The sequence below is a fragment of the Meriones unguiculatus genome, chromosome 1, assembly GCF_030254825.1.
Source record: "Meriones unguiculatus strain TT.TT164.6M chromosome 1, Bangor_MerUng_6.1, whole genome shotgun sequence".
NCBI lineage: Eukaryota > Metazoa > Chordata > Mammalia > Rodentia > Muridae > Meriones > Meriones unguiculatus.
In genome coordinates, this window is record NC_083349.1 from 127,638,081 (window position 1) to 127,925,512 (window position 287,432).

Genomic DNA, 287,432 nt, shown 5'->3' on the forward strand with positions numbered 1-287,432 from the left:
CCAGAGGCTAGGACATCAGCTCCCTAGAGCTTAAGACAGTTGAATGTGGTCCTCAGCATACCCTCACACACAACATTTTTGGTCAAAACTGACAAAACCTCCATTAGATTTGTTTGCATGTAACTCTAGGGCATTCAGCCCTGGGTTGTGGGAATGGTATGCTGGAAATCAAACCTAAGGTTTTGCATAATCTTAAACTGTGCTTTGTATCAACATAACCTCCAGTGCTATGGACATAGAGATCTACATGACTTCAACACTAGCCTCATAAGTGCTTGTCTCAAATAAAACTTTTTTTCCACTCAAACAGGATCTCTGTGTAGACCAGGCTGGCCTCAAACTCAGTCATCCACCTGCCTCTGCCTCCCGGAGTGCTGGAAATACAGGCATGTGCCACAGCACCCTGCTAGTACTGAGCCTTTTTCATCAGATTCTAGTTTCAGTCTTTTGAGACAGGATCTTACCAGGTAGTTCTAGCTGTCCTAGAACTCTGTAGATCAAGCTAGCCTAAAACCCAGAAAGATCTGCCTCTGCCTCCCAAATTCTGGGATTAAAAGATAGTGGTCTTAACGTTGCTCTAAAAACGTAACAACTCAATGATCAGCAGTTTAAAAAGTTTAAAGACTTATCCCAAATCACAGCAAAGAGGGTTGTTGCATTTGAGAGCTGGCTGGCCTATAACTCACATGTGTAACAGGTCTCAAACTAAGAGATCCACCTGCCACCAGAGTAATGGGATTAAATGCAGTGCAACACTGCAGAAACCTCAAATTTACGTTGTTCGGGATGACCTGAACTTCTTACAGAGCCTATGCTGGGTCCTAACTGTAATCCCAGCATAGGAGGCAAGGCAGGACAGTCATAAACCCAAGGCCAGCATGGACTATCCAGTGATACTTAAAGGCAGAACTTTGCATGGTAGCTCATGTCTTTAATCTTAGTAGGTGTGAGGAAAAGCCAGCAAATCTAGATTTCTAGGAGTTTCAGGGCAGCCAAGAGACAAAACAAAAAGAGCAGGCCAGTGATGTCATGCCCACCCTGGGCTCCATTAGTGCTGGAGGAAGCTATGTGAGGAGCAGGGTGGGTTGAGAACAAGAACACACAGGCCTTTGCACTGTTGGTCATCCTGTAACTGAAAATCTCTGCACCAAGAACTTTGAAGAAAAATGCCCTATATTCTTGGGAGATGTGTAAGTTCCAGTATCACATCCTATCTTCCTAAGAAGTCCCATTTAATAACCCAAACATGTACACTACAGTTTAAAGCTGTAATACTTCTTAAAGCAAATGTGCATTAGTCCTGAATAACCCGTCACCTTCTAAAATGTAGATGGATCTTGTCCTAGTGAACAGGCTCCTGGTTATCCTCAGCTAAACACATTGCTCATAGGCTTATAGCAACAAAGCCTGTGTGACATTCACCAGGCACATTCTTCTCAGTAACTTCTAAGCATTATTTTATGTGTATTGGTGTTGTCTGCACACATGCCCCTCCACTTACTGTGTGATGCTCAGAGGCCAGAATAGTCAGATCCCCTGAACTTGAGTCAAATGTGGTTGTGAACAGTGTATGATCACTAGGACTAGAACCCAGGTCCTCTGGAGGAGCAGCTGATACTCCAACCACTGAGCCATCTCTTCAGCTTTTTTTTTTTTTGAGGCTTTTTAAAATGATCATGTATGCAACGTGCAGTCTACCATGTACACCTACCTGCATGCCAGAGTGTGTACTGGATCTCATACATGGTTGTGAGCTACCACGTGTTTTTTGCGAATTGAACTCAGAACCTCTGGAAGAGCAGCCAGTGCTCTTAACCTCTAAGCCATCTCTCCAGCCCCGCTTGAGGCCTTCTATGGGTAACACAAGCTATCCCTAAACTGCCAGCATGCTGTACTAAACTGTCTTAGGTAGAGTGGCAAAACCCTGAGAGCAGATGTGAGCTATAATGTGAGCTGAGGAACCGATGCTTCATACTTGAGGAAGCAATACAACTGCAGCTCCCATGGCAGAAAAGGGCAAAGAACAGGAACAGGCAAGGCCAACAGACTCCTGTACAGAGAAATGCTTTGCTCACTCACAAGTCGCCAAGAACAGTGTCAGCTTTTAGAAGGCCTGAAGAAACAGGAGGGCCAAGCACTGCATACAGGCAACCTCTTATACATTTATCTAGCAATAAAAAGGCAGTAGCTTAAGGCTTGGCAATGGAGAAGCCATCTTCTTTGAAGATACTGGCTCCACCTGCACTTCCACATTGTCTGCATTCACTCCAGGCCTTGACCTTGTGGACTAACCTGATGGAGACTTACTCATCCTAACCTGTTTAACATGGGGGGGAGGCAAACCCAGGGGATGTGCCTGCACTACACTGAGACCCTGCTCCAAAGACAACATAAAATGTGGACAGTTTCACCAATGAAAGGAAGGTTAGAGGGCAAAGTTCTAATTCTGCACGATGAATGCAAACACCCAGACTATTTCACAGCAACATTGATTCACTGCAGCACTGACCCTGCACTTTAAAATAGCCCAAAGTCCCTTGTCTGCTACAAAAACGTCCATTTTTACAGTATACCAAGTACCAACACCTCCTCCCATTTTGACATTACATAATTACAGCTATCTTAACATGGCTGATTTTGGGTGCATTTTTCATCTTCCAGGCTTCTCTTGAAATCTTCAGCTCACTCAGGACCGCCATACATCCATGGCCCATGGACATCCATGAAAAAGATACTACAATTGAATATATGAACGACACTTTATTCAGTCATTGTCTTTACAACTGAAACTCTGGGAATTCAAAATTAACATCCTTGCCTGTGAGCTTCTTATACACACCAGAGAAGGTTTCAACCTGCAAAAGAAGATGGAATTAATCACTAACTTAAATATGCAACAGCACTGAAAGCTAGTATACCCTGTGTGGTTTTCCTCCTCAGCAACCAAGTAAGGACTACGCAAGACATGTTCCCTGCAACTCTTGGGCCTGGGCACAAGCGTAACTCAAACACACAGGTGGGACTTGTACAGCCTGCTCCTTCACACCACTTAAGCCAAGGTACTTGGGGACCCAGGGAGCAACAGGTATCATCAAGACGGCCCTCCCTTACTCTACTATCCCACTACCCATCCAAGTTGTCATACTATCTGTCCTCCCTGACACCGGAGGCCACAGACTGCTTTCTTCTGTCCCAGTTAAGTTAAAGGGTCCAAAATGCTCCAGTTTCTAACAAAAACTGTCACAGAATCAGGCAGGGGACAGAGGAATGGTGGAGCACAGACAGCTGTTCTGGTGGCTGAACCGTCGTCCTATGAATGTTAAGGCCTTACCTTGTGCTCCACGTTGTTCTGCTGTGCTTTGTCTAAATGAACCTTTATGAGCCGGCTGCCATCCAGTTTCACACGGATCCTCTTACCCACAATTTCACTTGGGAAGACCAAGTCCTCAAGGATGGCGTCGTGTACTGCCGTCAGGGTGCGGCTGAAAGAATGACAAAAAGACAAAAGTTAAGCTGCTACAAGGCACCCTTGGAATAAAAAGGAAAACAGCAAGTCCAGATTCCTAAAATCAAATTAACACTGGAACCAAGTGTGATGGCTCACAACCTATGACACAAACATTTGTGAAACTGAGGCATGATTTCCCTGTGACTTTAAGGCCAACCAGGAGTCCTTGTCTCAAAACAACACATTTGGCTCCTAGAGAGGATAGTAATTCAGAGATTAAAACCTTTTTGAGTGACAAGTAAGTCATGACTGATTCCCAAAGCCATATGCTTTAATTGACATCCTGGCAACCTACACATAAAAGCACACAGAGTATGTGAATCTAGGGAACAAGGTTAGCTTAGCCTTTCACACTTTACTGTTCTAATCTGCAGTAAGCTCTTTTAAGTCAATGTTGGAGAGATAGCTCAATGGCTAAGTGCCCTGGCTGTTCTTCCAAAGAAAGGACCCAGGTTCAATTCCCAGCACCTACAGGGCAGCTCACAACTGCCTATAACTCCAGTTCCAGAGTATCTGACATCCTCACAATCAATAAATAGAACTTAAAAGCCCATGCACTGCTGATGTATCTTTTACCCTGGCCAGCTAATTCACCTATTAAAACCTGTCAAGCTCTTTCCTTGGCCTCCAAGGTGCCATCATGTACCAAGATCAACGAACAAAACAGCATTCCACACCCAAAGATAGATATCCTATCACAGCTCCAAAACACGGGTCCTACAAGTCAGGCAGTGGTGGCACACACCTTTAATCCCAGCCAAGGCTACAGAGAAACCCTGTCTTGAAACGAAAAATAATAAACAAAATGCTGGCCCTGCCATTAGGTGGGAGTTCCAATGGACTCTTGTTGGAGCACCCCAACCGCCCCAGGACCTGGCAAGCCCCACAATGGCTCCCTGATCACAGGGGGAAATATCTCAGCCACACCTGACCTAGCAAGTGCCCTAGCTTACCAAGAGATTACTATGGGTGCCAGTTCTATTTGGTGACATGCCACGGAAGCGCAGCTGCTATTGCCAGCACCCAAGTCCACCATGACATACCATTAGCCTAGGAAAAGCACTAACACCAAAACTAGTTCCTGCTGAATGTCACTTCCACACTACTGTAACACCAACCTCTGACAGGCAAGAACCACCTGTGATTCCAAGCAGTTGACTGATGTTAAGGCTGCCAGTCTAAATAGCACATACCAAGTGGCAGACACTCTGCTTCATCGTCTACATGTTCACACAGAAGCATCATCTGGTAATCAGAGGGCTACCCACTTTAAAGCACAATCTCACCACATAGGAAGATGTACCAACATGGACACTTGCTCTCTTAAAACAGAAACCTATAAAATCAAAGTAATTCTAAGAGTCAACTTGGAAATGCAAAGCTGGGATCTGAAACAGTATAGGACACACCCTGCTGAAGATCTGGATGTCAAAAGCCAAGGTCACTGGGAATACTGCAGCTATGGCAGACAAATTTTGCCCTGCTATGTATGAGCTACTTCATATGCAATTACAACCAGGCTCTAAGAACCACAATTGCAAACCCCACTAAGCACAGCAGCAAAAAAAAAAAAAAAAAAAAAAAAAAATCCCTAAAATTCCTACCATTCCAACTACTCACGAAAAACTATGGCAACAGCTGTGACCAGTACCCCTCTTGCTTCCTGAAGAGACGGCATTTATCCACACACCCAATTTTCCAATGGCTTTAGAAGACGACTGAATTAGGATATCCTTAGCATTATCCCACAGGGCATAATGGCATGCACCAGTATAATCTCAAAACTTGGGCAAAAGTGACAGAGTTTGAGTTAAAGGCAATGTTAGCTACACAGCAAGTTCAGGGCTCACCTGAACTATGAGACCCTGTCTCAAAAGCACTACCACACAATACAAACTGTATGTCTCATTAGGAGTTTTAAGTAGCCCTCAATCTGGTCCCTGAGGATCAATAGGGATCTATACTGCAAATCTGGTAACTACAGCAACATCAGCACCAGAAGGCAAGTCTAAGGACTGATACGTGAAGTGACTATATCAACACCAATGACATAGCCCTGTCATCCTGGCACCAGGAAACCCACCCATGTTCTGCCTCTACCACACAACAAAATCACCCCAGTAAATTAACTGCACCCAACAAACCACACAGATAGCTAGGTGCAGAGGTGCACACCTGTATTCCAAGCACTTGAAGCCTGAGGCAGGCAATCTGTGAGTTCAGGCCAACATGGTTTACAAAGAGTAAAAAAGAGCTACATAGTTAGCCAGACAGCAAATGGTGCACACTCTTAATCACAGCACCTCAGAGGAAGGCAGAGCTCAGAGTTTGAGGCCAGTCAGAGCCACCTACACAGACAAACCCTATCTGGGATGGGGGTGGAAGATACTTTCTCCTTTGCCCACAGAACAGAGCAAGCCTCACCTGTGTGGTACCTATGACAAACACCACCCAGCATGTCTACATGAACCCACTGAAACTTCACGCCTACAATGAATCCCAACATAGCACACGGAACAGGAGAATGGGACCCAAGGAGGACCCCACATGGATGACATGCTGTACTCCATGTCTCACACAAATCAACAGCCAGTGGGTTGTGGAGACCCCGGCTAGGGCAGCTAGAACACTCACCTTCTGGGGCGCTTCTGCTTATTTTTCGTGCGGCTTTTCCGAGTTGGCTTGGGCAGAATCCTCCTCTTTAAAGTGAATTATGATGAAAACAAACACAAAGACAGTGAGCTGATGGAAGGCTAAGAAATGTCCAAGTAACAGCTTTAAGTGCAAAAATGCCTATGTTGCCACATTCAAAACAGTTCACTGCACACCACAATGCCTCAACAGTATTCTTTTCAATCAGCCCCACACTTCATCCCCACGCCATACCATATCCAGCCCTAAACAGTCCCTTTAGACCACTGACTCCTACAGTGAACATACCCCACTGTTCTAACCCAACACCCCACACCAAGCTTTCCACCAACAGGGCTGTCAGCATCCTCACCACCAAAACCTAAACCCAAGTAATTCAGAATACAGGGAACTAAGCAGACACCTGAGCAATGAAGACCACATGCTTCCCGCTGAACTTCTTCTCCAACTCCCGAACTAGCCGGACTTGGATTTTCTGGAAAGATTTCAGCTGAGGAACTGGTACAAAAATTATGATAGCTTTCCGACCACCACCAACTTCAATTTCCTAAGAGGAAAAAAATATCCATGTCATTTTAAGTTTGTCTGTCTGTTTTTCCAGACAGGGTTTCTGTAGAGCCATGGCTGTCCCAGAACTTGCTTTATAAACCAGGCTAGCCTCGAACTCAAGAGATTCATCTGCCCCTGCCTCACAGGTGTTGTGATTACTTCCACACTCTGCCAAATCAGCAAACAGCTCCCCTCTCAAACATTCTCTTGGTTTGGATATAGCCTAGGGGTCCCCGAAATTCATGAATTAAAACCTAGCATTCATTTTGAGATGCTGAGAGTGGGTTCAGAGGTGGACTCTCCAGGATATATTAGCCACCTGAAGTGATCACTAAAAAACGTAATCCCACAATTAGTCCAGGTGACTCTCCGCAAGGGACACCTAAAGGCCACCCGAGATCTATGTCCATCACTCCAGCACTGGATAAGCAGTCAAGAGGACTGAGTTCAAGGGCAGTGTCAGCTGCAAAGCAAATGGTGGGGGGCTAGAACACAGGAGATTCTGTCTGGTGAGTCAGGGGCACTCTGGTCATGTGCTACCTCGGGATGCCCTTAGCATGATGGAACAATCTACAAAGGTAAAGTTTAAATTCACCATGGCCTGGGTGTCCTCGATGCAGGACACTTCGCCAAAATCCATGAAATTGACTAAAAACGTCTATTAAAAACATGTAGCCTGAGGTGTTTCACAGGTGATTGAGAGTAGAGCTGTGTTTGCAAAGGATCCAGGTTCAATTCCCAGCACTTACAGCCATCCAAGAACACGCAAGTAGTACGTATACATTAACACAAGCAAAACACTAACAACTTGCAAAACAAATCTACAAAAGAAAACAATTGTCAAAGCCCAAACTCAGAAAAGCCCCCACTGACTGTCCAGTTTGGACTCGCCTGGAAACTTCCAGGAAGTTCATGTTTCAATTCAGAAGAGTAGGAGAAAAATCTAACAATCACGTGCGGCATGCATGAACTCATAGCGAGAATACACTTCCCATGTCTGCTGCCTTTACGGTTCCTTATTGTGTGCGCTCCCCGGGCACCCTGCTCACCTTGGCCGCAGTGATGTTGAGTTCCCGCAGCTGCGCCTTGAGATCCGAGTTCATCTCCAGCTCAAGCAGCGCCTGCGGACACAGAGAACGTGGGTTCCAAACTGAGGTCAGGGGACCCAAGGTCGAGAAACCAGGGGGACCTGCGAGACAAGCTCACCTGAGAGATGCCAGACTCGAACTCGTCCGGCTTCTCGCCATTCGGCTTCACTATCTTGGCGCTCGAGCTGAACATGGCTTCGTCCTGAGGGGAGGAAAAGTGCTACTGATCATCTGCGACGCACACCGCCCGGCCGGGGCCATCGACGGGAGCAGGCCGGGTAATCTGCTGCATCCCCACCCGGGACGCAGGGCCCAACGCCCCGTAACCCCCCTCCAAGAGTCCATTCCTCCAAACTCCGCGAAAAACCACGGCCACATTGGCAGCCACGAACCTACCTTTCGGAGTGCCGGCTTAGAAAGAGACACAGCTCTCGCGAGAACAGCTCATATCCGGGTGGCGGAAGAAAAAAGGAAGAGGCGGGAGCAGCGGAAGTAGAGGGGCGGAAACCGGAAGCTGTCCGGAAAAGTGGTAGCTTACGCCTTCTTAGACTGTACAAGGAAGTGGTTCCGGAGGACGAGTGTGCTGTTTTCACTCGTTCCCCGTAGAAGTCGGCATTTGGTTCCGTGTGTGTAAGCTCTCGGCTTCCATAGTTGTAGTCCTGGGTAGAGTAGTGGCGGACGCACGGCCGTCGGAGAGAGAACCAGTTTGAAAGCGCGCGGCTTCATTCACGAAGATGGGGGACGTTTAAAACGTGTAGTTAGGTCCGAGCTGATTCTACTTATCCCGCTCACATAATGAAAAGGAAATCGACTACACGCTTTTAATCTCAGAACTCCGGAGGCAGATGCAGGCGGGTTTCTTTGAGTTTGCGGCCATCTGCTCTACAATGACAGTTCCAGGATAGCCAGGGCTACATACAAAAGCCCTGTCTCGGCCAAAAAACAAACAAACAAAAATAAAAACTAGCAACAACAAGAGAAATCAGATGACGTTCCAGTTCTATAGGGAATCAAATCAGTGAGGAAGTGTTGAGTAATTGTCATAAATTTCTATTTTTAACATATGTTGCTTGGTGCAGCGGGAGATTCTGAAACAAGTCCAGGAACCCACCCTCAAAAGTATGAAGCTGCCCTGTTGAATTTAACATTTGCGGAAACCAGGCGTGGTGGCGCACGCCTTTGATCTCAGCATAGGCAGGTGGATCTCTGTGAGTTCAAGCCCAGCTTGGTCTACAAAATCAGGACAGCCAGGGCTATACAGAAAAACCCTGCCTCAAAAAAACAACAAACAAAAAAGACCATTTGGGGAGAATGCTGAGTATTGGTTCATGCCAGCACTCAGGGTGCAAAGGTGGAAGGTAACTGTCAGTGAAGACCAGCCTGGTCTACACAGCGAGTGTAGGACTACAATAGAGACCCCGCCTCAAAAACCAAAACAATAACAACAAATCCATTTTCAGAAAGATCCAGTAATAGAAGCTGATGGTCAGGTTAGCTCCAGAAGGGAAGGCCTCTGTCTGCCAGGGCTACCCGAAAAACAGGGACAGTTATGCCCTAAAAGATGGGGAGAGCCAAGAAGGCAGTTGAGAGTGCACTTCCAGTGAGAAATAATAAAACAAAATGAAGCTGGGCATGCTAGCACATGCCTATGGTCTCAGCACTCAGGGAGACAGAGGCAGGCAGATGGCTGTGAATTGGAAGCCAGCCTGGTCTACAAAGCTAGTCCAGGACAGCCACGGCTACACAGAGAAACCCTGTCTCAAAAAACCACATACACACAAACAGTAGAATATAGAATGACAAGTTGTAATGGCTTACATAACAATAAAATGAGAGCAAGTGGAAGGGGGAGAGATACATGCTTTAAGAAGTTAGGGAAGTCTTTGGAAGAGATGATCACACCCTGGCACATGAAGGAGCAGTGAGGACCTAGTCACTTGGTGCCAGTTAGACTTCACCCCTTTCACCAGATTCTCTGGCTGCAGGGGGATTATTTAGCCCTTTGGGTTTTACTATCTGTCAAGGTTAGTAGGGAAAATTATTACTTAACTATGGTAAGCACCTTTTGGTTTGGTTTGGTTTTTTGAGACAGGGTTTCTCTGTGTAGCTTGGGAAGTCCCGAATCTTACTCTGTTGACCAGGCTGCCCTTGAACTCACAGAGTTCAGCCTGTTTATGCATCCTGAGTGCTGAGATTAAAAACTTGTGCCACCACCACCTGGCTACAATCTTGCTAATTTTTAAAGCTACGGGCTTTAAAAAGAGATGGTAACAATCACCTCTAGGTCCAGCATTCAGAAAGTAGAGTCAGGGAATCCCTATGACTTAGAAGCCAGCCTGGTACACAGAACATTCAGGACTCTTTGCAAAATATGAGTCAAATTCAAAATTGTTCAATGAAGATATATATATATATCATATATAATTAAAAATTTAACTTTAAATTTATTTTTATTATATTAATTCACTTCCCCAAATCCTTCCATACTCAATCCCCCTCCCTACCCACCCAACTTTAAGTTCTTTCTCAAAAAACAAAACCCAATGCTACAACAAGGCCCCCCAAAACCAGGAAAATAAAATGCCACCTCTCAAAAATAAAGCACACTGTAACCAAATAAAAGCATGCACACATGAACACACATACAAACACATACAAACTGTGGAGTCAACTACCTGAACACGAGACCTTCCCTGGAGTGATTGATATACCCAGTGTCACTCTATTGGGAAAAAAACTGATGTTCCTTCCCCAGAGGTATAAATGACAGGAAGAAAGGTGTATTTGAATCTATACTCTTGTCTGACCAATCCTTTGAGGTTGGAAGAACCGTTTCCACTCCCTTACTCTGCACGTGGCTTTGCCTGGCTCTTGCCTCTGCTATTATGTAGAGGGAATAATGTAAAAGTTTATCCAGTAAGTACCACTGGTTTTCTAATACTTTGTTTAGTGGGGATGCTAGTAGCGACTTCTACACTCACTCAGGTCAAAAACTTTTTGGAAAAGTAGGAACAGGAAAGATCTTTCTCAACTTGGTAATGAACATCCATTTATCTACAAACCTTTCAACCAATAATACCACCCTTAGAGGCTTCTAGGACAGCCAAGACTACACACAGAAAGCCTGTCACGAAAAAAAAAAAAAAAAAAAAAAAAAAAAAAACAGCAAAACAACAACAAAAACCATGAAATAAAGAATGACAAGTTATATTCAATACTTCCTCGCTGATTTGATTCACCATAGGACGAACAGAAATGTAATCTGATTTCTTTCCTCTTTCCTTCTCTTCTTCTTTTTTGTTTGTTTTTCTTTCTTTCCTTTTCTTTTTTTGGGGGGGCAGGGTTTTTATGTAGCCCTGGATATTCTAGAACTCTCTTTGTAGACCAGGCTGGCCCGGTCTCTAAGGGTGGTATTATTGGTTGAAAGGTTTATAGATAGACGGATGGCTAGACAAATAGATGGATCTTTATTATCAAGTTGAGGAAGGTCTTTCCTGTTCCTACTTTTTCAAAAAGTTTTTGACATGAATGAGCGAGCATAGGCTTAAGTCACATATTTTAATGATCAATTAGTATTATCTAGTAACTTTTCTTTGTAGCTTGTTAATATGGTAGACAACATTGACTGATTTACAAGTGTTGAACCAGTTTTCCATCTCTAGAAGAATGTAATTCAGTCATGAAGTAATATTATTTTAATATTGCTTTATTATATCCATGCTTGTGAAGGGCATTGGTCTGTGATTCATATTCACTGTTTCCTTCTCTTTGTCTGCTGTTTTGAGACTGAGCTCCACTTTTTAGGCCCTGACCTGGAACCAGGCTGGCTTTGAAGTTGCGGTAATTCTGACTGCAAGTTTGGGATCACAAGTATTCAACCCCACACCCTTCTAGTAGGTTGTTTGCTTTGTTTGTTTGCTTGTTTGTTTGTTTGTCTATTTGTCTCACTTTCTCTTTTTCTTTTTTTCCTTTTTCTCTTTGTTTCTTACTGCTTTGGCTTCAATATCAGGTTAATACCAGGGTCCTAAAATGAGTTGCAAATGTTTATTGTCTTCTGTTTTCTGAAAAACACTGTGTAGAATGGGCATTAATTCTAATTCAATCCTGTGAAATCTAATTCTAATCCTTTGAAGTCAATGGGGCCTGAAGATTTTTTTTCTAAAGTGTTTTTGAAATTACAAGCTCTGCTTTGTTTTGGTTTTTGTTTGTTTGTTTGAGACAGAATCTCATATAGCCCAAGGTGCCCAAGAAGTTACTGTGTAGCTGAGAATGATCTGGAACCCCTGATCCTCCTGCCTTCACTTCCCAAGTGCTAGGACTACAGATGTGTGCCACCACACTCGGTTTGTTTATTTTGTTTTGTTTTTAATGATAATGTGGCTATTCAAATTATCTGTTTCAGGGCTAGGGAGCTTTCTCAGTGGTTAAGAGCACTGGCTGCTCTTCCAGAGGACCAGTTTTCAATACCCGGCCCTTATGTGGCACACAAACCCTCTGTTATTCCAGTTCTAGGGGATCTAATGCCCTCTTCTGACCTCATCTGGCACCACGCACTTACACAGTGCACAGAGACACAGGCAGGAGAAACATTCATGCACATAAATTTAAAAAATATATAAAAATATTCAAATTGCCTGTTTTATATTGGCCAAAATTTAGTAGCTTATGGGTTGGTTGGGTTTGTTTTGTTTTTGTTTTTTTTTTTTTTTGTTTTTTTGTTTTTTTGAGAAAATTGATACTATGTAAGTTATTGAATTTGTGTATGTAGAGTTGTTGATAGCATCCCCTTCTCATCCTAATGTTGATAAGATTTAAAGATACAGCTTTTAAAAATGTTTTAAGTGTATTGTGTGGATTTGCCTGCATGTGTGTATGTATGGGCACCAGGTGCATGCCTGATACCCATGGTGGGCAGAAGAGGGCATCGGATCCTCCATAACTGGAGTTATAGGCCATCATGAGCCACCATATTGATGCTGGGAACTGAACACGGTTCTCTGCAAAAGTAGCAAGTGCTCCTAATCACTTAGCCATCTCCCCAGATATTTTGCGTCTACATCTCACAAGGAGGCAAGCTACTACCTTTATCCCACTCCCTGTAGAAGCCACAAATGGGAGGTACAAGACCACAGGACTGTGGAAGACTGGGTTATACAGATGGATGACAGATAGCAATTAGAGTAAACCACATCAGCAGTGGAGCCAAACTAGCCCGGAGCCTTGGGGACAGATAGAAATCTTCTGCCTTTTTAGCCTTTAATGCACACAGTAGGTGGTTAGATGATAGGTCAGTGAAGGCCATCACTATTGCAGAGCTGGTGCCCTCCTCTTCAGGTCTAGGTGAGATGTTGCATTGCTGAGGTCAGCTCTTTGACATAGCTACAGCCGTTTTTGTATTCAGATTCCATTTTGTTTTCAAGGTGATATTAAGTTCAAAATTTTAAACTTTTCAACTCTCCTTCCTGGGAGCAGTTATTCATAGCTGACACTAATAGACCCTGCCAGAGGGTCAAGCTGATCTTCTATTTTACTTTGATTCAATAGTGTCATAACTCATACTTTGTTATCTACTCACTTGGCTGCACTCTGGTTGCACCCTTCTTATCTACACACCTGACTACACTTTGGATGGACTCTAGAAAAGGCTAAGCCCTGCCTCACTTTACCTCACTTAGGATCAATCTGCTAAATATTTGTCTGATAATACTTTGTCTAGTTAGCAAAAAATGTAATATTGCTTTGTACGGTCGGCCAAGATGTGTAAATGCACTCCCCATATTTTTCATTTGGTTCTTTCTGTAAAAATCCTGCTGTGAGAACAAGACGATGTCATAGTTAGGCTCCTGAGTTCCTTTCTGTGTCCCTGGTCATGACTGGTCTTGGGGTGTTGCGTCCTATAGACCATTCATATCTGAGATCAGTGTCTGAGGGGTTTGTGTAGCTATTCTTGGACCATCAGCATCTTTGTCTGATGTGTTCAATCATTTTTTAGTCTTACTTTGCTTAAGTAGTTTGGTCTTTCTCTCTCTCTCTCTCTCTCTCTCTCTCTCATTTTTTTGTTTGTTTGTTTTTTTGAGACAGAGATCCTTTGTGTAGCACTGGGTGTCCTGGAACTCACTCTTTAGACCAAGCTGGCCTTCAACTCACAGAGATCTGCCTGGTTTTGCTGGGATTAAAGGAATGTGCCACCACTGCCCAGATGATGATGTAGTTTTAATGTGCTTGTGTGCTCATATGGTCCCACTCTACATCATAATCTTAGGAATAAGTGGTCTGTCTGTGCCTCTTGGGTGGTGTCCACATGCATAGTAAGTGCAAAACCATTCTGCCTCTGCATTTGCACTAAAATGGAGCCAAGTGCTGTTTGTGAACTAGAGTGGTCCAGGCAGAGTACAGCCTGAAAGGCTGCCATTCATGTCTGAGTTCACCACTTGAAAGGAATAGCAAAGATTAGTAGTTCAAGGTCATCTTCAGCAACTTATCAAATTAAATCCAGCTTAGGACACATGAAATACTGTCTCCAGTTTTAAAAAATTGTTCATTTATTGTGTGAAACACTATTAAAATGTCCCCTTCAGGACCAGTGAAATGGCTCAGTAGATATAGGTGCTTGTCCCTAAGCTGAGGACCTGAGTTCAGTCACTCAGACTCACGTGGTAGAAGAGAACTGCCTTCTACAAGTTGTCCTCCATCTGTCTGTCTGTGTCTCTCTCTCACACACGCACACAGACACATGTGCATTTGCATGCATACATGCACACACAAACACATACACAATAATAAATAAATGTAACAAAAATGTTAAAATTCCCTGCATTGGCAATGTGTCATCTCAGGGTCTAAAAAGCAAAAAGTCCAAGGGAGCTTCAAAGTCATCCCTTCCCCTCCAGAGCCTCGTGTGGTAATGAGCTGCAGAGAGGTGGTGATGAAGTCTTCATTGCACAGGAGATGGATTTATGCATCCGTCTTTGATCAAAGGTAGATGGACTGAGTTTTACCAAAGGTCCCTTCTTTCTCTCCACTTAGGGCTGGCAGGGCTTTCATCATGATCTTATCAGCTTGGAATGAAGATGAAAACCATGCAATAACAGGTGCTTAGGGAGCTCAGGGTCACGGGCCTGTTCTGTGGAGCAGCAAGGCCACTTGTTCTGAGCAACAAGCTCATGATTATCAGATACCAGAGCCCATCAGGTGCAGGGAGGGTAATCACTCTTTAGTTTTGTATCATAAGCTGACAACCTGCTGATCACTTATATATTCCACCAGTGTGAATTTTCTTGAATGAGGCATAGCATGAGAAGGCATGTGGCACCCAGGCCCCAGATGACAGTGTGAGGGGCACTGAACAACTATCTTTGTCAACATTTCAGCACTGACAACATCATCATCTCCATCTTTCACAGGAGAAAAGGTATCATAAGCAGCCTACTAGATTTGCAGAGCTGTCGAACCATGGAGCTGGGGATTGAAGTTGATGCTCCTGAACTTTGGCCCTCAGGGACAGGAAAGCAGAGGGGGCTGGGTGAGGAATGAGCCCTGTGTTTCTACCATGCTGTCCTTCAGGGGTTGGCATAGACGGTTCCACAGCAGTCCCCAGGATTTAGTGTATGGGACACCTGCTCCTCACTTCTCCAGTGACAAAACAAGTCTGACAGGGTAAGTCACTTGACAGGTCCCCACTGAAAGGAGTCTTGAGCACTGGGGAACAGGGCCCTGTTCACGGCTTACGCCTGGGGCATGCCACTCAACAGATTAAGTAACAAAAGTACTGGTGAAACTGAAATTAAGTTGTCATTAACAAGCTGGGCATGGTGGTGCATTGTAACGGGAGTTTGGGTTTCTTTGTAAACTCAGTTATGTTCCGTAAATATACTTTTGTTGTAATCACAAGTGTGGGATTTTAGTTGGGCTATAGTTTGTCCACACCTGTTAATTGTCACGTTCAGGGGGTGATCTTTCCCAGCTGGTAACGGCCTTCCACATGAAGCATGAAGAGCAGTCTAGGACGATGAGGATAAAAACTGAGAGCCCAGAACAGGAGTCATGGTGTGGCATGTAGCAGTTTGAAAAGACCAGAGAGACGGTGTAGCAGAGAGAAATGCTTCAGGGGCACAGCATCTTGAAGAAGACTGCTGGCTGTGTTTGCTGCTGATAGAGATTAGCACAGAGCCCTAAAAGAACCCATTGACCGTAAAGAGCCAGGGGAAGTAAAGGGGCCCTCTCTCCCCGCTCACCTTCTCTCTTATACATAGGGTTGGAAGGTTGTTAGGGAGCTTGAGACCTAAACAGCCCAAATAAAGAAGAGTTTTAAAAAAGAAGCGCTACATACAGTGCATGCCTTTAATCCTAGCACTCGGGAGGCAAAAGCAGGCAGATCCCTGTGTTCAAGGCCAGCCTGGTCTACTGAGTGAGTTCCAAGACAGCCAGGGCTACACAAAGAAACCCTGTCTCCAAAACAAAACAAAATAAATAACATATCAGTGTGTGCATCCTTCCTCTACAAAGGGACATTTATGGAGATAGTCTGAGAGAGTAGAATGAGCAGGTCTCCTACATAGCGAACTCCAGGGGGGGTAGGCAGGGAAGAATCCGGATCTTGACTCCCAGTGTATCCAATGCCCATTGTGTTATTATAACACACACGCACACACACACTGCAGAAGGGCACTGGGTGCTGGTCTAACTAGCTTCATCTTGTTCCTCTGGCTAAGGCTGTGGTGGTATCCTGAAAATGTACTTTGGGATCATTTAGACCCCTTTTATCTGTTCTTCCCTTTTTGAACCAATTCATTAAATCTCCTTTCTCTGCTTTCTGTCAGTACTCTTTATGAAGGTGTTTTTTGTTGGTGTGCGCATATGCACACAGGTGTCTGAGGAGGCCAAAAGAGGGTGTCAGATCCCCCAGAGCTGGAGTTACAAGGCCTTGAGAAGAGAATCCAGGAAGAGTAGTATGTGCTTTCAGCTGCTGAGCCGTCTCTCCAGCCCCCAGCACTCATTTCTTTAGTTGACATGTTGGAACAGGTGACAGGATATTGCTTTTTTGTGGTTTGAGTTGAAATTTAGCAATCAGCACAGTAGCCTCTTTGACTTGACCAGGGAAAGATTTTCCTCGGAGTTACACTTAGCTCAGCTCAGACAATGTGAGCAGGCCTGAGATGTGTTGGAGTTTGGGAGAGTAATAGAGAGAAACTTACTATTTCTTGAGACAAGATCTATGTAGCCCTGGCTATCCTGGAATTTGTTATGTAGATCAGGCTAGCCTTAAACTCCTGGGAATCTAGTGCGTCTGCCTCCCTGGTGCTGGGATTGAAGATATGCACCATCACACCCAGCTTCTCCTCAGAGAAATTAAATTTAACTTTAAATTTCAACTTCAATTAAAGTCTATCTTTTCTCCTTTATGTGAGTATATCTGTAACCAGAGTTTTATGGCAAAAGTCTGGCTCCCTTGAGTTTTCACTATTGTTTCATGTTGCTGTAAAATTCTTTACAGATAACATGCCCAGTTTGGTGTGGGACAAAGTGAATCTTTTGTGACTCTTTTTTGTTTGTTTTTTAGTTTTTCAAGACAGCATTTCTCAGTGTAGCCATGCCTGTTCTGGACTTGCTTTGTAGACCAGGCTAGCCTCAAACTCACAGCAATTCACCTGCCTCTACCTTCCAAGTGCTGGGGTCAAAGATGTGTGCCCCCATGCCTGGCTGCTAGGCTGAATCTTTCACCAGCTAGCTACTGGGCCATAGTGAGAGGTAGATGCAGGTGGTTGATAGAACATTAGGAAGGTGAAGTTGCAAAGTGAATGTGCAGGAAAGACACATCCACCTTTAGGTATTGGCTGGGCTTAACTTTTATGGAATGACTAAGTCTCAGAAGGAAGCCATCCAATTCTGTACCCTAAAAAATGGCTGTAGGGGAAGGGGACTTCACTGAGCCAACCTCAGGAGAGCCACCCCAAGGCCCCACCCATCTAGACCAGTAGTTCTAAGCATCTTAATGTTGCAACTCTTTAATACACTCTCTCATGTTATAGTGGCCCCCAACCATAACGTTGTTAAGGCCCACCAACACTGTGACATGTCCAGACATGTCCAGACCTTGCCCAACATTAAGAGCAGCCATTTTGTCTTCCCTAGTGCACAATTCAAAAATTGTTGCATAGAGTAATAATGACAGAGATGATAAATGTATGTTCTGCTTGAGCTAAACCACAATACCCTGCTATGTTCCTTTCTCAAGGGAATGGTAGGGAGCTGGAAGGTCCTTAAACCCCCAAGATAAAGTCCCCAAGTTCCCCTACCCTGTATCCCACCCAGTCAGCTTACAAGCTTAGCTGATAATACTTTGCTTTGTTAGCCAAAATGTAGCACTGCCCTCCCTCTGCCTTCTACACTTGGTTTTTCCTATAAAAAAGCCTGCTTTAAGGACAGATCAGCATCACATTTTGGCTCTTGAGCTCACTGTGTGTCCGGTCATGATCAAACTTGGGATGTGCATCAATAAATCATCTAAACCTGACTGAGATCGGTATCTGAGTGGTTGGAGAGGCTATTCTTGGACTATAACAAAAATTATTTTGTTGCTACTTTATAACTAATTTTATTATTTTTATGAATCATAATGTAAATATCTTATATTTTACTTCCAAAAGGGGCTGAGACCCACAGGTTGAGAACAGCTGGTCTAGACTAAAATAAGGCCATGGTCTAGTCACCAGGGCAGCTTGAAGCTGGATGGATGCCATAGACCCTCTGGGCAAAGCTGCTTTGGAGAGCCACAATCTCCCTATACCCTCAGCTTCCTCTCCAATGGAGGAGCCTTGCAGCCTCTGACTATGTCAGGTGTCACCTGACACCCTATGCTATGGTCTGGGGTGTAGCTTGAAATCCCCATTGTCAAAGACCAGCTTTGACACCACAGGGTACACTGAGTCAGGGCATGGATCCACACTGGCTGATCACCCAGAAGACTTTCTCTGAGGGTAAAAGGCTTAACTCTCTAGTCCAGAACTGATTGTTATTAACAGCAGTGTCCATTGGTAGTGGTAAGCTGAGGGGCCAAAACTGATTGTTCTTGGTGTTGGGCCAGAGCTGGCAGCTTCCTGGTGGGGGCTTTCATCTGATTGTGGAAATCAGGGGCTAGAACTGATGGCTGTTAGTAGGGGCTTCCAATGGTGGTCAGAAGCATCTAAAAAGAAAAGGAAAGGAGAGAAAAAGAACACACACACACACACTAACACTTGATGATGATGTGAGACAGACTCCAGCAGGTAGGTTCCTACAAGCTTCTCTGTCTTTATTTAGCTTCTCTTACTCTACACCTACATATGTACATACATATACAGACAGACAGACACATCCATACACTGGGTGTATGGAAAAGGATTCCAACCTCCTTTGTGTATGGACTAGGATTCTAACCCAAGCTGCTGCTACTGTGTATATACACATATATACATATGTACATTTGGTGGATGGAACAAATTCTGAAAATTGAGTTCCAACATTTATTATATCTCCTACAGCTTATATATCCCAGCAAGATCTTTCAAGCAGTACAAAAATCACAATGTGGTTACATTCTGTTTTAAATGAACAATAACAATGAGTATACGTAAGAAAAATATGTTCCCCAATATCCTTACATGATCAAGTGTTTTATGTATCATGGGAGAGAAACAAATTATTTCCAAAAACTCATATACATTTCTAACTAAGACACTTATTATAGATCAACAAAGTGTGAGAAAGCCAGGTAACTTCTCAGCCAGCTTTTTCTTTACCAGTAGGCTGCAATTTGTGGTCACAAAGAAAGACTCAATTATCTTAAAAGGTAATCTTATAAGAATCTTAAAAGAATCACAAACCTAAACTTTTATATTAAAAAAATCATGCATTTTTACTTTAAATCCTCAAGGTGCACATCTACTCATTAATAATTTGTATTAAACCATATCAGGAAGCTGAGGGCAAAATGGATATAAGAAATTAATCTTCTTGAAGCCCAGGGTCAGTGAGAGAGTCACATCAGCTAGCTAGCTAGCTAGATGGTAGTCTCACTGTAAAAATAATCTAAGACCAGCAATATGGTACATACCAGTAATACAAGCACTCAAGAGGTCAAGTTAGGGGGATTTCAAGTTTAAGACCAGCCTGGGCTTCATAGGGAGGCACTATCTTCTTCTTCTTCTTTCTCCTCCTCTTCTTCTTCCCTGAGGGTGGAGTTTGGAGGGTGACATCTGTCTGCATAGCTCTGGCTTTTGCAGAACTCCCTGTGTAGATATTCAGACCAGGCTGCTCTGAAACGTACAGAGATCTGCCTGCCCCCTCCTCCCAAGTGCTGGGATACTACCACATCCAGCTTGCACACTCAGCATATACAGGATACTAGGTCATCTCATTATTTTTGTTTCCTTTTGTTCCTGATGGAATCTTCCTATGTAGCCCAGGACAACTTCCTGCATCAACCTTATAAATGCTAGGCTAATAGCTTGGAGCTCTCACGGCCAGCCACATGCATTCTTTTTACAGAAAGGGATGATTGCAGGGAGTGTTAAGTCTGTGTGTATGAGTGTACAACCTATGTTCCTGCTTACATGTGATGTTCAGGCCATTCATGAAGGCCTGAAGCAGTGTTTTGTTTCTGTTGTCATGATAGAACACCCTAACTGAAAATGATTTAGGGAAGAAACAATTTATTGTAGCCAAAAATTCCAGGTTACAATAAGTCATTGCAGGGAAGTCAAGGCAGGAAGTTGAAACAACCTCCAGTCAAGAAGACAGAGATAGAATGCATGCTGGCTTGCTTACTCATGCTCAGCCCACTCTCTACACCCACAGGGTCCAGAACTCATTCCTACGTCTTCCTTTGAGTCAGGGTTTGTCCCTGAATGAGATCACATGTGCTGCAGGCCCAGCTTGTTATAAGGGTGAGAGAAGCTGAACTCAAATCCTCGATCTTTCAAGGCAAACTTTTTTGTGTCTGAGTGTGGCGGATGTTGGGTTTCTGAGACAGGATTTTTCTGTGTAGCCCTGGCTGTCCTGGAACTGACTCTGCAGATCAGGCTGGCCTCCAGCTCACAAAGATCCACCTACCTCTGCCTCCAGAGTGCTGGGATTAAAGGCAAGTGCTTGGCAAGGAAAGTGTTCTTAATTACTGAGTCATCTTTCTAGCTCCACCAAGGAGTTTTTCTTCAAAACTACACATAGTGGGAACTACTAAAGTGTTTTACAGAATAATTACATTAAATGTTAATCAGTCTTTATGAAAAATGTAATTTGCAAGAAAATGTAGGTTGAAGTTATAAATTCAAAGTTGGAACAGATTCTTTTTTACATTAAGTTACTTTGTTGACTTTTAGTTATTTTCAAGGTCAGCATTTTTTAAATTAATGTGTGCTGTCGTGGGAGCACGTGCCATAGCATTCCCGTGGATGTCAGAAGATGATTTTGTGAAATCAGGTCTCTCCATCCACTTTTTTTCTTTTTCTTTTTCTTTTTTTTAAACCTAACCATTTTAATGATTTATTTATTTAATGATTTTATGTGCTTTGGTGTTTTGCCTGCATGGACATCTATGTGAGGGTATCAAATCCCTTGGAGCTGGATTACAGAGCTTCCATGTGGGTGCTGGGAATTGAACCCGGGTCCCCTGGAAGAGCAGTCAGTCCTCTTATCTACTGAGCCATCTCTCCAGCCTTCTTTTCTTTTCTTTTCTTTTCTTTTCTTTTCTTTTCTTTTCTTTTCTTTCTTTCTTTCTTTCTTTCTTTCTTTCTTAAGACAAGCTTTCCCTTTAAAGTCCTGGCTGTCTCAGAGCAAGATATGGTCTTGAACTCACAGAGACACGCCTGTCTCTACCTCCCGATTGCTGTGATTAAAAGTCTGTGGTGTGATACCACGCCCAGCTTTCCATACACTTTCTGTGGGTTCTGGAGATCCAATTCCCGAATGACACCAGGCTTGCACAGCAAACACCTTTACCTCTTGAGCCATCTAGCCCAAGCCAGCAGTTATTAAGATTTGATTGTAGCTGGGCTGTGGGGACTACACAGAAAAATCTTGTCTCAAACAAACCAACACAAAAAAGTAAAAAAATAAAAAAAAAATTTTGGTCAGAAAACCTCTTATTCTTTTAAATTTAAAAAAAAAAAGTCTCTTGTATTTCCAGGCTGGTTCTGAGTTTGTTATGTAGCTAAGAATGACCTTGAACAATTGATCCTCTTACCTCTACCTCCTTAGCCTGGGATGACAGGCATGTGCCACCACACCTGGTTTCTGCAGGGCTGGCTGCCTCCATACTCCTTCTTTAAACTTTAGAATATTTTTGGAACTTTGAAATTAAATGAAGGGCTGAGAGGAAGCTCTGTAGAGGCCTGTGCTTAATATATGTGAGACCCTAACTTCAGTCTCCATGGCCATGATTCACTGTGTAGCCGAGGCTGGCTTTGATTTTGAAGTAATCCTCCTGCCTTAGTCTACACAGTACTGAGATTATAGGTTTGAGACACCAAGCCTGGTTTCAAATATTTAAAAAATAACAATTCTTGCAGTGCTGGAGAGATGGCTCATTTATAAAGAGTAGCTGCAAGCCTTGGCTGTCCTGGACTCACTTTGTAGACCAGGCTGGCCTGGAACTCACAGAGATCTGCCTGCCTCTGCCCCCCCCCAAAGTGCTGGGATTACAGGTGTGCGCCACTGCGCCCTGTTCCAGTTAACTGATTTCTACCGCAAAGAGAGTAGAATTGCTTTGTATTCCACAAATCCCACTGATGTCTGTGTGAAGAACAGACAAGAGGCAACCATTACAGGGAATTTGCTCTTCTCCAATTTTTATTTCTATTTAGCACCTTTTGCATATCCATGCAACCTCAAGCAGCATACATTTTTAAATTAAAAATTACATTTGTATTCTAAAAATAACATTTATTTATTTGTGTCTGTGCACTCCTATATTTGCATCATGGCACACATGCGGAGGTCAGAGAACAACTTGTGGGAGTCAGTTTTCTCCTGCTACCGTGTGGGGTCCTGAGTATGGAACTCGAGTTGTCAAACTCGGGGGCAAGTGCCTTTACTTTTGAAGCCATCTTGCTACTCCCTCAAGGACTGTATTTCTTAATTTTCGTTGTTTTGGGATTACAAAAGGGATTTCCCGATTTTTCTCTAGTGACTTGCTTCTTTCCCTTAATTATATGGCCAGAATGACGTTCTGTGCTCATGACATTCCTCATCCATCCCAAGGCTCAGAATATGCTGGAAGAGGCGAGGGGAACCATGTTCTGCAGAAGTGGCCATCCTGGAATAGGGGTGTAGCTTCACAGGGCCTCTCTGCTTTCACATCCATTCACTCATCCAGGCATCATCTTTACACTCCTTCTTTCCTCTCTCCTGCCTTCCCACTTCATATGCAGTTTTGTTGGGATTGGACCTGGCGCTTGCAGCGGGAATGCACCTCGGCCTCTAACCCTGAAGTTTCAGTGACCTCTGCGAAACAAAACTACGCTTCTAGGCCCCGCCCCGCTCGCGGCGGGTACCTGGAGGACGTCACCTTTCTGCGCCGGAAGTGTGCCGGGTCGCTAGTGAAGGCTAGCGGGCCAAGATGTGGTTTGCCGCGGTGGCGTGAGTGATGCGCTGGCTGCTGCCGGTGTTCCACACCGTGACACAGGTCTTCGTTCGCGTGAGGCGAGGCATTCCAGGGCTCGGGATGTTCTATGCAGTGAGAAGGGGCCGCAAGACCGGCGTCTTCCTGAGTTGGTGAGACGGAGCCCAGCTGAGCCCTTTATTCTAAACACCAAACAGCTTGTTTAGTCCTTCGGTGTTTGTTGCAGTCAGAGACTGCCAAAGAGAGCACATCATCACTGCAGACCAGAATTTACACAAGGATTCCCATGTTCTGATCGTCCCTGTGTGGGGGTGTTTTGTTTTTGATACGGGACCCCACGTAATCCAAGGTGCTAGACTCATTGGCGTGCGCCACCACGCCTGGCTTCCCCGTTTTTATTTTTTATTTTCTTGGCGACAGGGTTTCGTTTCTCGAGCTGGTTATGTGCCAAATTGAACTTCTGCTCTTTCTATCTTTACTACCAAAAGCAGGCGTTGCTGATAGGCACTATTGTGGTCAGTTAAATCCTGTTTCGTTTATTAAAATAAAAATGTTGGAAGCTGTGGGCCCTCCCAAAAAGCTGCACTTAACCATGTATAGAGATTTAATTCATAACTGACAAAACTTGGAAGACAAATTTTCAGTAGGAAGTGTGTTGATAAGCTAATGGAGTATCATGCAGACCTGAAATGAGTTATCAAAGATGAATAGTGTGGAGGAGTACTAACTATATTGTGCTAAAAAAAAAAGCCAACTTGAAATGATCTGCAGTGTGTGATTCCAACTGTATGACATCCTGGAACAAATACGGAGATTGCAAAACAAGTCAGTGGTTGTTAGAGGTTAGTGCCCAAGGAGCGATGATGACTATGAGAGCAGACAGGGTCTTGTGTATTTGGGCTGACCTTTAGCTGAACTAGTTATAAATCAAAATGACCTTGAACTTCAGACCTTTTGTCTCTGTCTCAAGTACTGGGATCACAGGTGTGTGCTCCCAAACCAAAGTGTTTTTGAGACTGAGCTTCTATGAGATACTGGCTGGCCTAGAACCTGTATATAGATTCGGGTGGCATTGAACTTGAGGTAATCTTCCTGCTTCTGCCTCTCTAGAATGTAGGATTATAGGCATGCACCCCCACCCCCAGCTCCAGCAGGGGATTTCTAAGGCATGAAGTTGTGGATGGTGTATTAATGTAGACCCATATCACTATCATATATTCACTAAACCTGTAGACTTTACAGTTCTGAGCTAGCCTTGATGTAAACAGTGGACACTGGAGCCAGAACTTTAGAGAACTCTCCACTTTCTGTTCCTATTTGATGTGAACCTAAAACTTGTAAAACATGACGCTGATAAGCAGATGAGTTATAATAGTAAAAATAAAATTAAGTTTGAAAAAAAATTACAAGAGTGCAAACTGAAAGGAAGCCTGGGTTAACATACGCACTCTTTCAGGAGTGAGTGCAGAGCACAAGTGAACCGGTTTCCTGCTGCCAGGTTTAAGAAATTTGCCACAGAGGAGGAGGCCTGGGCCTTTGTCAGAAACTCTTCAAGCCCAGATGGTTCAAAAGGTATGTCACTTAACATCAGGGTAACATTCTAACCTATGAAAAAGCCCCTTGCATTCCCGACATCACTGTATCTACCTCTGCGTCTGAAGTGATTCTTATTTTTCCTGTATCCTTAGAGTTAAGAATAGTGGTTCAGAACTGGAGAGATGGCTCGGAGGTTAAGAGCACTGTCTGCTCTTCCAGGGGTCCTGAGTTCAATTCCCAGCAACCTCATGGTGGCTCACAACCATTTATAGTGAGATCTGGTGCCCTCTTCTGGCATGCAGGTGTACATGCAGTCAGAACACTATATATAATAAATAAATCTTAAAAAAAAAAGAATAGTGGTTCAGAGGCTAAAGAGACATCCCAGGGATCAGGGTTTAATTCTTAGCACCCTGACTTACAATCTCCTGAACGTACACATACACAATCTTTTTTTTTTTTTTAAAGATTTATTTATTTATTTCTTATGCAATGTGTGTTAGCATGTACACCTGCATGCCAGAAGAGGGAACCAGATTTCATGTTTAGATGGTTGTGAGCCACCATGTGGTTGCTGGGAATTGAACTCAGGACCTTTGGGAAGAGCAGTCAGTGCTCTTATCCTCTGAGCCATCTCTCCAGTCCCCCACATAAATCTTTTAAAAATAATTTTAAAAAGAATAGTGTGGTTTGACCAGGTATGTGGTAACTAGGATTGGGAATTTGAGGCATGAATGACAGCCAGTTCCAAACCTGGCCTACATAGCAGGATCCTGTAAGAACAAACTAAATTAATGAATAGTGGTCCCCACAGTTGAGATATTCTCAGTTTTAGGACTCAGATCAGCAAGCTGACTCTAATTTAGAACATGGGACATACATATAATCATGCGAACACACACATATACACTGGCATCTCTTTTGGGAAAGTTGGGTTCCAAGAACTTTTATTTATTTACCCATCTGTTACAGTTATTTTCAGTGGGAGCCTTGGACTCTCTGCAGCTCCTGCTAGGCACCAGGGATGGTCCTCAGTCATTCCTTCTTGGTAGGGCCACATCTGGAGTGCCTTAGTCTGGTGGAGTAATGTTAAAAACTCTCGCAGAGTCTTTGGCTCTTCAGTATTCATGCACTCTCTGGCTTTGGGTCATGGTTGGAATCTTCTTTCAGGGCAGGAAAATGCAGATGTGCAGGAATCACAGGTGAAGACCAGCAAGCGGCCTCGGGAGCTTCTAGATGATGGGGAAGAACCTCCAGAGCCAGGGGCAAAGCACGTAAAGCAGAACACAGAGCAGGCTACCCCAGTGAGCAGGGACACGTTTGCCTATATGGGTATGCCTTTCTTTTTGTATGTCTCTGTGTGTGGCAGGGGTGTTGTTCAAGACAGGGTTTCTCTCTGTAGTCCTGGCTATCCTGGAACCCACTTTGTATACCTCAAACTATTTTTGATACACATATGAGAAATTAAAACAGTAAGTAGGAAATCTTTTTCTTTCTAAAGGGGAGGAATTTAAGCTCATTGTTTTGGTGATGGTAGGTTTTTTTGTTTGTTCTGTTTGTTTGTTTTTTGAGACAGGCTTTCATTAGGTAGCCAGGGCTGCTGGCCTGGAACTCAGAGACCCTTTTGCCCCTACCTCCCAGTCCTGGAATTACGGGTGTGGGCAGCCATGCCTAGCATTTAAACTAGACAGATCTTTAGCCCCATTTTTTCCTTGTAAATATTCTTTTTTAACAAAAAGTGCCTTTAAGAAAAGGCATTAACAAAAAGTGCCTTTGCCTTCCTAGGCCGGTGCTCTTATTAATGTGGTCCCACCCTCTTTTTTTTTTTTAAGATTTATTTATTTATTATTTATACAGTATATAGTACTCTGCCTGCATGTGTGCCTGTAAGCCAGAAAGAGGGCACCAGATCACAATATAGATGGTTGTGAGCTACCATGTGGTTGCTGAGAATTGAACTCAGGACCTTTGGAAGAACAGCAAGTGCTCTTAACCTCTGAGCCATCTCACCAGCCCCTCCCACCCTCTTTTTACTTGTATTTTGCAGCAAGGCCTCTCTTAGTCATCCAGGGGGCAGTGAACTCCTTGCTTTGAGGCCCAGGCTAACCTTGAACTTGCCATCCTTCTGTATTAGCCTCATAGCCATCCCGGTCCTTCACAACCAGGCCTGGCAATGAGGCCACTGTTTTATAGCTAATCAAATAGTGTAAAAGCAGTAAGCTTTTGAGAATTCTTAGGGAACTTTTATGTAGACACAGGCTGCTGAGGTGGAGGGGAGGGCCCAGCCAGAGCTGCCTGCTCTAGCAAGCATGTGTTCGTTCATCCACCCCTCAGACATCACTGTGTCCTGAGGAAAAGAGATCTAGGGCTTTTCCTGTGTTTAACTCTCAGGGTAGCTATTTGCTTTAAGTAACTATAGTGTATAAACTTACTTTTTTGTCTTGTACACATGGGACCAGAAAAGAGGCAGCATGTAAAGATGAATCATCATTGAGATGGCCTGAGTTTTTTGCCAAGAAGAAGGCATCTGTACTTTACCTCCCAGGAAAGCGCTAGAGCTATAGAGCTGTGTAAGCAGATGGGTTTGGCAGTTATCTAAGATGAGCAAGTATCCTTTCACTGATCATTGTGCTGGATAGTTGTATGTCAACTTAATACAAGCTACCTGGGGCAAGGGAACCTCAGTTGAGAAAATGAGATCTGTAAGATCTGGCTATAGGTGACCTATAGGGCATTTTCTTTTAACTTTTCTTTCTTTCTTTCTTTCTTTCTTTCTTTCTTTCTTTCTTTCTTTCTTTCTTCCTTCCTTCCTTCCTTCCTTCCTTCCTTCCTTCCTTTCTTCTCTCTCTCTTTCTTTCTTTATTTTTTAATTTTCTGAGACAAGTTTTCCCTGTTTAGCTTTGGCTGTCCTGGACTCACTTTGTAGACCAGGCTGATCTTGAACTCACAGAGATCCACCTGCCTCTGCTTCCCTGAGTGCTGGCATTATAGGCATGTGACACCAAGGCCTGCTTAGGGCATTTCTTAATCAGTGACTCATAGGGAAGGGCCCACTGTCATCATGGTGTCATCCTGAGTTCTATAAGAAAACAGGTTGAGCAAGCCACAGGGAGCAAACTAGTAAACAGCATCCCTCCATGTCCTCTGTCTTAGCTCCTGCCCTCAGGTTCCTGCTCTGTTTGAGCTGCTATCTTGACTTTTTCAGTGATGGACTAATGTGGAAGTGTAGGTCAGATAAGCCCTTTCCTCCCCAAGTCGCTTTTAGTCGCAGTGTTTTGTAACTGGGCACTCATCAACAGGAACATAAGCAAACCTTTGTAATGTGATAGAGGGATGAGCCATTTCCGGCATTCGAGGTATTGCTTAGCACACAGCCTGTAATAAGCAACTAAACCTTCTTTGAAGGTGTGTGGGTGGGTGGAAACCAAGTTTCAGCTGACAGGAGGCCTGCCCAGCCTCTGTGCTCAAATGTCCCTAGCCTTGCTTTTTTGAGGGATACTAGTCTTCGTGTTTCCCCTGAGCCTGCTGTGCTCAGGCCACAGCAGGCCACAACTGTCTTCTGGACAGTTCCTTGTATGCAGGTGGTCTCTGAACCTCCCTCTTCCATCCCATGCACTTTGCTTCTTAGCCTCTCCCTGCATTGTGCTGAGGGCATGCTGCTGGCCAAATATGGGCCTGACAGTGGCCTCGGCTCTGCCCCTGCACTAGAGTACACCATGTTTGAAAGGAGGAAGCAGAGGTAAGAATACTCTACAGTTAGTGCAAATGGGCTAAGAGAGAATGAGACTACTTGCCGTCAAAGTTGGGTTTCTGGGATGTGGGGCCAGCTTCACACTAAGCACTGCTTTCTCTGGAAGGACAGCTTGAGTGAAGGTGACCCAGGCACAAAGGCCGTCTTTAGCTTGAGTGATAAGCAGGTCTCACAGTGGGGAGTTCTGTCTTACCTTTAACTCACCTGGCCACACACCTTGGGGGAATCTATGTCCTGACTACAGCACAGGGTCAGCATTCAGCTGGTCAGTGCAGTGGCCTTACTCTTCCCTCTTACAGGAGAATCAGTCGTTGTCTACACTGATGGCTGCTGTTCCAGTAATGGGCAGATGCGGGCGCGAGCGGGAATCGGCGTTTACTGGGGGCCAGGCCACCCCTTGTAAGTAAACACAGCTGAGTGTGAGCATCATATTTTACTAAGTCTTGACAGGATTTGGTTATGATATATTCTTTCCTGCTTTTTGATATGTTCTTTGCAAAACCTGCCAGGTAAACAGTATTGGCGGGAAATAGAAGAGCAACTGACTTTGATTTATATTGCTGTCAAGCAGCTTAATTCTTGACAGTGCCAAATACTGAGACTTGGTGGTGTTTCCTTGGGTCTAGCTCTAAGAAGTTACAAGACATACAGGTAGAAGAGCCAGCCCACAGTGATGGAGGGACAGGGCATCAGCTCAAAACCATCCTGTCACTATACTTGTTTTTGAGACAGGGTCTCAGTATGTGGCTTTGATTGGCCCAGAACTCATCAGTCTGCCTGTCTGTGCCTCCCCGAGTGCTGGGATTATAGGCAGCTGTGTCCCATTCGGGGCATGGTTTTTGAGGCTGTTGTTTGTATATAGGTTTTATGTTTCAGTTGAAAGGGGACACTAGTTTGTTATTATCCATTGAGAAGAATTGCTCTGGAAATTAGCATTGTAATTTTGTTTTTCTTTTTCATCCTGTTTTGAAACAGAAATGTAGGTGTTAGACTTCCTGGGCGACAGACAAACCAGAGGGCCGAGATCCATGTAAGTTCCCAGATAAGTGTGAGTCTGCTTTCCCTTGTGTGATCACAAGATCAGCCCTGTTCCCTTCCTTTCCTGCATTAGATAGAAGATATTGAAAGTCCACAAGAAAGCCAGGTATCACCACGCCTGTAGCCTGTAATCCCAGCACCCAGGAAGGCAGAGACAGAGGAAGGCAGATCTCTGTGAGTTCGAGGCCTGTCTGGTCTACAAAACAAGTCCAGGTCAGCTAGGGCTACATAGAGAAACTCTGTCTCAAACAAACAAACAAAAAAGAAAGTCCACAAGAAACTTTCAGGCTAGCAACAGTCTTCAAAGATAGTAATTCTTTAGAAAAATTCTGGAATCACTTCACATAGGTGCCATGGCCAATGGGGTGTTGAGAAGGGTAAACTTGGTGAGAGAAGACAACATGGTGGTTTAGACAGAGCAGTGCTTTGCTCTTGCAAAACTTGATCAGTACTACAAAACATCAAGCATTTTCCATATAGCATGACTATGGGCTTGCTTTCTCAAGGCAGCCTGCAAAGCCATCACGCAAGCCAAGGCTCAGAACATCAGCAAGCTAGTCCTGTTCACAGACAGCATGTTCACCATCAATGGTAAGCTTTCCCAGGCACTGTGAAGGGAAAGGGGCCTGCATTCCCAGTAGTGGGTAGTGTGACAGTCTTGGATGACACTGGGCTCTCCAGGTTCAGGGGAATAGGAGTCTAGATCTGCTGTCTTAGAGAGCTGTGCTCCTTGGCTCCATAATATCGGGTTAGGATGTGAATAACTTAGGGCCATAATATACTGTTTTAGGGAGCTGGACTCCTTGGCTCCATAATACCTGGGTCAGAACATGAGTAACTTAGGGCCACAGTATGCTGTCTTAGGGAGCTGGGTTCCTTCGCTCCATAATACCTGGGTCAGGGTGTAACTTCAGGTCACAGTATGCTATCTTAGCGACTAGGACTGGCTGCACAGAAGCGCATGGGGAGGCTGAGGAAGCCTCATGCTCATTTGGCTGGATGTAACTACCAGAAAGAGGAAAGATTGGGGCCTTGGGAGTGTGCTAAAGGCTTAAGCAAAGGAGGGCAGCAAAGAAGATAACAATCCAGGCTTTGACTCAGAATGAGAGGAGCAATTGTGAGGAGAGACTATGGGTCAGGAGAGGCCAGGCCCTGATAAACGAGCCTGTGAGTATGTGTTTCCCTAGGGATAACTAACTGGGTCCAGGGCTGGAAGAAGAATGGCTGGAGAACGAGCGCAGGCAAAGAAGTAATCAACAAGGAGGACTTCATGGAGCTGGATGAGCTCACCCAGGGCATGGACATCCAGTGGGTGAGTCACACTTCACACTGTGTGGTTTCACTTAGCTGAAACATGGCGTTTGGGAGGGCTTTGGTGGTTAGGGGAAAGTAGCAGCTTCTGTGAAGTTAATGTATGTATTTGTTAGCATGTATTCATTCTTGTGTATTCATTATACACAAGAATAGGTTTCATTATGACATCTTTGTACATGTACATTGTGGTTTCGGCTGTACCCTGCCCCTTTCCCTCCTCATTTGACTGAAGTGTCTACACCCTGAAGAAAGTGTCTGTTCCTTCCTCATCAACTATTAACTGCCTATAAAAGCCCAAGGAGGGCAGAACCTTATGTACCCTCCCCCATATGTTGACCGGTCCAGTCCAGTGTAGGTCCTTTGCTGCTAATTACAGCTTCTGTGTACACACGAGTACAGTAGCCATGTCTCCCTGGAAGATGGCATTCTATAAAACTACTCCCTTCTCCAGTGCTTACTCTCTTGCCTCTTCCTTGATGTATCCTGAGCCTCGGATACATCCCATTTATGGCTGAGCACTCCACAGTCACTTATCTCAGACCAGTTATGAGTCTGCAGTAACTGCTATCCACTGAAAAATGCCTTTTGACTACATTAAACATATAAACATTTAGCAAAACAACAGTAGCTCTCCAACTAGGGCCTGTGACTGCCTAGCATAGGCTTTCCATGGGTTTACAGAAACTATGTAAATTCCTCCTGTGGGGTAGGCTGTGACTCCAGTCAGAAGGTGGGTGGTTACCACCAAATGAGACACGTCACGTGTCCAGTGGGCTCGTCTTGACTTTTGGGTTGGTATTATGCCATGTTCACAGCTGATAAGACTGCTTCCCAGCAGCCTACATAGCACCTTCCAATGCCATGAAAGCTAATGAGCAGGGAGGGAGCTTCTAGGTCAGTTCCAGGTTGATTTCTCTGTGTCCTGCAGCCAAAGTGTGTATTGTCTTCAGCAACTGGGGTCTTACCATCCAGTTCTGGTGGCCAGCCAAGAGCTATTTCTTGAAGTAAAATAGCACTTACTGTTTTGGGGGCCTCAGCGGATTTCTTTTTTATGTTTTGTTTTTGTTTTTTTAAGACAAGAGTTTCTCTATGTAGCTTTGGCTATCCTGGATTCGCTTTGTGGACAAGGCTAGCCTTAAACTCAGAGATCTGTCTGCCTCTTCCTCCCAAATGCTGGAAATCAAAGGCGTGCACTACACCCGGCTATAATTTTGTTATCTTGAATAGTATGATTGGTTGGTTGGTTGAGGGCAGGGTGTCATGTAGCCCAAGTGTGCTATGTAGCAAGGATAATCTTGAGTCACTGATCCTCCCAGTGTTGGAATTGTAAGCACACAACCCCTCACTCAGTTTATGTGGCATTGAGAATTGAGCCCCCAGACTTACTCTCTTAGCTGAGCAGTGGCTCCATTCCCAGTGTGTGTTATCCTGTTCAGGGAGGGGTTTGTGAACATGAGCTTTGGCCCCAGTTTCTTCTGAAACAGGAGCTTCTGGGTGTGGAATACAGCCATGCGCTGCATGTGTAAACGCAAGGAAAAATTAAAGGGGATTTTTAATTTTAACAGATGCACATTCCTGGTCACTCAGGATTTGTGGGCAATGAAGAAGCTGACAGACTGGCAAGGGAAGGAGCGAAGCAGTCTGCAGACTGAGCGGAGTAATTGCTGCACATTCAGAGCCAAGGAAGTGCCTGTTTCTTTACCCTGCTGTGCATGGAATACACGATGGCGACCTGTGACTCAGCTCAGTGATAAGTGCTTTAGTAATGACAGGGAAATTGTGAGCGCCACGGCTGTGAGACTACAGTGTTTGTGCCTCTTGGGTCTCATGGTTTTGCTTGTTTTGTTGCCCAAAATACTCCAGCTTGATTTTAGTAGGAATCAGCGAGACACTGGTCAGTAGGTATGGCCTAACAGTTCCAGAATATTCCTTTTCCTTCCAGTGTACACAGTGCGAGTCTCTTGGCCCTGCAGCTGCCCTGTGCCTCTGTGTGCATCAGATATGAGATGGCCATGTGGGACCTGAGGCTGGCTTTGGGTGGGCAGAGCCTGTACCCAGGTAACCTTGGCCTCTGGATCATGTTGTAGGAACAGCTGAGACCTTTAAAAACCAAGATGCATAAATAATATATTCCTAGTAGATTTCTTTTGGCTATTTTCCTTAAAAATACTGTATAAATTTAAAACACATTTGAAATTATTGTTTTTTTATTTTTATAATAAAAATACACAGGAATGACACACACACAAAAAGGTGAGTTTCCCTTACTATATAACATGAGAAATTAAGAAAGTCACTCTTAAAGGAATGGGCTGGTCATCTTGTTATCATGCAAACCCTCACATTGCCCTTAAGCAATGGAAAGTTGTGTAGCCTGACTCTAGAGAGGTTAGGAATGACAGGGATGCTGAGACAGTGCTGTCACCTGAGCTGACTAAGTTTCTTAGGAGTGAGAAGCTGGGCCATCTGCTCCAGGGCAGATGGAGTCACCCCTGAGAACCAGTGACAGCTGCAGTTCATGTGCTCTCCATCCTGCTCTGCAGACCTCGCTATGATAGCGGCACATGCCAAGAGTATGCTCCAGAGGCACATGTGTGTCTTGGCGGGAGCAGGGTGGTGGGCCTGAGTGAGGCTAGGATGATCCATCTCTGCTGGCTTGGTGTGCGATCTGTGCAGTGAGTCCAGCTCAAAGTCTTGTTGAGGGTTGGGGAAATGGCCCAGTGGGTAAGAGTACTTGCTTCATCAGCTTGAGGACCTGACCTGTGTTCAGAACCCCAGAAGCATGAACAAGGTGGGCATGGCCAAGGCTTGCTCAGAACTCCAATGCTTTGCAGTATAAAACAGCAGAATTGCTGGGGCTTGCAGGACATCCATCCTGGCCAAAATTCTCAGCTCTGGGTTCAGTGGTAAGAACCTGGGCAGAGAGTGATAGAGCAGGACACCAGTATCTGTTGTCTTCTGCGACAGCTGCACACATGAGCGTAAACACAATCCTGTATTAGGACCAGCAATGGTAGCACAGAACCTATAATTTCAGGGTTTGGGAGGCAGAAGCAGGAGGGTTGGGGGTTCCAGGTCAGCCTAGGCTGTGTGGCAAGTTTGAGACTAGTTTGAGACCTGAAACCATGTCACAAAACAAGAGCTTCTGACACTGTTTTTTGTGTGTTTATTGGAGAATGAATATCTTCTCTAACATGGTGGGCAAGCAGTCTGCCTACTGAGCTGTGTGTGTCAGCCTGCACTGTGCGTGTGTAGGCTGGAGAGATTGCCAGCCTTTCTCAGTTCTTCTCCACCTTTAAAACATTTCATTAGCTGGGGCTGGTGGCACATGCTTTTAATCCCTGCACTTAGGAAGGCAAGAGGCAAGCAGATTGCTTTGAGTTTGAGGCCAGCCTGAACTACAAAGCCAAAGTGAGTTTAGGACAACCAAGGCTACACAGAGAAACCCTGTCAAACAAATAACAAAATTTGATTAGCATGTATTATACATAATGGGTTTCATTACATTTTCATACATATACATGATTAACCATCCATCAACCCTGTCCCCAGTGGTCCCTTTTCTATTGACTGACAACTTTTGAAAGTTGTTCCATAGAGAGCAAAGGCCTCTCAGTACTAGCTTGGTGTGAACATTGTCCAGAAGACAGAAGCCAGCTCTCCTGATGTGTTTTATAGGAAGTCCAGTGTAGTCATGCTCAAACACAAGGATAATACACCACTAAGGATACCAAGTGGAAAGTGCCATGACACTGTTGCAACCTTGTCTGTATTTGAAGGGTGTGAGATTCATAATAAAATTGCTTTTTGGAAGTGGATGCATAATACAGTTGGCCAGTCTACTCTTGTCTGATGGAATGGGTGCATTGCATATTACAGTAAGTTGAAATACATCCTAAAATCACCATATTTTTTTACTTACGTGTTTGTGTAAATGTGTGCTGGCACCCTTCAAGTCCAGAGGGGTCTTGGATCCATAGGAGCTGTCCTTGTGGGTTCTGGGAACTGATGTAGCTGTAAGAGCAGCAGGTACTCAACCATTGTTCATCTTTGCAGCCCCACATCTTGTTTTGTTTGAAACAGTATCTCCCGGCAATTATGGGGGGCAGGCAGATCTCTAAGTTTAAGGCCATCCTGGTCTACAAAGTGAGTCCAGGATAGCCAAGGCTACACAGAGAAACCTTATCTTGAAAACAGAGAAAGAGAGAGATCTGGAACTGACAGAGCAAGCCAAGCCCCAATATTGTGCCTGTCCCTACTGCCCAAGTGTCAGGATGATAGGTGGAAACAGCTGTGCCTAGTTTTGTGTATGTTTTCGTCTTGTTTGTGTACATGTTCCTGTATGTGTTCTCATTCCTGTGTGGAGGTGTGTGGTGTCTTCAGTCTCTCTTCACCTTATGAGATGTGGTGTTGCTATGGCCAGCCCTAGCTAACCAGGATCTCACTATCAATTTGAAGCTGGCCTCAAGTAGATTACAGATTACCTGCTTTTGCTCCCAAGTCCTAGGATTAAAAGGCATTATGCCAACACATCCCACCACCTTGTTTTTGGCTTTGGCTCCAGAGCTAACCAATTTAGCTAGACTGTTTGGTTAGCAAGCCCTAGTTACCTGCCTGTCCCCACCTCCCCAGTGCTGGTATTACAGGCACCAACATTTCCTGTGTCCCCAGCCTCCTCCTTTGACAGTTTGTGGCAGTCTTGCTAAATTGCTCAGGCCAGCCTTAAACTTTCAGTAGCCTACCCAGTCCTTCGAAGTTACTACTCTCCTGCCTCAGCTTCCAGAGTAGTTAAAACTACAGGCCTGTACCACCAAACATGGCTCATTCTTATAGAGGGTCTCAGCTTGGGGCCTTGGATTTAGAAAACTGCCTTAGCCTCCCAAGTGTTAGGTTATAGGTGTACACCGCTATGCCCAGTGAGGACTGGACAGGGCTTTGTGCCTACCAGTGAGCAGGCTACCAGCTAGCCACATCCCCAGCCTATTAGTGGCTTTGATTTTTTTTTCCTCTTTTAAAATTACGTGTTTAATAGCTTCAGTGAGATGCCACCATGTTTCCTACCATGATGATAATGGGCTAGACCTCTGAACTGTAAGCCAGCCCCAATTAAATGTTTTTCTCTATAAGAGTTGCCATGGTCACAGTGCCTCTTCATAGCAATATAACCCTAACGTAGCCCCTCTGCTTCCTACTTGCAGTTCAAGATGTGTGCTCTCAGCCGTTCCTGCTGTCATGCCTCGTGCTTGCTGCCACACTTGCCCATTGTGATGGTGGTGGACTCATCCCTCGAGAACCCCAAGCCCCAAATAAACCCTTGGTCATGATGGTTTATCATGGCAATGGACCTGTAACTATACAGTGTGTGTTGGGGAGGTATGCCAGGTGGCAGAGGAGGCCAGAAGCTATGCCTTCCCCTGGTAGCTACAGTTACAGGTGGTTGTGAGCTGTCTGATGTGGGTGCTGGGAACCGAATTCTGGTCCTCCAAAAGAGCAACTAGTGTTCTTAACTGCCGAGTCATCTCTCTACACCCATATCTGTGGCTTTTTAGAAGAAGAGAAACCTTCACTGACATGTATGCCCTCCTTATGCGATATATCTGCCCCTTACCTGTCACGTGTGGCCTATCTATATGGGACTTCCCAGCCTTCTTAACTGTGTGAAATAAAATCATTTTTAAAAATGAATTTATCTGTTTTGAGCCTGGTGGCACAAGCCTGAGGCAGGAGGATTTCAAGTTCAAGGTTAGCCTGAGCAACTTAGTGAGAGTTTAGTCTCAAAATAAAAACAGGGCTGGGGCTAGGCATGGTGACCCATGCCTTTAACCCCAGCACTTGAGAGGCAGAGGCAGGAGGATCTCTGTGGGTTCAAGGCTAGCCTGATCTACAAAGAAGTTCCAGGACAGCCAGGGATACACACAGAGAAACCCTGTTTGTGGCCAGGATCGGGAGAAGGCTGGGGATAGAGCTCAGCTGTAGAGTTCTTGCCTGGTGCATAAGGTCCTGGTTCAACCCCCAGGATCACAACAGGTATGGAAAGAACCCCCTAAATGGCAGTCGCCTGTCACAGCTGCACAAAATGGACTGATAGGGTGGGTGTCCTGGGGAGTGAACTCCGTGTTTTATACATGCTAGAAAAGCACAAATTCGTTTCTAATGTAATTAACAGCCAGGAGTATTGTTCATGCACAGAGACGTCCTCCCGCCACCCCCAGTCTCTTGAAAGCCAGTGTCATGACTGCTGGTGGAGCTCCTCTTAGCATTCCCCTGCTAATTGCCTTGCACTTCCCAGGCGTGCAGCCCCTGCCTGCTGAGGACACTCATGTCACTCCTTCCTGTGCTTGTGTCTCTCCCTACTGTCTGATGGCTAATTGCCCGTCTCGCACTTCCCGCTCAGGTGGGAATGGCTGGAGTGCATCCGAGAGCACAGCGAGCATGCTGTGAGATGGGTCTCTCAACCTTCAGCATTTAGGATGCTTTCCTTTGATTATCTCTTGGCAACCCTACCATCCAAAAATACATTACTGAAGTCACTATACCTTCCACAGCTGCTGCAGGCTGCACGGCCCTTGGATGTTCTCTGTTCTTTCCTTCCGCAGACCCTGTTTCACACGGTGAGTAAGCTTTGCTGGCTGCTCACCCCATTACTGCCCACGTGCCACCAGGACATCTGCTCCCCAGGAGGCTTCCTTCATCAGTGCTCTCTCTGCTCACCCTCTACCTGGGTGTGGCTTGTGTCCCCACATATGCAGGAGGCATCTCTGTGTTCTGTGCTATCAGGTCCAAAGGAAACCCCACTCCCCAAGTCCCCAAAGGCAAAAGGGACAAATGGCTATTTGTGGTGCCTCTTAACATACCAAAGTGCATGCTGGCCCCCAGGCTCCCTCAGTTTCACGAGTGTCTAGCTCTTCTCTCCTCCCCTCCACCCTAAACTTCTCCAGCTCACAGGCTTCCCTTCTCCCAGCTGTTCAGTCTCCTTATAACCCTGCTATTTTGGCTGTGCACTCCATCTGTCTCTCTCTGTCTCCCTCCTTCCCCTCTCTTTGCTTTCCTAAGTTCTCCTTCTTTTTGTGTTCCTCCCTTTGCTCTTCTTCTTTCCTGTTTCTCTAATGTCAGGTCTAGTCTGCTGGCCATGTTCAGTCTACTGCTGCTTTCTCTCTGCTCTGGACTCTGCCAGATGCCATTGGCTGTTTTCTCTCCTACGTTTACCATACAAACCTTCCACTTAACCATACCACGGAGTGGTCATATAGTCAGTTTATACAGTGTAAACTTACAGGGTGCTCAGGTCCTTTCCAGATCTGGAAAATGTTAAGCTTCAGTCTCAGGACTCCTTACCTTTAACATTAGGCTGCAGATCCTTTCCATGATGTCACTCTCCTCTGAAACAGATGGTCTGGGATGACTTGATGTAAGTCCATCATGGAGCAGGTGGGTAAAGTTACTCTGACTTGAAGCTCAGAAAATTTGTGTGTGTGGGGGGGCTGTTGGATGGCTCAGCAGGTAAAGTTGCTTGCTGCCAAGCCTGATGACCCAAGTTCCATCCCTGGAACCCACACAGTAAAAGGAAAGAACATACTCCTGAAATCTTTCCTCTGACCACACACATGCCATGGCATAATGGCATATATGTAGACACACACACAGACAGACAACATGCACACACAGAGACACATACACTAAATGATTTTTTTTTAAATTGTCTTGGGTTCGAGCTGTACACATCCCACTAGAGAATGAAAAATATTTTTCTCCTTCTATGTACATTAATTTTTTAAAGGCTACCAAGGTGTTAGGATGTTGTACTGTTTACTTTGTTGTGAGTAGATTCTTACAAAAGCTCCATAAGCACGTACTTATCTTGGCTTATGTTTTGAGGTGGTCTGGTCCATCATGGCAGGGAAACCGTGGTGAAGGGATATAAGGAATATATGCCTCTGTAGTCAGGACACAGAGCAAGATGAATGCTGGCGCTCAGCCCACCTTCTCACTCCAGACTCTTAGCCCACAGAATGGTGCTGCTCGCATTTAGGGGGAGTCTTTCTACTTCATTCAACACAGTCCAGAAACTCCTTCACAAATACAACCAGGGGTGTGTCACACCTGGCATCCATGTTGTTTGGCTTTTGCCTACCTGGCCCTTGTGGCTGGTTAGCAGGTAGCTCAGGTCAGAGTGAAGATGCCCTGATTGCGCTTTCTCCCTGTTCTCTGCAGTCTCTCTAATATGAGTCCTTTTTTGGGGCAGTTTTAAACAAGCTGTGCCACTGCAGTGTCTACGCCACAAGGATTTAGACACCTCCTGTCACTTCTGAAGCCCCACGGGGCTGTCAGGACCGTGCTGATGAGGACTGTGGAGGCTGAGAGCTCTCTGGAGAAAAACGTGTCTGACAGGAAGGAAATGTCAGAGCAGGCGCCCTTCATCAGCTTGAGGGCTCTTGTTTACATTCCAGCTTCTGCAATCAGCATCTCTCCAGAACAGTGAGGAGCGAGTGCCCTTGCTGCTCAGCTGTTTCCCACGCCTAAGGGCACACACACCTGACAAGATTTTAAAACCTGGGCAGAGTTTTGATGGCTGAAATGTGTAATCCAAAAAGCCCCAGCTTGCAGTTGGTAATCTAGCCCTCTTTGAAGAGTAGCTCTGAGTTTGGGAGGGGCATTGTGGAAAATGAACAGAATGCCTGCACCCAAATCCCTGCAAAGGCTGGAATCGAGGAGAAGGTGGCAAAGTAAGAAAAGGGTGTCATCCTTGAACTTCAGCAGAGAGCTGGCCTGTCTCAGCACCTCAGGGTGCAGGGGACCAGGTCACAGAGGTAGCCTAGAAGGCCTTCACAGACTGCCATGGATGGAGGGAAAGAAATGACACCCACTCTGAGGACACTGGGGTAGTTAGTGCCCGTGGCACAGAAGGATGCCACAGTGAAGGTGAGAATGTGAAGGTGAAGGCCAGGAAAAGGATGTCTGCTTTGCACCAGGGAAATCTTCAGGCTGATGGGCTCTGTAGCCAGTTAGACAAGCTGGAAAGTGGGGAAGTGCAGTGTGCATGGCTGTTGTGCCTGAATGTTGTACCATGTATATGTCTGATGCCCTGAGAGGCCAAAAAGGATATTGGATTCCCTGGAGCTGGAGTTAAAGTTGTAAGCCAATAGCAGAAAAATGCTCTTAACCATGGAGCAATCTCTCTAGTCTTACAAGTCGGGTTGCCTATATAAAGCCACACAATGTAGAGGACAGGGATGGGGGTTCCATAGAGGCTGAGGCTGAGGACAGTGATGGCTTTGACACCTTAGATTCAAGGTGTGATTTGAGTGTGAGTTCTTTCAATGTGGAGACCTGCTAGTGACTTGGCTGCCAGGTACCTGCTGGTGAGAACCCTGATCTGTGACATTCTATCTGCATAATCTACCTTCCGTATCAGCTGCTTACATCCCCTTGCTTGTTAGGATTGGGCTATCAGATCCCTCAACGCTTTTTCACTGGGTCTTGAGTTGGCTTTCCTTCCATGGCCCCCATTCCCCAATGCCACAGTAGAGGTTTTATCACAGAATATTTTGTGGAACACTCAGAAGCTGTAAGTGCCATGATGCCTCTCCAAATAGCAAAATGTTTGTCATCATTGAACAGTTTCTTCACCTCAGGTGGTTAGACTGCCTGCCATTTCACATGTTGGGAAGTAGAGCCTTTGAGAGGCCACAGGGATTAGATGTGATCACAAGCAGGAGGCCTAAAGGCATCAGCAAATTTGCTAATGCTGTTTTTCTTTCTTTCTTTCTTTCTTTCTTTCTTTCTTTCTTTCTTTCTTTCTTTCTTTCTTCCTTCCTTCCTTCCTTCCTTCCTTCCTTCCTTCCTTCCTTCCTTTCTCTCTCTTTTGTTTATTTTTTGAGGCAAGGTTTCACTATGCAGGCCAGGCTGGCCTTGAACCCACAGAGATCCACTTGCCTCTGCCTCTGAGTGCTGAGATTAAATGTGTGCATCCCCACACCCAGGGCAATAGAAGTTTGAGAAGGTGATGAAGAGACCTGCCATTTCTCTAAACTTGTAACCTGGAGATGTTTCATTGCATGTGTGGGGGACAGTGAAATCCTGACTCTGAGGACAGCTGGCATCTCATCAAATGTTTGGGTTGATTGTCCTAGGAGCATAGCTGATAGAGATCATTCAGCATCTTGATGCTATGGCCCCACTTCTAGAAAAAAAAAAAAAAGCCTAGAGTTATACTCATGTTATCCATGTTTCCTTCAGAGACAGGTTTTCCTTTTAATTAGTTTGAACAAAATTTTGCAGAGTGTGGCCGCCAAACAGCTGTTTGTAAGCCTGGCTTCTTTGTTAAGAAATTCAGTCCCTCACTCTTTTTATTTTTTCAGTGAAGAAAGTTTACATGCACAGATAGCTTGTCTTTCTTTCTTTTTGATTTTTTTTTTTTTTTTTTTTTTTTTTTTTGAGACAGGGCTTTTCTGTGTAGCTTTGGCTGTCCTCAAACTCTGTAGTCCAGGATGGCCTTAAACTCACAAAGATCCACCTGCTTCTGCCTCCGGAGTGCTGGGATTAAAGACGTGTACTCTCATCATCCATCTGGCTTGTATCTTATTGCACAGATAATAACTTAAAAATCATACATTTTCAAACATAGATAGGTAAAAAAGAATAGTTTGATGAATAGCTGTATCTCTGTCACCCAGCTTCGATAATTCCAACATTTGATAAGCTGGCTTTGAAAGGTATTCTGGGATTTTGCCTTATTGAAACCAGAGACAGGACTATACCCTTCTCCTGTCTGGTAGACACTTGCTGGGTTTCCTTGATGTGCAGATCCGTGTCAGTCTCACTGATTCTCATTATCTGTGTCTTCTGGTTGCCCATGCTTATTTATAGATGGGCCCTTGAGTTTCACTGTGCACTTTTATTTTCTGTTCTTTGTTGTCAGGCACCAGCTCCTGTACCCCAGAGTCTCGTGTAGCTTCCAGCCATTGCTGCATCTTCAATTAGTTGTTATTATGCCCATCCCCCTTAGCGTCTTCTGTTTCCCACAAAGCCCTCCAGGCGCTTCCAGTTTGAAGACATTAATTCAGTTCTGACCTTAACAGGGAAAGTAGTTTGAAGCTGGGCTCTGCAATGTGTGGGCGCCACAATTTTCTGGCTAGGTCTGAGTATAACCGGCCAGGAAGAGGGCCTGAAGACCCAAGCCAAGTACAGTTCTGCTTGCCTCCTGTGTCCTCAAGTCCCCACTCTACTAGACACACAGAAAGCAAGAGGCTTGGACAGCTTGGCAGTGGGTGTGGAAATCTGCCTTGGGTTGACTTCTGTTTGCTCTTTCCTGCTGGACCATGACCTCAACTGGCTGTGCAGAGAAACACCCCAGGCCTACAGGGGCAGATTTTTTTTTTTTTTTTTTTTTTTTTGTCTTTAGCTGGTTAGGCTGCCTGGAATTTTCCAGAAGGCTGGATGCTGGACATTACGTAAAGAGCCCTTCCTGTAGAGACAGCTGCTGGTGCTGTGGTTTGCATCTGTCCCCAAAGGTCATGTGTGGGACGTTCGCGCTTGTCCTCAGCATGGAGACAGTAGAATCTTTAACAGGTGGTTGGGTGGGGGGAGGAGAACATTATCCTCAGAAGGACTGATGTGGTTCTTTCTAGCCCCCACATACTTCCTGTAAGACCAGGAGACAGAAGACCCTGGCTCCAGCACTTCTCTGGCTTCCTGTCTCCCTCAACCATGTTCCCAGCATGGTGCTGTTAGCTGTGAAGCAATGCAGCTGATGTTCCTTACCAGAGGCCACACAGAGGAGGCAGGCTAATACTGGACCCTCAGCCCACCAACCTAAATAAATAAATCGTTTTCTTTCTAAAGGACAGAGCCTCAGGTTTTGTGTTATAGCAATGGGAGACGGGTTAATACATTAAATTAATTACAAAAATAAATACATTAAATTAGTAAATGAAATAAGCCACTACACTGAGAAAAGAAGTTGAGGAATGGGAGGAGAAAGGGGAAGAGGGGGGATACAAAATACAATGAGAGAAGGAGAGAAAGGAGAGAGGGAAGAGAAGACCAAGAGGGAGGTAATGTGATGGAGAAAGACTGATTAGCATCTCAGGAGGGGAGTCTAGCCACTGTTACAACTTCCCAGTATTCTCACTGTATTACCTTCTCTGATTACAGTGAAAGCCACTGTAATCCTTCTCAGCTGTGTGAGTTGAAAACACTTGTTGGCATCCTGCCATCTGCATCCTAAAGTGTCCAAACAGGAAGGACAAGAAAAAGGGCTCTCAGAGTGTGGTGGGGCTTGGAGTGACTGTGGTAGAGCGAAGTAATATGATCATGGAGCCTACTTGGAGGCTCAGCTGTCTGCAATTGAGGTGAGGCAGGCCACGTGACAGGCTTCCTGGTGGACACTGTGCTCAGGAACCTGTGCAAAAATGCTGGCAGTCTAGGAACGGTTTCACTGTGTGAGGTCTCTCTGGGTTACATCCATGCTAACCTGTTAGTTTGCAATCAGGGTAAAACCTCAAGACTGGGCCCCCACCCCCACCAGGTCAGAAGAGGGAGGTACATGGTGATCAGATAAAAATTGTTAACACACATGAGGCTCCACAGTTAAGCAGAGCAGAGCCAGGTGCAATCTGTGACCTCTTTGGAATGCTCTATGGGCTAAGAATTTTATTGTTTTTGAGAAACGGTCTTAATTAAGTAGCCCAGGCTGCCCTCAAATTTATTATCCTTCTGCCTCAGCCTCTCTAGTGTTGGGATTCTAGGCACGACGTTTGTGGGTCTGGAGAGCAGTTGAGAGGTTAAGAATGCTCTTGCAGAGGATCACAGTTTGCCTACCAGCACCTACATGGTGGCTCACAACTGTTGGTAACTCCAGTTCCAGGAGAGCTGATGTCTTTTTCTGGCCTCTTCAGGCACTAAAGGCTGTGGCTGTCAAAGCCTTTATCCATACACCCAAGCCAACATTCATACACATAAGAAAAACAAGAACAAAATAAGTAAATGTTTTAAGAATGTTTTTTGAGCCTGGTGTGGTGGTGCATGCCTTTAATCCCAGCACTCCAGAAACAGAGACAGGCAGATCTCTGAGTTTCTGGTGAGCCTGGTTTGAAGAGTCCAGGACTCTTTTTTTTCCCCCTGCGTTGCTAGTTACCTCCCAGCATGGTTTTGTTTCTACTGTTGTTTGAGACTGGATCCTATATTAGCCCAGCCTGGCCTCAAACTATCAATCACATGAATTTACTCCTGTGCGCAAACCTAAGAATAGTGTTTATATTTAGAAATGACTCCTATAGGGCTGGGTGTGGTGACACAGGCCTTCAATTCCAGCATTAGAGAGGCAGATACAGGTAGATCTCTGTGAGTGTGAGGCCAGCTTGCTCTGAAAGTTCCAAGCCAGCCAGGGCTACATAGCGAAATCCTGACTAAAACCAGCAACAATAACAATAAAGACTGTTATAGAGGAGCCTATGCGCTATCCTCACATTCTTGCAAAAGCCTAGAGGTGTACCAGCCCGGGCAGGTTTGCAATGATGAAGACCAGCTGTCTTTCAAAACATCTGAACTGTTTTTCCCAAGTGTCTTAACGGGGGCAGCACATTCTGGTCATGAAACAGGATTCTGGGCTGCTGCTGGCTATTCTGGAAGAAACAGTTCGACTTCAGAAGAGTCTCCTTCAAAGGAGAACTCTCATGGGCAGAATGGCTGCAGGAGAGCAGCATTGCTGTTTCCATGATTCTGCTTGAACTGGTGCTGGCGAATGCAGTTTCCTCCACAGTTCCTCAGGGCATCTCAAGACCATCTTACTTTTCTAAAGTATGATTTTCTTGGCACGAACCTGCTGCCCCTTCTCATCCCAGCTGGGACAGAAAAGACTTCTGCATAAGTCAGAGGTTGACACACAGTTCTCAGGGATTCTGCTGTGCCATTCTAGCCAGAAGCAGCCAGTAGAAGCAAGACAAGAGCAAACGCCTGTTTCAAGACTGTTACCCATATGGTAGAACAGAGTTTTGCTTCTTGCATTGCATTTTAGCAGCTATATGTAGAGACTTTTGGATGAGGCTTCCTGAGTTCAAAACCCCTGCCTTGTTTCCTCCTGTGGACATAAATTTCTTAGATCCCTCTGGGCCTAGGTTGTCCTACCCTTAAAATATGAGAAAAAAAAAATTTTTTTTCTATCAAAGATGGCAAGCTCATTGTCTTAGGGTTTCTATTACTGTGACAAAACACTATGACCAAAAGGCAAGTTTTGGGAGGAAAGGGTTTATTTAGCTTACACTTCCAGATCATTACAACCTATCATTGGAGGAAGTCAGCAAAGGAACCCAGGGCTGGAACCTGGAGGCAGGAGCTAGTGCATAGGCTATGGAGGAGTGCTGCTTAGTGGCTTGCTCCTCATGGTTTGCTCAGCCTGCTTCCTTATAGAACCCAGGACCACCAGCCCAGGGATGGTGCTACCTGCAATGAACTGGACCCTCCCCCATTGATCACTAATTGAAAAGAAATGCTTTGTAGCTGGATCTCATGGAGGCGTTTCCTCAGCTGAGGCTCCTTCCTCTCTGATGACTCTAACTTGTGTCACGTTAACACACAAAACCAGCCACTATATCTATCAAGAGGCATTTTTCCATAAACCTCTCCATTTGTGAAAATCTTGTGTGCTCCAGAGATGACAGACATTTGTCATCCTTAACTCTTTACCACACCCTTGCCCATTGCACAGATCATGAGTTAGCTAGCGCATCATATCATGAGGCCTAAGCCCTAGCAATGGGACATTTTTAAATTTATTTTTATTTAATGTGCATTGGTGTTTTGTCTGCATGTATGTCTGTATGGGGATGTCAGAAGGCCTGGAACTGGAGTTACAGATAGTTGTGAGTTGCCATGTGGGTGCTGGGAATTGAACCATGGTCATTGGGAAGAACAGCCATGCTCTTAACCACCAAGCCATCTCTCTGGCTCTGTAAGTTTCTCAGTATTTTTATTTATTGGTTGATTGACTTATTGATTTTTTTTGTTTGTTTGTTTTTTAAGACAAGGTTTTCCTGTGTGGCCTTGGCTGTCCTAGAACACTGGTAGACCAGGCTGGTCTTGAACTCATAGACTGCCTGCCTCCACCTTGTCAGTGTGACTCAATAGGGCTTTCTTTCTTCCTTTTTTTTTTTTTGTTTTTGTTTTTTCAAGACAGGGTTTCTCATTTTTATTTCCTTTTTAAAAAAGATTTATTATGTATACAATGTTCTGTCTGCATGTACACTTGAACCCCAGAAGAAGGCACCAGATATCTATAGAGATCTCTATAGATGGTTGTGAGCCACCATATGGTTGCATGGGAATTGAACTCAGGAAGTTGGGAGGAGCAAGCAGTGTTCTTAACCTCTGAGCCATCTCTCCAGCCCAAGACAGAGTTTCTCTGTGTAATGGGCCTGGCTGTCCTGGACTCTCTCTCACAGAGATCTGCTTGTGCCTCTCGAGTGCTGGGATTAAAGTCTTGAGCCATCGTGCCCATCTCAATGGGATTTTCTTAATCAGATTATTTGAAGAAGGAATACCCATCCTTAATCCGTGCCACACCTTCCAATAGCACAGTGGTTAGTTTCATTTCTTTATTTTAGATTTATTTATAAGTGTTTTTGTTTTTTGTTTTTTTGTTTTTTGTTTTGCCTGCATTATGTGCATCACTGTGGCGAGTGTAGAGATAAGCCTTCTGGAGGACCATAGGGCATGGCAAGAGAGGCGTCAGGGACTCCTATGACTCCTCCAAAGATCCTGATCCACTGAACACAGTGTTGATTGGTTGATCGACTAGGGACTCCTAGCACACTAGTGAAGTCTCAAAATGGATCCGAGGCTAGGGCGGTGACTGCTTTCCCTTTCTGTGTGGAAGTCTCCAAGGTGACTTTGCCCACGCATCACCCCCACCCTCCTATTTCCTTATAGTTGCACCAACTTGTTAGTGTTTGAGGCTAGCATGGGAAGGTCTGATTGGCCTTTCAATAGTTTAAAGGCTTTTAAGTTGGACAATAAAGTTAGACCAGAACCTTGAGTCTGGTCTCCAGAGCCTGATTTCTGGATTCTGGTGGGCTGTCGCCACCCCCACCCCCCATCCCCGCATTCCCCTGATCTCACACATCACAAGTGAATATTCCCATAGAGGTCAGTCCCACCAGATCCACCAGAACTGGAGCTCTAGGTTGTTGTGAACTACCAAATGGCTGCTGGGTTCTCAGAAAGAGCAACTAGTGCTCTTACTGCTATCTTTCCAGCTCCATGATCATTATTTTTAACTGTCACCTTAATACAGCTATAACCACCTAGGAAGAGAGTATTAACGAGAAATTGTCTAGATCAGGTGGGTCCGTAGCATGTCTGTGGGAGACTGTCTAGATTATATTAATTTAAGAAGATCTGCCTCTGTGGGTGCTACTATTCCCTAGGCAAAGAAGTATAGAGAGAGGGCGGAGCATTAGTTAACACAGATGTATTCATTCCTTTCTGCTCTTGGCTGTGGATGTGACTGGCTGCTTCAAGTTCCTGCTCTGACAGCTCTGCTGCCCCCAGTGATGGACTTTAACCTGGGATTGTGAGCCAAGAAAACCCGTTTTGCCTTAAAAGAGGCCTTTATCAGAGCGTTTTATCACAGCATCAGCAAGGAAAGGAGGGCAGATGCATAACTGCTGCGTCTGTGGATATGCTTTCATCGGCGGGTAGGGAGCAGCATCCCGCCCTGTCACCAGGTTCCTGCACATGTGACTGCATGTGCAGCTGAGCCCCTTGGGCTGCAGTTTAGCAATCATGCTTTTGGTCTGCATTTGCTTTCACTCCCGTGAACTACGAATTGCTGAATCTTCCAGGCTCGAATGCTGGTACCGAAAGTCCAAGGACAGACTGTGGGTGCCACGACAACTGGTGCTCCAAGAGACGAGGATGCCCTCCTGTCCACCGGACCCTAAAGGTCCTTGATTTCACCCGAGTGGCCCCACCCCCAACAGTCCCGCCCCACGCCCCGCCCGCCAATGCAACGCCCACAACGGTTCCGGCTCGATCTAGCCTCCTCTCTTCCAGCGCAGCTTGTGGAACCTGCCGCCACCACGATGGTGCAGGCCTGGTACATGGACGAGTCCACTGCCGACCCGCGGATGCCCCACCGCGCACAGCCCGACCGCCCGGTGGGCCTGGAGCAGCTGCGCACGCTCGGAGTGCTCTATTGGAAGGTATGCGTGCTGGCCGGGGCACCGCGCGCCTGCGCACGCCGGAAGGTGCTTAGGGCGCCGCGCATGCTCAGCGCGGCCGCTGCCTCCAGCGATCTCTAATTGCAGAGAAGGCGGTGGGTTTGTGTGGTCTGCTCTCTTCGTGGCACCCGCTCCTGCTCACAGCTAATGTCTGCAAACGCATGGCCAGTCACATGGTAGTGTCACGGGTAACGCAGTTTAAACACGGGAAAGCCTCAGTGAACCTGGGGTTGGTCGAGGGCTGAGTGGACCTAACCTGTTTGTATTGGTATGGTCAACATGAAATGCAAACCAGCTGGCCTCGAGCCCGGCCTGAGGAACGTTTGATGAACCGTTTGCAGAGTCATGCTCCTTAAAACCATGCAGGCCTGCTCATCACACGGTGTGTCCACGGATGAAGCAGTGACCTATGGATGGCCGCAGAGTCGATGTGTAGGGTAGCCACGTGAAGGTGGGGACGACGCTCAAATATATCTCTCCAAGGGTATTGTTAGGATATTTTTGGGCTAGGAAGCAGGTGATTGGAAAAGAATCCGAGGTGTGCTTATAAGAAATCAAGGCTCTGCGTGGCACGCATGCTCGGAAAATGAGTATTAGCGGGATGAGGTCAATATACTTTCGTCCTCCTGAATCAAAAGGTCGCTAGTGCGACACCAGCCAACGGCTTGAGGAGTGGTTTAAAAAAACACAGCCTTCCAGTTTCTGAGAAGTAACCTAGGCGTTCATGATGACCCCTACACTCACTCGGTGACCTCCAAATTTAGTGACTTAGTTAACTGAAGACAAGTCACCTAAGGCAGCCAGTGGCTGGGGGTGGGAGGCTTGCTCAGCGAGGCCGGTAGCGTTCCTGTGGAGGGGGATCCTGCCCTGAAAGGGTGTGAGTATGTATTTCTTTTTTTTTTTCTGTGGAGGGAGTCTTCCCTCCCACTGCAGAAGTTGCTAGGGAAAAGGGACAGCAGGGTGACATAAAGGCCCCTCTCACCCCACACAGCGAGGAAGTTTCATTTGGAATGGTGCCTTTGTCTCTTCCTGCAGTCGTCCAAGATACCTTAGACTGGGAGTCACTCAGGCCTTTGTGCATACACTGGATAATCTGTCAGCAACAGAACCTGGCTGCACAGTTGAGACTGGAATCCCAGCAGGTGCTTTTGCCGTCTGGTGGAGGCCTGTTCATAGCTACTGCTGCCCCCTGTGCATAAGGCCACTCACTCCCCGGGTGTGTGTGTTGGGGCAGGGGGAGTCACACTTTTTCTGTTTTATTATGGGTGATGAAGTTTCCACACAGGAATGAGGAAGGAGCACATTCAGCCCTGAAAATGGAGTAAAGTCTTTCATGCTGCAGGGTTGCTAAAAAAAAATATTAGGGCTGGAGAGATGGCTCAGAGCTAAGAGCATAGGTTCTGTTGCCGTTGGCTCACGATTATTTGTAACTCCGGTTCCAGGGGATCTCATGTTCTCTCTGGCCTCTGTGGGCATTAGGCATGAAGAATACCCACACACATAAGATGGATTGATTTCTGTGCACTGTTGTGTTGTTCCCTGATAGAATGTGCACTTCATTGTAAAACGAAAACTGAATGTCACTAAGCCTACTGCCAGTAGTTTCATGTAGGATTTCAGATTAGTACTGCCAGGAGCCTTTGGAGATCAAGTCAGGAAGAAGGCATCCTTGCTTGGGTCTTAAAGGATAGGTAGGATTATGGTAAATGAAAATTGTGAGCAGGAATTTGAGGTGTGGGATCCTGCCCTGAAAGGGTGTGAGTATGTATTTTTTTTTTCTTTTTTCTTCTTGGTTTTATTGAGAAAGGGTTTCTCTGTGTAGCCTTGGCTGTCCTGGACTCGCTTTGTAGATCAGGCTGGCCTCAAACTCACAGAAATCCACCTGCCTCTGCCTCCCTGTACCTGGCTGTATTTTTTCTTTCTTTGAGATGGCCCAGGCTTGCTCCCAACTCACACTTTTCTCCTAAGTTCTAAGTAGCTGAAATTACAGTCATGGGCCACAATGGTCTTCAGTAATTATTCAGAGTGGTTAGTGGTTCTTTTTAATTTAGAATCTAGATTTCTTTTGTAGTAGAGGGAGGGGGCAGATAGAAACAGAAAAGTCAAGTGGGGCCAGGCCACAGGTCCACAGCTCTCTCAGTCCATCTCGTGAACTTGAGCTTGGTCTGTGGCGCTGAAAGCATTCTGACTACAGAGAGCCTAGGCTTGCTGCATGGCAAGAGTGGTCACACACACCGAAGGTGATGTGTCTTGGCAGCTGTGAGGGAGAAGGACTTCATCTGAAATGTGGAGGCGCCAGCGCACTGCTGACAGAGGGGCCAGGACTCAAGCGAAGCTGTGGCTCCCGCCTGGCATTGTGGAAAATGGAAAGGTCATCAGGAGAGGAGGTGGAGTACGGTGCAAGGCTGGCAAAGGATAAATGATGCTCTGTTGGGGTGACCCAGCCACAGGTCTGGAAGGAGCATGTCGCCGTGCTTCCTTCACCTAGGGCTGGGGAGCAAACCTAGGGCCTTGTGCCTTACTAGGCACGCACTGTACCGGGGAGGTCTGCTTTCAGCTCAGTTGCTACACATCCTTGTGCTAAGGTGACTTCCATTTTGCTTAAACTTACGTAGCTGGATGCTGACAAGTATGAGAATGATCCAGAGCTGGAAAAGATCCGGAGAGAGAGAAACTACTCCTGGATGGACATCATCACCATATGCAAAGATACACTTCCTAACTACGAGGAGAAGGTGAGCAGGCCCTGCTTGGATAGAGAATCAGTACCTTCTTGCCTGTTAACACAAGATTAGTGTGGTTTTGGGGCAGAACGATGCTGTCCTCAGAGACTGAGCTAGCATGAGTCCCTCCCTTTCAGCTCTTTTGGAGTCCATGAATCTGCGGTGCTGTATCCCTTATGTGTGGTAGACCTACCAGCAATGCTTGGATTGGCTTGGGGTTTTCTCTGTGGGATTCACAGCTCTACATCTGGCTCTTCCTTAGACCTGTTTGTTCAGATGATGCGTTTTTCTGTGAGTTTAGGGGTGGTGTCCTCAGGGTACCTGACTGTTTCCCTGGGGACCATTTGAGTTTAGTAGCAGCATAGGGTTATTCAGAGTGGAGAATCATCTCAGGTAGGAGGAGACCTGGTGAACTTGAGCTTGGTCTGTAGATCTTGGGAAGCATGCTGTCCAGAGAACCTAGTATGGCTTGCTGCATGGAAGATGGCAGAGTGGTCACACACACTGAGGGTGCTGTGTCACAGCAGCTGTGAGGGAGAAGAACCTCACCTGGAAATGTGGAGGACCCAGCAGGACTCCTGGCAGAATGGGCCAGGACTCAAGGAGAGCTGGAAGGTAAATACAGACAGTCAGAAGTTCAAGGCCATCGATCTCAGCTACATAGCAAGTTCCAGGATAGCCTGAGCTCTGTGAGACTCTGTCTCAGTTTGCTCCTTCTTTGGTGTGGGTTCTGGGGATTAAATTCAAGACCTCAGTGTTGGTGGCAGGGGCCTTAACCAACAGTGTTTCCCTGGCTTAACTCTTGGTGCTTTTAATAACATGTGTCATACACTTTAGTCTGGCCGTACGGACTGGGGCTTCGTGACAGGTCTCCAGCAGACTCATAGCTTCCCTCTTCCACTAGATCAAGATGTTCTTTGAGGAGCATCTGCATCTGGATGAGGAGATCCGCTACATCCTGGAGGGCAGCGGCTACTTCGACATCAGGGACAAGGAGGACAAGTGGATTCGGATTTCCATGGAGAAGGGGGACATGATCACGCTTCCTGCCGGCATCTATCACCGCTTCACGCTGGACGAGAAGGTGAGAGTGTGCCGTGCTGTGGTCTGTGCATAGACATCACAGGTGACCATGATGCCGCACTAGCTGTGTTGAAGTTGAGGATGACTTTGAAATTCTGATCTTCCGGCTTTGACCTCCCAGGGCTGGGATTACAGGTGTTTACCACCAGACCTAATTTCTGTGGTGTGGGGATGGAGCCCAGGGCTTTGTGCATGCTAGACAGAGCATGTACCAACTGAACTACATCCCTGGCCCAGCTTAATTTATACATATACATACGTACATATGTATATGTGTGTGTGTGTGTGTGTGTGTGTGTGTTTTAATTATGTGTATGTTGGTTGTAGTATGTGCACATGAGTACAAGTTCCCACAGAATCCAGAAGAGGGGGTTGGATCTCCTGGAGCTGGAGTTGTGATTGTGGGCCACCTGACGTGGGTGTTGGGGATTGAACTTGGGCACTCTCCAAGAGCATATGCACCCTTAACCACTGAGCCAGCTCTCTAGCCTTCTAGTCTAACAGTAAATACATTCACATAGCTTGAAATTCAGACTTATGAAGCCAAGCATGGAGGCATATGCCTGTCCTCTCAGCATTTGGGAGGTTTGGACGGGAGGATTAGGACTTCAAGGTCATCCTGAGGTGTATACATACCAAGTTTTGAGGATAGGCTGAGCTAGATGAGACCCTGTATGAAAACGAAAAAAGTAAAATAAAAATGAAGAATTATGAGATGGATACAAGGTGTTCACGAATAGTGAGTGTCCTCCGTTTCTCAGGGGCCCAGTTCTGTCCCTGAAGGGTGCCGGTGTCTGCATTTCAGTAGTTCCTTTAGAGCAGTGATTCTCAGCCTTCCTAACGCTTCGACCCTTCAATAGAGTTCCTCATGTTGTGGGGACCCCCAACTGTGGAATCTACAGTTTTGGTACTGTTATGAATTGTAATGTAAAGATCTGATATGTGACCCGTAAGGGATTGCGACCCACAGTTTGAGAACCATTGCTTCAAGGGTGTTGGTATATTCAAGAGTCACAGTTCTTTCCTCCTTTTACCCAGGAGGCTCTGCTGCTATGCTTGGGGGTGGGTGTGTGTGTGCATAAAGAGCCCTGCCTCTTGTTCATAGCTCAGGTCAGACAAGCCTGAGTATTTAACTGTGATTTTTCCCCACTGTGCGGGGAGTCCTTAGTGATGAGCCTATTTCCACTTTGCTCAAGGCCGTCAGTAGTTCTGTAGCATAAATTTGTCATTTTTCACCTGGGCATGTTTATTTGTAGGATGAAGGTGAGGGCCGCATGGAAACTACATTTCCCATTTTGTCCAGTGCTTACAAATTATTCTCTTAGCAGCCAGCAGCAGGGCCTGGGGTTGGTCTCTAGGAGAGCTGTGCCAAGGGGACGGAGCAAGGAGATGGGGCAGAGTCCAGGAGCTGCAGATGATTGTACTACCTGGCAGTGCTCACTTGCACAGAGGTCAGATGGAGCCGAGCCCTAAGCAGGGGAGACAGTTCCAGGGGTTCCCATGTGGATGAGTACACGTGTTCAATGAGATGTGCGCTTGTTTTCTAGAATTATGTGAAGGCCATGCGGCTGTTTGTGGGAGAACCTGTGTGGACACCATACAACCGTCCGGCTGACCATTTTGATGCCCGGGTACAGTACGTGAGGTTTCTGGAAGGAACAGCATAGCCGTTCTCCCCGAAGAGAAATGTGCACTGTGTGAATCTACTGCTTCAGTAACCATGGGAAAGTCGTTCACTTCTCTGCTTTTATGTGGAGACTTGAGGTTAGACTAGCTCTCTTTCACAAGATTGTCAGATCAGAGTCTTTTTAATGAAAGCATCTATAAAAGTGATTTTTCCATGTAAGCCACAAAAATGTGAACAAGTGACCTTAATTCTCCCTACCTGTCATGACTTAAAGAAATGGGAGCCCTGGGTTGGTGTATACATTCATGCATAGCCGATCTTCATCTCCTGAAGGTCCTTCTGTAGGTGTCTGTTGGGGTACGAAGCAATGCCCTCTGGAAGGCGGCAGTTATACCCAGCACAACTAACCAGATGGAAGATGCTTTTTCTCCCTTGCTGATCTTTGGGGTGGAAAGTTGGGTTGTCTCTTCTCCCTTCAAAACAAATCAGTTTCCTTAATTGTCTGTTCATGGCTAAGCTGTATTACACTCATGTGTACATACAGTATTTTACTTGGTTCATTAAAGCCTTGCATTTAGATTCCTTACATGATTTTATATGTACATAGTTAATTTCTACATCAGGATAGCTATTTTCATTGTGATTTTGGGTCCTTTTATAATCAAGATTCAAAAGAAGTAATATATGATTTTTCTACTCAAGCACCGTGGGGCTGGACTGATAGAGCTTAGGTGTAGAACTGTCACCCAGCAAATGCAAGGTCTTGGGTATGAGCCCTAGCACCACAAATAAAGAATAATAATCCTGAAATATGTTTATGTGTAATTTGTTATAACTACAGAAAACCCCAATAGTCTGTGCTGTAGAAGGGCAGGCTGTGTTTTGGGTAGCAGCTCTCAGTGCAATGATGCCCATTACCTTCATCACTGTGTTGGTTTGGGGCCCTTGTTTTAACCATACAGGCAAGCTTGAGCCATGGATGGATGGCTGAAACTGCCTCAGCCTTAGGACTCAGAACATCTTGGGTTCTCTCCCTCTGGGGTTACTGTCAGTAAGGACTGATCTGCTAGCTTACGCAAACCCTTTACATTTGCTGTTATTGTTCATTTTCTAAGACTGTCTTCCTCTGAAGCCTTGGCTGTCCTGGAACCCGATATGTAGACCAGGCTGGCCTCCAACTTAAAGATCCTTCTGCCTCTGCCTCCTCAGTGCTGAGATTAAAGGTGTGTGCCACCATGCCTGGCTGGCTTTAAGTTTTATTTTAAAAAAGTTATTTTGTATTTGAGTGCTTTGCCTGCGTGTATATATGGGCACTGTGTGTCTGCCTGATGCCCACCAAAGTCAAAAGAGGGTGACAGGTCCCCTGGGACTGGAGTCATATTACAGATGATTGTCAGCTGCCATATGGAAGTTAGGAATTGAACTTGTGTCCTCTGCAAGAGCAGCAAGTGCTCTTCACTACTGAGCTGTCTCTCCAGCCACATATCTGTTGTTTAACCTTTTTTTTTTTTTTTAAACAGGGTTTCTTGTACCTTAGGCTTGTACTCAAATTCATCATCATGGAGCTGAGGATGACTTGAGAAGGCAGGAAATAGCCTTAAAGTCCTGATTTTGATTGTACTTCCTGAGTGATGGGATTACAGGTACCTGCCACCATGCCTGCTTTATACAGTGCTGGGGATGGACCCCAGGGCTTCCCACAGGCTGGGCAAGCGCTGTACCAACCGAGCTTCAGCCCCAGTCCCATTACTCTAGTTCTAGCCAGGCTGGGTTTGTTCTTAGGACCTTTTTCTGCCTGCGTCTCCCAAGTTCTGATTACAGGTGTCTGCTACCACTTGCTTTGCTTTTATTTTTTTGTGGCTCCCTTTCTGTCTACTGTGAATGGCTTTGTTCCTGTTGAAGACTGACTTCCACCATGTTCTACATGCTGACAGGTCTTGGGTGTGAGGCATGACCTCTCAGACTGGGGGAAGATTGAGGAAGATAACAGAATTCTGTCAATACACCTAAGCGAGGCAATAGTTTTTTAGCTCTCTCAGAGCATTCCTACTTTTTGTTTGTATTTTGAGACAGGCTGTGTGTATGTCTGTCTCATGGTACACAAATGGAAGTCAGAGGACAATTTGAGGAAGTTGATTGCTTCTTATCATATGAGTTTGAGTGATTGAAATTAGGTCATTAAAGGATCTCTGATTTCAAGGCTAGCCTGGTCTACGAAGCAAGTCCAGGACAGCCTGGGTATTATACAGAGAAACCCTATTTCAAACAAATAAACAAACCAAAAAACCTCCCCCCCAAAAAAACCAAACAAACCAACAAAACAACAACAAAAAAGAAAGGTCATTAGACTTGATGGCAGGCCCTGTTTACTATTTTTAGAGACTGGGTCTCACTATATAGCTCTGGCTGTCCTAGAACTTAATATGTTGATCAGGCTAGCCTCACACTCAAAGGATCCATTGCCTCTACCTCCTGAGTACTGGGATTACAGGAAAGATCATCTACAGTAGACTCTAGAGTCAGTTTTTAGAGGTAAGTCTGGGCCTTGTGTGATTCCTGTCTTGTCTCTTTAGCAGGTGTGATGCAGGTAGCCCATTATGCTGGCTTTTCAGATGGTAAATAAAGGAACTTGGGAAGGTCATCAGAACCCATGAGGGTGTGGGTTTGGGAGCACGAAGTCTCCTCTTTGCATCTTTAGATCCCACCATTGGCCCAATGTGTGCATACCACGTCTAAGTCCAGAGGGGGAAAGCCATTTTTAATGGTGGGGCTGTTTTACCGACTGCACAGCTTTAGACACGTACTTTTCTCTTGCTTTCTTGAGTTTGGTGCTGGGTTAGAACCAGCTAGGCTCCTCATTTCCAGAACACAGCTTTGACATCTAAAGGGGAGCCTTTTGCTTTCAACTGGGCGGGAGGGGCTGGAAAGAGCCAGGCCTCAGCTGGGTGTCCTGGGAGCTTCCATGGGCTGGTGCTGGTCTGATCATAATGGGATAAAAGCATTCTCACCTCTAGTGGACAGAGAATGTTGGAGGGTTGATGACAGGAATTTGCCGTAATTTGCCAGGGATTTTGAGCATTTTCCAGCGGTAGAATTAAGTATATCTTGGTGGGTGAGGAGTGCTGTGGGCCACAGGAGTAGGCAGGCAGGTAGGGGGATAGGTGGGTGGAGGGGGGAGTGGCTGATGGTGGGTGGATAGACAGAGGCACTGGATTGATGAGTGGGAGGGTAGGAAGATGGGTTGTATTGATGAGTGGGTGGGTGGATGGAGTGGGCGAATAGGAAAATGGGTTGAGTTGATGAATATGAGTCTTGTTCAGATATGTGAGCTGGAACAATCATTTTTCTGGAAACTTTTTTTTTAAGTACACTATGTAAAAGGTTTCAGAAACCTCAATTTTATGGCTTATACAGTGAAAATACACACACACACACACACTCAGTCTCTCTCTATGGCTGAAACAATGAAAATACTCTTTCACTCACACACACACACACACACACACACACACACACACACACCAGCATTTGGCAGATGATAGTAAAGTCATACTGTGCTGATGTAATGCTTTTGGCACTGGTTGCTCAGGAGCCTCTGAAATCTTTCAGTGAGTTGCAAGATTGTAGGACATCAACATGGTAGCAGAGTTGGATATTTCTTTGTTTTAGAATGTAACCCCAAACGCCCCCAAGCAACAAAGTAAATAAAAAAGAAAACAAAATGCAATGGGTTTTGCTTGGGTTTGTTCCCTCTCTTAATAGAACCTGAGCCATTGGTATCTCAGCTAAGTTATTTTATTTTATTTTATTTTTGAGGTCTTCTGTTCTGCCCATAGCTCCAGGGTGCTGTGGACAGGTTGTGTGCCCTGTGTTACCTGGGTTGGGCAGGCTGTGTGGCACTGTGGCCTTGCTGCTTTGACAGGAAGCAGAGTGTGAGCTGGAGGCATTTGGACGTTGACATGTGGATGGCACTGGATGCCCTGAGACCTACTGGTGTTTATGGGTCAGTAGAGTTGAGGGTGGTCTTCGCAGTTGTCTGGGTAGAGGTCTAGGTGTGGGCCATCCCTGAAGGCAGCCCTTCTGGACGTGTCCAGCTTACTTGTAGCAGTATAGCCCACTTACAGGTCATAACCAATAAATTGAGCTCTTCCCATCAGCCCTCAACACACCATGAGGGTGTGTGGGGTTGGGAGCACTTAAGTCTCCTGGGATATGGTACATCCCAGGAGCCTCATGTATGGAAGACCTGATCCCTAGTTAGTAGAATTGTTGAGTGACTAAATCATGTGGGCCCTAGCCACATTGGAGGATTAATGGTCACTGATAGACAGTTTCCAGTGTGGAGACTAAAGCCAGAGCTGAGCACATGCTAGGAATGCAGTCTGCTTCTGAGCTGTATTCCCAACTTAACTGCCTTCCCGTCATTACATTACAATGGGTTAAACCTGCTTGTCTGTGTCAGCTGTTACGGAAAGGTCTTAAGTCTACACACCTGCCTGTCAGATTGATGCAATCAGCGATTGGCCTTGCCGTCTATACATCTTTCAACCTGGCCAGCCATTCATTAATCCTCGTACCTCTCAGGCACTCTGGCATAATTGATTATTGCTTCTCCAGGAGAACAAAGGAGGGTCATCATCCAAGGACACAGGAATTCCAGCAGGGCTGGGAACAGAGACACTTTCAGAGGCCTGTCCTACTGTCCCTGCCCCTCCCCCAGAGCAGGGCTTGGGACCATACAGTGGCGATAGTGGCTGTATTGGCTCCTCCACATCACATACTTTACTATGAACTTGCTGAGAGAGGCACTGCAGGCCTGCATTGGATGTTCAAGAGCTTCTGGGAATGTGAATGGTTAGATACTTTTGTCCAGGTTCCAGGCAGGAACAGGAATGGGTAACAGGAAAGTCTTGGAGAGGGAAGAGCCACCAGCCCGTGTGAACAGGTGAGGCTTGTGCCTTCCAGGAGCTCAGTGGATTATGTGCTGACACCTGAAGGGAGGTCTTCAGATTCAGGGTGTCTCAGGTTGACAAAAGATCCACAGGCTAGGAGACTCAGGCGACAACACTGGAGGCTGCTGACTGAGATGGGGTCCCCTCTACTGTGTCCTGCACTGTATGTCAAATGCTTCATTCCTCTTGGACTAGGTCCCAGCCTTGCAGGGTCTTAATTTTACTGTTCTGTTTTTCAAGACAGGGTGTCTCTGTGTGGCCTCAGCTCTCCTGGACTTGCCTTGTAGACAGGGCTGGCCTCGAAATCACAGAGATCGGTCTGCCTCTGCCTCCTCGAGTGCTGGGATTACAGGTGTGCACTGCCATGCCTGGCTTGTCTTACCTAACTTTAATTAGTCCCGTACAGCTCCCATCTCCAAATCCAGTCACCCGGAGCAATGAGGATTTCACTGTATGCATATTGTGGAGACCTATTTTGGTTTTAGCAATGGAGGATGCGCTTTTCTGGTTCAGGAAGCAGCAGACCTGGACAGGGACCAGGGCTGAAGGCCCATGTGGCTGGGACAGTAGGGAGGGAATATGCCCTGGTGGAAGCAGATTGTAGGCTTCGTAATTTGCTATGCGGTAGTGGCTTGGTCTCCCTCCAGGTACAACCTGGGGAGCTCAGGGATAGAGAAGGCATGGTCTGACATGGCAATGGGTGGGGACAAGACCAGTTAAAAAGTGGTCCCTGCTGGGTGTGGGAGTGCATGTTTGTAATCCTAGCACTCTGGAGGCAGAGTCAGGAGGATCCAGAGTTCTGTGTTGTGCCTGGTTTACCTGTGTAGGGAAATACTGTTTCAAACAAAACAAAGCAAAATGGACCTGGCTCACTGCAGCGGATGTGGTGCCCTTTCCAGTCACTGTGATGGTTGATTCTTACCAACTTGACCAACCCAGACATATCCGGGAACAGGGAATCGTAATTGAGAAAATATTTATATGGTTGCTTATAGGGTATTGACTGACAATTTGTGTGGGACGCCCCTGCTCACTGTGAGTGTTGTTGTCCATGGGCAGGTGGTCCTGGGCAGTGTAAGGAAGCAACTCAGTACACCAGTGCTCTTGATAGCTTTTGCCTCAGTTACTGTCCCCAGGGCCCTGCCCTGACTTCCCTTCATGATAGTGTAACCCGGGAGACAAAGAGACCGTTACCTCGCCAGAAGGTGATTGTCACACCAACAGAAACCCAAGCCACACAGGCTTGCTTCCCTGGTCTGCGGGCCCATCCTATAGTCTTGGCATCTAACAACATGTAGCAGGGATGCTGTGTGGCACATGCAAGTTTTGCTGTTAGCTCTGCCGGATCCAGGCCTGGCTGAGCTCCAGACTGGGTGTCCCTTTTTGGTGGTCTTCCTAATGGTGGGTTCTGTAAAAAGGTGCCTGGGAGGGCTGGTCACACTGTGGCCTGCTATTCTCACCAGTGTGACTGGACAGGACTTCACAGAGGTGTTGATGTTCAAATGGGCCCAAGTTCTGCAGGCATTAACACCCTAGGAGGAAAAAGCAAGGAAAGGGAATTGCTCCTGAGGGAGTGTGGCAATTTATTATGAGTGATTAGAACAATAATGGCTGTTAAAAAATTGGCATAGTGAACCTTTTAAAAATAGCCTGTCACTTTTGGTGCCGGAGTGATGATAGCTTGGGTCCCCTTGTGTGCGGAGTCTAATTCATTTTAGCTGCTGTGATCAGAGGAGTGAAGTGTGTATCAGCAACTGCCATGATTTAGTCAGAGGACCCGTGCTGAGCCAGAATGTATGCCAGACGCTGAAGAGATGAGAAAGGCTGGGAGAACCTAGAGTCTGCCATTGTGCAGGTCTAGTTAGTGGTGTCAGATGTGTGGTAGCTCTAAAACAGAGGCTCAAAGCTGATCCACAGAATGGTCACAGTCTTGGACCTCTCAGGAGTGCGAAACAGCCTCCTTCTGTTGGCCTTCTCCCCCACTGCCTTTTTTTTTTTTTTGAGACAGTGTTTCTCTGTGTAACCTTGGCTGTCCTGGTACTTGCTCTGTATACCAGGTTGGCCTCAAACTCACAGAGATCTGCCTGTCTCTGCCTCCCAAGTGCTGGGATTAAAGGTGTGCACCACCACTGCCCAACTATAACCCTTGCCTCCCAATGGTTGGGTGAATAGGAATAGCTCCCATAGGCTCATATTTGAATGCTTACTGACCAGGGAAAGGCATTACTTGGGAGGATTTAGAAGGTGTGGCCTTGGAGGAAATGTATCACTGGGGGTGGGCTTTGAAATAATAATAATTAAAAAAAAAAAGCCAGGCCCAGCCTTTCTCCCTGTAGAACTTTCAGCTACTTTCTCCAGTACGATGTCTGCTTGTATGCTGCCATGCTTCCCGCCATGATAATGGACTAAACCTCCGAAACTGTAAGCCAGCCCCAATCAAATATTTTTCTTTATAAGAGTTGTTGACTAAGACAGCAGGGGATGCAGGCTGTGGGAGTACTGCATCAACTTTACCTGCAGATGTGAGACCAGAACCAGATGCTGTTTCTGTCGTGCAGACATCTGGTGGCTCCTGGCATGCTATCTGATGATGTGGTGCCTGAAGGGAGCAGGGTGAATCTGGCACCTTCTCACCATGGCCAGAGCTGAGGACTCCTGTGGCTTAGCTCTCACATCCCTAGCCCAATACAGGCAAGATGCTGAGCCTCAGTCCCTAGGACCTGGCTGCTGGTATGCAAGACTGTGAACAACTGTCTTCTGACCTTTGTGGCAGTGACAGTCCACTTGGTGCCACCTCACCCATATTCCTAGATCTAGCCTTAAGAACTTGCAGAACACAAGATCAGGTGAGATGGCTCAGGGTTGGCACTGCTTGCTGCTCTTCATGGACTGGAGTTTGGTTCCCAGAACCTGCATCAAGCTCCTCACACCCACCTGCAACTCCAGCTCTAGGGGATCCAGTGCCCTCTCTGGCTTCTGAGTAGATTCAAGGTGTGCTCCCCTTCAATATCATGAATTGCATGTTTGATACTGAAAAGCAGGGCAGGCTTGTGTCTGGGCAGGTCACAGGCGGCAGTCGGGGGTGGAGGGGACACTGCTCTGATTTTGTTAAAGCAGATGTAATGGGCCTGTTCAACTTCCCTGTGAAACATCTGTGTTTACTCCAAAGATGACTGACGAAAGCCAGCCAGTCAAGCTCCTGAGAATGACTAGCTGAGGCACAGTGGAACAACGTCCAGTGTGGAAACAATGTAAGCTGAGAAAGGGGTAGAATGCTTGTAGCCATTTCCTCTGAATTACTGCTTCCTGGACTAATATCTCCCTCATAACTGTGTTCCTCCAAGGCTTCTCCCCAGGGCTGCACAACAGTAACAACAGCTGGGACAGGAGGCTGGCCAGCAGAGCGGTCTCCACGTTCTATCTCCAGAGATGCAGCTTTTGAGAGTCACCACCAAGGAGGGGTGGCATAGCTGGTACCTCTGGGTATCATGCTTCTCCAAGTTAGTGTTAGGTCAGACCGTTTCACCTGCCTCTGTGCTGCATCTAAGGTGTTTGCTCACCCCAGGAAGTCACACAAGTGCTCTATCTTTTCCCTTTATTACAAAAGCGAAGAGATGTGTGGTTTTGGTCTGTTTTGGAGCTGGGGTGGAGCAAAGTTGTACTCTACTGCAACCCAGTTGTGTCTCCTGTCTTTAAAATGAGTGTTTTCACATGAGCTAGGAAAGCTGGGTACCCAAAGCTATTTTCAGGTGCTTTACATTTCTCAAAGTAGAAAAAAGTCCAAGCATTAAGCATCTGTCCTGCCTTCCAGCTACACAGAAATGCACTGGTGCTGTGCAGCCTGATGCTTCTTGCCCCAGTACACAGCTGATGGCTCTCAACACAAGCCATCCAAGGTGGCCTGTGTCAGGCCAGAAAGGAGTGAGCTGAATAATCAAAGAGATGCTTCGTTTTGAGATGTGGAGGAAGAGAGTGAGCTAGGATCATTTAGGCCTACAGTGAGAATAGGCAGTAGTATGCACCTGCTGTTTCTCTGAGTATTCAGAAGTGATAAAAGGGCAGGTTAACTTCCAGGAACAAACTGAAGGGACCCTGTGTGTCTTGTACTTCCTGTTTCTGACGGCCATCCACACAGCCTACCCTTACCAACAGGCAGTGCTGTGGGGACTGCAAAGTAGGCAGGACGGTGGATCTGAGAGTAGCCTAGCTCAAGGCATGCTCCCACACGCCCGTCCAGTGCTTTTACTGATCCAGCTGTTCAAGTGTCTGCAGGGTACAGAGATCTGGTGGGAACTAGGCCAGCTTGAGGCACTGTGTGTTGAAGCTGTCCCCTTCTTTGCTGGCCACAGCCTCGAGTAGGCTCTGCTTCTTCTGCATGCTCCTTGAGGACTCCAGCTCGTACATGGTGGTCAGGTTGAAGAGGACGCTCTCGTGCAGGTAGTGCCTGGGGTCCTGCTGCACCATGGCCTCTAGCTGCCGCAGGGAGTCCTTGAGCTTGCCCAGGTAGAGCAGGCACACAGCAGCATTGTTGTTGGCCTGGAGGAAAGGACGTGTGCTTAGGGTGGCAGAGACACAGCCAGCTGCTCTTGGTGCTCCCTGGTCCTCATGTCCCAACAGCCCCTTTATAGACCACTCTAGCTATTGGAGGCCAAGCCAGTGCAGGGATCTCGGTTTACTGGTCTGAAAAAGGTAGAGAGGCCTGTGGGGTACCAAGTCTGCGTGTCTTACCACTGCGTTTGTGGGGTCCATCCTCAAAATCTCTGTGAAGAACTTGTGAGCTTCTGCAAAGTTATTCTGGCCAAGGTACAGAAAGGCTCTGCAATGCACACAACAGAGAAAGCAGTGAGCCCAGGTGAGCCTAGGGTGCCCACCAGCCAGGGCCAGTCTCACCATGCACTACGGGGATATCAGGGACACATGCCAGAGTGAGTCGTGAGCTCTCAGATGGAGCCAGTGGCTTTATCACTACTGCAACATCAGAGTCACTGGCAAGGCAGCCATCCAGGTTCCAGTCCAGACACAGTAGCCCCACCCAAGGTGACTTCCTGCCTTACAAACTGACCCCCTCATCATGTCTACTTTCTGGTATCTGGGTCTGGTTTGAAGGGGAGCAGGTTTGTCCTGATGGCCACACACTAATGATCTTGTGATACATGACTCATGAAAGCTAATCTGAGACCACCATTGCCAGGAGTCCCCGATGGTGCCTGTGTAAGTGTAAGTCTACACTGAGAGCAAGCATGGGTTGTGAAGAGCAGGGATCCCTTCTGACTGGTCCTTAGAGTAGGGAGCAGGGCTGTGATTCTAGAACGCCAGTATGCTACCTGGCCTGAGGCTCCTGGGTCTAGCACTGAGGACAGGTGGGAGAAAGACACACCCCAATCTGTGGGCCAATGAGATGGCTCAGCAGGTTAAGTCACCTGCTGTCCTTTGAGCACTGAGTTCAGTCCCTGGAGCTCCTGTGTGTCGGAGCCAACTCTCCACAGTCATCCTCTGAGCTCAGCATGCATGTGTACATGCACACACACAAAGTAAGTAATTAGAAGATATTTACCTGTTCATTAGAACCATTATTTTGCCCTGCAGTCCATCTAACTTCTGCGTTACTTTCTCAACGTCTTGAAAGTATTTTTCAGCTGTTTTTATGTCTCCAATCTGCTTTGACAAAGTTATCCAGTCACTTTAGCTGACAGGTTGAAAGAGATGTAAATGTAAAGTCCCACTTGCTCCCCAGTATCATGTCAGAATAGGAAGTCCCCTGTATGTTACGAAGTGGATCCCAGAGCCCACCCAGTGAGCAGGAGACATTTAAGACAGAATCTCAGGTTAGCATCCAGTAATAAACCAAAATAACTGAAGTGTCTGAATTATGTTAACATGAATGCCTGGCTGAAGTCTTACCACTTCGTAGCTGTGCCCCTGAGAATAAGTCCTGGCATAGCATTAAGTAAAAACAAACTTTGGTACAACACAACAGTCCTGATTTCTGGGGTATTTTTGGCTGGGGACAGAGGAGATACTACAAGTTTCCCAATTTCAAAGTATTACAGAATCCTACTGTAAAAATAAATGAAAAGACCCACTGGTATCCCTTGTGAGGAAACCAGCCCCCCTGAACAAAGCAGGGACTATTAGGATAGGCACCCAGGGAGATGAAAGGAACTCTTTCTCTAGGGGAAGTGAAGTTCTGACCTCTCCTCTTCCGACTCAGCCCTGGCTCTCCATATAATGATGAGGAGCATCAGGACGATATGGAGTTGAGATATCCAGGCATCATCCATGCCCTTCTTTTGCCTTAAGAAGGGAAACTAGTGCTCTAAGCTAGGCTTACAGCAAGAAGGAATAAATAAAGGATTCTGTCACACAACTTTACACACACAAGTAAGGGGAAGACAAATGAACCCTGTGTTTAGGGTCTGCCTGAAGGTCACTCCCAAAGTCCCACAGAATACCATCTTTTGATCATGCTGTACCTCATTTTAATAACAACCATGTTTGCCTCCTAACGAATGCCTGGAGGATCCCTGAGGGATTGAGCTGTGTGAGTTCTCGATTTTGGCAAAGTCCATTTTATATATTAGGAGGCTTGTTCTGGCTGTCTCAGCCTGGTAGCTCTCCTCTTTGGCAGCACCTTGTTACTATTTGGTAGCACCCTTGGGCTGACTTCTCTCCTGCCTTCTGTTGTTTGTAGGGAGTCAGAGCTCTGGGGAGCAGAGCTACCTATCTGCAGGCCTGCTTTTGGAACCAGAGTGAGTTCCTCCTGAGTGATTCTAGAGTACTCAGGGTAGGGTGGCATGGGGGAGATAGAGACTGAGGTCCTACCTGGTGGAATGGTAATGGACAATTAGTGTGACTGCTATATCCACAGTGGCCCTCCGCCTGAAGAGGCAGAACCCCTGTCTTCCCAGCAATAGGCATGGGGGACAAGTGGAAGGAGCTCTCCCAGCATGGGCCCATCTCACTGGCTGTGCTGGGGATGAGGTCAGCCTTGGTAGAAACACTTCAGCCTTCACACTGAGTTTTTGAATAGATATCTCCCCATTTGCTTTTTTTCCCCTTACAATCACTTCTTGCCATACAATGCTCAAAAAATAATCAAGAAAAGTTTTTGTATTTCCTGGGGAGGGGCTGACACCTTTGCAAGCCGGAGGCCATTCCTTTCTAAGCAGTTTTCTTGAGGTCTGACTGCTGGCTAATGAGCTGCATGTATACAATACGGATATTTAATGTGATATTCAGGACACCGCAGGGTGTACAGTCGCCATCCGGCAGGCATCCTCAGGCCACTATGTACCACTGTTCCCCACCTGCTCCTACTATGGCTGCTGTTCGAATCAGCCAGCCCTGTCTGTTTTGCTGCCTCCATCCCTGACATGCTCAAGCCTCTTCTGCAACTCCCCATTGTGGTCCAGCATTCCCTTCTGGCTCCCTGCAGTCCACTGTGGTCTGGCACCTTCCTGGCTCTCCAGTGAACTCTGACAGTCATGGGCATCCTGCTTTGAAGGTCATAAGTACCCTCTTGTCCTGCTCTGGACAGCAGAGCTGCTTTCACACAGTGGCATCCATTGGCTACTACACTTCCATGGAGGTTCAAAAGCTACCTTGCTGGTGTGAGTAATGACCTCCCAAGACCCATGTGAAAAGATCTAGAGGGGCAGAGTCTGAGCCGGAGAGAAGTAACTTCAAAGGATGAACGCTCCAGATGTCCAGAGACTAGATTGCTCTGCTCTGCCTTTGGATTGTCTGAGAAGCTCCCGCCTACAGGTATCTCCAGCCTTCTGTGAACGGGCTTCCTCGATGTGGAATCCCTCTCATGTCCACTTTCCTCTCCCTAGCCACTGTCCACCTGCCTTCTGAGCAGAAGGCACACATGGTCTGCAGGATGCTGTGTGTGACGGTGACATCCAAAGGCCTGAGAGTTTCAAATATGCAGATGCCACCTGGTCTTATTGAAGGCTGGCAGGGAGTGTGGGCAGGAGGTAGTCACGCCTGTGGGGACAGGCAAAGGCATTGAGAGTTCCCCCATGTCTGGGAACTGAATCAAAAATAAGCCCTTGATTGTGCTGCATGCCTGAGCTGGGTTTCCAGCTGTTATGCGAATGGCACACAGCCCACAGAGGTCACCCTCTGCTCACAGCCAGACTTGCTCTGTGCCCATCTCGGAAACAATGAAGACTGCTCTTCAGAAAAAAAGCACCCTGAAGAATCACAACAGACGGTTTGTAGGCAGAACACCCAGCCGAGGCTAGAGGAGGGGCATGTGCCTCTGGGGCACTCATATTTGTCAAAGTTGCCTTCCTCTGTGGTCCAGCAATTGTGTGGGTGATTGATTATGGCTCACTTGTTCTTAGGTCACACAAACTTTTAGAAAAACCTTAAAAACAAATTTAAATACAAGTATGATGCTCATAGAGAAGGTGCGAGGTAAGCTTCACATTCACCTATGTGAGATTATCCAGGAACTCACTGTCTGTCATTTACTTCATCTTGGTTGCTGCAGTCCCCCCTTGTTGCCAAATTTCCCTCACAGCCCTCTGCACATTTGTATATAGTGTCCATTTCTATTCCTACTCTTGAGCATCATGACAGAAAGTGCCTTGCCTTGTTTGCATCAGTGTCCACTTTTCAGCTCTCTGGTGTGCTTTCCCAGACTTAGCAGCCAGGCACTGCCTCTGAGAACATATGTGTGCCTCCACATTTGGTTTCACACACTCAAAGGCAAGAATGGCTGTGGGGGGCTGCACTCTGCTGACTCATCAGGGTGGGGTAGCCAGGTATCTTTAGCCTTGCCATGTCATGCTGCTGCTGAGGACCTCAGTATGCTGGGATGGCTGCAGAGGAAGCTGCTCCTCTTTTCCACCGAAGACTGGCCAGTTATTCTCGTGCACTGAGGGCAAGAGAATGGGTGCAAGATGCAGATGCCAGCACCACAGCGGTGCCCAGGAGTCTTAGCCTTGAAGATCTGCCTTCTTTGGGCTTTGATTCCTTGGCCCAATGGACACTATACCTCTCATTTGGAGCATTATGTCCAAAAGACAAAGGTTCTCCTTTGTCTTAGATCCTGAAGTGGAACACTGGCCTGTAGCACTCCCTAAGGCCAAAAGGCCCAGCCTCCTTCTCAGCAAGCCTGCTGCCCTTATGTTTTGCCTTTTTTCTATCTGCTGAGGACACTACCCCTCTCTCCCTCCGACAGCAGCACTGGCTGACACCTGTATCACCCACAGGCTTTCAACACCAGTGAGCCATTGGCCTCCTCTGATTGGTAGATCACATTCAAGATGGAGTAAGGGCACCCATTATCCCCTCATGCACTCAACATTAAACAGCTCCAGCTCAGTACTGAAGTCAGTATCATCCCATAAGCATTTACATTCCTTATGTAACGTCGCTTTCATGGTGGAGATGTGGTCTTTGAGGGACGTTCATCCTTGGGGCCACCAATTTCCCACTCTGCACAAGTAACTTTCAGTATTCCAGATGTGTGCACAGATGGCCCCCCTCCTGTGTCCTGTGTCCTTGCTAAGGAGTCAGGCGACACAAGATTCTGTATTCAGGAGACCCAGACTCTCAGGTGCCAGGAAGGCATTCTAGCTACAGATGCTGTTAAGGTGTGGTGGCCATGCAGCCTGCAGAAAACTGTGAGGTCACGAGCAGAGCTGTGCCTGACTCCTGTGACCTGTGTGTGTTGGCCTTTTCTCCTCTTGCCCGTAGCTGTCCTTGACCCACCCACCTTTCCTGTATTCAGAGGCTCTCAAGGGACAGACACAAGGCCCATATGTTGGGCAGCCTGCAGTAGGAGAACATGATCCTGGAACTGACAGGAAGACACATCAAATATTAAAGAGCCTGGCTGAGGGCGGCTGAGCCTCTGTCTAACGGCAGCTACTGTGTCAGGGTGACTAGAGTGTTCCCAACAGCAGCAGCAGTTTAGCAGATGTCCCTACCTGCAACAGGTCAGAAGGTCACCCAATAGAATCATTGCAAAGAACACCTTAATGGTCACATTAATTTGAAGTGAAATAATTCCCTTACTACTCCCTGCCTGTGGAAGTTCTGCGGGACAGAATTTCCAGGCAACCCTACTGGGCTGCAGCTGCCATCCTCAGCTTTTGGGCTGTCAGCCGTGTGGCCAGTACCTGGAGGAGGATGCGGCCGATGCCACTTAGCAGCTGTGGCTCCTGCTCCGGGTAGTACTTGATTACTGTGCGGTAAGCATCTACGGCCAGCACATAGTCCTGTGGCAAGAGACCAAGAGCATGCAGTGAGCTGCAGAAGCTGTGCAGCTGTGCACAGCACATTACGGACCGAGCACACGCGCGCACGCACACGCACGCGCACACACACACACACACACACACAGCTGTGAGGGCAGCAGGCCAGTGGCGACCATCCCTTCCACACTGATGGACTAAGCACTCCGACTTCTGTGTGACACACTCCTCTGTCATCACAGAGACTCGAGCTAGAATCAGGCCCAAAGCTGCCTTTCACCCCACTTCCTAAGCAGAAGCCAGAGGTCCCTCATTGGGTCCGCCCCTCTTTTCTGGCAGAGTTCTTGTTAGGACTCATGGTTCTGTACCATCTCATCCTCCAGACATATACACCACACTTTGAAAGTGTCTCAGACATTTTCTGTGCTTGATACTAATACTGAAACCACCTACCAATCACATTTGCTATGACAGTCTGGGCATATGGCTGTCACTGCTTCCTATAATGTCCTGCACTCACCACTGCTCTGTGGAGACAAGTGCACAGAGGCCCAGAAGGTGCCGGGCTTGCTGTCTGCACCCTGCACAGCCTGTCTTCAGTGCCAGAGCTCTGTGCACCTTCCTAGCGTGCACCTTGCACTGACCCTGCCTGCAGCCCTCCTTGAGGCACAGGCTGTCTACCACCCAGCTGGTGTCCATTTCCCGATTTTGGTCCACAGTACAAAAATGTATGAGAGTCAGTCTTAGTGAGAGCGGTGCTGCCTATTACAAGGCTCAGAGGTCAGCTCCTCCTACTGTAGCCGAGTACCCGAGCAAGCTCTGTGGAAGGAACTGTGCCGAGCACTTACTTCCTCTCAGTTACAGTGCATGGTGACCAGTCTGGGGCCACCACTGCTGATCTCCTCCTAACCATCGGATTCTGGAAGGTATTTCATTTCTGTATTCTAGACTTTCGGTGTCTCCAAACTGGGACTACAGTTGCTGAGTTTGCTAATTGGGAGGTTATAAAGACAGACGACAAGTAAAATTCCAGTTTGGCAGGGAGGGAAAAAAAAAGAAGACTCTCCAGTCTGGTACCTTCAAGTGCAGCTCGTTAAAACTAATTTTATTCAAGGCCTGATGCTCACAAGGAGCCAGACCACACATGCCTTGATTCCCTCTCCTGCCACGTTTTGCTGCCTGTCACTGCTGCCCGAGGCCGGGCTGTCTTAGTTCTAGTTGTGCCAGCAGGTGCTCGTGTGAGCACGTGCAGGTGCATGTGTGTACCATGCACACACACGAGGTGTCCGAAGAGAAGGCCCTTGACGACTCCTCTGCCTTTGGGAAGCCAGGGTCGTGGTTGGGAGGACACACCATCCCTGTGCAGCCTGTCTTATGGTCTGGGTCGCTGCACAGATGACCAGCAGGCAGTCTTACTTTCCCCAGGAGGGTCCTGGTTCCTGTGGTCCATCCTGGTGTCCCCCTCTAACCTGGCATGTATCCTTAGATTTGGTTTTAGTTAGCAAGGGCAGGCTGTGCTGAGCCACAGTGCTGCACCTGACCACTCGTGCTCCATTCTGCCCGGGGTGCTTCTGATGGACAGCCGTGGACAGGGCCAGCATGCCTGGATAGCAAGCCCTGCTAGGGTCCTGGACCTTTTGATTGGTATTATTGTCTTTCCAACCTGCCAGGGGTCAGGGTTCATGCTACTGAGGATGGCGTGGCAGAAAAAAAGCAGACTTTAAATATACCCATTATCTGTAAATATTTTGAGTCTGAGTCTTACTGTGTAGCTCTGTACACCTGTAACTACACAGCCCAAGCTTATGCTGAATTCTTAGAGATCCACCTGCTTTTGCCTCCCAAGTGTTGGGATTAAAGATGTGTGTTCTCACACACCTTTACTGCTCTCCTGGGAGGAAGGGTAGACTCACAGGCTTGGGAACAATGAGAGAAAGCAGTAGCAGAGAAAGAATTGTCAGACAGGTGCCAAAGGCATCAGTGTTATGTCAGCAAGCCTCAAGGTTTAGGGTGAGCTTGTTGGAGGGAGTGTTTGGACCTGTGTAGAGGATCTGACTGGTTACTATTCAGTGAAATTGCTCATTCTGGGAAGCTGGTGGTCCTCTTTAAAGGAATGTGGCTGACAGCAGCTTCCTGGAGAGTGCCCACCCTACTCTTCTGACTACACCCACCGTCCTTGAAAGGACACACAGACACCCATACTTGGGCAAAAGCATCTACCCCGACCTGCACCTAAAAACTGCTCTTCGTGGCTAAGTGACTGCTAAACCATGCCAATGGCCATTACACCACCACAGGCTTCATGTAGTGTGAGCTAACAAAGAGGAGTCGTCCTGTGTGTGGCAGGCTCTTTCTCACAAAAGAGAGGCCATAACAGGTGGCATGCTGTGCAGGGGGTACGGGACATGGAGCTGGACAGTGTCCAATGGAGGCTATAGCCCCAGGCAGATTTACTCCAGGGGCACAGGTACTTCACAGCTCCTGCGAGGCCCAAGGGCATCGTGTTTATATGAACTTGTCTTGCAAGTGAGTGGGCCTGGCGATGTACTGTGGGATACTCAGAATGGGAACATTACAAGGCTGATCAACTAGGTCACTGTTAGCAAGGCACACAGGCCCCAGCCTTGCAGCTCAACTACTGTGGCAATACTGGTTGTGCCCACTAGATGGCAGCAGAATGCATGTGCTTGCATCCACTTTACTTGCAACATTTCTTTCACTCCTTTAACTCATGAAAATCAAGATTAAACCAAATTTTTAACCCAAATTGCACCCATTGTGGAAGTAGTTTTGAAACCTGAAAATCCATACTGAGTCTGTGGTGGTGGGATGGCACAGGTAGACGTTTGGTGCCTGTGCCTACATTGCTGGTAGTATCACTACTGCAGGAAAACAAAGAAAAGCGTTTTTTGTTACAGGGTTTTCTAACAGAGCATCTCAGAAATTCAAGCTGAAGCCCGACAGACTAGTGTCTGGCAGTGGAGCAGTAACTGCCTCCCCTGAGGATCTTCAGCTTCTGGCTAGCAATACCAGTGCTGCAAGCCTAAGAAGGCCGGGCAGCCAAGACTCAGACTTTCAGATGCCGCTGGATGCTCATGGTGGCGTCTAAGGCTGCCACTGGCCACAGTAGTGCTGAGTGGGAGACCTCATAGGGGACAGTGGGACAGGAGGAAGCAAGTCTCTCTCTGGCTGAAGGCTGTAGCACGTGGGGGAGGAGACAGGCTCTGCAATGATGTCACCAGGGAGGAGGAGGAGGAGGCAGAGGAAGAGGAGGAGGGTTGAGGCCAGGAACAAAGTAGCCCAATAGGCAACAGGCCCTGTGCAAACATCTCAGACACAGAATTCCGAAAAAAAATGTGTTAAAAATTAGGAAAGAGCTGTGAGGATGAGAACTGGGAGAGATTAAGGAAACTCATTCTTCCCGCGTCAAGGTCGCCTACCAGATGAGCCTGGCCTGCCTGTCCACACCCAATGCCACACATCACAGACCGGCAGAGGTGCAGAGGATGCATGCTGTCCCACGGCTGGGCAGCGGCCACACACTTTCCTGCCAAACCCAAGGACATGGCCATGTGGAGGGCGGCCAGTCAGGCTGAAGCGAGGAACACGTTACTCCACTTGGTAACCTGCCTGCTGGCGGATGCTCAGAGCAGGATGACCTTGGCTGTGGGAGAAGTGATGAGCTGTCTCACCACAGCTCGGAAGGTGTTAACGGTGCTGCTCTTGGCGTCTGCTGCTGACAGATTCTGTGGCAGCTTCAGTGCCTGCAGCTGGCAGCAAGGCCGCCAGCTCTGTGGCAGGCCAGCCGTGCCCAGGGCGGGAGGTAAACCAGGCATGGGAAGTATTTGAAACAAGAGAGAAGCCTGAAAACACGGCTGCCTCGGCAGGCAGGGCCTATGTGGAGAACAGACTGAAAATACAGTGACTGACAGCTCGGCTGGGCTTCCTGAGTCACACTGGCTCTGCAGGTGGAAAGCTCAGGGTGAGCTCCTTACAAGTTGGTCTGGTGGGAACACCTGCCTTCAGATGGCAAAACCATCAATCACTAAAAAAAAAAACAAATGACCCTCACACTAAAAGAAGGATAACAAAGGACACTTTCTGGATGGAGTTCAGAGGAAAACAGGGGTGGAATGAGCAGTTTTAATTAGACCATTTAGACCTAGGCCTGCGCAATTAAATTCAGTAATGTAAACCGTTTCTGTGGAAATTTCAAAACGACAAGTTAGGCCCCCAAGTGTGAGTGAACTCTACTGAGCAATCTAGGCCATGATGAGCACTGCTGAGGCCCATGGCCCACATCGTCGACAGCACCTCCTTGCAGCTTCCTGCTGACACTGCCTTCTAGAACAAGGTGCTCTACAGCTCAGCCGCCCACATACCTTCATCAGGAGCAGACAGTTTGCCATGGAATACAGCACACGGCCCAGACGCGACCTCCACAGCTGAACAGAGGCTGCAGGAGAGACAGGCGTGAGTGTGTGCACAAGCAAGCATGCTCTTTCCAGCTGGCAACCACTGCACCCTGTGTGCTAATTTCAAAGATAGCCACCCCCCCAGCCTAACCCTACCAGGTCTCACCAAGAATGTTTTATTCACTCTATGTTGCACGAGAAATAAAAGTGTTCTTAGTGAGATGGCCACAGTGGGCTCTCATGAGAGACCATCTGCACAGATGTAGAAAAAACAAAAAAACCCAAACCAAACCAAACCAAACTAAACCAAACCAAACCAAAAGACCCCAGCCCAGCTCACATAGAAGACTGAGCAGTAATCAGAGGCCCCCTTCTGAGCCAGACCCCAAGCCTGTGTGCACGCCTGATGCAGACCTGGCACATCTGCTGCCCGGGTGGAGGCCCCCCACGCACACAGGCTCTGTGTCCAGCAGGCTCTGCAGAGGTCTGCTTGTGTCCAGCAGGCTCTGCAGAGGTCTGCTTGTGTCCAGCAGGCTCTGCAGAGGTCTGCTTGGTGGCTGTTTGAGTCCCTGCAGCCAGGAACTGACCACTTCCCCAGGCCTTTGGTCTCAGAGGGGAACAACAACACTGCCTTCTTCACAGGCTTTAGTGAGGGTGCACACGTGCACGTGAGGGCAGGAGAGATCACTCAGTGGTTAAGAGCACTGACTGCTCTTCCAGATGTCCTAGTTCAATTCCCAGCAACCACATAGTCGCTCACAACCACATGTAATGGGATCCGATGCCCTCTTCTGGTGTGTGAGGATGGAGCACTCATATACATAAAATAAATACATAAACATTACAGAAGTGCAAGGTGACAGGACAGAAACACTCCCACTTGCAGACAGGACAGGCAAGTACTCATGGCTATCGATGCAGCAGCCAAGTGAACTGTTCCTCCTGCTCACTTCTGTGAGCAGCCATCTACTGCTTTAGAACCTTCACTGACCATTTATTTCTTCTTTGTCATGGGAGGGCCGTCTGATAGTTTTTGAGGTCATCAGGAATAAGGGCTGAGTTGGGGACTATGCTGCTTGCATCAACTAGGGCAAGCCGACACATTCATGCCTTTGGGTTCAGACCCTAGTTATAACAGGATACACCCATGTAAATGCACATATGCCCACACACATACACACCATATCACATATGCACCACCACATATTAATAACCCACACAGCACACACACACTTGGCCCTTCAAATCCAGGGAGTCACACACTTTCTCAGAGACTGGCTACTTGTTAGTATATTCAGCATACTGACTCTAGAATAACTGCTAAGGTAGAAATGTATACACAAAATTCACGTACTAGGGATTTGAAGTGTGGGTCTTTGGAAGGGTATTGGGAGGTTAGATCAAGCCTTATCATGGCATTGGTGATTTTATTTATTTATTTATTACTACTACTATTATATTTTTGGTTTTTTGAAACAGGGTTTCTCTATGTAACAGTTATGCCTATCCTGGAACTTACTTTGTACATCAGGTTGACCTTGAACTCAAAGATCTACCTGCCTTTGCATTCTGAGTGCTGGGATTAAAGGCATGTGCCACCACGCCTGGCCCTACTGGTGCTTTTGTAAAGAGAGCTAAGAAGGGGTTTCTGTCTCATCATGTAATGCCCACTTCCTGCTACAATGCAGAAGACCTCATCACATGCCAACACCAACTCATGGACATCCCAGACTCCAGAACTGTGACTCTAATCAACTCTCTCCTTTATAAATTAACCAGTGCTGGGCTTTTCATTATAGCAAATGGAGAGACTGAGACAGGATCTTAGAGGCTGGTCTGCCCCTGCAGTCCACCATGTGCCCATAGGGGATTTCTAAGACACCTTGAAAGATCAGGATGCTCAGCCACTAACAGTGTACAAACAGTGGCTCCCTTCCCCTCCTTCTCAATGGGCTATCTCCTGCCATGCAAACGTGTACTAGCAATGAAAACTCACCAGTGTACCAATGAACTGGGCTGGGCTGTTCTCAGAACCCACTTGTATTTCTCCTCATTAGGCAAAAACCCATGTTCCTCCTCTCATCTACCCAGAATACTGATAGCTATACAGCTTCAGGGGAAATGGGTAAAGGGACCATTCTCTGTTGGCTAAGAGTGAGAACCAGCTGTAACGCAGCACCTTGCACATCCTTGAGAGCTGTTCAGCTAACAGACAGGCAATGCTCACCTTGCCTGCTCTCCTGGGTGACGCTGCTCAGGCCACCGTCTTCAGCGAAGCCTTGCTCCAAGTTGGCCAGGATCTGCAGTCATTTCAAACAAGGAGAACAAAACTGTAAGTGGATTTGTGTCTACACTGTTATCATATATTCCAGACACAGCAAACTTCCCTGGGTGAAAACTAGTCAGTCAAGGAATGTTCCTACAGATATGTCTTTTGTGCTGTGATGACCACCAATTACTTGGAGGGGATGAAAAGAGCAGGGACCCCACTTTCTGGTAGAAGATGGAATTTAAGTTTATGAGACTCATAAAGCGTTCTTGGACATTGAACACACTGGGCGTTCAGTTTTGCTTTCATGAAAGGCATCAGATGCGTTATACCTGAGAGTGATTAACCTCTGTGGCAACCTCAGCCCCTTCCTCCAGGGGACCAGCGAGCCTACTGCCTTTCCCACCACACAGGGTAAATTCCATGAAGCTGTCACTTTGCATAGTTTTTATTGTTTGGTTACAACCTTTCCATTGGTATTTGGGTTTTCCCTGAAAGAAGCTGCTATGGCCCCTATCACTTGAGGAGAGGATTTCAGGGTGAGAGTATATGTTAAGAATAAAGACTAAGCCAGGCAGTGTTGGCGCACACCTTTAATTCCAGCACTTGGGAGGCAGAGGCAAGAAGATCTTTGTGAGTTCAAGGCCAGCCTGGCCTACAGAGTGAGTTTCAGGACAGCCAAGGCTACACAGTGAAACCCTGTCTCAAAAAACCAAAACCACCCCCAACTCCCAAATAAGTAAAGACTATGTGTAGGATAAAAATGGGGATAATGTTAATGGACAAGCTTCTCACGCAGTCTGTCTGCTGTGTGAAAACCCCTGCCTGCCTTCCACCACCTGCTGGGTGACATCTCTCTAGTGGCTACCCCTAGGAGGCAGGTAGGCGGTGGAGTCTGTCTTCTCTTGACTCATCTGTGCTACACTGGGCACCCTCCTTTGCAAAGGCATTATCCTGTATAAGTAAGAGAACAGTTAGCTGTGGACTGTGACTCCGGACAAACATGGGGCTCAGGACTGTGTGTGACCTTTGAGAGATTCAGAGGATAGACACAGGGTTCAAGACTGTGATCTTGGAGAGAAGCAAGGCAGTTCAAATGACATTTCCCAGCTAATTTGTCTTCTGGTAAGTAATCATGAAGCCAGAAACTGACAGGAAATAAAGTCTTACATTCCCTCAGGCTGGAGTAGAGGGAGCTGGGAAGAAAGGGAAGGGATAAGGGACGGCAGAGGGCACCAGCATTCAGGATTAGATCCTAGAACTCAGTGAACTAGGACAAAGGCTGGCATTTACATCTAAAAAAACACACACAAGGGGAAAGTGGCCAGTCTCTGGGTCTGAGGGGTGCGGGGAGGTTTATGAGCAAAACTGTATTCCAGGTCTAACACACCGCCTCTCTCAGAACACACCTGATCTCTGTATTAGGTATTCAGGGATGGGGGGGAAGGCTGCATCTCTGTAGCCCTGGATAGCTCAGCCAGCACTCACTGGGAGGGTGGAAGCAGCCTGCTGTTCTGGCTCTGAAGGAGAAGCGGTACACTTCAGAGGAGCAGTAGCAGCAGAAACATCCAGGGAACAAGGAGGGACTTCCCATTGCAGTGTGTGAAGAAGCACAAATGGAAGCTATTGGCAGTGGAAGCAGCAAAGCGAGAGCCACCAAGAACTCTCTACCACCTGCTCTGGGATCTTTTGGCCTTGTGACAGTCTGGGGAATCTTCTTTGGATGTGAAATGATCTCAACAGGCTCACTGGTTAATGCCCATGTCCTAAGCTGGTGGTGCTACTATGATTTCTAGAAATGCCAGGAAGAAGGGCTTAGCTGGTGGAAGTAAGGACTGGGAAAAGGTCCTTGGGACTATCTAGTCTGGTCATTTACGCTACAGAGTGACCTGCTTGTGCCATTCAGTCTTCCTGCGATGCTCTGAAGCACATATGGCCAGGTGGTTAGCCTGAACCCTCTGAAGCTATGAATCAAAACAAACCTTTGTTCCTCAAGGTGGTTTGTGCTGGGTACTGGGTCACAGCACTTTTGAGAAAAGCAACTAACAGAGTATGTGTCTACACAGAGCAGGAGGTGCTCGAGCAGGCTACAGCCTTTCTCAACTCCTGAGTTGGGTAAAGGGTGAGCAGCTCTAGGGTTTGTGGGCCACTAAGGGGCTTCAAGACCAGTGGAAAGGACAGCTACCCAAGGTTCTGGCCACAGACACGAGAAGGGCATGTCCAGTGCAGTTTTCTGATCTGAGGTGGCCATATCGGCACCATTTAGGAAATGTAGATACTTCTGGGGAAGGCTGAACTTGTGAATATGGTGTGGCTGCAACCCCACCCACAGGTACATCTTGCCCTGGAAGCAAGATTAACCATCAGCTAGACCCCACTGAGCAGGCACAACGTGCCACAGTGCTCTGGACCATGCCCTGAAGGCAGAGAGATCCCTGTTATGTGTGGGTGGTGGAATGATATTGCCTTGATCCAGGTCTACTGTGTTTGACCGGGTAAACCTAAAGGTGAAAGGATTTCTTTCAGCTCTACCAAATTAAAAAAAAAACACACTGTAGCCAAGGCCCACAATGCCCACATCTGTCTGGAGATGAGACAGGGTCTGCAGTTGTATGGGACCATTTGTTCCTTCATCCTGAAGCCCATACCGGGCCTGCCCATCCCTAGAATCTGCATGTGACAGGTGATGGATGACACTATGGCAAAGGTGCTGGCAAGCAATGCCACAGAAGTAGACAATCTTCTAATCTAGGGTATGTGTCTCCAGAAGGAGACAAAAGCTATGACCACAGATTAGTAGGATAGCTTATTTTGTAATTAAAAAAAGAGGGAGGGGTGAAGTGGAAGTTCCTGGTTTCTTTGAAGATGCAGTTGAGTCATGTGATGTTTTGCTGGATTCTGGGTTTTGAGAGGGCATATAATGTTTTGAGGCTGGCTTGTGAGAGGGCATGTGATGTTTTGCCATGAGCTGTCTTGTTCGAGGGGCGTGCTTTGGCCAGCTGAGAATATCCATGGGTGGACTCTGAGAAGAGGTCATATAGAGAGGCCCACACACAGTGAGACATCACTTTTTGGATCAACATCGCTGCACTGATCTTTGTGCTTTGACCTTGACTTTGTAGAGAGAAATGTTCCAGAGAACTTCTCAGTGCAACCCAACTGAGTCTTGCAGTTTTTGCTTACTTGTTATGCTGATGAGTGTTTCTGTTTGGTGTTGGTCTTTGGACTGGACTGCTAGTACCTGGACAACAAAGAATGGACTACCCCAAGGAACTACTTCTAAAAAGAGAAAAATTCCCGAGAACTTCTTGGGGCAATCCAATTGAGTCTTGTGGTTTTCATTGACTTGTCCCATTCTTCTGAATTGTGCTGATTCCTGTTGTTGTTTGGTCCTGGCCTTTGGACTGGACTGCTGGGATCCAGACAACGAAGAGTGGACTCATCCCAAGGAAATACTCTATGTCTACAACCCTCTCTACCTAATAACCTTCTTTCTCCCCTACCTCAGTGGTGGAAGGGAGATATAAGTGTTTAAGAACCCTAAATAAAGTAGGTGAAACAAAATAAAGGAGAATTGAGTGTGTCCATGTGGGTGAATGGGCTGCACATCTCATCCTCATCTCAGAGAGCTGCCCTGTAAACTGCAGGTAGTCACAGATGTGACACTTGTGATCAGAACACAATTCTTCTTCCCCCAGACGTTCACTGCTTGTGTGGAGGAGGCAGAGCCACAGTGGTTAATCTCCAGGCACTGGGAGATGCTGCTTCAGGTTAAGGGTAACTTAAGTTTTTTATCTCTAATTTTTATTTTTCACTTGGATGCCCCAACACACCTTTCTCATCTGCTGCATCACAGACTATGGGGCTCCATGGAGAATGCACTCACAGTGTTTTGTAAACTTTAAAAGTGCCCAGGGAGAATTAATTACACAGAGCAGCAACAAGAAATTAATTTTTTTTTTTTCTCCACTGCCTCAGATTTTTCCTGTGGTCTTTTTCTGCCTTCATCCTTGTAACAAATATAAAAGGGTTAGAAATGTATGATCTGGGAGCAATGAGGCTAATACTTGCTGACTGCTAAGTAGTAAGTGGGTCTCTGAAACTTCTGGGAGCTTTATCAGCGGGCTCTGCGAGATGCTGTGGAGCAAGGTGAGAGCTCCTGAGGCCTGTGGGGAGTGCTTTCTCCAGACATCTGACCCTCAGCTCCTGGAGCCATGAGCTCACACCAGGGTTTCAGGGTCCTCAACTGTCAAGGAGAAAGAATGGAGGGCAGGGTTCCCCTGAAGCATGCCAAAGGCCTACTCATCCTTAAGAATCACACATTCTAGCCAACCAGCCACTTTCCCTCTTCAGTGTCACAGAAGGACAGACAGCAAGAATAAGAGACAAAGATAGGAGACAGAGGAAGATGAGAATGGGAAAGGAACAAGAGAGAAGAAAAGGGGTAAGGGAGAAGGGGAAGGGGTGTTTGGCACAAAGGCCTGCCTCTGGATAGGGAGGAGACAGACATGGCCCATGGCAAATGACAGTTTATAAAGGTAAAAGGAGAAACCCTGGTTTTTAATTTTAACTGGGCCTGTTAATTAGGGTGGGCAAAAGGGGGTTTAATTGTTTGACTTTAATACTTTGATAACTGGACCTTGGTAGTCAGCCTCAGGAGGAGGAAGTAGCCAAATAAAGGACTAGACCCCGGTGGCTAGCTTTAGGAATGTAATCTAATGGTTTTTAGCAAGGCAGAGGGAATGAGGGAGAAGGGCAAGGCCTGCCAGAGCCATGTTTGCCATGCTCGAGCTGGCCAGAGTCCTTTTAGGCACATGCAGCCCAGAGGCATCTCTCCTATGGCCCTTCCCACATACTGACGGAAATCTCAAGTCTCTGTCTCCTTCAGGGCGACCCCGGAGAATGGTTTCCTCCCAACAGTTTGTTTCCTGCATTTTCAGTAGAGTGGTAACACATGATCCAGCAATGCAACAGCCAAAGGGAATGATACCCGTTTTCCCACAGGTGCCATGTTCCTGCAGCGCTGCCCACACACAGGTGAGTGTACAGAGGACACGTGTTGGCTGCACACAACTGAGTGGTGCCGAGGAGGAGAGAATGGAATTCTCTCACCTGCAGCAACATTGATGGATACGGAGGGCAGAATGGCCTGTTTGCTCCCCAGGTAGAACTTCGGAGGAATATCTGAATATGGAGGTGTCAGAGGTGGGCAAAGGAGGCTGCATTTGCATGCACTGAAATACAGCGCCCCAAACCATCAACAGGTGCAATTAACCCACAAATCACAAATTAAAGAAACCGCTTTAAGCCACAGAGTAATTTTCTAGGCAGCAGCTGATCACAGCCGTGCAGCTGAGTCAAGGTTACCTTGCACTGCTTTCAATTTAGGGCTTCCCATGAGAAGCAGTGAGCCGAGACACTTTAGAATTTCAGTTCATTCCATCTGCACAGCCTGAAATGTATCCCTCATTGCATGTCTTACGAGCTCACACGGTAGTCAAGTTCAGTCGTGGGATAAGGTACTTGGAACTGAGTGGGCAGGTCTTGCGAGGAAGCATGGGTAAAACATGGGGGTCTCTCTGATGTGGGGGAGGGACTCCTCTGGATCCTGAGTCCTGGGCACATCCTGGATTGGATCTGGTAACAGATTGCATCCCCACAATGCAGACAACTATCACTACACATGCACAACATAGGAAGGCTATGTGTCCAAGGGGAGATGATGCCTTGAGTGACTTTGGCACCCTGCTTGAATCCGTGGCCAGCCAATATCATTTTTGTCACAGTATTTAAAAAGGCCATGTGTAACCTATACATACTCAATGGACCCAGATCTCTGCTTTGACTTTTACAGTTACCTGAGGATGTGGCTCAGCAAGTTTCCTAACTTGTTCCATACTACTCTGGGCTGGGGCCATGGCCTGCAGGAGGCTGTCACGGGTGAGGCATGGTGTAGTCACGAGGCCTCAGCACACAGACAGATCAATGTGAGAGGGACACAGACTCAAGGGCCCTCTTTGTTTTGACCAACAGGCAGGACTTTCTATCTTTACCATTGCCACCTGGGGACCTCCTGGAAAGTGGGCTTCCCACAGGGTTTTCTCGGGCATGTGGAGAATTCTTACGCAGCCCCCCACTGCTCCAGTACTGAGTGGTCACTAGCAGCATTGCTCAGCACAGCTGGCCAGGACTGCGGATGTTTCCACCCAGTCAGTGTGACTCCAAAATGTCCTCACATCAATGCCTCTGGGACCTTCACACCTTGACAAACAAGGGGAAGGGGTGCTTTCTTTCTGTTCAGAGCAGACTGAGGGAATGTATGTGCTAAGAAAAGAAAGGCAAAGAGGGCTGAGGAAGAAGTTTTCACTAGCCAGAAAGCCTCATTTTCTCTGGGTTCCCGTGTGTCCCTCTTCAGCCTTGGGGCCCATGCTTGATGTCTCAAGTCTCCGTAATGATGTGGCAGCACCCAGTGGCTTTATTTTCTATGCCCTGAGATTTGTAGAGGTGCCACTCAGAGGTTTCTGAAGTACACTTCCACTGTGAGCCCCACCAGGGCAGCAATCCTCCACACCCAGACGAAGGGAGGCACAGCTCTTTCAGTGAGAACAATTTGCTCTGGGCAGACTCATGGGACCAGGAGCATGAGCAAAAGGACAGGGTACATGCCCAAAGCCCAGATGGATGAAGCGGCCCCCATTTGTCCTTTCTACTTCTTTAATCTGCTTGCGGAATGTCCCCATCTTCTCTGATTAAGACAATTAATTTGCTCTCTGCAGGAGCGGCAGAAAAGTGGAACGAGGGAAGCATTTGTGTCAGGGGACACTGGGAGCGGGCAGACAATAGCCAACATCAGGGTGCTGCTGGCTGGCCTGCCTAAGCCTGCAATGAGGACAGTGGTGGCTGTTGTCCTGCATTTCTAACTTTGTCTACTGTAAAGCAGCAAAGGAAAGTGTGCCCATCTGTCAGAAACCCCTTTTAGCAAAGACACCAACCCTTCTTGGAACAGAGCTCTCACACTGTCTTGACAGCCATCAGTAGAGAAGCAGGCCACACGCACATCCCACACACTCTTTTCTGAGTACATAAGACAGAGCCTCATCTGCTGCAGAAAGATGCCTTTCTACCTGGCACTCAAAGCCAAATCTACATGGGATTGCGTGAGCGCGGAGGGGAGAAAGGGTTGCAGGTTATCTGTATTGGCAAATGAAATTAACCTCAAGCTGACTGGCATTGTTTATGGATTGCACCTATTTATGTAAATGGCTCTTAGGAATGTCTCTGCTGTTGGTTCCTTCCCGCATGGTCTGCAAAACTTAAGTGAGACCTGGAGGTGCAGACAGCCTGCAGAACCAGAAAGCACAAGACAGGCATCTGCAGACAGTGACAGCCACGGACTTCTGAGTCATGGCAGTACAACACACTTGAGTCCATTTAAACCAGACATTCAGATTCACCAAAGGACTCAAGGACAATAAATCCAACCCTGGACTCCTTTGCAAAAATTAAGCAACATCCGGATAGAACTGGATGCTGCTCTAAGACCATGGCCCTGCTCTAAGACAGGCACTCTGAACACACAGACTCTACAGGAGAGGCTCCTCTGGGCAGACAGGCTCATGGACGCTCCCAACTCTCAAATGGGTTCCCTCTCGGCTTTGCCTGTTAGGTTTCCACGTGAGCACGCTTATGTGCTGAGGTAAGCACAAGTCTTTTTTTTTTTTTTTGAGAAAGGGTTTTGCTAAATAGCCGAGGCCTGAGTGTGGAGATTACAGGTGTGCATCACTCACCATGCCTGCTTCAATTGTACTTATGATAAAAGAAGTGTGACTGGAAGAAAAAAGTTGGTTAAATGCAGGAAAGCAAGCAGGGCCTATATTTTGGGTAGTGTTCTGACATATAGCATAAGCTGGCCTGGGATTTGTGCTCTGCCCACCTTCGTCTTCAGAGTCCTGGGACTAGAGACATGTGACACCATGCCTAGCTCTTCTACCTTCTATGTTATGGCATGAACAGTGAAGTGGATACAAAGCAAAGGCAGTGAGGTGTCTGAATCCCTGTCCACACTCTCTGCACTCATTCGAGGGCTCTGGTCACACTTCAGGGAGACTAAGGTCATGACCCCAGAACACCAGGACACATTCATAAGAAAAGCCAGGAAGTGAAAGGAAACTTAACAAATCCGAGTATGAATGACAGTTCAAGGTTCTGTTGGTTCAAAAGTTACTTTGCAGCTGGGAACAATTAGACCAGTACCCAAAGCCTCCTGGGCCTTTGGCGTCGGTTCTGTGAATGATGGCTGTCACTGGCCAGGGTCATTCTGAATATGCCACATGGCTGCAGTGTTGCACTTGGCACAGGAGTGGCCTGGCTCACTCTTGGGGAGGCTGGGCATTGTTTACCTGTGTGATTTCCAGGGAGGACTGTGTCTGCTGTGAACTAAGCAAGGGGCTTCCAGGACTCAGACTCTGCCCCAAACCTGTCACTAGCTCTTGTATAAACCTTAGGCATGAATACTACAGACACACTATTTTAGGACCTTGAGTATGAGGAAGAAGTGAGGCAGAATCCCTGGGGGACAGGTGGACAATGGCAAGATGTGAATGCTGAGAAGAAGTGGACGGAATACTGTGACAGTTACCTTACTGCAGACGGTCTTGACCCTGTGCAGTCGGTCCAGGGACTCCTGTGGGTTCCCCAGATACTGCTGGAGTTCTGCATGCAGAATGCGCATCGAAAAGGGGACCATGGAGCCTGAGTAGAAATCAGAGATATGTTAGGAAGCTTGCTATGAATGTGTGTGTTTTCTGACTGTACAGAGACAGGATGTACCTACAGGCCGTCTTAGTTATGGTTTCTCTCACTGTGATGAAACACCATGACCAAAAGTAACTCGGGGGTAAAAAAAAAAAAAAAAAAAAGCTTATTACATCTTACAGCTTGTAGTCCATCATCCAGGGAGTCAGGGCAGGAGCTCAAGGCAGGAACCCGAAGGCAGGAACTGACGCAGAGGCTGTGGAACACTACTGCTTACTGGCTTGCTTGTTCTACCATCCAGGACCACTTGCCCAGGCCCTGGTGAGCTGGGTCCTCCCACATAAAAGTGTCAATGAAGAAAGTGCCTCACAGACTTGCCCACAAGCCAAACTGGTAGGAGCATTTTCTCAACTAAGGTTCCGTCTTCCCCAAGAGACTCTAGGTTGTACAGCTGACCAAATACTAGCCAGCACACAGGTGTTCCAGTGGAAGCAAGGACAAAAAGCCCTTTATTTTTTGGTCCAGCTGCAAAATACAAGCTGGTTTTCTCTGTTAAGCTGTATCTAGATACATCTAGCCAATTAACAAATGACACCAGAGGTCACCATTATTGCCACAGAGGTTCTCACAAATGAATTCAGTAACAGATACCAATGAAAGCCATAACACAGTATTTACTGCAGCAGCTCAGGGAGATGGTGAGTGTGATGGTTTGAAGAACAATGCTCCACAGCCAGGCACAGTGGCTCAAACTTTTAATCCCAGACTGAAGAGGCAGAGGCAGCAGGAGGATCTCTGAGTTTGAGGCCAGCCTGGTCTATGGAATGAAAAGAAGTAGAAGGAGAGAAGAAACGAATTTGAGTGATTATAAAATTTCCAGGTGTGGTGGCACATATCCGTAATCCCAGCACTTGGGAAGGCAGAGGAAGTCGGATATCTGTGAGTTCAAGGCCACCTGGTCTGCAAAGCAAGTCTAGGACAGCCAAGGCTACAAAGCGAAACCCTGGCTCAAAGAACTTAAACAAAAATGATAATGTTCCCCCCATAGGCTCATACATTTGAATGCCTGGTCATCAGGGAGTGGACCTGTTTTAAAGGACTATCTACATTAAGAGGTGTGGACTTGCTGGAGGAAGTATAACACTGGGGTGATCTTTGTTGTTTTAAAAGCTCAGCTTGGGCCCAGTCTCTCTCTACCTGCAGGTCAGGATGTAGCTCTTAGCTACTGATCAAGTGCTTAGCTGTACGTAGTCATGGTTCTCTCCAAGATGATAATGGACTAAACCCTCTGAAACTGTAAGCAAACCCCAATCAAATGTTTTTTTGTTTTTTTAATAAAAAAAAATGCCTTTGTCATGGTATCAAACACTGACTCAACAATCAGTTAGATTGGGTTTCTTCGCAGGAGAAGGCTGCAAAGAAAGCAACTGGCTCTGGAGGTGCTCTTGTCAATGCCAGAGAGCGGGTAGATCGCTCAGTGAGGGACCTCACTATCCTGGACTCAGAGAACAGGGATCTGGAGGTGCTTCTGAGGATGCCAAAAAGGGGCCAGACAGCTCAGCAAGGGCAGCTCTCCACCCTGGGCTCAGTGAATGGGGCTCCCGCTAGCTTCTGGAATATGCCTTTCTCAGAAAGGCCTGGAACAAAGTGAAGCTGAAACAAGTTCCCATTCATGGCCTTACACAGCAGAAGAGGCCCCTCCTGGTTAAAGTCCTCAAGGTTGCCAATCAGGAGAAAAGCACGAGGCCTCATATGAAAGAGGAAACTGATGGGAACTAAACAGAAGAAACAGGAGGTTCTAGAACGGAGACAGAAAGAACAGCTGAGGAAATACCGCCTGTCAGCTCAATGCCAAGTACACAGATTTTACTTACAAGTTACGTGGAAAGTTTAAGAGCCAAGTAGAGGCCAGGCCCTGGACACTGCAAAGTTCAGAGATAGCTTCAATGGTCAGGCAAATCCTCCTGTCTCTTCAAGTTCAAGCATATAGAAGCTGTGACACACTGCCCTCAGAAAGGCCACACCCCCCAATAGCAGCACCACCTGGGGACCAGGCATTCGAATGCCCAGATGAGGGGCATTTGCTGTTCAAACCACCACAGCAAGCTGCTGGGAATTTCAGCATCCTTCATGTGCAACCTGGCTACCCAGTACACTAAGGCATGCCAGCCTTGCACACCACATAAGCCTGCCTCTTCTTTCCGGCAGGGAAACAACATCTTGCTAGGAAGAAAGGCCAGTCACAACCTGTAGAAAGACAATTCCTAGTCAACGCCCATTCACAGTCGTCGTGACCTGCCTAAATCTAAGTTGACATGAGCACTATAGAAGTATTCTTATTAATTGTTTAGAAAATATTAAATGAAACCGAGGTGGTGATGCACGGGCGTGCACACACACACTAAACATTAAATAAAAATGTCCCTTCAAAATTTATTTCAGACAGTCCCTGGAAGTGCTGAAGATCTAACCATCATTGTGGAAAGTCAGGGAGGAATGTGCTAGAATCTGCCAGGCCTTGGCATGTGCACCGAGAAGTGAAAGCAGAGAGCCACACCGTGTGACTTCTGTGAGTGTCACTGCTGTTCTCAGAGGGATGCAGCTCTTAGCAGTGTGGGGCAGATGTTCAAATGGACTTGCTGCCCTGCACTCACTGCTGTGTGCATGGTTGCCACTGGCAACAGAGACCCCGTCCCAGTGAAGCCTATTCCTTCACTGAGGTACAGACCCAGAGGTTGGCCTCAGCCTTCCTCCTTGATTCTTGTAGTGGGGCAATTGGCTGGATTCACTGCTCCATTGGGTGGCCCCTGGACACCCTCTCCCCTCTACCTCTCCTGGTACCCACCTCCTCCATCACTAGGGGAGCTGGTTGGCAGCTGATGGGAATATCACACATTCCATCAGTCTCCTTGAGATGCTCCATGCCAGAGGGACTGCTGGGTGTGAACGTTCAAGGACACAGCACTACTCTCAACCCTATGGGGACGTCTTCCACCCAGTACTACGTTTGCACACAAACAAAAACATCCTCGACCAAATATTTATTATTTAAGCAGTTAATTTGATTGAAGTTTCTAGATAGAGGTAGGGTGATGATGATAAACATGGACTAGGTCATCCAAACCAGGTAGTGGTCCAGCTGGCTCCTCAGTTGTAGCAAGTGTTGGGGTAAAATCAGGCCTTCACTCGGGTGGGCTAGGTTTTCACATCTTCAGTAGTTTGTTCTAATGTAAAATTTACTAAAATTGATGAGCAGCAAACAGGCTCCTCCTCCAGCTGTGGAAAACAGGAAGAGGGCATCCTTCCTCCACCCCTTCTCCTCCAGCTGCAGGAAGCAGGAAGAGGGTATCCTTTTTCCTTCCATTGTGTGAAACAGGAAGAGGACATCCTTCCTTGGTGATCAGGAGTTCAGACAGTAATGTGAACTATAAATCTAAATCTAACTTCGGCACAACATGTTAGCTGTGGGAGATAAACTGATTTTGCAGTAAAAAATGAAATTCCAGATGTTTGCATTATTATGTTGCACATTTAATTCGGAGCAGCCATGTCGGGTTTTGTGTGGATATAAATGAGTTTCAGAATTTAGTGTGAGAACGAGACCTGTGAGATGTAGACACTGGAGAGAGCAGAGGAAGACTGAAGACTGGGTGAGAATTTAGAGGAGCAGATGGTTTTGGGAGGATAGAAACTTGGCACTCAGTTCATTCAAGAGCCTGCACATCTGGTTCAGATGATGTGAGGGTGTTGCATCAGGACTAAGTTCTGTGGTGACTTTCCACAGCATCATTGCAGCTACTGCAACCTTAACTAAACACACAGAGCCTAGCCCGGTATGGGCACTGCTGGCACCAAAGATAATCAAAATGTGCTTTCTTCCTGGAGAGAGATCTTTTACTTCCTATCTTCTCGTGCACTGAAAGAATAGAAACTGTCTAATGATAAGCAGTACCAGGAACACCCTGAGCTCATGTCACGAGTCTTTCCTTTCCATGGGAGAGGGCTCTGAACAGTCTGAAAGCAGTAGTGTATGGGCATTTTTACTTCCGGAAGACAGAAATGCAGCAAATGCACAAAGCAGAGTGAGCTCACTGGAAATCACGATTGTCTATTAATCACGAGTCAGCAGCAGGTCATCACCGTACCAGCACTCGATGCTGATGCAAGGTCGAAGTGAACAACCTACTGATGGTATCCAGGGGTGCAAGGAGGAAGGATGCCCTCTTTCTCTTCCTGCTTCCTGAAGTGGGAAGAGCAGCCTGGTGGGTGCTCATTGTTTTCATTAAATTTTGCAGTAGTTGCAATGATGCTGTGGAAACTCACTTCAGAATTTGGTCCTGATAGATCACCCTTACATCATCTGAATACAAACCCCATAGTTGGAGAAAAAAACCTGCTTTAGGGTATTACAAAAAAACAAAACAAAACAAAGACAAACCAAAAAACCAAACCAATTTAATTAAGAGACAATAAAAACCAGAAGAGCACTCCAAGTGAAAGGAAGGTTCTTAAGAGCAAAGCAAAGAACAGAGTTTGGAAAGGGATTTTAAGTCCCTAAAAGCAGTTGTTCTGTCTTGAACATGACAGATAAACACATACACACACACACACACACACGCACACACAAACCAACATAATCCATAGCGCCCAGTATATAAGCTGAGCCCTTTGTTTCATCCCTCCGTGTTAGGGTTGGGGTGGTAGAGTTTCCTGGGGAGGGAGTGTCCCTCCCTGGGAGTATAGAAGTAGCAGTGGTTGGCTGAGATATGTGTGGGGTTACAGGATTGTCTGACATCCTGAGGCAGAAAGATTCCACAGGAACATCCATTAAGCTAACTCTGCTTCCTGTTTCCTTTTGTTGAAGGAAAAAGCAGTAAGTGCACCCTGAGGGAGGGAGTAGAGTATGCCTCCAGAGATTAGGGTACCTTGTGCAGCTGGCAACAGCTGTCATAGCCCTTGGGGAATACTGTTCATGTACTTAAGAGTTATGTCAATGTCTGCTGATAGCCAGGACAGCAGTGTGCTGTGGCTTGGTTAAGAAAATTCTCTGGTACATGTTGCTATATGCCTCAATTCCTAGTCTGATCCCAACAACACAGAACGTCTGTGGTTATGATTTTAGGTAGAGTGTACATGGAGCCACCAGGAGATGCTACCAAATAAATAGGCCAGGTTGGCCCTCTGAAATCAGAATACCCTTCTGCAAGCTTGGAAAAAATCCTTGCTAGAATGGGAGAAGCTACTTTTAAAATTACCAATTACTAACTAAAAGGATGAAACACCTACAACATGAGAAGAACATCAACAAACCAGCCACAGAAAACAAAATGGTGGAAACAAAGCCTGTTGGAGAGTGAGCCCCTCGGGAGGAAGCCCCTGCAGGGCAGGAGTCAGAAGAAGAGAGTAAGAACAGCAAGTGGGACTACAGGCCCAGCAGGTCACAGTCCAACCAAGCTGCTGACTTGAGTGGGGAAAGAATACTACATATTGCTGCCAGAAGGGCAGGAAGGGCTCAGGGCTAGTTTGATAGCAATCTGGCTTCTTACTAAACTGAAAACTCAGGCACAACAGGTTTTAGTGAAACCACCTTTAACTCAGACCTTGAAGAAACCCATGGATGTTCACACAGAGAAATGTGCAATGATGCCTCCATCAGTCTTTGTAGAAACCCCACACTGAAAAAAATCTAATCTTAAGGACATAGGTGTGTTGTGCCTCTGATTTGAGCCAAGTGCCATCTTGGGGAGTTCAGCGGCATCCTCTTGCAAGAGGTTTATCCCAGTTGGGCTTGTTGACTATTCACAACCCACCATGAAGGGATGAGGTCAGGAGACCCTTCCCTGAATATCCAGCCAATCCCTACCACCTGTTACGTGAGACTGCCTAAATGTACACAACCTCAGGAAGGGGCTAGAGAATGTAGGCTAAGGAAGACTGGGGGCTTGGGGGGGGGGTGTCCATCTATGCAGCTTCTGAGAGTTATGAAGCTCTTACCCTGGCTGGGCAGAGCCTTTCTATGCAGCCTGTTGGGCAGAGGAGCACCCTTGCCCTTGCAGGTAACCCTTAACCTATGTTCTGTAAGAACTGCAGTAAAACCACTGTTTCCAGAGTGAACTGTGGTAGGACTGTGACTCTTGCGTCCTTGGGACCTTCGGAGGAGGGAGAGATATTCACATTCTTCCTGGGAAGGAGTTTAAGCAACCTGAGGGAAGTGGGAAAACCCAGGAAGACAGGCTCCTGACAAGCAGACAGCAAGTATGCTCAGTAAGCCTGTGTGAACACATAACACCCAGATCTGGAACTACGGGAGCTCCTGGTTGGAATGGCTTTTAGGAGGGAGCAGGACTGGTATGGGGGGTGAATTCATGGACCCTCAGTGCTGGTGAGGGACATGCAGCCTTGGCAGGGAGAGAGCAGTGAGTGTGGTGGGAGAGCAGGATCAGAGGGCAGAAGACAGAGGGCAGGGCACTGTGGATGCTGGGGCTGTTTTGCACAGCAGAGCAGCGGGGGCTGAGGGTCAGTGGGCAAAGGTACTTGGGCTTAAGAAGGAGCTGAACATTGGATAGAAATTGCTAAACTGTCCTAGAAATATATCAAAATATATATAAAAATATATCAAAAAGGAACATCTCTCTTCCTTTTATGAATGAAAAACAAAACAAGAAGACAACCCCCCCTCAACTTCATCAGCTCCATACACAATTCATCAAGTCTTGTTATGAATATCATGAATGGGTACAAGTTATGCTCAATCTCAAATGAAATATATTATAGCTTGTTCATAAAAGTTATTTATTTGTTTGTATTACTATAACCTCCTTTTAAAAGCACATTTTAATGATTTGCTTTGCTTATATATTGAGTTAAAATGAAATGAATGAATCAAATTCTTACATTTATGCTTGTAATGCCACAAAATGATAAGCAGCATTAGCCAGCGTCCAGCCTATCACTGTGGATGCATGTTAACATTTTAGCATGTGTAATTTATGTCCATTTTATAATTTGAATTAGCTGCTTAATGATGCACAGCTCCCGTTTTCCCTTCATCCACATCCAGGTGCCATTTAATTTCAGACAGAAGCAGAATATAGGCTGCATATGTGCATACTTTACAGGCTGCATATCTGCATTCTCTACAGGCTGCAGATCTGCATGCTCTTCAAGCTACATCTGCATGCTCTCCAGGCTGCACATCTGCTATGGAGATATGGCCTCGGACTGTACAGTGATAATGGGCCACTCTACACCTGGACTTAAACATGCTGCTCCTATCCTTCAAGGAAGCTTGCTCCTTGGAAAGTCCTCACAGAGGAGTGTGGTACAGAGGCCTCTACATTCCTGAGCAGGAGACTGAGGAGCAGGACAGTGGTGGCCAGAAGCCCGGGGGAGCTGAGCTTTTTATTACTTCCACAGGAAACACCTGCCTTTTAGACTGCCCTCCAACATTTGTCAAATGTTCAGAAGCCCCTGATGTGAAATGAAAAACTTGCACCTGCATTTCACAGGACTGTCACCAGGAAAAGCCCCGAAATTTGTGCAGCTATGTGCTTACAGGCTTGGTAGTTTGGTGCCAGTGAGAGATGAGTCTCTGGGGTTCACGTTATATGCTTTGTTGTTCACAGACAAAACCCAATCAACACTCGATGCTGACTCTGAAGCCAAGGCATGTGTGGCAGAAGTGGGCTGAGGAAGCATATCTTATGCTGACGGAAAACAGTTATTCTTCACAAGAAAAATCAGCTGTCTCCTGGTGATCACAGCAATCAAGCAGAGGAGACTAGCTAGAACCCTCTCACATCCTTCCCCACCCCTGTTTCCATATACACTGATGTCTTTAACCTGTCAGAGCTCTCTGCACCTGACAGGGCTCACTCCTCTTCATTAACAACTTAACTGGATTTGGAGTCTCCTAGGAGATACATATCTGGCTGGGCGTATCTGTGAAGACATCCCCAGAAATGCTTAACTGATGTGGGAGGATCCACCCTGAACATGAGTGGCACTGCCCCATTGGCTGGGATCCAGGAATGAATTCAGAGACTGACAGGAGCACCAGCATTGTCTTCACCTCTCTTTGCATGCAGGTCGCAGCTGAGTTGTGACCAGCTGCCTCACACTGCTACTGCCGTCCTTCCCCTCCAGGAAGGACTCTGCCCCTTCTGAAATGGTGAGTCCTTCCTTACGTTGTTTTTCTTAGGAAGGAAGTATGGTGTGATGGTGTGATGATTAAAATGAGAATGGTTCCACAGTCTCATATGTTTGGATGTTTGGTCCTGAGTTGGTGGAAATATTTGGGAAGGATTAGGGCGTATGGCCTTGTTGGAGGTGCATCACTGGGGCTGAGCTTTGAGGTTTCAAAAGCTCTCTTTGCTTTGGGATGTGGATCAAGATGTGAGTGCTCAATGGCTGTTCTAGTTGCCCACTTTGGTGCTTTCATTCCACCATCATGAACTCTAACCATCCAGAATCTTTAGCCCAAATAAAATCTTTCTTTTACAATTGACTTAGTCGTGGTGTTTTGTCACAGCAACAGAAAAGTGAGTAATACACATGGTGAAAAAAATACAGCATTACAAGAGACTGAAGAACACAGGACCTTGCACACACTAAGCCAGTGGATTCCAACTCACTGCCCAGGGCCTCACATGTGCTAAGCTACTGAATGACTTCTCCAGCGCTCACTGCCTTACACGGAAAGAAGAACCCCAGGCAGTGCAAACTAGTGGATGAGGAAAGAGTGGGGCAGCACTAGTGAAGCTTGTCAGGCCACAGCCTGGAAAGCAGCCCGAGTCACCACAGTAGGCTGCATCTCTCTTCTGTCGTGGGGAGGACGCGTGGGAATGGATGTGGAGAGGACTGGTGGACACTGGGTAAGGCATGGGTGACCTAGTCATACAGAAAACAAGTTGACAACTCTAATGATGGTCAGGACACAGCAGGCAGCATCTGCTCCAGTGTGGGATGGGGTGACAGTGCATGGTGTGCCAGGAAAGCCTCACTGAGGGTAGCCTCTGTCATACCTCCTCTAGCTGCTGAGAGGGTGAGGGTGGGAGCATTAGTGCCTGGTGTTTCAGGACAGCCTCATTCAGGGGAGCCACTGTCACATCTCCTCCAGTTGCTGAAAGGGTGAGAGAGGGACATGGCATCTAGATGCCCCACCTCAAAGAGCCTGGCTGTGGTTCTTCTTCACCTGGCTGTCCTGCTTGTGCCAAGGCTAAAGGGACTTAATGGCCCCAGATGCAAAAAGTGTTACCCATTATGGACTGCAGGCCCCACCTCTGGGGTCTGTCTGAACGAAGTCTGTCTGGGTGCTGGTTCACGTCCTCTGACTCACAAACCTACCTCAGACTAAGGGTTTAGATTTATGCTCTGTTTTAGGTCTCATCCTTATAAGCTTAAGTTCCTCCATCAGAAGGAATACTACTAGTTCAGGTGAAGCTCAAAACTTGTCCTGGTTAAGAGCCAGCCTTGGGTTAAGATGGATGAGCTCCTCCCAGCTCTATTTTGTGAAAGGTAAAAGGGACAGAACAAGCAAATACAGAGAACCACCTCCTCCATTCTCCCACATCCCTCTAAAGTATCAGGATCTGAGTTTAAAAACAACACAAAAAGGAGCTAAATACTATTTGCTCAGCTTTCTTGGTTTGTTTGATAACTAACTAACAACCAAAATGTCAACACTTGACACCAGGCTGGTCTTTATACCCTTGGTCCTGCCTGCTACTGCAGGTTGCATTTCCTGACAGTCAGGCCTTCTCTTTGTAGAGCTGCTGTGGTACACATCAAATGCTATCCACCAGCCTCACAGGAACACAGTAAGTGTCAGTAATGAACTCAAAACAGCACAAAATGGCAGATTTAATCACCACTGTGCCAGCTGCAGTGAAGCCACTCACACATATGGCATAATCTCTACACACCTAGGTGAGGGTTTCCCACCCTGCTAGTGAGGGTGTTGGAACACAAATACCAGTGAGCTTCCCCAGGGAGCGTGACTACCAGTGGAAGCCAGCCTTGGCCAGACAGGTACAACTAAAGGTCCCAGCTTCCAGCAGCCAGTTCCAAGCTGTTGGAGATGCCCTCCTAAGATGTCTTTCTCCATGTGACACAGAGTTGATGTCTCCAAGGCCCTACATCTCTGTGCTTTAGCTCTCTGTTGCTGTGATAAAGTACCATGACCAAGGCAACGTTTGAGAAGAAGTGGTTAATTTGGCTTACAGTTTCAGAGGGTTAGAGTGCATGATGGTGGAGCAAAAGGACAGCAGAGAGCTCATATTTTGATCCACAATCAGGAGGCAGAGTGAGTGCTGGGAAGCACCACAGTCTTTGGAAACCTCAAAGCCTACTTCCAGTGACACAGCCCCTCCACCACGGCCACACCTTTTACCCCTTCCCAATCAGTTCCACCAACTGAAGACTAAGCATTCTTGTCCCAATACCATACTTGGACAAAGGCTTCAGACAGCTGACATTCCTTTTTTCCAGCCTTATTTTATTTTGCCCCTGTCCTAGCATAGCCCAGTCTATGGCCTGGTGTTTCCAAACAATGGTGGAGACTGTGATATCCAGAGTTGCTATAACCAAAATTTTAAAATAAATTAGGAGCAGCGACCCCCAGCAGCTGTCAACATAGAAATTTCAGGAACATGTACACTTGTTCTAGGCCACTGCACAACAGCAGTGCTCACTTGGAGAAAACTTAACAACAGGTTCTAGTGGGTGCTGGCCAGCTGGCTTCTAAGAGTCCCCGAAAGTACCAACAAGTACTTCCAGGTCAGCACATTCAAAAAACTGCATGAGCATCTGAAGCTTTAAGCTTTGTGCTAGGCAACTGATTTCTTGGATTTGGATAGGTATCGAAGTTTGTATAAACCACAGCAAAGCAGAGCAGAACATACAAAGACACTAATGTGAAGCAGCACTACCTTACCCCTTCGTCCTGGGTACACGTGTGGGTAGTATTCATAATACAGGTCTGGCTGGTCCAGATTTCCAAAGGGTTCAAATTCCATCTCAGCATTCTGGAAAAGGCCCAACTTCACCAGCAGTGCCAGCCTCACAAACCAGAGCTGAAATGAAGGATTGGACAAAGGTTACCCCATGTCAGGTCGACTCCTCATCCTAGTGACCTTGTGTGAAGTCCGACCCCTAGTATGAGAAAGCCAGGGCTCATGGCTAAGGTTCCTGCTGCTCTCACACGTTTACAGTACCATGTTTTCAAACACACTGCTGAGCTCCACAGCAGCAATGGGAACAATCTCAGTAGCTGGACCTAATTCAATAACACATACCGTGTGCCTAAGCAGCATATCAGCTTATGAAGATAGAACGGCCCCTCTCACTGCAGGGTAAGGTGTGGGCAGCAGGGAAGTGTGGGGAGGCGTGGGGTACACAGGCTGTGTGAGGATGGCCCTTCAGAATAGAAAGGCTTACTCTGGGGAGGGTCTGCTTGCAAGTACAGGGAAGGGTGTGAACATAGGCTTGGAGCGTAGTCTATGAGACTTGAGTATGAGCGCCTGAGGCTGTAATGTGGAAGGCACTGTGGAAACAAAAGGCATTCTAACTGAAGCCTGGTTTCCCCTTGCTGAGAAGACAGGGAGGTATTTACCTGTGGGCAACACAGCACATGGGTTTCAGTGGAACACCTGTGACACTAAGAACAGAAAATCCTGTCATGAGATGACATGGAGAACATTATGCTAAGTGAGGCCTCGAGGCACAGAGAAGGAAACATTGCAGGATCTCACTTGTGCAAGAAGGTAAGGTTTGAAACTCACAGAAGCAAAGCAGAGCAGATCTACTGGGATCCTGATAAGGCTGGGGAGGTGTTGGCCGAGGATGTGACACTGTTAGGCAGGAGGTTTCAGGACATACATGGTCTAGCAAGGTGATTATATAACCATGTGTCATATACTAAATATGAGATAATGTTCAAATTAGAATGGTCATCTCAGCTCACAGTGGATACATCAAATATTTTTGTTGTTTGTCAAAACAAAATCCCCAAGAGAAAGAAAATGAGGCCTCTAGGAGTGACTGCCAGGACCAGTGAGTAACAGGCTTTACACTGAACCACTTGCCTTCTAAGTATGCTGGGCCATGGATAAGGAGATTCCACTGAGAGTGGTGTGGGAGGACCACGCTGGTGAAAACCTCGAGAAGATCCTCTCTGACAAGAGCACACTGGCCATGACTTTTCAAACAAGAGGACAAGCGTGAGGATGCTAGGGCACCATTCCCACAAATGTGTGACTCTAGACATGGAGGTGGGAGGCAGGAGGGCATTGGGGCTGAGCTACCAGTGCCTCATTGTCCGAGTGTGCAGACTCTTGCTGGGAAGGCACTGAGAGCAAGGAGCCCACCACAGGTTGCTCCACAGACAGGCCCCTGGAAGCTCTTCCCAGTGGCAGAGAATGTGGGGGGTGCGGCCATTCTGGGACTCCTGGGGACATTAGAATTGAAGTTAAAAACTCCACAGGGAGGGGTGAATGTAGAGGACTGCCAAGGCTGTTCCACAGTGGAGGGGTTTCCTCCTACCTCTCTTTCCATGTGCTTCATTTAGAGTAGGTGAGCACCACTGGAGACTGAGATCCTCAAGTGTGTGAGGAGGGATGAAGCATGCAGATAATTTGGGAAGGAAGGATCAATGGAAATTAAGTTCAGGATGTGGAAATCCCTATCCTGTTCACCTTACATGAAAGGCCACAGTCCCCTGTATGTCCCAGTGACGATAAACCAGGTAACAACACAGCAGGAGCTCTGACCTGCAAGGAGTCTGTGGTGTGGCTGGTGGGCAGTCCACTCTTGCCATAGCCTTGTCCATGGGCTGTGAGCAGGCGCCCACACAGGTCCACTGCTGCCCTCCAGTTCCTGCAGCTCTGTAAGGACAGAAGCAGGTGCTGTCAGTCACATACATGTGTGTGCGGGAACACACACACACACACACACACTCAACTTTCTTGCTTTGTGGGAGTAGTGTCACTCCCACAAAGGCAGCTGGGTAGTGTCACTTGACAGCATAGCCAGTGTGATCTGGCAGTAAAAGGTACAAGAAGCAACTGCCAGTCAAGATAGTCAGATCACAACATTAAAATTGAACGATGCCAAGCTGGTGGCAGTGGCGGGGCATGCCTGTAATCCCAGCACTTGGGAGGCAGAGCAAGCAGATCTCTGTGAGTTTGAGGCCAGCCTGGTCTACAAAGTGAGTCCAGGACAGCCAAGGCTACACAGTGAAACCCTGTCTCAAAAAACCAAAGGGAGGGGAAAAGAAAGAAAGAAAGAAAGAAAGAAAGAAGGAAAGAAAGATGCCTACAATATGAGAAGGTCTTACTGTATAGCTCTCCTAGCCCCTAATAACACTGATTTCCTCTGTAGCAGATAGCTCTAGACTATGATTTCTGTCAATATATAATCAGTTCAATTTTATGTTAAATGTGTTATATTTCTTGTATGTGCCCACATAAAATATGGTGTCTTGTATGTTCAGCACAATTCTACTTCAATATTAATAGTCAGTGAACTGGGTGAAGGCAGTGCATGGCAGGATGGCCTACCAACACACAGCACGTTTCCTTCATGCTACTTCCAGTCACAACTTGAAGCATGAAAAGGCTGGTAACAGGCCACAGAGGAGGACAATGCAGCCACTCCTGATGAGACCTGATAGACTAGGGTCAGATGGAAGGGAAGGAGGACCCCCCTATCAGTGGACTGGGCGAAGGGCATGGGTGGAGAAGAGGGAGGGAGTATGGGAATGGGAGGGGAAGAGGGAGGGAGCTACAGGTGGGATACAAAGGGAATGAACTGTAATTAATAAAAACAAAAATAAAATATTATATTTTAAAAAAGAAAAGGCTGGTAACAAGGGCAAACAACTCATTTGTTTGGACTCTTGTTTTTGTTTTTTCACTATATGTGACAAAGGAATCACGAGGCATAATGTCAGGACATCAATGGTCTGACCTTTGCAGGAACTAAAAGATGCTCAAACATAGTTTCTCAACACAATCAGCACTAACTACACTGTAGATGTGGCCACATGAGTCAGTCCACAAACAGGCTGCCAACACCTGCTCTGGACAAAGTGGTGAATGGCCTGATTATTGCTAGGATCTCACAGGAAGACAGGCATGACCATGTGTAGGCCCAATGGTTCTTCAAGACATTTAGTGTGTGAATGCGGCAGGCATATACAGCTGGGTGGCCAGACTGAATCTCAGATGTGATGAAGAGGAAGGATAAGGAAGGACAGAACACAACATCTGGGAAGCAAGCAGGAAAAGAAAAAGGAAAGGGAGGGAGTCTTCAGGCAGAACGAGCACCATAAATAATGTTGGGAACATAACCAAAAAGCGGTGCTGGAGGAAGAAAGGCCAAGACAGCTGGGTCCAGGTAAATCCAAGAGGAGCATAAAAAGCCCTTCTAGACCTAATTTAAAGGGCTATTGGAAGCCCCTGAAAAGTTCAAAGCATGGAAGAGATCTGAGCTTCTTTAAAGATCTATTAAGAGTCTGTCACACAAGTTCTCTATGCATGAACTTGTGCACCCAATCCCTTCTGCTACTTTCTGCATAGCAGGCAGACCCGAAATTAGTGAGGAAACACCACCAGGCTTTGCTCATGGAAAGCTCAACATGAGACAACAGGTCTTAACTTTTCACTGGGATTCCTGAGTAGGAGCAGATATGCCTATTACAGCTTCATGAGGTAGCTGAGGCAAGGGGCTGTCGTGTCAGTCAGGAGATAATGGCCTCACTGGTGAGGCCTGAGGCATGCATTTAACCTTTTAGGTTCAGGGCCAGCCTGAATTTACAAGCTGAGACCATGGACTATGCCTTGCAGGTGAAAGATTAAATGACAGGCTGTTGTGCAGACTTTCCCAGGGGAGACAGACACATTACCCCTCCTTACAGTCATCAATGATAAACTTCAGTCCAACCTGGGGAACTCATGAGTTTATTGTTTTCCTTAGAGAGCATAGTTGGGGTTACTAACAGGAGCCAGGGAAACCCCAAAGCAGCCATGCCACCAGAAAGTTCCACCTTGGAACGGCTAACTCCCCCATAGCTCCACAGACTGGACTGGCCCCTTCAAATGTCTCTACATTCAACCATCTCCTGAGGAAAGCACATGCAACTAGGACAGCTGCATGCAGCTGGCTGGGAGGGGCAGGAGGGGGGAGCAGCACTCTCAGCTGAGTGTCCAGTGGCCTCCCCACCTCTCCCGATATTGCTGGAGTTGCTTGGGAGTAGCCACAGCTGTTCTGATAAGGATGACACTATGCTTGGAGTGTAGCGGTTGATAACGGCACATACGAAAACACCCAAAGTGTCTGGCAGCACACTCCAGCCAGCCCCACTCCCTGTAAGAGAACCCTTTCTTTTCATCTTGGATGACAGTGTGGGTGTGCATACCAACTGAGGCTGCTTGTGAGGAAAGACGGGTACAGGACTACACCTTCAAGGTGGCTTGTGCTCTGGGCTGAACAGCTGTGTTCCCTGGCGCATGCCCTGACTGTCCCAGTGCTGCCTGCAGCTCAGTTCCTGCTGTCCTAATGGCAGCTGAGGGTCATTCTGTTCATAGGGCATTGTGCCTACCTCCAGCCCTTGGCAAACGTGAATACAGCTGCTATCAATATTTAGGTGTGGGTTTCTGTGTAGGTGTTTTCAGTTTAATAGGATGAAAGGCATAGCAGGGTAATGCAACACTTCAGTTGCTGGGCTGTATGGTGATAATATGCTTAGCTTTGTAAGGAGTGGCTAGACAGCTTTCCAGAGAGGCTTTGCATGCCCATTATGCCACGTTCTGGCAGCACCTGCATCCCCAGTGCTCCAGATGAGGCTGCTCCCATAGGGTGCTGGGGTTCCCATGAGGGGGATGGGCTTCTCAGCTTTTCCTCCTTCTTGTTCTTGCAGAGGTGACAGACTACACCAGCCCAACCATCCAGGAAGCTCCAAATGCTAGCTAGAGGATCAAAGCACCTCGGAGCCTTGCCTCCTCCTGGTGAGGAGGACGTTGTTCAGCCAGGTGTTTCTAGACACTGGTTACTTACCATTCACAGCAAGATAGTCTATGGCTTTCCTGAGAGCAGGGCACAGCCTTAAGACTGGTGAGAAACCAGCAGTCAACTGCTAGGATGAACCTGGTGTGTGTTCCCCACCTTACACCCTAGTTCACAGCTCAGAGATATCTTCAGATTCCATATGATGATTTACCCAAATGCTCTCTCTCTCTCATAAACTCAGCAATGCCCACACCTTGCAACAAGCGTCTTATGTGTACTTGCTTTGAATTACAAATGTGAGAGAGTAAGAGAGGGAAAGATCTGTCCAGTGGGAGCCAGCTCTGATCTGAGTTGGTGTAGACCTCAGGCTAGCACAGTGCACTGCTGCTCCCTTCCTACGCTCCTGCTCGGGTATGTGGGCCTTGCCTGCTAGTGGCACTTGGTGTAAACAGAGTTGGGCAGCCTTCCCTCAGGAAAAGATCTGCCTTGTGAACTGGTAAGAACATTCCAGTGAGCAGGAGAGGCAGGGACTCCAGAGGAAGACAGCGTGCAAAGCCTTGGAGCGTGGTGGGAGTAAGGGGATGAGGAGTGTGAGGATGAGGGGCACAAAGGCATGAGGGTGGGCCGAAAAGGTGAGGATGAGGCTGGGGTGAGCCACTTGATTGGGAAGGGGTGAGTGGGAGGCAGGTGAGGTCAGGCTATAGCAGCACCCACAAACTTCCAAGAGCGCTGGCTGAAAGTGTGAGGCTTCTTGAAGATGTGGGTGGGTTTACAAGGCCTGATGTAAGTGACATAGTCAGGAGACTGTTTATAGCTAAGGCTGGCACTGAGCTGGATACTACACTAGACTTCTCTGGGTGTGGCTACAGTGAAACCATGGACTGTGCCCAGCTATGATAGAGATGTGTAGCTGCTGCAGATACTGGCCAGGAAGCCTTGTGTATTATTCTATAGTTGTGTATAGCAAATGCTGGCTGCTACTTCAGGAGGGCTGTGGCATGAAGGCAGGTCTGACGGGACTGGAACAGAGAGTAAGACACTGCCTATGAGATGACAGGCATTTTATTGGGCTAATGCAATGACAAAAAAGGACACCTGTATGTGCATATTTTCCATTTCTTTTTTTCTCATTATCAATTTAGAGTGATTACCAAAACAGTTGTAGCATGCCAGAGGTGAGAAGTTCAAAATTAAAAATTTAACCATCTCTTTGACAGAAAACTTGAGCAACCTGAGGGATGAGAACTGGTGTCATACGACTGTACACAGGAGTGGAGAACTAGGTCAGTGATGATATACTGGGGGGCTGGGTGGAATGAATTTTAGATTCTGACCTGTGGATGCAGGTGAGAAGATACAAGCCAGAGACAGGGAGATGGGAAGGACATGGTTTGGCAATGTGGACTCAATTTAATTCCAGATAGTTGAAGTACCAGTTGCATTTACACGTATGCACACACGCAGGAAGAAGTGAGAAGATGCATGCTTGCTCGTATACATATTTATAAGATCAGTGGAAAACCCACCTAGGCTACTGAGACCACAGTGGATGGAGTCTTACAAGATAACAAGTGGCTCGAGGGAATGGAGAACCCAGCCTATGTGGAACTGGAAACCTGTGGAGCTTGGGAAGAGAGCACACTGAGTTCAGGAAGCTACAAAGCTGCAGGGAAGCAGGGCTTGAGTCAGAGGATGGCCCAGGGTGTTGGGCAGTGGGGACTCTGTGCTGATCAGAGCACAGCAACTGCTGTAGGCCCAGATTGGCCTGTACATCTATATCCCAAGCAGGAAAAGTGGACATGGGTATGGGGGCATATGCCTTATATAGTTTGAGGGTACATAGTGAATCTGAGACCTGCCTGAGTGTGGTGGTTTGAAAGAAAATGGCTCCCATAGGCCCAATAGGGAGGAGTGGCACCATTAAGGGAGTAGGATCTTGCTGGAGTGGGTGTGGCTTTGTTGGAGAAAGTGTGTCACTGGGGGTGGGCTTTGTGGTTTCAGATGCTCAAGACAGGCCCAGTGTCTCACTCTCTTCCTGCTGCCTGCGGATCTGGAAGTAGAGCTCTCAGTCTCCCGCACCATGTCTGCCAGCATGCTACCATGCTTCCAACCATGATGATAATGGACTGAAGCTCTGAACTGTAAGCCATCTCCAATTAAATGCCTTTCTTTATAAGAGTTACTGTGGTCATGGTGTCCCTTCACAACAACAGAAACCCTAACTGAAAAAATAGAACAAAAAGAAACCAACAAAAAGTCCTATGAACAAACAAATAACAACAATGATAAAACCCGAAACTCAAAAACCAAAATATAAAGGTATGGCAGGCCTAAGATAATGTGCACCTGGGTAAGGCCTAATTGTGCTAGATAAAAGAAATCCAGATCTTGCTCCATTGAGGACAAGGAGTCAACTTCTCACTGTCACAAATGGAAGAAGAATGAAAATAGAAAACCAGAAAAGTATATAATGGCTACACAGGTTAGAGAGCACACACCTGCCTGTTTGCTTGTGAAACTATGAACAGGAGTTAATGGTTGTTACAGAGCAACCTTGGGCAGCCCTGGGGCATGCCACTGCCACAAAGCAGTTGTTGGTGTTTTGGGGACAGGTCCTGGAGCATGGATGATTGCTTACTTGGGCATGACACACAATACATCCTTTGTACACAGCAGGTGCTTACTAAGTATGTGTCTCCTACATTTTCCTTATTGTTGTCATTATATAACTGTATGGAGCCCACAGCCTGGCTAGGTCTCTTCCCTCATTTACCTGTGTAAGCACACTCCTGAATCAGCACTGTGAACTGCCTAGGGCTGATGTGACCATTAGGGGAAGCATAATTACATCCATTATTCAAAAGAGCTTCATCTGGCTCTTACTGGCCATTTCTGAGAAACTGTCACTGCCCGTCCTTGTCTCCAATCCCTCCCACCCTGCTCTATTCTGGACTCACACTGGTCTTCCTCTAATCCAGCTGGCAGGGTTGTGGGCACAGACTCACCTTCCAGAGCTTGGCAAACTTTCCTGCTCTTCATTACCTCATGTACATCGTCAGCATGGCTGCACTGAACTGAGGATGGGATTCAATTCTTGAGGATAAAGGAATGTTGGGTCTCAATGATCAGTGGCCACCAAAGATCAACAATATCTAACAGTTTCATTCCTTAGCATTTAACTTCACATGGGACTGAGAATGGAAATGGGTTTGGGCATATTTGTACATGGACGTGGAAGTCAGAGGACAACCTTCTTCAGATTTGCTCTGCTTTGTTTTCTTGACACAGGGTCTCTCATAACCAAGTAGGCCAGACTGGCTGACCAATGAGTGCTGAGGTCCATCTGTTCTGTTTCCCCAGTGCTGGGATTACAAGCAGATGATTACAAACACGTATAAAAACAGGCACTGTGTTTTAACACATGTTCTGGTGATCAAACTCTGGTTCTGTAATTTGTAGAAGAAGTGCTTTATTGGCTGGCCGACCATCCCAGCCTAGAAAAGTATTCTTTATTACAGCATTTCTCATAAACAGACTTCCAAAGAATTGGGAGCAGACAGTAAACTCATAGCAAAACAAAATGACAATAAATAAAAGTGTTTACTTATACTAACAGAAACTATGAAAAAGCAGATGCCTTTGTTAGCCTAAGAAATCAGAAAGAAGTTTTAAAGGATGAAAGTGAGGGCAAATAAGGAGACAACTAAAGTGAAATGAGGATCAATGTAAATATACTATTCTTTCTGGAAAACAGTATGTTTTAACTACCTCAAAGATGACACCCTTTGTCATTTTCCTCTTGAGACTAACTGAAGGAGTCATGGATAGGGGCTCTGCCTCAGGGTGTGTCGTGAGGATCCCCCACTAGCTGTCCTGTATGCCATGGCTTTATAAAGCCATGGTGGTACCACTGAGGGAAGTGCACAGAACACCATGCTTGACCTGCTCATCTTGCTGCTTGCCTGACCTCACCATGGCCACCACTGAGGCGGGGAGGAACATGGTAACTGCTGGAGAGCCACACAAGACTGTGGTGGCCATAGGAGCAAACCGGAGTAGGACCAGCTCTGCAGAAAATGTGCACGATGGCCAAACCATCCTGTCATCATTCAAGCAGGCCACTATAGCCTTTCCTGTACTCTGGGAGAGAAGTCCCAACAAACTAGTTGTTAATGGAAACACAGACTAGGTCACACCGGTTCAGCAGCAGGAGTGGAGGGGAAGGAGAGCAGAGCAACAGGAAATCTGAAAGGCAGAGGTGGTGGAGGTGCATGAGCAAAGCCACTGTACTCCAGCGAAAGTGTCCTCATCACCCAGCATGGGGAAACTGGCTCAGGTCAACGGGCAGCCTCCAGATAGATTACTTCATTACTGCTCAGTTTTCTTAGCACCAACATTTCACATGTAGCTATTTCAAGTGTTAGCTAAACTAGGGCCACCCTTGGGTTAGTAAATATGGCTGCTGAAACAGGGATATAATAAAAGGAAAATGCTGCTTATATAAAAACTATAGGAAAATATCATGTGAAATTTGAGTGTAGTATGTTTGTAAATATGCCTTCGTATTTTTTTTTGTAAAAAAACATCTTTATAGACACATCTACATCATGTATACATAAATACGGAAAAGGCCTTGTATGTATCTACATACACACTAGCACAAATATTCCATCTGCAAACTCAGGAGCATTGTGAATGAAAAGCTGCCCTTCCTCCCCCAAAGCTCCCACTTTCTGGCCCTCTGGAAATGGGCATGCCCATTGCCCTTGTCCCTCTGCAGTGATGGCTCCACCCCCAACCTACCCAGTGAGGCCTTTTCAATCGGTACTTTAGAACCAGCGCACACAGGAGCTGTAAGTGACTAATGAGCGTGTCCCTCCTGTTTGCTTCCTGTGGCCACACAGCCCTGCTCGACTCTTCAGCAGTCACCACACTCCTTGCGGCTGCTGAAGGTGGCCTTGGTGGGCTCAGGCAAGCAACAAGCAGAGGTCTGGCACAGGAGTGGGTTGAAGAGTTTAAGGATTTAGACCCAGCAGCCCCCTGTACTTTCACAATCTGCAGGTGTGCATCTAATCAATGGACAGTGTTAGAAAACCACATGTGGGCTGTGTTCATGCCAGATGAACCCTGCCCCATGCAGCCCAACAGCTGCATGCAACACACTTGTGGGCATCGGTGTCACAACGAATGTAATGGGGTCAACTATACTGGGGGTTGTGTAAGAAACACACAGACACTACACCATGGCAATTGAGGGATTGGAACACCCACAGGTTTTGGTATCTGTGGGGTTCCTGAAAACCATCTCCATAGATACCAAGGAATGACTGTAGTAGATACTGAATCTCCTGATGTTAAGTTTTATGATGCCACACTGTATGTTGTTATCTTTTTAACACATTAGAAAAGGCAATTAGAATGTGTGTGGGCAAAAATATGTACATGCGAAAAATCTGTTCACATATTTTAAAACAATTCTTATGCAGTAAAGGCTCCTATCTCATTTTATAACCACTCTGTATGGATACCCACTACAAATAAAACATTTAAATGTGCAATAAAATTATTTGTAAGGAATTTGCAGATATGAAGTGTTCCATGAGTGATTAAAAACAGTGAAATATCTTAAAAACCCTGCGGAGCCCACTGTGATTCCATACACTGAGTTGTCTTCTATATCTCAAACTAGATCTGCTAATAAAAACGAAGCAAACCCCACCATCTTAATTATTCATCTTTTAAGTAAGTGTACATCTTTGGGAGGTGGCTTCTTCCCTGGATAAGCAGGATGCAGAAGTCTTATAGTGTTACCAGCCCCTCCCTGAGCAACATTCCCACAGATGCCTGACTGTATATTTTCCTGATAACTGCCATACCTGCTCTATACAAGACACACATTTACATCTGAAAACACTAACATTAACCTGACAGCCAAACTCTGGGAGTCACAAGGACCTACTTCCTCTTTACCATAACACACCATAACACCATAACCCAGGGCAGCATCCTGATAGCTCTGCCACCTTCATTTCTCAGGAGACTGGGGAGGGGAGCGTAAGGGCATCTGGGGACAAGCAGCTTGTGGTAGAGGGTCAAGGACCAGGCTCAGATTTGAAACATACAGGCAGAAAGGGTCCTGGTAGCACAGGACCAATTGCTACTAGTGGTTTGGATCCTCGGTCTAGCCTGGGTCAACCAGGTAAGTGGGAAACAGGAAAGGGTGATTTCACTCAGACTGCTTTTTGATTGTTTTTATGTATACTGGTGTTCTGCCTGTAAGTATGTGTATTGTGAAGATGTCAGATCCCCTGAAACTGGAATTAACAGACAGCTGTGGGCTGCCACGTAGAAGCTGGGAATTGAACCGGGTCTTTTGGAAGAACAACCAGTGTTCCTAACCTCTGAGCCATCTCTCCAGCCCTAAAAGGCTTGTTTTGTTTTGTTTTTATGTATATTGGTGTTCTGCCTGCAAGTCTGTATCTCAGACTGCTTTTTAAACAGTCACCAAGAGATGAGGGAGGAGATCACATAGTACATGCTAGTAAATTTAGCTCACTGCTTCAACTCAAGGTCTTTATTTCCTGGTGAGAGAATTCAAAATATTTGCCTTGGGGCTAGAGAGATGGCTCAGTGTTTAAGAGCACAGTCTGCTCTTCCAAAGGACCCAGGTTCAATTCCCAGCACCTACATGGCAGCTCACAACAGTCTGTAACTCCAGTTCCAAGATCTGACACCGTCACACTGATGCACATAAAAAAGAAATTAAATAAATTAAAAACAATATTTGCCTTGTATACTTTGTGTTTAAGACATTTTCAGGCCCAAGGGAGTGAACCGTGACTACAGCCATCTCTCCTCACTAATCTGCCATTAGATCCTTTGGGAGCCAGCGGGGCAGAGTTGTCACTGTTCTGTCATGGATTCCTCAAGAGTGAGGGAGGGATGTCACAAGGGCATGGAAGAGCCAATGTAGCAAAGAACAAGATATCTCAGAGCTGTTAACACGGGGGACACTTGTTAGAGGTGCTGGGAGAATATGCAGGTGAGAAGTGAGCTGGGTAGATTACTAACAGAAAAACGTACAGTTTGCCTGGCTTTCTGAGTCATGGCTAAGGTGGCATCCAGCAGTTTCCACATATGAACACAAACTGGGACCCTCTAGACAGGCTTGTGAAGTTGCTTTTATTGTTCAATACTGCTTTTCAAATTTATCCATATTGATGAATGCTGCTGTAGCTCAGTTATTTCAATTGCTCCAAAGCGTTTAACTGACTGTATATAACATGGTTTTCTTTGTTGTGGTTACAAATATGTATGTAGAGGCCAGAGAAAAAAGTTGGGTGTCTGCTTCTACTGCTCTCTGCTTTATTCCTTTGAAACATCATCTTTCACTGTACTGGAATCTTGCCTTTTTGGTTATATCGGCTAGCCAGCGAGTTCCTAGGACCCGTATGTTTCTTCCCCATTGCTACAATCACAGGAATATGCAACCATGCCTGGCTTTTATGTGAGTGCCCTGCCCCCATGCTTACACAAGCAAGCACTCTTACCAGCTGTCAGCCTTTGTAACTTTTTTTTTGAAATAGCATTTCACTATCTAGCCTTGGCTGGCCGAGAACTTGATTTGTAGACCAGGCTGGTGGTGGACTCAGAGATTTGTGTCTGCCTCTGCCTCATGGTACTGGGATTAAAGATGTTCACCACCATGCCTGGAAGTAAGAAATATTTTTGGTATATCTTTCTATACCTGCACAGGAGAGGTTTTTACTGTTTGCTATGGTTTGTTGTTGTTTCAAGACATTCCTAATTTGCAGCTCAGGCTGGAAGCTGACCCTCCTGCTTCCACCTGCATGGCTGGGGTCTAGGTGTTACTTTCTTTTTGCTTTGCCTCTTGTGAAACCCTGTCTTTGTTGTCAACCATAATCCCTTAGGCCTCCCTATTCAGGACCTTGTGCATACCAAACAAGTGCTCTGTCACTAAGCTACAACCCTATCCTTTCTCTGGGAACTTCTGGGGTGTTCTGGATCTCTAAGACAGGATCTGATGTACCTTATGCCTTAAACTTGTTACATACTTGAGGTTGGCCTAGACCTCTGGATCCTTCTGCTTCCATCTCCCAATCTCCTGCTGGGACTGCAGGTGTGAACCACCACAGCTGGCCTTCCTAGAAATTTCCTAAAGCCTAACACTGGAAGTGGGACTGTGGGGACAAAGGTTACAGAACATCCATGTGCTGGCTGATTTTATGTCACCTAGTCACCTACTACAATTACATAGAAAGAGAGATCCTCAACAGAGAAAATGTTTCCACTATAGCTGGTCTGTGGGGAAGCTTGTAGTGTATTTCCTTGATTGATGATTGACAGCAGAGGGCCTAGCTCAAAAGGGAGCAGTGTCACCCCTGGGCTGGTGGTCCTGTGTTCTGTAAGAAAGCAGGCTGACCAAGCCATAGGGAGCGAGTCAGTAAGCAGCACTCCTCCATGGCTTCTACATCAGCTCCTGCTTCCAGGTTCCTGCCTGAGTTCCTGTCTTGGCTTCCCTAAATGAGCTGTAATTCAGGATGTTTAAGCCAAATGAACCCTTTCTTTGGTCATGGTGTTTCATTACAGCAGAAGAAACCTAAGACAATTCATGTTACTAGCCGTCAATTTGTTCTGTAAAGGCAGTTTACAGACTCCTGTTCAGTGAGTGGCTGTGCTGCTGACCTCTTCCAAGCTGCCAGGGTTGGGATGATCCTGTTCTGTTTACGCTTCTTTGCTGGAGTTGAGCACTTCCCATATTTACTGGCCACCTAACTTCCACGATCCTCTTTATGTTCTCTCCTATCAGCCTATTTCTTTTCCTTCTAAGTTTAAGGAGTTCTTTTTATATTTATATGTAAATGTATTCTATTTATATCTTCTGTCAGTTCCACATACTCAAAGCTTTAGGTTTTTTCAAAGCAGTTGTCTTTTTTTGTTGTTTTCCTTTGGTATTTAGGTTTTTGGGGCTGGTGGTGGTGCTGGAGCTGAAGCTGGACATCATTTCATCACTGAACTACACTCCCAGCCCTAGCATTACTTCTTATGATCACTCACCCACCTCCTGCTGTTTAAAATGATAATTATTTTCTTAGTGTTTTTTTTTTTTTTTTGGTTATTCTCAGCATTTTATACCTTCTTCTTTCCCTTCTATTTTCAATGCTAGATGTTGGAAATATTTAGTTAAAAATGTATTTTTAAATTAGAGGTTGAAGCATGCCTCATAATACTTTAGGCTCCAAGAATCTTATGGAAACTTCACCTCTATTGGATAGGCCATATAGCACTCTGATGATGAAGTTAGATAGGAGAAAAATTTCTAAATTTAAATACATATTATTTTTTAAAAACTAGGAAACAAGACAAGACTATTTGAAAACTGAGCACAGGCATTCTCTGATTTCAAAAGCTAAGACAAATTGTCCAGTGAGACGTATCTGAGCAATCAATGAAGTGCATAGTTTGTCCACATGTGCTCCAAGGACACCATTCACTCTGCACCACACCACCACAGAGGTGACTGAAATGTCCTTCTCTTCAGGCAGTGACATTCACTTATCTGTAAATTACAGTCTTAGAACACTCTGACACGACTGAGCAAAAGATATTTAGAAGCTCTTTCCTGTCCTTAGAGATAGCACAAATAACTTAGGACACAATTAAATAGCACGGCCTTTCTATGAATACACCCATCTTGAAGATGCTCCCCGGCTGGAACCCTGCAGGAAAACCTCCAATGGCCTATAGCATTTTCAGTGGATGGGGAAAACAATAAGATCGCGGAACAACCACAGGTGGCAGAAACACACAAAGCAATCAGTACAGGGCCCGTGTGTGACTTCGAGATGTACTGGGAAACGAAGTCATGCTTCAAGTGAAGCCTGCCTGTTGTCCAGTCAGGTGTGATTTTCTTTAAAAAAGTCCTAACCGAGAGAGGGGAATGGCCACTGCTTTCCATGGAAAGGTCTGCTCACTTATCAGCTCACATGGGCCATAGAGATGGTCACCCACAATCTTACCAGCAATGACAGAAAAACAGACTCTTAACACAGGTATCCTTGTTTAAAACAACAACAAACTAGCATCCTGCTTTTTCCTCTGACAAAGTCTTATTTTCTTAAAGACTGGCTTTGAATCCCAGAATGGTCTCAAACACATAATCCTCCCACCTTGGCCTCAGGCTATTGGAATTACAGGCATTGTCGACATGCTGAGCTACATGAAGCTTTTAATCACAGGAATAACCACAGAATCATTTTAGTAAGAGAAGCAACGGGACATTAGATTGACACTTACTGAAAATTAAGCCCTAATGGTTATGTATGTAATAGGGCACACATATGGGTCCCTGACCTTTCTGAGAACACATTAGTAGCACAGTGAAAGATTTTGAGAGGAAAGGCAATTCTAGGTGACAGCTGCCTGCTTCTTTCATGGTGCACAGACATGCATGTAGGCAGAATGCCCACACAAATAAACTTAAAACTTATACATAATAATATTTTTTATTAAAAAAAAATCCTTCATGTGGCTTGGGCATCTGAATTTAAGAGAATGAGTGAAGGAGCAAAGCTGCATTTCACTGTTAAGATCAGACAGCTACTAACCCCTAGCTGTGACTTAAGACACTTATCAAACTGCTGTAACCCCTGGCAGGTGTATTTACTTGCCTTTCACATCTGTATTGAAGGTGGAACTGATGGCAACATGAGTCTGAGGATCACCTGACTCTGCAATGTTTCATAAATTGCTTATGCAGCTAAGAGCTTTCTGTGACATGAAAAGTGTGTCCCAGCTGGGTGAGCTGACACTCAACACTGGCCGCCTCCAACATAAACTCAGAAACTTTTGTTTTCAGTTCCTTCACCTGACTTAAAATCATTTCTTTTATTTCAGTTTCTGTATGCACTTTGTGTGTTGTGTGTGTGTGCGTGTCTTGTGCCACAGCACGAATGTGGGCATCAGAGGACAATTTCAGAATCAGTTCTCTGCTTTCCCCATGTCAGTGCTGGGGATTAGACCCTGGTCCCTAGGCTTTACCCTCTGAGCCATTTCACCTGCTCCCCTCACCTCATTTAGATGACTGCAGTTAATCCTTATTAAAACCACAAGCCTCTCAAATATTATATTTTTAGGTCTCAACACTTGCTTGAAATAGGTGAAAATCAAATAAAAACTAGTTATGACAGGGAAAAAAAAACCAAAATAAACCAAAATCCAAGACATAGAACTCCTGAAAAGTGAGTGGCATGAAGCAGGAGATCTGGTCTCACTCTAAGTTTGAAAGTGAATGAATCCTTTAGTCTGTTATACAATCAGGATAGCGACTGAACAGTCAGGTCACAGGCTGGACCTCTCATTTCTTCAGTCAGACTCATTTCCTAGATCCCTTTACAAGGCACGCCCATGGGGGAGCAATCCTAGAGATCTGGAGTGAGGTGGGGAAGGAGGTGCAGTCTGAGACAAGGCTACCATTTGAGAGTATTCCTTTACCAGAAGGCTGCCTGAGGATCCCTACAGGAGACCTGTCTGATCAGCCTCCAGGACTTCCCCCTGGTAATCCAGAAGAGCAACCACTACTGCTGAAGCTCTCTCAGTTCAGAATTCACTGGGAAGAGGTCAGCCTGCGTGGTGCTAATGGCGCAGGACTAGCAGATTAGAGAGACCTGCTCAGAGAACGGAGGAAAACTGAAAATGTCAAGCAGTGAACCCAGACCAAGTGGAATCCATCTGAAAGGACCATCAAGGCAAGGTGGCACATGCCTGTTGTCACAGAGAGTGAGGGGGACCACTCCAGCCTGTGAAAACGAGGCCTGTTTAGGTGACACAGTGAGACGCTGTCTCAGAAAATGAAAATGTACAAGCAAGCGAAACAAGACCTATCTGTATTTGTTGTAGCTAATGGGAGTCTCTCTGCCTCCAGTCCTTTGATCATTCAGAGTAACGAAATGAAGTTCAAATATCAGCATGTTAATGGAGTGCTCTTTGCTGCCCAGCACTGACATGGAACACAACACTTTCTATTCAGAGCAATTAACTTCCAGGGAAGGACTATGAAGGAAGCCAGGCCTCATCAAAGATGTTGAAATCAGGGTGTCTACTTACAATGAGCTGCTTCAGCCCCACGAAGGACTGCTCCACCGAGCTGGCATTTAAGACTTGTCTCTTCGCTGCAGCCTTCTCACCCAGGAAGCGAAGCATCAAGTCTTTAACGGCATCTCCCTAGAGAGAATGTGGGAAAGAGACAAAGAAATGTCTACTGGCTTTGCCCAGGAAAACTGCCATCAGATGGAAGCTAAGCTGTAACTTCTAGAAGAGTCCCAGTTTGACAGCTATTCTTTATTCTGAGAAGAAAGCAGTATATTACCACTAGATCAGTCTTTCAGCAGAGACCACAACCTGTCAAGGACAGGGACTTTCAGCAGTGGGTTCAGGGGAGAGCCCCCTTGAGGTGACACACCGGAGACAGGAGTCTGTGGTCACTCAGAGAGGCACCATGTGGAAGACTGACAAGGGCTGTGTTCACACTGCACCAGTTCCTCAGGCTTACTGGTTCGCCGAGTGTGTGTCTGTGTGTGTGAGAACTTACCTCTGCTGGCCCCTCCTTAATGATAAGTTCACTAGCCAAGCCCAATGTGATCACGACTCTTGTCCCAGTCTTGTCTGGGCTTGCTGAAGTTAGAGGACACAACTGCACTGGGGTAATTTTGGTGTCTCAACTTGATTTTTTTTTTTTTTTCATTATGTCCATCTGGAAACAGGGTAGAGGGCAGTAAGTGTCACTTCAAGTGTTTTACTTACTTAGAAGGGGAGTCAGAGAAGACCATGGGGAGGAGGAAAAGGTTCTGGTGAGCCTTGGGGTGCTAAGGACCTGGAATGATGGGCAAAAAAATCTAGCTGACATGAAGCATGGAATGTGCCAAATGATGAGTGTCTGAGTGACCACAAGTTCCTGATTCTCCAAGGCTACATGAGGGAGCTGACTGATGTAGCAAGTCAACAACAAATGGGGATGAGTATTCACCAATGACAGTGCAGACCTCTGTGCTGCACAGGCTGAGGGAGCACCCAAACCTGCTTGCTGGAGATGATGCCTCCGGTCTTGCTGATGCTGCCTGTTCGTTGGACACCTAGAGAGGGAGGCTACCAACCTCAGCAGGGGCTCACATGCATCTGTGCTGTTTCCAGCCCTGTGTGGCAGATGAGCCTGGTGCTCTAAGGAGGCCAGGCCATGCATCTTCCTACACTGGGTCAAATATTTAGTAGTAGCAATTTTGTAATTTCTGCTTTTGGAATAAGGTAAAATACTCCAACTATCACAGCCACAAGAGCAGCTTTGTGATCTACAAGCAACATTTAAACGGAAAATTAAAAAGGGCTAAAATGCATGACCCCATGAATAGCAAAAATGCTTTCAGTGCCAAACAGAATTTCTGGAGCTGTGGGGGCAAAGAGCTAGGCAAAAGCAAAATCAAATCCACATGCCAGGCAAGACAGGCAGAGACATCTCCTCCATCCCAGTGACATCACCACTGAGCTCATACTGTAAATACATTTTAGCCTTACAATTCTTTTCCTTTAAGTTTAGTGACTGGAGATGGCTCAGCAGGTAACAGTGCTTCCCCTTGTACAACGCCAAGCCTGGCAACCTGAATTCAGTCCTTGGAATCCATGCAAAAAGGTGACAGAGAGAAACAACCCTATGAGGTTGTCTCTGCCCTCCATATAAGCTCCATGGAACACAGGAACACGAACACACACACACACACACACACTAACAAATAATGCAAAAATTAAAAAGGGATTAGTTATGACTGTAAGAGTAACTTTTATTTACCTGTTTCAGTTGTTGTCTGGGAGGCTTACTGCCTCATCTGTTAACCTAGCCTAGCCTGGAAGCTAGCCTGGAAGCTTCTAGCCTCTGTACAATCTAATCTAGGCCTCTGAGGCTTACTGCTTAATAAGCTCACCCTTTCTTTTTCTTTCTGAGTTCTGGGCTTGCTGGTTCAACTCAGCTGTTCTGGCTCAAACTCCTCTCCCAGTTGACTTATTCAATCTGGACACTGTCAGAAAGTGGTGACCACTGAAGAGGTCAGAAAGTGTCAAATCCCATGGAACTGGAGTTATGGATGGCTGGGAGCTGCCATGTAGGTGCCAGGAATTGAACTTGAGTCCTCAGAAGAATATCAAGTGCTCGTAACTACTGACCATTTCTTCATCTTAGAGTGGTTAAATTTTTCCTCCTTTCTCGCTTATGGTTTTTCAAGACAGGGTTTCTCTGTATAGCCTTGGCTGTCTTGGACTCTATTTGTAGATCAGGCTGGCCTCGAACTCACAGAGATCCGTCCCCTCTGCCTCCTGAGTACTGGGATTAAAGGCGTGTGCCACCACTGCCTGGTGCAGTTCTTCTACTTGTTAGAGTTAAACACACTTTCTCCATGAACTAGCTAAGGAAAACATGGCATACGTCCACACACAGGACTCTGTACACATGTCTTGCAGTGTCACTCAGGTTGGCCTTCAAGTCTCAGTTCTCTGCTTCAGCCCCCCCCCCCCCGTGCTAGAATTGGTTGCACTCAACACACCTCACCTGTAACATTGTTATTTTGCTGCAATGCTGACAGGGGTGTGAGTGTGCATGTGCATGGCACACACACAGAGGGATACACAACGTTGCCTGCATGATTAGGAGATCTGGAACCTACTTACATGCTGGACACACCTGCAGGTGCAGCCATAGAGTACAACAGTTCAGCAACACCAGTGATTACAGATACAAGAACCTGAAAAGTTTTGTGCCAGGGGAAGTCACCGCAGGGAAGACTTAATCATCCATAAATCTCCACTTTTACCTTCCAGGGATATAATACTTTACTTTTGCCTAACTAACCCTCATCTGCAGGCTGGTGGGGTCAAGTGGCTGAGTCCTGGGCCAAGGGACACAGGGTAGGGTACACACACTTCATTCTCCAGTGGATTTAAGTGCCCACATTGTGTTGGATAAACAATTAGGGAGCTTAACCCTGCCTGAGGCTAATTCTCTTACTTGCAGAATTCTACTCTTCACCGAGCAACAAGAGTCTGACCTCCAAGTGACCTAGGCTTCATTGGACAGGAAATATTTCCTGGGGTCAGTTCCCCCCTTCCCCAGTGAGTTCTGGGGATGGACCAAGCCAGCAGGCTTACGGAGCCAGTGCTGTCATGCAAACCAGCTTTTGTTCCTCTTTTTATCCAGCCCCCCCCCCCGGCCCCAAGGTAGGAGACTCTGAGCTGAGTCCATTTGGGGTGGTGCTGGGGCTACCTGCCACTGAGTCTGTTCTTCCACAGATGGTGATAAAACTGCAAGAGGCAGGGGCATTTGGGAATCCAAAAGGAGCCAAGCTGCTGAGAAGGGAACTGTAGGCTGTTAACCCTCCACTAACCCTTGCAACTCTCCTGGCTTATGCTCTGGCTTAGCTCTTTGCCTTGGCCTCTGAGGCTGGTCCCTGTCCACTTGGACCTTGAGGTCAAGGGAAGGAGCAAAGAGAACCTGGTATGTTCATAACAAGATGGGGCAGTGTGAGCATAAGGGAGGACAGACAGCCTTACGTGGGGATCAGGAAAGCCCTACCTTCCTTCACCCTGATGGTGGGGAGTCATGGACATGCATTTGTTGCCACCCCACAATGTGGTTTGTCACACTCTAGGGACACAAATTCCTATCCAATTCAGCCACTGTCACTTAGGTTGCTACTGGACTGGGTCAGTGCAGCTTAGCAGAAATTCAAACTGTAGGGTTCATTAAAGTTTTATCATTCCATGGAGACCTCTGGGTCACATACGTTATTGGCAAAGCGACTACCTGAAACAGCCCCTTCAACAAAAGGTTTGTCCAATATTCATGTATCGGTAAGGGCATATCTGTGTACCAGGTAGTTCTTGAGATCCTCAAAGAAGTTTTGTGGGCCCCCAAATACTGCTAAAATTAAACCGTTTGCTTAATTTGATTTCTAGCTCCACTTTATTCCTGTGTTTGTGTGAGTGGAAGCCACAGGTGCAGTGCCTGCCGGGGCTAGAGGAAGGCATCAGGTTCCTGGAGCTGGAGTTACAGGAGGTTGTGTGTCACCTGACCTGAGTACCAGGAACCAAACTTGGGTCCTCTACAAGAGTAGAAAGCACTTTTAACCACAGAGCCACCTTTCCAGTCCTCCAAATCTTTGAAAAGGAATGTGGTTAAGTATAAAACATTTTATTTATTTAATGTTTTTGTTATGGTTTCTTGAGGCAAGGTCTCATATAGCCCTCATGTATTAGTTAGGGTTACTATTGCTGTGATGAAACGCCATGGCCAAAAGCAATCTGGAGAGGAAAAGGTTAATTTAGATTACACTTCCATATCATTGTTCATCACCAAAGGAAGTCAGGAGAGGAACTCAACCAGGGCAGAAACCTGGAGGCAGGAGTTGATGCAGAGGCCATGGAGGGGTGCTGCTTACTGGCTTGCTCCTCACAGCTTGCTCAGACCACTTTCTTATAGAACTTGGGACCACCAGCCCAGGGATGGCCCCACCAATCACTACTAAGAAAACGTTCTACAGCCAAATCTCAAGGAGGCATTTTCTCTATTAGGATTCCCTCCTTTCAGGTGATTCTAGCTCTTGTCAAGTTGACATAAAAATAGACACACACTTAGTTTGACTTTGAACTTGGTATTTAGGGTAACCCTGAACTCTTGATCCTCTTGTGTGTTTTTAGGGTGTCCAATATACTGATTTAATATTTGGATAGGGTGCACTGAACACCACTACTACCCATAGTCACAATGTGTGTGTGTGTGAGTAAGTGTGTGTCATCTAAAAACTGCTGTCATAAACTCTAATTATAGAGCAGTTTAACTGGGCCATCATACTGCACACTAGATCTCATTCACCCAGCTCACCTCAAACTTGGTTCCCACAAACTTCTACTGTCCTTTCTCCGTGAGTTCAGTTTTTTTTTTAATTCTATAAATCTCTGTCTTTTCTTTGCTTGAATTTTTTCATTTACTACCTCATCCTTCATGTTGTTCCATGTGTCAAAATGACAGGAGTCTCTTTGTAAAGACTGGAAAACAATCATCTGCATGTGCCAACCACATTCTCTTTACCTCTGCATCCAGAAATGGATACTCAGGCTGATGGGACAGCTCTGTTATGAATGAGGCTGTAATGAACATGGGAGTTTGCCTTTCTCTAAGACATTGACTTTGGTTCTAGCTGGACCATGTGGTGACACCAGTTTTTATCTTGAAGCACCTCCAGGCTGCTTTCCATGGTGGCTTACTAAGCTCCATTCACTGTGATTATTGCTATCACCTGTCTTTTTGTTAACAGCCATCCTAACAGGAATGAGGGGATCATTCTCTGTGGGTTCCATTTGCACTTTCCAGACGATTAGCGGCAACTTCTGGTTCTTCAGCTCAGACAAAGATCTGAAATACAATCTGTCCTCTATATGGTACATATATACAGCACAATGTAAGACGGAGCACCCAGAACCAAGGCCAGAGCCCTGAGAATGTCAGCTGGCGCAGACCTTATAGGAAATCCACATGGAGAGCCTGTGAAAACAGAACTATTACGAGGTGGGTGTGGTGACTCAGGACTGTGTACCCACACTAGGAGGCTGGGACAGGATGACCAGGAGTTTGACACTTGCCTAAGTTACAGTAAGTTCAATGGCAACCTGGGCTACATAGCACAACTCTGTCTCAAAAACAAACACAACAAACAAACAGAAAAACCTAGCACCTAAACCACCTAAATGGCATTCCAGGTTTACCCTAAAGGAAGTGAAGTACATGAAGTCAGCATAGCACTGAGGGACCGACCATCCACGTGCACCACAGCACTAGACCAACAACAGTCAAAATGCAGAATCAGCCTAGATGCCATGAACAGATGACTGGATAAAGACAAGATGATCTGGATACACAACACAATTTTATGCAGCCGTGAAGGAGAATGAAGTCATTTGCAGAGACTGTGGAAACAGGGTTAAATGAAATAAAGCAGAACCTGAAAGAAAAATGTTACATGATTCCTGTCCAATGAGGACTCTACTTAAAAAAATACAAGTTATGAAAGCAGAAAGGGGACTTTATTGGGGGAGGACCCAAGGTAGAGAACAAGAGAGTACAATATAAGGGAAAAGAGAAAGACAAATATCCTATGCTCTCTTTCATGTGTGGAGACTAGATTAAAACACACACACACACACACACCATGGCAAGCAGAATGGACTTTGGAAGAAAGAAGCTGGCCAGTGACAGAGACAAAGGAGTGTAGTGGGAGGTATGAGCAAAGGACATGCATCTTCATATGGAAATGCCACAGTGAAAAATCTTTGATACTGTATGTGCTGGCTAGTTTTATGTTAACTTGACACAGGCTAGAGTCACCAGATAGGGAGGAGGCCTCAACTAAGAAAGTGCTCCCATAAGATGGGGTTGCAGGCAAACCTGTAAGGCATTTTCTTATTTGGTGATTGATGGGGGAGGCCCAGCCTGTTGTGGGTGGGGCCATCCTTGGGCTGTTGGTCCTGGGTTCTATATGAAAGCAGGCTGAGCAAGCCATAGGGAGCAAGTCAGCATGCTTACATGGCCTCTGCATCAGCTCCTGCCTCCAGGTTCCTGCCCTCACTGCTTTAATGATGAACTGTTATATAGACTGTGAGTGAAATAAACCCTTTTCTCCTCAAGTTGCTTTAGGTCATGGTGTTTTATCACACCAATAGTAACCCTAACCAAGATACCATGCAACAGAGCACTTGGATGAAAACGTGTATGTCCTTGCGGAATGGTACTATAGTTGAATACAGCTTTGCAAGCATAACTCTATGGCTTCTCTAACTTAACGTGGTTGCCACCGAAGTTGCTGAATAAATAAGTAACACAAATTTATCCCATAAAAAGGAGACTTTTAATTAGATACTAAGATAAGCTGCTTGGAGAACAAACCTCAATGTAAGTATTTATGGAGCTGATCTAGAGCAAAGGACACTACCCACACCAGTGGAAGAACAGAGGAAGAAGAACTGATTGGTATCTGGGACACAGAAGTTCACAAAAGAAAGCCATGTCTTCACTGAAGTCTCTGCAAGACTGATGATTATTAGAACTTGATTGCAGAAGCCTGGAAAGTTACAGACTGACAGCTAACACCATCTAGACTCTTCAGTTCATCCAGTCATCCTCTATAGTGCTCTGAGGCTGACCTAATCTACTGCGTCTCAGCTGACACCAGTGAAATGCACTCTTCTTTCATAAAGACTTATTTTCAGGGTGTGTGTGTGTGTGTGTGTGTATATATATATATATATGTATATATATATGTGTGTGGGCATGCGCGTGCACTTGAGTACAATGCCTGCAGAAGCCAGAAGAGGGTACTGGCTCCTTCGGAGCTGGAGTTTCAGGCAGCTCAGACTGGGATCCAAACTCTAGTTCTGTGGAAGAGCAGCAAGCACTATTAACCATTGAGCCATCTCTCCAGCCCTAGAATGCTTTCTCTTTTTTTATTTAATTTTTTCAAAAATTTATTTTCTTTTGTGTCTGTGTTTTGCCTGCATGTATGTCTGTGCACCACATGTGTGCCTGGTGCCTGAGGAGACTAGAAAAGGTTGTCAGATCTCCAGGAACTGACAGTTGTAAACCACCATGTGGGTTCTGGAAATTGAACCAGAGTTCCTTCAAAGAATAACCAGTGCTCCTAACTACTGAGCCATCTTTTCAGCTCTAGAATGCATCTCCCCCCACAAAGGGGTGAAAGTCAAGGGGGAGTGCTTTTGAAACAAGATGTCTCTGTGTAGCCCTGGCTGTCCTTGGAACCTGCTTTGTAGACCAGGCTGGTCTTAAACTCAGAAATCTGCCTGCTTCTGCTTCCAGAGTGCTGGGATTAAAGGCATGCACAACCCTGCCTTACAATGCATTCTTAACACACCTCTAGGTTCTAGTAACACAAAAGATAAGCATGTCATCAGGCAGCACTGGAGACCTATGGCAAAATGCTCCTTCCTTCCTATTGTGCTACAACAGCCTACCTGATGTCCCACACATCTATCTGGCAAGTGACTTGTTTCTTGACTTTCTTTTGTTCTATGACTATAAAGGTTCATATATAGGGAGCAGGGCAAACAACAGAGTCTGGAAGGCACTGGAGGACAGATCAGCTTGCTGCTGCAGGATGTAAGAAGTAGGCAGGACACACACGCCTGCAAAGCACACTCATTATGCTCTGCTTAGGGGGCTGCAGTTATAGCTGCTGTCAAGCCTAGTAACTAGAAAAACCACAGTTAGCTGGGTGGCAGTGACGGATGCCTGTGATCCTAGCACTTGGAAGGCAGAGGCAGGGGAATTCTGTGAGTTCAAGGTCAGCCTAGTATACAAAACAAGTCTAGGAGAGCCAGGGCTACAGAGAGGAACCCTGTCTCAAAAAACAAAACAAAACAAAACAAAAATAAAGAAAAGAAAAAGCCAGATTTAATACGTCTCTGTTATTCACATTTCTAGAAAGAGATTACATGGGATGAGACAGGGACACAGAAACATTACTTGTCCTACCTGAATGTTGTCAAACTTGAGGCCGGGCATGGTAAGGTTCTCCTTGTCTATGAACACAGTGCCATATTGCTGGGTCGCTACTGACATCAGAACCTCCCTGGTCTCCTGGCTGGGAAGCCATGCGTCATTCCTCCGGTCCATCTCGCTCATGCTCAGGGCTGTGGCGAAGGGGTCATCACTCCCAGCAAACACAGTCTGGATCTGTGAGAATGGCTTTGGAGACTCAGAGACATCCAGAGGGGCCGGAGAAACACCCGATTCTGATCTATCCATCCTTGTAGAGTAAGATGGGCTGGGAGAATCTGATGACTTTTCTCCTGTAGGGGTAGCCAGTGAAGACAGCTTTTCTGGAACTGGGGAACCTGCATTGGGATTACTGACCGAAATGAAAGTAGAAGTTGTGAAGGAATCAAAGAAGTCAGAGGCCAAGGAATTAGAACTCATTGTATCTCCAAAAAATGTACTCAAGCTGGGACTGGGCTGGACCATCGGAGGAGGGGTCTTGGCCGACATCTCACTGGTGCTACTGAAACTTGGAGATTTCACCATCTGGGACTGGAAGCCATCCTGCAGAAACAAGTGTGGCTGCGAGGGAGTGGAGGTGGCCTGGCTGAAGATGGTGCAGACAGGCAAGGGCTCGTCTTTGGAGGAGGACTGGCTGGAAGACACTTCTGCAGTCTGCTCTTCGGGGGGTACTTGGCTATCCCTAGGCTCCACATCCTCCGTGCCAGCATTTTCCAGTGCAGGCATGCTTGTCACATCTTCCTGGGTTGAGTCCTCTTTCGGAGAGGCTCTGCTGTCGGGCGTCATGTCTGAAACATCTCTGGGCGTATCGTCTCCATCAGTCTCACTGCCATTACTCAGAGTGTCCACGGCTTCTTTGTCTATGGCACTGGGCAGTCTGTGATCAGTGGCACTTCTGGGGGGCTCTGCAACGTCCTGCAGACAGCCGAGGTCACCCACATCGCCCTCACTGTTGTTAGGAGAGTCGGAGATGAGCACGCTCTCCATCATGTGCTCATTAAGCCTATCTACGAAGTTGTGAGAGTCTTCGGACGTTGGCTCGTTCTCTTCGGATCCAAACTCATCTCCACCAAGATCAATGGTCTCCTCGTGATACAGCACCTGGCCCGCTTCCTCCTGAGACACCTGCTGAGGGAGATTTTCAGGCCCTGTCTGGGCAGGAGGAGACGCCTCACTTGGACTCTGTTCACCATCTTCAGCTTTTTCCATGTTGTCTAAAAAATAGACAGTCACAAATCACATCACTGTCTTATTTCAAGAACTGGGAAATAACTGGCTTCTCTTTTCTGGAAAAGGATCTCACATAACCTGGGTGGACTTGAACTCACAACTTCTGCAGTTCTGAGACATAGGCTATGCTACTTTATTCTGTGGCTCAAGGAAACAAATGTTTAATAGTTCCACATCCAAACAGTACAAAGTTAGAAATTTATAATTATGATAAATTACATTTAAAATTTACTAGCCACCATTTTTATGTGTAGAGTTCAGCAATGTTTAATACATTCTCCTTGTTGTCCAATCAACCTCTAGAATTTTGGCCATTTTGCAAAACAAAAATTCTGTACCCATTTAGTAACTCTCCCTGTACTCACATATGACAAACACCATCCTACTTCCCAGTTTTTGGAATTCTCTGGGGACCCATAGAGCATTCATCATGATGCCCTTCATCCATTGCAATATCTAGTTATCAGTAAACAAATGCTGGGTGCACTTATTGTGAAGCTCAGATCTGCCCTGGCCCGCATCTCAGGCCCAACCATGTCTGTCTCATAGTGTCCTCCAAGGGCCCTTGTCCGGGTATAGGCTGAGAACAGCAACACATCTGGAGAGTAAACACAAGCTCTTGAGAACAGCTAGAAGGTACCCATTGGCAACAGACACTGTGAGGCTCATTCATGGAGAGGCTGCTCTGCTCTGCCCTCAACTCAGAACTCCAGCATGACTGCTGCCTCCCCAGCAGGCTCCGAGGGATGTTGTGGGCATCCATTTGATGATATTCTTTGCGCTCTCTCTCAATCAGGCCACTGTTGGATGTTGTAAGCCCTGACTGGATGAGGTTTTGTTGTCTACTTGTGGCTTCTGTCTGCTATGTGCTATCTGTTCTCTTTGCTTCCTAAATGCTCACTCATCTGAACTGCAAGCTCAGCAATCACAGTTCATTCTCCACACTGTACAAATCATCGTGCTGCAGCATGTTATGGGCCTTCCTTCCCTTTGACAGGTGAATAAGAACACTGCTTTGCAGGCATGTGGCGCTTGTTCATCCATTCACCTGGGTTTCTTCTAGTCTCTAGCAATTGTGCACAGTGCTTTTGTGAACAGGATGTATGAATGTATCTCCAAGGCTTTAATTTCCATTCTTTGGCACAGCAAATTTCTATTCCAATGCCCAGAGATAAACCTGTACCATACAGTAATCACATTTTCTTTCTTTGTTTTTTTGTTGAGACAGGGTTTCTCTGTGTAGCAACAACTGCCCTGGAACTCACTATGTAGAGCAGACTGGCTTCAAACTAAGGGATCTTCCTGCCAGGCCCGTCCTGCTCCAGTGCTGAGGTTAAAGGCATGTACCACCACTGCCTGACAGTGATCACCTGTTTATTTTCACAAGGAACTGCAGTTTTCCCACTGCAGCAGAACCCCCTTCCATTCCTCCAACAGTGTACACACACCCCAATTTCACCACACACTGGCTGGCTACTTATTTTACTTTTACTCAACCTTTTAATATGTGTGAGAATTTGTTTTTATAAATCAAGGTCTTGGGTAACCTAATCTGGCCTTAAATTTGTCACGTGGCAGAACACGATACTGAACTCCTGAGCCTCCTGCCTCTACCTCCCAAATGCTGAGATACAGGCTCAGGACCAACGCGGTGTCTTACTGTATTCACTCATTTGTGTGTTTATGGTCATAAGATAATCATCTGGAATTAGGCCTCTTCATTCACTACGTGGTTCCTGCAGATCCAAGTCAGCTTATCAGGATTGGTGGCCGACACTGGGCCATCCTGTCAGCCCTCGTTTTAGCCTCTATCATTTCTTTCTTTTTTGAGATGGGTGTGGGGTTGTCTCCCTATTTATCGTACTGACCTCATCCTTACAGTCTTCCCGTCTCCCGTCTCAATCTCCTGAACGCTGAGCTTACCGGAATGAACACTGCCAAACAACATTACTCACTCTTCAGTGCTCAGGGTAAGTTTGTCTCTTAAGGCACCCCATCCCCTAACTATCTCTTCACCCCGACTTTGGTTTACTGCAGTGTTATAACTGTGGGGATTTGAGACACGGAGGACAGCAGGAGCAAAAGTTGGGGAAGAACAAAAACACTGGTAATGTAACACGGATGCCTACTACGCATGCACAGGAACCCGTACTTTATACATGAGAAACCTTTTCCAAAACCACAGGGGGCACGGAATTGGCTACGGTCAAAAGAGCCAACCCCTGCTGGGGCTGCCAAGATTGGCGGATCCCAGCTTTGCGTGTCCGAGGGCGGTGATTACGCGCGAACGCCACCCTCCGTGGGAAGGTCGAGGTCTCCGGCGACCCTCGTCACTGCAACCCGCTCCTCACCTGCCACCCGCCCCTGAGGTCGGGTCACCCGCGGGTGAAAAGGGTCCGAAGAGATGACGGAAGAGCGGAAATGGACTCAAGATCCAAGCTCCCGCGCGCTTGTGCGTCTGCGCGTGCAGGCCAGTGAGGCCCGACTTCCGCACATGCTCAGTTCGGGAGCTTCTAGCTCTTACTGGAAGTAGCGCATTTCCGGTTCATGAGCTGTGGGCGGGACCTAAAGCCAAAATGTGGAGAGGGCACCTTGGTGATTGAAGGAAATCCACTGTTCTTGGACCCGTCACCAACCAAGGGTGCTTTTTCCTAGAACTTTGTCTAGGGGAGGAGAGTTTATTCTGGAGCCAATGATGATGGGAACACACATTCAGGTCACCATAAATTCTGCTCTCTGACACAACAATTTGATGAAGTTTTACAGTAACAAAAAAATAAATAAACATTTTTCAAGCACGCTTTGGAAGCAGTGAGTAGGTGGGTTACAAAAAGAGGGAACCCTCTTCTGTAGGCCTTGGGTGCTATCTGATGGCATCTCTAGCTTTGGGATTGGTGAAACTAGTGGCCAGAGGTTTTTACCAGAAAGTTAGTGTTATACGCAGAGGGCAACGGATGACTACTAAGTGGGTAATAGTAGCATCACATAAAGCGCTGTCATGAAGGTCAGTCAAGAGACTGGCATCAATCACTAACACAGAAGAAACGTGTGCAGATCCAGAACTCCACAGAACCAGGCCAGTGAAGTTCTTGTGGTGTGTTCTTGTCTTCCTGCACTGTCCATACCAGGACATAAGAGCTTCCTGCCTCGGGAGCTCTGAGCAGTACAGATCGTGGGCTTAGCTGTGTCCCTGTGCAGACGAGGTGGCCACATGAAATGCACATTGCTGCACCTCACAGCTCAGCTACACCACCATCTTGGCTCAAGCTTGCAGCATCTCATGTTTATATGGATGTCTAACTGTTTACATGTTATCTAACTGACGTGTGTTGGATACTACTCAAGCCCGGCAAAGAGGAGCTTCAGGGGGAAAAGTGCTGGGTGGGTGTTAAGAAGCATTTTGCTCACTCGGGTTGGAATACACTTGCTTTTTTTCCTTATGAACTTTTAATTTCGATAGCTGTTAAATTCTGTTTATTCACTCTGCTCCATCCCTTTAAATCTTATTCGTGATGTATGCAGTTTAGGTTACAGATTCAAGTGAATAGTGCCTGTTCCTGAGGCTGGAGCAAAGGTCCTGGTAGTAGGTCGGACAGTGCCCTGGTGCTCAGCACCACGGTTTAGGAGTGAAGCACTGCCAACCATAAGGTCCCTTTTAATTGCTCTCTTAGGGCGCAGGGCATGGAAGCTCCAGGGAGCAGCTCAAGAGCACAAGAGCGCCGCCCTGATGGCGGTCTATTGCCACAGCATTTGCTCCTAGCCCCGCCCTCCAACCCAGGATCCCCCGCGGCTGCAGAGCCTCATGAGAACCTAAATGAGCATGCGCAGGATAAAGACCCTGCCGCCATTGGCTAGCGGGAGAAGCGTATTGATGACGCGACGAAGAAAACAGGAAGTGAGCCGTCAGGGAGTTGGTCTGGGGCTCTTAAGACCTGTTTGAGGCGGGGAATGAATGAGTTCTGGGGGATCGCTTGTGGGTTGGGACTCCGGCACTGAGGAGTGAGAGGCTGGGCAGGCAGAGCATCATGGAGGACGACGCGCCGGTCATCTACGGGCTGGAATTCCAGGTGGGCATGGCGGAGTCCGAGGGTTGGTGCCACCCAGACTCCTGACCAGCGTGGACGAGCGCGCGCATTCTGTCTGGTTCCAAGGATTCTGAGCTTGATGGCCCGGTTTTGGGGAGAGGGGACACGCGCATTGTGTGGCCGAGTGAGGCCCAGGGCTGGCATGGACGGCAGAGGGTGAGCACTCGGCCCCGCTGGTGTCTTCTTTACACTCGCACTACTGACACCTCCAGGAGCAATTATTGAGCACTGACGTGTGTTGGATACTACTCAAGCCCGGCAAAGAGGAGCTTCAGGGGGAAAAGTGCTGGGTGGGTGTTAAGAAGCATTTTGCTCACTCGGGTTGGAATACACTTGCTTTTTTTCCTTATGAACTTTTAATTTCGATAGCTGTTAAATTCTGTTTATTCACTCTACTCCACCCCTTTAAATCTTATTCGTGATGTATGCAGTTTAGGTTACAGATTCAAGTGAATAATGGGATCAGAGTTTCCATGTCCCATGGAGTTCTTCAGACCAGGGCCATGATTTGCTAAAAATACACTGGGGAGTTCTGCCATTCTCAGTGCCTTCCTGGGTACCCAGAGCCCCCATGCTAAGAATCAGGATGCCTCTTCTACATGCCCTGTCTTTGACTCTTGTCTACTTCTGTCATTTTCTTCATTATCCCGGGAATTAGATCTGACATCTAGATGGAATCAAATCCAGTTTAGGCCCATCACCCTCACTCCTTTATTTTGTGTTCCTTCCATAAAAATAAAATCCTTGGACATTGTGTGCCCTTGAACACAGATTTTTTATTTTTAAATTTTTTACATTAATTACAGTTTATTCACTTTGTATCCCAGCTGTAGGGCCCTCCCTCATTCTCTCCCAACCTCAACTTCCCTCCCTTATCTCCTCCCATGCCCCTCTCCAAGTCCACTGATAGGGGAGGTCCTCCTCTCCTTCCGTCTGACTCTAGCTTATCAGGTCTCATCAAGACTGGCTACATTGTCCTCCTCTGTGGCCTGGCAAGGCTGCTCCCCACTGAGGGGGAGGTGGTCAAAGAACCACTGATGAAATGATGAACACAGATTTATAATGATTACTTCCTGGGGTTGCCCTTGACTTTTCTGATAGGAGGAGAAAGTCAGCTCCATCTAGATGAATCTGTATGCCCATTTTACAGATAAAGGATGATGATATAGATACATACAGAGGGCCATATGATGGGGATAAGGTCTGACAATAAGGGAGATAGTGAGGTCGTGCCTAGATATCTGTACTGAGCCTGTTGCGGCCATTTAACCTGTCCAGGGTATCCGTGTTTTTACCTACAAAATGAGAAGAAATGTGGACTATGTTCAGAGTCAAGTTTTAGTGTTCCTTTTAAATCCTAAGTACAGTTGGAAGTTACTGGGAGATATTTAATAGACATGGGATGCCTATCTATGGACTGTGATCATTGGCAAATAAGATGCATAGCCCCAGCAGCCAGTGTAAGTATCTAGACTCAAAGTGTGCAGGCAACCCTAACTTAACTGAGACACTGCACATGTATGCTCAGTGAACTGTGTTCAGATTGCTCTGTATGCAACCAACAGACAGGCTCCAAGCTCAGGCATGCCTGACGTATGGACAAAGAATGGTGGAAGAGGACAGGGGAAGGTTCACTTAAAATCTGCACAAAGAAGGCAGGAGCAGTGGTACATAGCTGTAATCTCAGCAATCTCAGCACTCGGGGGAGGCAAAGGCAGGCAAGATCTCTGTGAGTTCAAGAACAGCCTGGTTTACAAAGCGAGTCCAGGACACCCAGGGCTACACAGAGAAACCTTGTCTGAAAAAACCAAAACAAAATGAAACAAAATCTGCCAAAGAAACAACACAAAGTCAAGACACAGAAATCTTGTACTGGGGAGAAGCTCAGTGGAAGTTTCAGAAGCACTGCTGGGGGGATCAGGGAATGCTACTGGTCCTGTTCTAGGGTCAGCCTGCTGCTTCCTGAGGAAGCCTGTGTGCTTGGGGGCTCCCAGTGATGTTTGCTTGATTTCAGAGGTTTTAAAAATGATTTATTTTTATTTTGTGCGCATGATGTGCCCCGCACGTGTTCCTGGTGCCCAGGAGGTCAGAAGAGGGCTTTAGATGCCCTAGAATGGAGTTACCAATGGTTGTGAGCCACCTAATGTGGGTGTTGGATCCTCTCCACAAGCAGCAAGCGCTTATAGCTGCTGAGCTGTCTTTCCAGCCTACATTATTTACTTCTTTTTGGTTAGTCACACTAACAGCTTTCTAGATTGTGGGTAATCCCTAAATTCTGGGAAGGGATTCCTATGCTGGATCCAGCTTACTTACTGACAGTTCTCTAGAAGTTTTTGTTCTCGTCAGCATGTGATTTTCTTGGGAGGATGCCTTTATCAGACCTGGGAGTTCCCATGCTTCAGGCTGTGGAACGGCAGGGCAGCATGGTACTACCTCCCCCTGGCCTCTCAATCTCACGTTATCGTAGAACAGTTCCTGGTAATAGCTGTTCAGGCTCCTTATTTCTTTTAGATTTACTTTTATTTTCTGTGTATCAGGTGTTTTGCCTGCTTGTTTGTCTGTGTACTACATGTGTACTGATGCTCACAGAAGACAGAAGAGGGTGTCAGATCCTTTGGAGTAACAGATGGTTGTAAGCCACTGTTTGGGTGCTAGGAATTGAACCTAGCTTCTCATCATTAGCAGCAAATATTCTTAACTCCTGAGCCATCTCTCCAGACCTTCTTTCTTTTGAGATAAGTTTTGGTTAAGTATTTTCCTGTTGGAATCCATTCATTATTTGGTTGACAAATGTCTTAGCTGGCTTGTTACCCCCATTTCTCTCCACTCCCCCAAATCAGGGTTTCTCTGTGTATTCCTGACTGTTCTGGAATTCACTTTTGTAGATCAGGCTGGCCTGGAACTTACAGATCTGCCTACCTCTGTCTCCTGAATGCTGGGATTGAAGGCATACACCACCACGACCTTATTTAGCTTGCTATTATATTGCTGTGATTCTATTGCTGCAACTTGGGGAGGAAAGGATGTATTTCATCTCCCAGGTCTATTATGAAGGAAAGTCAGGGCAGGCAGCACTGTGAAGGCAGGAACCAAAGCAGAGACCATGGAGTAGTGCTGCTTACTGGCTTGCCCTCAAGCTCATAGTCAGCTCCCTTTCCTGTATCTCTCAGGACCACCTGCCCAGGACACCAATCATCAATCAAGAAAATGCCCTCCCCCTCAACTTGCCTAATTGTCAGTCTGATGGAGATGATGGAGACATTTTGTCAATTTTGACAGTTTGTCAGTTCAAGTTTCTCTGCCCAGATGACTGTAGCTTGTGTCAAGTTGTAAAAAAAAAAAAAAAAAAGGACCAAGATATCAAGGAACTACTTAGTGCCTATTGGGTCCCAGGTCTTTCGTGTGCACTGGATCACAGCAGAGTTGAAAACAGAGAGGTTATAGCTTTTGTGCATCCCAATCACCCATGCCAAGGGCAGAGGTGTTTCTGTGGACAGGATTTTTGGGTTCAGTTGATCAGTTGGCTTTTTTGGTGCTGGGATGAAATGTGGGGCCTCCTGCGTCGTCGTCAGGTGCTCTATCACTGATCTATGACTTCTTTAAAAATTCATCAAGTAGCTGTTTCATATATGCATTTTTATTCTTTTTTTTTTTTCTTCTTTCTCTCCTCTGCTCCTTCAGTCACCAGCCCTCCATCCCTTTTACTGGATTGCTCTCCTGGTGCCTTGGTGAGGAGACTGTTTGTATAGGGAGCCTTCTGATTGCAGGAGAAGGCTAGCCTGGCCCTGACCTTTAGTGTAGCACAGCGCTTCCTTACTGCTTCTCTTTCTAAGTTGGCGTTATTCTTTCAAGGCCACTGCTTTTAGACGCAGTTGGCTGTCTGCTGTGTAAATAAGCATGTATTTTACATGTTAGTAAGCAGCCAGGTAAGATGCTAAGCTTCCAAAGGGAGTGCTGTATACTCTAGTTCCTGGTGACTATTTTCTGCCATTGTCTCAAACCCTCGCCAGTTCCAGTTCCTGTTGTTAGCTTCGCTTACTCCATGGAGATCTGACACTAGAATGGCTAGAATGAAACAGCCTTAGTAATTCTGCTTAACAAATAAGCTCTCCTAAAAATGGGAAGGCCTTAGTTTAAACTTTTGTGAGGCATTTGCAGACACGTTTCAGATTTGTTTGTGAGAATCATTTCCCTTATCTGTTTTTCTAAAAACAAAACCAACCAACCAACCAAACAAACAAATACAACCATGTATTGTATGAGACTGAAGAAAATACCTCTAGGTGCTAACGCCATCCCCAAGTTGGCTGGTTGCTCTCTGTGCTCCACTCTCTGTCACCTCTTCGGCAGAGGTGCCCTCACCTTTCTAAGGCACCAGAAGCAGTGTGCACCAGGTGCTGTGTGTGACTGTGTATTGTCTTCACTAAGGAATATCTACATTCTGGAATTGCTCTTCTTTTTTAGAATGGCTTCTAATGGAGGTCATTTAATTTTGATTTCCTTCTTTTGTAAAATGATGACATTTATATATCCTGTTTTCTGTGTGATGTTGAGCCAGAAGGTGATTTTGCTAAATGCTTATCTGTTACTGTGGTCTGTGCCAGTGTCTTTGATGCTTAATCCCATGCCAGTTTATCTTTCAGTCTTTCTGTTTGTCTTTTCTCTCTTGATGAGTCTAGGCCTCAAACTTCTTGGGTACTTCCATGGCACCTGTAGAGCCAGAGACACATGCACATCAGCCTTTCATCGTCAGCTTGAAATACAGAAACTCATGTGAAATAGTCATTCTCTCTCAGTTGGGTCCTCTCCCTGGTCCTGTTTTGGGGACTTCAGGCTATGTATCTTCTGTGTGAGCCCAAGTTGTATTTGAATGTCTTTGTGTACTAATCTAAAGGTGGAACCCTACCCGTTTTCTCCCCCGCAGGGTGGGCCTGATTCCTGGCCTCAGTGCTCCCTTCTTCCTTTCAATAGGCAGTATGGTCTAAGCTAGGTCCTTAAGGCCCATAGAGTTCAGAGGCTCTGCGGTGTTACTGATAGGCCCCAGTTTTTGGTACGTGTATATGCAGATTTCTAGAACCACAAAGGATTATCAGTTTCATATAAGGCTGTCCAAACTGTTTATCCAAGAGTGCAGAGGGGGAGGCAGGAGTGGACAGTTGCATCCTTAGCCTGCTTTGCATGGTGAGTAGACACCTCAAGATGTTATAGTGTGTATGCCACACTGGACGGGTATTTCCTTCATTTTATTTACATACACCATCGAGTTTTGTGCTTCTGTCCCTGGAGAAGGGTGGGGATACAGAGGCAGTGTAGTTGAGTCTTCTGAAATCTAAAATTTGTACTAACTGCAAAAACAGTATAAACAGTACAGACTTAATGGTCACGACAGCTGTTAAACTCTTTCTCTTAGTAATTTTCAAAGAAAAGAAAGAAGGAAAAAGCACGTAACTAAATAAATAGTAAAAATACTGCTCAGCTGTGGCAGTCAGGAAGTAGGCTGTTTTGGGAGGAGCAGCTGTAGAGAGTGGGGCACATCAAGTGAGCTTGGTGAGGGAAGAGCTTCCTGTTGCTGCTCTAACAAATTACAGAAATTTAAAGGTGTCCACCATTCCGTAGGGGAGAAGTCCCACACAGGCCTCTCTGGGCTAAAACAAGTTCACTGGGAGGTCCTTGTCACATGGTGGCATCTGTAGTCTTGCCTTTTCCAGCATCCAAAGCTACCCACATTCCTAGGCACATGGTTCCCTCCTCAAAGTAGAACCAGCAATGGCTGCCTGAGTCCTTGCAGTTCCTTGACTCTTTCTTAAGCTACTGTTACTGTTATTGGAGGCTAATGGTACTGACAACCCAATGTCTGAGAGGAATGTTGAGCATAAAAAACATGAAAAGAGGGAGTTTTGCTCACAAATTAGCATCTCCTTTCAAGAAGGATTATGGAGGGAATGATGAGGGGAGAGGATAAGGAATGGAGGGATATTTATGTCTTTTCTGAGAATGAGGGAGAGCTTCCAGGAACACAGGGTGGCCCCTCTCTTTCCTCCTTCCATGATGTGGAGTTACCAGTCAAGGTTGGTTAAGCATCTTTAGCTTTGAAGTGGGAGGAGAGAGTTAAATCTAGGTCAAGTAATTCTAATACTACAGTTCAAAATCCTTGTCAGTGGCCAATGTATCTATGCACAGAATAATAGGATCTGTCCTAAAGATAAGGTTGCCAAGGAGAACAACACCAAACCTCTTGCTCTGCTCTAGTCACCTATGAAATGCTACACACTATGTGAAGAGCAACTTCTCAGTAAAAATGGTCCAGGAAACTTGTAACCCCACACAGAAGAACTGCTGTCTATGGCAAACTAATAATGTGTGGCTTAGCTGTGTAACCTCCAGATTGGCTGGTCTCCCTTCTAAATTTCTGAGGGAGGGTCTCATTATGTAGCCCAGGCTGGCCTTGAACACATGACCCTTGTGTCTGCCGTCATGGGCATGCAGTACCACATGCAAGTAAGAGCAAATGAAACTGGAGGTTGATTGCAGCCTCCCTCTGTAGCTCACCTCTGGCTGCTGAAGCCTCCCTCTGTAGCACACCTCTTGCTGCTTTGTTTCCACATGGCTGTGACTACAGCCACAAGAGTTTTCCTGGTTTCAAGCACCAGTGCGATTTACATCCTTAACATTCTCTGCTTCCCCAGTCCTTGACTTAATGGAAGCTGCACAGTCCCTTTGCTCTGTGTGTGAACACAGTCATGTTTCTAGGAATCAGTATGTAGCCATTTTTAATGAGCCATTATTGTGTCTACAGCAGAAAGTAATGTGTAAGTACAGGGTCTTGGCCTGGGTCCTTGTAATGATTGGGCTGAAAGAGCTGGAATTGCATCTGGTTTGAAGCACCATTCAGAGGTGCTTTTCTTCTCAAAGTGTGAAATTCTTAATTTTGTCTTTTATTATGAATGCTCTAATCATAGTTACTGCTGTTGATGCTGGCTTCCGTTTCCTAGACTTCACCTTTAGGAAGGCTGGCACCTTCTGACCTTGGTGGTGGCTTGTAGCTCTTAGTTGGGGCTGTAACTGGAGGTGGCTTTCCCTGTAGAGGCACTTTGTCCAGAGCCATTCTGCTCTCTAGTTGTTTAACTGTGGTGCATGGTATAAAGCCTAGCTCTTTGTTTCAGCTGTGAAGGGCCATCCAACTCAAGGCTCCCCAACTGGTAGACCTTTGAGAAAAATGCACAAGCTTCACTTTTCTTGATGCACATCCTAGAATCTTAGAACCTGTTTCTAAGGAAATAGTAATGTGGGCTTTCTTCCCCTTTCCATTTTTCTTTTTCTTTTCTTCTTGTTTTTTTTTTTTCCCCCATATGGTTTTATGTTACTGTGAAATAACCTTGTTTTGGTTGAAGGCTAGGTTTCTGCATGGTGACTTTGGATATTCCCTTCCCATGGAGGACTTATTGCTGGAAGGCTTCCCCTAGCCTGGAAGCAGGGGTCTGCTCAGTCCTCTGCTTTCAGATCAGGGATTGAGAGCTTGCACAGCTTCAGTCTGTGCCAGCCATTCCAGTTACAATTCTGCTTTCCCCCACTGTGTCCCTGTGTGGTGAGAGCTGTGCCAGCTTGTTGATGGTGGGCCCTGCCCTGTGCATATTTGCATCCTAAGCCTCCTACTCTGTCACACTTTTCCACGGACTTAAACCTGCAGATACAGTGTAGCCTGATCCTCTGCTCCTTGACACATTAGGAGGCCTGGAGGCCGACTGTATTTTGCATAGCTTTTCTAGTTCTTTGCAGGGAACTTGGCTTAACCTACCTGCATTGCATTGCTGGAAGCCATTTCTGTTGTGTTATTTTGATGAAGTGTAATTTGTTGAACCAATCTATTTATTGCTGACATGGTGGTTTTATTACCCAACTTAACTATTGCTGTGTAAATAATTTGTATCTTTATTGCTTAGATTAGTGCCCACTTAGAGTTATTTCACGTACAGATTTGAAGTGCAATTGTGTTAGGAGTGTGCAGTCGCCTCTAGACACTGCTGATTTATCCTTCATCTCAGCAGATGAGATAAGCCGACTTTTCTGTGTCTATTAAGCCTAACTTCATAAATGTGTATGCATTTCCTCCCTCCTCAGGCACGGGCTCTAACACCTCAAACTGCGGAAACAGATGCCATTCGCTTCTTGGTTGGGACACAGTCTCTTAAATATGATAATCAGGTAACTATTTTTGACAAATGTGTACATGTTAATTACTAAGCTTATTCTTAGTTTCATATCCATTTTGCTCTTGATTTTTCAAGCAATATTTTAAAAAAATTTAATGCCATGCAAACAAAATTTTTCATTAGATTTAAGCACATATTTCCAAGTCATAACTATTGCCCAACTATGTTTAATGATTGATTACAATAATTTAAACATTCTGTTTAGTGTTTCTTTTTTGTGTGTGTGTCCATGGTATATGTACGTGTGTGTGTGTGTGTGTGTGAGAGAGAGAGAGAGAGAGAGAGAGAGTATAAGTAACAACCTAAGACAACTTACTCTGTAGCCTGACTGGCCTGGAACTATGTATATCAATGTGGCCCCAAACTCCAAGAGATCTGTCTGTCTCTGCCTCCTGAGTGCTGAGATTAGAGATGCATGCCACCAAGCCAGGCAGTAGCTTATACATTGAGGTGGGACTGCTCATCACTTTTGATTTGTTATTGTGTCAAGTGTCCCCAGCCCTCAGGAGCTGTACCATGCCTGGTCTCTGTTACCTTAAATTTGTGTCATCTGCTTTTGAACTGAACTTGAGGGCAGGGAGAAACTCAGACACTGTTTTTAAAGGTGGTTGTTTCCTAATCTGTCCCACAGGGAACGGGATTGTACCTATGTGTGCTGGGTTGGTTTGTACTAACTGTTCTGGTCAGCATTGTATGTGGCTGGCACTGGCCATCCTAAGCCCTTGCTGGGATTGAATTCTGCACTGATGAGTGCAGAGTGACTCCTGAAGAGGAGAGAGAATCATAGTTAATCAAGAGGCCTTGTGAAGCAGTACCACATAAACATATTGCTAGAAGAGAGAATCATGGTTTTAAGCAAAAGTCCTTTTGAAGCTGTTGCTAGCTATTGTGTAAACCCTTTAGTATAGTATTGTCTTGATAGCCAAAGTCACACATATTAGTCATTAGAAAACACATAAAAAGTACAAAGCACAGAGAGGCAAAGGCAAAGGTGGTGGCTCCAACCTCGAGAACGATTCCTTTTATTTCCATCAGTTGGGAACGTATATATTTTTTAAAACAAAAATGATGTCATGTTTATGTAGTTTGTATGTCCCTGTCTCTCTAAATCTATATCATGGACACCTTTTTGTGCTTCCAGGCACTGACCAGCTTTGTGTGGTTCTACTGCAGCCAAGTGCTAGCAGGTACCTGAACTTGTCCTGGGCATTGAGGTGGCCTTGGCTCTTTTATTACAGTAATCAGTGTCACTGGGGAGCTTTCTTAGAAGAAATCTGTGCATCCACGTTACTTTCTTAGTGTGTGTGTGTGTGTGTGTGTGTGTGTGTGTGTATGTGTGTGTTTAAGTAAGTAGTTTCTACTGGCTTAAGTACTGATCAGAGAGATTGAGTGTGAAAATCATGTCAGTTCCTGTAATTTTTTTTTCCAGAAAAGCATGAAGATGACATAGTTAGCCTTCTTACTCAGAGACCTAAATTTAACAGTTGTAATTAATAGAATGTAATCATAGATGCTGATATGTTGGCCTCATTTTTTTAAAAAGAAACAAAAAATGTGCTAAAATACAGTCTTATCCCAACTCAGTGACTGCTGCCTTGAGTCTTGCCCATCACAGAGGGACTAGGCATACTTTACCCAGTCTCCACTGGACAATAGCCCCTATGGTCACCCTTTGGCCAGCAGCCAAAGCTACAGTTTTATTTTTAAAAAAATATTTATTCATTACGTATACAATGTTCTGCCTGCATGTACAACTACACACCAAAAGAGGCCACCAGATCTCATTATAGATGAATGTGAGCCAACCTGTGGTTGCTAGGAATTGAACTCAGGTCCTCTGGAAGAGCAACCAGTGCTCTTAACCTCTGAGCCATCTCTCCAGCATCTTCCTCCCCTCCCCTTTCACAGTTATTTTTAGATCTCACTAGTCAGCAGCCCCTATGGTACCTCTGGACCTCACTGTGTGATCTCCACTTTCCATCCTTCCTGTAGACACAGCAGGTCTGAGAAACTGAGAGGTTGGCACTAGTATGCCCTCACCCCCAAGCCTCTTGAGAGTAGAGTTTTTATAGCACCTTAGGATGTTAGGCTGGAGAAGACCAGCTAGCAGCATTCTGCAGCTTAGTATTGTAGAAGCAATCCATGTGGACTTGTCACTTTGCCTTTGGGAAGGGGCTCAGTGAGAACTAAACCGCAGTGGTGTATACTGTTCAAAGGTTTAGCTGCCACCAAGTTTGTATGTATTTCTTTATGATCACGGTGCTTATTAAGGTATCAGGGAAAACATCTGAGATGCTGATTGTCCGTTTCTTGAATTTGTAGATCCACATCATAGATTTTGATGATGAAAATAACATTATAAATAAGAATGTCCTCCTCCATCAAGTGGGTGAGATCTGGCACATCAGTGCCAGCCCAGCAGATAAAGGCGTGCTGGCCACCTGCTACAACAAAAGTAAGTGCTGTGCTTATTGTTCTGTGTGTGTCAGCTGGAGGTGTCATGTGAGAGTGATTCTGTATTGCTAATGGTGCCATTTAGAAGATGTGACCATTCACCTTGGTGCTGCCCATACACACCGTGACACTGGGAGTAGATGTTTGTGCTGTAGGGTTGGTTGCTGTTCCAGGAGCACTACACCGGAAGGGTCCTGAAAGGTGGGCTTTGCCTTTCAGGTGTGTGCATGACGTGAGCATAGCAGTAACTTGCCTCCTTCCCACTGCCCGATGTTGGGGTCATAAGGTGTCCCAGCTGGCAAGTAGTCCTCTCTGATAGTAGCGGTGCTGCATATGCATGCTTGTGGGCTATCTATGTGCCTGCCAGGCCTCCACCTGCCAACCCAGTGCTCCAGTCTCTTGGACCTTCAACATTTGTGTCAGACAGGGACAGTGAGCTGATTTCACTTCTCCCTCAGTTCTCCTTGCTCTCTCTTTGTGACATTCCTGATGGTGGTTTCTGGGAAAAACCTCTTCTCGTGCCATAGAGTGCACCATGTTCTGTTGGGTGGCTACCAGGAAGCCTTCTTCTAGAACCTTTTGATTAGACAGTTCCTCCATAGGATTTTCCATATAGTGCTTCTTATTTCTGTCTTAACTTCAAGCCAACCTGTCTTTATTTTAAATATATAGTCTCTTATTAAGGATAAAACAAAGTTAGATGAAAGGTCTTTTCCTCCTGTAATCCATTGAAATGTTTTCTCTTTCCTTCTTCTCTTTTCCCCTCCCTCCCTCTTCTTTTGTCTCTTTGTTTCTTTTTTCATTCCTTCCTTTATAGGGACTTCCTATATAGCCCAAGGTGGTCTTGAATTCTTGACCTTTCTGCCTCAATCTCCTGTATGCTTGGGTTACTGATGCCTGCAGACGCATTCAGTGCTCCCTACCATGCCTGATGTTCTTTATATCCTTCATCTCTTACTTTTAGCTTTTTACATGGTATTATTCCATTTTTTGGGAAGACATTCAGATTGAATTTTCCTATCTTGAAAATCTTATTGCTGTGAAGAGACACCATGGCCAAGGCAACTTATAAAAAGAGAGTATGGGAGCATGTTTACAGTTTCAGAGAGTGAGTCCATGACCATTATGTCAGGGAGCATAGTTACAGGCAGGCAGGCATGGCCCAGGAACAGTAGCTGAAAGCTTACCTGTTGAGACTTTGACAATGGGTGTTGGGGATGGAGGGAGAAAGGAGAGAGAGAACATAGAACTAACTGGGAAACTGGGAATGATGTGGGCTTTTGAAGTCAAAGCTCACATCCAGTGACACACTTCCTTCAATAAGGCCACACCTCCTAATCCTTTTCAAACAATTCCACAAACTGTGGAGAAGCATTCATATGTATGGGCCTATGGGGGCCATTCTAGCCTCTCCCCATCACCGCTGAGTTGTTCTAGGAGGTGTTAGTCTGTCTGTTGTTCTGTCTCAGTGATACAACTTTTTCTTATGTCTTCATATTGGCATGGCTGAGGTGGTGATTTTGTTACCTCCCTGCTCTGCTGCTGTATTGAACAGCAGCACAAATGCTGGCCCATGCTACTTGAGCAGACTCTACTTATCTGAAGGTGACTTGTATATAGTCATCTCACTATGATTGCTACCTGTTCCATGGTTGCCACACCCATTCTAGCAATCTGCCTCCAATTCTCTAAGGCAGGCCTCTATTTTCCCTTGTATAGGGAGATTGCAGCCTTTCCTGTTTGAAGAAAGCCAAGATTCTGTTCATGAAGGCAGTGGTCTCTAAAAAGTAACATTTAGACATAGGGGTGATCTTTGTGATTAGCTCAAGACAGCTAACCTTTGTAACCTTCACCTTTGACATATCATATGGTGCTGACAGTCATAGGACATTCCTTCCCTTGGCCACATTAACTCAGTTCTAAGCAGACTACAGGTCCTGTTGTACTCAGGTACATGAAGGTGTGTCCTGGCCTGTGTGCAGAGCCAGTCCTTGACCTCAGAGGCTCAGCCGCAGGGCCTGCTGGGTATCCAGTATGCACCATCTGTGGTGGTGGGTACAGAGTTTATTCCGATGGTATTGTTAGCACAGCTCTTCAGGCACAGTTCCTCTCCAGCTGGTGGTCTAGAGCACCAGACGACTTGCCTGCCACACATACTGTACACAGTATGGCCAGACGTAGTCACTATGGGCATGCCTTTCAGAAAAGGGAGATGGAAGGCATGCTGTCCTCCCAGGTACAGTGTCTTCCATAGGCTTACTGTCCTCCATAGGCTCCCTGTCCTCCGTGGCTCACTGTCCTCCGTAGGCTCACTGTCCTCCGTAGGGTCACTGTTTTTCCAGCCTCACTTCATGTCATTCTCCCAGGCACACTGTCTTGAGGTCAGCCTCTTTAGCTTTTGGTGTGTAGAGCTGAGCTTTCCAGTCATCATTGTTGTTCCCTCTTCTCAACAGCTCTTTCCTTCTTTATCTCTCTCTCCTCTCACATTTTGACTGTGTCCCACCTGTTGGCGACCTCTGTTAATGCCAAGGCAGAGGTGGCCTTGCTGTGGTTTCTGATAGCACGTGAGTACTTCTCGCTTTCTGCTTTCGCTTGCTGCCTGTTGTAGACTCTCTAACAGCCTGTTGAGTCTATACTATTTTCACTTACTTCCATTTCTTTTGAACTTTCTTCCTGAAGTCTTCAAGCCTCTTTCAACTGCTTGGAGCAGTAGGTTTGCTAGCAAGGAAACCGATGTACAGTTTCATATACTCTGAGAAGCTGCCACAAAAAATGCACTTTGGGGTAGCCTGGTCCTGCTGCCACGGTCCAGAGTACATGCTGCTGGCTTAGTGGGCATTCTGTTGAGCCCCTGGCAAGTGTTAGGTGGATTTAGAGTCTTGGTGTGAGCCCTGTTTGTGGGTACAATTCAGTTTCTAGAGCTTCTGGATCTGAATGTTAGATTGTCTTGACTCTCCACATGGGTCTTGCCAGCTTTATGAGGCTGATGGTGAATTGAGCTGCTTACCTGGTCAGCAACAGCAAACAGGTATGCAGAGGAAATCCTTAGTCCTGGCTTGCTACCATGTGCGTTACTTCTAGTTACCCTGAGTCTTTTCAAGTCAGGACCTTCGAGAGACTAGCTTTTTCTACTAGATTTTGAAGGCAGCCTGACCTGCCATTCAGTATTTTCCTGTCACCCTCTCTAGGAAGGAGACAGTTTAGCAGCATTCAAGTCTGAATTCCAGGAACCCTGTTTGCAAGTTTGGTCTGCAGGCAGTACTACTATTTTCCAGAATGCTAGGCTCATTCTTCTCAGTGTAGCCAGCAAGAGCCAGTGAACTTGAGCTTCTTAGGTCTTTGCTCTTTGAAGCCATGCTTTGTGATGTACCCATTCTATGCAAATGATCTGTGGTGACAGTCACTATCTTGGGACCAGGTGCCCACCTCTTTTGTCTCCAGAAAACCTTGGCTTTACAGAGCACACGGCTGCCATGTATTCTTAGTGAGAACTACCATACTTTGCAAGTGAATGCTTGTGCCTTTTTTTTTTCACATGCAGATTACCCATGAATTACTAGGTTTCCATGCTTTGTAGTTTAAATAGGAATTCACTCCAAAAGCCCCGCATACTGGGATTAGAACGTGATGCTTGAGGAATCCCCCTTTGTGTCACTCTTCCTATGAGAAACAGAGTAGTCCTTTCCCCCAGGGTTTTCCTGGCTGGCTATAGACTTACTGTTATCAGTTGTTGCATCTTCTTCTGTGATCATTTTGTTAGTATGTACTTGTTAAGAAGCCCACTCCTTGCACTCTCCAGTGTGATGTGGTGGGAGGGGTAGCATCTTTCAGTCAAGGCTGAGGCCTTCAAAATGTGTCTCAGAGTGTGCAGCTGGTGGGGTGGACAGACGTGGGAAGTAGATGGATGAGTTGAGGCCAGCAGGCTTTGGGGAACCATATTTTCATCAATTTGTGTCCTCAGTTCAGTGGCTGTATCCTCTTTCACATGTGTGCTAAATTCTCAGTGGATATTACTGAGGGGACAGTAGAGAGAACCATGGGAAGGAGTTTTCTAGAAGAGAGTTAGACATGGAATGCACTTGGAGAGGTCTGTTCTTCTGTGGGAATCTTGGTGTGGACATTATTGTCAACAGCAATGCTCAAGATGAGTCTTAATTGGGACCTGCAGACTCTCCACAGCGACTGGAAGTGTGAGAGTGGTGGCACCTTGATGGCTACACACGTGCTCAGGTGCCTTCTGAGTACATGTGGGTAATGGAATGGACTGGCAGTGCAAAGGAGAAAACCTTCCCTGGTCCCCGGAGAAAAGTAAAGACAGTGTGTATTAGAAACATGTTTTGAGGGAGATGCACTTTAGAGAGGCCTAGCAGAGCAAATACAGTGGTCACTGTGCAGTGTACATCATCTGTGCCTTCAGTGGAGTGCCTGAACACATACCATTTGTGTTCATGTGTATGTGCATGTGCGTGTGTGTGTGTGTGTGTGTGTGTGTGTGCACGCGTGCGCGTGCGCATATGCCTGTGTGTGTGACCTACTTCTGCTGACACTATCCTTGCTGATATCTATGCAGCAATGACCTCATAGTCAGTAGAGGGCACCATTGTCCTGGCTGTGTGGTCTGGCCTGTGGCCCATAACAGGCTCCCCACATCATGTATTGTGGTGGCCCCATCTTTACTGCTGCACTGATTGGCCACATGGCATTCCTGAAACCTTTTCTTCTGACCCTTCTAGAAGTGTGCTCTGAGTCTCAGGCCTTGCCTGGGAGAGATGTCCCAGACTTGGATATATTTGTGGCATCTGCTCTTGTGGTCAGTGTTCGTTCATGAGGTGGGCACAGGATCTGTAAAGAATTTAGTTCATAAATTCTCCTAAATTACTCCTAAACCACAGGGATTCATAGATAGGTCCTCGGGGTGAGGGGACTAGTAGGGCTTGGGATTGTTAGAGTATGATGGGTGGACTGGCCAGCAACTAGAGTGTGCTGTATCTCCTCTCTCTAGGTCTCCAGGTGCGTACTTATTCATGGAGCTTTTCTGTGATTCTAGCTGGAGCTTCTACAGTGCAGACACAGAGCTCTGGGGGCAGCTGCAGAGTGGGGGCCAGGTCCACAGGGTAGATGTGGTATGTCTTTCTCTAGTGTCAACTGTATTGATTTTAAGCAATGAAAGGATTATTTATAGTGTAAAATGAATTTAGATATGTTAGCAAGCAGAGTGCAAAATTCACAGGAATCTCATGAATAAAACACGAGACTACTGAGGACCCCTCAGATCTGTTATGCAAACACTTAACAGTTTGTAAAGGACATAGTCCTGTCGGGATGTACATTCCTTCTTTCTGTTGGTGAGCTCCAGAGTATAGGGACAGCTGCTCTGTTCTGGATGGGATGAGGAAGGACAGGGTCACACAGGAACTTCAAGTATGAACCTGAAGATTTGCTATGAGACTGTATTTTCCTGAGCTTCCTTAGGTTTGAGAGTCACAGTTCTCATGCACATTAGTGCCAGAGTTGTCATTAGAGTGTTCCTTCCTCTGTGGGCCTCTCTGGCTTGCTGGAGCAGGTACAGGAACAAGTAGCTGGCAAGTACCCCACTCTCGGGGCACTCTGAGGACCACATGTAACCAAGAGCTCAGGGCTTTGAACCTACATGATGATCTTCTGGTGGAGCAGACTTGTCTACCAGAGTCAGGGGGCTCTGGTGGATGTCATTCTCTATGGAGTCACAGATGAGCTTGCTTTTCTTGCAGGAACAGTGTAGTAGTTACCGTTTTTGCCATTGTGATCAGACACTTAACAAAAGAAATTTTCAGAAGGGAGGATTTATTCTGTTTATGGTCTAAGAGGGCTTAGTCCATCATAGAGCAGAAGGCATGGTGGCAGGAGCATATAACCTTTTGCTCACATTGTGAAACACCAGGAAGCGGTGAGCTTGGGCTGGAAATGGGTCTTTGGCCAGAAGCAGAGCCCAACTGTAGCTTTCAAAGCCCATCCCGCGATCCTGTGTCTAGGCAGGTTTCAAGTCCAGTAGAGTCCATAGCCTAAAACTAGAGTAATGGGTCAGACACGTGATCCTGTTGGAGACATTTCACACTCAAAATAAAACAAGCCATAGTGGAGTGTACCACACTGGGTGCATGGTGTGGTGTGATGTGGTCAGCTCTCAAAATGTGAGTGAACCAACCAGCAGTTAGTAGACTGGTACACTGTGGGCAGTTGGACCTGGTGCATGTAGCAGGAGGTCCATGAGGTGCCATCTTCTCAGGGCTGAGACCTCAGGAAGACAGCTGTGATGTTGGACCTTCCTGTGCCTGTGAAGGGAGCCTGACTTCAGTGTTCTGAAGATGAGCCTTTTAAACATGCGCAGTCAGCACAATATTCTCGAAATGATGTCCCATTTTGTGACTGTCCCTCAAAAAGAAGATTAAACTGGAGTTGGTCCTAAGGACAGCTATGATGATTCCTGATCTGACCTGAGGCATTTGCTCTGTCTCATTCTCAGGTGGTATTAACCATGTTCCCAAAGGCAGCAACTATTACAGAAAAGGTCCAGGCTAGAGGGCAGGACAACCATAGATAGCATTTTAGATATCAGCACTGCTCTGGGGGTAGGTTCTTACTGAGCCCCAGTTCCCTTGTCTGTAACGTAGGAAGGAGTGTCTTGACTATTTGGCTGTTGTGATCATGGGAAGCCTGTCTACAGGGGGTGTTTGAGAACTCTGTGCTGGCTGGAGTAGTCTGTTGTGTTAGGCAGTGTTTGTTTAGTCCTGGCATTATTTTAACATCGGTACTGTTGACTTCAGTTTTGTATTTTTGCCTGCTCTTTGAGTCTGGTGAGAGCTTAAGGTTGTCCTTGCTGAGTATGTGCACAAACCAGCACCAGGAACACCTCTGTCTCAGCACCAGGCACCTGGCGCAGGCACTGTGCACACTGACCTGCTCTTCACACAGGGCAGCCATTTGACTTTCCTCTGGAAAGTCTCCCCATTCCAGAGGAAGAACCTGTGTTTTAGAAAGGGTGACAGCCTGAAGCCTGGGTTGCGGTCCCAGGACTGCACCCTGCATCTTCAGTTCCCCAGCTTGCATCCCAGCACCCCTGCTTTGTTTAGTGTAAACTGAACGTATTCCTTGTGGAGGAGCTGATGAGCTGAATCTGTTTCATGTGTAACATCACATGGTGTCCATACAGTCAGCAAAGGTAAAGGAGTGGCTTAGGCATTTTCATGGGTATAAGCATGACAGGTCTATGAGGAAGGTGTAGCTGAAGTGTCCAGAACAGAGAGAGGAGGATACATAGTTCCAGTACAGGGCTCTAGAGCGTGTAGGGCAGGCAGATGTAGCTGGCAGCAATGCTAATTGCTTGGTGTGGCTTGAATGCTGGATCTTCTTCTGAGATAAGGGTCATTGCCCACTCTGTGGATCAGATGCTGTGAAACAGTTTTTCAGAGGAACTGCTTATCACTTGAGCTTGTATGTGGATTCATGAACCGTGGGCTCCTGTAGTGCTGGGGAGGGAAGTTAACTCATGTCTGTTACATCTGTGTCTCCTGCTGTCAAGCATGAGGCTTTTTCAGAGGAATATGGAGGGACATCCCAGGGCTCTCCTGCTTGAGTGTCCCTGGCTCAGTTTGTTTATCTATAGTGTGGAGGTGCTGAGGCAGGTGGTCTATGATACCCTGCTGGCCCCAGCACCCTAAGTGCTTCTATTGCAGTAATGGCCACATCCATGGGTCAGGGTACAACTCCTTGCTAGAAGCCACCGTTTCCCCTTTATCTCTGTGCCATATTAGAAAAGAATTACATTTTTCAATTTAAATGATTGCTTGGTGGAAATGAGCTAAGAGAAGAAGGATTTCCTGGGAAGGGAGTATCTTAAGGCTTCTCTTTATAAAACCAGAATTCTGAGATGAAATGATCAAGAGTCCTTTGAGAATGGCACCCGGGAGAGGCAGGGAGAACAATTAGAGTCCATGAGGATCACTGTCGAGGGGATGCTAATTAAATGTGGGACCAGAGGATGCCTAGCTGCATGAGGGTCCCTGCGGCATATCTCTGAAGCTCTCTGGTTTCCGTCTTTGCTTACGTCTCTGGCTTCGTGCTTGCTGAGCAGATATTAAGACTGAATACTGACTTTGTTTTAAGGTAACACATACTTGGAAACAGCAGGGCTAGCTTTTCTCATGGTCTTGGCCCAAGAAAGAGCTCTTTGAAAAAGAGAGAGGAATCAAGAGCTCACTGCTGATGCCCTGCCACTTGGGAGACCCTTGGTGGCTCTCCACATACTGGGGCTCCCATGGACCCTTCATAGGAGTCTGTTGGTGGCAGGCTTCTTTTCAGAACTCCTGCCTTACTCAGATGTTGCATGTGAGAGTGTCTCAACCCTGCTAGACCTCGTCTGCAATAGCATGCTAATTTTCATACTACAATATGGTTTGAAATGAAACATTTTTTATTTAAGTTTAAATTTAAAGACAGCATGTTACTTAATAACATGGGCACATTTTGAGAATTGTGTGGCTAGGTAATTTTGTCATAGCATCATTGAGAGTGCTTGCACAGCCTAGATGGTGTGCCCTACATACATCAGGCTACATGGCATAAGTATGTCACAAAGCCTGTTTCTGTTAGGGCCAACTACAGAACATCGTGAGTCTCAGTCTAGCCCAAGAGAAAATGGTGTAATCAAAACACATGAGACGGGCAATGCTCCTGCCCACTAACACGAGAGGTTGTTTAACACTGTGTCTGTTTCTTCTGTAAGTAGATCAAAGTCTAGGGTGGTAAATGCATAAACCAGTAACAGTTAATTATCACTAGAGTGTGGAGTTGTATGTGGCATGCTCTCACAGACTAGCACCAGTACTCACATTAGTAATGTGTTGTATTGTGACATCACTAGGTGATGGAGACCATGAGCCACTCTCTTAATGTGCAGCCTATCGCTGACTGAATTATCACGAATTGCGTTACCTCAGCTAATGGATCTTATTTTTTTCTGGGTAAGCAAATGTCGAGTTGGTTGAGCTGCCTCCTCTGGAACAGCTATGTGCTAAAGATGACTGCCCTGGGAGGTAGAAGCCTAGATGGGTGGGGAGTTAAACGTGTCCATTTTGTGAACGTTGGACTTTTTTTGGTTTGGAGTTTGTAAAGAAATGACTCATTGAGCTCACTTTGTTGTGGTGAGAGGTGAGAAGTCCACACAGGGTCAACTCACTCAGCTTCATGTGGTTGTGAATTTGGGAAACAGTTGTTATGTTAATTTGATGATGCCTCCTTTTGGGTATGGCTTTCCTAAGTTTTATTCTCCTAAAAATTTCACTGCTGCCTGTTCTAACCTATTAGGAATAAACAAAGCAGAACCTCATAAAGACATAAATTCCTTGCGCATCTCTAGCTCATTTCCAAGTCTCTTGGTGTATGTGGACAAGAAGTAGGGATGCTGAAGGCCCATCTAGAGCTCTGCGTGACCTCACCCCGAGTGGACAGCATCCTCCGGTGAATGGGGAAGATCACACAGTGGCCTGACTGAAGCTCTTCTAAATGCATCAGGGAGTAAGCAGGAGCATCGTGGTACTTGGCGTTCAGCTCATTGCTACTTGGGCAAGTCACTTAATCTTTTGTCTTTCATTATTTCCACCATCCTTATTTTACATACAAGGAAGCCTCACAATGACAGTGAAAATGGTGATGGCAACGAAGGACACAGTGATGCTTTTCAACGACACTATCAGACATGAAGACAAGTACTTTATCTGATCATGAGTTATGGATTACCTAGTTAATGCGTGCTTTTTAACATTATGTATTTTTAAACATATGCTTATTGGGGCTGGAGAGTGGCTCAGTGGTTAAGAACACTGGCTGCTGTTCTCAAGGACGCCGGTTCAATTCCCAGCACCTACATGGCAGCTGCAGCTGTCTTTAAACTTCTGTCCCAGGGGATCCAACACCTTCACACAGATGTACATGCAGTGAAAACATCAATGTACATAAATTGAAAATAAACAAATTAAAAAAATCTACACAGTCAGTGTGGGTGGAAACTAACCTGTTGAATGTCAAATAAAGTTTGCAGAACTGAAATTAAAAGGGTGGCGGGTGGAAGTAAACATGGCAATGGCTTTGGCTAGGCTTGGACTGTGGCCAGTCAAGCTGCTATGAGTTCAGTTCTGCCCATTTGGGAAGAACATGGAGTAGACGAGGATCTTTCTCCAGGTGGAGAACAGCAAGAAAGTCTGTGCCATCAACCTCACCTGCTCGATGATCACTGACGTGAGACATGATGGCTCCAAGCCCTGGGTGGATGGGTATCAGCTGATTGTGCGCAGCGCTCAGGAAATGTTAGCTGCTCTGGTCTCCCATGTGCGGGCCAGGAATGCAGTGGCAGCATCTGCACCCAGCGCTGACAAATCTGGCCCAAGTACAGGTGCTGGTGCTGACATGATATTCCAACAACCAGATATTAGCTTGGAACTAAGAAGAGCTGAGCTTAATCACTCAAAATGCTGCAAGGAGGTACGAAACAGACTAAAGGTGCAAGAACCCTAACACTTCACAGTGCTTCTGTGGCAAGAAAAGTAAGATTGGGAGGTGAAGGGTCTGGACAGATTTGAAGTGTTCTTTCTCACTTTCCCTCTCTGCTTAACCGTATGTGAATTTGGCTTCATTTGTCACCCAAGTACCTTTAATTAAATATCTATTGCCAAAAAGATTACACTTATTTTGTGCGTGTGTGTACGCACACGTGTGCGCACACCACACGTGCACATGTCATGCTTATGTGCATGGAAATCAGGACAACCTGGGGGAGTTGGTTCTCTCCTTCCACCATGTGGGTCCCTGGGATTCAAATCAGGTTGGCAGGCTTGGTAACAAGTATCTTAAGTGAGGCATCTTGTTGGCCCTGTCCTTTGGTTTTGACGATGCTGTGGAAAGAACCCAGGGCCGTGTGTGTGTGTGTGTGTGTGTGTGTGTGTGTGTGTGTGTGTGTGTGTGTGCTGGGTGAGCACTCTTTCACCGAGCCACATGTCTAGCCAATGGAATATTTTCTTTTTGAACAGAGTTTTGTAGACCAGGCTGGCCTCAAATGGGCATTCTTCCTGCCTCTGCCTCCTGAGGGCTAGGATTATATATATATATATATATATATATATATATATATATATCTTGCCTGGGTGCTCCTGTGTTCTCATTCCCATTTTCACACTGAAGAATCAGTGGGTTTTGCAAGTCAGCAAAGCAGTGGTGTGCAGCTTGGCTTTAGAGCATGCTCCTTCAGTCAGGAGACTAATGCTGATTACAGTTGTGTGAATCTCAAATATGGAGATCTTGAACGCTACCCCAATCAATCCTCAGTTCCCACTGGAAAAGGCTGTTTAGCAGGAATAGATGTAGCAGTTAGAAAGCCCCCTCCAAGGAGGGGTTGTTATTGTTGCATCCTGTTATCTGGAGACCTGAAAGTGGTTGTGAGCTTTTCCCCAAGAGTTCCTGTGCAAATGGAAAGGATGCTGGCATTGGGATCCAAGGGTGCCTAGTAGAAAAGTACACGAGAGTGTGTGCTTTGAAGAGCATCAGGCCCTGAAGGAAAGCATACATCCCATCACAGTGTGAGACTCAGATTAGAGCTACTGTTCCCTCAGGCCAGGTAAGTCTCACAACCCACCTCCACGTAGCTGCCTGCTGCCCTTTCTGCAACACCCGGCATTATGTTTCCAGTTCACAGAACAGGTCCTATCTTCACATCCTTGCACTGTTGGGGGTACAGATGGTAGGAAGTCCTTAAGACAGTTCTCACTTGCTTTATGATTTCTTGACAGTCTGGCTCAAGAAGAGTCCCTGTGCAGCATTGCTCTGTGTGTATGACACTTCATGAAGAGAGGTCCTACCTGGACATTTGCATTTGCTAAAGGTGACTCTGTTTCCTCTGAGGATGGAGCCTGTTTGTCATGCTTTCTTTCATGGTTGCACAGCTGTATGCATAGTCACTAGCTTTTACCTTTGTACCTTTTCTTTAGGAGTGTCCTATTTCACTGTGTCACTGCTTTTATCCCAGAGAGCTTATGCCTTACAAAAATATGTGACTTTATTACCATAGTATGGCTGATGTCATGTTCTGTGTTTTTTTTTTTTTTTTCATAAATAAAGCCTTTTAAACATGTAAATAAATGCCATCTTAAAATAATTTTACTTTATTTTTCCATAGCAGTATTTTTGGGATTTTTGGCCCTCCCAGATTAGTTGTTTCAGGAGAACAACATTTGGCACAATGACATAGGCTTCTGTCAGGCACAGGATGTTGTTCCTGGGATGAACATCCATCCTTCCTTCCTTTCTTCCTCCCTCCCTTTCTCTCTCTCTTCTTCCTTTCTCTTCAGTATTCTGTCTGCATGTATGCCTGCATGCCAGAAGAGGGCACCAGATCTCATTATAGGTGGTTATAAGCCACCATGTGGTTGCTGGGAATTGAACTCAGGACCTTTGGAAGAATAGACAGTGATCTTAACTTCTGAACCATCTCTCCAGCTTCTCACATATTCTATTTCTTACTGGTGTTTGTCCTGTGGAATTGAACTGAAATTGTCTTTTCATGTTGTATTTGTTGTAACTTTTACATATTGGTGTTCAGAGGTCATGAGATCAGGGCCTTAAATATGTGTCTCCTTTATATCTTTAGAATGAAATGAAGTTTTAGGGACTCAAGTATTGTGTTGCTGACTAAGTCCTGAGAGTTGTAATTCTTGTCTTTCTGGGTGTCTACCTTGACATCTATGCATGACAGTGAAATCAGCTGTTCATGCTGATGGGTGGGCCTCCTAAGTCTGGATCACAAGCTTGTGGTTATATTAGTTACGGCATGAGACCTGAATCCTTTGAGTAACAGGCAGGGACACTTTGAACTGCTAGCATTTGCTTAAGTGCTACTGTTTATTACTGCTTAGTTGTGGGCAAGGAGGACTTGACTTGCACCTGCCAAGCCATTGCGATTTGGGCGATGGATGTTGATTCAGAGCACAGAAGTGTTCCTATCAGCCTTTTATGTGAAGCTCAGCCCTGGATAGTTCCTACGTTCCTCGCAAAGGCCTTTGGGTCCCATTTGTGTCATTTCTTTGTCCTCATTGACTTTCTGCAGCACCTCCAAATTCAGAATCATCTGGATGTGTAATTAATGTGCTGTTTACTGCTCCTTCCAGATCACTAATGAAGATGTTAAATAAGGCCTGGTCCCAGAGCACCCTGGACGCCCCTCAAAGCTCGGTGTTCTGCCATTTATCAGTGTGCTTTGTTTATAGTCCTTCCTCCTGGTCTCAGCCCATGGGGGTGCTTTGACAAAACCCAATCTGAATTAATTTTTCCAGTAAGACTGTAAAAAACACTGCCGGTTTCCTCCCTCTGCTCCAGATGGGTCATTTGCTGTGCTTGCCCACAGCCTGGTGCTTGTTCTCTGTCCTTGGCCCTCACCTCTCATGAAGCATCTGCAGTTCTGCTTTGGAGATGCAGAGAAAGAACATGCAGTTTACCTGCCTTTTCAAGGCCTGGACTGTGCATTAGGAAGGTGGCTGTGGGTGGTTCCTTGCCCAAAGTATTGTGTATCCTTTCACAAAGGCGCTGACACTCTGTCTTGGTCCACTGTGCTGTCGAGCAACCCTCCGTGGAGGGGGTTTAAACAGCAGAGGCTTACTCCCTGAGGGGTCTGCAGGCTGGCAGTTCAAGAGAAAGGCCTAGCTGTTTGAGTTTCCCAAGGCCTCTCTCTGTGGTTTGTTGTTTGTTCAGTGATCTCTGTATGCTAGTCTTCCTGTCGTTTATAAGGACACCAGCCACGTCACAGCCCTACCCTTGTGGCCTCATTTAATCTTAATTCTTTCCTAGAAGACTGTCTCCATACATGGTCACCTGGGATTTAGGGCTTTAACATATGCACATCTTTAACAGCCATGATGTCTTTTTTATTAGTTTATTTATGGGAAGGTTTGGGAAAGGCCTTCTGTCGCCATTAGGTTCTCACACCAGCTGTGAGGCTACCACTTCATGCATTCCTGGTACTCCGTGAGCCATGGCCTGTGCAAAGCACACATGGGCCTCAGCTTGTACACAGTCTGGTTTGTGTTTCTGATTACAAGTGACATCCTGCAGGCCACACTGTTTTTGCTGGGGGCAGTGTGAGCTGCTCACTGTTGGGGCTATCTTGTGTTGTGACTAGAAGAGCTGGAGCCTTGGTCAGGAGGATTCCAGCATAAAGGAGTCGGGCTGAGTGGTCAGTATCTGCTGTGCAGCTTGCTCTGTGGTCCTTGGCTTGAAGTTATTTCTGTATTAGCTCTTGAGGGAGACAACAATAATCAAAAGACTTCCTTTGTGAAAAGGAAACTTCAATTAAGATAGAAAATCTTGAACCAGGAGAGTAGTTAGCTTGAGGAACCATGTATGCCTGGGCCATGAGCAGAAGTAAAATTCAATCAGTAACATCAGATATTGGAAGAAGATGAGATCTACTCCGAGAAACATGTCGCTTGGGCTGTCCTGTGCAAAGAACAGAGAGCTTGTTTTCACAGACTGGGTGGTCAGGGCATCACTCCTCTTACAGAGAGAGATCCCCTAATACCAAAGGGGAAGTCTGTTGCTGGTAGAATACTGCATGCTGATTTTGTGTTTGTGTTTGTTTGTTTGTTTTTGTTTTGCTATAGGTTCTCATTAGGTATTTCAGGATGACCTGGACCTCAACTCACTAATATAGCCCTGGCTGAAGCCAAGCTGGTTCCAAACTCAGGATCTTCTTGCTTCAGCCTCCTGAGTGCTGGGATTACACTTGTATGAAACAAAACCAAAACAAACAAACAAACAAACAAACAACACAGCTCTAAAGTTGGCTCTAAACTTTAAGAAAAAGAAAAAAACAAGAACACTGAAAAATAACAGAAATTCTAGGAGAATAAGTACATAATCCAATACCATAATTGATGGTTATCCAGTGTTATGTACTATACATGAGTTTGTGTGTTGTAATTTTATAGATAGGCATTTCAGCGGCTTCACTCACATCGGTACCACTGCAGATGTAAAATGCATTTTGTTGTGATGTTATGGTGGCAATAGTGTCAGTAGGTGGCAGGAACTCTTCAGTTCTATTATCTTATGGACCACTTTTGTATTCAGAGTCCATTGTTGGCTGGATCATACATTTGATTCATAAGTATGTTTATGAATTTGAAAAGGTATGATGGTCATCTGTGAGTTCCCATTGTGCTTGGCCTCATAGTGATTTTTGTTTGAAGCATGTAAAATGTAAGTGTGCATGGAAGCCAGCTGTGTCCTGCAGTCTGTGTCCTCAGGAAAGCAACAAATGGAGGGTGGGAGGTTGTTCTGCTGTATGGTGCCTGTGATGGTGTGAGCTGCTGTGGGCCCTGTGCTACTGTGGCATGCAGACATCCTAATGTGGAAGGCAGAGATGGTGCAGGTATTGGTGGTGGGGTGGGGTGGGGTGGGGGTGATGGTAGTGATGGTGAAAATGTGAGGAGTTGAGGTAGTGAGGGTTGGGTAGAGTCATGGTGGGGATAATGTGAGGATGGTGGTGGTTGGGACGCTGGTGATGGTGGGAGTAATGGTGTTGGTAAGGATGACGGTAGTGATGATGATGATAGCAGGGATAGTGGTAAGTATGGTAGGCAGGTTATGGGGGTAGTGAGGATGTGGGGATGAGATGTAGCTACCTCTACCCATAAATACCCTGCTGTATGGGTCTGTGGCATACAGCTGGAAGTGCTGTGTGGACATGTCTGGACAACTTTCCAGAGAAGATGTGAGTGAGTGACAGACTTTGATGCTTGTCCCGTGGATAGTAGGAGAAGGAGGTTGACTGGCAGTTTAGTGAGTACCCCAGGCTGGACATCCAGAGCATTGTAAGGCTAGGTACTGTGAAAGGAGCTAGGGTAGGCAATGCAGGGTTAGAGGCCTTCACAGTGTGAGACTGGGCGTGATAAGGGCAGTGTGGGTTTTGGAGGCCATCACAGACACTTCATCAGAAGCCAGAGCCAGTGCCTTTGGGATCAGGCTTGTTTCCAGGGGACTGGCAAGGAACAGGAAAGGTTCAGGAAGAAAAACAGTAGCAGGCACAAGACAACTAAGGCAAGTCCCCACTCTGAAGCTAAGGTTGTCCAGCTCTCCTCCTCAGCCCTTCTGCCAGTCACTGTGGACCCTTGTCTCAGCAAGGTGGCAGAAAGAAAACAGGCAATACAATGAATGAAACTGGGGATCTCATCAACTGGACTTCAGGAAGACCAAAAGATGGATATGTCCTTAAAATTAACAGTTTTCAAAGGACTGTGGCAGATAGTTGGTAAATTTGAAGCTTTAAAGTCTGTAAGCGACAACTTGCTGAGCTCCATCAGTGGCTGCAGAAGAGCAGCAAGTGGCAGCAGATATGAGTGAGGGTGGCCAGCATCCATCTTCTGCCTTATGCTTGGGCAAGAGCATCCCACATGAGGACCAGCATGAATTTTTCAGCAGAGGAAGGTGAAATGTCAGGAAGAGTGTAGATCATGTCAGCACTGCATCCTCAGGATGAGAATCATTGGGGTTGACCATGCAGATGAAATACCGACTGCATTCAGTGCTCTTGCTGGGGCCTCCTGGGCTGGTGGGGGCCAGCGATAGTCAGGATGTCTTCCTTGGAGCTGTGGATGGGGACCACTCAAGCTTTTGCTGTAGCACCTGATAACTGAGACCCCATGATTATATATGCTAACCAGGCCTGCCCTTTCCTCATCTCCCTATCTTGAGAGAGGCTGCTAAATATGAGTTTTACTCTGGCCTGTTGGCTCTCTCTGTACCCTTGGCAAGGTGTTGGCCCTCCCTTAGCCTCAGCTCATCAACAGTGGATGGCTCCATGCAGACTCAAGGCTCTGGCCTGTGGAGACCGCACTATCCTTCCTCTGTAACCTATCCCCAGCCCTTTCCTTCCATTAGCTCCCACCATAAAGCTCCCCAGTTCTTAGGCTCATATTTTATGGATTGTGGCTGAAAGCAAAATATGCATTCAATGCCAAGCTTTGTAAGATCCCAAACGAGCCTTCTGTAGATTTGTGGTGAGCCTGACAGCAGCCAGAGTGACTGAGACCATGTTCATAGCACTTCACAGGGGAAGGAACTGGGTCATAGGACACAAGTCCTTTGCTATGGCACCGCAGAGCTTAATCCTAATCCTACCTTGCTCTGGGCTATTAAGTCTGCCTTCGTGCTTTCCTTTCACTGTGCTGTGGGTATTACCACACTGGAACATCTGTAGGCCAGCCAGGGTGAAGTCCTGACCTTCCCTGAAATTGTGCAGGGAAGGTAGGCAGCAGACAGCTGTTCACCAGAGTGACCTTTGTGCATGGCCATGGTGCAGGTTTCTGGAGGTTCTGGAGGGTTGTGGGAAGGATCAGCCAGGATGAGTACTCAGAGAAGGCAGAAGGGTGACTCAAAGCCAAGGCAAGAGCATCCCTGAGTAGTCACTGTGATGAGTACAATTGGCTTCCAGGGAGCTGATAAGTAGAGTGGAAACATGAAGAGAAGGCTGGTGACAGTAGAAAGGTGGACGCTGTGATGAAGCTGATATTGAATTTGGAGCAGCAGCTTGAAGCTGGTTAGCCTGTAGGGCACCTTGCACAGCCAGTGAAGATCACTCTGTGACTGACTTAGAAGACATTCTTCTATGAACACCTCAGGAAGTTTAAAAAATTTAGTTTCAAATTTTGTTTTCTGCTTTTAAACTCAGTTGCCTTAGGGTGGCCTTGTATGTGCTCTCCTGGCACTGGAGAAGTCTCCAGGGCTTGTGATCTCTCTACTAGGCACTGTGAGTGACACCCTCGTCACACTTGAGCTAGGAGTTCAGGATGCTGTCTCTTTCTCTTGTTGTGTACTGGGAGGCTTTCAAATGGCTCAGGCCTGAAACCTCAGGCCGCTGAGGGAGTATTCTGTATGCAGTGTCTTGAGCTCACTACACTCTGGAGATTTTGCTGCAGTGTGTGCAGGCTCAGGAGCCCCATTAAAAAGGCTTCCACACTTGGCCTCACTGCATCTGGCAGCTCCTTCTTGTGGTCCTGCCATGTCCTAATTAATGTGCAGCCCCACCTCCTGGCTTCTTGACCCATTTGTTCTTATTCCCTGTGTTCTAATGAAAACACCTGCCACAGCTGAGACCCAGGACAGTATAAATGGTGCAGTCAAACACTCAAAGAAGTAAGATTATCTTCCCTCCCTTGGCACTTGTGACTGTGTCTATACTGTACCTCTTAGTTTGTCACCTGCGCTCACATTGGTCAGTCTGAATTGGGAGGGAGAACTTTGAGCTGTTAGACCCATGTTGTATAAGCAGGTGTGTCTTCTGAAAGCTGTTTTGTTTCTAACACAATTCTAGTCTATTAGCCAGGTGGTAGTCCTGGTCCCTTGTCAGTTCCCAGCTAGCACTCCCCGATTGCTGATCAGCCTGACCTCCCTGGAAGAAGGAGTAGGTTCTTAGGTTTAGCAGCATGGTTTGGGAGGTTGCAGCATTCACACAGATCCCGTGGCTTGCCCATGGGTGAAGCTCTGTGCTTTTTAGTCAGAGGAGGATCGGTGTCTGTTGTCATATACCATATCTCATGGAAACTGAGTCTCAAACCCCAGAGTGTCTAAACCTCAGGGCTCCCTGTACTATCCTAAGCAGTCTCAGTGGACCTAGCCTCCCAAGTGAGAGCAGGCTTCAGCCCTTTCCTTGGAAACAGCCTCTTCCTGAGGCAGCTTTCATTCTTTTTTTTTTTTCATGGAAATTGCTAGAAAGAATTATACCAAGGGAGGGAGGATAATTGGCAAGAAAGAATTTGGATGAGGCCACTTAGTGTGATCTCTAGGGGCTAGTTAGAAAGGGGTGTTTAAGAGGGTCTGGGTCAGGAACAGGGACATGCAAGGCCTTGGGTCATGTGGAGAGTCACATGAGGCTGTCCTCATGATCTTTTAGCAGCCCAGCACAACAATGCCTCTGAGAATGAGTGAGCACACACTGATGCAGAGCTGTGGCAGGTGGTAGGGAAGCCTGAGTACCTGAGCTTGGCCACCCACCCACTGCCTAGGTACAGAAGGAAATGCACCTGCTGGGGAAAAAGCTTCTTCTTCTTCTTCTTCTTCTTCTTTTTTAAACAGACCTTTGATGTCTTAAAAAGACTATGGTAAGCCAGGGCATTCATTTTGCTTCTGAGAAAATTGAGAGGTAAAAAGCCTCGGTTGAGGTTTCATAAGGTTGAACGGCAGAAACTACTGAGATCCGAGTGCTTCTGACCTGTGAGAGAGTGGTTGTGTCTTTTGGTCTTCATGCAGTGACCTGGCCAGAACCACCGGTGCACTGGAGTACCCTTCCGCCCCACTACCTCGCTCATTATCTGTGGCTTAGAATTTTTGTTGAAGAGTGTATTGGAAACCGAGTGGTCTGACCTATTCATTCTGCCTGTCACCCTGGGCTCTGAGCACTTAGGCAATTGGTCCAGATTGCCTGGTGCAGATGGGTGGTGGTGCTGAGTCTAGAACAAAGATTTTTTTGTCTTTACTGCCTGGACCACTCCCCTACCTGTGCTGTTAGGATGGGATGCTGCTGTGTTGAGGTGACACCTTAGGGATGGGTAAGAATGCATCTAAAATGCCAGGATGCTTGTCTTTCATGATTTGACCAAGCCTAAGAAGTAGTACTGTGCACACAGCTCTGTGTGCATGTCTGTGAGAGACAGACACAGAGAAAGAGAAAGAGAGAGAGAGAGAGAATTTTACATTTCTGAAAGTTAACATGAACATGTATAACCAAGAGGTTCTTAGCTGCCTATGGGTAAAAGTCAGCAGTGTGGTTTGCCATTAAACCAAAGCTGATATGATCGCAGGGCTGTTATGAGATAAAGATCCAGTCAGCATGGACAGCACCTGGTCAGGTCACACTGACAGGGTGTTTCGATTTATCCCTGGGTAGAGCTGGCACTGAAGTACCAATGCTATGGGTGAGGTGAGGTGGGTGGAAGCTCATTTGCACATTATCTGTGGGTGCTTTTGCTGCCATGACAGAGCTGAGGCACAGCTTCAATAGATAAATCATTGCTGCTAGCTGCATTGAGAAGTGTCTGCTGTACCATGGAAAAGCAGAGGAGCCTGTGTTTCCCACGTAGCAAGGCTGACTGTGAAGTTGTGCCTAGTAATGTTGTAGCACTGAGTATCCCAGACCCCCCTCAACATGAAGCCTCAGATACATAAAGGACTGCAGCCTTCGCTCTTTTTGGGGGGCTGGGCACTGCGTCTTCTCAGACACTTACTGTTCACTGAGCTCTGCTGCACAGCCTCACAGTGCATGTGTGATGTGAACAGTGCTGTCTCATCTGGCTGGGTGTGGTTGAGAAGCCTGACACCACCTGTAGCTGACACCTAAAAGCTAAGTTTTCACCTGCAGCATGTTAAGAGAGTCACACAGCCCCACCTCCCAGCCCTGTTCTCACTCATTAGCTCACATGTCTCCAGCATGGACAGGTATAAAGTAGAAGATACAGGTGGGATGACACAAGGCCACAGGCAGTTGTGGCTGACTGTCAAGCTGTGAAGCATTGCTCTGTGTGTTCCAATCAAAGCTGGTCTCTGATGTTAGTATCTGATAAGATACTAACTGAGCAGTTCTCTCTCTCTCTCTCTCTCTCTCTCTCTCTCTCTCTCTCTCTTCTTCTGTTTTTTCAAGATAGGGTTTCTCTGTGTAGTCTTGGCTGCCCTGGAACTCACTCTGTAGACCAGACTGGCCTCAAACTTAGAGATCCTCGTGCCTCTGCCTCCCGAGTACTGGTATTAAAAGCATGTGCCACCACCTCCCAGCTCTGCTGGGCATTTCTGATCTATATAGGATCTTTTCTACCTAGGATGACCTCTTCAGTGCTGCCCTTCACGAGTATTCAAATCCACTGAGAGCCATGCTCTGGACAAGCATTCATTGTCCTCAGATCCTGGGAATATGGAGGAAGCATGTGGAAGGCTGTGGTGGTGCAAAGCTGTTGCTTGGCAGATCATGTCGTCAGTCCACAGTGTTGGGGTATGACAGTTCCTCACAGGAGGCTCTGTGGTGGAGTGAAGGGAAACAGAGGGCTGGGAAAGGGAATAAGGTGCACTGTGGAAGAGTGTGGGCCTTGACAAGCCTGGAAGCCAGTGCTTCACCTGGACATTTGGTTTAAAATGGCTTGTCTTGTTTAATGTGGAAAATCAGCTCTTTTTATTCCAACTAATAATTTTGTCTTCTAGATCAAGCCATTAATATGATGATTATTTTGTTTGTTTGTTAGTTTGGGGGGGTGCAAACTCCCCTTTTATGTCTAACACATGTAGATTTTCAGGATTACTTGAAACTATTATGATATTGGCATTGTTTCATTCTGCTTTGTGTTATAGTGGAGGGGTTGAGGGCTCTTGCCTGTCTGTTTCCTGTTCATCACAGGGTTCAAGGGTCAGAGAAAGAAAAATGTTAGACACCCCTGGATTTAGGTGACAGTTCTAACCTGAGGCTCAGTCCCCTGGCAGACACTTCTTAGCTTCTCTAGGTTTAGACTCATTATATACAGAAAGAATAGGAAGTAAAAGGACATGAACCAGGGTTAGGCTGCTATTCCCTACAGCTTGGTCAATGCCATGGAAGAACTAGATCCAGAAGGCACAAAATTTTTATGTCTAGCACATAAGTTAAAGATGATAAACCTTTAATAGAAATGTACAACTGACAACTGCTTGCTGGCCTTGTCTCAGTCACAGGTGTCCTGTGGACTCTATGTGCTGGCTTTATCTTAATCAGAATACTTCCAGGTAGATCTACATGTTGGCAGAGCAGCCTTTCCTAATGTTGCTAAGACATCCCCAGAAGCAGCAAATCGTGATATAAGGTATCCTTCTGAGGTCCAGGAGTGGGGCTACAGGAGAATATGGGCTTCAGTGCTCAAGTGCAGCCCACAAGCAGCTCTGGGTCAGCAGGAAAGCACTGTGTGATATTGCCTGAGGCTGTGTGGCTTTGTCTGGCTTACAACCTATTCGGTAACCAGTTGTATCTTTGAACAATGATAACTCCTGTTCTAGAAGGATCATAATCTACAGATCTGTTGTGCAGATTACAGGAAGAGCACAGGCAAGATCATGGGACAATTCCTCATGCACAGACTCATTGTATCACTGCATGTGTGTTTTAAGTATATTTTTTGCTAAAGATGAATAGATGAAAAATTCTGGTTGCCTTTCTTGTGTAGCTCTGGCTGTCCTGGACTTCTGGTTGCTTTTAAAACCATTATCTTAGGAGCCATGCATTGCATTTAGATAAAGGATTTTAAAACCATATGGCATCACTTTTATAATGTGGTTTGATGTACATCATAATGCATTCAGCACCTAGCACATCCTAGATGACTTTTAGACAGTGTGGGAGCTATAGATATTCAGTACCCAGGGCACTGACACACAGAGGCATTCAGGTGTGCAATGGACTTGTGTTAGTCACATAGTACAGCATCTCATTTGGCCCCAGTGTGGATTCTAATTACAAAAACCTGAGCTCTCGCCCACTAAGTGCGTGTAGTGATGCTGGGTGGGGTTGTAGCTCTGCTCTGAGCTCTCAACCCATCCTGCATTGTCTCTGCTGTTGGTGCTGGCAAACTGTTGATGAACTTTGTGCGTCAGGAGGACCCTGGCTTTTCAGTGTCCAGCACATGTCCTGTCCCAGATGAAGGCTCTTTCTGAGTTGTGAGCAGAAGTTACTTGCTCATCTCTGGTCCATGGCTCATGAAGATAGGCTGGCTCCTTCGCAGCTGTAGGAACACCTGCTACACATGTGAGTACATGGCATTTGCTGTCAGGGGGTCTGGTAGGTTAGAGCCGAGCTCTTCCAACTTCCCCCTCACAATCTTTTCAAATGAACTTGGGTAGATGTATGTAAGACAAACATACAAATCAAGCATTTGCTGGCATTAAATTAAAACTTTATTTGTAAACAACTTTTTGATGTACATACTGCTTTGCCGTACATTGAAGATTAAATTTACATATTAATGAGTGTGTTTATTTTTACAGAGAATTCATCTTGGCTGCATTTTATTTTTCCAAGCCAAAACTTATTTTTCCATACCAGAATTAAAGTTCTTAACAGAAAGTCAGGCAGACAGATTTTTGTGAGTCTAGGCCAGTCTGGATCTATTTATCAAATTTCGAGTCAGCCAGGGCTCTACAGAAAGAAGCCCCCCTGCCCCCCCCCAAAAAAAAAAAAAAAAACTTTAGTAGGGAAAGGAGAGTGGTAGGAGTGTCCAGAGCACCACACTCACTTTCTGGCTCTCAGGAGGCTGTACTAGTCCTGCCAGCAGCATCTCCCTTTTCCTTCTTACATAGCTTGTACAGTCACTAGGCCCCAGGGCTTGCCCACAGCAGCACTCATGTGTACAAGATTACCTCCCTACTGCTGTTGCATTATACCCAGCCAAATATTTAACACTGCAGGATGTGGACATCTTCAGTTTGTCCCAGTTGATGGGTACTCTGACTTCATGCTGAGCACTGCTGTCATAGGCAAGGATGTGAGTCTGGAGGGCAAATGCTGGAGAGCTCATGTTTCTGGAGTGGATGGACAGGAAAGGAAGAATGTATTAAGAGTTGCAATAGGGGCCTGCGTGTGTTCCATGTCTCCCCTGTGATCTGGCTTCAAGAGGGCAGGAAGGGAGGGAAGGAGCAAAAGGAAGTCTTCATTCACATACTTGCCCACCTCTCCCAACGGAGTATAACTTGGGCCTTTTGAGTGAAGTGAAAGTGAGGCTGCAAAGCTCTGCCTTTCACAGGCCAATCCCTGGAATTTCCTCCTCTTTTTCTGTTTTCCTTTTTCGAAGTTGTGTTTTTTGTTTTTGTTCTGGTTTTAGTTTTGGCTTTTCAAGACAGGGTTTCTCTGTATAGGCTTGGATGGCTGGTCTCCAACTTATAGAGACCCACTAGCCTCTGCCTCCCCAAGTGCTGGGATTACAGGAGTGTGTGTGTTTGTGTGCGTGCATGTACATACATGCATGAGAATGAAGGCCAGAAATGTCAGATCCCCTGGAGCTGGAGTTTCAGATATGAGCCACCTGAAGTGAGTGCTGGACCTTGAACTTGGGTCCTCTTTAAGAACGCTATTTGCTCTTGATCACTGATCCTTCTCCCAACCTCTTCTTTTCTAATTTTCCTGCCTCATTTTAAACTCTACTTTGTATAAGTACATAGTTCAAAATGGTAGATATTTGTTTGTGCTCATTTCAGAAATTGTTGGAGATTCTGCCCTAATCTTAAGCCAAAATTTATTGAATGATTTTTTTCTCACAGAACTCAAATCAGCAACTCACACCAGTTTTTATTTTTAAATCAAACATTGTAACATACTTTTATGTTATGATGCATGCAGAAGAATGGCCGTAGGAAAGTACTAAAAGACCTGCCCCCTTCTAATTAAACCATTATGCATCTGTAATGACGAAGTGTTCTGCCCGCATGTATGCCTGCACACCAGAAGAGGGCACCAGATCTCTTTATAAATGGTTGTGAGCCACCATGTGGGTGCTGGGAATTGAACTCAAGATTTCTGGAGGCACAACCAGTACTCGTAACCTCTGAGACATCTCTCCAGCCCCGCTAGAGTTTTTCTTGATCCCAGATTCACTTACATGACCTCAGATGGAGGTTGTGACTGAAACTGGGTGTTGGAGAACACTGTGCTTTTCTGAAGGCAGCCACATGTTCTGTACCACTTCTCCTTGAGACTGACACAGTGTATTCAGAACAGATGGTCAAGGGTAAGAACTGTTGGAAACAGTCAGACCTAATGACCTCTAGGGAAGGATCTTAAAGACCACCTTCATGTCAAAGTATGGCTTCGGTGCCTGGGATTATTCAACAGCCCTAATTCCAACTTTGCACACCTAATCCGCCATTAGAGTCTAAGGATAAAATATCTAATCTTTACAAAGAAATCATCGATTTTATGATCTTTTATTTTTAAAATATTTTGCATCCCTTCATCCCTTTTGTGTGGATTATGTATGTATGCATCATACATTCACCATCTACCAAGGATTTGCTGGGAGTTAGAGAGTGGGATAGTGTTCTAGACCTGAGGATGAGGCCCTGAGCTAGTAAGGGTCCTCAGTCATGGAGCGTCATTGCTGTGAGGCCCAGTGGCATGTTTTCCTCCCTCCAAGCAGGTAGCAACAACAGACAAGGCCTTGCTGTACCAAACAAGTGGTTAACTACGTTGTGTATTCTGGAGCCTAGAGAGAAAGCATGTGGTGGTCAGCGAATGATATCTTAGGCTGAGCAGAATAGGCAGTCACAATGATCACAATGGTCTATTGTGATTGCCTATGAGTAATCACAGGAGATGGAGGCTTGATCTAGGGTAGTAGCCAGGGAGGCAATGAGTGCCATGGAGGCACAGTTGATGGTATGTCAAAATGCCTGGTGTAGGAGGACTTGGGGATCAAGACAAGATCAAGATCTCATATGCTAAGTGAGTCACATTTACTAGTAGGGGAGTCTGGAGATGAAGGGTGTGAATTGCAGATGGCACCTTTCATTGCTCTCGAAGCTATATGAGCCCAGCTGCGGAGTTGAAGAGAATGCCTAGTCATGTGTAGAAAAGCCATGAAATTCAACCTAGTGTATATAGAGAGGAGCAAGATGAAGCACTGTCTGTTTGGGGGCTTACAAGCTGAAGAAGAAACTGAGGAAGCCTGTGAGAAATGGGGCACCAGGAGAACTTGTCTCAAGAGGCTTATAGGTCTGAGTGCTGGAGTTGAGTGACTGAGTAATGAGGGTTCTGAACCAGTTGCTTGCTTCTCCCCTGTGATTCTGTACCTTTGTTGTCAGGGTCACTAAATGTGCAGCCACCTACTCTAAGTCTTTGGCTCACATTATCCCTCTGTCATCAGGAGAGAGAGAAAGGACACTCTGAGATTGGCATTCTGTTTGATAACCACAATCCTGAAGGTAATGAAAAGACAGCAGACTGAGTGAGAAACAGTTGGGTGATAGACCAGCAGAGCTTTGCCTGTTACCTTGAAAACAGAGGTCTCCAAAGCCAGAGACAGGGAGGAATGGGGCTAATGCTTTTGCTGGGACAAGTTAGTCCCCAGAACACTCCACAGAGCACAGATGTCACAGCCTGGGAAGGTAGTCAGATGTCAGTCAGATGAGGTGATGATGGGCAAGCTCTTGGAGGAAATATTTGGTGCTCTAGAGCAGGATGGCATGGAGTTGGTATGCATTCACACAGCCTTTTCTGGAGAGGTTCATGGTGGCCACTGGGTAGGCTGTGCTGGTGTGTGCAAGAACCAATATGAGGATAACCGAATCTCATTTGAAGTAATATCCCTCCAACCTTATGCGCACATCTCTCTTTGCAGCTTTTGTATGGAATGTCTACTCTCTGAGGTTAGTATTTGAAGCTGACATGTGCTTCCCTATGTCACAGTGTCTGGCTGTGTTTTCAGAAAAGCCTTTTCTCTCAGACAGTAAAAGGTCATCCCATCTGTGATCTTCACATTTAGGCCCAAGTCAGGTTGCTGCCACCATCTGACGTGAGTTGGCAGGTCACACAGCAGATACCTGAGCCCACCGGAGGGTAGCGGGGCTGTTGCCTAGCAACAGATTCAATCTTCCTCTTTAAGGACCACAGTGAAGTCTGACTTTGTGATTGGAAGTACTTCCTTCCTACATTATTGCCTCCTTGGTAACTGTTGTTTACCTGACACCAGCAGAGAAGGAAAGGAACCCTGCAAGCACCATGGCAGACTGGGGACAGACTTCTTGAGCTGTGACATTTGTTGTTCCACACTCATCTGCTTTTCTGCCCTGCGGTAACCTTCAAAGGACCTGGAGAGTTGGGATGAAATGTCCTGGAACTGTGAGAGTCCTCTCAGCATGCACTTCAAACTCAGTGTTGATGTCACATATATGCTCCTCTCCCCTCAGCTAAGATTTCTTCTTCTTTCATAGTCTTCTTTCTAGTTTCATGGTCCGTATCCAGCAGGGAGACAGAGAAGGGGAGTCAGGGAGAGGATCAGTAAGAATAGAGTACGTATGAAAATGTATAGTGAAATCCATTACTTTGTATATTAACTTATAGAAACCTTGTTGGGGGTGATTGATGTTGAGTTGCTTCCTAATTTTGAGGTCCAAAAGCAACCTGTATTTTAGAGGACCTCTGAGCTAGTAAACAGTGTTTGAGAACAATTATCTTTCCTACTAAATAAGTGACATTTTAAGGTCACAGGCTGCCACCTGTTGTTCTGACTTTGGGTTCAGCTGCTCCCCATGGCATATATTACCTGCCAGTCTCATACCCATGTCTGACAGGCAAGGTGAGTGGGGAAGAGGTTCCATTTCGACAGTCTAGGAGGGAGGGCACAGTTCTCACATGTGGGGAGTCTCTTACAGAAATGCGGAGAAGAGGATCAACTGAGCAAAGTCCTGACAATGTGGAGGAGAGGAGAATGAGGGAGGAGCTGGAGGTAAAACTGTTGGAGAGGAGAGAAGTCTTCAGGCCTGGGCAGGGGCCCCTCTTTCCTTTCTTCTAGGAAAGCAGGAAGCAGCTGGTCGCAGCTTCTGCCAGCAAGTGTGGGACTGTGGGGAGGCTGTAGCATGCCTTCACTCATTCAAGGTATGCCACTGAGGCAAGCTACCTTCTCAGCAAGTCTCTGTGTGTAATGTATTCATTACTGGGAGACCCTACCTTCCTGCAGCCTTGAGCAGATCTTGGATGCAGCTTGAGGTTCTCTTGTTCCGAAGCCTCTAGTATAGATCCACTGTACCACAGTACCACTGCAGCCCTGGTCCAGAGAAAGGGGGAGTGGACCCTGGCAACTGGATTTGCTGTAGAGTCAGGGTGGCCTCAGCCTGCGTCTCACTAGTGGACTGTCCTCAAACTGTACTGTGAGCTGGACAAGCTGTACATGAGAGTGGGCACTGGCTTAGCCACTGTTCTATTGCTGTGAAGAGACACCATGACCAGGGCAACACCCCACCCCTTTTTAAAGAACTTTTTATTCTTCTCTCAGACATTATATCCTGACTGTAGTTTCCCCTCGTTTCACATCTCCCAGCCTCTCTCCCACTTCCTCTCTCCCCCAGACCAACTCTTATGTTTCCCTTAAAAAAAAAAAAAAAAAAAGATACAATAAGACTGGCACAAACTCTCATATCATGTCTAGACATGATGACCAGTAAAAAGAAAAGGATCCCAAGCTTAGGCAAAAGAGTCTGAGACAGCCTTCACTTCCATTTTTGGGAGTCCCACAAGAAAACCAAACTACACAACCACAAGGTATATGCAGAGGACGTAGCTTAGACCCATACAGGGTCCATGTTTGTCTCTTCAGTTTCTGTGAACTTCTATGAACCTTGCTTAGTTGAGTCTGTGCGCTGTGTTCTCGTGGTGTCCTTAAGTCCCTCAAGCTCCTACAATCCTTACTCCTCTCTCTATGGGTTCTCCTGGCTTTGCCTGGCGTCTGGCTGTGTGTCTCTGTCTCTGCTCCCATCAGTTGCTGGATGAAGCCCTCTGATGACAGTTGGGTGAGACACTGATCTATGAGCATAGCAAAATTTCATTAGAAATTGTTTCTTTGACTTTTTTTTTCTTAGAGTCATGTTTGGTTCTATCCTGGGTCTCTGGGCTGTTTTGCTCTGGTTCCTGGCCATCCAGGTAGTGTCATGCATGGGCAGTGTCGTGGCATGGGTCTTGAATTGGGCAGTCGTAGGTTGGCACTCCCACAAGTTCTGTGCCACCATTGATTGCCCCAGGATGTCTTACAGGCAGGATAGATTAAAGGTTGAAGGTTTTGTTTCTGAGTTGATGTTCTAGTGCCACTGCTAGGAGCCTCACCTGGTCATAGAAGATGGCCACTTTGGGCTCCATATCCCCATTGCTAGGATACTTCACTAGGGTCACTCTTGTAGATTCCGGGGAATTTTCCACTGTACTAGTTTTTTTTTCATTGCTCCTCAAATAAATGTCCCCCAATACCAGTCTCTTTCAGTTCTTTCTCTCTCTTTCTCTTTGTCTCTGTCACTTCCATCTCCTCTCCCCACATACTTGATTACTTGTGTTCTCATCTCCACTTGCCCTCAGTCCACCTATAAAATCTCTTTTATTTTCCCCAAAGCAACTCTTCTAAAAGTAAGCATTTGATTGGGGGGCTTGCTTACAGTTTCAGAGGGTTATTCCATTATCATTCATGGTCCGGAGGATGGTAGTTTACAGGCAACTGCTGGAAGAGTAGCTGAGATTGCTACATTTTGATCTATAATCAAACCTAGCCTGGCCTGGGCTTTTGAAGCCTCAAAGGTCACCCTCAGTGACATACTTCCTCCAACAAGGCCACACCTCCTAGTCCTTCTAATTCTTTCAAAGAGTTCCAATCCCTGTTGACTAAGCATTCAAATGTATGAGCCTGTGGGGGCCATTCTTATTCAAACCACCACAGATACCCAGCCCCAAAGGGCCTGTAGGACAACTTTATGACTTGTGGGGACACAACCAGTGACTGGCAGTCACTGGTTTAGGTGCTGTGTGGTTCCCTGACTAAAAGGTGCCCCGCCTCCAGAGAACTGCTTTTATGTATGCTCAGGAGCTTCTGAGGTAAAAAATAGACACCCCTAGATACAGACTAGAACAGCATTGGGCACAATCTGCCCACTTCCTGGTTTTCTATGTGCTGGGGCTGTGCCTGGGAGGAAGCCAGCTCTGGTGGTGTGTGTGCTGCATTTTCTGGGCTGTGTGCTCTGTAGCTTTCCAAAGTGCAGACCCTGATAGCTAGAGGCACTTGGAAGCTCATAACACATCCAAACAATATATGCGCAAAGGCAGGCATTTAAAACTATATGGCTTCATATGAAGTTGACTTTCTTTTTTATGTGGCCTAGGCTGTCTTAGTTCTGTAGACTAGGCTGGCCTTGAACTCACAGAGATCTACCCGTCTCTGCTTCCAGGGTGTTGGGATTAATGGTGTGTGCTACCACTGCCCAGCTAAATTTTATTATTATTATCATCCATGTACACCTCATATTTGCCTAGTGCCCTCGGATGTCAGATTCCCTGGGACTGGAGTTACAGATGGTTGTAAGCCACTGTGTGGGTGGTGGGAATTGAACCTGAGTCCTCTGCAAGAACAACTGCTACTAACCTCAGTGTCAACTCTACAGCTCTGAAGTTGAAATTCTTAAAACATATTAGAACAACCCTTGTGGTGCCTGTGGGTTTGGGGGTTGGAAATCAGGTGGCTGGTGTCTTGTGTCACGGGCTGGGGCTCTAAATTTTGGCCCTTTCTGTGGCTAGAACATTCCTCCTGCCCTTGTATTCATAGTCCCTTCTTCTAGGCTGGGGTCTCTGGTATGGCTACAGAGTCCCTGGCTGGCTGGACTGTCTAGCTTGTTCCAAGAGGGCTATACTCTATGAAACTGTGAGATACTCTGTAATGTAACTAGTGTCTTTTGGTGGATGTTTATTTCTAGTATTTTTCTCTTATGTGGCTGGAGTATGGCTCAGTGGTAAAGAGCTTGCCTTAAAGGCATGTGGCCCAGGATTTCATCTTCAATAACACCTCCCCCATACACATATATGTTCATGCATACACATACACACAGCTACAAACACAGAAATACTTAACAGACACATACAGACAGAGACACACACAGACACACAGATACACTCATATACACTGCTCACAGAACCCACAGCTTCATGAAGAGAAGAGTGCGACGCTGTCCAGTCTGTCAGGGTGTAAGAGCTAGGTGTGAGTCTTTGGTATTGCCTGGCCAGCTATTCTGACTGGCTCACTGCACCTCAGGAGGTAGGGACAGAGTGAGCCTTTACCCAGGTAGCCCTCTCCTACTTACCCCTTTATACTGAGAAAAGTAGGGAGCACAGGTACAGGGCAGCTGGGCTCCCAGGTCTGCACACAGTGGCACCTCTTGTGTGTTTTGTATGCTTTTGAGTGAGGAGATGGTGGAAGTCTAATTGGGGTGGACCGCCTGTAAAATTCAGTAAATAGCTGCAATAATGAAAAGCAATAGAAGGGCTGATCAAACTGTAGGTGTGCTGGCTACTTCTGTTGTTTCATTGAACAGGTGCTGTTGAGAATAATCAGGGCTCGTCCTGGAGGTGATTATTTCTTCATACCTCTGCATGTGGCCTGGGGTGTGAGGGACACTGGGCTCATTAGTGGGCAGCCACATGGCCTTTTTGTCAGTGGGAAGTGTGGGAGCCCTGCAAGTCCCCTGTTCCTGCACTGGGAAGCGTTAATGGGCACCAGCTGGGTCTTCCTGGCTTCTCAGTGAACAGCAGAGGTGCCCAGTGGAGCACAGCCTTGGAACACACACTTCAGCAGCTGTTCCCTGGGCAGCCTGGCTTTTGGCTCTGCCCCATCAGAGCACACACCAGCCAAGAGCTGGTTTTGCAGCCTATGCCACTCTGTGGGGTAGGTAGTAGGCACCTTAGCAGTCAGCTCCAAGGTTAAACTGGAGGGAATTGAGGTGCAGTTCTGGGTTTGGTTAGATGTGCAGAGTGTAGCAGGGAAGGGAAGGGGAAATGTTAACTGATGGGAGCCTGTGACAGGTCTCTTTGCTCCAGGCCACAGGCCAGAGAGGACAGATTTCATTGCTTGTCAGCTATGTCCAGCCACAGTTATCAGGCTCGTGTTCCCAGGGTGGGTGCTGCTGCTGTGAGGGAGGGATAACCTACCAGAAAGAGCCGAACAGTCCAGGCCCTGCTTGACTGACACAGAAGGATGGGGTGGGTGGCCAGGGGTTCTGGTGGCATTGTCATGTGGACCTTGGTGTTTACCAGGTTTGACATGGAATTTTCATAGACTACATCCTTACTGCCTGCCATTCATCCCTTCAAATGGTGTTCCCCTAGGCCTGTTTTCCTGAACATGACGCCTCTGCCTCCTTCCAGCAGCATGCTACACCCTGACTGGATCTTCTTGTCATCACTTTTGTCCTTAGGAGGGGTCTTTTCTGGCTCACAGGATTCTCAGGTTTAACCCCTTTTTCTTTTAAAATAACATATTAGGGTTCTTTTTTCTTTCCTTTTGACTCATCTATAGAGATTTGAAATAAACACAGTATAGTTGAAAAGAATATAGGAATTTTGAATGATTTATTTTGGAATCAAATTTCAGCATAGAATTTCAATTTGGGATATTGAAATGGGCAAGGATGAATTTTATTCACATTGTGTGACAGTTCAGTGAATGAACAGTATTTTGGAATTGGCCACAAGAAGGGCCAGAACTTGTTGTGGTCTAGGCTTTGTCCCACATGGCTGGCATACTGGGTGCTGATTTTTTCCTGTATGACTGTCTCTGAGGAGGTATCCCTGCTTCCTCATTCTCTCGCTCCTTTATAAGGCCGAAGCCCACCTATACGTACATACATGCACATAAGCCAGTCTACCTCAGAACTGCCTAGGGACCCTTTTCAAGAATGTGTGCTCTAGCTGATGATGTCCAGCAGTGCTAACAGTGGGTTTGGGAGGGGTCTCCCCAAACCAGAGACACCTTTGTGTAAGAAGAGAAATGCAATTTTCTTACCTTTTCAGTTACCATGTAGAGTTCTGTCATGAGTGTGAGCCAAACCATGATTTCACATGGACCAAAATAGAAATGACTATTATAATTAGTTATGATCATGGGGACAAAGACAGGTCATTGTCCCGAGTGAGGATTGTCACACTTCGGTGACAGTTTGCTTATGAGACTGTCTTCCAAGCTCACCTGTTAGAGGTGTGGTCCCCATCTGGCTGAGGAAGCAGGATCATGAGTTCACCAACCTCTAGGGAGTACATAGCTAAGAGGAGTATGGGGCTGGGTTTCTATGGAGGAAGTAGGTCCTTAGAGGTGTGTCTTTGAAAGAACTGTCTTATCTCTGGTCCTTGCTTTTCTCTGTGTGCCTCCTATCTGCACCACTGTGTACTTTCTATTCTTGGGTTCAGCCTTCTCTCAGAGACAGGCCTGTGACCTTGGCTTGAAACCAGGGTAAATCAAATCTTCCTCTAGGTTGTTTTAGCCAGGCATTTAGATACCGAGATGAGAAGCTAATTTAGGTATGTATGGGGCCCAGGCAGCCTTCTTTCTCTACTTGGTCCCAGGAGACAGTCTGATAGTGCTCAACCCCCATCAGGAGACTGGCTTAAGGAGCAATGTTCAGTAGGGTCATGCAGGTGATTCTTAGAAATAGAAATAACTGTGGGAGATGATCAGGATCTAGAAGTTGCCCTGCAGTGGTGTAGACCATGCATCTGTAGGGCCTACACCCTGTGTGGAGGTGAATGGGGGTGAGAGGAACCGCTCATGTATCTTCAGAACCCAGACTCTGGGTGCATAGCTGAGACAGGTGAATGGTGGTGAGAGGAGCCATCTAGCCCAGAGTGCCCAGAAGGCAGGCCTCCTCCCTTTCGCTGTGTCCCAGAGGGTGTTGCCACATTGCAGCTGTGTTGTGAAGAACATTCTTAAACTAGAAGGGCTTGCTTGTTATGCTAGAATTGGAGCAAGGCTTGACTAGGTCGGACAGGAGCCAGACTTGTCTACTTAGGAGCTTTGTCTCTCTGCAGACATGCTAATGGGAGTGAGCCAAGTAGCCAGGTAGCTGTCAGCTTCCTCACTTTCAGTGAGGGAGACAGGTCACTTAGGGCACAAAAGGATGTGCCAGGTAGAGCTCAGAGATGTGGGAATGCCACATCCTCCCAGTGCCATTTATATGCAGACAAAACTTCCTTTTAGGCCTGGGGTCAAAAGAATCCTTTATAAGCTGTCAGTTAATACAGTTCTTCCAAAGTGAACCAATCCTCCCTGAGGAGGAGGGGAGTATGTCATGTGGAGAATAATGTAGTCCCCAGGCCCTCCCAGGGAGGCCAGTGTCCATGTGTAACTTCTTTGCAGTTTTCTTGACCCATTTGACAATGTGGATAACAATATAAAATGCGTGAAGAGAAAGGATGACATGAACAGACTTTGCCAATGTGCTAAATAGGCTTAAAGGATTTTGCTACTTAAGACTGGCCATATGGGGTGTCTCCTCTCTCTACCAACTTGAAAAATCACAAAGTAATCAGCCACATCACTTCCCCTTTCTATTTTATTTAAAATGTTTATATTTATTCTGTGCATGTGTATGTATGAATGTGTGTGTATGAATGTATATGTATGAATGTGTATGTATGCATGCCTGTGATTGCTAAGGTGTGAATGTGGATGTCAGAGGACAACCTGTAGGAATCAGCACTCTCTTTCCACAGGGGGGTCCTAGAAATTGAACTTTGGTCATCAGATTTAGTGGCAAGTATCTTTACCCAGCTTTATTTTTCTATTTTATTTACTTATTTATTTATTTTTATTTTATTATCATTTTTTGAGACAGAGTTTCTCTGTTTAACAGCCCTGGCTGTCCTGGAACTCTCTTTGTAAACCAGGCTGGCCTTGAACTCACAGAGATCTGCCTGCCTGTGCCTCTGAAGTGCTGGGATTAACGGTGTGTGCCACCACTGCCCGGCTTATTTTCGTGCTTTAAAGAGATTACCAAAAACGAAACAGAAATGATGACCAGTGGACTGTCTGGAATGTTCAGGCTTATGCTGCTTTTCGCTCCCTTTACCAAAAGAGGCTACAGGCTGCAGCAGGACACAGGAAACACGAGGCTCTCTTTCCAGTATAGGTAGATGCTGCTCTGAACTGTAGCCCTGGGGCCTCAGATGTTCCACCCTCAGTGGTGTCTATTGTGACACACAGCCATGCTCCCCATCCCCATGCATGGCTGTCCTGCTGGTTCCCTTCCATGCAGTGTTGTGCTTATGCTGACCTCTTCTGGCCCTTCCCATGGTAGGCCATAGTTCCTTTTGGTACTAGCCCTTTTCAAGAATGGGGCAAGGACACACATTTTTCCTTTCACTTTGTCCTTTCCAAAGTCTCCAGAGAGTGAAATATGTCTACATTTTGCAGGAAAGGCACTAAGGCCTACGAAGTTGCCAGAGTAGCTTGCCTGTGATTAGTCACAGAGCTGATGAGTAGAAGTCAGAAATATAATTTGCTTCCTTTGATGGCCAAGTTGACCATCAAGCTTCCTTAATGGTTGTGTTGTGCACCTTCTTCGTACCTGATGGAGCAACTTTCCTCAGAATTTACCGAGAAAACTAAGATGTTTTTATGTGTAAATTGTGTCAAGTGGGTATTTTTGTAAGAGAGTGTTTTTGGTATTTCAGCCTAAGGAAAAATAGTAGAAACCTAAACATGACAGTCTGCAAATCGTTAGATTTTCAAAGAATGAAGGTGTGATTTTTTTTTTTTTAATTTGCAAGGGTGTTAATTAATGTCTGACGTGGCTGAGTGCCAGAGTAGAGCTCTGATGTCAGTTTAAAGCCTCCTCTCTTAGGTCTCATGCTTCTGCTCATGCTGTGGACCCACCATTTCTCTGTAACAAGCATGCTCTCCAGAGAGCAAATAGTTTGACATTTTGTGGATGCCATTGCCCGTTTTTAGTTATTGAGGTTTGCACTAGAGAGCAGGCAGATATATGTATTAACCATGTGTCAATCTCTGCTGCCTCAGGTGCCAGGTTGCCTAATTTGGCTGGGGTTGAGACTGGATAGTTCCTGTTCTGGGCATGGCATCTCCATCAGGCCAGGCCAGGTGTCAGGGTGCCAGTGCTGGTGAAACAGTCACACTTCGCCTGTTCCATCCTATAGAGACATTTGCATTCACACATACTCCATTTCTAGAAGGGCAAACCTTTCCAATAGTCAGTGTTCCTTGAATCAGGCTCAGCTCAGGGAGAGAATCAGCCACCCTCCCTCCAGCTCCCTTAAAGAAGTGGCTATGAGAGAAAGCTCTAGGGGAAGGAAGTCAACCTGTACATGGAAAGTCGGGGGTGGGAACGGCAAAGCCAGAATTTTAACACTGCCACTTCATATCCAAGAGGATGCTCTGAGACGTGTATTGGGAGGAGGAGTTGGGTGGAGGATAGCTGTCATAGGCCAGGCCAACAGCTTGCCAAGTAGAGTCAGGCTAGCAAGCCTCAATGTTTATTTATCCATCTCTGCCTGCTCAGCTCTGGGAGCTTTTTACCCGATTCTCAGACTTAGTCTTCATGTTGTAACCAAGCACTTTACTGACTGAGATGTTTCTCTGCTCCCGAAAAACCACTCTTGGCTGCCAGCCTGTGCTGTTCCGATTCTCAGACTTAGTCTTCATGTTGTAACCAAGCACTTTACTGACTGAGATGTTTCTCTGCTCCCGAAAAACCACTCTTGGCTGCCAGCCTGTGCTGTTCCTTGGTTGAATTTGGCTGTGTCTTGACCTCTTCCCTTCCAGATATCCTGCAGGTCTAGGGAAATAGGGAAATGTGGGCTGTGATTAAAGAGGACAGGGCCCTGGGCACTACTGTTCCATAAGTGGGCATTCTCAGAGCCTGTGAGGGTGGAGACATGTTCCTGTGGCTCAGGCTGGGAAGCAGAAGCCTGGAGAGGCAGGGCAGCCTGGGTTGAAGAGGGGAGGCTCTGACATCAGCTTGCTTGCTGCTGTTGCTTGGCCCCTCCAGACTTCTGGGGGGTTATCACTACACTAGGACCTGGAGTCAAACTTCAGAGATATCCTTAGGCCAACTTCAGCTGTTGGTGCATTTCTGTTAGGCTCAGCAATGACCAAGGACAGCAGTTTCAGGAAAGGCTGGGAGGGTGGTGGGGCAGGCCGAAACAATTATAATTGTTTTTGTTTGCTCCACTCAGAGTTGATATGCCAGGCAGTGATGCTCTAGTTCAAAACCAGAACACTGTAGGAGAGGAAGGCCCTCTTTACGCCTCTGTCTACATGGCAATCCTTGGGGCTCACACACAAGATGGCTGCCTTCACAGAGGTTTATGACTGAACCACGATTATACAAGACATAAGTGGGATCAGATGGAGCAAACCTAAGTGACCCCACACACTCAGGAAACACATAGACTCTCACTCCCCGACTGTGACTGTTTAGTGACTTAAGAAGAGGCAGCAAACAATGGATAGGCTATCTCTTTTCCCATAAGCATTAGTGTTTGCCACACATTTGGTGACTCACCTAAAGCCACTGCTGTAGGTAAATGTGTGTTCATATCAATTGTTATTTATTTATTTTAAAATGATGTGTATGTGTATGTGGCTGTGTAAGGGCATGTGCATGGAGGCTGGGGCATTGGATTTCTCCTGCAGCTAGAGTCAGAGGTTGGTGTCAGCCTGCTGAGAGGAAACTGGGAACTGAATCTGGATCCTCTGCAAAATTCATACACATTCATAACTGCTCAGCCATGTCTTCAGCCTTGGCTGTCATGATTTTTATGCTGTCTATTTGTGCTGGAAATCAAGACATTCTACTGAGTCCAGTCTCCTTCATCTGTACTCCCTTTCTCCATAACTCCTCCCATAAAACCCCTCTGTGTTTCCTCTTTTAGTGGTAGTGTATCGAGGAGGGAATGCACATCCTGAAAGTGGAGGCTCTGGTTTTGTGACTCCTGTTCCTGTGTGTGCTTTCTTTTGTTTCTTGTTTTAGTTTCGTTTTGGATTTAGTTTTCTGAGTAGGTAGGACTTTTTAATAGCTTGCTATTACTGGGATTTTAGGAGCATCATACTTCATTTTCACAGAAACTTCTCTGTAGTATTTTAAATCAGTGTTTAACCAAGACAACACACAGATTATATAAATGGGACTTGCCAGTTAAGTGGAAACCCGGATGGGCTGAGAACTTGAGCTCAGATATTGGTGGGATTTGTCTTCTCAGAGGAACCCAGCAACTCTGTTGGGATATCACTATTCCATCTACTGCTAGATCAAACTTTAATATATCATCATAGTGTCTATGTCATAATTTTATTGTCATCTTGTTTCCTAGGTGATTCCTCATGGTATTGCTAAAGGGATAAAATATAACTCTAAAGGAATTTCAGACAGTTGGTATGCTGGTGCCAGTGTTAGCATCTTAAGTCTAATAATACAGTTGTTGCTATTTCTTTCCTCCATACTCATGCTGCTATTTTTTTTTTAAATTTTTGTTTTGTTTTATTTCAAGACAGGATTTCTCTGTGTAGCCTTGGCTGTTCTGGACTCACTTTATAGACTAGGCTGGCCTTGAACTCATAGAGATCCACCAGCCTTTGACTCCCTGAGTGCTTTTTAATATTAGCTATGAATACATGGCTTTTTTGTTATTTGTTAAAAAACAAGGATTTATTTTTTACGTATTATGTTTTTTAAAGATTTAGTGTGTGTGTGTGTGTAGGTGCCCTGGGAGGCTGGAAGAGTGTATCAGATCCCCTGAAGTCACAAAGTCACAGGCAGTTGTGAGCAGCTCTGTGTGGGTGCTGGGAACTGAAATTTTTCTCAAGAGCAGAAGTACTCGTAGTTGTTGAGACATCTTTTTAGCCCTGAACAACTGAAACTCTTGGGAACCTGTCCACCTAGGATGGACAAGCAGAGAACATCATCTGTGACAAGTGATCCTGAGGTCTCAGCTGTTTCACAGTGCCAGAGGCACAGCTGTCCCTGGATAATCTAGCACAGTCGATGTGAAGTGGGGAATAGAGAAGGCTTTAGTCACAGCCTTAAACCAGGAGGCAAGCCCCAAGTGAAGGAAACCATTTTGCCTGTGCTGATAGGCCCATGATTATAGATTGCTGGAGGAAAGGAGACAGTGGCCTGGGTTCTCTCACTTTAGAAAGACAGTCCTTCAGAGAGGCAGGAAGATGGCCTTCCATCCCGTGAGCTGTCTCTTAGGTTTCTTGGGAAGCAGCATTTGCTATGGAGGAGAGAGTTGTTATCACAGACCTCAGTACACTCACTATGGATGGCTGTGGAATCTGTCAGGGAAGGTACTGTATTTCCAGTAAATCACCCAGGAAGAATCTTGTGAACTCCCATGTATACCATTTGTAACAACAAGAAAGCAAACAGGCCACTGTTGGCCCATTTTTACCCTAAATGACCGTTTTAAAAATGGAGCACATTTGTCTTGGAAATATGCCTGTAATTACTAGTGCTATCTACCCAGCTGGATGGCTTCCTCACTCTAGTGTGGTCCTTTCACTGCCTTCCCTACTATCTTGGGACAGGTCACTGGCACCTGTGGATGCTGTGGTATCAGCTAGCATCTGGCCGGGACCTCAGCCCAGCTCTGTTCATGTTCTGTCCTTGCATGCAGCTGTTTGGCTGCTGTTGTCTTGTTGGCATTAGATGCATAAGTAAAAGCAGCGTCACACGGCAGTGTAATGGCTTCTGCTCTGGCTTCCATGCTCAGCTCTATTTGCTGGGGCCTTTTAGAGGAAGGTGTGTTCTTTGAAGATAAAAGATTTCCTCAGTCTCTTAATCTTTCCTTATGGTGTTCAGACATTACGATGCTGTTGTAGAATATGTTTCCCATGATAGAAACATTCATGAAAAATAAAATGTGATTTTTTTTGTGCCAAGTTTTACATTGAGGTTTTTGTTTCTTTATTTCTTACTTCTTATATGTTATATTTATGTTTGAGAAAAGTTGTATTCAATTTTTGTATAAACTTAAGTTTTCCCATTGAGCCTCAGTTAATGAAAGGACTCATGTCCTATGATATACTTGGTTATAGTTTTATCAAACATGTAAACTAAGGTTAGGTTCAAAGACACACCTCTATAACCCCAGTTTTGGGGAGGCAGAGACTGGGGCATGGATTGAGACAGTGGGACTTTATAGCATGATGCCATCTCAAAATTGATTGAAATAAGAATTATTTTAAAAGGATTTCTAGTGGATTGAAACTTCAATTATGCCCTAAAATATACTGGCTATTACTAATACTTTAATATTTCCTGTTTACTGTCTTTCTGTGTTCTTAAGTTTTAGGGTTATTTCTCAAAAAATGTTTCACTGACTTTTAATATATATATATATATATATATATATATATATATTTTTTTTTTACTGTGTGTGTGTGTGTGGGGTGTCCAAAGGACAACTTTTGGGACTTCCAGTTCTGTGGGGTCCAGGGATTGAACTCAGGAAGTTAGGCTTGGAGACAAGTGCCTTTTCCCTCAGAGCTATCTCCCTGGTCTAGTGTTCAGCTAGTGTTCTACAAATGTGTCTGGCAATCTGTAGCTGAAGTTAGCTCACTATAGCACTATGATCATGGAATTTCTCTCATCTGATAGTATGTGGGCTCTGTTGTTCTGGCTTTTTGAATGGCTGTGAGCCTTAAGTAGCCCTTGTTGCTTTACAGTTAACTTGGTGCTTTCCTGCTCTTTAAGTGCTTATTCTTGAAGTTTATTGTTCATTTGAACATAAAACTTACTTTAAATATTTCCTGTTTTCCTTTCCACAGTATAAGAAGCGAGAATGCCCCTGGACCCCACCCCGTCAATTTTAAAGGTTTTAAAATTCACCTTTCTCAACCTCAGAATTAAAGTTACTGTTCTCATCATGCTCGTTCACATCTAGATGTTTTCTCAGTTGTTGCCATTTGTTTTTCTTAGCTGTAACTTGAGACCTTCCTTCTGAGGTCATGGTACCTCCTTTTTTCTTTTAATTTTTATTAATTACACTTTATTCACTTTGTATCCCCTCTGTAGCTCCCTCCCTCCTCCCCTCCCAACCCCACCCTTCCTCCCCCTTCTTCACGCATGCCTCTCCCCAAGTCCACTGATAGGGGAGGTCTTCTTTTCCTTCCTTCTGATCCTAGTCTATTAGGTCTCATCAGGACTGGCTGCATTGTCCTCCTCTATGGCCTGGTAAAGGTGCTCCCCACCTCAGGGAGAGGTGATTAATGAGTAGGCCAATCAGTTCATGTCAGAGACAGTCTCTGTTCCCATTACTATGGAACCCACTTGGATATTGAACTGCCATGGGCTACATCTGTGCAGGGATTCTAGGTTAACTCCATGCATGCTACTTGGTTGGAGTATCAACCTCAAAAAGACCCCTGTGCCCAGATTTTTTGGTTCTGTTGCTCTCTTTGTGGAGCTTCTGTCCTCTCCAGGTTTTACTATTTCCCACTTCTTTCATAAGATTTCCTGCACTCTGCCCAAAGGTTGGCCATAAGTCTCAGCATCTGTTTTGATACCCTGCAAGGTAGAGCCTTTCAGAGGCCCTGTGTGGCAGGCTCCTGACTTGTTCCCAGTTTTCTCCTTCTTCTGATATCTATCTCTTTGTCTTTCTGAATGGGGATTGAGCATTTTAGCCAGAGTCCTCCTTCATGATTAGTTTCTTTAGGTGTACAGATTTTAGTATGTTTATCCTATATTATATGTCTAATATTCACTTACGAGTGAGTATATGCCCTGTGTGTCTTTCTGCTTCTGGGATACCTCACTCAGGATGATATTTTCCAGTTCCCACCATTTACCTGTAACTTTCATGATTTCCTTGTTTTTTATTTCTGAGTAATATTCCATTGTGTAGATGTACCACAATTTCTATATCCATTCCTCAGTTGAGGGGCATCTGGGTTGTTTCCAGCTTCTGGCTATTATAAATAAAGGTGCTACAAATATGGTTGAGCAAATGTTCTTGTTGTATACTTGAGCATCTTTTGGATATATGTGTGGTACTGGCATAGAAACTGACTGGTGGATCAGTGGAATTGAATAGAAGATGCTGAAATAAACCCACACACTTATGGACACCTGATCTTTGACAAAGATGCCAAAACCATACAATGAAAAAAAGATAGCATGTTCAACAAATGGTGCTGGTCTAACTGGATGTCTATATGTAGAAAAATGCAAATAAATCCATACTTATCACCCTGCACAAAACTAAAGTCCAAGTGGATCAAAGACCTCAACATAAAACCAGACACACTAAACCGCTTAGAAGAAAAAGTGGGAAGAGCCTTGAACTCATTGGCACAGGAGAAAACTTCCTGAACAGCACACCAACAGCACAGGCTCTAAGAGCAACAATCAATAAATGGGACCTCATGAAACTGAAAAGCTTCTGTAAAGCAAAGGACTCTGTCATCAAAACATAACGACTGCCTACAGATTGGGAAAGGATTTTCACCAACCCTGTATCTGATATAGGGCTAATATCTAGTACATATAGAGAACTAAAGAAGCTGAAAAGCAACAAATCAAGTAATGTGATCAAAAAAATGGGGAACAGAGCTAAACAGAGAATTCTCGATAGAAGAATATCGAATGGCAGAGAAACACTTAAAGAAATGCTCAACCTTATTAGCCATCAGGGAAATGCAAATCAAAAGGACCCTGAGATTTCACCTTACACCTATCAGAATGGCCAGGATCAAAAACTCAAGTGACAACACATGCTGGAGAGGTTGTGGAGAAAGGGGAACCCTCCTCCACTGCTGGTGGGAATGTAAACTTGTACAACCACTCTGGAAAGCAATCTGGCATTTTCTCAGACAATTAGGAATAGCGCTTCCTCAAGATCCAGCTATACCACTCCTAGGCATATATCCAAAAGATGCTCAAGTACACAATATGGTACCTTTTATTTGAGTGGCTTAAAAGCTGCCTTCAGAGGGTCTTCCGGAAGCAATTCTTATGCTTTGGAAAGTTTGAGAAAGCCTGTGGTTCTCCTTTGGGTGGAGAGGATTGAGACAGGGTCTCTCTATGTAGCCCAGGCTCTCAGGAACTTGCCTGCCTTTGTCTACCATGTACTGAGATTGTGAGCATAGTTAAAGCCCGTGTTTCTTGAGTGTCTGATTGCTCTGCTAACTGGAACCCTCTGTGCAGCCAGTAGTGAGCTGCTCTGGACTCCCTGGTTCTTCTGGAGAAATCAGCCTCAGGCTACTCACAAGTCTTCCATCTTCAGATTTTGTCCTCTCTTTGAGGTTCTTCACTTTTCTGTAGCTAGCCCAGGAATGGCTTTGCCTTTAACTGTGCTGATAGGAAATTGTCCTGCTCCTGACCCAGAGAATTTGGATCTTTCTTAAGATTTTGTAAAGGCCTCAGCACCATGTTTCCCTGTACGCCAATTAATTGTGTGTTAGCTGTCATAGCATTGTTTCCTCAGGGCCTGCCTCCTCAGTTTTCTGTGCTGATCTAGTACTTTCTTGACATCTTTATTCCAATCAGTTTCAATTGCCAGGATTTTCTGATCTGCTGTTAAGTTTCCAAGTGAGATTTTTAAATAGCTATAATTTTTATTTCTAGTACGTCATTCAATTCTAAAAACTGAAACCAACCAACCAAACAAAAACCCCCAAAGACCTCTGTTAAAATTTGATAGTGTTTTTTGCTCATATTTGTATTCCAGCATTCACTTAAACATGTTTAAGATTATGGTGTCTGGAATTATTCGAGCTGCAGTTATATTCTGTGGTTTCTTTGGCTAACACTTACTCAAGGTCACAGTTTTGTTGTGAGTTTTATCACGTTTCACATAAGCTCCCATCAGGCTGCTCTACCTCTGTGGGATTGAGGGTGATTTGTGGGTGTGTTCCTCCAGCCACAGCTAGCCTGGGTTTTGGAAAATGCCTGAGGCTGCCTGTAGCCTAGGGTATCTCTGCCAGCCTCCCTCCTTTTCTTCCTTCCACCCTCTTTTACATGAAGCAGTTATTACTTCTACATGAACAGCGAGGGGCAACAGCAGCTCAGGATCTGTTGTATATCTGTCTCCTAAGATTCAGGAAAGCTGCCAGGGCCTGGGGCTGCAGCTCACTGGAAGACACTTCAGAAGACACTGGCTTCAATTCTCAGCAGAGAGAATGACAGAGGGAGAGGGAGAAGGGGAGGGAAGGAACAGAAGAGGAGGAGGGGTTTGAGAGGTTGAGAGAGAACTAAATGAATATGGAGCCTGCTTGTGTATGCCTCTTGTACTATAGCTGCATGTAGCTTGTCCATCCAGGATTGTATTCCTCAGGGTCAGGAGCCAAACTGGGCAAACTTTAAAAGATAAAGGGAGAGAAGAATAGCAGGCTCCAGACTCTGCCATCATCAGCTCCTTCCAAGCTAAGACACTGCGTTTTCAGCACATTCTTTTTTCTTTCTTTCTTTTCTTTTTTTTTTTTAATTAAAAACAGTTAAAATGACAGTAGATCCCACCAAGTACTAACTGTGAAGATAAATAAGCGGTTGTTGTTAGAAGCAGGAGCACAGGCGAGAGCACATCCCAGGGAGGATCAGGTAAGCAGAGGAGGCAGGAGATCAGACTTGCATTTTCTCAGTTGTAGTTTGGGGTCCTTCCAAGCTTTTTGTTTTCCCCTCTGCTCTGATATCATTATTCTGTAGACATGATGAATATGTCTAAGATGGTGGACTTGTAAACGTAGGGCTGGCGAGATGTCTAACTGATAAGAGCATGTACTGATTGCTCTTGCAGAGGACCTGGTGTTGATTCCTAGCACCTATGTTGGCAGTCATCTGACCCCTCTCATCTCTGTGGACACTTACACTCACATGCAGTTCTCCCCCGCCCCCACGCGATATACATACTTTAAAAAAGAAAATTTAAACCATTAACCCAGATTTTGGGAAATCTCTGCTTTTGAATATATTTTATACCTTTAGTTTTTATCTTACCTACTTATTAGTTTTAGGTTCTTACGTATGGCATCCTGACTGTGTCCCAGAGCTATTTAGATATTGTGGTCATGTGCTCCCCCCCAATATGATTTTTATTCATTACTATGTTGTAAAATTCTAATGTAACTGGGCGTTCATGCTTGTTTTTTGATACCCAAGTTTAGTACGTCCTCGTCCTTGTTTTCCATCCCTGATAATTCCTCTTGGTGTATTCTATTGATGCTACTCTTTACTACGCCTTTTCTTTTACTGGGTTCTTCATTTCTGTATCAGTTACTGTTCCTATTGCTTTGACAAGATACTCACTTTCCCCAAGGGAAATCCCCAGTACCACAGTGGAGAAAACAAACTACTGCAATAACAGTAACCCCCCAAACAAAAGCTACTCAAGGATGGAAAGATATTTAGGCTCACAATTTGAAGATACAGCCCTTCATGGTGGGGAAGGCATGGTGGCAGTAGTGTGAGGCAGCTGGGCTCATTGCCTCTGCTGTCAAAAAGCAGAGTGGTGAATACTGGAGCTCAGCTCATGTAGAAGTTTGAAAGAGAATGCCCCCCATAGTGTTATATGTTTGAATACTTGGTTCTCAGTTGGTGGAATGGCTTGGGAAGGATTAGGAGGTGTGTCACTAGAGGGCAGGCCTTGAGGTTTCAAAATGTGTCATTCCTAGTGTTTCTTTTTCAGCCTCTTACTTGCATATTTAAGATGTACATTTTCAGATGTTCCTGACCTCATGCCTTTGTTCTGCCACCATGGACTCTAATCCTCCAAAACTATAAGCCCCAAATAAATTCTTTCTTCTATAAGTTGTCTGGGTCATGGCGTTTTATCACAGCAATAGAAAAGGAAATAAGACAGCTTGCTTTCTCCTTTTTATTTAGTCTAGGATCCCAGTACATGAAATGGCACTGCCCATAGTTTCAACAAACCTAGTCCAGAAGCTTCTTTACAGACACTCCCCAAGACTTATTTAGGCACTTGTAGATCCTGTCAGGTTGACAGTCCATATTCACCACTTGTCCTGTTTGCTTCTGCCACTGTGATCAACACATGACTAAAAGCAACTTGGGGAGGAATGGGCTCATTTCATCTCATAGGTTACAGTCTGTCATTGGCAGAAGCCAGGGCAGGAGCGCAAGGAAGGAGCTGAAGCAGAGACCATGCTGCTTACTATTGTTTCTTCCAAGGCTTGCTCAGCTTGCTTCTTTAGATCACCCAGAACCACCTGCCACAGTGACACTAGCCATAGTGGGCTGGCCTGCTTACACCAACCTAATCAAGACACTGCCCCACAGACTTCCCTGCAGGCCCCCTAACTTCTGATTGCCTCTCATTCTCAGACCCTCAAAGTATCAGCCTATTCTCTCTCTTTAGATGGTGCTCAGCCACAGCCTCAGACATGGAAAATCAAGACAAATTCCTCTCTACTACTGACCACTCATGAAGGAGGAGTCACCATGTCATTGGTATCTGAGGCTTGCAAGAGCTGTGGGCACTTCCTGTGGGTAGACTGCCGGGCTCTTCACCAGGGCTACTTGATTACTTTTGCCATATTTTTGCCAGGAATAGGCAGTTAGGGCCCTGGACTTCTTGCTCCTCTTCGCTCTGCCACTCTTTCCTGGGACTCTTAGTTCCTGTGGTAGAATTCTGAACATGCCAGAAAACAAACTGGAAGGAAAAAAAGGTATTTATTTGTATTGTGCTGGTGGGGTGCAAGTGGTGAGCATACATGCCACAGTAAGCTGCTACTGTATGCCTGCCTCAGAATGGGTGTAGAGGGCAGAGGACAGCTTGCAGGAGTCAGTTCTCTTTTACCATGTGGTTTTCAGGGATTGAACTCAGGTAGCCAAGTTTCATAGCAACCACTTTCATGTACTGAGCCATCTTTCTGCTCACTCTCCCCAACCCCCACGAAAAAATCAAACTTTTAAAGGATCCATATAAGGTACAGACTCTTCAGAATAGAAACTAGTGCTTCAGTTGGGGATAAACATGTTCTTGATGGTTTTATTAGCAGCCCAGAGTGCTTTGCTAGCTCAGGCCTTCATCTAGAAGCCTTGGCCTTCGCACAGAGGTCTCGGCTCTGACCATCTCTGTATGCCTGCTGCTTAATTTACTGCTCTGTGTGTAGTCCTGGTCTAGGAGGGACCAATACTGACAGGGAAGCTGTGTTTACCACTTGTCTCTCCTGGCTAGCTTTAGTTTTTGCTCTTGGCTGTGTTCTTTCTGCCATTTGAAAGTAAGCTGTGTGTTTAACATGTTGTCTAGTGACTTTGTGGGCAGTAGGGCTTTGTTGTTACTGTTGCTAACTTCAGAAGTCCTAGACTCTATTGCCAGGTGATAACTAAAAGAAATTGTTGAACACACTAAGATAAAATTAATTTCAATCCTTTGCATCTGTTACTGGCCTTCAGCTGTAGACATCAAGCTGCCCAGCGGTCATTTTCACCTGGACTTGTCTTGACATCTTAGACACAACGAAGTTTATCCATCCTCTGAATTAATCATGTTGTGAAGGCCCACCTTCTGCTTAAGATATCCAGCTTGATCACTGGCATCTAAAAACCATATTAGCCATTTCAGAAAGAAGGGCTTCATCCAGGAAATTGGGAAGCCTTCATCAGTGCACACCAGGCCTCAGGCCCAGCTGGCAGTAGCAGAGCAAGGCTTTCTGGGGCCTGTTTGTATTACAAATGCTCCTCATGGGGCCAGTCCTATGCTGTTCATGTTCTGGTCAAATAGCCTGAATGGATACCCTGCCTATCAGTGGGTGAAGGGCATTTTTTTTTCTGACTGTCTTTTTGTCTGGAGAGTGTGGGTGGCTAGGTTGTCTCTCTTGGTTTTATCTCCTGGAATTTCTCTTCAGTCCCCTTCAGTAACTCTCCTGTGTAGTGGCTGCTAGAACCATGTTTGAGTCAGATCTCTGAATGCTGAGGGAGGGGTCCCTCTTAGTCTCAGGCATCAGGAGTCATCAGTAAGCAGAGACATGGAGCACCATGTAGCAGAGCCCCATTTGTGCACCCTCCCCAAGCCTCACCATCTTCTTGAGTGATAGTGTTCACAAAGCACGAGAATTCCCCTGGGGAACAGGCGGTTGCATTTGCCTGTGCTATGGCCAACAGGGTTGCTCCCACTCACCATGTGCCACGGTCCACTCTGTGCTGTGGAGTTTCCACTTTCTGTAGGACCAGGGTGAGAGCTACCTGTAGCCTCCCATGTGCTACAGTTGTAAGTGTGCCTTGGGTTTGGGCTGTTTCATGACAGGAGAAGGTGTACGCTAAGGGCACTCACTAATTTGCTTCTAGACCCCAGTGTCTGGCTATGCTTATCCCATTGGGGGTGTCCAGGTCTGCTCCCTGACTTTGTTGTTACCAGTGTGTTGCTGTATGCTGGAATTCAAGCATAACTACCAGCTTTGAAGGCCACTGGGTAGAGCCTCACTGTTAGCAAGTCAAATGGTGCCTCCCAGACCCCAAAAGGCCACAAGTATTTGGCTTCTTAGTGGTAAAAATGCCCCATGCTGCTCCAGGCCTCTTGCCCTGGAAGCTTCACTGTAATAGTCCTGGGGACTCTGGGCTTACTCACCACCCTGTGTACCTGGTTCCCCTTGGGCATCTTAAGAAGGCTCCTCTCCCAGTGGCTGCTGTTTACCAGGCACTGTGAAGTTCTTGGCAACCTGTTGGTCTGTGCAGTCTGGTTTGGGTGGAAAGCAGATGGCAGTTTAAACAGCAAAGTTCAGTAAAATTACTGTGAGAGGAAAGTAGCTGACCTCATGAAGAGTAGTGTAGCCCAGGCTTAGGAGGGCAGAGAACCTGGGGTCAGGACAGTCCAGAGCTTATCTGCAGTTCCTGGGCAGGCCAGTGACCACTTTTCAGAGTCCATAGGCTGTATCTTGGCAGCCTTCACTGGGAATGGGAACTCTGTCACTGGTACAAGGCCTTCTAGAGCTTTTTTGGTGCAGGAAACTGTCTACATTGTCTCTGTGTAGAGCTGCTTGGGCAATGACTGACCAGACCCAAGCAGAGGGTACAGAGAAGCCTAGGTTGGAGACCCAACAAAAGTCCCGCATTATGAGAGCCTTTCTCACTGTACTCTCTCTTCACCATCTCTCCTGAGAGTAGGGTGCCCTCTGCAGTTTGCACAGAACAGAGGGTGCTGGTTAGTACCTGGAGTTGGAAGCTGGTAATAGGAAGTGGATGTAGCAGATGGAAAGGCCAAAGAAGCAGTACTTGAGGCTCTGAAGGCTACATGATCCCACATTCTTCCTCCTGTTCTTTTATGCCAGTCTTAGATCATGGATCACACAAGACTGGCAGCATGCCAGACTTGGCCTGATTCTGTGGAGAACTCAAAGATTGATAAAGGCCTATAGCAGGACAGTGGGTGTATACCTGGCCCTGCTAGGTAATAACAGGTGACTCTGAAAACCCTTTCAAATTGGTCTGGTGAAAATGATGGGCTACGTCAATCTCAATATTAGATCTGGCTACACTGCTTTGCTGTAGCAATGACACACCTGGACAGCTTCCCCTGCTAGCAAGCCTAGCCATTTGCAGCTTTCTCTACTAGCTTTATGTTCAAGTCAATAGATTCTGCCTTGGGGCTGGGAAAAAGGCACAGCCAGCATCAAGACTTATGGAGGCCTTGCTCTGTGCCAGCCATGATGTACTGTTGCCATTGACTGGCTTATTTTCAAGCTTGGGACTTGTCTGTTCTTCCTAACACAAATGACTCTTCTGCTCACCATAGGTGGAATGCAGCCAGGGAGAGAGGATTGGCTCTGCAAGCGTCAGGGCCGTCTTTTCTGATAAACACCCAGGAATTTGGGAAGTAAGTGTAGGGTGGTCAGATAGCTCCTAAGACCCTGTGAGCTGGATTTGAGATAGAGCCCTCTAGTCCCACTTGAGCACAGACCTGTGTGTCAAGTCTGTAGGAACTGGCCGAGTCCATGGTCCTGGAGGCAGTGCTTACAGGTCCAGCTGCTTGCTTCCTTTCTTTGAGAGGACTAAGGTCCTCCTGAGACTGAGGGCTTGGTCTGTGACCTGTCTCGGGTGCAGAACAGAACAAAAAGCCATGGCTGTTTTCTGGTCACTTAGGGTAGTGCTCTGCTGAGACCTGCAGTAAGTCACGTGGTGCTTAAGTACACCAGAGCTGTTGCGTAGAGGTGGGTGTGACAACACCCTTTCTTGGTGAGCAGGAACTCACCTGCCCCCTGCACAGAAACTTTCAGAGTTGCCTGTGTTCCATTACATCTGCCTGGAGAGGTACAACAAAGCCAAGCAAAGGGGGCAAACCTGATGTCATGCTGGGATGCCCACAACCCTGTTCCCTCACTACAGTCTGCCTATGTATCCTCCACACTTACTGTGTGTGCATTCTGCATATGACCGTATTTCTGAAGCACTGTGGAGGCCGCTGGAGAAGGTATTTTTAGTCTCAGATGCCAAGGCACTCATTGTACACCGGGAGCTGTGCCTGTGTCGGGTGATTGCCTCGGCTGGATTCCGTCTCACTCACCTGCCTAGCCTGCACCAGATGCTGAGATGGCTGTAGTCTCTAAAAATAGCCCTTAGACTCTGAATATGCTCATTATGCAGCAGGCCCGTGGAGGCTCCTCCTCCTCCAGCTGGGGATCACACCACGTCCCCCAGCCAGGGCATTGTTAGCCCTTTAGCAAGCTGGCTGCAGCTGCTATTCAGCCCACAAAAGCTCTAATCTCCTTTGAATTCCTCTAAGCCTTTTGACTCTAATCCCTTACAGCAAGCAGCACACTCCGCGGATATAGTTGGCGCCTCAAGTATGCCTCTTCCATTCATTTTGCCCTGATTATCTTTTTATCTCATTAAGTGCTTTTAGCTCTTGTGTTTCATATTAAAAAAAATAGTTAGAAGCATCAAATTGGCCTTAAAGGCATAACTTAGTATTTTCTCCATTTAAAAAAGTGGACTCTTCTGAGGCAAGAGGCTCTATTGTATTCCTGGTGCTGTCTATCATGAACCTTGTGAACCTGGAAGAATCAAGTTACCTTCATGCAGCCTCAGTTTCCTCTTTGCTAAAATGGAGAGGTCAGGTTATTGAGTGACAGTTGAATTCCTTTCTAGCTTAGCTGTCCTGTGGCTGCCTGGCGCTGTGGTAGCGTGAAAAGTGTTCTGTGTGCAGCAGTACCATGATTTGTATGTATACAGATTCTGTGTCCAGTGTTTTGGCGTATACAGAGGCCATGCCCGGTGCCCTGGCTTGCTTATAAACAGATCTCATCTCTTGTGCTGTGGCCTGCTTCTGTTCAGAGGCTGTGCCTAGAATGCTGTCTTGGTTGCACACAGACTTTGTCTCTTGTCTATGCCACAGGCTTTGTTTTATCTAGGGTCTGTGCCTGGTGCCCTTTGTAGGCTCCTAGTCATGGTAATGTTAATCTTGCCCAGATGGTTACATCATAGGATCTTATTTCAGGCAAGTGTTACAATAGAGATGAAAGCCGAATGCCTCCCTGGTTATTAGAGCCCGTTGCTTCTGAAGGTGGGCTTTCCTCATTGAAAGTACCTCCGCTTCTTTGATATTCACTGGCTGTGCACTGATGCTCTGCTGAGATGCATGCAGCCATGGAAATCCTCAGAGTTTCAGAACCAATTTGTGTGTCTCCATGGCATACCTCCTGTGTTTCCTGCTCTGTTTACCTTAAATTTCATCTGCTTCTGTGGATGTAGAGTTTCTGGTAGTGCTTCCTGTTCCTTTGGGCTGACACCACAGTTCTTATTAAACCGGTTTATCTCGAGGGCGGTTGCTGCCTGAGTGAGACACCTGCAGCTTTCTGCTCTCCCTGGTGCATTTTTGTGTTAACATCCTTCTGTGAGTGATTTTGGACATTCTTGAACCCATTAAAATTTCAGTATAAGCTTTGGAACAGAAATTGTAAAATCAAAACTCAAAAGAAATTTATATATACTTGACCATCCTTTTTGCTTTTTACCTAACTAATTTTTAGAAAAATGTATTGATTTGCAACATTTTTTCTTTTATTTTCGAGATAACATAATTATATCATCTTCCCTTTTCTTTCCTCCCTCCAAGCCATTCCGTATACTCCCTCCTTTCTCTCTTTCAAATTTATGTCCTCTTTTTCATTACTTATTGTTCATGCATATATTGTTCATGCATATTGTTCACATATATATAATATATGTCCTAAAAATAAGACATATATATATATATATATATATATATATATATATATATATATATGTCTTAAATACTCCCAGCTCAGTCTAAACAGCCTTGCTCCTGTGGGTGGTTTCAGGTTTTTTGGTGCTGGAACTGGCACATACCTATTTAGAACATTTTGCAAAGTGTCTGGTAAGGTTTGCTTGTGTCTGCTGCACTAACTAGTCAGACCTTGGGATGGGGACACTAGTGTTGCCCTCTGCCTTTGGCACCTCCCAGCAGTGTTTCTGCCAACTGGTTTGTTGTTTACATTTATCTGGAGCAGGGTTGCTATACCTTTCCACTTGAGGCCCCCTTTTTGCCTGAGAAATATTTATGCTACCCTAAGTATGTAAAATAGTTATGCATATCAGACACTTTGCATTCATAAAGAAATTTATTTTAAAATAATTCTTTGGTGTAATATAATTTTACTGTTTATTAAAGGTGAAAGAAAATTCACATATGAGATAGATACATTTTTCACACTCAACACATGGCTAACAGCCTGGCTGAATGGTCAGTAGACTAGAAAGAAAAGGATACATCAGAAACAGGGACTAGATATTTACCTGGTGACAAGCGGACATTCCAGGCCCCATCAACCCTCAAAGAGCACTGTTTATTCTCATTGTGTCCAATACCTACTCCAGCTTGAGTTTGCCCCCGGACTCTGAGCCAGTCAGTGCACTGATGCCCTAGTACCTGACCAGGGAAGTCATTGAACTAGTGAGTATGCAGACTGATCCAGAATCACAGGGGGCACCAACCCCAACATACCACCTCTCCAGAGACGGTCAGGCTCTCAGAAGGGGATCTTCACCAAACACCATTGTGCCCCAACAAGTGGTACTGACAGGACAGGGTCTTCACTTTCAGTTATCAGAAACTGCATGTATTTATGACAGAGAATAGTATGTTTTGAACTGTGTAAGCACTGAGATGAAAAAAAAAAATGGAGCCAAATTAATTTAAGCATTTCCTTACAATACCTAAAAATCTACTCCCTTACCAACTTTTAGGTATTGTAAGGAAATGCTTAAATTAATTTGGCTCCATTTTTTTTCAATGACTTCCCTGGTCAGGTACTGGGGCATCAGTGCACTGACTGGCTCAGAGTCCGGGGGCAAACTCAAGCTGGAGTAGGTATTGGACACAATGAGAATAAACAGTGCTCTTTGAGGGTTGATGGGGCCTGGAATGTCCGCTTGTCACCAGGTAAATATCTAGTCCCTGTTTCTGATGTATCCTTTTCTTTCTAGTCTACTGACCATTCAGCCAGGCTGTTAGCCATGTGTTGAGTGTGTACCATCTCTGCTTACATGGCTTGAAGACAGAGCAGTGTTTCAAGTTTTGTCTTGAGTAGTTCCTGTCCAGTCAACTGTACCTGAGAATAGCTGCTCTGTGCCTGCTCTTCAGTTTTAGTTTTTACCTCTAAGCTGAACCCTCCCTGCCCATCTGCCAGCTCTGACTTTTCCTCTTCTCCCACTAAGTGTATAAGTTACTAAGACCTTGTGTGTAGGTGGCCCCACTCTGTGCACAGAGGCAGTGGGTCATGTCAGGCCTGGGCCTCTACTATGTTTTTTCATGGTCCTGCCTCTGAGTGCACTGTTTCAGTTTCACAGCACATTCCTGGTGGCCTGCCCTGCTTCAGAACTGGTATACAGGGCTGAACAGGTCTCCTGAGTGATGTGAGGCAGGTGTTGGCTCATGATCTGAGGGGCATCTTTTCACCCAGGAATGTGGTCAGAGCAGCTGCTCCAAAGGGTGTGTCTGTGTGCTGGGGACAGAGTCCTACTTCAGGATCTGAAGGGAGTGTTGGGCTATTCTTGTGCTTGCTATGAGGTCATGCTGCTCGCTTCTTCTACAGCCGTACTCCACACTCCAGATGGGATGTGACAGGGTCATCTTCTTCCTTTCTGAACATTCTACAAGGCTTTTCTGGTCCTCAACTGGCAGCCTTTTGTGCCCATGCAGAGCTGCTGTAGAGTGAGGCCACCTGGTTCTGTGTCTCTTTTTCCATGGAGTTGGCACAGAGCTTTTGCTTTTCTCTGAATGTCTTGGCCTTCTGAACCCTGACAGAAGTGCCAGGCTCCTGACTCTGGGTCATCTCCTGGCCCTGGATGAGGCCTTCTGCACTCTTCTCCTGCCTAGTCAATATGATGTCCCAACCACTGGTCAGTGTGATGTCCTGTGTTGTTTGTCCTCAGGCCTTAGGCTATATTCCAGTGGGCATGGGGGAGCAGGAACAGCTGTATAAAAGACTCTAGTCTGCTTTCTACCATGTATGTGTACATCGAATTTTCAGCTTCTCTTTTATTTTTCTGGGAGGGAGTAGGCTGAAGTCTCTTCCAACCTCTGACAATAAGAGGGGAGCAGGCAGTTTCAGAAGCCTCTAACTGCACAGGCCACAGTCATGGACATTCCCCAAACTGCTTTTCCTGCCACTCTCATTTTATATGCATGGACTGCAGAGATGACAGAGTGGCTCACGCCCGGAGGACCTTCTGTAAGTAAAGTTCAGGGCTTTACTTGACATTTGGCTCCCAAATATCTCCATGGTGATGACTTGGATCTCCAGGTGGCAGTATACACACCCGGCTAGTTAGACCTTACCATATCTAGGTGTTTGCTCTTTGATCAATGATTGACCACTCAGGCAAATGGCAGCAGGTGCTTCTGGGTGTGGCTTGGAGTGACTGGATGGTGTATACTTGTTCTAGGGCTGCAGGCTCCTTGCCCCGGGGTTGTTAGAGTCAGTGGGGTCCAGGTTTGAAACTGGCTCTTCTGCTGGGTTAGGACTGCCTTCTCTCAGCTTCCTGTTCCCTCGCTCCCTTTTGCCCTTTCCAATGTATCTGTACACACATATGGGCATGCATATTAGTCAGGGAACACTCCTGTTGGATGCCTGTGTGCCCCTGGGAGTGCCACCTCTTTTCATTTCCTCAGCTCTCCTCCAGTCTATCACTGTGCTCATGTCTTCCCTGACTTTCGGCTACAGCAGTCCTCACATGGCCTCTAGTGGAGAGGCCAGGCTTAACTGCCAGATGGTTGGAAGTAGCTGCAAAGCTTGAGCAGGCTCTCCTTAGATGGGGATTGTTGGGTCATCTGGTGTTTTTGGAAGTATGTGTACTGTTTTCTCACTCTTCAGCCCATGAGAGATCTGGTTCTTGAAAGACAACACACTCAGAGTTGTCTTTTTTGGATTAGGCATTTGGCGTCCTGCTGGGTATAGTGTCTTCCTTTGGTGGGCGGGGGGAGCTTACTTGAGACCCAGCTTCTCTGTGTAGCCTTGGTTGTCCTATACTCACTTTGTAGACCAGGCTGGCTTTGAACTCACAGAGATCTGCCTGCCTCTGCCTCCCAGAGTGCTGGGATTATAGGCGTGCACCACCATGCCCAACTTGTCTGTCTTCAATTTTCTTTTGTACTTCTCTAATTTCTGAAGATCCTGAGCATCATTTCTGGAGCATGCTGACTGTTTATACTTCATCGCTGAAGTGTCTCATTCAGCCTGGCACCTATTTTAAAAAATGTGTTGTTTTGTTGTCAAGTTGGAATGTACTTTATAACTTCTCCACACAGACCTCAGTGAGTTATATGTTTTATAATGTCTCCTCCTAGTTTTGCATTGTTTTTAATAGAGCTGTCTTTTATTTTGACAAAGCCCAGATAATAGCGTGTTTCAGTGAGTAGATATTCTTAATTTTAATAGCGTGTTTCAGTGAGTAGATATTCTTAATTTTAATTTTTCTTGCTGTCCATTTTTTTCTCTAGTGGCCAGCGTGCCTCTGCTGTTGACAAACTCTGCTAGCCTCAGGTTGTCAGGGTGTTAAATGTGTACCCGGAAGACACTCCTGCCCTGGCTTTTTTTATGCTTTTATCTTCAGCCATCATCTGCACTTGGGTTTTGAGACTGTTATGGGTAGGGTGAAAGCTGGTTCTTTCATAAAGATACAAAACTGACTCAACATCTTTGGACAAAGGGGCCTTTGTCCACTCTCATACAGTGGACTTTGTGTTGAACATCAAGTGACCGATTGGCAAGGGCCCCTTTCTGGACTCTTGTCCTCCTCAGGACCACTTGCCTATCTGAATCCACAGAAAACTGAGAGCTGGCTTGTAAATCACTGCATTTTGTTTTTCTTTCTCAAGACTGTTGGGTATCTGGGGTGTATACTTTCTCATGTAAGTTCTTGATTTTTAACCCCCCATAAGTTCTTCACAGTGGTGCATGAGCTTGCTATCCATGGACATGGCCTGTCCTACCATTTATTTACTTCTTTGGGTTTTCTTGTTAGTGTTATTTGTTTAAACCCACACGTGCGCACACAAACACAGTTGCACATTTTTACTTAAAATATTATTTGACACTAGACTTCTTAGTGCCGTTAAAAATATTTTCATTATTTTTAATTACGTTTGTGTGACTGTGTGGATATGTGCACTAATAATGCAGGGGCTGTGTAAGCTAAAGGGACAGGTAGTTGTGAGCTGTTTGACGTGGGTGCTGGGAACTGAACTCAGGTTCTTTGGAAGAGTGCCCCACTGCTTTTAACTGTGAGCCATCTCTTCGGCCCATAGTGCTGTTCTTTGGCATCATTTTAAATCTTAGCCTTGTTGCTGATGACTAGCAGATGGCCAGCTGAGTTTCATGTCACTGTTGAGCTGCTTTGCTCCTGACAGTGTGATGCAGCTCCATGTTTCTTCCTTTCCTGTTCTTCATTCGGATGAAGTAGTTCTCCTTTTAGCTCACTGTTAAGTGGCCTTGGCAGTGTGAAGCTGCCTCTTCCCATTCTGAGAGGCAGCCTCACACTTCATCCACAACACTTACATTTGCTGTAGGACTTTTCTTTTGCTTCCAGCTCTCTGCCCCCACATTTCCATTCCCTTGTCTCCCCCCTTCCCCTCTGAGTATATTTTCCTGTATTTCTAGTCTTCAAAGAGTGTTACAGATGCAACATTGGATTGTATTGGGTGTTTCTGTATTTTTGGTGATCATACTTTTTTTTTTTTAGCTTGTTAATGTTACTTAATTTGGAATCAACCTCATCTCCTTATTTATTTTTTAATGATTTCATTCATGCGTGCATGCATTCATTCATTCATTCATTCATTCATTCATTCATTCATGTGTGTTGGTGATACACTTATACCACAGTGTGCATGTGGAAGTCAAATGATAGCTTTGCAGGAACTGATTTTTTTTTTCTTTCACTCTGTGGGTTCTGAGAATTGAACTTCAGTTGTCAGGCTTGGAGGCAAGTGCCTTCACCCATTACGCCATCTTCTGCCCACCCTCATTTCCTTGTAGTGCTATTTGTCTATACCACTGAGCTTTATTTGGTATCATTTTTACATTTGTACAGCTGAGAGGGGGCCACATAATATCTTGTAATTCCTTCTAGATTCTTGCTATAGAGTAGGTAGGCCTCCTCCTTCCAACCTCCCCGCTCTGTCCTCTTACCCTCCTCATTCCTCCTTTCCTTTCTCCCTTTTTCCTTTCGTTCTTTGTCCTTCTCCCCTATCTCCTTTCTCCCATTTTAAGACAGGATCTCACTATGTAGCACAGCAAACTTTGGACTTTTTGTCTTCCTCCTTCTGCTTTGTAAGTGCTGTGGTTATAGGCAGGAACTGTCATACCTGGTATCTTGCCTCTTGTTTAAATGCTTAGAAATATTTGGGGTACAGTCAGCTGAACTTAGTGGTTCCTGTGTAAGAATTAATTTTTTTATTCATTCATTTCCTTATTTATTTGCTGTGTGTGTATGCGTAGGTGTGGAGGTAAGAAGACAGCTTGCAGGAGTTGAGTTTCTTCTTCTACCATTTGGGTCCCAGGGACTGAATCGGGTCTCAGGCTTAGTGGCCAGTGCCTTTACCCACTGAGGCCTTAAATAGGTTCTTGTCTAGTGAGAAAGTTTACTTCTTTTGTCATTTCTGTTACATGTTGGTCTCTTTTGTGAATTTACTATTTCACCTGAATCTGTAGCATCTCTATGTGATGCTTTACACTGTTTGTTTCTGCTGTGATGACACCTTTCCTACAAGATGCCGACAGTCTATGCCATTCTTCATTGCTGCTCTAGGAACAGATAGTTGGCCTTGCTCTTTTTATCTGGGTCTTGTCCATGTTTTCTTGTTTGTGCTAAAACGGACCTTTTTATATAGCCCATGGTGTTTCTGCCTCAGCCTCCCTGATGCTGGGACTGGGGGCTTGGGCCACCATGCCTGACAATTTTTTCCTAACCTATTATCTTGTTTACCCAGCTTCTGTAGGCAGCCAGGTGCAGTTTGAATGATGTGAACAAGCTTGCTCTAAGCTTTCGTACTGCTTCATGGAGTCAGTTTTCTTGTACGTGAAATAATTTGGCACTGAGCCATCTGCTTTCCATCTTCTATATGTCTGTCCATGTGGGTATATGTCTTTAAAACAAAACAGGAGAAAAACACAGGAAAAAAAAAAGCAAGAATAAATAAAACAAAAGAAAACAGAAGCGAAAGATCCTTTTTGTTGTATGCAGAGTGATGCAAAATGGTATGACAACTGAAGCAAGTGCAGATTCTGTTGATGGTTTTATCCTGAGTGTTCTTCAGTTGCTGTCTGTTGTGGCAAGGTAGGCTCAGGAGTGGGTTGGCTAATGCAAGGTGATCAGAGGGGGAGGACACCCAATAAGCAGAGTGTACCTGCCGGTTGGTGTGGGTTTGAAGGGAGAGAGCTTATTAGAAAGTAGAATTTCTATGCTGTAAGCACCTTTCCAATACTTACTGGGAGACGTGACCACAGACTCTGCTGAGCAGCTGGGGTAGGACAGATGATCACTCCACCGAACATCTGCTTTCACACCAGGGGCCTGACCTTGATGACCCCACAGCAGCTGCCTGGACATCTCATGGCTCTGTCCCTGGTCACTCCACAGAGCAGCTATTTGGACATCTCAGGGCCCTGCCTCCAGAGACTCCACAGACTAGATGCTTCCACACCAGGGACCTGTTCATTAAGGTGACCTTTAAAGCCAAAGGATGCTGTTTGGCATGTTTCCAACTTAAAACTAAATGGCAACTGTGAGTGGTGGTACTGCAGTTCCAGCACCACCATCGACAAGTGGAACCTTGTGCGTCAGAGTTCAAAACCATCCTTGGCTATATGGATAGTTCAAAGCCTGCCTTGAAGGCACCTTAGAAAACAGAAATAACAGTGAAACTCAAATCAAACTAAAACTAACAGGAAAGCAAAATTTAAAAATATACATCAGAATCTAATTAAAATCTTATTTCGCAACACTCTCCTTACTATTTCCTGGAGTGTCTGAGACCTGTCCTGGCATGTGCCTGGAAAGCTATGAATTCAGTTTTTCCATATGGGTTTATTTTCTGTGTCCACTTTTCAGGGTACTCCAAGACTGCCCAGATTCCTGGAGTATCTGTAGAGTACCAGGTGTCCTGGATCCCAGGATAGCAGGAAGCCACCTGCATGGGCACTGCACAGGTGCCCTTGGGTCCTGGCCGCTCTCCTCCTACATGTTATGAGGAGCACACATGGATTTCAGCTTGTAGCACTTCTAAGTGGCTCTGCCTTCTCAGCCCAGACACTGGTCATTTCAAGTAGACCAAGGCAGAACAACATCTCAGTGTTTGACATCTGTTTGTGATCCCATGAAACCCGGCCGTTATGGCAGTGTCCTCAGCTTGATCCCTTTCTTAAAAGCCACTGTTAAAGAACAGATGAAACTGGATTTGAAAAGGTTAAATTCTCTAAAGCAGAATGATGCTTACAAGCCAGGGATAGTGGGTTCCCTGCTGCTGACCCAGGCTGTGCTGTGCTCACTTCACTGTCTGTGTGTTAGTATTTCAGGGAGCAGTGTGCTTTGCTTGTAGGTTTGTGTTTTGTGTTGAGTGTGTGTAGGGCTGAGCTCTGCTGACATTTTTCTTTTGCTTAGCTTCAGACAGCCGAGTCCAGGCGTGTGCAGCTGTGTGGAGGATGCCCAAGGAATTAGAATCCGGTAGCCACGAGTCCCCTGATGACCCTACAAGCACTGCGCAGACCCTGGAGCTGCTCTGTCACCTTGACAACGGGGCCCACGGCAATGTGGCCTGGTAGGATGCTACATATTTCATACATGAGGAAGAAGCCTAGAGGCCGCTCAGGTGCACAATTCCCATCCTCCTTTGTGCCCCACGTCTGCTATTCTTTCTCTAAGATGTTTGTGCTCGGTTGTCACTTTTAGTCTCAGGTGTTTTCTAGGTTACTCACAGTTACAGAACCCCCCCAACACACACACAAGTATGGTGAAGAGCACATGGCCCACCCTTTCTCTCTTCCAAACCACATTGCCTGCAATCAGTGACAGAAGAATAGACTAGCCCAGCCCATTAAGCCTTTAGAACAATCACCCATCATGTCAGCATGAAAGATGCAACTTTCATTTCTTGTAGCCTCCTTAGAAAGGAAGGGTGTGCCTGGCAGTATCCCCAGGTCCTGCCATGTCCCTGTCCTTTCCTTTGGTTTCCTGGCAGTCCTGTAACATGTGTGGAGATGAAGAGATGTGATTACCATTTGTGGGGCTCCTGGGAAGTCCTGTCTGTGTGGTTAGAACTTGGCTTTATCTCTCAGGACCTCTACACAGTGGCCATGGCTGATCTGGTAAAGTTGAGACAGCATGGCTTCAGACATCTCTGCATGATGCTGTTATGGCTGTTCTCAGCAAGATTCATTGCTTTACTTGATACTGTACACTTCAGTGCAATTGCCCAAGCCCATGTGCACATGTCTGTGAGGAGGTCTGGGCCCTCTGCAGGTGGTCAGCTCACCCAATTAAATGAATCCAACCCAGCAAACTATTGCACAGATGCTGCACAGACTCTGTCAGGCTTCACGGATGGTGGGTCAATGTCAAAGGACCTGTCCTTAAGGAGTCCTGGTCCCTAGGGGAGATCCAGAGCACAACAGCCTGCCACAACAGGGCGGGATGTAACATATCCTGAGCTGTCATGAGTGTGTTCTGTGCTCCAACAGGAAGCAGTGAGTCATGTTTTCTAGAGGACCAGAGAGGGACTTACCTGGAGGGAACACTTAGAACTGATCACCATGGGACTAGCCTGTCACTGTCTGCCACAATAAAGCTGTGCGGGGCTCTGGTGGCTTCAGTGCTAGCCTTAGGGGATTTGTTCGCATGGCTGCTATGTTTCTACTTGATCAGTAGCCATTTGCTTGTCTCTAAGGAGCTCTGAGTGCTGATGTCACCCCAGTCTCACAGGCAAAAGGAAGCCAGTGAGTCCTTAAGTTGCAGGAATCAACACTTCCTGCTGTCACTACACTACCTGAGTCTCACAGCTCTCTTGCAGAGTTTCTGTCATACAGTGACCATGTTCCCCGATTAAGCAGACCTTGGTATGCGGCCCCATGGCATACATGCATCACATTATGCATGTTTCTAGAGGCACAGCAGCACTAGAGGGCAGATAGGGGAGCCATGGCAGGTGAGCTGTTGCCTAGAGAGTGCCAGTCATTTCCAGAAGGTTCCCAGCTTTTGTCACACACCACTCAGAAGGGCATGTCACACCTGTGTGCCCTGTAGGAAACTGGGTATTAGAGTGCCTACTCAGTTGCCATCTGCCCATGTACACGCTGCAAAGGCTGACCCAGTGTGTGTGGTTGTTGACTGTCCTCAGATTCATCTGGAGTGCTCTTGATTCTGACCTTGCTGTTACTGTTCAGAATAGCTCAACTTCTTTTTGGTTTTCCAATGCATCCTTGTACATTCTGTTTTTTTTTTTTTTTTTTTTTTTTTTACACTTGCTTGTTTTAAGTGTTTTACTTTAAAGTAATTACACACCTACTACTAGCAGATACAGGGATGACCTGGGAACCCTGGGCACCCTTCACTTGGGTTCCTATGGTAACTGCATGATGGCAGAACATGAGTGATTCCACTATCCCTGGAGGTTTCACAAACAGCCTGTGTTTATGTGTGGGAGTTCAGTTCCCAGTGCCCCAGTACTGTCTCTGCTGCTGTGGGACTTGTGCCCTGCAGATCAGAAGTGAGTCTGACCCTCCCCTGGAGTGAACAAGTCAGGGACTTCTCTCCACGAGGCTGCCCCAGTAGAGCAGTTTGCTTTTGAGCAGTCTCGTCACCTGCTTTGGGCCACCTAGCAAACATGAGTTGAATGCAGAGCAGCGATGAGTCTTTTTCCTGATAGGAAAGGCTTGCAGTCCAGCATATGAACCATCAGATGTTCTTCCAAAAGAGGCAGATGGGCCCAGGCTCTTGTCCTCACTTTCTCTAGGCATGATAGCATCACTGGAAGCAAATGCTCTGAATGGAAATGTTGTCTTAAAGTTACTGCAAGAGTTTCATGGCAAGACCTTGTGGAAATGTGGTACTTCCTTGAAATGTAATGTCATTACAATAAGGCTGTGAAGGCTGACCCCAAGCTCCTACTTTCTCTGTACTGTTGGGGCAGAGGCTCCATGCCGCCCTTAGCGGAGCTGTCAGGTACCCAGTAGCAGTCACTAGCAACTTCCTGGCTCAGCGCAGCTCCAGAGAGGTCAAGTAACTGTGCTCCATCTTCCCATGACCTGGCATCATCACCTCAATTCCATCTTTTTCCCAGCAGCAGCTTGCAGCCAGTTCTCCATGCCCCTGCTCATGCCCAGGAAATTCTGAGCTTGGCCAGGGGCAAGGCTGACTCTTCAGCACCATGGACAGCGCTGGGAGAGGTGGCGGGGGATGAGCCATTAGTAAACATGAGAGCTGCCCAGTGAGTGAGTCAGAGACACCCTGCCAGTGACCTTGTGGAAGGGTCTATCAGTGTTCTCCATCCTGGGGAGTTAAGCAGAGTGCAACAGGCTTGCTGGCTCCTTAAAAGGATTGCTGGACTTGTAGCTTCCCCGCCACAGGAGCAGAAACAGCTGTCATCGCTTGGGTATGGCTGTTGTCTCAGGTGTTGGGAACACGTCACCTCAGCAGAGTAGGCTTCCACTGTTTTGTCTTCATATACGTCTTTGTACCACACGTGTGCTTGGTGCCACATAGTAGGTAGGAGAGGCTGTGGCATTGCCAATGGTGTGAGAGCCACCCATGTAGGTAATGCAGGAGCAGCTCTTAACCACTGAGCCATCTGTCCAGCCTGAGGGTGATCTCTCTAAACATTTTCCGTTTATGTTTTGTGTAGTTCTCCTTGAGTTCATGGCTAGACTGAACTTGCGTTTTAGAATGGAGTGGGGGTATTAATTCTGCACCACCAGGCTTGACTGCCTCCTAGTGCTTTCTACGTGCCCAGCTGGTGATTGCATCATTTTTGGGAGTGCTGGTAAAGGGGGGGGGGGCGGTCTTCTCGAGCTTGGCTTGTGAGAAGGGAAGGAGGTGATTACTTTCCAAGAGTCATACAATGCAGCAGCATTGCCGTGAATTTAATGGCTGATTGGCAACAACAGAGTGATTCTGCCACTCTCTGTCTCCTTCTGATGATCAAGAAACCTCTAGCTGCATGTTAGTGAGCACGTTGGCTAACAGAAGAAAAGCCAAAACAATAGAAACCTCAGCACATTGTGTTGTGTGCACCCCTCATGGTAGTGTATGGAGCAGTTCTACAAAGCAGTCTCTTGGGTGATGGAAGTTCTCCTTCAAAGGAGAAGCTGATTTATCAGTAGTCAGAAGCTTTGAAGATGTGTGTAAAATTATTTGCAGCCCACTTTGGCATGTTCCCAGCAACTATATCCAAGATCTTGCTTGTGTGGGTGTCAGAGTATTCTTAAGCATGCAGCTCCATACAGGTATTTATTTCTCTGGCAGCATTCTGAGGGACTGTGGCGCTGCACAGCCAACTGACCCTTGCTTCCCAAGCCAGCTGCTGGAGAAGAAAACCCCTCCCAAACGGACTGAGTAAATATCATACTGAAATGCCAGCCAGGCTGAGCATGCGGGACACCTGGGAGGGCTGGTGTGCATAGCAAGATGGTGATTAGGAAGTAAAGGGCAGGAATGGTATTGAAAGAGGAGAAGGGAGGGTCCCACAGTGTTTGTCAGGGGTAGAAGACTTGGCCCTTTGTCTCCTTCCTTCTTTTGGTTTATGTGAGGAAACTGGTTTATGCTGCCATAGGGTGGACACTGTGAGAAACAAGTTGGTGGTTGTCCTAAGTCCTGCAGAGGTGCTTGAGGGAAGGGAACACATTGGAGGTTTTCAGCGGTTTGTGCTCTGACTTCCTGAGACAGCAGAGAGCTGACAGTGATCACCACAGGTCATTGTTAGACCGACCATGTCTCTAGAAGAGTCATCACAATGTCACTGCAGCTCCTAAGCAGACACTCACAAGCTGATTCCCAACCTCTGGTCAATACCAAACTTGTCTCTTAGATTCTTGTGTAGTTTGTGCAGGATGGACATTCCTGTGGTGCCAAAGGTCACTATGAAAATTCTTCAGTATTTCCTCAGTAACCACCATAAATGGGAATGTGTGTCATTGTCCTTTCCTCATATGAGTATTAGAAAAGTTAAGTGCAATGTACAGACAGATATTCCTAGGAAGAATCAAATGTATAAATCTGAAAATATAGTGTAGAAAGGATAGGACACAGAAAAGAGAAATTCATATTCTCCCTAAATTTTAGTTCATGTTTCCATTAAATTAAATGTTTCAGTACTCCGTTTCTGTCAGTCCTTTTTCTGAACTGAGTGTCATTCAGAACATAGGAAGAAACAGAGAGTGCACTACTGTGCCCTGTGGAGAGGGAGGAAGCTAGTCCATTCTGGCTGTTAGCACCAAGTGCTACAGTCTGCACAGCTTTAATGGCAGAATTTCATTCCTGTCAGTCTCAATGTCTAGAAATTTAAGCTCATATTCCCTGCAGAACTGGAGTCTGGTGAAGTCCCTCTGTCCAGCGTACTGATGGCTCCTGTCACTGTGTCTTCATGTGTACACAGGAAGATGAGCTCTCAGAGCCTTGTTGCTTTTGATGAGGCCACCAGTGGTTTCAAAGCTCTCTTATTGAGGCTTGAGGTCCAATAACATTTTTAAACCTAAAGGTACGGTGATCCTGTGTGGAAGGACATTTCTCTATAGCTGTCACTTCTAATGCCAAGGGGTTCCAAGAGGAGAAGACAAGGAATGGCTCACCTGTGTGATTAGAAGGGCATTCCCCTTTTAGTTAGTTTTATTATTATTATTATTATTATTATTATTTCAAAATTTACTATAATTTAAAAGCTACCTTTTTTACTCGCTGAGACCCAGGAACAAGAATCTTTGGAGTTATGTAACATGACCTTGGAAGTCATGGTCATCACCTAAGCTTGCTATGCTCTCCCTGAATCTTAGGTGGACTCTCTCCACCTAAGTTGGGCATTGGTGGCCTTGTAAAGGAGGCTGGGGCTCTGAGCATGAGCCAGGGAAGGCTGGTGTGGCTTTTGAATTTCCTATATTGCTTAAGATGACCCGAGGCAGCTCTGCTTGTTCAGCTCTAAGACAAGGCTCTAGCATAGAGTCCCTCATGCTCTGTCCATCCCTCAACCCTGTTACACCCCATGCAGCAGTGCGCCCAGAGGTAGGTGTTGAGTTTGTATGTTTCTTCCATGGTTGATGGAGGAGGGCTTCCTTGTTACAGTCAGTCTCTGGCCCTCTTTGCTCTGGAGTTCTTGCTCGTGGAAGGCTTCTCTGGGTGGAGTTGTACCTGAGTTGCTAACTATGTTATACTCCAAACAGGTGGAAAACATCTCACATAACCACCTTCCCCTCGCCTCCAGGCTGTGTACCCTTGGTTTCTGTCTGCCTGAAAGTGGAAATTTTTTTGGTTGATGGAGCCATACATTTGTCCCAGTGAGATGTCAGAGTAAACAGGCTTTTAATAACCAAGTCACCTGTTGTCAAAAGTTACATGCTTTCCTGTCAGAAAGTTCCCAGGCAACACAATGTATCAACACAACTCTGTCACTGGAAGTGCTCCTTATGTCACAGCATAAAGGCCCTGCCCCTGTGCAGATAGATCAAAAGGGCTTGTTGACTTTCTGATGTGGCTCTCAAATTTGCTTTTCAATCCTTATAGCACTTATGTTAAGTTGACTAACCAGACCTGTGTGCCACGGGAGCATTGTTCTGTGATCTGAGGAAAGAATTTATTACATTGAATTTATTATGTAATAATATTTTCAAAAGAAATGCATAGAAGCATATCTTCCCCTAAGCTCTTCCTTTCCTACTCTGTAACTGACATGTAGAAAACCTGGCAGTCTGCTTTTCAAGTGGTGGCTACTACTTCTCATGCAACGGGACCTGTGTGGGCTGTTCTGCCCTCTTGTTAGACGGCCCGTACTTCTCTTTCCTGATGATCAAGGGAAGTGAGGAGAGCATATATGGAGTGTGCTGACTTGAGTTGGGATTGCTTTGAGAGTGTCCTGGGGCTGTTGGCTGTCCCATCCCTAGGTGCTAATGGAGAATCATTAGTTTTGAGCTCACCTACTTAAACTTGTATTTGTTTGTTTGAACATGAAACCCACAGAATTAGAGCCATCAGTGTACTCCTGTGCCCCTCAGTGACTTCCTCAAAGGACCCCCGCTGGAACTGTATTGGGTTCACTTGCAGTCAGCCCTTGCTTGTGTCTTTTGCATCATGGTTATATATGGTCAGAACACATTCCTACTGGCTGTGTGCTACTGTATTCTTGACTTGTTAATATTGTTTATGTCCTCATTCTTTGGTAGAGTGTGATAAAAAGTGGGTGATTTTTATGAACAATAAATAAATAAGACTTAGTTTGGAGTGGAAAGGATGGCAAGAACCGTAGGCTGTTTCCCCTATTTATAGCACTGGTTTCATGGTGATGATATACAAGAAGATGGAATTTCCCTTTTTATTGGATTTTGTGTACTACAGCTATCACAAACAGTGATGACCAGAGGAGGGCTACCTGTAAAACAACAGCAGAGGTAAAGGTCATTGGCCGTGTAGAAGCCAGTCCTGCCCAGTGCTGCAGCTCCATGCTGCCTGCAGGCAACTAAAGTCCTTTGTACCCGTCTTTTGTGAGTACTTGTTTTGGGTAAAAACAAACTGGAAAGTCGGAGTTGTCATCATTTACAGCCCCTCCCAACAAAGACCCATGCAGTGACCACAGCAGAAAGAAAGCCTGTGTGTGGGCAGAGTGTGTTCTCTGTGGGGTGTCTGCCTTTTGCACATGAATTGTTGGAATCGCAGTTACCTGAACGAAGGGACTCAGGGCTTCTGTTTGTGCTTGGGGCCTGTCTTGTCTGGTGGCAGCTTTCCTTTATCTGCCTGTATGATGTTGTATTTGCTTCCCTTACACATTTTAATTGGTGAGCTGTCAAAATTTCTTTAGTGTTTTCTGGAAGTCTTCTGTCAGAGATTCCAAGAAACCTGACTCTGAAATGTCTCAACTTTCAGGTCTTTCCCATGCTGCCTTTCTGGGGCTGGGGCTATGGTGGTGGCCGCAGGAAGTTGTTTTGGTTGTCACTTGGGTGTGGTGGATCTTGTGTGTAGTCGCTGGTTTTCATGTCCTTTCCGTTTAGATTCTCATTATACAGGGAGGCTGGGCACAGTTAGAGTGGGATGAACAGAATGAACAGGGTGAGCATTCCATTTCTCCTGTCAGGATGCCAGCAGACCCCTTGCTGGGCTATTCTGGCCAAGGCCTTGGCCATTTTGATTTCCTCTGAACTCCTTGGTCAGTATTCTGTGGTGTAATCTGGAGAGCCCGTCCATGTGGACAGACAGCCAAGACTATGGCTTGCTCTGTCCTCCCAGGTGGTTGTCCTGAATGCATGAGTGAGCTTGGCCACCTCTCTGAGGGCGCCATGCCTGCAAAGATGGTGAGGATGATAATGAGGAGGGTGCTCACATTTTTGGAGCAGAACGAATTTAATGAATTGACGTTAAATGGACGACTTGGGTATTTTACTGAGAAAAGACACAGTCCAGTGAGTCACTCTGAATAGACTCTGGAATCCCTGATAATCTTTGTGCTCTGGGATCATGGAGGCAGCATCTGCCTCCCACTCACTGGGCCTTCATGTAAATGAAGTGTTAGTACATTGTGGCTGCCAAGGTTGGTCCTGTGTTGCCTGTACTTGATTTTGTTCATCAGGGAGAACACTGCTGGCCCCGAAGCTACACTGCTCATCTCATCCATTCTGTTCCCCTCAAGCCCTTTCGGAGGAGGCCTGATAACTCCTACCCAAGCTGCTTGACACAGTAATGCCTAACTTGGAGATTTTCAAATCTTTGTTGAACAAATCATGGATTTTGCTTAATATTGTGAATAGTGTTGTCGTTTTTATTTTACAGTTGAATAGATTTAAGTTCTAAAAGAAAGACTAGTGACCTCTCTGGCCCTGTAATTCTCCACCTCCTCAGGCCTGTGCTCACCGAGAATCTGATTCAGTGAAACGTTGGTGAAGACAAAGCCCTCACATGTCAGCAAGCGCTCCTGTGAAGGCTGCCCTTTGGTGACCGTGTCATAGAGCGAGGTTCACAGGAGCGCCAGAAGCAGCCAGTCACACGCTACAGGGTCACAAACTACCTCATCAAAAAAATGCAAACCAAAGCAACAGATACGCTTTTGGGGGGCGGCAATTGGGACTTTTTTTTTTTTTAAACAGAATGGCCAAGATCACATTTATGACCCAAACTAGGAAAGCACCTCTGTGGGAAGAGTCCGCAGGCACATCTGCCTGTCGAACCTGAAATTGCAGCTCTGACAACCGATGTGATCTTCACACGTGCTGAGAAATGTATCTGCAAGATACCTATTGCTTTATCATGTAAATCAGTTGTGTGAAAAATTGGAAAAATTCCCAGAACTCCCATGTAGAAGTAACCAGACTTTAAAAAGACAGAAATCCTGGGGCTGGAGAGATAGTTCAGTGGTTAAGAACATTTACTGTTCTTGCAGAGGACCTGGGTTTGAGTCTTAATACCCATATGACAGCTGGCAACCATCTGTAATTCCAGTTCCAGGGGATCTGACCTTTATTTCTGGTCTCTATGGGTGCTAGGCACTCATGTGATACATCCATGCAGTCAAAACATCCATAAACATAGGATAAAATTTTTTTAATGTTAAAAATCACAGAAATCAACTGAGTGTGGTGGTGTATACCTATAATCCCAGCACTGAGGGAGGCAGAGGCAGTCAGATCTCTGTGAGTTCAAGGTCAGCCTGGTCTACAAAGCAAGTCCAGGACAGCCAAGGCTACATGGAGAAACACTGTCTCAAAAAAAAAAAAAAAAAAAAAAAAAAAGAAACAAAAACAAAAAAACAAACAAATCAAACATCACAGAAATCGCTGTAATTGACTTCTGTGAAGCCTGTGCATAGAAGTGTTTGTGTTTGACCTAGAATGTTGACCAGGATAATTTAAAGGAAGAACAGAGGTTGCACAGTGAATCCAATGGCTGGTGACAGTCCTCCAGGAACTTCGTAATGTGTCATTTGCACCCTGCATGTAAGAGATGGCCTAGAGAGCATATGACCCAACCAGTGTCAATTCGGGTAGGGAGAATGTGAGAGATGCCAACCTTTCTAACTTCACTGTTTAACTTGGGCATTTGACTTTGAATAAATTAAAACCAAGGTTCAATGAGGTGTCAGAAAGGCAGGTGCCATCTTGAACTTAATGCCTAAAAAGAAAGCTCCTTTAGTACCCCATGGGGGGTGGTTATTTTTTTTTTTTTTTTGTTAAGAAGATTTCTTAGATATGGTGGTTACGTTCTCCAAGTTCACTGACAAAGGAGAGAGGACAGTACTGGCAGGGGTGCATGGGAGCAGTAAAGATGGCCAGATGAGCTTCTCTGAATTTGGCAAATACCATGTCTTCCCTGCCAGACTCTTCTAGACTTCATAGATGCCATCTTTAGGTTTTAGATTCATTGTGACCTTCAGAACACAAGTGATGGAAACTTTAGGTCAGGGTTGTGAAGCTTTTGCAAATACTCAGCTATGAAATCTCAAAACCAGGTTATTTGCTAAAGCAAATGAATGCTTCTTCTTTTGAGTATTTCTCTTCTGAGCATTTGCAGCTTCTTTTCAAATTAGAATGAAATTTTGAAAATAATTAGAAATTCAAATTTCTCCTTTTTGGATATAAAAGTTACTTCTACAGCCACTTGAAAATAATTTTATCTTTTCCTTTGTTCAAATATTGAGAAATGTGATTTTTTTTTTTTTTTTCTCAGAGACTGGCAGATCTGCAGCTGAGGAGGCAGAGTGGAGCAGTGGTCACCCTGGCCAGGGGAAAGGTGCCATTGCAGACTTGTGTTAGTAGGAGCAATGTCTTGCTCACAAGGCCCTGTGCCTCCAGTTAGGATGGCGTGGGTGGGCTTACTGCTTCTCTATGTACAGCTGACTTTTCTGACTGCTATGACCACATCTCTGACAGAAACAATACAAGGGAGGGAGAATTTTTTGGGGATCATGGTCTGCAGGGATATAGTCTGTTGTGTCAGAAAAGGCAGGGCATGTGGAACATGACAACACTCTGGTATTGGCTGATATAATTCTTGGTGAGATGTGTTTTTCTTATATGACTGCCTTCTTGCTGTCCTCACATGGTAGAGAGGACAGGTGCTGCATACTCTGCTCTCTCCTCTTACAGGGACTCAGGTTCCATCAAAAGAGGCTACCCTCATGATCTCCAACCCCAATTTGTGTCCATCATGCTGGGGCCTTGACATATGACTTTGGAGACACTGAGACAATGGGAGTGTCTTCGACAGATATTATTAGATGCCAGGGTTAAAGGCTTCAGGGCAGGAAAGAGGCTGCTAAAGTGTAAAGGGTGTATATAAAAGCTGTAGGCTACTGGCTCAGGGGATCCCCATTGGTTACATTAATATTTGGCATTTGTCTTTCTATAGTGTCGTATGGGAGCCGATGGGTGACGGGAAGAAGGTCATTTCCCTGGCGGACAGCCACATTCTGCTGTGGGACCTCCAGGAGAGCTCAAGCAAGGCTGTGGTGAGTTAAGAAGGGAGAGGATCTCACTGGGTGATCTTTGGAACTGGACCTTTTGGCTGAATTCAGAATATACTTTCTGGTCCTCACATTTGGAATTTTAAAATTTACTATTGCATAGGGAATGATACAGGGACTAGGGCATCAAGCAGAGAACTAAGTGGGTACAAGTTGGAAGGATTGTGAGGTGCTACAGAGCCTCCCTCGCTGAGGGTGGTTTCAGATTTAAGTTTGTTCTTTCTACAAGAGCTTTTTAAAGGTATGCTTCCTTAAAATCACCCAGTGATGAGGGACACTTACGCAATCTTAACTCCATATTACTGGCTAGCTTTCCAATGTATTTACACAAATTTTAAAAATAAATTGTAGCACTTCTTGGGAGTCACTTTGCTTTCAGATACTCATTTTGAATATTTTGTGGAGTTAAGGATTTTGTGTATTTGTCAAATTTGATTCCTTAAATCTTTCTTTTTTAAAAAGCATGTTTATAGGCATTCATAATTTCATTGTACTTGTTGTCAAAGTATCAATTGTAGAAAGAAGAAAACTCAGGAACCCAGCAATGAAACTTTACAATGCCAGGTCACCAGGGCCCACATGGTCACCTTTCCAACATCCTAGTGTGGGTTCCTCAGGTGGCCATGTCTTATGTTTATTTGTTCCCATAACGCTTACTGAGCTCTTTTTCCTCTTGGTGATTTACAATATTAATAATGCCCCTAGGTTAAAGAGAAAACATGAGTAATGATGCATCGTTATTAATATAAGGCATAGAGGCTAGACTTCTTAAAATATTAAGTGACTTTTTAAAGCTTAAAATCTCTGGCCACACTGTCAAGTAAAGTTTGGCCTGTTTTGCTAGAGCACTGATAATATTTAAGGGAAAAAAATCATATTAAAAAGACACATCACCACATTATGTATAATAGCCCCAAATCCACGGGAGTTTTTATGATAAAAAAGATCAGACAGGAGAGGTAGTTCCTGGGCTATCCCATGGACAGGTCTGGAGCTGGGAACACACTCACAGCCCCCATCCTTAGGAGATATGGTGGAGGGCTGTAGTCAGCCAGCCCTCCAGTTCCTTCTTTGGCCGTGTCTTAGCTGTCATGGTTTCAGAAGGAAAGGGACTACTCACGTCAAGCAGGCTTTGTTGTGACTCTGGGGAAGATACAGCACAGCCTGCCAAGCATTCTTGGTGTCCCTGAGCAGAGAGTGTGCCCAGCAGAGGCCTAGGGGACCACACTCTGGAGTTGGGAAGGCCTCTTGCCCTTTGCTGTCCTGCACTGTGGTCAGCTGGTGAACACATCTTAACACCCCAAGTCATCACTAAAGCATTACATGTCGGGGTGATTAATCTGTAACTTATTTTCTGCAGAGACCAATTTAGTTTTCTCTCCCCCTTTTTTATCTGCTGTCAGCAGTTCTGTCAATATCCCTTTGTGACCCAGTGCTGTGGTATTTAATACAGAAACCTTCCCATCGATTGCAGCCTCCTCATACTGGCTTCTCCTTTTCTATTGTTTGAGGATATTGCCTTCTGTGGTGAATTTAATCTTATGCTCACTGCATCATTACCTTCTGCAATTAAATTGGAGATCCTTTGCCATTTATAATCATTAGTTGAACCCTGGGGAGGCCTGGAGTGGGAGGGTCTGTGGGGTGTGTGGACACCGACGAAGGCATGGACGGCCTCCCCGTTTCCATCTGCTCACTCATCTCCATGTCTGTTCCCTTCACCCCTGTGGACATCAGTGGATCTGTCAAGGGGCAGAGCAGAGACCCTAGTGGTATCTCTCATAGTGTCCACACAGGAGTTCCTTGGAGTGATGGCTTTTACACGGGGTAGCACCCGTGAAGGAGCAACGTTCCTTCAGAGACACAGTGCTGCCTGAAGTTCTTCTTCTTCTTCTTCTTCTTCTTCTTCTTCTTCTTCTTCTTCTTCTTCTTCTTCTTCTTCTTCTTCTTCTTCTTCTTCTTCTTCTTCTTCTTTTGCCATTAATTTATTAATCACTTTACAGTCTGTTCACAGCCCCCTCCCTCCTCATCTCCTAATCCCACACTCCAGCTCTCTTCTCTCATTCCCCCTTTCCTTCTCTGAAAAGGGGAGCCTCCCCCCCCCACCCCCCACATCATTACCAACTCCTTCAGCACATTAAGTCTCAGCAGGGCTAAGCACAACCTCTCCTACTTAGGCCAGACAAGGCAGGCAACAGAGTCAGAGACAGCCCCTGCTCCAATTGTTAGGGGATACACATGATGACCAAGCTGCACGTTTGCTACATATGTATAGGCAGTCTAGGTCCAGCCCAAGTATGCCCTTTGGTTGGTGGTTCAGTCTCTGAGCCCCCATGGGCCCAGGTTAGTTTACTCTGTAGGTCATATTTTGGTATATTTGATACCTATCCCACCCTACCCTGGCTTCCTCTATCCTTCCTTCCACTCTTCCATAAGCTCCTCTTATTGTTTAGCTGTGGGTCTCTGTGTCTGTTTCTATCATCTGCTGGATAAAACCTCTCAGAAGAAAGTTATGCTAGGCTCCTTTCTGCAGTCATAGCAGAGTGTCATTGATAGTGTCAGGGGTTGGCTACCTCCCATGGGGTGGGTCTCAAGTTGGGCCAGTCATTGGTTGGCCTTTCCCTCAATCTCTACTCCATCTTTATCCCTGCCCTTTTTATAGGCAGGAGAGATTTTGGGATGGAGGTTTTATGTCTGCTTCCCTCCACTGGAAGTCCCACCTGGTTACAGGAGGTGGTGACTTCAGGCTTCATATCCCATTTCATCCCATTCTACTATTTAATTTGGTATTGACTATTGCCTTGCTGTATATTGCCTTTATTATACTTATGGGCCTTATATCCTTGAGCCTCCAAGACTTTTGTCATGAACCAGTGTTAGATTTTGTCAGAGGCCTTTTTAGGATCTAATGAGATGATCATGTGGAGTTTTATTTGTTTGTTTGTTTTTTAACTTTTAGTTTGTTTATATGGTGGATTACATTGCTGTATTTTTGTATATTGTACTATCCCTGCCTCTCTGAGATGAAGCCTGCTTGATATTGGTGGATGATGTTTTGTTTTTGTTTTGTTTTGTTTTTAGTATTGGCTTTTGAAATAATTTTAATTTAATATTTTAAAATTTATATATTCACTTTGCATGCAGATAGTAGCTCCTTCTCTCTTTTTCTCCTGGCTCCTCCCTCTAATCCTCTTCCCCCTATCCCTTCTCCTTTTTTTTTTCCTGCCCACCACTACTAACTCACTCCATCACATCAAGTTGCATCAGGATTCAGCTCATCCTCATCCACTGAGGCTGGGCAAGGGAGCCCTGTTAGAGGGAAGTGATGAAAAGCAGGCAACAGAGTCTATGTCAAAGACAGCACCTGCTCAACTTACTAGAGAACCCACGTGAAAATCAAACTGCCCATCAGTTACATATATGTAAGTGTAGGCATAAGGTTATTGCGTATTTCAAATTCTGATTTCTGTACCTCCATATCTGGTTGCAATCCTTGTTCTGAGAATCTCCTGTTGTATAAACACCGCAACCCAATTTTCCCCTGATACGCCAATAAAACAGCTCAGCCAAAATTGATGAGTAGAGAATTGGCCTGGAGTTCCTGCCATCCAGGGGAAGAGGAATTAGAAGAGGAAGTAGGGGATTCAACCGCAGGAGATGTCCAGGAGGGACCAGGAGAAAGAGCTCAGCAAGAAAAGCTACTAAGTGCAAGTATATCTGGGATATACTCTGGGAGAAAATCAGTTTAGTTTAGAGGGTTAACAGTAGAGTAAAAGCTGCTCAGTTATTGTGTTGTGAAGCTTATTATTAAACAAATATTAAAAAAAAGTCTTGATTATTTATGTTATAGCCACGTTAAGAGACGAACTTAGAAACAAACAGTTTTGTAAAAACAATCCTAACCATGTAGAGGGCCTAGGTCCAGTCCATGCATGTTCTTTGTTGGTGCTTCTGTCTCTGTATGAAGGGGCTGGGCATGGTATTGTATGCTTTTTTTTTTTTAAGAGTTATTTATTATTTATACAGTTTTCTGCCTGCATGCCAGAAGATCTCATTATAGATGGTTGTGAGCCACCACATGGTTTCTGGGATTGAAATCAGGACCTTTGGAAGAACAGTCAGTGCTCTTAACCTCTGAGCCATCTCTCCAACCCGTGTTGTATGCTTTTAATCCCAGCAGATGCAAGCGGATCTCTGTGAGTTCAAGGCCAGTCTGATCTACAAAGTGAGTCCAGGAGTCCAGGACAGCCAAGGCTACACAGAGAAACCCTGTTTCAAAATTTATATATATCTATATATAGTCGTTGTTTGTTTTATCATATATATATGTATATATATATACATATATATATGTTGTTTGTTTTATCGTGGAATATATTGTTTTCTGCACCTATGGTGTTTGAAAGTTTTGCTGGATATAGAAGTCTGGATTGCCATTTGTAGTCTCTTTTGGTTTGCTTAATATCTGCCACATCATTTTGGTTTTTAAGAGTCTCTGTTGAGAAGTCAGGTGTTATTCTAAGAGGTCTGCCTTTATATGTTAATTGGCACTTATACATTGCAGCTTTTAATATTCTTTCTTTGTTTTGTACATTTAGTGTTTTGATTTTTATGTGGGAGGAGGATTTGGTGTTCAATCTATTTGGTGTTCTGTGAGTTTCTTGTTCATTTATAGGCATCTCTTTCTTTAGGTAGGGAAATTTTCTTCTGTGATTTTGTTGAATATATTTTCCTATATTAACAGGAATCTTCTATTCCTGTTATTCTTAGGTTTGATCTTTTTATGGTGTACCAAATTTCCTAGATGTTTTGTGTTAAAAACCTTTTAGATTTAGCATTTTCTTTGACTGATGTCAGATATTCTACGTCTGAGATTCTCTCTTCCATCTCTTGTATTTTGTTGGTGATGTTTGTGTCTGTAGTTCCTGTTCTCTTTCCTAGGCTTTCTGTCTCCAGGATTGGCTCAGTTTGTATTTTCTTTATTGCTTCTATTTCCATTTTCAGGACTTGAACAGTTTTATTCATTCATTTTTCCTGTTTACTTGTATTTTCTTCTATTTCCTTTTTTCTTTTCTTTTCTCTTTTTTCTCTCTTTTCTTTTCTTCTTTTCTTTTTTTCCTTTGAGACAGGTCTCAGCTCCTTTTTTTTTCCTTTGAGACAGGTCCCAGCTCCTTTTTTTCTTTTGTGTAGCCTTGGCTATCCTGGACTCACTTTGTAGATAAGACTGACCTTGAACTCACAGCAATCTGCCTGCCTCTGCCTACATCACTGAGTGCTTGGATTAAAGGTGTGCACCACCATGACTGGCTTCTTTTATTTCTTTAAGGGTTTTATTCATTTCTTCTACGAGTTTGGTTGTATTTCCCTATATTTCTTTGAGGGATTTATTCATTTCCCCTTTAAAGGCCTCTATTGTCTTCATAAGATTTAAGGTGGTTTTCTTGCTCTTCAGTTGTGTTAGGATATCCAGGGCTTGCTGTACTAGGATAGCTGGGTTCTAGTGGTGCCATATTGTCCTGACTTTTATTGAGTGTGTTTTTATGCTGTCCTTTAGCCATCTGGTTGTCCCTGGTATTGGCAGGCCTGGTGATCCCTGATGCTCTTATACCTCTGCGATTGCTGGTAGAGCTGGTAGACCCTAATGGCTACAGGCTTCTGGTGATCCTTGATGGCTGACTGTCTTCAGTACTCCCTGCTGGCTGCCAGTCTCTGGGATTTCAGGTAGAGCTGGGACCTGGTAGTCCCTGATGGCTACCGCTGTCTGGGATTTTAGATAGAGCTAGGGCCTACTATTTCCTGGTAGCTGCCGGTCTCTGGGATTTCAGGTAGAGCTGGGGCCTGGGAATGACGCCTGGAGGGGGCAGGGCAGACCTCACCATTTTTTTTTCACTGAGAATTTTATACATGTTTTATTCATATTTATCCTTCTAACACAGTTTCTAGATCCCTATTTTTCTACCCACCCAATTCATTTTTAATTGGTGCACAAATTAGCTTTCATTATGGCATTTTTAAAACAAAATATGCTTTTACTCTTCTTACCCCCCTACTCTCCCACCACCTCGTACATTCTCCCACAAAAGGTTTTTATTAAAAAAAAAAAAGACTTTTAAGATGCACAGTCTTATAATAGTAACTAATCAGGATGCTGAGGCAGGAGAATTGTAGTTTTAAGGCCTTCTTGACTATAGAGTATGTTCCAAGTCAGAATGGACAACTTATGAGACCCTGTTTTGAAATCAAAAGTTAAAAGGGCAGAACTCTAACTCAGTGGTGGAACACTCCTAGGCCTGAATTTGATCTCCAGAACAGGGGAAACACAAAGTAAGCGACATCCCAGTTCCCTCGGCAGCTTCCCAGACAGCACTTCATGTTGTTAGCCATGTACATTGCATCACATCCCCACAGTCCACCATGCACACAGGCTTGGCCTTGAGTCAAGCCTGTAGTCCAGACAGATGCGCAGAGATGGGGCTCCTCAGGGGGCCTCCTCTGCCCAGTGTTCAGCTTGTTTTCTCTCTATTTCCTTCTTGTTCTTCTGGTCAATACCTCTCATCTTGCCTTGTTGTTATTTGCTCAGCTTTGTCTTTTCTAGTATGTCACAGAATTCAGACCTGGCTTATGTGATGTTTAGCTCAGCTTCTCTCACTTTTCCAAAGCAGCCAAGGTTCCCATGTCTTCTCAGATCCCCATTACTACTTGTTACCCAAGTACTGTTCCTCTTCCAGACTGCCCGTGTGGTTTAAGCCTGAGAATCCTGAGGACCGTTGGATTCTGAAGGCTTTCTCATCCTGGTCTTCTTAGGTGCCTATGTTTCTATGTATACTGAGATTCATGAGCCATTTGAGGCAATATTTTTCTAAGGTCTTGTATCTTGGATTCTACCTGATGGATAATGGGGCCTCCCACCAGCCAGGTGAGTGTGAAAGTTCCTGTTTCTGTTTAGAGTTTTTCATCTGAGGTGTTTGGAATAGTTAACTATCTAAAAGTTTCCTGACTTACTTATATGTGCTTTTTATAGGGTACATATAAGCTTCCTTAAGGCATTTCTGGGTCGGCTGTGCTGGTATTTATTGCTGTGGCTTCCCTGGCTTTACATCTGACATTAGTACAGCCAAAAGAGAGCCTGGGAATAATCCAAGGCCCCCTCTGCTCTGCCTCCCCTGGAGTTGTCTTTTATGTCCCACAGCAGCTACAGTTCTGCTTTGCAGAGCAGGGAGAGTAGAGGGAAAAAATGCCCACTGCACCTTCTATTCCGTAGATCTTTCTTTTTGTGTCTTCCCTTCCGGCCTTGTGTTTGGAGACCAGGACAATAGAATTCTGTCATCTCTTAAGTGGGCAAAGTCTTATTATCTACAACCATACGGTTGAATGCTGTGTGTGTCTTTACTCAAGCAGTTCCAGGGCAAAGGGGAGGAGGAAAGGAAGTGAGTAGTGAATGAGCCGTGGTGGCTGGCTCTACAGTGGTAGCTTTGCTGTGAGTAGTTACTTCTTGCCAGTGTTTGAGTACATTTAAGCTGAGACACAGGCCTCACAGCTATTCATTGACCCTCTGACTTGGCAGGTGAAAGCAAAAGGCATAAAGAGGCCAAGTAGTCCTCTGATTGTGAGTGACAGGTACAGGACTGGCCTGAGTATTCCAGCAAAGGAGATTCCCAAGGTCCTTACCTGCCCAGGTCCTGTCTCCAACCTTTAGGATGGGAGAATCTCAGTGACTGGCTCATGACTTCAGTGTGAGTGGCTGCAGTGGTCAGTGACATTGTGCCCAGGGAGGGTCAGTTTAATTTTTGGAAAAAAAAATGGAACAATGTTCTGTAAACAAGATTGCTAATGAAGCTTGTAAAGCTGTTTGGTAGGAAAGTGAAAAGCAAAGGAAAAACTGATTTTCTTGTGAGATTTGCATTCCAATGTGTTAGTCTTGGCTGGATTTTGAAAATGTCATCGTTAGAGACAGGGCTTGAGGTGGAGATCAGTAAACTTACATGTAGGACAGCTGTGCTGGGTATAGTGACACACCTGAAACTTGAGTGCGAGAGGCCTGAGGCAGGTGGAGCATCATGGTTTACTGGATACTCCAGGTCAGGGCTGAGCTTGAGCTTTATATGTGAAGCTATTTTCTTTTAAAAGCAGCTACCTTTAAGGTGCAGAGTCTAGTAATTTACTAGGCATGTATCTTACTATGTCCGAATAGCTGTGTCTTTAGATTTTGTAAACATTACAGATTACTCATGGATCCCCAGCACTAGAGTCATGTGTCTAATAGCTGAGTGCTGGTGTTCCCGACTGTAGGGACACACAAGTAGATCCACACCCTTAGGACTAAGTACATTTACAGAAAGCTGCTAACACTGGAGTTGTGGTGCAATCCTTGTTCTGAATACCCACTTTTCCACATCCAGGGTCCTTTGATAGGTGACACACTGAAGAACCTATGGCTGCAATGCCCAGACCATGCCTTGGCATGGGTCAGGGCTGAGGTGAAGGGGGACAAGCAAGGGAATGCCTGTCAGCAGGGTGGCACTGCAAGCTTTAGGAAGAAGGCCTGTTTAATGCCTCTCTGTAACAGAATGGTCACGGGCAGGTTGCCTTGCTCAACTGTCTAAGCATGTTCATCTGAATCCTGAGTTAGAGATCATGAAATGTAATAGCAGAGCTGTGTAAGGACAGAATTCGTCACTGTGGCATTGTTAGCACTTGGCACATACCTGATGGACAGATGGGTGGGCAGCTCCTTAGTGGGAGGTTAGATAGATAGATACATGCATGGATAGGTGCTCTGGTAGATACATGGGCACATAGATGCATGGGTGTATAGATGGATGAATGAATGCTGTAGTACTTGATGTATTATTGATAATGGCCAACAAAGATTCTAGGGTTGAGGCAAGAGCTAGAGAAGAAACTGAGGTGCCAAAAACAAAAACAAAACAACAGGTTGTTTTTACTTCCTGATGTTCCCAAAGTAAACAAGTGACAATCAACATTCAAGCATGAAAGACATTGGTATGTCCAAGCCCAGTTCTTGAGAGACCCAGGCAAGAAGAGTTCAACTTCAAGGTCATCTTGGGCTACCTAGAGAGTCCCTATTTCAAAAAACAAAATGAAATGAAGCCACACTGTGGATACAGTATAACTTAGTTGCTGCTGACTTTACTTTCCATTAAGTTATTCCTCACAAAAGGTACTTGTTCTTGGCCAAAGAATTACCTGTAACTAGGATACTCTTTTCAGAGGTCACTGTGGTCTAATTGGTATCACAGAAACAATGTTTGCATTCTGGCCAATGAGTTTGCATTCATGGCTTTCCAGGACTAAGGTGTTCTGTATAACCAATGCCTGCAGAACCATGTTTGCTATAAACTGAGTATGTGGCCATCATACAGCCTTCTGCTCCCTGATGTTGTACCTACACTCTGTGTATATTTCTGTGCAGGAAGACTCCCTTCCTAGGAGACTCTTCCAGACCCTCAAACTAGCCAGTGCAGTCTATTCAGAGAACGTCATTTCAGGAACTTGTGCCCTTGATGGTAGTATATAGGTGACACACTGTTCTCTGTGTCCACTGATGTGCAGTGTTACAAGCTGTGGTTCCCACACACAGGGCCCCATCTGGACCTTGTCTCAAGGTCCTTCGTTATATTAGCCTTCTCGTTGCTGTGTCACAGTCCCTGTTACAAATGATGTAGAAGGAAGAAAGACTTATTTTGCTCATTTTCAGTCCGCTATGGTGGTGGCAGAGCAGAGCAGTTCACATGCTGGTAACAGCAGAGCATTTGCATCACGGAAGCCAGCACGCACAGCAAAACAAAGAACTCAGACAAGGTGCATCCTTTGAAGGCTCGTCCCAGTGACCTGCTTCATTTAACTAGGTCCTAAGATTTCCAGACCCACAATGTAGCACCATCGGTTGGGAACCAAGCATTCAGAACATAAAACTGAGAGGGCATTTCTTATTTAATCCATAACATTCTTCTCCTGGCCCAAAGGTCATGGGCATCTTCTAATGCAAAATGACTTTACCCCTCTCTAACAGTGTCCAGTCTTAACAGTTCAAACATTGTTCAAACACACATGTTGATTCAAGGCCACTTTTAGCTGTGTGCCCTGTAAAATTCAAAGAACAAATCAAATTACTTAATCCAAGATACAGTGGCACCAAGTAACCATCCCTATTCCAAAAGGGAGGAATAGGAAGACAACAGTGAAAGATTGGACCAAAGTAAAATTGTAATTCAGCATGAAATCTATAGTGTCATGTCTGGCAACCAGCACACAGCAGTGTGATGTGAGGACCAGAGGGCTTGCAGTCACCCAGACCACAGGGCATCTCTCTTGAGCTGGCTGTGCTCCGTTGCTGCTGTTTTACTCTGTAGATGCTCTGTGTTCTTTTCACCCCAATGATGGGCTCTTTACTAGAGCTTTGGTTTCACCCACATGGCTCCACACTGCCCTCTTAGGGGCCTTGCCCTTGGGGACACTGCCCTTCCACACATTACCTAATCTCCCAGTCTTTCTTTTTAATCTTGAAGCTTCCATGACACTGCAGCTCTTGTATTGTGCATCCCTGTAAAATTAGTACCATGTGGATGATGCCAAGGTCTGCTGCCAGCTTGAGTGGCAGCCAGGTCTTCTTGGAGTGGTAGCAGCCTCTGAATACCTGGTTGGCTACACACAGCAAAAGGAATCCTATGCGAACAATTCTTGGGCAGCCTCTGTAGGAAGGGCACCCTGGGGTCCTTTGTCTCAAGAGAAAATCTTTCTGTGGTTTATTCTTTCAATCTTGTGGGCCCATGGGATCTGGCTAGTTCCTAAGATGCCCTCAAGGCATCCTTTTGTCCCATTGAAAAGCAAGGCCTTTCTAGTCACTTTAGTCTCCTTAGCAGCTGTATCAGCTAGTCTAGTTTTCAGTATGCTTGTTTTCTAGCCAAAGTACATGTTTTCCGGGCTTTTCTGCTGTGTTTTAGCTTCTGATTCTCACTGTAAGTCTGGTTATAAGCAGCCAACAGTGGCCCTGCCACTGCCTTGAGGTTTCTTCCTGAAGGTTAATTAGTCTACCCTCTTTAAACCCAGGCTCCCCCATGAATTCCATTCCCACTATCTCCAGACTGCATTGCCTTTGCTCTGACCTCATCCCCAGGGCAGCTCAGAGCTCTTGAAATGATCCACGTGTTGTTTATTGAGACATGATAAAAACTGAAGGAAAATGTTTAGTGTAGCCACCATGTACCAGACAGGTGCAATGTTTTATTTTATTTGATCCTTGTACCAGTCCTACAAGGACTGTCTCCATTGTGTGCCTGAATTACATTAATGGATGCCAATCCTCCTGAGACTTAGTGACTTGCCTAGGGTAACATTAGCAGAGTCAGAGTTCCTAGCCGAGGTGAGGGTGCTGATTGTGCTGTGGTCAGCACTTTCACATGGTGTCGCAAGATGACAGGCTGCATTTGGCTGCAAGACGGGGCTTAAGGAAAAAGGGAGTTGGACAGTCTGATGTAAGAATAAAAAAGACAGAGCAGTTCCAAGGCTGATTGGTTCAGTTTCACAATAGCATGAAGGTCTCCTGTCCCATATCTGTCTGCTCTTCCGTATCTACATATCACTGTTATTTGTCATGATGCTGGCAAGACGGCTGCAGCAGTTCTAGCCATCACATCAAGATCCCCACAGTACCAGCAAAGAGAAAACTGATTCCTCTTTCAGACACAATCCCATGTCATATCTAAACTAGTCTCGGCTTCAAGCAATCTCAGGCGCAAGGCTGGGAAGGGATTCAGGGTAGGATGGTCAGATCTCTCACAAAAGCTGCCTCTGCCTCGCCCTTCACATAGTCTTCACTGGTTGCTTAATGCCATCTACATTGTAAGCACCCCAGCCCTGCCTCTTCTTTAAGGAAGTGGGATGGGGCGCTTGCATCTCTCTGCAGGACAGCCGTGATTGTAGTGTTTGTTCCTGGCTACTTTCGCGGCTCTTTGTCTTTGCAACTCTAACATTAAGGCTTTTCTGAAATACACCTGTGCGAGGCTCAAGAAGGATGCAGGCCACCATGTTGTGTTCACTGGAAGGTATTTCCTTTTGTTTGTGTCCTGGTGTTAGTGACATTTCATCTGAAAGCATTTGTTAGATGCCTTTAATCATCCTTTTTGGACTAGGAAGCCCTGAATATTTCCGAATGCTGAAAACATGACAATGTTTGTCAGACTCTGTGGAGTTCTTGCTGAGTTGTCTCCATGCCTCAGGAAAACAGGTGTGATGGCCATCCTTGCAGCATATGCTGCTGCTGCCCTGAGTGGGTTGTTTCTAAGGTTTGTATTCTCTCTTCCTTGCTGGAGTTTGTACACTAGCCTCATCAGGGGTCAGATCCTGGTTCTGCCTCAATTGGCCTCTTGGCCATCTGAGGTCTAGTCTTCCCATCTCTGAAGAAAGGGGAGGACATATGGAGTCTCCCGGCTTGAGATTCTTTTTCATTGTCTCCCCCTGACCTCTGAATTTCCTGTTACCTCAGTTAGGACCTCTACTGCTGTTTTACACCTGGCCACAAATTGCCTGTCTCACACAGCCCACACTGGTATGTGTGTATTTTATGAACCACTTGAGGCCTGGGTGTGGTCCAGTGGTCCTCCACATGAAGTCTCTGGACCTGTGGGCTAGTAACTGACAGGAGGTTTGCCTAGGGGGACTGCTTCCAAACTGAGCAGCATGGCTTTTGAAGCATGTATCTCCTACTGGCTGAACCTCTTCAGGATATCTCTCACAGTGTGGCCCTGGGGTGAGGCTGGTTAGAGGTCAGTTGTCCAGGAAAGTGAGTCACTGAGGCCACTTCTGACTGTCTTGGCTGTAACCAGCCATAGGCATTTTGTCTCCAGCTCCTACAGACAGTTCATCTTCCCAAAGCTTGGTTTCCTGTCCACCTTGTGGATATCCTGGTTGGCACCCTTTCTGCCTGCCATGATCTTCACACCTTCTCCACCCCTACTCACATTTCCTGCCCCTCTGCCTGCCTTGGTTTGGTTTCCTTTCCTTCTAGTTTCTTCTTGTTCTTGCCTCCGCCTTGAGTGCCTCACTCCTGTTTCCCAACTTTAGTTATGGCTGCTCCTCAGGAGACTGCACTCCTTCCCACAGCTGGGGAAATCTTTGAAACTTACACCATCATTGCTTACCACCATACATTGGCTACATTTCTTCATTGCCCCATGGTTTGAATTCTCAAGACAGCCAAGGCTTCCTCATCTGTGTCATGTGACTTTTGGTGATGTAATCAGGAAATTAACCAATAGCTTGCTCTGTGCACCTTGCCTGGCTCTATAGTTGGGCTCCTTGCTTCACGTCTAGGCAGGTAGTGTGAGGAGGCACCATGTGCACAGCTGTAAGCACTTGCTGTTTGGCCATGTGATTAATTGGTAGTTGGTTGATGGCTTACTAACTAATAGCTTATTGATTCAGAAATGTAGAACTGCCCACAGATGTGGAGTTAGCAGGGGAAGCAGGCTGTGCTGGCTAGGCTTTGCCACAGGGTCCTTATGGAGTAGGGTAGACATTGTGAGGTTGGGCGTACAGCTTCAACAGTGAGCTTGCTCTGTCCCATCTTGAACCTGTAACCTTTTAAGACATGACCTGGAGCTGGAGAGATGCCTCAGCAGTTTAGAGGACTAGCTTCCAGAGGAGCCAGGTATGAGTCCCAGCACCCAAATGATGGTTCACAACCATTTGTAATTCCAGTCCCAGGAGATTCAATGCCCGATTCTAGACTCTGGGGCACCAGGCACACTTATGGTGCACAGACATCCATGTAGGCAAACACTCTTACACATAAAATAAAAATAAATCTTTAAGAAACCTGACATGATCTTATGCTCTCGTTTTCCTAAAGACTTTGACAACAATGAATGTGCTTAATGGGGAATTGATGAGAACCCAGTGTTGAATAGGCAAAACAAAATGCCCCTGCTTATTGAGCTTATGTGTTTTAGTGTATTCTCTGTCACTGAGTTGTCATTAACCTGAACACTATGTTTTCAGGAGACTAGACTTAGTGGCTCTGTGCAAACCTTGAGAAGATACTATAGGAAGAATTTTTTTTTCATTCACGTGGTATGTTTGAAGATACAGACTAGCCATTCTGCATCCTTAGTGTGCTAATACACAAGTGGGCGCTACCACAGTAAGTGCATTGCCCAGCTAGAATTTCTTTTAGATCTTGATGTAGCATTGCTGTTGGCTCTCCCCTTTAATAACTGGTTCCATAATGGCTGCTGGCTCTTACCACCTTCTTGTGTCTCAGAGTCCAGGTACCATGTTGTGCTTCATGCCTCTCCCTCTTACGCAGCATCATGACAGCTTCTTTGTTGGATCTCAGTGTGCTCTTCACTTGCTCGACAGTGTCCACTTGTAATGCAGGTCTAAACCTTCCTTCTGTGTGTGTTTTGCTGTTGTTGATTGCAGTACTGGGGATAGAACTGGGCCTGTGTCTGCTAGGTGAGCAGCTCTGCCACTGAACCACATGTCCAACCCCCCTCATGCCCCTGTGCTGAGTGTTTAAAGGCAGCCCACCCACCCCTTTGCTGACTGAAAAGAACTGCACCCTGGTAGCAGAACTGAGCTCCCTATTCTGCAAGAATAAGGAAAAGCATGTGACTGTGAACCTGATACAGTGAACTATAAAGGGCAAAGGATACAAGTTTCATTAGTGGAACACCCTTCTTTTGCCTACTCTACCCCTGTTCACCCACCTGGCCCCTTTTGACTGTCCCTGATTGGCTAGTCTGTCTACTACCCTCCTGTGGGAAGTGTAAGGGGAGTTCTGAACATTGGCTTATACCTGGCCAACGATGGCCTGCTAGTGCTCTGAGTATCATTCCTTCTACCCTGGCCTTTGAGAAAGGACAGAGGTAGGTGGGATCTCAGGCTCCCTAGTACTCTGATGTCCAGCCACCACCATAACTGTGATGATTTTGAGATAGCCAAGGGTTTGTGGGCTCTAATTTATCTTCCTCTTGTCCCATTCTCTTCCTGAGTTTCTGTGTGAGCTGCCTTTGTTGAGGAGTGTAAGCCTCGGCCTTCAGAATGGCCTGTACCTTCAGCCCTTTATCACCTTTCTGGCTTATCAAGGCCCTGCTTCTCCACCCTCTCTTTCTACTGCATGTCACTGTGTGAGCAGACTGCTGTTATATGCCCTGTCTCATGAAAACCTAGTGGCTCGCCATGGTTCCCATGCTGCAGCCTCAACAGGTGCAAGGGGTTATTGGCCACACCATTCACATTTCACATCTGTCTGAATGTTCTTTCCTCTGTGCTGGCATAGCTCCTTCCACTCCCACCTTCAACACCTAAAGCATTCCCCAGGCCTGCTCCACATGATAGCTGCTCCTAATCACTCCATGGAGTCCCCAGGCACCTAGGGATTCTCTTCTCTCTGCTCTTGTTTGGGTCTTTTTCTGGTATCTGCACAACTGCCTCAATTTCCCCATGGAACAGGGTAAGTGCCTTCTGCTCAGCAGGTCACAAAGGTCTCAGGTCTTTGTAAGGAGTGTCAAAGGTCAGGCATGTGATAGTGAGGTCTGTGGGTTTTCAGGCATGGGCTTCTCGTCCAAGCAGCATGCTGATGAATCAGGTGGGAGCACAAGGCTTATAGAGTGTGTGTGATTTTTTTGGGAGGAGGGGGAGAGGATAGAGAAATAGCACTATTCAGAGAAGAGACCTTTTGGGCAGTGACCACTCACTGCAGCAAATAGCAGGGCAGAGAGATTTGCGTTGGGAGCCATATGCTAAAGAAGTACTGCTTGTTCTTTCCTTAGCTCACAATCTCCTTGAAGGGAAGATGGGTACTTTGCCCTAAATGCCTGGGGAAGAAGAGGAGGCACGTCTTTATAGCCACCTTTTAGACATTGTTTGGGCACCCATGGTCATTCCCATGAAGTCTGTGGGTTGGGCCGGCCTACCAACCTCTTCCCTGCCAGGACTCCCTGTGTCCCAGCTGCCTGAGACATTTTCTCACACAGTCTGCTGGGTGATATCTGGGCTCAAGAGGTGAGAGATGCAGTTGTAGGGCTTTCACCTTTGTGCACCTGTGTCCGTGTGCCCAGCTGGGACTGTTGCAGGGTCTCTGTCCAGTCAGCTTTTTCAAAGTAGGGATCTTACAACTCCAATCTCAAAACACTTGCGTGCTGGTGGCCTCCACTGGTGAGAGGAAGTCTGAGCCTCAGGTGAGGGTGGTTTCTCATGCCCTCCCAGAAGCTCTGATGACCCTTCCATCACATGCTCTCTTGGCTCTGCTTCCTAGTGCTGCGATTCAGACCTGTATGCTCTCATGGTCGGAGGGCACATTAACGCCAGGTCCTGGCACAAGAGGTTGTGCCTCACTAGCAATTCCAGAATGCCTTCCTAACCTGACTGCTCCCAACTGCTCAGGCCTGACCACACAGCCTTTTAGGGGGCTCCTGAAAGAGCATAGTTGGAAGGTTTAAATTGATTCAATAGTGGGTTTGGTAATTTGGTAAGTATGAGAGGTGGTACTTAAGTTAACCAGACAAATAGAGCTTCAACTAGGAAATGGAAAGACCTGTGGCATTTGCCAGAAGATTTCAGGCAGGGGGAAAGTGGAGTGGGCTTCTCTCCCAGGCTTGGAGCCAAGGCCTCCCTTTTCTTACTACCCCAAGAGCTTTGTGGGCCTCACCAGCCTGTGGAGATTGAGTGAACCCCTGAGAGGATCCCATGATCCTCATGATAAAGGGGAAAGAGGTTGTGTATTGGGAACAGCATTTGATTAAAGAACATGTGTCATTCAGGAAGGAGCTGGCCATGGGGACTTGGTTTTTCTCTGTCTCTGGGAAAGCCAGATGTTTGAGTTATTCCATATTGTTCTCTTCAAGTTTGAGCTGATTGTCTGTAATCACATACTTGAAGCAAGCCCTCCATAATAGGGGCTATTAATGTACGTTCTATTTTTTGCTGTGCTCAGTTTTATTTTATTTTATTTTTCCAAAAGGTTCAAACTGTCTTGCCTTTTAAGAGAGGGAAACAAAGACTGAACCTCCTAATTGTTCTAATTATTTCCATAAAATCCTGAGATTCTTATAAAGGGTTCAAATTTTTCTTCTCTCCTTTGAACAATACCCATCGTATCCAGCTGGCCAGCTCAGCAGCACTGGAAGGAAAGGGGCAGCTGAAGTTCACCGCAGGGCGTTGGAGCCCACACCACAACTGTACTCAGGTGGCCACAGCAAGTGACACCACCCTGCGAGGATGGGACACACGGAGCATGAGGTCAGTGAAGTGCCCACACCTTAGATCCCTGCTTTTCTCCCTTCCCTTCCTTCCTCTGAATTAGTTGATTGAAAGCCATAGGCACTGGGGATGCATGGCTTGCTGCTGTCTTCATCTCCTTTCTGTGGGAATTATCTTCACCCCAAATTAAGCTGGCAGGTCCATTGCAGGGAGCTGTCATATTGCTGACTTTCTGGTGTCCCTTAGCTTTTCCTATGTCAGAGGCAGCGTAGAAGGAAACCAAGGCCAGGGCTCTGTATGCCTCCCAAGCCCCATGGCGACACAGATGCTCCATCTCTGTGATTAACGCTGCAGGCTGGCACTGTTAGTCCCCAGCCTCAGCCTCCCTTGTGGAGTTGTCTGGCCATTTCTGTGCTTTCAAGAGCCATACCTATTGGGCAATCATATTTTGTCATTTAAGTAATTATACGCAACAACCAGCAGTTCTAATGGAACAAACAAGAGCGATTTTTCTGTTCCAGTTGTGAATTTGATAGGCAGAGGAGTGATGGTGGGATGTCTGTTGCCATGGCAACAGGAGCCTGCACAGGCTTCTTTAAGATGCAGTTTATCCCCTTAGCACACCATCATTTATCACTGAGCTGAAGAGACGGATGTCATGTAATAACGTGAGTTTCTTCCACGGTGGGGGAACACCTTTAATTTTAGTTCCGAAGCCCCCGTGAAAATCTGGGGCTGATAAATAACCGGTCGGCACTTCTCCCCTGTGCATATCTGCACAAAGGAGTGATTTGGCTTCCTGATCAAGCTGGAGGCCGTAGACTCAAACCGTGATGGATATCCCACACAGCCCACTTCTCCTTGTCCTCTGGGCCTCTCTCCTTGCTGCTCTTTGAAGAATGTGAAGGCGAGAAGCTCAAAGACTGGCTCACACACCAAAATACAAGATGCACACAGCATTGGCTGGCAACTCCCCACAGTGACCTTGTGCCCGGGTTGTTTCTTTGACAAGACACCAACTTCCAAAGGAAATGTCGCCACAGTGAAGAGCCTTTGCTTCTCTTGTTGGCAGGTGACTCCTTTGGCAACAGCTGTTTTTTGTTGTTGTTGGTTGTTTTGTTTTGTTTTGTTTGTCAAGCCAGGCTGCCTGTACTGTTTCTTCTGGTGTGTGTTAAAGTTATGCTGCCAGAAACTGAAGCATGCTCAGCTGGGGCACAGTACACCTGTGACTGCCCATGACCCCCAGAATGTTCCACATTTTTTTATTTTATAGCCTTTCTTGTTTCATGCGAGTGTTCTTAAGGTTTGGGACATCTGATTTGGGGAGTTTAGGATACCAGAATATTGAAAAAGTGCAGTATATAGGAGCCAGCTAGAGATGTAAAATGCCAGGCTGGGGAGACACTTCCACGGATAAAAGCACTTGCCCCATGATCCTGACAGCCCAAGTTCATATCCACAGGACCCACGTAAAAGCCAGACACGGGTGTCTGTAATCCCAGCACACCCTGCTATTAGTGAGTAATGGAAAGCAGAGGCTAGGGCATTTCTAGAAACTCAGTGGCGGATGCCAGTTTACACAGCAGCAAAAAGGCCCTGTTTCAGAACTTAATGGATGCCTGAAGGCTGTCCCGTGACTTCCACACATGTGCACCTGCACTCACGTACATGAATATACACATGCACACCTATCACATATGGTGTACAAATTAATTAAAATCCCACCAGACTGAGGAATCCAACCTGGGGGGAAGGAAAGGAGTTGACTTGACATTTGTTGCAGGGTAGAAGAGTATGATAGGGCTCTGCTATGTGACTTCAGGTTGTTTCCCAAACCCTATTGAAGCCATAGTGAGAAAGCCAACGATAGCAATGGAGTTCCTCCTGAGAAAGAGGGGGACAATGAAGTGTGCAAAGGAATGACACATCAGAGTTTTGCCTGGCCCAGCACTAACTGGGGCCATTGTCCACCTTCACTGGGCGACCTGACTCTGCTCTGGGTACATAGCATCAGAAAGATAATAATGACCAGAATTTTTAGACTTCAGACCCTGTGAGAAGCAGCCAGAGAAGAAGGGATAGGATAGTGTAGGGGGAGAGGAAAAGAAAGGAGAGAAAAGAGGGAGTAAATGTGAATATGTACAAGTATACATGCATGCAGTGTGTGAGCCGTGTGCACATGTGTTCAGGTGTTTGCGTGTGTGCACCAAGCATGTGCATGCCAAACCTCCCGATGGCTAATTTCAAACACCCCCTTCCCACACCTCCTGCCCTGAGAACTAGTGGGGGTGGGAACAGACAGAGAATACATCCAGCAAAGCTAGCCCCATCTCCTTCATCTTTCTCGTAGGTTTTCCACTTTTTTTATTTGTCATTTTTCTTTCTACACGTACCTCCTAATAGCAGCAACACACCACCCATAACTTTCCAGTCTTCACTATCCATCGTCGTCTAGTCTTCTCATCTTTCTCATTCTGTGGTGCAGAGCTGCCAGGGTCCTCACACATCTTTACCAGGTTCTGCATGGCTGTTAATATCCTTCAGGCCTCTCCCACTCTCAAGATGCCAACTACATTTAAAAAAAACTTTTAAAACTATTACATTCATTTTTTTTTAGAGTGTGTGGGAGTGAAGGTGGAGACTGTGCCCTGGTGAATGTGTGGGTAACAGAGGACAATGTGAATTGTTTCTCTCTTTCCACAGTCTGGGTCTCTGGGATCAATATCAGGTGGTCAAGCTTGGTGGCGGGCACCTTTACCCACTGTGCCATCTCACTGGCCCACCAGATCATATTTTTGATGCCTACAAGCCATTGTCCACTTGTCCAATTGGCCCAGGGAACCATACGTATAAGCCTGGGGTGCAAGCACTGTTTCTACCATGAGTGGTTTCTGCAGGGGAGGAACATGGATGGGCTCAGGCGCCTAAGCTGGGGTTCCCTCTGCTTAGCTGCCAACAGGGGCATGGGCCAGCTCTTCCTTCAGCTGGGGGCTTAGGCAGAGGCCTGGAAAAGTGAGGTGGCTTCCATGGCCCATTCACTCTCTGCATGTGCTGTTCTCCCTCCAGCCAGATATACTGCATAGAGAATGCTCACGGGCAGCTGGTGCGTGACCTCGACTTCAACCCCAACAAGCAGTATTACCTCGCCAGCTGCGGAGATGACTGCAAGGTGAAGTTCTGGGACACACGGAATGTCACCGAGCCTGTGAAGACCCTGGAGGAGCACTCCCACTGGTACAGAAACTCATTTGCATGCTGCTTTAGGGAAGAGGGGATTATGTAATTTATTTTGCTAATTACTTTACCATTTGGAAAAGCACAAACCAGCTTAGTTTGTGCTGCTGTGAATCATTCAATCAGCCCAGTTTTATTCTTCCTAAAGAAACACTAATTCCAAATGTGAATGTTTGTGATTTATAAGTGTAGGAAAAGAAGAAAAACACCAGATTCAGTTCCTCTTTAAACCGCGCCGGTTCAAGTGTGGAAAAGTAAATGTGCGCAGATGTTCACACAGCATTGTTTGCCACGCATGGAACCTGGAAGCGACCCAAATGTCCATCAGTAGGGGATTGGTTAGGTAAATTTGGTGACATCCGTGCAAGGGAGATTATGCAGCTGCCAGAAGGAATGAGGCGTATCTGTATGTGTGGATATGGAAGGACGCCCAACACCATTCATTCTCTCCAAATATTGTCTGGATGTGTACCATATGCCGAGAGAAAAATAGAGTGAGATACAGACTAGTATATACGGCATGAAATCGTGTTTTTATTCCAACAAAACTTATATGTGCGTGTACACTTGTGTTTGTGTGTAGGAAATGTGTGAATGTATATGATGTGTGATATGTGTATGTATGTATAGGAAATGTGTGCTTATGTGTGTGCATGTATTGGAAATGTATGGGTATGTATATATGGGAAATGTGTGTGTAGAAAGTGTGTATGTGTGTGTGTGTGTGTGTGTGTGTGTGTGTGTGCGTGTGTGTAGGAAAGTCTGGCTGAGCCACTTTGCTGAGGACTCCTCCACAGGTGAGTACCCCGCCAGGATTCTCCCTTCCTGAGCTTATCTCTGGATTTGTGAGTTCCTTACCAGAAGTGGTGCTGTGTCTGCAAAGCCCCAGGGTCCTCCTGTGCAGTTCTGATGAACTGGATGAATGGCTGTAATTTGCTGCAGCCGGAGCAGAAAGCTTAGCTGTTCCCACTGTGCTGAGCACAGCTTTGCTTGTGAGGCCTGCTGCACTCTCCAACTGGGCACTAGAGCCTTCTGTGGTCTTAGCAGGATCAGGAGGCCAAATTCAGCAGGGCCGCTGGCCACTGTGAGGTAGAATGGCCCCAATATCAGACCTGACAGTTGGGGGATGCCCAGGCCCTTTTCTCGGTGGCAGTGCCTAGCTACAAAGACATGTGGGGCTTTGTTAGGTGTTCCGGGTTGTGGCTAATACGTGTGGTGCTTCTAGGGAGGTGGAATGCTGAGTGACAAGCCGGCAGGTGCAAGCTGACATTTAGTCTTCTCGCCTTGTTTGTTGGGTCCTAAAAGAATATTTTGGAGCAGCACATGGTAGGCTTTCACTCCTCAAAAGTCCCTGGTGTCAGCATGTGTGGTGTTGATTACATTGAGTTCCTAGTGTATCCCTGTCCAGTAAGGTCAGGGACGCTCATATGCATTCACTCAAAATTGTCCATCTGTCCATGACTGTTTCAGGGTATGGAGCGTCCGCTACAACCACTCTCATGACCAGCTGGTCCTCACTGGCAGCAGTGACAGCAGAGTCATCCTGTCCAACATGGTGTCTATCTCTTCAGAACCCTTCGGCCACCTGGTGGACGATGATGACGTCAGTGACCCAGAGGAGCACCATGCTGAGAAGTAAGGGACACAGCAGATCTGAAGGTCATTAGCTGTGAGATAGGGAGCAGTGACATTATAAGGCATCTTACTGAATGCCACATGTCATACCTGAAAGACTAGTTTCTAGATTTGATCGCTGATAACAATATGGTTGATAGTTCCTGGGCCTTGTTGCTCCCTGTGAAAGCATCAATGTCCTCAGGATTTTCAGTGGACAGATCATCAGCACTGGCCATTTCCTCGTAGCTCTCAGCTTGTTAATAGGGTTCTCAGTCCTGGTCTTTGAGTCAGTTAGCCACAGCACTGTGGTTCAGTGTTTTCTAAAAGCCCTTTTTCATCTGTCTGTTTCCGATTCTAATTGTATTTGTGACTGGGAGATGACTATGATTGTACCCTCCTCTTGTCAGGGTTCCTGTCTCTTGGACCCATAGGACTCTGAGGTTTCTGCCTGAGGTTTCATGAGACACAGAGTTTCTGCCTGAGCTCCCAGGGCAAGTCGGCGCGGGTGCTGTCATTATGTTGTGAGAGAAAGTGGCAGGGCCAGTAGCTTGCTTTGTGGAGCCCGCACTGGAGGGAGATGCTCTTGTCCTCTACAGTGGTTTTACCATGCTCCTGTGTGTCAGTGGCTTCCCCCAAGGCACACCCCGGAAATTCATGCCTAGACTCCAGAGAAAGGAGGCCCTGGAGTGAAACTCAACAAGCGGGACATCCAGATAGCCCAGAGCACGCCGCGGGCCCCTGCACTCTCTGTGCGTGCCCCCTCCGCCCCACTCCTTTGTTCACTTGAGTCCCTTTGTGAGGAGAGACCTCTCGTGGCTAGTCTGCAGGGTTTGCCCCTCCACTGTCACTTGGTGCACTGCTGAGCACAGGTGCAGGCCCTCCAGCTGCTCTTCCCGGTGCCACGTAGACTTGGCTTCTGTCAAGGAGGAGGCTGTCTCTTACCCCCTCCCTGCCAGGGGAGAAGCTGACTTGTTCCCTTCGTCTGCTGAGTGATTAATGTGTGTGCTGCCCCCCATGTGGGAAGCATTAAGGAAGCAGGGGAGGGATTGTGGCTGGCAGACTGTCCTGATGACTTCCTGCCACGCTGATGCCACTGAATTCAGGAAAATGGGATTCCCTGTGGAGACTTCCTGGTATTTGTCACAACGTATTCTTTGACCACTGGCAGATCCACTTGCTGGGAAAGTGGAGGCCTTGTGATACCTTAGACCCCCAGGAAAAATTCAAGGGTGGGTGGAGGATTTTTAGACCTCCAGCTGTCTTGTGGGAAAAGGAAGCATTTTGTGTAGGTACTCAGGGCGCCCAGACTACATTCAGGGCCTGGAGGTCATTCTGTGAAATGGAGAGAAAGTGCCAGAACAGCTGTACCTTTTGTGAAGTTGCCTGTGTATGTGGAGCAGGCTTGCTCTGCACTTTCCAGACAGAAAGCCCTGGGGTTTCAGACCCCCTGACGCAGGCCAGGAGGCCTGCTCCTTGGGAACGCAGACAGCCCCAGATTCTCTATGAGGACCATTTGGGCTCATGTCTGAGGATGTAGGGAGAGGGTGCTGTCTTGCCCAGTGAGACCCAGGTAGGCTACATACCTGAACAAAACCTTCTCCTTGGTGCCACGGGCAGGCTCAGCTGAGATCCTAGACAGAGCCTTTTGTAGCCAGACTCTGCTACTTTGTGCAAAAAAGAGCTAGCCCCGCTGTTTCCAGTGTTCTGTGGGCTCACACGCTCGCAGCTTTGCTGTTATATTCTGCTAAGCATAGTGTACTGGTCCCTAGACAGTGTCCTTATAATACACCAGACAGATAGATGATCACCCCAGGAACCACAGTCCCAAGGATGGGGGGGAAAAGGTATCATCAGGCATTCATGACATCTCTAATCTACAGGTTGTACCTTGTTTCCACAGCTCTCATGAGGGTTCTTGAGCTTCAGCATGCTGGCCCCACACAGGCTGCATGTGGTTCTTGCCAAGTCTGTGTGTGTGTGTGTGTGTGTGTGTGTGTGTGTGTTCGTTCATGCGCTCACATTCTGGCTCACTGGGGTCTCTTGTCTCTTGGGCTATAGGAGTAAGGCACCCCTTCAGGACAGCGTCATCGCCACCTATGAGGAGCACGAGGACAGTGTGTATGCTGTGGATTGGGCCTCAGCCGACCCATGGCTGTTTGCTTCCCTCAGCTACGACGGGAGATTAGTTATCAACCGAGTCCCCAGGGCACTGAAGTACCACATACTGCTCTAGTGGCCTGTGGCACTGCTGGTTGGGACTTGGCAGATTCTCAGAGATCTGCAGCTCCGAGGTAATTCCCTTCGCAGACAGATCCCTCCATGGGAGAACCAGCATTGCTTCTGCGGGAGCTCTAAGGGACACGGAGCTTCTGCCAGCAGCTCATCTGAAGCTGTCAACACACCACTCAGCATGGGAGAGGAGCCACGCTGGACACAGCTGGCGTTCCTGCGGGAACTGATGGCTGCCCAGGCTCTGCTCCCTCTCTGGTTTCTGTGCTAAGGGTGTTGGGAGGTTCACTTTTTGCCAGTGTGCCTCCACCTTGCTGTTCTCATGATATTACAAAATGAAATAAAGGAAATGGGATGCACACAGCCTTCTCCTCTCAGGCTCTCTGCTTCACTGAGGAAATCACCTGGCTCTTGTTTGTTTCTCTGTCACAACCTGGAAAGAATTAGGGCTGTGGACAGGTGTGCCCTCCCCACAGTGCCATACCTTAGGCAGGGCCCCTTCTGGACTGTTATCCTCTGTTGTGATGAGTGCCCAGCCTTGGGAGCCTGGCCCATTAGTGGTTCACTATAGTGTCCTAGTTATGGTTGCTGTTGCTGTGATGAGATGTCATGACCGAAATGCAAGGTTGGGAGAAAATCATTTATTTGTCTTACACTTCCACGTTGTGCTCTTATCACTGAAGGAAGTCAGGACAGGAACTCAAAGCAGGGCAGGAACCTGGAGGCAGGAGTTGATGCAGAGGTCTTGGAGGAATTCTGCTTACTGGCTTGTACAGGCTGCTTTCTTATAGAACCCAGGATCACCCTACAGCCTGATCTTATGGAGACGTTTCTTAACTGATATTCTCTCTCAGATGACTCTAGCTTGTGTTGAGTTGATATTAAATTGTCCAGCACATATAGTGAAGTCCTCACTCAGCCCATAGAACTCACTTGTATTTATAGAGCCAAACTGTGAACAGCTAGCTTTTTTGTTGGTCTCTATCATGTCAGAAGTCAAGAATGGGTAGAGTCACCATGGGCGACCAGCAGTACATTCCATCTGGACACTGCTGACTTACCCTCTTGTGTGCCTCCTGGAGCCTTGTTTTGTATATCTGACACATGATCACACCGGAGAAACCATCTTGGCAGTGGGCAAGGTGTTCATTTGTTCCTGGAGACACCACTTCCCTGCCATGATGTTCCACCTTTCCTACCTGTTAGGAAAGGTAGTGGAAGAGGAGGGGAAGGTCCAGTCAGTGCCAAGGCCTGCCCATCAGACCTCTGCATCAGGCTGAAGCCCTGACCTGACAGCTCTATTGCTTTCTCTGGACAGCCTACCTTGCAAGCCCAGGGGTCATATCCCGGATGAGGCTCTGGGTGTCTGTGCCCAGGCCAGGGACAGAGGTTGTGCATACACGTGCTCACTGCCTGCTGGGCGATGTCACTTTCACTCTACAGTCTATGGATTTTTACAGTGCAGAACAGTTTGTCAAACCACAGACTTCCCTGCTGTCTTGGGCTCCCAGCTCTTGGCATGACTGTCCGATCCTCCTTCCTATGTAAATTTTTTCTTTGGAGCATCATGCCTGGGTTGCATGGCTGGATGTCTTGCTTTTTCCTGTAGGCCACCCTGTGCTGTGGCGACCCGTAGCAACTGCAACTTTCCCATCAAAGGGCACCTGTGGCTTGTGATTGGTAGTCAGCTGGTAGAGCTGTCCCAAGTGCATGCCCTGGTTCCCGGGAACAGACAATGTTATTTCTGGGCAGGGGATAACCATCTGTGGCCCTCTCACCAAATCCATGCCACATTTGGTAGCACATGGCAGGCAGCCCCTGAGCTGAAGGGCCACCTGGTGACCCTGTGACTCCGAGGGCTGGGTGTTTCTGCTGCCCCCTCCAGGTTCACTGGTGCTGCTCCCCGTAGAAGTACATTTCAGGTCCAGATGTGATATCCATATCTGTAGTCTCAGGGCTCAGCCTGAAGCAGGAGGATTACTGTGAGTTTGAGGCCAGCCTGGGATACATGGTGAGACCCTGTCTCAAGGAAGCAAAGAGTGGCTCTCAGGGTCTGTGGTAGTTGTGTGTTTACCTTTGTACACTGTCTAGTGCTCTCCAGGCTTCAGGCTTCCCCTCCCTGGAGAGCCTGCACCTTCCCCTCAGCCCACGCTTCCACCATACACTGCAGACCTTACCCTGCTACACAGCTCATGCATTCATTAGCCGTCTGATGTCCTCCTTGCCAAAGCTCGCAAATTCAGCTGGCTGGCAATTAATTGTGTGTTTAATTAGTATTGATTTTGACAGTTCTTTATTTTGGGTGTAAGTTCCTTATCAGCTATGTAATTTCAAATAACCTCTGTTTTCTTACCTTATTGCTTGCTGGGCAGTATCTCTTATAGGAGGAAAAAAAAAAGAATTTGAAATCCAACTTGCCTAGCTTTTCCCTTTATGGTTTGAACCTGCCTGATCAACCTACCAAAATATTCTTCAGCATTTTCTTTTGAATGTTCAATGGTTCTACATTTAATTCCTGGAAACATTTGGGGTGGTTTTATTTCTTTTCATATAGACATCCAGGCATCCCAGCATCCTTTACTGCTGTTCCTCCTTTGCTGTGCTCCTGCTTCCACACTAGGTCCTACTTGTCTGCTCCTCCACATTCCCCTCCAGTGCTCTGTGCCTCATTAGGAATTCCTTTGGACCTTTATGGGATATTTTCCAGAACTTCCGCATTCCTTGGAGCCTCCTTCTGGGTACTATGACTACTTCCCCAAAGACTATGCCCCCTGGTCACTACCCCTCTCACAGCCCTGCCTGTGTCTGGGGACCCCATGTCCTCTGATAGGTCAGAGAAGAAAGGTCTGCATCCTCAGTCTGAAGCTCCCATGGCCCCTGTAACTGCTGCCACACAGTCATCTGGGGAAGCTGGAAACCTTTCTCTCTACCTGCTACAGGAGAGCCGTGCTTTCTATGAATGCTCCAGAACCTTCTGCTCCTCATAGCACCGGAGTCCTGCCAGACCTCCCCTAGTCCTGCTTACACCCACTGTGTATAGAAAGCAACTGAAAGAAAACTGTTTCATGTTCTGAATCTTAGTGCAGGCGGACTAAGGCTGGGAAAAGCATGTGCAAGTAAGACCAGGTCAGGGTTGAAGTGTGACAGTTGTATATCCATTTGGTCAGCTGCTAGGCCCACGAAGGCGTGACCTTGGCCATCTTTCTTCATCTAGTTTTATAAAGTATAAAATACCTTCCTTAATGACTGACATTTCAAGGGTGCTTGGCTCTGTGGTCTCCATCTGGAGTAGAAGGTCCCATTGGGTGAGGGCTTGAAGATTAGTAGATACCAATGGCCCCTGAGGCCTCCTTGGGGCACACTGAGTCCCTTCATTCACTGCACTGACATCCCCAGAGTGACAAGGGTAGAAGCCATACCCTGGGCATCTTTCTGCTTTCCACCTGCCCCCTCCCCCATCACAGACAGCTCTACAGGAATGCCTCCGATTTCTGCCCTCACCACCTTCCCCAAGGCTGGTGTCTCCTTGTCTGGAAAGCCCTCCCCAGACACAGCCCTGCCCCAAGTGCTGAATGTCCCACACTGAGAAAGGGGAAGAAAGACAAGCCATGTAATATATCTGTCAACTCTGGGGCCAGAGCTTCTGCAGGTCAGGGCAGCAGCCATCAGAGAAGAGGGAATAGTAAGAAGTACCTACAAGAGTCAGCTTTGAGTCTTCCGGGTCAGGGTGCAAGAGAGGAGAGCCAGCAGAGTGAAGGGTGAGCAAGGCCTGGTGTATAGGGATTTTAGGCTGGCTGGTCAGGTCTCTGCTGGGAGATGTTGGCCAGCCCACTTCTCAGGGCAGCAATAGGGAGGTCCGTGACCCTTAGTTTGCATTTCTTTTTCCACGTCAGGGGTTCATTTGTCAACCATGATGGCATCATACTTATTAGGGTTTTAAATGAAAGCTGCCATGAGGAGCCGTATTGAGGCTGCTGTGCACATCCTGTTCACGGATGCCCTCAGTGGCCTGCATCTGTCAGATTGAGGGATCCTGGGCTCTGCTGGACACTAAGAGCAATGTGGGTGCCTCTAGCAAGACAGGCCTCAGCACGACCTGATGGACCATTGCTGAAGCTACTGAGGCTGGGAGGCAAACAGCAGGTTTGTGGCAACAGAGCTCCGACTCTGCCACACGTGAGTCACCTTCATGGTGGACTGGCAGCCTTTCTTCTGTGCGTGAGGATAACAGGGCGTGCACAGGCACATGGCCAGCTGCCCAGTGCCACAGTGATGTGTCTGAGACGCAGACCATCCTGAGGTGTGCCAGTTGATAGTGGGGAGGTGTGGAGAGGGTGGCTTGAAAGACTTCAAGCACAGGGGATTCCTTTTCCCTCTTAGGAATTTAGGGTGGTTGAAAGGTCAGCTGAGCTCACTTGACCAGTGCTAGGTCATCATGCACGCAGGCAGGCAGCCTGGAGGGAGGCATCTGGGAGCTGGGATGCATGCAGTGGCAGAGCCCTGTACCAATGTGGACCTGGGATGGGCCACGGAAGCAGCTGGGAACCTTGGGTGTTCTGCTCTGGGTCAGGTGGATAAAAGTCGCCTCAAAAAAGCATCCATGTCTCAGATGGTGCCTGGCCAACTAAGGGATATTGCCAGTGTGGTGCCTGGCTTAGATAGGCAGAAGTACATAGCCTCAATAGGAGAGCACCAGTATCTGTGTTGTGCTTGCTTGTGGTACTGGTGGTGAGGGGCCAAGTCATCTGCTTCAGGGAATTTTCAGATGCCTGTGAGATGCAGAGGCGGGCTTGCTCTCCCAGTGATGTTTGAGTTAGTTGATTCCCAGAAGGACCCCAGCCTTTCCTCAGTATGTAGAAGCTGGTGAGCCTCCCCAAGAGGGATGAGAATCTTCATGGAGGAAGAGCAGACCCGAGCCATGTTTCTTGAGAAGCCTTCTCTCTCAGTCTCCAAGGAAGCCCAGAGTTTATAAGTGGGCTGCACGTTGCTGTCTGGAGCCTGCCTCTCAGATAAGCTCGGAGTTGCGTAGGAGGCGTCTCCACGCCTGTGAAATGAAATCACGGTCCCCATTCTGTTCACTTGGGTTTTTGCCTCCACCGAAGGAGAAACACATGACAGCAGCCTGTGACAGGCACACGCATGGCCAGGATGCACGTTGGCTCTGGGTGAAAACTGTGAGTATGCCAGGCCTGGTGAAACCATCTGGGTGGGCGCCTTGACCATACACCCCCACACTGTCCTGAGCCGTCTACATGACCAGCCTCAGTGTCCCCAAAGGCAGGGCTGTCAGGACAGGCTAGTGTTGATCTCCTAGGCCTCAGCATCCGCTTCTGGTTGTTGGAAAGAAAGTATCATGAGGTCACCATGGAGGGGACGGCTGTGGCCTAGTTCTCTCCAGAGTAGAGCCAGTCCTGTAGCTCCAGCTGCAGCTCAGTAGAGGAGGGGCCGCCCTGACCCCATCCAGGTCACCAGCTCATACACATTAACCACAGTCACTGCCATGCAGACCTGTGCCGCTGCTCATGGATCACTGTTGGAAAGCCTGTCACCAAGCCATGATTTAAGACCAAGTATGGCCATAATTCTTCATTCCTCCCACTCACGCCTGGCAGTTCCTAGGTGCAGGGCCTCACAGCCTGCTGAGGAATGGCTTTGGTGGGGGTATGCCCTTTGACAAATACCCACAGGGCCTGCACTGGCCAGGCCTCCCCAAGGCCAGTGCAGACCACCCCGTGGTCCTGGGCAGTGCTGAGCAAATAGCTGCATGTGACTGAGCATGCATTTGTCAGGACACCCACCCAGCCCCACCACAGTCTCAGAAGAAAGGGGCTGCACTTGCTGGGCTGGCTTGGGCACTGCTTTCCTGCAGAAAATAACTGAGCCACCCTTGATGTCTGTAGGTCTGCAGCTGCAGTAATCATTTAAAAAGCCTTCCAGACCACACAGAGAGCCAGAACTAGGAGCACAGAGGCAGACTGTCCCACCTCCAGGCCACCTGCTATGGGGCTGTGGCTTCATCATCCTAGCCAAGAGACATTTGGGATTGGTGAGCTGGAGATGGCCCCAAGCACAGCAATGGCTGTGGGATTCTCAGTTAAGACCATTGGGCCAGAGTGAAGGGGTGTTACTGACTATGGTATCTTGAATAAAGGACCTTTCTCCAGAGTCTCCAGAGTGAATGGCAGGTCATTAAGACACTTTGTCAGAGACAGCCACTTTTCCCATTACTATGGAACCCACTTGGATACTGAACTGCCATGGGTTATCTCTGTGCAGGGGCTCTAGGTTATCTCCATGCATGGTGCTTGGTATGAACTGATTGGTCTGCTCTTTGATCACCTCCCCCTGAGGGGGGAACAGTCTTACCAGGACACAGAGGAAGACAATGCAACCACTCCTAATGAGACATGATAGACTAGGATCAGAAGGAAGGAGAAGAAGACCTCCCCTATGGGTGGACTTGGGGAGAGCACGGGTGGACGAGGGGGAGGGGTGGTGAGATTGGGAAGGGAGGAGGGAGGGAGCTACAGGGGGTATACAAAGTGAATAAACTAATTAATAAAAATTAAAAAAATTAATAAATTTTTAAAAAGACTCATTTTGTACATGGTAGAGAGGACTCACTACCCTGTATTTGGTGGCAGATATACTCTTTGGGTTTTCCAAAGAACTGAGCAGAACACACCAAGTTCCACACACCTTTCCGGTGTCCTCTTGATGTGTGATGTTTGCACCTGGAGATCATGCCAACTTGCTGTGGCAAGTGACGCTGTGCTCCGTGAGGAGCTCACTCCAGGTGCCCTGCACTCCTGAGGTTGTCGATGGGTGTGCAGAGCCAGTCAGCTACCCGAGACGCGTGCATGGCCTTGAGGTACACACGTCCTGCTGTGCCATCAGCCCCCCTGATTACAGAGTCCGCGCCGTGTTCACCTGAATGGACATTTCCTCATTCCTATTGGTCTCAGGGTGTTCTTGTCATCAGTCTTCCAGCCTTTGCAGATAAAAAATCCAGGGGCTTGGGGTCAGCTCAATCAGATGGTGGAGGGAGGCAGAGCAGCGGCAGACAGCCTGCTTGACTCTAAGGCTCAGTGTCTTCCCGTGTCCTAGGTGCTGGCACTCAAGTGGCACTGAGGCAGATTCTGGGTGAGGCGGATGCTGCTGCGCATATCAGGTGTACAAAGGCAGACACTGGGGTATAGGTATTAGGGTGGGTGCTTGGGAGGGCACTGGGGTAGATATTCAGGCAGGCGCTGGGTGTATATAATAAAGTAGGTGCTGAGGTAGGAATCGGGGTGTATCAGGATAGATACTGGGGTATAGATATTTGGGTGGGTGCTAGTAGATATTCAGGCAGATATTGACATAGACAATAAAGTAGGTACTGGGGTGGGCATTGAGGTGAGGTATATGAGGGTAGGTACTAAGGTGGATGCTGAGGTAGGTAGACATTGGGAGTAGATACTCATGGTAGATATTAGAGTAGGTGCTGGTGAGTAGTGGGATGGATACTGAGGCAGGTGCAGGAGTGGCCAAGGTTCAGAAGGGGGTGCAACTTCAGCTGATGGCCTTGGGGGCTGAAAACCAAAGCAGTCTGTGCTGAGCTTCTACCCATCTCACTGGTCCCCACCAGGTGACACTGGCCTTGTCCCTCAGCCATGTGGGAACAATAGAGAAGACACTTTCCTCCACAGGAAGGGTGGGACCTTGAACTCAAATTTCTCCAGCATCGCTGATTTCTCCGATGTAACTAATGAGTCCGGCAGTTGGGCCCTAAGCCAGAGCCTACAGCTGGGTGTCTATTGTAATGAGCTACCTCAGGCTGCCAGTGGCACCTCCCTCCGGCTGGCCCGAGGCCATCGTTAATGTCCCAGGAATGGGTGGTCACAGAATCCCGAGTTTTCCCTTAAGTCTCTTTAAGGGACTCTGCAGCCCATCACTGCTGTCCGTTCTTCATTAAGGGTGGCAAGGTGCCATGTCCATATTCCTGTGAGGACACGAAATAGCACTGAGCTATCCCATGCCCATCCATCCATTATAGCAGCTGCGTGACTGAGGCTGTCTCCATGCTTTCTTGTCTGTAGGATGTCCTGCTTCCCATCACAGTCCCACCCCACAGCACACCGCTTGCCTTTTGTGTGGGCAGCGGATGTGCAAAACGCATATTGGAGGCATACCTGGCTCCCTTAGTTGGAGTCTTCCCTTTTTGCTGTATTTTTTTTAAAGCAGGAGTAAGAAATCACATATTTATCATCATCTCCCAGTAACAGAACCCAAACCTAAGTAAAGAACTCTTAAGAGTGTTTCCTGCTTAGCGCCTGGCTTATCTTAAACTGTCGAAGTTGATAGCCCAATCCACTTTTTGATGTAACTATGATGGTTTTAGGAGATTTAGACATGACTTTTTATAGCGTGAAAAAGAAAAATAGAGCCAAATATATGATAATGATGAATCCGCCGACTTCTGCATCTGAAATTGCTTCCAGGCACAAGTTATTGCATAATAATTCATGCCCTGTTGTGTCTTGCTGCTTAATAAGCATATGGAAAGGCTCGTGTTGGGATTGTCTTTCTATTGCCATCTCAGAGCTGGCTACACTACGGAGTACTAGGGAGGGCTGAGGTGAGCATCTCCAACTGACGATGCCATCAAGGCTGGGGCAAGGGACAAAGGACCTAGCACCATGCAGGGACCAGGGGAGAAGGCTCCATTGGCAGAAACCCCCTCACCCAAAGCAGGAATTTTCCACAGAATAGCCTCTGGCTTCTCGGGCTTCAGCCTCCCAGAAGCATGTATCAGACTTGGTCCTAGGCACATATTTCAGCATTGGTAGCATATACTAGGTGAAAGCCATTCTTAATGGGTTGATGGGTAGATCAGCTTCAGCAGGACAGGGGTCCCCTGAGACCACCAGCCACAATAGTTGGACCCTATGGTGTGAGTACCCTGCACATAGGCCAACCTGTGGTCCCTTATGAAAGCATGTCACGGGAGTGCGTTGTTCAAGGTGAGTCTGTATCTTTAACCCTGCCCCTTTGCTATGTATTCTTTTTTAATTTTGTCATTGCTAGTGGAGCAGGTCAGATGGTTATGATAGTCTGGGAGCCTGAGTTTGACTGGTGGGGAAACTAGGGCAGGTTTCTCTGGCTATATAACAAAGGTAAGATGGCCCTGGTCCTGAAGGTGAAGGTACAATTCTATGATGCTTGTAGGGGGTCTGGGGTTCCCAGAGCCCTGTGTGGGGTTGGTCACCAGGCCATCTGGAAGATGCTCCACTCTGGCACTCCTGATACACTTAGGCAATGCGCTACCTGCCAGTGCTGACCTCAACATCCTTGTCAAGACAAGGCCACTGAGGAGTGAATCTCCACAAATACTACAAACTATGACATCTGTGATGTGGCTTCAGTAGGGTTGTCCCAGGGAGCCCTGCAACAAAATTGGCCCCACACCCTTTCTTTTATCATGGTTTTGTGCCCTAGCTCATCTCCTTAGCCTCTGCACACCCTGCAGACAACCTATGTGCCATGGAGGTCAGAGTGGCACCCTGTTGCATCTCTGGAAGGCCAATGTGTCATCACCTCTGCGTTTTGGCTTGTTCTTGTCAGGCAGGTATCAGCAATTGGCTTGGTCAGTGTATCAGCACTCAAGAGATACCATGAGAGTTGGTGCCTGTGGCACAGAGGATGTGGGGACATGGGAAACACTGTGGAGTGAATAAACCTGAAGCCTTTGAATGGAACCTGAGGACTTGGTGTGGCACACTAGCAGGGAAGCAACAGAGCACTGACTGCCACTTCACAGGGCCTTGGCATGTCATGGAGACACTGTGGGTGTGTCTGGGAAAGGCTGCTGTTCTTGGCCTCATGAGACTCCACATGCATCTGAACTCCAGGTTAGCTAGACTGTGTGCCACAGAGGGAGCTGTACTGAGCCCATCAGTCTGTGGCTCAGGCTGGGCATGAGCTATGAAAGGAGGAGAGGCCAGGGCAAGGGTGTCCACCACTGAGGCCCATCTGACCTTTGAACCCCCTCCTGTTGTATGTTGCAGACTCATCTATGCTGGGCACTCTCATCTCAAGCCAAAAGCGGTGGTCAAGGAAGGGCACTGGGGCCAGCTTCAGTAGTCCCAGCTACTTGGAAGGCTGAAACGGGCATTATTTGAGGCCAGAATTTCTACACTAAGCTGGACAGCATATGAAGACCCCCATATCCAACTCCATGTCAAAGGGGGGGGAGGAGAGAGGGATGAGAGAAGAAGAGGAGAGGGGAGAGGAGGTTTGCTTCACTCCATATTGGATAAAGTCTGCTTCTGGAAGAGGTACCCCTCCTGATGATAACAGCTGGGCTGGATGCCTGATTTGGGGGCTGGACAATGGGCACCATCTATGCCCATAGTCATGCAGGGGTATCGCACACAGAAGAAAGTTGTGGGATTGTCAGTTCCTCAGACACTGAGCAGGGTCTCAGGAGGACCCTGCTGCTCCCAAGGTGTCTGTCAGCTAAGACAAACTTTGACCCAACCCCACAGGGCATCTAGTATAGCTAGATGGGTCACAGGTGTCCACCTTCATGGTCCTCATACCCACAGGCACCTCCTATTCATTGATATTCATTCACTGATACCATAGTGACCAGGTAACAACCCAGCTGTAGCCTGCTAACTGCTGGCCCAGCCAGTGTACCCTCCTCCACATTGCATCTCTGCCTGGCACCATCCAGGATACATGGAACTGCCTCCCCAGGCTGAGTACTGCATAGAGTAGCCTCATATCCAGATACTAGAGTGGTTTGGACTTCCTTGGGGAAAGAAAGGTCAGGGTAGAGTGACCTTAGTTGGAGACTTGTGGAAGTGAAATTTGAGTGTATGTTTTGAAGCTCAAGACATCTGTGAAAACTAATGAATAATCTTAACAGGAGGCAGGTTTGAGCTTGACGAGGAAAATGGGATGGGTCTTAGAATCATGTTTGGAGATCGGTACAGTGTGGTAGGTGTCTGGAAAGTATATGGACAGGGCTGTGGCATCTGGCCATCTATGTGTCATTCACTAGACATTATGGCTTCCATGACGCTGCAGGCAGCTCCACGTTCCCTCCAGGAAGGCCCTCTTCTCTTGCTGGATCTCCTTCGGCACCATCTTTGTACTGACCCTATTTGCTGCCCATAGATCTGTCCCACTCTCCTGAAGGGACCCCCTGACCCAGAGCACACATGTGACTGTGAGGCTGGGGGAAGGGACAGAAAAGTCTCCGGTTGGGCAGCAGGGTGACTAGTATCAGGATGGAAACAAAGGCTTTGCTCTTCCTAAGGCGACAGCACATGACCCCGTGTGTGCTTGTGCTACTGTGTGGGTCTGTCCCCGAGTCCTTTCACGTTGGAAGCCTTTAGCATGGTAGGTAGGTGCTCTACCACCTAGATGTACCCCAGCCCTCCGAGTTCTCTGGTATTTTTGCGTCATGTTTAATATATTGGTTTTGAAGCAATTGTCTCATTTGGGGGGGGGGGGCTTCTATTGAAAGGTTAGAGGTCAAAAGGACAGAAAATGTGGCTTATGTTCCTCATTGAATTTTCTGCAATTAACAGTGCCTGGCCACTGCCCTCCAATAAATGTCATTACTGAGTGAATAAAGAAACAGATTTTCCTTCAAAATTGCCTGCATCTTTTAGGAAAGAATGCAACATTTTAAGGATGGCTATCAAACATTGAAACAATAGGCAATAGACTAATTCTCAACGCTTTGTCTCCCAGGAGTTCAGGTGACATCATTTATTCACCAATTTTATATTGGGCCTCGGTGCTCTGCTAAGTGCAGGGGACAAAAGTCAGATGAAGTGCTACCTTTGGTGAGCTCATGATTTAGTCTAGTCGTTCAAGACAAGGAAGCCGAGGCAAAGGTGGTTCCCATCTAGGTTGCAGAATGTAGCCCAGAACATGCATCTTACTGGTGACACCCTCTCGAAGCCAAGAGAAAATCCTAGAGATGGAGCTAGGGGCTCTGCTTCCTCTGGCTGCCTTGGACCCTCCCTCTGCCACAGAATTAAGAACCCCAGGATTAGGGAGTTTCTGGAGCTGGTGCTGCAGTGTCTGTGTCTGTGTTATTACGGGGACTCCACCTGATGGGGAGCAAGTGTTCAAGAGTGTCCTGACCTCTGACATCAGCCTAGACCCTTCTCTGGAGAAGCCGTGATGGAGGAGGGGCTTGAACTCTCAGAGCCCCTGTGGCAACCTGAACCCTCTATCTTCCTGACAGTCTCGCAGCCATCTCTCCTTCCAGCCTTGGCAAATAAATCCAGTGTGACCTTCACATGTTCACGACCGAATACTGCTAATGTGTGTTCCTTTTGAAATATGCAAGATATTGAGTGTGATTAAGTTGAAGAAAGATTAAGGTGAGCCAGTCCTTTGTTTAAGCTTTAGCTTCTAGGCTAGACTTATACAAGAAGGGATTTAAAGTGTTTACAGAGCCACTGGGCAAGGTTTATGTTCTAGTATAGATGTCATGTATTACAGTGTAGGGGGAGCCTGTTATTAGACACCCTAACACTTAATACCCTAATGCCTCTAAGTCACCCTGCCTTGATTTGGATGGAGCATGGGCAAAGAAGACACAGAGGGTATCTTCTGAGCACTCATGGGGTGTCACAGGCAGCCAGGGTTAGGCTGATGAGCACCTGCCTTCCTCCTGCTCTAGAGCCTCCTTCCTGTTAAGTGCTTTCTAAATAGCTTCTTCCAGACATTTTTGTAGCCAGAGCTCACACAGCAGCCTTTAAAGATGAGCTGCCCCATGCTTCTGTCCCGTACCCATTTCATTTCACAAATCCTTCATTTGTAAGGTAAGCCTAGCACACATCTCTTGCTGTGCAGCTCTCCTGGTAAATCCATTATGAGGGACCGGTTACAGGGAGAATTGGATTAGGGTGTAGGGGAAATCAGGTGAGTCTCCTGTTTCCTCTGCCCTCTGAGTCTGTGCTATTGGCTGATGGCATTATGGAAATCACACCTGCTGGGCACCCCCAGAAGAATGGGAATTCAGAGGCCAATTCTTCTGGGCTTGGACTTAGATTCTACCTCTGCCTTTTGCCACTAGCCTTCCCTGCTCAGTTTCTTCACTTCTTATAAAGTGGAAATAGTGTATATTTACATGGGTCTTCCAGACTTAGCGCTGTGCCCTGTGATAAGAACCATAGCTTTGCAGTGTGGGAATGGCAGCTGTAGAGATGGCTGGGAGGTACGGAGGCAACTGGATCACTTTAGCCACTGTTGTTATCACCACCCTCACAAATGCTCAAACCTAGGCAACTGAGGGATTCCTGCAGATCATATCCAGGCTGGAAAGATGAAAGTCTGTAGCTGCCCCAGCCCAGTAATGGCCTCTTCTTCAGGTAAAAGCTACTTCAGGTTCTGACACTGTGCTGAGGGGACTGTTCCATGAAGGTGGCTGTGAAAAGCCTGCTTGCAGGAGCAGGATTCATTTCAAACTGAAATGCCAGGGGCTCTCTGTGCTGTGATGGGTTAGTTGTGATTTGTAGTTTGCAGTTACACACACTGGCCTATAAATTTGCATAAGTAACTGCTTCATGCCTTGTAGGCAGGCATATCAGATCTGACGCCTCTTCCAGTTCTAGTGAGATATGCCCTGCCTGCCTCTGCCCAATTGCATTGAGATGACCTCCCCCATCCCCAAACCTCTTCTCTCTCATCTCCATCCTGTACACTGCAGACCTGGCTGGCCTGGAACTCTGTATGTAAACCAAGCTGGTCTTGTGCTTACAGAGATCCCCTAGTCCCGGCTTCCAGATTGCTCTCAGTAAGGCTGTGTGCCACCATGTCTGGCTTTTCTCTTTTGTTCTTAATAAAAGTGCTGATTTTGCCCACTGTCCCTGCATACCCAGCAGGGCATAGAAGGTGCCAGCTGGCTGGCCAGTGCTCTGGCTCACTTTGCTAAGGTGGAAGGAGAGGGACAGCATGCTTTCAGCTCAGGTTGAGAACCTAATACAGGCTCATGAGACGAGGGAAGATCACCAAGGCGTGGCATGTGCTCTGGGCCTGTTCATAACAAGTGTGTCCAAGGGTTCATGGGAGGCATGGCTGGCTGGGCCTGAGTTCAGAGAGGAGTGTAATGGTGCCCCTGCTCTCAGGGAGCTCAAGCTTAGGTGGTGAGAGAGATGTTTGTGAATAGGCAATGTAATCCTACGGGGAATTAGAAAGGTATCTGAAGACATTGGAAGAAGTGAGAGTTGTCTGGTAAAGAGGCAAATGACAGTACTAGACAATCCCTGGGGGAAAATATGCTCCTAAAATGATCAAGGTCTATGTATGGAGTACAGGTATTTATTTGAGGTTTATGAGATACAGCCAGAGACATGGAATTAGCAAGGAGCAGTCTTCTACCCTCAATGGACAGCTTGACATACATATATCTGTGACAGCCAAGGAAAGATGGCATGGACATTGGCATGTCTATGTATTTTCTATGCAGAGAGGTTTTTACAGCTGCTTACCATGGCAGGAGGGCCCCGTGTCTGCACCATAGCAGAGGAATCCTATGTGTATGCGATTTCTCATGTGTGCACAGCATCAATGGACATGAGTCTGAAGAACTTTACCTTGAGAACTACAAGATGGCCAGAAAAAAGCAAGTATTTCCAGGATACTATTAGAATAATGCAGGTAGGATGTAGGGAGATGTCTCTTAAAGTTCTAACTTTACCTTCATGAGGACCTGAGTTCAATCCCCAGGACCCATGTTTAAAAAGCAGGTGTGTTACCTCCATAACATTTGTGCCACTATCATACCAGTATATCGTGCATGAAGATCCTTATTGTAGCTCACAGGGTTCATAGCTGGAGACACTGATGATTATTTTTCTCCTCTGCTAGCATAGATAGCACCTTCCAGCACTGTGAATGCTGGTCAGTAGGCATGAAGCTTCTAGGTGAGTGTAAGCTTGGTCTCACCGTGTTCAGAGACATAAGTGTATGGTGTCTTCAGCAACAGAGTCTGTCAGGTTGTGGAGGGTAGCCAGGAGCATTGGCAACAGCCTGAAATGTTTGAAGTGGTCTCTGGGACTCCTTTGGCTAATGACTCAAATAGTTGTAACACATTCCTAGTACTGAGGGGTTTACTTGGTGACATAAAATGTCTAAGTGGGAATTTTCTTCCCCATTTCAATGGTAATTCCATTTAACTTCTTTCTCTCTCCTCTCTTTCTCTCTTTCTCTCTCCACACACACACACACACACACACACACACACACACACACACACATATATGTATGTATGTATTTAGGAATCTTCTACAGTAGTAGGTTCCCATATGGCTTTTAAAAAATGCCTTTAGTGTTTGTTGACCTTCTTCATATTTACTTTGTCCTTTCATCTACTTCGTTAAATCCTCCTATTTTAGTTTTCCCTTTATCTTTTTGTAACACTATACTCTTTTCCTCCCCTGGTATCTAACCTCTGGGTATTCTAAATGAAACACACACACACACACACACACCTAAAACTTAAAGTCTCACATCCACATATGAGAGATCACATGCAATGGTTGTCTTTCTGGGGGTAACCAACCATTTTCTCATAGGATTTAAGACCCAGTCCATGAGGTGGAACATATAGCTGACACTGTCAGTGAGGACAAGAACCTGAGGCTAGAGAGGTCATGGTTCCAGGAGAAAACCTATGACTATTTTTCTGCTAAATGAGCAGCAATAAATGACTCCTAATGACACACTGCTATCCTCATAGATCAGAGCATCGCTCAGACCTCATTAGAGAAGCTTCTTCTTGAAGTAACATGGAGACTCACAGCTGGACAATGTGCAGAGAGTGAGAGAGAGGCCTTGAGGCACTTAGCCCTAAGTGGTCTCTGGCACATCTCTCCTCTCACAGCTCAGAGAAATATTCAGAAGTGGAGGCAGAAAGACTGTGAGAGCCAGAAGTGGTGGATGACTAAAAAAATATATATATATATATATATATATTGTCTTTCAGACACAACAGGGCTAATGAACATTAGAACTCACAGAGACTGTGACAGTACACACAAGAGCTGCACAAATGTAAGTCAGACAGAATCCTATCAGGGTGAAGAGGAGGAGGGCACTAAGTTCCACTGCTAACCAAGAAGCTATTTGTAACTGATACTTGCTGGAAGAAAGAAAATCAGTTTTCTCTATTGGAGTATTCCCTAGGTATATCAACCACATTCCAGGAAGATGCCACATTTTTTTGTGAGTGTGTGTGTGTGGGGGGGGGTTGTTTTTGTTGAGAGAGGGAGAGGGAAAGGGGGAGAGAGAGAACATGAAGTTAGGTGGGTAGAGACAGGGAGTATCTGGGAGGAGTTGGGGAGAGAAAAAATGTGATCAAAACATATTGTATGGAAATTTTAAAAATTAAAAAGGAAAAGCAGAGTGGGCGTATCTGCACACATTTATAACATTTGTAACCCCAGCTTTAGAAAGACAGAGATAGGTGGATCTCCGGAGCTTTCTAGCCAGCCAGCCTAGCTTAATCAGTAAGCTTCAGCCCAGCAAGAAACCCCGTCACTATAAGTGCACAGTGCCTGAAGAACAACTCCTAATGTTTGCCCTCCTCACATGTGTGTACTCGAACACACTCAAACACACTCACCACACATCCTCACCCTCCACCTGCATACCCCTCCACCAATCCCCTATATGCACACAGATACACATGCAAACATATAATCACTCATCCTCCACATACATACCTCTCCACCTACCTCTTACATACATACACATATACACACTCCCTCTTCCCCATACCTGCCCCTTCCTCCATTTTACATCCTCACTCTCCACATACACATATACATACATACATACATACATACACCTCCACATACCAACTCCCTCACTTCCCTCCATATCCCTCCATACCTACCCACACACCTCCCCACACCTACACATGTGCCCTCACCTCCTCCCACAATACAGGTGGAATGATATTGGCTTGTGGGACTAGAGAGGAAACAAGATGCTTTTGTAAGATGGAGTGGAAAATTAGGTAGATTGTGGGTATATGAAAAGAGGAAGCAGGGTCAGGAATATGCTGCAAGGGCCTTGGACCTTATTGCCAAGAAGACACACACCACAACTTGTGGGGTGTGCAGGGAGTCCTTTGTGAGGGAAGTTATGAGTGAATGTGTTCTGTCAGCCTGGGCACGGCCATGTCAAGGACCCCAATGCCTCAGACTCAGAAGGAAATAGCAAGCTCTCCCACCTTGTCTAGTTGAGGCTTAGAGGAAAATGCAAAGCCTTCCTTGGCAGGTCTGAGTGTGGGTGTTCATAGAGTGTGTAGAAAGTGCCCACTGTAGTTTTCTCCACCTACAGAGACTGTTCCTATAGAGTTGAACTAAATCTGTCTCCTTGAACCAGCTATGTACCATAAACTCTGCCTCCTTGTTTATCTGAATGCAATAACCCCACCTCCTTATTCAGTTGTATGCAATAACTCCACGTCCCTGTTGAACTGTATATAATAATACACTTGAGCTTCTGGGATGGTGTGGCTTTTCCATCCAAGAGCACAGTTTACCAAACCCAGCTTCTCTGTGTGTCTGTATGTGTGTATTTTCTTCATTCCATTACTGTCCCTAGTCAGGCCGAGTCTCTGGAGCCATGCTGGGTGTATCACCAAATCCCTTTGTTACTTTAGACAGCACAGAATGCAGTCTGTCAGTTGGCATCCCAGCTTACCGTGCCTGTTGGTAGAGCACTGGTTATTGCTGCTGGGATGTGTCCAAAAGGCACATGAATTAGGTGTGACAAGATGTTGGCACGGCCTGGTGTGTGTTTGCCTTTCAGTGACTAAAACTCTGGAGTTCATGCGTGGCGTGTCAGTTGTCCAAGCACCCGAGCCCAGACATTCCACCACCAAAGTGGGGACTAAACATCGAACTAGCACCACAAATTATTACTTTGCAGAGCACAAAATATTTTGGTATAGCAAATTTCTTCCCCTCTTCCCTCTGTGTGTAAACTGTCTTCAATGAAAGAAATTCTACTTTACCGTCTTGGAACAAGGCAGATAATAGACCTTAGAAATGCAGGGCAAACCCTGGAGATGGCAGAATGAAGTTGACTGACCTCGTGCCACAAATTAATCTGCAGTCCACTTAAAGCGTCAGCAGCAATAAATTAAGCCATTGTGCTTGAAGGACACTGGGACTGCCATGGAGCATGGCCAGGATCTGCTGAGGGGACATCTCATATCCGCTACATTGTGCTGAGCACTGGGATGGCACCAGGTGTGGGAGTCACCACTTGTCGGGGGTGGGTTTAGCACAGCAAGGCTGGGAGGATCTCCTTCTTGTGAAAGAGCATTAGAATTCACTAAGGTAGGACCCGACTGTGATAAGAGGTGGGAGGAGTTGTCAGGCCCAGATAGGGTTGATGCCATTACCCTTTTAGTTTGAAGTCATTCCATTTGTAGCTCTCTGCTCCCATGGGTCAGTGATGGTTTTAGTCAAAATTTGACACAATGTAAGAACTGGAAACCTGGCTGTGGGATTGTTAGGCCCAGGGGGACCCTAATTTCCAGGGGGAGATGAAGAGAACTCAGGAGACCGAATCATTGATGCAATAACAAGAGGTTTATTTAAGCCATCAAATGATGTGGCTGCCTCCCCTCTTCCCCCCCCCCCAAAAAAAAAAAACAGTGAGGAACAGCAATGAGAGACAGAAGTCTTCGGTTTTTAAAGGAAAGAGCGCGGGAATCGTGGAGGTTGTAAACTTGGTAATATTGGATTGGGTAGAGTAGTTTACTTTTAAAATGATTGGTTCATTTTTGGTGCCAAGTCCCTCTGGTCCTGCCCCGATCTGGGTGGGGGAGCTGTGACCAGGACCGGTTACCAAACATTATCTCGTACTGCAGATCTGGACACTCCTCTGCAGTGCAGCGGGGGTAGAGACCTTTCGCATTCCTTTACAACGGGGTGGGTCTTGTCTCAACTCATCTGCTTTTCCTTTTGTCCTGCTCTCTGGAAAAGTACTGGGAGAACTTAGTTTAACATGGGTATAGAATTTATAAAGAAACCTGTAAAGCTAGCCTGTTCCTTTCAGGATGACCCTAGGTGAGGCAACCTCAGATGAGCTGTTTTGTTTCGGTTTGGTTTTTTGAGACAGGGTTTCTCTGCAACCCCCAGTACTGGGATTATAGGCATGCACCACTGCTGGGCAAAAGGAGGTGAGCTGTTCCTGTGGAGGACTTCCACACTGACCCCAGCTTAGGGTTGAGGATATCAGATCTGGGGGCACACACTTGGCTCAGCTCTTTGAGGTCTGCTGTGTACAGCCAGGAGAGAGGCAAGTGTAGTGGTGACTTCTGGATTTCAGAGGCACCCGTGTCAGGGTGGGGAAACTCCTTTTGCTCCTCTCCATCAAGAACTTTCATGTGAATAGAAGCTGAATTTTGTTGAATGCATCCCTTTGTCTGTTTGGTGAGATTGTGTGGTTTCCTTCAGTTTGTTCACATGGTGGATGACTGGCTGATTTTCAAATGCCCTGGAATGGCCCTTTGCTGGCATTTGCCATCCTTACATAGCTCCTCCAGTGGATAACATCCTGCCAAGGAGTTCAGCATATACATCCAAGAAGGCTAAGTCCCTGGTTTCCTCATCTGCCTACTGCTGACATCATTGGTGCTGGACTTGTGAAGTGAGTATCAGTGTGGTCTAATACATTTCACTTCTTTCTTAGGCGTTGGTAGAATTGCAGTAAAACCATCTGGGCTGTGGCTTTTCTTGGTCAGGAGTTTGAAATTACCCAGTAGGTTCCTTCTCCCTCCCTCTCCCCCTCTCTCCCTTTTCCCCTCCTCCTTTCCTTCCTTCCTTCCTTCCTTCCTTCCTTCCTTCCTTCCTTCCTTCCTTTTTTCCTTCCTTCCTCCCTTCCTTTCTTCCATTCTTTATTTTTAAGGTTTTATTTTTATTTTTAATTATGTATATATATTTGTGTGGGATTATGAATGTGAGTGCAGATGCCCACAGAGCCAAGAGAAGGACATTGGCTATCCTGGAGCTGGCTTTGCAGTGTGGGTGCTGAGAATCAAGCAGTTTACTCTCTTCACTTCTGAACTGTGTCTCCAGCCCTGCCCTGCATAGGGTTCAAAGGCTGTGCTTTGCTATGCTTTCCTGTCTTCCTAATGAGATTGGTGATTTGCAGCAGTCTTCAACATCTTTAACTTTTTCCTGTAATCTGAAGCCTCCAACTGAACCTTTCCTGGGACTTTGCTTTTTTCTTCCTATGATTTCTATTTTCCTACTCTGACATTTCCATGGTATAACTGCTGTTTCTCTTCTGGTATTTGAAGCCTCCTCTTTGTCTCCACAGTGTTCACCTTCATCTTTGGAGCACAGTGTTAGTAGCTGAATATAGATAAATAGATAATTCAGACACTGAATGCATCTCAAGGTTGGCGTATGCTGGCTGTCTTTAACCTTGGGAATCTGATTTCCCTGATTTCTAGGAGGAGTTCCTACATCGTTAGATACAAATTCTCTTTAAGAACTTGCTTTCAACTGAGGGTGTTCTTGCCTCCCTCAGGACATTTGGAAATTTTTGCAGGCAACCTTGAATGTCCCAGCTGTGGGGTGTTACTGGCATCTAGTGGAAAGAGATCAGGCACAGTGTACCACATCCTGGAGCATGTCAAACAGTCTCTGCTCAAAGATATCCAGAAACACATACCATGCATATGCCGAGAAACTCTTGCTTAAAGCTGGGGGAGGTGGGCTCAGACCGTCAGGACTGTCTGCCTTGATGCAAGGTGGTTTCAGTGTGTGCCATATAGGAAGCTACATCTTGCAATTTGTTGTAGGTTAATCATTTGGAAGTGATTAGGGTCACATGAGGTCATGTGACGTCCCCATCATAGGATTAGTGCCCTGCTCAGAGGCCAAAGTGCTCTGTCTGGTTGAAGACATGGGTTGTCTGGGGCCAGAGGAGCTCCTGCCAGCCCCTGGCCTACTGGCACCCTGGTCATGGGCTTGTTACCTTCAGGACTATGAAAAAGTCAATTTCTGATGACTAAGCTGCTGATCTGCTATGTTTTATGATAGGGCCTGGGCTGACAAATGTATTGTGCTTCTTTGGGTCTGCTGCAGATACGCACAGCTTGCTAGCAAGCCTGTGGTCAGGTCAGGATCCCTGTGCACTCTGCAGTTCACCCGATGGGCACGACCAGGTGTTGAGAGGAAAGAGAGAGAAACACGAGGGATTCCCGGTTGTGGCCACTTGTGAGTGCCCTGTTGGCCCTGGTCCTGTGCTTAGGCCAGCTGAGTGTGGGGGCAGGGGCAGAAAGTGTTTCAAGTGTGTTGGAGACACCTGGGATCTGTCCCTAGTCTCTGTGCAAGGTCTGAGTGCTGCCTGGGCACAAAGTGTCTGAGCCGTAGACAGGCTGAGTTTGAATGAAGTGTCTGTCTGGTTGTTACCCTAATAGACATGCTGTCTTGGAAGATCTGAGTCTCTCCCTGACTGGACCACTGTGTGTAGCATCAGAATGGGGACCAGGCATCCTTATCTCTCATCTCCACTAACCCCCATCAAACAGGTCCGTTGGTCTGACCCACAGATATCACTTCTAATTTTTTTTTTCTCTCAGTATCGCCAAGAGAGAAACTCGAGCAGTCTTTGGAAGGTCTGAGCGGATGAGATGTCGCCCTTATCATAATTCTTGGCACACTCTGCTGAGCACACACAGAAAAATCGTTAGTTACCCTTCGCTTTGACAGAAGTATCATTTTTGCAGTTGAGATCTGCAGATAATTAAAAAGCGCATGGCTCCCGACTCCCCATCACTGCCTTCCCTCTGATGATGTAGTGCCCTGAATAGAATCGTTCTCAGGCACTCTGACTGACTGCTGGAAAGATCTAGCCCATCCACCTGGGAGTGCCAGCACCGTAGACAGCATTTTGAACACAGGGGGAAGAGGCACACGGCCTGCCCCGATCACTTGGGTGATGTGCTCTAGGGAAGCAGGGAGGGCCTCGAGGAGAGAGCTCTGCCCAAGCTCTGATTTGTATGCTGGCTGCCAACTCCTTTAAGAACCCATGTTGTGCAAGCGGAGGGGAGTCTGTCACCTGGGTGATTCCTTTAGCACTGCTTTAGCATTAGCTGTGCTAGGCTTTGTTAAAGGAGCCTGTGGGAGGTTCCTCTCTCCAGCCCCCACCTCTCTAGGGAGGAGAGGGGACAGAGCTGAAGGTTGGCACCCAGCACAGTGGTTCCTAGTCCTAGCTGGCTCTGGGTCCCTAGGAGCTTATTGTTACCACCGACTCCCAGGCCCAGCCAGAATGCAGGTTGGACTGTGCTTGCAAGGTCAGGGAAATGTATTCCTTGCTTTAGGAAGCCTTCTTAGTTTGCTACAATTAGAGGCTCATGGGTAAGAAACAACAGGGAAGGCCCGTAGATTCTTTACCCAGATTCTTTCCACAAAACATCCGGTAAGCTGCCTTATGAAAGTCACAGTCAGGCTGTCAGCTCTAACACAAACTGTCCCCTCCACAGACTTCCCCTGCCCCTGACTTCCCCTCCCCTGCCCATTTGGGCCCAGGTGTGTGTGGCTTTATGCCATTATCACATGTCTTGTTGTCAAGGTGCAGAGTTGCCCATGATCACCCACCCTGTGCCTGGGGATGGGGCCTCTGCTTGAGGACCCCACAGAGCACTGCAGATGAGCAGTCTACCTCCCTGTTAAAGTGGACTGAGGCCCATTCATGGCAAAGGAAGAGTGAGAGTGAGCCAACGGAGAAGGAGACACTGGAGAAGTCCCATGAGCCACAGCTCTGGGAACAGTGTGTGCCAGCCAGGGCATGGATGGTGGGGGCTGCTTTCTATTGAGCGTTCCTGTCAGGGGGAGCATGAAAGGGATACAGGCGTGTCTGCTGTGTGCTCAGAGGGTGTGCTCACCGAAGGAGTGAGCACCCAAAGTATGTCGAGGTCCCCAATCCCAATGGCTCTGACCAGGCTGCCACTACTTCCATTGAGCTCTGCTGGCATACAGTAGCAACGGTCAGAAGTGTTTCCACAGCGCCAGGAGGGTATTTAGACACTGTAGGATCTTGTGACACCTACTGTAATGAGAAATTTTGTCATGGGACATATGTGAGGAGCTCAGTCTATCACTCCAGTTGCTCCAGTTGTTCCTCCATTCATGTTTTGCTTGCCAACAAAACCAAGCTTCGGTTCATATTATGGCATACAGGTCCCGGCACACCTGTGCCAGTGTGCTCTTGTACAGCTCATGTATGGTTTCTTGCAGTGATTGGCACAGAGTACTGGCTTTAGTGTGGTTAGTGTGGGGTGAGTGTGGTTAGGTTGGGAGGAGTGTGGTCAATGTGGTGCTGGTATGGGGTTGGCATGGTTAGCGTGATGTTAGCATGGGATTGGCATGGTTAACAGGGAGCTGGCATGAGATAAGCAAGGCTAGTGTGGCATTTGTTTGGTGCCAGTGTGGCACTAGCCTTGTTTGTTGGTATGGTATTAGCGTAGCCCTAGGTGGTGTCTGTGCGGTGTTCTATGGTGTGAGGAGACAGAAATGATGTACAGGAAGAGCCCTGCCTTAGGGCCACAGATGCACGTTGCATCTTTCATCCCAGATCAGTGCTCCCCAGGCCTCAGTTCCCTCTTTCCACCTCACAGTAAGGCCCCTTTCTCTGCAAGCTTAGGAAATGAGAGAATTCGCAGCCTTGCTGAACCAAGTGCCTGGCTGATCACCGAAGAGCTCACCAGGACTCCTGACTCTGTGTCAGTGCGTCAAAAGCCCATCTGCTTTCTGATGCTGGGGTCTGTGCACAAGGCTGTGCTCTCCCCTGTCTGGCACTCACTGTCTCTATGAGGCAGCAAGTTGTATGGGATAGAATTCAAGGATTCATGACCATAGATGGGGCCTGTCTAGATTTGCTCCCGTGCACATGCTGCTAAATGTGTCTGCATGATGTCATGTGACCATATGCCCAGGTTGCTACAGAGAAATGTCTGTGTCCTAGCAGTTAGGGAAGGACTTAGACATCTTCACAGGTAGAGCATCCATCAGCACAACTTTCTATGTTCTTTTTTTTTTTCAATGCAGTTTATTCAGGAACCTTGAACAATCATCTGACCCTGGGGAAAGCCAGCCCACAGCTTAAATAGCCTCTGGGTAGCCAACCCCAGCGTGCCATGTGGGCAATGAAGATAGGTCCACATACATGGAAGCAAGCCAAATCTTCGGCCTTAGCCAAATGTGGAGTTGTTTGTGACAGAGAGCACTCACCATCGGGAAGGTGGAAGGCGATGTTCTTAATTAGAAAACTGCAACCAACCCCTGGTCTCATGCAGACTAAATGGTTCAGGATCCAAACACTCGTGCTAAGTTTTTCTCTATCTCTTCCCTCTTTTTTTTTTTTTCCCCCAGAAGGACCCCAGTAGATGAGAGCGTGTCCTTCATTCGTGGGGCTCTCATCTTTTTGGTCCCAGGCATCTTGAGTACCATGTAGACCCAGAAAGTATCCTTGTAGTCACTGTCTTGTCCCCTCCTGCTCCCCGGATGCAGGCCTCTGCAGCTGTCAGCTATCCCTTATTTGCAGGAGAGGGCTACCCTTCTGGCTTGAGAGGACAGACTGGGCTCAGTGTTTTATCTCCTTCCTCCTTAAGATCCCTGTAAGACGTGCTGGTAAAGGAGCCATCAGCCCCTGAGCTTTGGATTGTGTCTGAAGCACTGGCAGGGGCGGAGGAGGCATTCTCGCTCAGCAGGTATGAATGGTGTGTACCTATGATGGAGGAGCAGAGCGGGGAAGCAGAGTAAATGCTGGGTACGGGGCGGTCACAGCAAAGGCAAGCTGAACAGCAACGGTCAATCCCGGGCAGAGCTGCAGTGTGAGGCAACAGCAGTGACAGCCTCCTCCACCCTGTGGAGAGGCCAAAGCCCTTCTGTCATCTCTAAAGAGCCTGAGAGGACAGTGTGAGGACACATCGGCAGGGCTGTTGGAGTGTTGGCACCTTGGAGTAAAGATGGTTCATTAAGGCACTTGGGGACTCCTGCTCACCAACCTGCAGAACCTCACTCTCATGTGTGCCTGGAGGGGTCTGGTGGTGCTGCTCAGTGGAACACTCACCTGACAGGCACCAGGTCCTAGCTTGACTTCAGTTCTGATACCCACACCACAAATAATCCTTCAGATATGATTGGAAATATTCAAAACTGTTTAAAATCAACAAATGGGATAAGAATAGCCTGTGTAGGCAAACAATAATGAAATCCCTAGTAATTAGACTCCTCAGAGACACTGAAGAATAAAATGCAGGCAGAATACATGAGCGATGTGCTGTGAGAACAGCTGTACCTCAGGGAAGTTCTGGGAAACCTGAGGTTTCCTTTCCTTCCCTCCCTCCCTCTCCTCAGTCCTCTCTCCTCAGCCCCTGCCTGCATTTTCTTTTTTCAGCACCACCTGTATTATTTTATACATTAAACATGTGCATTTATTAAAGATTTACTAAGCAAACAGATTTTTTTAAGCTTATTCAAAGCACAGGAAGCTTGTCTGGCTCTAGTACCCAGGGCCATTAATTATTGATTGGCATCAGTTTGCTGACCCTCCTTGGCTCTGTATCTGGGGAGGTCTCCAGGCTTCTGGTTTAGGATAGCCTTACTGTCTGCAGCCCTTCGAGGAAGCGCCCAGTTGTCACAGGACCACTCTCCTCCCAACCAGCTTGTCACTCTGTGAGGTCTAAGCAGATCTGCTCTTGTAGCATGGAAATGACGTGTGTTGATGGGACACAGACGGGGGGGGGCTCGGGGTGCTGAGCATTGCTTCTCTAGGATCAGCAAGCTGGGAAAATTGAAAAGGTTATGACCGTATGTGGCTCCCACAGAGAAGAGAGACACAGACGCGTTTGTTTGGCTGTGAAAATACTAGAAGCAGAACCGGGAAGTTTGGAGAGAGGTGGGGTGGGTGATACCATGAGGAGCTGGAGGAAAGTAGTATTGGATGGATATGATTAAAATACATTGTATGAATGTCTGAGGCTTTCAAAGCCTGTAACGTACTACTTTTATTTATTTATTTATTTTAAAGGAGAGCTTTACAAGTGTGCCCTTGTAGTCCCAGCTCGGGAGAGATGCAGACAAGCGGATCCCTGAGGCTCACTGGCCTGACCGCATAGCTGGCTTGCTGAGCACTAGGCCGATAAGAGACTGCCTCAGAAAACAAGTTGGATGGCCGCTGAGGAGCAACAGCAGACCTCCACATGCATGGGCACATATGTACACATGCACCCATATACACGAAAGGCTCTGTTCAGAACCGTCCACTTGCTTATTTTAACATGTATCAGGACAGAAATGTTGATTGCTTCATGGAAAGAGGTCTGAGCTATGGGAGGACTGGCTTAGGAGGGTTGAAGGCACTGGGTTAGGAAATACCTTGGGGAGCAGGAAGAAGCACTCTTTCCTGACATTAAAGCAGAGCTCCGGAAAGAGGTCCTCAGTGGACAGGTGAGCTGAAGCCCCATGTAGGTTCATGATCCCCAAAGGCACAGGGGTTTATACCAGAGGAGATAATAGTGCAGATGGGAAGAGGGCCAGACCAGAGAAAATAGCTGTGGAAGAAGCTTAAGGCCTCTCTGAGCAGGTGATCCTGGATCTTTGTGGGCAGCTGTGGATGTAAACAAACTTAGCTCAGGTCTGTTCCATGCGTGCAGCAAACTCAGGACACTGAGTCAGACCATCATCAGGGGAGGAAAAGGTAGGCTTTCAGGAAAGCCTCCTTTTATTGGCTGAAAACATAACTATCCTTGTAGTTTTAATTGAGGACATGGGCATGCTCTAAAGGGAAGCATGCATCTGTGTTGCCACAGTGAAGTTAAAAAAAATCATCTCAGAGCACTGTGGACTCAGCACAAGGCTGTCTGTTTTAGCCTTGCACCAGGCCTTCCCCAGAGCCTGGAAATGAGTACTGGAGGGCATGCTTGGAGGTTTACCCAGCTGTTGTTTTAACAAAACACAGATTCAGCCTTTAAAAATTTAGGAAGCAGAAAGTAATGCTGGGAAAAGTCTCTCCCTTTCAGCTTCAGGAAGCAGGGGTTGAAAATAAAGCTGGCCAGAGCATGGCAGAGGGAGAGGGGGTCACATACACAGCCCAAGCATTTCCTGTTGAAATTGCAGAGCCCTGGCCTCCCCAGGCAGGCTCTTACCTGTCCCCAGTTTTGTCTCATGACCCAGACCAAGAAAGAACCTTGTTCATCTCCCACGGCTCCTTCTGGAAGCCAATAATAGCACAATCCACCTAGTTCCCTGGAGGACAGCTTCCTCCTTCCCAGGCACATGGGCACATCAGTGGGTGTGTTGCCACGTTGCTGTCATTCAGATACAGCCAGGTACAGCATCAGGAGCTCAGATCCCTCCTCTCCAGACCCATGGAAGAGTCAGTCTGTTTTTCACGTCTAGAATCCTGAGCACAGGTGGAGTCTGGGCCCTAGGAACCTGCCCTGCCCCACCCTTTCCATGCTGTTAGGTTGCATGGACTTGCCTCCTGACATTGCTTGTTGGCTTATAGCAGGTTACTGAAGGAGTTCCCCACTCCCAGGCAGCATGCATGTATCCTAGCGAGGCTTTCTGTCTTCTAGGATGACTGGGGCAGCCCATGTATGCCATCTCATTCCTTTCAGTCTTGCCTCTAGAGCCATCTCCGAGCCTAGTGTCTACACCTTGCATGTCAGACCTCAGGATTCTAAAGACACCAGTGGCAAGGATGAGCCACGGAAGCCACTGGAAACACAGGCAATGCATGCTAGCCCGGGTTCTCCCCTTCTCCTTCTCCTCAGTGACTTGGGATCAGTGTTACTACTGTCCCAGTTTCAGGATGAGGGTGATGACTGACTTTCCCAAGGTCACATGCTAGGAAGGTCCCAAGCGGGATCTAGAAGCCATTTCTACCCCATGTGTTCCTTAGACTTAGGTCACCAAAGCCCCCTGGTCTTCTGCGGGGATGCTAAGAATCCAGGTTCCTCTGAGTGGTGGGACCAACAAGGCCATGCCAGTTATGACCAAATAGAAAGGAAAGAAGGAATGAGCAGGGGTACTGTGGTAGACTGAATGAGACTGGTCTCCATGGGCTCATGTTTTAATGCTGGATGTGCAGCTGGTGGAGCTATCTGCAAAGCATTAGTAGGCGTGGCCTTATTAGAAGAGGTATGTCACTAGTGTGGGCATTGAGGTTTCAGAAGCCCATGCCATTCCCAGTCAGTTCTCTCTCTCTCTCTACTTCATGCTTGTGAATGAAGGTATAAGCTCTCAGCTACTGCTCCAGCACCATCCCTGCTTGCCCTCTGCCATGCTCCCAACCATGATGACTATAGACTGTAGCCCTCTGGAACTGTGAACCCAATAAACGTTTTCTTTTATAAGTTGCCTCATTCATGGCGTTTATTCACAGCAGTGGAAAAATAACTAAGACAGGTGCCATATGCAATTGTTCAATGGTTTTGTTATTTCTCAAAGAGAATGAAAAATGTCATATACATGCACTATACATACAGACTTCATCTACCATACCTTCATCTACCCACATCTGCCTGTCCATCTGTTCAACAACTCTTGGAGGTACTTTGTATGAAGCCTTGGGGTAGAGGTGCAGGGGCATGCAAATCAACTGTCTGGATCTATAAGGTTCTATATGGTAGGTAAACTGAGGCCAGCCTTCTGTCTTAGTTGGGTTTCTATTGCTGCAAAAAACAAACAAGCAAACAAACAAAAAACCATCATGAACAAAAAGCAAGTTGGTGAGGAAAGTATTTATTTAGCTTATGCTTCCACACCGTAGTCCATCATTGAAGGAAGCCAGGGTAGGAACTCAAACAGGGCAGGAACCTGGAGGCAGAGGCCATAGAGGGGTGCTGCTTACTGGCTTGCTTCCCCTGGCTTCCTCAGCCTGCTTTTTTATAGAACCCAGGACCACAAGCCCAGGCGTAGCACCACCCATGATGGGTTGGGCCCTTCTTACTAATCACTAATTAAAATGCCTTACAGGCCTGCCTACAGCCAGATCTTATGGAGTCATTTTCTTAATTGAGATTCCCTCCTCTCAGGTGACTTTAGCTTGTGTCAAGTGGACATAAAACTCGCCAGCACACCTTTCCACCCCACCTTGGGGAGCGAGACACCTGGCTCACCAGCTGACAGCCGCAGCAAGCTGAGGTGTGCCAGTTGTTCTCACTGACATTTCTGATGTTGTATGGCTTCTGAGGATGAGGTCACAGCAGCTCAGAGCCATCTGGGTGGAATGAAGTCCATTTCCAGAGGATCTTGTTTAATCACGGGGAGGACCGAACAAATTCTTCTGTCTTGGATGCCAACACTTGCACTTCCGATAGTACGGGTCTCTCAGCTGGAAATGGAGCAAGGTCTCAGCAAGGTCATAGTCTTTCAGAGCCTGGTCCTGCTGTTCTTGGTTTTGGGGGCTCCCCTCATAGCCGAGTTGTGACCCCGTTGCCATGTCCCCATGGCCCTCACTGTCCCTTTGTTCCCACCCATGGTGTCATGGTCACTGTGGCTCATGGAACTCTCTGGGGCTGGTGCTGGGGAGGCATCTGAGCAGCTCGCCGGGAGGGGCTCTTTGGGCTTTGATCTTCCTGCAAAGGCCGACAAGGCAATTCCTATTCTGGGGACGTTCTTCACAATAAATCTGAGTCCGGTTTTGAGAGATTGAAGTCCCTGGGCACGAGGTTATGGGGCAGCTTGACAGACTGGAAGGAAGTAGATCACCCGGACGGATGACAAACGGAGCGGAAGGTCTAATCAGAAAGAAGGATGAGGGTCTAACTCAGCAAGGTTTATGGATGGCGGCAGGAAAAGTTGCTGATGTGTCTTTCCTCTGGGAGGATAGAGGTCAGGGGCCAAGGGTCAGAGGTCAGGGAGGGCAGGGAGATCAATGGGAACCCCTTTGCTGGCAGGGCTGGAGACAAGGGAAACTGTCTGGTGGGTTCATATGTTTTGTTATTTGTTTTTTGTTTTTTGTTTTTTTTTTCCTAGCTTCGTTTCACTGAGGGTTTAACTTGGTTTATGAGAAATACCTTGCAGAAAGCTGATGTAAATATGCAATGATATGCCAGGCCTAGGAAAGGGTTAAGTCAGAAGGAGAGTGGGGGCCAGGAGGGAAATGCAGGGAAAATCCATGTTATTTCTTTATTGCATGATGGCCATGGCCAGTGGACTCTGCATTTATGATGCTCCAGGCTCCACACTACACTCTTTAAAGAGGTTAGTGTCACTCTCACTAGACAGGGACAGAAGAGAGGTTGATACTGCTGCCAGCAACCCTCGGAGCAGTGCAGGCCAGCCTCCTCTCTCTAGTCTAAGCACCTCAGTGAGGAGTCTTGTTTACATTGTCCTGCCCTGCTTAGCCGAGGGAGGTAGATTAAGTGTGATGGGGTAGGAAGTCTACAGCACTCCACGGGTGCTGAAAACTTCTGGGACAGAGAGCCTGCATTGCACACTGATGAATCCGTTTGCTCCACAGCCCTGGGCAGCACACGGCATTATGGTCCTTTTACGGTTGAGGAAACCGAGGTTCCCGGAGGTTAATTAACTCATAGGTTCACACAGTCGGGAAGTGGCAGGGCTGGGGATGGCTCTGGCAGTGTGGCTTCCCTCCTGGCTGCCCTTCCAGGCATGTCTGTGCTGCAGAGGGTACGGCTTACGGTTACAGGCCAGGCATCATCAAGAGAGCGAGCTGGATAACTCACAGGACAGCAGTTTGCTCTCTCTCACCTGGGTCCCTTCCATCTAACCTGAGATGACCCATAGGCACTGACCAGGAGATGGGGTGGACAGGACTGAACTGGTTCTGGCCTCTGTCCCAAGAATCACGGGGCAGCCTCTGCCTCGCTCTTGTCCTTGAAGCCACATAGTCTGTTCTGCCCTACTTAGCAGGGTTCTCAAGTGAGGCCACATAGAGGGCAAATTTTGCCCAGAGGCAGCCTCACCTACACTCCAGTGGGATTAGACTGTTCTGACCCTTCCCACCCCAACAATACAGCTTCTCAGGAAACACCCAGAGTTGGATTAGCTCACAAGTGACCCTTTATGGGAGGCCAGCTATTACACTATGCTTCTAGGTTTTGCACGAGTGACCAAGTGGAAGGACAGCAAAATCAGACCTTGTCTGCAGTTCTGGGAGCAAGCTAGCGCCAGGTGGCAAAAGTCAGGCTTGGTTACTCTGAGCCATGCTACCCATGCTCCTGGCCTTTGGGTTTCAGAACAGGGCAGGCTGTGGGAAGCCCTGAAGGCCTCAGAGAAAAATGTGTCACTTCAGAAGAAAGGAAAACACACAGAGGGCTGCTTTTCTGAGCACCGGGGTCAATGGGTTCAATCAATACTTATTTATTATGGAAAAGTCTCCAACCACGGTAAGGAACAATGGCCAACAGTAACCATCTGGCCTCACCTGCCACCCAGGGCCCCCAGAGTGCTGGGCTGTAGGGGCTAGGGAAACATAAGTCCTATATCATGTACAACAGATGGTCATGATGATCCTGGGATCTTGGGGAGGCAGAATTCTGAGACCTTACTTCCATTCAGCTCTGTGATACATCCCAGCAAGAAATAGCTGGCCTTGGCTGGTCCCTAAAGCATGATCTGGACCCCGTGGTTTCAGGATCCCTTCAGGGAATGAGGGGGCTGTGCATATGTGTTTCTGTTACTTTCCTGTCCTGCCCATCTCTCTGATGTATAAGCTCCTTATTGAGGCCACTGTGCCAGCTCAGTACTCCAGCCACGGTGAGGGACCGCCATGGCCCACCCTTCTTCACCCTTGTCTGCTGGCTTGGTCTGCTCTCCTGCCAGATCAATTATTTCTGTTGCTGTCATAAAATGCCCATACAAAAACAGAGAAGGAGGGGTTTGTTTGTGGCTCATGGTTCAAGGGTACCAGCCCACCATGGCTGGTACATCATGGCTGTGGGGTTCTGGGGCAGCTGACCACTTTGTGTCTGCCATCAGGAAGCAGAGAGTGATGAGTGCTGGTCCTCTTCAGCCCTGTATTCCACGCTGTGGCATGGTGCTGCCAAGGTAAACTAACTAGGCCTTTTCACCTCAGTCAACCTAATGTAGAAACTTCCTCACAGGCATGGCCAGAAAATTTGTAAAGATGACAACATTAACCATCATAAGTGCTATGCCAATGTGTGTGTGTGTGTGTGTGTGTGTGTGTGTGTGTGTGTGTGGTGGGGGTGTACATGCATGCTAGGGAGCAGGTATGGACTCCCAGGCAGCAGAGATTCACTTTCTACTTCTCTGAAGGCTGGGAGTCTAAGTTAAATCAAGGCTCTGGAGATTTGGGGGTTTGGTGAGGGCTGAGCACCCGTTCGTAGATGGTGCTTCTTGACTGTGGCCCTGTGTGTTTCAAGGCAGCTCGATGACCTCTTTTCTTCCAGTCTGCTCTCTCTCCTTCCCTGCCTCACTTGGCCACTGAGGGAGCAGAAGCGTAGGGAGTTGAAGATTGCTCAGAACCCAAGGGCACACACAGCGTGAGGACTATGCTAACCTCCAACCTAGGTGTGCCTGACCACACCAAGAATGGAGTTGTGTGTGTGTGTGTGTGTGTGTGTGTATTGTGGGGGAGGGGGATTCTGAGGGCTTGTAAGAAAATTCCAAGGAAATGAGAAGCATCCTGTGACCACAGTTTCTTCAAAAACACAGAATTGTTCTTGGAATGAGCTTCTGTGCCCCTCCCAGGTGAGTGACTTTACTTGAGATTACTTGCTAAAACTGGCTGTTGTCATTTGTTTCTATGTCTCTATGGAAAGACATGGTTCTGCCACGTGCAGCTTGTCCTTGTGACAGTGTACAGCTTGAACCCATGTGAACTTTACTCACATGACCTTTCTTCACCCTCAGTGCATACGTTGTCTGGTGCCCTGAATGAAGTTGGCTGTTGCATGAGACTTTGGTCTGCCTTATTTTTAGGTTCCATTGACTTCAGAGTGGTAAACACTGCAGGTGCACGTTTCCCACTAAAAGGAGCTTCACATAGAAACCAAATACTCTTCAGGCAACTTTCCAGGCGGCCTGACCCTACTGTAGGCTGTTCTCAGGCTCTAGCTCCTGCCTGACTTCCACAGCCTCTGCTCACACTCTGGGGCATCTGGGGGAAGCTGCTGTTCGCTGCTCATTTTGTCCAGCAAGGCTGATTTATGGCCATGCTGATGAGTCACAGTTCAGATGGAGCAGGTCTGTGCAGTTACCTCGCATCAGAAAAAAGGGGTGATGAACCTGGCCCATTAGCTCTGAGTTAATGGTGTGATAATGGCTCCATATTTCTTTTTCCTGATGTGTGGCAGGAAGCTGGTTCACAGCAGCAGGTCATCAACAGGGCAGACCCAGGGTAAAAACCTAATTGTGAATCTCTCCAGCCATGAGACAGTCCTCACTGTGTGTACGTGTATACACATATCCCTGACAGGCATCTTTGTGTGTACATGTGCATGCATTTGAGTGCACTGCTAGCTGGATGTGCAAATGTGTTTGCATCTGACTTTGGACATCTATGTAGCTCTCTCTCTATGTGTGTTTAAAACATATGGGTGTGCCCATGTGCTCATGTGTGCCTTTGCGCTATGTATATAGGTCTGTATGCATGCTTGTTCGTGAATGCGTGTGTACCTTGGGAACTAAAGGGAAAAGGTCTCAGGCTTGGAGGGACATGAAAACTAGCAAAGACAGTATTAGCATGTCAGCACCGGCCTGTGTCCTGCCTGCCTTCTCCTAAAAGGACCGATTTGCCTCCTTTCTTCTGCTCCTTTTACAGAGACAGCCGGACAAATGGAGACACATGGGCTGCCGGATAGGGTCTAGCTTATGGGGGAAGAAGCATATTCCTAAAGGACCTGAGGTCTGCAGAGGCAGGGTTGTCCTTTCCTGCTTTGAAATAAAGCTCCACAGGAGCCGCTCCTTTCCCTCAGGTGCTCCTCTAAGTAGATCTTGGTGGCACTTCCTCTTTTCGTGGCTGCTCTTTGAAACCACTCACTGCTCTGAGTCCTCAGAGGGCCCAGGACACTTTGTGTCACTTGAGCCATCTGGGATCACCTGTGAGAGGACAGTATAGGTGTAAATGGGCGAGGCTCCCTGGAGTCCCAGAGAGGGAATTCACTAGGGTCTGTAGGCCTTTTCCAAGGAAACCATCTCTGATACATGTCTGGAACATCTCCAGGGCTGTGAGTATACACACATATGTGTACCTAAGAAACAGTGTTGTGCAGAGGACCGTGGTGGATCTGGACCCACTCTACTGTCATCTGCTGAAAGACCCCAGAGCTGAAATGATGACCAGCAGGGCTATGGGAGTGGGAAGAGGGGGTGTGGTAGGATTGCTAGAATGAGGTAGTTTGTGGCCAGTTCCATGATCCTGCAGGAGTCATGGAACTAGCCAGGAAACCTGTGCCTCACCTCATCTCTGTAGCTATCCCCCCCTTTTTTTTGTAGCTATCCCTTTTGTCTCCTCTCTGAAGATCATTCCATAGACAACAGTGCCATTGTCAGTTGTTACTGTAAATTTAACGCACATTAGAGTCATTAGAGTCATAGGTGAAAAGGGAACCTCAACTGAAGAATTGCCTCTGTTAGATTGACCTGCAGGCACATCTGGACATTTTTTCTTCTCTCTCTCTCTCTCTCTCTCTCTCTCTCTCTCTCTCTCTTTCTCTCTCTCTCTTTCTCCTTTTCTTTTCTTTTTTGAGACAGGGTTTCTTTATGTATTATAGCCCTGGTATCCTGCAGTTCACTATGTAGACCAGGTTGGCCTCGGACTCATAGAGATCCACCTGCCTCTGCCTCCTGAGTGCTGAGATCAAAGCTTTGTACCACATGCCCAGATCCTGGGCATTTTCTTGATTGCTGATTAATGTAGAAGGACCCAGCCTACTGTGGGTGGTACCGTTCCTGTGCAGATGGGTGTGGGCTGCATAAGAGAGAGAACTGGCCGAGCCAGCAGAAGCAAGCCAGCAAGCAGTATTTCTCTGGGGTCTCTGTTTCAGTTCCTGCCTCCAGGTTCCTGCCTTGGCTTCCTTTGGTCATGGGCTGTTACCTGTAAGTTTAAATAAATCCTTTCATGTTGCTTCTCATAGTGACAGAAAGCAAACGACAGCAGCCAAAAAGCGAGCCAAGTCATTGGATTAATTGAAGTTACAGCATTTCCACTGGCTTTATTCCAAGTTCACAGGTCTCGCCTGGCCACTGTGACTACAGCCAGCATTAATTCTTTATTCCATCTTAACCTTAGTTACTAATTTTGTAACCCTCAAATCATGCAGAATACTTCCAACAGCTGAATTAGGTTACATAGAGAAGGGATAATAATAATGAGGCCTCGGAAATGCAAGGAGTCGCAGGGAAGAGTAGATACAAGTGCCAAGAGACACTGCAGATAAGCGAGTGCCAGGTTACAGGTCTGTGAAAGCTAAAGGCAGTGCCAAGGTTTTGGCGACACAGCTGGAACAATGGTGTTGAGCTAAACTTGTGACATAGATGGACACTCTTCCAGAGGCCGTGTCCATCTCTCATATCCCTCTTTTATGTATCCTGGCACTTGCTCTGGTGTGTGGCACTAGCAGAAGCCAGGTGTCTCTGCTATAGTGCGGGAATCCCACTGGTTTCTATGCCCTGATTTAATCAGCCAAGTTCACAGGTAGTAGTTTTTTCATTGCTTACCAGACTGTGCCTTATGGTTGAAGATGGCGGTTGCTTCCCTGCACAAATATGGTCCAAAGTCCATCTATCTTGTCTCTGTAGCCACTGTGGAGCATCTTGGGGTGAGCTATGGCTGGGAAGCTCATGATCCATGGTTTGGCTGTTTCTACCCAAACTCACATTGTAAAGCCTCAAGACTTTCAACAAGATGACATTTGTAAGGTGATTGGATCGGAAGGGTGTCCCATTCATGGCCTGATGGGTTATTTTGAGTGTGAGCCTGCTTCAGTAGTCAGTCTGGCTCTGTTCTTAGCTGAGCCCTCTAACCATGGGCTGACTGCCCTGTGCTACTTTGGGACTCTGCAACTGTTCTCACTAGCAAAAATCCTGACCTCAGGCCTCTAAAGTTAAACTTGCAGATTGTGAGCAAATGCCACCAAGCTTGAGGTATTCCATTGTTGCCACAGCAAAATGACCAAGAGCAAGAATCTTTAAGACCCCACTTCCTATTCTTTTTGGGGTAACTCTGGAAGTGGGGTTGGTGGTCACAAAAGGAGAGCTCCCATGCTATTCTGACAGGGCTTTGCCACTCACATCCTACAGCAATGTTCACAGGTTTGAACAAAATGAAAAACTAGTACCACCTAAAGGAAATGGAAAGCTAGAACCACTGCATCTCAGGGCCTCACGTCCAAGACCCATTTTTGGAGGTCAGTGTATGAGTTCTAGGATTGCACAGGGCCAGTGGGGCCTGGAGAGGAAGGGACCAGAGCCCATCGTTTATCAGTAGGCCACATGTAGAACAGATAGGTTGGGTACAGCTTGTCATGTCTTCTCTGGTTCTGTTGACATGTGTTGTGATGTAAAGTCTGGCCCCTGGGTCTGCATGGTTCAAGAGGCTTCTTTCCTGGGTTTATTATTATTTGTGATTTCATGCATGTATATATAATGTATTTTGATAAGATTCACCCTCATTTCTCACTCTTGTTCTCCTTTTGATCTCTCTCTCTTTCTCTCTCTGTAAGCCACTGAGTTTTATTTAGATGGCTTGCATGAGCATGGAGGAGAGATATTTATTGGAATTTGGGTATCTTGATAGTAGCTACATCACTGAAGAAAATGATTATTGCCCCCCAGTTATGTTTTTGCTTTTTTAAACCTCTCCTTCCTTTTCCAGAGAGACAAAGCTCTGGTGTAGGTGCTACAGCCAGACAAAAGAGCCTGTTGCTGTGTGCTGCGGTGGCTTGAGGTACTTCCCTGGCCTCTTCTGAGGTCCCTGAACCTCTTCTTTGCAGTGAGGCCAGGTGCTTCTGCACACTTCTGGTTTGAGGGTGTGGACAGAAGCATCAATAAGCCAACAGGATCTAGTGAAGTGTGAGAGGTGAGGACAGGGTAGCAGGTTGTAACTAGAATCAGGCATTTTCCTGAGATGCGCTTGTCAAACCCCAGCACAGAGCAAGCCAGTTCTGATTCCAACCAACCTAAGAATGTCCCTGGGCAGAGCCAAACTCATTGTTCCTGGGAGTATGGATAATGTTATCTGTGCTCAGCATGAAAGGAGAGGGTTAAACTCTCCCGTGTTGGCTGAGGGAGCTGGTCCTTCCCACTGGGGTCTCCATCCTTCTTTTAATAAGAGAGACAAACAAGACACCCACATTCCTCTGCGAGACAGGTGCAAAGCCACCTTAAGACGGCGCAGCTCATGACATTGCTCACGTAATTTAAGGCTTAAGCAGCTCTGCAGAATATATAAAGGCCTGTGGATCACAGGGAAGGCTCATATTTTATTTTTCTCTACAAATAAGGCAGGCACTGTGGCTGCAGCTGACACCTCCAGCAATGATTCTGTCCTCTCTCAATCTGAGGGAGACCACACATAGTGAATTTGCCCTGACTGCGCTCACAGCGCAGGGTTTAAAGACACAGAGCTCATATTTTTCACTCCACTGTTCTCTCGGTTTCCATTTTGCCGTGTCCAGCAGTCCCCATGATCCTAGGTTCTGTTCTGAAGCATGTGCTCTTTTACTTGTTAACAAAGGCAGAAAAGCACCCATGGCTCATTGTCTTGGTGGAGACATAAAGTAGAAGAAAACCAGAGCCTAAGACCATGGTTATTCCTGGATGCTTCAGGAGGGTGGAGGTGGTGCGTGTCCCCTGCTGAGGGACTCTGAGACCTGAGCTGAAGGTCTTCATGACTGTTGGTCACCTGGTGATCCTCCCTTGAGGATGAGACCCAACCTCTGGGCGGCACATGTACCCCTGCCTCCTTTAGACAGTCACAGCCTACAGAGTACAACTGCCTGGGTGTTAGAAACAAGGAAAGAGGGAGAGAGGAAGGAGCAGGAGAGGGAAGGTGGGATGGTAGGTCTTTCGTTTAAGCTCCCTGAGTAAATTAATTTCCCTACTATACTACTTGAATGAAGTAGAGAATGTCTGTGGAAAGTATTGGCTCTGGGCCCCGGACTGGCTTCTCCTGGGGTAATCTGTCCCTGCAGTGTTGGAGATGACCTTTTGCAAAGATTCCCCTTTATTCCGATTATTGATTCTTTAATGGTGTCTAATGATGATGTAAAGACGCTGCCAGCACAGCCTCAGCCCTATTGATTGCTCCAAGGAGCCGCGAGGAGCAGACCCCACACCCTGCAGACTCTCACCCTCCACCCCTGCTGCTATAGAGGGTTTCCCAGTTCCAGCCCTGGCCCCTCTGCCTTACCTAAGGTGCTGCTCTTCTTTTCTATTCCCTTCCTGCCATCAAGATTGTCCAGCTCTGGGCACCCCTGTATCTCTTCTTCTCATCACTCTAAATCCTACCTGTGCTTTCAAGGCACATCTCAAATATCATTTCAAATGTCAGGCAAGAGAGCAATCTTTTAGAAATATAAATCAGACAAGGTCGTTCTTCAGCTTAAACTCTTGATTGGTTTCCGATTGCCCTCTCAGTAAATCTGAGGCCCCTGCTTGGCTGCCCCTGGTCCTTGGCTCCATCACCCCCTCCATGTTGGCTGCACCCCCATGGCTGCCTTCCAGTCCCCAGAGATTGCTGCATTTTGGGAGCCATTTCCCTATATGTGGTCCCTCACATGGCCAACTCTGCTTTCAGATGCCAGACCTCAGTTACAGTCAGAGGTTGAGAAAAACCTTTCTGACCCCTGGTCTAAACTGGTCATAAGGGTAACAATGCACCCCCAGTCTTCATGCTGGAGACTTGATGTCAGGGGGCACTGGAACTTTGCTGAGGGAATAGAGGTTAGGGCTCAAGGAAGAGAGACAGTCTGACTTATCCAGCATAACCCCGGCTCTTAGGGAGGTAGAAGAAGGTGGAAAGGTGGTCAGGGTGGCTGGATGGGAGTGCTGAGCTACCCGTCAGTTCTGAAGATAGAGGCAGGCACAGGCAGTGGGTTCTCTGGATGCAGGAATGGCATCAGCAAGGAAATCTCAGGCCACAGGGAGTGATTGTGCCTGATGAGCCACATCCTAGACCCTGGTCCTTGCCTGTGATTCTCAGGACTGGGATTGCACAGTGAGGCATCTGTGTTTGTGGTCATCTGTTTCTGCAGCAAACAGGGACCAGTGTTGCCCTGTCTTCCTCCAACTCTGTGATGCTATGACATAGACAAATCTTGAGCAGGGGTATGCGGGTCTTAGACAAATTCTACATACTTTCTTCCCTTCGCGATCTGGAAGAAGGCTCCAAGAAACAGAGTACATGTGTGGCCTCAGACTGGGGCAGGTGTTTGTAGCAGAGAAGTAATAAAGGGCCCAGGGCTTCAGATAGCAGGCAGAGCTGCCCTGTTGTTCAGGTCCATAGTATCACTTAACCTACAGGGTAAGGCAGGGATGCTGGGTGAAAGTTTCTCTCTAGTGTCTCCCCCTCTCTTTGTGGTGGCAGTTGCATGCATGCTCTGACAATTTCCCATGTTCTCTGCTTGAGCATCCATGGAGCTACTCTTGGGGGTTTTGAGAGGGCTGGTGAGGCTGGTGGCTTGCCCATGAGCCTTGATGACCTTAGCACCTCTGAGTTTATATTGTCCTTTCTTGGAGGCTGAGAACTTCAAACCTTGGAGGTGCATGGCGGCTTAGCCCCTGGGCAGTGCATGGCAGCCATCCCAGGAGAGCTGCCTAGCAGGCCTGGCTCTGAGCTGCCCTGGGTGCCTCCAGTGTGGGGTGCTGCTCCCTGCCACCAGCCTTTCAACTCCACAGGCCATCTCTTCTCTAGTTCTGCCCGTGGCTGATCAGCAGGGAGAACTTTCAGGGACACTGTAACACCTGGCAGTTCAGACAGTCTCTGTGGATGAGGGAAGAGCAGATGGCTTGGCCTTTTGGAGCGGCACATAGTACCACTCCTTGGAACTAGCACTGTCCCTCCTGGGAGAGGTGCCTGTCAGGTGGATGCCAACAAATAGGAAGCCCATTCTGCAGGGAGGGCCCTTGCCTTCCAGAAGTGAAGTGACCACAGTTAAGAGGGAACACAGGCACTCCAGAGAAAGCCCAGAGAAGATAGGCATGCACAGTGTACGTATTCTGTGCTATGCGCATGTCTGTGTGAATGTGCCTGCACATGCATGAGATGGCAGTAACAGCCACAGTGGCAGCTGTCAGCCCCAAAGCATCCTTTTGACTAGCTGGCACTTCAGCATCTGTCGCAGAGATGGACAAAGATCAGCAGCTGCTGGCACGAGTCTCTCCCTGTGAGCGTTCCTGACCACGGCATTGCTGCTGTGTCTGAGGATGGCTTTATGACCCAGCAGCCCTAGGCTCTGGCCTGGGAGGAAGCCCAGTGCACTTTGCAGGGGATGTTGGATAGTTTGGTGTGCTGGGCCTGGCCTGCGGAGGCCACGTCTGTCAGCCATCTGGAGGGGTGGTGCGGGCACGACACTCTGTGGCGGCCTTGGGGCCACCCTGAGCTTGGACTGCAGCTTCTGGCACTGTTCCTGTCATTAAAGAGGAGACTCTGCTTCTGGTAAATCACAGCCCCAGACGTCAGTGCAAGGAGGCGCCTGGAGCTCTGCTGCTCTGTCCTGTGTGATGCAGAGTTCTCTCTCCAGGACCTTTCAGCCTCTTCAGGTCTTTGCTTTGTTGGGTCTGCTTTCCCACAACGCAGTGAGGAGGCCAGGCAGCACTATGCACACAGTTTACAGAAAGGTTAACTCATACAGACCCAAGGGAACAGTGAAGTGGAAGGAGGCTGTGCTTCCACGGGGCCTTGAGGTAGCCCCCCTGTTTCCTGTGCTACCTGCTCAGGGGAGGATGCTTCAACTCAGCTCACAGAACTGTACGGTTCTGGATGCATCCTCCACTTTGTGAAGAATGTCCCAACACGTTCAGAACCAGAATCCACATACAATCGCTGACTTTTCTTTCCAGACTGCACCGCTCCCATGTGAGAAGAGGCAGAGGGAGCTGAGCAGGGAGTCGCAGCCACGTTTTATGAAAGGACTTCAGAAAAGATAAATAATGCTAGCTGGCTAGCCTTGACCAGGAGGCAGAGGTTAGAAGAGTGGAGAAGGTGCTTGGGCCCTCTGATCTCAAGCTGTTCCTGTCCACTAGGATACATTGTCCTTCCTTCTCTGGCACCCCATGTGTACTTAAGAACATCTCTTCACCCGTGGGGACGGTGCCTGGCACATTGAAACACAGGACCCTTATTTATTTAGTGTGTAGCATGGAGTCCCACAACTCTACTGTCTCACCTCAGTTCTCATGATCACTGATATACTGGACTTCAATAGAGGTTTTTATTTTTAAAGTTTTAAAATAACTTATTCACTTTACATCGTGACTGTAACTCCCTTCCTCATCTCCTCCTGGTCCCACCCTCTCTCCCCTTTCTCTCCCCCAGTCCTCAGAAAGGGGGAGCCCTCCTCCCTTTCCATCTGACCCCAGCCTATCAAGTCGAATCCTCTTCCTCTGTGTCCTGGCAAGGTTGCCTCGCCAGGGGGAAGAGATGGAAGAGTGGGCATCAGAGTCCACGTCAGAGACAGCTCAATAGAGTTCTTAAGAGTGCAGAAGCCCATTGGATGGGGAGGGATCTAGGAAGTTCAAAGGGCCAGTCAGGGCATGTGTGGACAGCTGTTGCCTTCATGGGTGACTCTGGAGGTCACACAAGGTACATGGCCTTTTCCATCCTGCCAGGACCAGGCTGGCTCTATAGACGCTAGTTACTTGGCCTGCTCACCGACACAGGCTTGAAGCAAGTTATTAGCAGGGGAGTTTACCGTCCTTTATTGTGAAATGAGGACAAGGGTATTGTTTCTTTTAGGGCAGTTGTGGTTAGATAATTCCTGGGGAGTACTGCCGGGTACTGCTGGGTGGGGAAGAAACTGCTAGGTGGGGTGTAGGGCAGGGCTGGGGCTGCAGGCTGCTTCGTGCAGACGGCATCGGAGTCCCCCTCTCTCCGCTTCTCTGTTCTGCTGAGGGACAGACCTTGTGACAGAGGCTGCGGCAAGCCATCTCCACACATCTTCAAGTCCTTGCCAAGGGCACACTCTACCTCTGCAGTGCTGCGTAATGGAGCCCGCATGGCGCTCTCGCATTGTCTGGGGCTCTACTTGACTCGAGGGTCAGTGTCTTCCCGGGATAAATCATGGCGTACTCGATCAATTGTCAAGGTTTGGCCGACTCATTTGAGAGGGCTGGAATTCATGTTGTGCCGTTTCTCCTTCCCGTTGCAATTTTTTTTTTTTTTTTTCCGAAGGGACGTGGTGTCAGAGTTTTAGTGCCTCATATTTCCTGCAAATGATAGCAGTAAGCTGGCAGTACAGTGGGGGCAGGGCTTCGCGTGGTGCTGCTGCTGTTTGATTTGATCCAGTCTTTGAAGCAGCGGCTGCGTGCAGAGGCGAGCGCGTTCCCAGCTCATCACTGTCTGTGTGCGCCCTGCATCCCCTGGCCACTCTTCTCGCAGCGAACATACGCTATTGATAATCGTGGGGGTCGGGAACGGTAGCAAGCAAATGCTGCTCTTCTGAAATGGTATATTTTTAATGCTTAAAAAAAAAAAAAAAAGACCTTTCCTCATGAGGTGTCCGTTTGCTTGGCTTTTCTATAGATTTTCCTGAGAGGAGACCCTGAGGATGCAGGTGTCCCTAATCTCACGCTAGAAAGTCCTCTTCTCCTTAGCCTGCTTATTTTCTCTTTTAGATAGGTGCTGTCTCCTACCAGATTCAACGTAAATATGGGGCCTTCGGGATGTCTCAGGTGGTGAAGTGCTTCATGTGTAAGCGTGAGGGCCTGAGTTCCACCTCTGGCACCCTTGTGAAAATCTGTGTGTGGTGACAGTCGCGCTGGAGGGGTGGAGACTCGTTGACCAGTCAACCTAACCTAACTGGCAAATAAACAAAGTGGATGGAGCCTGGGGAAACACACTTGAGGCTGAACTCTGGGCTCCCCGTGCATGGCTAGGTTTCAGCTGCACACACGTACCGTGGGATGAACACCCCCCCACACACACACCTCTGTGTCACAAACCGAGCTCTTTCATTGTCTTTTTGAGGTCCGTGCTGTAGGAAGTGCTGACATTGCCTGGCAAGATGGCTCAGTGGTTAGGAGCACTTACTGTCTTTGCAGAAGATTTGGGTACACGTATGTACACTCAGGCGCGCGCGCGCGCACACACACACACACACACACACACACACACAGCTTGTTGTCCTCCCAGCTAATTCATTTTTTTTTTCAAACGAAATGTACCTTTTTTAGTTAATGGATTAATTTTGACACAGGTTGTCACTCTGAGGTCAAGGCTAGCCCGGAACTTACAGCTATCCTACTTCCTTAGCTTCCTAAGCGCTGGACTTGCAGGCATGAGCCACAATACCCAGGTGCACCTGTTTCATTTACTGCCTTCTTCAAGAAATTCTGTGTCCAAGTCTCCTGAAAGGCCTTACATGTGGCTCCTGTTTACCCTTCTGATATCCCTGTCTGACATAGGTTATTACCATTCTTCTCTACTGGGCAAGCAGGAGATAACAAGGGGCCAGCAGGCCATGACACAGACAGTGTAGGCTAAGAGCCCCGGGCACTGCGGGCTACCTTCTCAGATCAACGGCCATCGCCTGCCTTGTGCCAATGGCTTCTAGATGGCCCCACCATAACCAAGGCTCTGTCCCGACCTAGGAGTGTCCTGTGTGTTTTGCCCTGGCTATCTCTCCCTTCTTTCACACGGCAGCTTTATTTCAACAGGAAGCATGCCACGTGCACCCAGGATTCTGTTCCTTTTAAATTCCCTTGCCTGATGCTCTTTGTTCTTTGAGATCGTCTTTGTGGTGGGTTTCACAGAGAAAAATTTGGTTATAGCATTGATTGCGTTGCACCAGATTCATAAATTAGTTCAGGAGAAGCACGCATCTCCTTTAGAGTGATCCGCTGGGGTGGACACCATGTTCCCCTTTTGCTGAGGTCTCCTGTCACAAGTCCTCTGGGGACCTGTTTCTCAGCACCGGAGCCTGATGGTACCCTCTAAGGTCCTCATCCATAGTCAGCATGGCTCATCCAGTTTTTCTTTCACTGCTACCTGCTGATGGTGGCTCCTGTGTGTCTGTGTGTGTGTGTGCCTTTTCATATCTATCTTAGTGAATTTTAAAAGTAAGTGTTTTATGTATTGAACAATTAATGGGGAGAAAAAAAGGACCATGAATTTCAGAGAAAGGAAGAAGTGGTGTATGGGAGGGGTTTGGAGGGAGGAAAGGGGAAAGGAGAAATGATGTAATTATATTAGAACCTCAAAAATAAATAAAGGGAATAATAAAAACATTTTAAAAGTGTGTTGTTTTCTTTTCTTTTTCAAGTAGCTAAATCTTTTAGTATGTTTTTTAAACATTTATTATTTATTACAGTTTATTCACTTTGTATCCCAGCTCTTCCCAATGTCGTCCTCTCTCCCACTTCTCTACCCAATGCTCCTCCCCTAGTCCACTGATAGGGGAGGTCCTCCTTCCCTTCCATCTGACTCTAGCTTATCAGGTCTCATCAGGACTGTCTGCATCATTTTCCTTTGTGGGCTGGCAAAACTGCCACCCCTCCCCCCAACAGGGGGAGGTGATTAAAGAGCTGGCCACTGAGTTCATGTCAGAGACAGCCTCTGGTTCCCTTAGTAGGGAACCCACATGGAGACTAGGCAGCCCATGGGCTACATCTGAGCAGGGAGTCTAAGTCCTCTCTATTCATGGTCCTTGGTTGGAGCATCAGTCTCTGCAGGTCCCCCTGGGCCCAGATTTTTTGGTTCTGTTGCTCTCCTTGTGGAGCTCCTATCCCTTTCAGGTCTTTCTATCTCCCCCTTCTTTCATAAGATTCCCTGTACTCAGCCCAAAGTTTGGCTATGAGGCTCAGCATCTGCTTCAATACACTGCTGGGTAGAGTCTTTCAGGGTCCCTCTGTGGTAGGCTCCTGTCCTGTTCCCTATCTTCTTCTGCTTCTGATGCTTATCCTGTTTCCCCTTCTGAGTGAGAATTAAGCATCTTCCCTAGGGTCCTCCTTGTTGTTTAGCTTCTTTAGGACTACAGATTTTAGTATGATTATCCTATATTATATGTCTAATATCCACTTATAAGTGAGTATATACTATGTGTGTCTTTCTGCTTCTGGGATACCTCACTCAGGATGATCTTTTCTAGTTCCCACCATTTGCCTGCAAATGTCATGATTCCCTTGTTTTTGATTGCTGAGTAGTATTTCATTGTGTAAATGTACCATAATTTCTGTATCCATTCCTCAGTTGAGGGACATCTAGGTTGTTTCCAGTTTCTGGCTATTACAAATAAAGTTGCTATGAACATGATTGAGCAAATGTTGAATGGTGGGACATCTTTTGGGTATATGCTTAGGAGTGGTATAACTGGATCTTGAGGTAGCATTATTCCTAATTGTCTGAGAAAGCACCAGATTGATTTCCAAAGTGGTTGTACAAGTTTACATTCTCACCAACAATGGAAAAGGGATTTTCTCTTTCCATATCCTCTCCAGCATGTGCTGTCACTTGAGTTTTTGATCTTAGTCATTCTGATGGGTGTAAGGTGAAATCTCAGGGTCATTTTGATTTGCATTTCCCTGATGATAAAGGACATTGAACATTTCTTTAAGTGTTTCTCTGCCATTCAATATTCCTCTATTGAGAATTCTCTGTCTAGCTTTGCATCCCATTTTTTAATTGGATTACTTGATTTGTTGCATTTTAACTTCTTGAGTTCTTTATATATTCTGGATATTAGCCCTCTGTCACATACAGGGTTGGTGAAGTTCATTTTCCAGTCTGTAGGCTGTCATTTTGTTCTGAAAACAGTGTCCTTTGCTTGACAGAAACTTTTCAGTTTCATGAGGTCCAGATAATTCTTTTATGTTTGAGAAATGGCACTGTTACCCCTTTCCCAATAATTACATATATAGTTATGTAGCTATATGTGCATATGAATGTATCTATCCATTTGTACATCCATCTCTCTTCTTATCTTGTTGAACTGGAAGGATGCTAGCCAAACACATATAGCTTTCTGCTCCCCTAAGATTTCAGTGACAGCTCCATTGAATTTACCACCAGGCAGTTGTGTTTAAACCCTGGATCGACCTGTCTGTTTTTATGCCAATAGCATGCAGTTTTTATTACTATTGCTCTGTAGTACAGCTTGAAATCAAGATGGTGATATCTACAGAAGTTCTTTTATTGTCCAGTGTTGTTTTTGCTATCCTAAAGTTTTTTTTTTTTTTTTTTTTTTCTATACGAAGTCGAGAATTGTTCTTTCAAGGTCTGTAAAGAATTGTGTTGGGATTTTGATGGGAATTGCATTGAATCTGTAGATTGCTTTTGGTAAGATGGCCATTTTTACTATGTTAATCCGACTGATCCATTAGCATGGGAGATCTTTCCATCTTCTGATATCTTCAGTTTCTTTCTTCAGAGACTTGAAGTTCTCGTCATACAGAGGTCTTTCACTTGCTTGTTTGGAGTTACAGCAAGATACTTTATATTATTTGTTGCTATTGTGAAAGGTATTGTTTCCCTAATTTTTTTTCTCAGCCTGTTTGTCATTTGTATAAAGAGGGGCTACTGATTTTTTTTTAATTAATTTTGTATGCAGCCACAATTTAAAAAATGTAAGCTACTGATATTATTGAAATATCACTAAGGAAATAAGGCCTACCTAGCCATGCATAGAAGTCTAGAGCATAAAAGAAATTAGTCTGCATACCATAAGATCCCTGGGTTGACAAACACTTCTGTGAAGGACCTTACACTACAACAATTGTCTTAGTGTAAACCATATGAGTAACTGTTTACCTTGAAAGCTTGTAGTTCTTGTTTGTTTGTGCTTTACACATCTGATTGAGATTGTGCCATATCTTTCCCTGGGCCCTTAAGCTAATACAGGTAGCCTATCTCCAGAACCCATCCTCTTGGAGGAAATGGCCTGTACCCTGAGTTAGGTTTCGATACAATTATGCTTCACTGAGCACCATGGATTGTGTTACACCAGGAAAATTTCCCAAATTATACTCTGTTTAAACTACCTGGCATCAGAGTCTTGAAGTCTGATCCAGTCTGACTGAAAATAAAAATAAAAATAAACCCTGGATGTTGGCTTGGAAGTTTGAGTATGTGCTTTACCATGTTAAGAAGTCTTCTACTGGGCTGGAGAGATGGCTCAGTGGTTAAGAGCACTGTCTGCTCTTCCAAAGGACCCCGGGTTCAATTCCTGGCACCTACATGGCAGCTCACAACTGTCTGTACCGCCAATTCCAAGGGATCTGACACCTTCACACTAATGCACATAAAAATAAAATTAAATAAATTAATTTTAAAAAGAAGTGTTCTTCTCTGGGGAAGTGTCCACTAAGGCCTTTCCAACACCTAAGAAGGTAACAGTGAGCCTCTTGGGGAACACTAAAGCATTCCATTCTTTCTGGGGTTGGGTGGGTGTTCAGACTGCTGAGCACAGAATTTCATGTGCATTACAACTCCATACGCAATGTCAGCATCTGTAGCCATCAGACCTGTCTCGTATTTTTTTCCATCCATCCTTACCCAGGTCTCCAGGATATCCTAGCTTGGGGAATGCAGGATCCAAGCACCGTCCATCTTCTTGCATTCTCTGGAAACACGCAGCACGGACATTACTTGTTTCATGACGGTTTGAGAACCAGCCCGAAAAATGCTGGGAACTTGAGAGTAGTAATTCTTGAATGCCATTTTCAATTCCATACATGGCTTTTTGTTTATTGCTTATTGATTCAATTATGGTGACTCATTTTCTTAGAGCAGAGAAGGCATACATTGTCTAGATGCCTGCACCCAAGAGTGAAGCTCATTTATTGATTTTTCCTGTCTAAATTGAGGAAATTGGTCCACTTATTTTCTTTTACCTTTTCCTTTGACTCTGTTGTTTCCCCACCATATTGTCACGGAGGCCTTTACTTCTCCATGGGAAGTGATGGGAAGTGTTTTATCATCAAAGATTGCATGCGTAAAGTAATTGATGAGTACTTAGGTCTGTTTGATCAAGCGGCTTTAATGCTGTTTGTTCTCTTCAGGGGTTTTCGTTTATTGAAGACAGAGACAAGATCACCAGTTCTGAAAGCTCAGCTGGGCATAGAACTTCAGGGTTGTCCACTTACTTTTTGTTTTAGATGGGGTTGAGTCCCTGCTGTGTAGCTCAGGCTGGCCATGAACTTGCAACTCTTGCCTCCAGTCTGCTGAGTTCTGGGATTACAGGTGAGAGCCACTGTACCCGTCCTAAACTTTCCTTAAGAAAGAAAGAAAGAAAGAAAGAAAGAAAGAAAGAAAGAAAGAAAGAAAGAAAGAAACAACTTTTTATTGGTTCTTTGTGCGTTTCCCATTATGCACCCTAATCTGGCTCATCTCCCAGTCCCTCCATATCTGCCTTCCACCCTTGCAACCTCCCCCTAAAAGAAAATAAACAAAAATAAAACCACCACCACCGCCACCACCACAAAATCTCACTGTGGAAGCTGCAGTGTGTCACAGTGTCCCACAGTATACCCTTTTGTCCACACATCTTTACTTGCAAATGTTCATTGCAATGAGTCATTAGTCTTGTTCGAGGCCTCTGGCTTCTGCTACACTCTCAGTACTGGATCCTCATTAGGACTTCTTTAGCCTTTTTACTCTCCTACTTTCTCCTTGTTTTCAAGTCTTTGAAGTTGTAGAAGGGAAACTGAGGCCAGACTTACAGTTATTTGTGAAATAGAAGCATGATTTCCCCAGCAGGGTTTTGTTTTGTTTTGTTTTCTTCTTAAAGCATCTGTTATGGCTACCTTCATCATGACCATTTTTTTTTTTGAGGCATACTATTACATTATCTCCTGTGAGCTTTTATTTTCCTTTTCACATGTTCTTTCTTCTCCTCACCCTACCCTCCTTCATCATGACCATTTTATACACGCATATAATGTATCCAAGATGCATTTTGATTGTGTTCAACCCATCACCGCCTCTTACTGTCCTTGCGCTGGCCCCTCACTGTTTTCAAGCTTTCCTTTCACTTTGTGTGTGACTCAGTGAGTGTAGTTGGTTCTGTTTCCAGGGCATGGGTGAGGGGTTACTTACAGGAACACAGGCTCCATACCAGTGGATACACCACTGCACAGATGGTTTCCCTCTCTCTCCTAGCAACCATGAACTACATGTAAATCCTTAGGGGTGGGGCCTCACAAGCCCCTCCCCACTCCATGACAGAACACCAACAGCCCCAGGGTTGTGCAAGTCTTTTGCGGTTGAGTTTTAAGAGTGCTATGTCATACCCAGAAAGCCATGGTCTTCAACACTCCACCCTCACCTCTGGCTCTTCCTTTTCTTCCCTGCCCTCTTTTGAGATGATCCCCAGGCCTTGGAGGAGGTGGTGTCAATGACCTACATAGGGTTGGGCATTGAACACTGACTGGAGTTTTGAAAGAAGCTTTGTCCTCACAGTTAAGTCTCACCAGCGTTCTATTTAGATGTTTGAATCCTGCTACCAATCTCTAACTCTCTTACTTGCTGTGGGAGGTGTTCACTGGTGTTTTGCAATTGGATTTTTTTTCTAAGGGAGGAATTCTTCCAATGTGTCTTCTAGCATGATGCAGCACTTCTCTTCCATTGACCTTGGAGTCTTCGTGTGTGACTGTGTGCAGTTGGCATCTTCTTTCTGGGCATTTGGGCCTTCTGTTCTCTTTCGCATTATGGTCTAGCTTCCTAAGCTTCCCTTCATGAGGATTTTTCAGGATTTTCTGCCAAGTTATTAGCATCTCCTGATATATCTTAAAGGACCTCTAACTCTGATGGGGGATTTAGTCATCTCAGGTATTTTTTTTTTAATTTATGTGCATTGGTGTTTTGCCTCTATGTATGAGGGTGTGATGGAGTTGGATACCCTAGAACTGGAGTCACAGACAATTGTGAGCTGCCATGTGTGTGCTGGGAGTCGAACCTGGGTCCTCTGAAAGAGCCGGCAGTGCTCTTTACCACCGAGCCATCTCTCCAGCGGCTCTTAGGTTATTTACAAGCGAAGCCTCTTCTAGTTTCATATCAATTTGATATCTTCAGGATTTCACTGCTTCAATTTTTAGGTGTGTGAGTGTTTGCCTGAATGTCTGTCTGCGCACCACGTGCTTGCAGTGCCCACAGAGGCCAGAGAAGGCATCAGATCCCTGGACACTGGAGTTAGAGATGGTCCTCACACTTGGATGGCAGTGCTTTCCCCACTGAGCTGTCTCCGCAGCCCTCTTGAAATCATATCCTTAGTGTGCAAGCTGGTTGGTGCAGTTTCACAATACTTAATTATTCCGTCATTGATTTCAAATTAGAGAAGAGTTAAGAACAGATTCCACACATGCTGCACTGATTTTTTTTTTTTTTTTAACCAAAGTGGTTATCTTTGCTGTCACCGCTTATTTCTTCCCTTGGGTTTCACTCCCCACTCAGCATCCTCTGAGGTGGGTCTTTATGACCGCCTCTACTCTCTTCTGTGTGTGTGAGTGTGTGTGTTTGTATGTGGTGTGTGGATGCGTGCATGTGCACCTACTGCCAGTGGACTCTCCATTTTGTCTATCAAGGGATGTCTCGATTCCTCCATTTTTTCACATTAAAATGCTTCCTTTGGTATACCCTTCCTTTTGAATTTTAAATATACTCAATGTATTTTATGACTTTCTAAAGAAAAGCCACCCAATTTTCTTGAGCCTGAAGTAGAGACTTCCTGAAGCTTACTTGTGTCTTCTGCAGGAATGTAGGTACCTATTTCCTCTCTCTAGTGTGGCTTGGCACGCACAGGCCTTTGGGCTCATCCACTCGTTGTGATGGACTGTGTTAATACCCACTGATTTCCAGTCCTCCAAGGGAATCAAGTAACACCTCCCCCCTCCCTAGTAAGGCATTCACCCCCCCCCCAGCAATGCAGGCTTGTTTGTGTGACATTACCACTGCCAGGCTCTCTGCTTCACCCCTAATCCTGCTCATTCCCTGTGTCCTTGCAGCCACTGGTGCTGCAGACTGTGCTGGGCCCCAGCATGGGGTGACAGTGGTCCTGAGCAGAGCACTTAGGCAAGCCCCAGCCAAAAGGAAAATAGATTTTTATAACTGCAACTTTTGTTCTTTAACGTAATTTCAAAACAGATGATGTTCAGATGGTTAATATTTTAAGAATAAATGATGTATGGAAACGTCTCCTTCTTCCTATCCCGCCTCAGCCTGCATCTCAGAGTCTGAGTGTTTGCTTTCCCATGCATCTTCCCAGAAGGTTTTCATGCATCCGTAAGCCAATGTGCCACACTCATTCTCACCATTTCATAACTGACATCCTGTACCCTGAGTGCTGCCCATGGCTTCTTAATACATGATGCAGATCCTTATGTATTAATATTTTATGCATCTTTGCTACTACCCAGAATTTCAGAGATGACTGTATCATTATTATCCTTGAAATAGTGACATTTCACCACAGAGTATATATGAGACTTCTTTTTATACCTTCAGGGGCTTTTAAATGCTTACAACCTTTTGTGCTTTTCTTTAACTTGTGAAATTTTTATTCTGTGTTTTAGCAAACATTTCATCAGCTCGCTCCTTTGTTCTTTGTGTGACTCACTGTGGAGTGTTGTGGGTGGCCCTCAGTATCCTGAATCTTCCTTCACACCTCTCTGATGTTTCTCTGCCATGACTTCAGGAAAATTAATTCACTCTTCACATATGTAACTAACTGTGATACGAATGTCCAGACTTTCTCTAAAGTCCACTGTTAGATCTCTGTCACTTATTTTCCGTAGGACCCTCATCTTGTTAGATGGCTTCGCTGTCATAGGACATCCTTTCTTATTGGATAGAAGCTTTCGGAGAGGCCATTGTTTGGCTGTCGAATCCTTTTCTCTCTCAAGGGATTCACTTACTTAGGCTGTTCATTTCTTCAAAACATTTTGCTGTGTATTTCCCTTGGCGGTAAAAGCACAGACTAACTAATTTGAGGTGTTCGTCATCGGCTTCAGGCCTCTCTCTGTTCCCCTCTCACTCTTTTCTATCTTTTCTCCCTCTCTCCCTTTCTCTCTTCCTTTGTGTCCTTTTATTCTCTTCTTCTACACTTTGGTTCTCCACCAGGCCTTTCCTCCTTGGCCCCATCTTCATAGAGAGATGGGTATATCGACGGATGCAGTGGGCTTTCTGCACACTGGCTGACATCCAGCCCTGCTCAAGAAATCCTTGCACAGAACTGTTGCCTCCTTGCTCACCTCCTTGGATCCAGTTCAACCTCTGTCCTGGTTTCTGGGTGCTGAGCCTGGTTCCTGGTGTGGAAGGACCCACATCTTTCCCAGTTTGTCCTGGCCTCTTAGCACTATGGTTTCTTTTCACTGGGGTCTTGCCTCATCTGCCCCTGCATGTCTAGTCTGTCAGTGTGACTGTTCCCTGTCTCCATGAACTGCTCAGACTCAGGTTTGCCTCCGGCTCTGGCCCCCATTCTCAGCTCCAGCCTGGATTGGTGAGTTCTGATTTTCAGTCTCTAGTATGTGAGGGGAACAAGAAAGTGGCATGGTCATGCCACTGTTGGGAAAGACTGGTTCTTGGGAGTCATGGAGGGAATGCCAGTGTCAGTCAGAAATGTGTGACATGGAAGGAAACACCAGAGTCCTGGGAGGGAACAGGTGACAGAGGGACTGAGAACAGAGAACTGTTGGGCTTTGCTGTCCATAAAGCTAGTGAGGGGTGACTTACTAGGGTAAGTCTCTCTGCTCAATGACGGAGGCAGGCAGTCACAGACAGACTTTGTACTGTTTTGGAACAGAGCATCCTCTCATGGATCACATGGCTGCTTCCCTTTGTAATGTTCCTGCTCAGCTCCATTAAGATTTTCACCTCAATCAAGTGATCAGCTTAACTTGTAAAGCATATAATTGGGTTCTCACAAATATGGGCTCTCATGTCTTCCTCTGGAAATAAGGGCGATAAATTGGTTAATTATTGTTTTGGAATGAATGTACTATTCAGGCTTCTGGTTTATAGCTTGTGTTGCAGTAGGTAAGTTCTCTTTTTCTTTCTTTCTTTCATTTTTTTTTCCTAGATCTGTTTGGAGCAACTTACTGTTCCATCTCAGTATTAGCCAAAGGAGGATTGAAAAGTAAGTTGAAGAGTTTAGTAGCTTTGTAACAATAGCATAAAATGTGGAATAATGAACTGTAAATGTGTCTAATTACATAAATAATGCATTTGTGTAATTGTCAAGTAAGGGCGTGTGCTAATGAACCAATTATTTTTAATTGTAGGATGCTTGATTGTTTCAGAAATATAATTGATTGTAATCAAGAATCAATTAAATGTTGATAGTAATTATGTTTATCAAGCTTAAATACATGACATCATTACTCTATAACTACTTCAGGAAGAAGAAAGTAGAATGAGGTTATTATAAGTGAGGGGGGAAATAGCTCATGTTTATGTGGACAGCCCACTGGTAGTGGGCCTGCGCAGTGGTCCGGGGGAAGGAAGCTCCCTTCAAGGCCCACAGAGTAGGTTAAGGAAGCTAAGCTTGTTGGGCAGGGAACTCTCTTTGCTTTTTGGAAAGCGCTGTTTCCCTGGGGGGTGTTGGTAAAGTGGGTGTGGGATGGCCAGGCCTTCAGCTAAGGTCATGTTGGTGAACTGTGCAACAGGGATCCTGGTTTTGCAGCTTCTTTTGACATCCAGATGGCACCCCTCTGGGGTGTGCTCTGCCCAACCTGATACAAGACTCCAAGCTCTGAGTGAAAAAAAAAAATGAGTGGAGGGACTCCAAAGAGAAATATTAGTGACTGGGGTCATTGATCTAGGATGCTTACTGGGCATTCTGCTCACAAGAGAAAAGCAACGTCTTTGTGCTCTGCCCAGCTGGCCTCCATGGGCTATGGTGTTTGTAAGGAGGTGTAAGGAGACACGCCCTGGTTGTGTGTGGCTACTTCTCAGTGTTCTCTAGCAACTATCTAAACAGCAGAGTGCAACTCAGCCCAGCTGCCAGAGAAACATACAGCTGTTTTCAGAGCATCCAGTGCTGTGTCCTGGACCATAACACATGGCAGGCAGGGTCTGGAGCCTTGGCACACTCTCTACTTGGTCCAGCCTTGTATCCTGGGCTTTACTCCTCAGTCCCCCAACCAATGTACTCTAGAGGATCCCTACTTTTTTTTTTTTTTAAAGCATTCACCTAGTTCCTGCTGATTTGCCTTTTCCCCTGGCTATGCAGCACTGAGATCCTCTGCCTCCTATTTCCATCCTACCCATGCTCACATGTAGCTGCTTCTAATGTCTGCCAACTGTACAGCTTTGCTGCTGCAGAGGCTGCCTACTGGCTGTTTTGAAATTCCATGGAAATAGAAATGGTAGCTGTGGAGGTAGTGCCAAGAGCAAGAACTGCCCCTAGGAGTTCCATGCAGTCCCTGCTTCTATTCCTGCAACTGGCTTGTGGTGGCCCTTGCATTACAGGTGAGTGTGCTGAGGCCTAGGAAGGGGAGCCAGCAGACCACCAGGCAGTGACACATACATGCACACACACAGACACACATGCACACATACATGCACGTGTGCACACACATGACATGAAATGTGGTCAGGAGTAAGAAACACAATAAGCCTATTCTATGTGAACAAGACAAATATGTGTAAATAATGAGACAACTGTCCTAAGTCCATGCACATGAATGTTGGTGCCAGGAAAATTTAGGACCCAACTCTATAGTTGAGGCCAAGCCATGTGGGGTGTGCATGACTCAAGGGTGGCTACTGAGACCTGGGGTGGTGAGGAGGTAATTTGTTGGTTATGATGGGGAGCATGGAAGGCAGAGTTGAGGTCAAGAGGTGATAACATCATGGTTTTGATCTTATGGGATTCACAAATCTTGTTACTAGAGCCTAGCCCAGCTTCTTACTCTCAACAGACAAATTAAACTGAGAGAAAAAGTGTCAAGGCAAGGAAGGTGACTTTAAAGTTTGATGAGACTACGGAAGACTTTTGTTCAAAGGCCATTTTTCTGGGAAGCTAAATTAAGCAATCAACGGAAGCAGTCAACGGTATTTCCAGACTGGTGGGCATCTTCTCACAATGGTGATGGGTAACACATCCAGTTGGGCGCCTTTCGTACTATAGGTGAGCAATAGCCAGCTGTGAGCATCTATTCACAGTGGTGGTAACTACACGCTGGAGGGTCTTTGCTCACTATGATGATGAATAATGATACAGTGGTGGCCATCTCCTCACTGTGGTGACTGGTGATGGCACACGGGCCAGTGTCTACTTGCTGTGATGATGACGGAATAGTGGAGGGCATCTTCTTATGGATGGCTGAGAGGACTCACATCTCGTCCTCGTCATGTAGTCGTGAAGTACTTTCCAATAATGCAACCTTC

General features: G+C 46.5%; 4 protein-coding genes across 17 annotated transcripts; 2 read left to right on the forward strand and 2 right to left on the reverse strand.

Annotated features, from left to right (window-relative positions):
- Positions 1-2,740: 2,740 nt before the first annotated feature.
- Positions 2,741-8,271, reverse strand: Rps7 (ribosomal protein S7). Its single transcript, XM_021653568.2, has 7 exons — positions 8,194-8,271; positions 7,916-7,999; positions 7,759-7,830; positions 6,564-6,707; positions 6,143-6,207; positions 3,332-3,482; positions 2,741-2,855 (listed from the first exon to the last, which is right to left on the reverse strand). Exons 2-7 carry the CDS (start codon positions 7,988-7,990, stop codon positions 2,778-2,780), a joined length of 585 nt encoding a protein of 194 aa, XP_021509243.1. The 5' UTR covers positions 7,991-7,999; positions 8,194-8,271; the 3' UTR covers positions 2,741-2,777.
- Positions 8,272-23,329: 15,058 nt separating this feature from the next.
- Positions 23,330-54,490, forward strand: LOC110558585 (acireductone dioxygenase). 14 transcript variants are annotated; one of them, XM_060366456.1, is made up of 12 exons: positions 23,348-23,544; positions 24,849-24,964; positions 26,099-26,260; positions 28,979-29,078; positions 29,655-29,709; positions 30,224-30,308; positions 30,905-31,029; positions 37,577-37,642; positions 48,086-48,229; positions 50,863-50,982; positions 51,875-52,054; positions 53,601-54,490. In XM_060366456.1, the coding sequence occupies exons 1-12, from the start codon at positions 23,417-23,419 to the stop codon at positions 53,718-53,720; spliced, it is 1,401 nt and encodes a 466-aa protein (XP_060222439.1). In that variant the 5' UTR covers positions 23,348-23,416; the 3' UTR covers positions 53,721-54,490. The 14 variants fall into 14 exon arrangements, with proteins under 14 accessions (XP_060222484.1, XP_060222476.1, XP_060222492.1 ...); XM_060366470.1 differs by lacking the exon at positions 53,601-54,490 and having other exon boundaries at positions 23,346-23,544; positions 48,081-48,229; positions 51,875-52,052; XM_060366462.1 differs by lacking the exon at positions 37,577-37,642 and having other exon boundaries at positions 23,349-23,544.
- A 7,723-nt stretch (positions 54,491-62,213) lies between these two features.
- Positions 62,214-124,643, reverse strand: Trappc12 (trafficking protein particle complex subunit 12). Its single transcript, XM_021653569.2, has 12 exons — positions 124,491-124,643; positions 120,886-122,123; positions 112,413-112,529; positions 97,049-97,162; positions 95,215-95,353; positions 84,166-84,278; positions 75,486-75,558; positions 73,226-73,299; positions 68,769-68,867; positions 64,187-64,287; positions 63,361-63,448; positions 62,214-63,168 (listed from the first exon to the last, which is right to left on the reverse strand). Exons 2-12 carry the CDS (start codon positions 122,116-122,118, stop codon positions 62,926-62,928), a joined length of 2,394 nt encoding a protein of 797 aa, XP_021509244.1. The 5' UTR covers positions 122,119-122,123; positions 124,491-124,643; the 3' UTR covers positions 62,214-62,925.
- Positions 124,644-125,995: 1,352 nt separating this feature from the next.
- On the forward strand, positions 125,996-232,274 carry Eipr1 (EARP complex and GARP complex interacting protein 1). Its single transcript, XM_060366533.1, has 9 exons — positions 125,996-126,206; positions 134,343-134,426; positions 136,757-136,889; positions 196,568-196,724; positions 207,494-207,593; positions 224,734-224,870; positions 227,898-228,065; positions 229,536-229,700; positions 231,741-232,274. Exons 1-9 carry the CDS (start codon positions 126,165-126,167, stop codon positions 231,913-231,915), a joined length of 1,161 nt encoding a protein of 386 aa, XP_060222516.1. The 5' UTR covers positions 125,996-126,164; the 3' UTR covers positions 231,916-232,274.
- Positions 232,275-287,432: the final 55,158 nt, after the last annotated feature.

Coding starts and splice junctions, on each gene's coding strand:
- Rps7 (XM_021653568.2), bottom strand. CDS start 7,990: ATGTTCAGCTCGAGCGCCAAGATAGTGAAGCCGAATGGCGAGAAGCCG. Junction 7,831..7,915: donor TCGAGTCTGGCATCTCTCAG/GTGAGCTTGTCT, acceptor CTGTGTCCGCAG/GCGCTGCTTGAGCTGGAGAT. Junction 6,208..6,563: donor ATGTGGTCTTCATTGCTCAG/GTGTCTGCTTAG, acceptor TTCACTTTAAAG/AGGAGGATTCTGCCCAAGCC.
- LOC110558585 (XM_060366456.1), top strand. CDS start 23,417: ATGCGCTGGCTGCTGCCGGTGTTCCACACCGTGACACAGGTCTTCGTT. Junction 26,261..28,978: donor GGACACGTTTGCCTATATGG/GTATGCCTTTCT, acceptor TCCCTCTTACAG/GAGAATCAGTCGTTGTCTAC. Junction 29,079..29,654: donor TGGGGGCCAGGCCACCCCTT/GTAAGTAAACAC, acceptor GTTTTGAAACAG/AAATGTAGGTGTTAGACTTC.
- Trappc12 (XM_021653569.2), bottom strand. CDS start 122,118: ATGGAAAAAGCTGAAGATGGTGAACAGAGTCCAAGTGAGGCGTCTCCT. Junction 95,354..97,048: donor ACACCACAGACTCCTTGCAG/GTCAGAGCTCCT, acceptor CCTTCATTTCAG/CTCTGGTTTGTGAGGCTGGC. Junction 64,288..68,768: donor TCGGCCGCATCCTCCTCCAG/GTACTGGCCACA, acceptor TTGTCAAAGCAG/ATTGGAGACATAAAAACAGC.
- Eipr1 (XM_060366533.1), top strand. CDS start 126,165: ATGGAGGACGACGCGCCGGTCATCTACGGGCTGGAATTCCAG. Junction 126,207..134,342: donor TCTACGGGCTGGAATTCCAG/GTGGGCATGGCG, acceptor CTCCCTCCTCAG/GCACGGGCTCTAACACCTCA. Junction 134,427..136,756: donor CTCTTAAATATGATAATCAG/GTAACTATTTTT, acceptor TTGAATTTGTAG/ATCCACATCATAGATTTTGA.